Genomic DNA, 212,835 nt, shown 5'->3' with positions numbered 1-212,835 from the left:
GCATTTACAAAAACATGTTTTGACAGAGCTTATTGAAACATACATTTTTGCAAATCAGTTTGAAGCATGGTATGAATTCATGACCAATTCAATCCATGCCGTGTATCCAAGATCTTTTGGATCAAAGCAGCAGTGTCTGTATATGTAAATATGCTGAGATAAGGGGCCTCTCCCATCCCTTCTGTCACTCACTGAAATCACCAACATACTCTGAATTATGAAGAAAATAATTGGAACACATTTTTCAGGGTTTTTTTAACACCAGTTTAGTATATTTCTAGTAAAGGCATCTTGTGATTGCACAACTGTGAGCATCACATTTTGATTGCTAATTTGACAGTAACCTAAAATTAATCATTCTATTATACTATGTGTCATCAGTAGAAATTTGGAAAGGAATAAAGATGTTGATGGATTATTGATGGATTAGACATAACTATTGAGCCTGGGTGCAACAGAACAGTTTTGTATCAGTAATATTTGTTGATATCATTGTATGCATGATCTCCCAGTACTAAAATGCCAAAATCTAAACAACAAAATATTACACAGAATTGTATAATAGATGGAAACAGGAGGTTTGGTATTTGGAATAAAGTTAAAAGGGACATATATATGTATTCTGCCATTCCTATAAAGTCGATTTTTTAAGAGGAACCTTCCAAATTCAACCCAGATGGCACCAATCTTGAAAAGTTCTGGTAGGCAGTCTGCAACCTGAATCTCCCCACAGGTGGGAAACAATTAAGTTTCTTGGTGGACTTGGTAGAGTTGTATTTCAATGCAGACACTGGGACATTTTTCATTTGGAGGAAAATTCAGACAGACTCCAGAGGAAAGCCGGGTCCAGGAACAATACATAATCTCGTAAAAGTACAGATCAATGATGATGAGGACTGCCGGACAATTGTCTAGACAATGATCTCCTAGATGTTAAAAATGATAAAGAGAGATAAATGGCAACAAGTTGCTGCAAAATGACATGGTGAGATGATATGAATATGAAAAAATGCAAATTGCTAAAAATCAAGTCAATGAAAAATGTTATCTCCCTTTTAAAATCCAAACTCCTGGCCGAAGTTTGCAAATTTCCAAATCTGTCCTAAGCTGGCCTCTCTGTTCTATCACAATTATTGTGTCTTCAAATGAACGTTGACAAACATTTACTCATGATTTGCTTAAATTTAAAGTTTGCTTTAAAAAAATATCAGTTGTGCATTAGTATTCAACCTATATTAAGTAGAACTTAGTCTTCAAGTAAACAATGTACAATCTTTACTAGTACCAATACAAATTTATGGTCACATCAGAGTAATTGATAAAGGAAATTGTATGTACAAGATCACTTAATACAGGCATACCACTGATCTCGATTTTCTCAGCATCATCCTGAATCTTTGTTTAAAAATACCAAAATTCTGAATTTCTGAAATGACTTTTACCCCAAATCTTGATTTTTTAAAATAACAAACATTTTTCCAAAATACTTTTTGAGTCGCGAAGGCTGTGCAAAGAGAGTAAAAGTGATGCAGAAATTCCATGAGGAATACACTAGTCATATCGTGAAAGTCTGTAATTTTTCCATTTTCCATCTTTTAAGCTGATGTTTTGTGTTAGCTCATTTTGCACTAAATATAGGGGCCCCAAGTAGCAGAGTTGTTACAGATCGCTGCCATCTCACCTCTGTCTGCATGGGTTCAAGTCTTGAGTTTGGCCAATGTAGGTATGTGAGAAAGCTTGTCAGTAGCTTCTCGTGGGTCGGTGGTTCTTTCCGGGTTTTCCAGGGTTCTTCCTCTAGCACCGGGGCATCATGTCGCAGACATGTAGCATGATGTCCCAAATGTCACATTATCCTGACACCAGGCTGACCAGTCCTAACACTAACCTCTTAATGCTGAGTGCCAAGTGAGGCAGCTGCTAGTACCAATTTTATAAGTCTGGTATGACTCGGCTGGGGTTTGAACCGTGACTACCTGCATATCTGAGGCAGATGCTCTAACCACTTGGCCACTGGATCAATGATAGCAGCTGATTATAAGACAAGACAAAAGAATATCACATGCAGCAAAGTAAGAAAAGTGACAGTGCTTACTTAAAATAGCACGATTAAATCTAACTCCATGAAGAAGGGAACCCTATAGTTGAAGTACCATTGACTGCCAAATGATGCACACTTACGGTGTGGCCTGGAAAATATCTGAATCAGCCTGTTGAATTCTTTGAAATCAGAGACTGTTCTTAGTTCACTAGGCAGGCTATTCCAGTTTCTTGGAGTGTAAAATTTGAAAGAGTTTATGATACCTAGTTGTAATTAATCTTGGTACTGTGCCAAATTTTGGATTCCTAATGAAATACGTTTTTTTTGTGAAGTACCATGTATACTTCAGTTGCCATATATTTTAATCCACTAATGTGAAGAGATGGAAGGTTTTCTTTTCTTAGCAGAGAATCATGAGCTAGTAAAATCGTCAAACACCAGTTTTAGTGCCCTGTACTGTATTTTGTTTTTATTTTGTTTAAGGTATGTTTGCTATAGAAATGCCAAATAAGAGGGCAGTAGTTGAATATGACCCACTAAAGTAGATTGGTAGCTTAATATTAGTGGACAATAAAACTGTCTTGCTACTTTTGACAGGTCTTACATATGATAGCCTGGAATTTCTGAGGGTTTGCTTGCAAATGGTATTTATAAAGGTATTAAACATCAAATGTTTATTGTTGAGCGTTGCGGTACGCCTTTGGAGGTTATTTATATGATTGTATTAATTTCAATTCATATTTTATTAATTTCAATTTCATATTAGCAATCTATAATAAACTAAAGCACCTTTTTTTTAAGCACTGCAAATTGACTTTTATTTGGTACAAGTCTGCAATTCAAACATCATCAAGTATTGCCCAAATAATGTGTGTGTGTATGCATATATGTATTTCATGGCACATTTGCACAACAATGGCTACATGGTGCCTATTTAAACTAACGTTCTAAAAATGTAACTATAAAGAATTTTTTAAAAAAGGACCCAAGGTAAACCCTCCCCAAAAAAGGTTTATGTGAAGTAATACAGAGTGACAGATACATGGTAAAAATGTTAAAATTCAGTAAAAGTAGAACAATTAGGAAATTTAAAATTGCATAATAAAATAATGACCTTTGATTTTGGGTTTTTCATCCCCAGGAAAATTATATTCACTTTGGTCAATTTCTGGGGGTTGATAAATTGTATGAGCTCACAACAAAAGTTACTAATTTTATAGCACAAATATTTTTGCATTGTCTCCAGATTCTCCTCTTCTTTCTTCCTGAATTTAGTAGTCAGCCCGATTTCTCTATTTATTACTTTCCACACATTAACCTTTTAAAGGTCACTAATACAGTACTTGCCATTCAGATTGGGTATCAGTTTATAACCATCTAAGTTCATATAGGTTTAATTCTGTGATCTCGAATTTCTGTTGCACTGTTCACTGTTTTATTACTGTTATATTCTATTCCACAACCAAACAAATAGTACAGCATGAATTAATGACGACCATATTCTGTGCAAGATTCTTTTCTACTATCGTTATTGCTATTATTTTATTATCATTATTATTACAAACATTTCTACCTTGAAAATCTGGTACAGTTAAAGATTCAAATAGAATTTTGCCTCGAATGATTGGAGATGGTTGGTCTGGATAACTTTTAATATTGTGGGATTTTATTTTATTTTATTTTAACGGCACATCAGCAGTGTTAGGCTATTTAGCGCCAAACAAAATGTTATATGTATAATCTTTTAAAAATTATTTAAAAAAATCTCATATTGACCAGCGATATACAAAACAAATATTTGAAATTAAAACGGTAAGATGGTAACGGTGCAAAATAAAGCTTCCCGATCAACGGGGGATGTAAATGTTGTATGTTAATGAAAAATGATGAAAAGGTATTAAAATGGGACAGTATATATATTGCATAAAACTGCACAAGGTGATAGTAAAAAAAGTTAGAGTTTAGAGTAAATATTCACTGCTTTCAGGAACTTTATAATACGAGTGATGTTTGTAGTATCAAAAAGTTTCATGTCATGTACATTGTAATACTGATCACGCATAAGTTGCAGGTCAAAACAGTCTATCATAAAGTGCTTAACAGTGAAAGGTTCATTGCAAGAAACGCACTCTAGTGGGTCTTCACTTTTAGTATGTGGGAGTGGGTGGTATAAGTATGACCAATTTGAATTCTTGCAATGACTACCTCCTCCCTATGCATGGTTCTGTAGGAAGAAGTCCATTCTCCTAGAGTTTGCTTGATTGCATGAAGCTTGTTATTTATTGCATCATTCCATGATGCCTGCCACTTCTGACGTAAGGACTTTCTGACACTAGGTGTAAAATCAGTATATGGTATTTTAAAATTAGATGGTTCTCGAGTAAGGGCCATTTTAGTATATTATATTGTGGGAGACACTCAGCTCTGTATTTTTGACGAGTATGTTTTTCAATAATAGATTCTCCAGTTTTCTGTTGTGTAGTGACTGATGTACTGATATTGAGTCAGAGAAGATGCTGCTGTTTAAAATACGTTTGTTTTCTATATGTTGAAGAGCAAGGTCTATTGCTCTGATTTTGGCTGAATATAGTGGGAAATGTCATTATAGTATTTTGATCAAAAGCATCTCCATTTGTGATCAATGAATCATTTCACCAGATCCTTGTTCAATGCTGATTGCACAAAGATACATGATAGACTGGTTGAAAAAGAGTAGAATTGTTGACTGTTATGTGTATTGCTTATGCTTTTGAATGATGGCTTTATTCTAGATACTTTACTTTTCAAGTCTAGTAAGATTAGCTCATTCAAACACAAGAAAAATGGCAAGTCCCATTTTTGGAACAACCATCCTTAGTACTGTTATCAATGCGAGTATTCATTTTTTTTATATACACATAAGATATGATTTCAAAATGCAATACATCTTCAATGCATGCTTGACTTTCACTCATTATAATATATAATTCATTTTTGTAAAAACATTAGCAATGATAGCACCGATATGCAATACATAGAAAAACCTGGCAAAAGCAAGAATAATGGAGAGAACAGGACTAGTGATAAATACATACATTTTATTCGTTTGAAGTATTGTTACTGCCAGTATAGAACCTGATAGGTACCCCAAAATGCATTTCTTTTGCATTTGAAATGTATTTAAAATGCATCATTTCATTTCAAATGTATTTCTTCTGCATTTGCAATTTAAGCGAAAATCACTTAATATCTCAGTGTTTACCACTTAGGTATTTCTCGAACACTTGCCTGTAAAATCAAATCTCATTACCACTGGCCTTTTATTATCTCATTTGTTATCACCGATTGATGTCTTTAGTATTTACATTTCACTTTGAATCTCAGTGTTTATCATATATTTTATTATTATTTATCAATCATGCATTTCTTTTGAGTTTTTATCATCTGAAGTTGTCTGAATGGACAGAATACCAAAGTTACGAAAGAACATTAACTTTTCTTTTACCTTCTCTGGTAAAACTGACAGGTGATTATTTAAATTTCATGTGTGTGTGTATTAAAATTTTTTTCTTGAAGTAAAGTTAACGAAAGTATAGAATAGGACACAAATTTTGGAATGAAATAGGTTTCTTCAATAATACCCAACAATTTATAATACCTTAGAAATATGACTGCTAAAAAGCAAATCCAGACCTTCCAAGTTAAACTGTAGCCAAAAAAAGCTACAAAATATTTGGTCACATTGGTGCAAGTCAGACAAGAGTTATCTACCCTTGGAGAGACCTTGATATTGACATCCCATCCATACTTAAGTTTCTACTGCAATGGAATGCACACTCTACAGTAGGATGTAACTGCAAGGAGGTAGCAATTAAAAGTATACTATATTCTGGTTTACCTCTATTTTTTTTGGATAGTACATACCATGGCACTTTTGACTACTGGTAGTTTGGTAGTTTACGTCAATGAAAGCTGTATTTGTCACAGATTACATTAATTGTGAATATTATAAATTAAATTATATCTATGAATCTTTATTTGCACATGTGACGTGTGTCATGCATGCCAGCATGGTTGGCCGAATGGGATATTTAGATCAAATCTGTCTTTTGGAAATATTTTCGAGAAACAAAGAAGAAACAAAATGTCATTTTTAAAATGTATTTATTAGCATATATTACTGTGTTAAGTACATGCATTCCTTTGTAGGACAAATAATCAGTTCCAGGAGAGCAGTTCTATTCTGCTTGAAATTTACGTAATTTCTCAAGTCCATTAAATATTTTCTCTTTTGAATCGGTGTGTTATATGTTTACTGTCAGACCCTTTCTGAAATCTTGCCTATGTATTTATATCCCACTTAAAGTCTTCTGGCTTATTATATCAATAATGCAGATAGTAAATTGTAGGCTTCAGTGTCAACACTTCCTATTTTTATCAAATCGCTCTTTAATGTCAGCACACTTATACAGGATGTCAAATATACTGTAAGCTTGTTCACCCTACTTTAGTTAAGTGTTTAGTTCACATGTATACCAATTAACATGCACACAGCAAATTTATCTACTATAAGGTACTGACAATTATATTTTCAAGGAGGGGGGTGACAAGGCTAGGTAGGCATGGGGCTATGAATTCTTTTGAGCTGAGATATTTTTTAAATATCAAAATATACAAAAAAATTCTTCATAAATAATATAATGGACATAATGTGATGTTGTTTGCTATAAATCATCAATATAATTTTTCTAGTATTTTAGAGTTGTCAATAAAAAAAAGTGACCACAGGCCCCTGCTTAAAATAAATTAAATTTCTGGCCCATACTCTAATCTCAGTATAACATGGAACATATTGTGGTATGTTTAGAAATACCATGGTATACTGTGGTACAAAATTGTTCATGGTACCCAGCTCTAGTTGATAGGGTGTAAACATATGATGACAGAGTAAGCATTCTGAAAGAAACATTTTACTACAAAACATTGGTTTCTTTTTCAAATACATTACCTGATCATAATAATTAGATAATAGGCAAGAGGTGGAAGGAGATGCAAGGCTGATCTTCAATATGATCTCGGAGGGAAAAGATAGAGAAAAGTTGTATCTGATCTCCATCCCACGGGTTGTATAACATCAGTTGGGGAATAGTTGTGATTGAAAGCAATGCTGGTGATGATTGTGTTAACCTCATGAGCAAAAACATGTATAAACTTCATTTGATCTTGGGTTAATTTTCTGCATACAGAATGAATAACCCATCTTATCCAGGATCATAGAGCCTAAACTGTTGACATATCAACCTTTCCATCTTTCAAAGGTGAAAATAGATGAGCTCTCTCTTTGCAATGGCATGGTGTGTTAGGTTGCTGTTGTTGTAGGGTTTAATATCACTTTTCAGCACAAGAAAGGCTATACATGGCAGCCAGTATAAATGGTGGAGGAATAACCATCGACCCACGAGAAGCTACTGGCAAGCTTTCTCACATACCCACATTGGCCGAACCGGAGACTCAAAACTACACAGACAGAGGTGAGATAGCAATGATCCTTAATGGTGAGCGTTTTAGACCACTCAGCTACTTGGGACCCTGGTGTGTTAGGTAACACTTCAAAACCCACATTGGTTCATGTACGTGGCCATTAAGATGAAGCATCCAATGTTGAAAGAAGTTTCACCACTAATGACTGGTTGCCCACGAGTCTGTTCTTCACAATGAAGGTAGGGGCCATCCTGAGTGAAATCAAACCATCCAAACAGACCTGTTGTCAGTTAAGTTAATGATCTAGACATGCATTTTGTTGCCTACTGTACCTAGGACACATAGGAAGCAAGTTATGTACAGGAAATAACCAATAATGCTCTAGACAGCAGTTCAAATGGTTCTGTATTCAATGTCAGAACCCATGACAGACTCCATTACATAGGTTCAAAGCCCATCATAATGGCTCAAAGTTTGCCTGAATGTCAGAGAGGTCATTGTTTTGTCCTATATACTCCCTTTCATGATGATGTAGTGCAGTGCAGAAATAGTGTAACAGTACCTGTTTTTCTGCAATAGATGCAAACTTCTCCCCCTCAGTAAGCTATAGGAAAAAGTTAGCTATCTGAGGTAATTATGTCATATGTGAAGTAATTTGTAATCATGCCTCTGTGAGAATACTCTCTATGCCTCAACCAGGAGGCAGAGGCCCTTTGCCTTTTTGTATGATACACCACATTGGAGTTGCTGAATAGAAGGAGCACACCTTTTCCATAAAACGTCTGCCGCTGCCAATGAAATACTTTCTCTTTGGCTCTCATCAAATAAACATGCGACACAGGAAGATGAGATTCCATCACATTGAGGAGATCCCATAGGTGAAGGAATTTTTGGGCTGAAATATGCTTCTTGAGCTGATACGTTATCATCAACTAGTATGACCATTTCTTCTAGTATTTAAATTTGAAAAAGTGTTAAGGGGGGAAGGGCTACTGTTTTCCACAGAACTTAATGATTGATGTTTCATGTCACATCAACATATGTAAGGTGACATCAAGGAGAGTAAAATGGAGTCAAGTGTCTTGCCCAGAGAGAAATCATGGTGGCCAATTGACCTTGCCTGGACAGAATTTGAACATGCAACCTTTCAGCTGCAGACCACTAAGCCATTTTAGCACCTCTTTCAAGTAAGAATAATTTTCTGCAGGTCTTTACAATCCTGGTTTGTGGCATCCATGAAATCCACTAAACGTGGCATCCAACAAAATTATAGTGAATTAAGAGCCTTTAATGTGCATGTGATTTGGATTTTTAACGTAGCTTTAACACTGTTGTGTGCAGTGTGAAACTTTCTAGTGATATCTAGCACTGGGGCATCAGGCTGGAGACATGTAGAATGATGTCCCACCCAGTCACATTATCATGACAACAGGCTGACCAGTCCTAACACTAACCTCTTAACACTGAACGCCAAGCGAGGCATATGTTAGTACCATTTTTATAAGTCTTTGGTATGACTCGGCTGGGGATTGAACCAACGACCTCCTGCATGAGGCAGACGCTCTAACCACTAGGCCACTGGAGTGGTCAAGGGTTTTTAAAGCTATTAGACTGTGCATCTACATCACATGAGAGACTAAGTTTCCCAAAGGTTTTCTAACATAGAAATCATGGGATTACTTTAAGCAGAAATTCACTTTCAATTATGAAGCACTTCTTTCATTACTTGTCGCAATATTGTGAAAAATACATGCATATGCTGATACAGAGACACACAAAGCCATTTATATTTTGCCCTCAACTTTATTTTTTAAATTACAAAGATGATGAAATCGAGATAAAGAAGATATTTGATTTGTTTTTTATCATGCAATGATGGGTAAATCTGGAGTTTAAGTCTGAAGCTGTACCTTTCATGTGCGTTCTGACCCTTTTTATTATTATGATGTTATAAAGAATGATTAATGTTGTTGTTGTTGTGTTTAACGCCATTTTTCAGCACACGATAGGCTATGCATGGCGGCCAGTATTAATGGTGGAGGAAGAACCTGGGAAGAACTACCGACCCATGAGAAGCTACTGGCAAGCTTTCTCACATACCCACACTGGCCGACTCCTAGACTCAAACCCACACAGACAGAAATGATTCATGTATGCAATAACAAATATTAAAGATTGGCTCCCCTAAGCTAACTTAAAATTTGGGCACCAGCCATCTACAGCTGCTGCCTCCTCCCTCACTCACCTCCAGCCTGATGAATGTTGCACTTTATGCATATACCTTGTTAATTAACAAAAAATCTGTAAACTCCAATGGAAAGTTTATTTTTAAAAATTATGTTTAAAAAATGACAAATATCTTTGTATTAAAATGTCTTAACCTGCAGGAGTCTGAAAGGAAAAAGCATTCTTCTTTTTAACTCCCAAGTGTTGAAACAATATCTGATATTCTTATGCAAGAGCAAGACTGGATGTTTGATTCATTTAGGACCTATCAGACATCATTAGAAAACCCCTTGTTATTATGGTATCATTCACGAGTAGTGATTTGAAGATGGTTGCCACGACAGTCACACTGGATACCAGATCAGCATCATTTTCATTGATAATCAACTAGACACCACAAGAAGTCTTTGGGTGAAAACCTCATGTTTATATGACTCACCATTTAAGAAGAGTAGTAAGAAGATTCTCAAGATGGTTGCTACGGTGGCCTTAAGACCATTTTCATTTAGGACAAAAAATTGGACATCATCAGATCTGATGTCTTTTGGTCAAAATCCCATGCTGATATGGCCATACATATAGGAGGAATAATAATAAAATAATTCAAGATGGTCACAATGGCAGCCATACATGAAGTCAGATTGGCACTATTTTGTATTGAGGACCAACTAGACACCACAAGAAGTCTTCTGGTGAAAACCCCAACTTAAAATGACTTTCCATTCAGAAGGGTTAAAATGGTTTCAAGATGACTGCTGTGATGGCCATACTGGTTGTCAGATCATGGTTTCAAGATGTCTGTTTTGATGGCCATACTGGTTGTCAGATCAGCACCATTTTTATATAGGACCAATGAAACATCACAAGAAGTCATTTAGTCAAAACATCATTTTGATACGACCTTCCATACAGGAGGAATAGTGATAACAAGATTTCTAAAATGGTCACAGTGGTGGCCATACTGGATGTCCAAGTGGCACAATTTTCTTTTAAAACCAACAAACCTTGGGATAAATGTGTGCTCATTGCAATTCTCAAAGTTGTTAAAGAGGAAAAGCAGTAACTTATGCTCACTGATGGATGCACAATGGACAAGAGGCCATCCCATAATCTCTTGTTATGTATGAACAGTAGAACTATAAATCCCCTATGATTTAAAAATGTTGAGGGGTAGGTTAAAATGACATGTTTAGCAAAACCAAGGATAAAAAAAAACCATTGAAAGAAGACATCACCAGTAACTGACCCATATCTTTTGTATTATCTTTATTCAAAAGGCAGTGATACTTAACTTTGGTTAGTTGCCCAAATTCATATATAGAGAAAAATGTTTGATGAAAAGGCATTTTTTTCTCCAGTGTGTAAGGAAATTTTGTAGAAACTGAAATGAAAGGGAGATAACCCATATCCATCAATGAACATTATAAATTTTCCTTGTGCAAATAAGACTAAAATTCTCTGCATAAACACATTACACTCAGTGTAAAGCTTGTCACATATTAGATAAATAAACAAGTATCAGGTATATTCTTTGTGTTTTATAAATACCAAACTATGCCAATGTAAAATAAATACTAACTGAAATTTAACTGTAATGTATTATTTTTGACATGAAATCTATAAATCTTATCAGCATTATATACAAACAAAAACAGTAACTGAAAAATTACACCACAATCCATATGCTATAATCCACAAAACTTTCATTTGATAAAAATTTTGTTAATCAAATTCACCAAAAATATGAATTTAATATATCTATACAATGTGTCCAGTTTTAATATCCAAAACATGAAAATGTTAGGTTTCAACTGGGTTACAGATATATTCTTCTTACACACAAGCCAAGGGCAAATGACTTATTGCAGAAGTTTTTACTCCATCTAATTGCCTACTTGCCCTCACAAGTTTGTATGTATCTCAAAAACCAACAAGTCCTTTTGTAGCTTAAAAAAAGTGGTGACCATGTCAGATTTAGACAAATCTCAGGGAATGGACTATTTTGCTTCTGGAGTACTGCACAAGTATCTTAAATTCATGAACATTTAATAAAATTAGTGTGATCTACAGTACATTACTTTTGAAACAACCTACTGGTTTCCAATTCAATAATGTGATCTTTTATGTATTAACACCAGAATGATTAAATTAGTATCGTTGGATATTTTTAAAATATAAGTCCACAAAAGGAAAGAAAATACAAAATACTATAATAAGACTAATTTCATAAGAATTTATTAATAACAAGACTGTTCATTCATAGGTTTGGTCTGACAATTATGTAAAATTTCAAATGCTAATTAAGTCAGTTCAAAGAGCTTTGGACTAATTTGACAGCGTTTCCACTAGGGTTGCACTAATATTGTTATCTTGGTACCAGTAAGGATAGAAATAATTGGTACAATACCAAATTTTACTGGTACAAATGTAATCAACCGATCTCATCAATGCATGGCTTATCACTGCCATAGAGTGGAGAAAATTATGTTGTAAACAATACCTTAGAGTAAGAAAATGAAATCAATGAGTTTCTGACCTTTACAGGAGCTGCTTTTATAACAGACAGTGTCACATAATAGCACCATGACACTATAGTTTATTCCACACCGCATCACAAATTTTATCCTATCTCAGTAAATTATCAGTCAGCATCATAAAATGAAGTTAAAAGTATCTAATTTGTTTCACACAAGGTATTTAAAATGAATTAGGTACTTTTAGCTATATTTAATGACACCGACATGAAAACTTACAGAGTTCCAGAGAGGATAAAATTTGCGTTGGTGTGTGGAACAAAGTACAGTGTAATCTTATTGCATCATCATCAGTCTCAGTCATCAACTTACTCTACACACAATTACCACCTTTGGTTGGAGTCCACTTACAAATTAAATAGCAAAAGTGTTTCCATGCACCACATAAAATGTTTAGTGGCTTCGTGTGAGTGAAAGCTTTCCACTTCAGCATTGCTGAATCACAAGACTCGCAGAGACCGGCAACACCCAAACCAAGCCAGCCCCCAGCAAACATGTAGTTATCAATTTGTTTTTAACAGTAGTACAAGTTAAAAAAAAAATCCAAATCCAAAAAATATTTCAATATTCAGTCATTTTTTCATAACTCAGAGAACATCAGTGACTGTTTGCATGACTGCAAATGATTTAGTGTTGATGCTGATGTATGGAAATGAAAGGTTTAATTGCCAGTTGAAATTGAAACTCCTTGTTTCTTAATTTCTTTGCTGTAGGTTTTGATTTCTCCCTGCCCAAATTTGAAATATGTGCCACAAAAGGCAAAAATGCCTTTGATGATTATTCCTTTGAAATTGGAACGTTACGTTGGTCTTCATCTGCAAGACTTTTACCGGGAACTTGTGTAGATTTATCATTAGTACTTTTTTTTAAAAATATGAACTTATCAATTGCTTTGCCACGACTGCAGATTCTTCAACACAAACAGAATGAAGCAGAAAGTGGCTGATGGATTAATGTCTATCAAACGTAAAGAGGAATGTTTTAATTTGTCTTATTTCATCTTGAATCAAATATGGAACCTTTGCAATTTCCATCAAATAGATAAGCCTTGCAGATAAATGAGGATCCATGATATTGTGGGTGTAACAAATGGATACGTCAGAGTGACCTATTTTCTATGTGGTGTGATTACTCTCCTTTACATGCAACCACATTGTAATTCATGCACTAATATAATGTCATACTGACCTAGCGTTTCATTAAGATGGATGCACATGCCAAATTTTGCAGGTGCAGGTGAAGTTGTAAGGTCTAAGATAGTAGGGGTGTAATGAACAGCTATTTGAAAATATTAAAGCCACTCAAGCATAAAACTTGGGCCAAAACGACACAATTTTAGCGTGATTGAATTATTCCATCCAGATCTATATACATACCAATTTTTATGACTGTAGTGCAATTGGATCCAAGATATTGAGAGTGTAACAAATGAACAGTTGAAAATACCAAAATCACTCAGGCAAACTAGGTCAAAATGACCTAGCTTTTGTATGGCTGAGTAAGGTTTGAAAAGGTCAACCTATACACCAAATTTCATTAGTGTAGGTAAAGAAAACAAAAAAAAAAAGAGTTCAAAATATTGAGTGTGTAATAAATTAACAGCTGAAGATACACTATCACAGTTACCTAGTTCTGATTTTGGTGAGGTACTCACTGAAGTGCATCAAATAGAGGTAAAACCCATCATAACATGATTCATTATAATGTAATTCCGCTTATAACACGATGGCAACATGGCTCCCATTTTTTCATTTAAGGTGGCCTCTCTTTTTAACAGCCAAAATACATGCTCTTGGAAAAGCTGATTATTTGAATCCCAGCACTGCATTTGATGTTGCCTTAACTTCCAAAGTTTTCTAAAACATTATGCTATATATGATCAAAAGTTAGTTAAAACTGATGACATTAAAATTTCAATGCATATTTTCTATGAGGAAGTTTTCAAAAATTTGTCAACGTGATTCCACTTATATCACAGTGTTATTCTTTGGACCCCGAGCATCGCATTCTAATGGGTTTGACCTGTACTAGTTTTGATAAGCAAAGATGAAAAATGGTCCGCGATAGCGAAATAAAAATGAAAAATTTAGATGGTAACAAATAAAACAAATACATGAACAAATTTGCAAAACAGTATATCCACTCTCAGCATCACTGGTAAGGGAGATAACAATAACTTCTGGAATGCAATCAAACGTAAAGTAACATGCTTCTACGACCTTTTTTTGCATATAATTAAAAAAAGGATGACCTTACTGTGCACATAATTCAAGAAAAAGCAGTAACAGGTTGCTATTTTTCTTTGCATCAGCATTTGTGCAAATATTTTAACCTGCGTATGTGTAAGCATCAACTCTGCAATTCAACTGGAAACTTATTCTGCGAGAACTGCATTCTGGCTTCAAGTAAAAATATGTACATGCAAAAACAAAATTCAAAATGCCATAAAAGTACATCACTCTCACCAAATTTGGTTTCCAACATACAATATGCAAAGAGACATAATTAAAACAATGGATGTGTACCGATGTAGTAACGACAATGTTATAAAACCTTATGTTTTTATTTAAAAGAAATGATGTGCCCCAAGGTGGTAATAGCAATGTAATAAAACCTGAATATGTGTTAAAGCATTGGAATCAGATCATTTACAACGTACAAGAATAATTTAGGAACATGAAACACTACCACATATTCTCTGTGTCATAATTCAATAGACGCTAAAAAAATACCCCACCCACCAAGTTTAAACAAATTCTTGACATAACTGCTCTGTAAAAGAATCCAGCACCTGTGACCATAATTTGCCCACCCCCATGATTATATAGAGGAGATTAAATTAAATTAAGGAAACGTAAAAACTCATCCTTTTAAATGAACAAGATACTGGTGGTTGCCAGGACTTGTTATTATGGTGATGCATCACTCTTCAGGATGATTGCTGTTTTAACCCAAAGTTCAGTTTTATCAGTGATATTTACATATATTTTGTGAGAAAACATTTTCTGCAGAAGCAATTATCTTGGCTTATTTTCCAGCCAGACAAAGCATAGTCAGGAATAATGAACTCTGGGGATATAATGATACACAAGTTTTGAAATTCTGGTCTTACATCAATGGTTAGTCCCGGCAATATGGGTTATATCAAAGAAAAAATTGACAGAAATCATATTTATGATACAGCTAGAATCTTAATTTTTTTATACAAATCTCGTAAAACTCTCACATCAAGGACACTTATTGGTAGATATTACAGTTCGTCACGTGGTACCAATGTATATCGGTTGTGAGAGGGAGCCAATTTGACAAAGCTAGACTCTGGTGGTGATGTGGGCTCATCTGGTTTGTTAATTGGGTCATGTGGTATGTGTTTTTCCTCTTCATTATTCTGATCAGCCTGAAATTAAACAAAACAGTACTTAAATAGAGTATAACCTTTTCTGCAGTCTGAGGAGGCAAAACACAACAACCTCTTCTAAAGACTGATGCGGTAATACAGTACAACCTCTGTTACAGTCTGATGAGGTAATTTGGCTGTTGAACATGGGTAAAATGCATAAGGAAAATAACACGAAGGTGAGAACACATGGCCTGGTTAGAAGAAGCAGCCATTAGAGGTGTGTGAAGGAAATGGTAATGGAAAGTAGGTAAATGAGTCTCATTAATTTACAGCCATTTATTAAACCACAGTATTCCCTCAGAATAATGATTCTGTAGCCATAAAATATACTGCCTTACAGTGAGACTGCTTTACAATGCAGTATATTATACATACCATACTTTTACATATTACATACTAAAATGGCATCCAAGACCAGACCCATCTTATAACAGGAACCATGTTATAATGAAGAGTCTCATAGTGAGTAGGAGGCATATATTATGCTGCCTTATAGTGAGACTGCCTTATAATGAGGTATATCATACAAACCATTTTACTATTACATACTAAAATGGGATGCAAGACTACTACCCCCAACTCACTGTACAACAGAAACCATGTTATAATTACGAGTTTTATAGTGAGCTGGAGGCATAGAATATGCTGCCTTATACTGAGACTTCTTACTATGAGGTATATTATATATACCATTTTACTATTACCATTATTACTGATGAGTCTTATAGTAATTTTGGAGCACCGTATTACTTTAACAAGACTATGATTTGTGGAATTCTAGGTCACTGAAGCAATACTGTAAATTCCTGGATGTAATCAGAATCTTTTTTCGGTGCCAAATTCACATTTATAAAAACCTTTTACTTCAGCAAGAAAAGATGTACATAAAATCAGAGCAAAAATATGAACATTAATCTAAAAAACTTAAGACTGAGCTTAATCTAAGTTAACACCAAGTCTAACTGTTGGTATGGATGGTTGTCTAATTGTTGGCATGGATGAGAGTCTAATTGTTGGTATGGATGGGATTCTACTGGTAATTGTTGGCATGGATGGGAGTCTAATTGTTGGTATGGATGGGAGTCTAACTGTTGGTATGGATGGGAGTCTAATTGTTGGTATGGATGGGCACAGAAACATCAAACTTAAGGAATGTTGTTGTTGTTGTAGGGTTTAACGCCATTTTTCAGCACACGATAGGCTATACATGGCGGCCAGTATTATTGGTGGAGGAAGAACCCGGGAAAACCCTGGAAAGAACCACCGACCCACGAGAAGCTACTGGCAAGCTTTCTCACATACCCACTTTAGCCGAATCCGAGACTCGAACCCACGCAGACGGTGGTGAGATGGCAGTGATCCGCAACGGAGAGCGCTTTAGACCACTCGGCCACTCGGGGCCCCACTTAAGAAATGGATGGATGTACAGGTTATCTAATTTACGTATGGATGGGCACAGAAACATCAAACTTAAGGAATGGATGGATGTACAGACTTCTAATTTAGGGATGGATGAGCACACAAACATCACATTTAGGGATGGATGGATGTACAGGCATCTAACTTAGGGTATGGATGGGCACACAAACATCAAACATAAGGAATGGATGGATGTACAGACTTCTAATTTAGGGATGGATGGGCAAACAAAAATCAAATTTACGGCATGGATGGATGTACAGGGACCTAATTTAGGGTATGGATGGATGTACAGACTTCTAATTTAGGGATGAATGGGCATACAAACGTCAAATTTATGCACATCCGACCTTTGGCTGTAAACAGCTGCTGTATACATGGATATGATGATGAAAACAGTAATATGTATTAGAACAGAATTTTGGGTGTACAGTCAAGGTATATGTATGTTTGTGTTCCTATATATATTCATACTTTAAAATTTTTAAAAATATTAAAGTAATGTTTTTTCTTGAAGGATGCTTTAGAATGTAAACAAAATGCACAAACCCAAATGGCACCCATTATATTTAAGGCTTGTGAGATTATGTTTTCAATCAGTCAGTGAATTAACATTGATAGCCAAAAACATGATGCTTATTGCTAATGTTAAAGCTGTAATGTATAGCACATGGTAATCTGGGTCACACATCAGACAAGTTTTGTAATATAAATGTTCTATCATGTCCGAAAAATAATCTAAGATAAAAAAACGTACAATATTAAAACACCACTATTTTCACAAAAAAATTAACAAAATATAAAATAAAAATTTGCTTGCAGACACCTTACACTTTTGCTCACTGATATTTTGTTCCAAGTTGACACCTACAAAAAAAGTGGTTCCTGCATTGCATGTAACATGTTCCAAGTGTTCGATAGTTGAGAATGGAGCTAGAATGTACACCACTGTCAAGATCATCTCTCTCAAATGCAGCCTATTATGCACAATATGTGTATCTGAATATCCAGGTAAAGCAATACTACCTCCAACAATGTCACTGTGACCTAGGTTTCATGCTTTTCCTAGGTAGGTTTGACTTGAGTTGAATAAATAATGCACAACGTGATAAACAGTAACACGTAAAAGCAGATTATTTTTTTTCTTTTTCTTTTACAAAAAAAAATTCCTACTCCAAAGAACATTTCACAAAGACACAACCATTTTTTAATACTGGATCTCCAATGAAAATTCCTGTGTGATGTCACACAGTCTACTCAGGTATGGTAAGCCAGAGTAGCTGACATGCCATAAACATGGATTTCAATGAAGCTGTTTACAACATTTCCACTGAAAAGTATTTCAATTCCACTATGGACATTCACCAAAGATATGGTATAGGATATGGCAGAAAAAAAGATGCATTCCAGTTGTTGGATATTTGTATGAAGGGATGATTACTGGATGAATCTAGACTATAACAGTGTTGGATATTTGTGTGAAGGGATGATTACTGGATGAATCTAGACTATAACAGTGTTGGATATTTGTGTGAAGGGATGATTACTGGATGAATCTAGACTATAACAGTGTTGGATATTTGTGTGAAGGGATGATTACTGGATGAATCTAGACTATAACAGTGTTGCAGATATTTGCAATATTTGATTTGGAAGATGACTGTCAGTGGGTGACCAGCAATTGACAAAATCCTTTTCATAAAATAAGTGAGTTTATTTACTCCCATAGGTTGAAAACAATGCTTGTAATGTAGGTGGGGTGCAATGTGTTCATGTTTTAGTTTGAAGCTGACATTTGGAGAATTCTATAAACTGGTCATTTTTCAACTTATGTAACCAGGAATGGTTTTGATAGTCAACAGTTTTTTCCTTATGTTTTGCTACAGACTGGAGAGATCACTGCCATACTGTTGACAGAGCAAGCCTGGAAGATAAAAATGATCCAGAATGCAGAGCAAAAACAATTCCCATTGTCGCAGCAAATCAGTAATGAGAATATTGTGCAAGAATATCATGGGCCTATTTGGACCAATCAGATTCACAGAATGTGATATGATAATGTACTAGCATATCATAAATATTAAACTGCCAGCACTATGCAAAGTGTCCCTACTATCTGACAATAGTAAATACACTTCAAACAAATAACTGCTAAATAAAGAATCATTTCGGCTTTCTGGAAGCTGATTTCAATCATGCTTACACAAAGAGACACTCATCATTTTCAGATATAATCCACTTTACATTAATTGGTTTAAGGGTAGAAGTTTTCAGGCCAATCAAGACCTTACATGACCATACATCTCTGTTCATTGTTCTTTCATTCAATAAACTAAGCACTCATCTGGGCCAAATATCACTAATGAAAGTGCGATTTGAATTCCTCCTTGCAGAATTTACTGACAGATATATCTGGGATTTGCAACTTATCTTTGCTCGAGACCAGCACAAACACTGGGATTCCAAACCTTTTCCTGTAAATGAGATCATATCCTCTCCCCATGATGCGCCTTAAAAACATCAAGGAGAGCTACCAACTTCTATTCAAACAGACTAAGGAGCATTAAGTCATTCAAATGGTATCAAAATCCAAACATAAAACTCTTTTATGCAGGACCACAATGGTTATGTAAAAGATTTGACTTACGTTTCCTGTTCTTTATTGACTGTGTCAGCAACATTGAGATAATTGAGAGAGTGAAACCAATTCAGACAGAACTCACAAGACATGGAAAAGATGAAAGGTTTGTTTGGAAAAAGCTTGGTTTGCTGTCATTGGCTGTGTTTAAGCACATAATCCCTAACTGCCAAGAGCTTTATGTTTTGAAAGCGTTCTTCAGAAATCAGACAAAACCCAACTGCAATATTAATAAAGCAGCAGTGGAATTAAGCTTCTTTGCCTTTACATGCATGCAAAATGATGTCAGTAGATTCTCTGATTCTGGTATCTGCATTTACGCAAGTGTTTTCAAAAGTTATCAGGAGCGAGACAGTGCTTTATGTAATCAGAAAATAGTTACATGATACATGCAGCCAGTTTATTAGTAAAGCATTTAAGAAAATCTGGGATTCAGAAAATGGAAGCTGCTGCATGGACATTAACAACATATACTGCTCTGAAGTAGGGGTCTGTTTTTTGTTTTTAAATTTCCAGCTCTAAAACCATCTAGCTCTGATTTATAGCAAAATAAAACCACATTACAACAATGATATTATTTAAAGAAAAAGAAATATACCCTGAGATAAAAGGAAATCAGGTATCTCAGCAGTTCCCACTTCCAAAAACCAATGGTTAATACCTTATCATAGATGAATTTGCTGTGTGTGTGTTAAATGTTGTATTAAGTTGTCATCTAACAACTAACTAAAGTGCAATGATTAAGCTTACACTATAGCTGACACCCTGTAAAGTTCATTGTGCTAAGATTTGAGAGCTTGTTGTTACAAATAGGAAGTATATACAGTGAAACAAACAATCTACAAGCTACACTGTTGATACAATTAGGAAGTATTTACAGTGAAACATACAATCTACTAGCTACACTGTTGGTACAAACAGGAAGTATTTACAGTGAAAAATAATATATTAGCTACACTGTTGATACAAATAGGAAGTATTTACAGTGAAACATACAATCTACTAGCTACACTGTTGATACAGTTGTCAGGGAAACTCTGAGTGGGATGCCAACAACCAGACAAGATGAGAGGGCCAGTAAACATAAAACACACTGATTTACAAATGAGAAAATATTTAGTGGTGAAGAGAAATTAGGTAAAATTCCTGCTTTTACAAAAAACTTTGCATTGAATGATGAACTCTTGGAAGACTATGTTCTAAATGTATTCAAGTACATAGTATTCTAACCTACAACGAGAGACCACCTGCAATGAGAATCCACTTTTTGTTTGCAGAAGGGATGGTCTCTCAAGATATGCTCATCTGTATAACTGTAAATTACACTGGTATACAACAAAGATTCAGAAGATTATAACTTTAAAAAAGAGCATAACATGGGACCTTAACATTGCTGATGCTGAAAATGATATTGTCAGCGGAAAAGTCAGACATATGGAACAGCAAATACATCTTGTCTCCTAGTATTGATAAACGATTTTGTTTTCGTAATATGGAGAGTAAAGAGAATGGGGTCTTCCCATATTTGAAGCTGCAAAAAACTATTAATTAAATTTTGTCCTGGAAAAAAAATACTCTAAAATCAGTGTCTGATTAGTGATTCTGGATGTTTATTTTATTAAGACTGATAAACAGTGTGACATCCAAAATTAGTGACAGAAACCAACCTTTAGCTGAAAGATAATCTAATAAACCATCACCACTTAACGAGTTAGTAACTCAGTACCACCACCTCTAAAGTTAGTAAAATGATCCAACCTCTGCCTCACAATCTTCCCCTACAATTCATCTTTAAGGATAGTATAGCGATTTCCAGATGGTTTAAGTTTCTGGAAAGCAGACTCAGGAGGAGATGTTGGATCCTTGGGCTTTTCACTTGGATCATGTGGAAGGTGTTCCTCAGTAGATGAAGATGGCTGCTGTTCTGTCCCAGAATTAGTAATCGATGGTGCCTGGTCTGAAGATGCTGGAGCATCTGGTTTTTGTTCTGTCCCAGTGTTAGTATCTGACAGTGCCTTGTCTGAAGATGCCGGACCATCTGGCTTTTGTTCTGTCCCAGTGTTAGTATCTGAAAATGCCTTGTCCGAGGATGCCTGAGTATCAGGCTGTTGTGCTGGTTCACTTGGAATGGACTGAAATCAAATCCATGATCTAGCTAGTTAGTAGTAATGAAGTGAACACTTCCTAAAACAATTTATGAAAAAAAAGAAGAAAAAACTAAAGCCTGTAGTAATGGGTGCTCTCTGCAAATTACTAGAGTTCAGAGAAACAAATATGCATTCAGGAGTCATAACTCCTTTAAATGATGTTGTGAAATGATGGGAATCCAGCTCTTTTAACATAAGCAAATTAGGAGGACAGGCAATCAGGGGAGATAACTTTAAAATTATGTCATGGAATGCTGGGAATCCAACTCATTTAACATCAGCAAATTAGGAGAACAGGCAATCAGGGGAGATAACTTTAAATTTATGCCATGGAATGCTGGGAATCCAACTCATTTAACATCTGCAAATTTGGAGAACATGCAATCATGAGGTCTTAATTGTTCTAACTGTGGAACACTTGAAATTAAACTCATCTTAAGTCTCATCAACAAAAAGATGCATGCCAACTTTGGATGAAATCCAACTAAGCTCAGCAAAGAGGTGCTGCAAAACCAAAGACACATGTAAGTGTAAGAGTCATTTTTTTTATATCATATTGCCTCAAAATATGTGGACTGGTTCTAAGCCTTTGCTAGTTACAAGCATTATCATATGTGAAGATATTAAGCTTGTTGTCAAGGGCTATAACTCCACACAAACTGGAACTGTTGAGACAAAAAATCAATTATAGGCAGATCTAGGTCTTGAGACAATGTTCATCAAAAAGCTGCATTTGCCAAATAGTAAAAGGGCAATAACTGTCAAAACTGGACCTTAAAGATGAAACCTTTAAATGGCACATGTATCTACATGTAAAAGACAATTTGAAAATGGTATGTGTAATAGTTGCAGAGCAGCACTGGTTGCTAGAATTGTGAACAGACTGACTGACAGATTGATGGACAGAAGAACAAATGGGATAGGTGAAAAAGCTGCCACATCTCAATGCAGAAATGAGGTAACAAACACAGACCAGAAAAAAACAACAACCATTAGACCTAGTTAGAAGAGGCAAGAAATGATCCCAAACATGGCCGTTATGGGAATAATCTATGTTATACCCAGACTGGAACACACTCAATTAAGACCCTCATGCAAAGAGGGATGTACACAGTTACACAATAAATACACATAAGCAGAGTATAAGAAAAAGGCTAATGAAGCAAAATTTGTAGTACGATACACTGACTCAGCATTGTGGTACAATACACTGGCTGAACATTGTCAAACCAAAATTCAATTTGACAATATAAGTATAACTGCAAGATATTAAAAATATAATGCAGATGCTAATTCTGTTTTACAAAGAATCTGGATATATCTCTTATCCCCTTCCCACAATCTCATCTTTCAATGGAATAAATAAAACATACTGCACTTTTGGGTGCAAAATCAACAGCAGACTATTTGATTTTTAATATTTATAAAAGGCATCACTGCATTATGTACATTGTCAGTGGAGATGATAATGCTGGGGTTTAAAAAGTCTCTAAATATCCACTTGCCTATAGCTGACTCACTCCAAATAAATTCTGAATTGAGAAGCTTTTATAGAAATGTAAAACATGATAACATTAATGACCCAATTTCAATCATGTGAAAGATTTGTTTGGAAACTTATTCCATGTTGTTAAGTAATAGCAATGTGCTTGTTTGAGCTTGATCAAAACAAATGGAAAACAAACTTCCTGAAGAAAGAATGGACTCTCAATGATCCAAGTTGATAGTATTCAACAAAACATCCTTTTCATTTTCAAAAAAAGCACTGATTGACCCTGAATCAGCACTAATCTGATCAGGCAATTGCAAACATTTCGAGAGAAACAAATGGATTTTCAGAGACGAGAAAAAGTCCTCTGATTACAGTACTCATTATTTAAAACAGAGACTCAAAAGGCATCCAATTTCAGGAACTCTGGTACAGTAGAGTCAAGTGACAGCTCACTTTTCCATGTCTTGTCACTCTTAATTTTCATACCAAAATGCTTAAAAGATTGTCAATGGGCTATACTTTGTATACGGCCAAACAAATACTATCAGGTATCTGACTTTCCTGAGATTCTGCTCATATAAACTCCATCCTCCATATCCCTGAAAATCTAAATCCCCAACTTAGTAAATCTATTTATTACTGAATTTTTGAGACAAAATCATTGTTCCGAATTTCTCCACACAATAAATCTTTACCTGTGCCATATCCACTCATTGTAATTCTGTCCATGGATTATAATTTTATAGTCAGACTGCCTGATTTAAACAAAAACAAAAAACTTAATTATATGTATCTATTTATATAATAAAATGGGATGAGTGACATTGTAATAAGACATTACAATGAAGGGTACTGAATTAAGGGAGTGTTGTACTCAGTACTATGATCAATGAAGGGTACTGAATTAAGGGAGTGTTGTAATCAGTACTATGATGAATATGTTTAAAACACATTTCAAAGTTTTGTCTCTAAAATTTACATGTTCCTCTCTTTCAACAAGATTACCATTTATTAATACAGGCTGTACATGGATAGATCCCATAAATAATATGGAAACAAATGCATTGCTAGACTGGGACTCCAGATATGCCAACCACTGAGTATGCTTATAGGGAATGATAGTGTCAAATTTATGGAATATAGTTAGCCCCTCCAAAAGAGATGTTGTTATTGTGGGTTTAATGCCATTTATCAGCTCATGATAGGCTATACATGGCAGCCAGTATACATGATTCCCATGCTTTTCAAAATATAAATTTCCAGGTCCTTTCCAGGATGAAATTAATTTTTTCAAGGTTAACATATGATCATTACTGAAGGGAATTAAAGAACATTTTGGATTAAAAAACATGCATTTTCCAAATCTGAAGATGTTTCTCTTTCAAGACTCTCCAAAACATATATGTTAGAAATGACGATCATGTACAAAACCACAAAATGAGTCACACAAAACAAATTTGAGTATATTCCCATAAATTGGCATTTAAGGCCATTTCGATATACAGAATACAAATTCTAACTTTACTTTGCTGACCTGCATTATGTTGCTACATGGAAACAACATAATGAGCATACATTATTTTGTTTCCTTTCAAACCTTTAATTCCAAAGAATTCGAGAGCAATATGTGTTGATGTTATACAAAGTAAACATTTCCTATCAAAGTATGAAAAAAAACCCCAATACATGCAAAGTTTTAGAATCTTATCTTATTACTAAAAAAGTTTAACCCTGAAATTATGTGTGCCAATAAAATCTCAAACAAGATTTTTCAGCCAACTTAAACTTCTTAAGACAATTTGGTTAAAAGTTCCATCATTTAAAGACATTTACAAAAGGGTCGACTTAAATTTTGACAAAAGATCTTCAAAATTATATACTGTTGTATAAACAAGGACTGAATTTTCTGTAAAATCAACTTATCTTCTTGTAGTTCAATAAACCAGTCCCCAAACCTGTACTGACACATGGTCTCTTATCGTTTCTTAATATATAATAAAAGGGATGACAATTTCCCATTTTTACTGTGTTCCATTTAAGATCTGAAACTAATGCTTCAAGCTACATGCCACTGTGTAATAGTTTCGCACCAAAGTTGAGCTCACAGATTTGAAATTTTTCTAATGCAGGTTTCTGCCAAGTATTCCAACCCCATTTTTCACATTTGGACATTTTGGATGGAGTGTGGGTTCAGAGCAATTTCATATCAAATTTGGAATCTGCTGCCAACATAAGATAGCTTACCAGTGGGCCTAGCAAATTTAAACTATGGTTATATCGACTTATACCTGCATGAAATCGATAGGAAAATTATTTATTTCCTCAAAAATGGCAAGTATTATAATCGCTATGTCTTTAATCTCAGCATATATGAAACCTGACCCGGTACTCGCCATTTGTGTTAATAGTCATATTACTTCACAAATCTCAAACAACGACATCAGAAGTCCAATAGGCATGTGATATCATCAACAAACTCCTTTTTAATGTTGTATAAAATTTCAATTATATTAAATGAAAGTCTGATACCTTTTGTAAAAACCAGAAAGAACATATAATTCACAACATATTTATTTCGAGAACAACTACAAGAAACTGGGCCAGTCAGATTCATCAAGCAGAGTAGTCTGGTTACCTGCTTCGTATGCTCCATAAGTAAGAGAGCACATGTCAACGTGGTAAGCATGTGATACAACAAAACTCCGAAGTTGGTCTCAGAATAAATAGAGAATTTTCTGCTCTTTTGTTTTTGTATTTTTATTACAACTAGTATACGGCTTTCATTTAATATTTTTTCTACAATGTTTAAAAAAGATGATTGTGAGATTCTGTGTGCTCATGCGACATGATATCGAAATCGCTAGTACCAGTTAAAATTTCATCAACGCAATAGTTTCATCGTCTTTCAGCAGATTAAAGACATAACGATTTTAATACTCTAGCAATTTCTGCGAAAATAATTTTCACATCGATTTCTCGCAGGTATAACTAGATTTAACAACGTTTAAGTTTGCTAGCCCATCCGCTAAGGGGATATGCTTTAATGCCACCATGTTGGCCGCTTGTGATGCTAGACTGGTTTTCGTACCTTCCATAATTAAAAAAAATAAAATACAGGTATCAAGCTGTCTGTGAAACAAAAAGTCTACTAGATAAATCTAATGCAATGAGCATTTGGATTGTCTCAACAAATATATTTATAGCAAGCATCCAAACGATCCATACGGCAACCTCCTAATACTCTGGTTAGAAATCGATAAATTGAACTCACGATTAGTTCAGTTACAACTCAATTACATAATTGTTTCGTGCGTCACGTTGTGGAGGAAAACTCCTGGGTTCATCCCGCATTTCGTCAATATTTACAAAACTCAAGGACTTTTCACAGTCCGGAATTTTTTAAATCATTTCTCCAGACTTTTTCCTGATTTCCCTGTAGCGTGGGAACCCTGCAGTATAACTGGTGGAGGAAGAACCTGGGAAAACCCCAGTAAGAACCCCCAACCCAAACAAGTACTTAACAAAAGCAAGCTTTCTCACTTACCCACAATAGCCTAGCCCATGACTCAAACTAATGTGGACAGCAGTGAGATGACAGTGATTGGTAATGGCAAATACTTTTAAGAACCTTGAATTCCTTACACATTTTTGGCCAAAAGAACAGCCATAAATATTAGTTTTCACAAAATATTTGCATCTTTCTTTCTCTCATTTCTACAACCAATTTTTAAATAAACTGGTCTAACTGGGTTCTTGTCAGATATACACTATTTTTTGTATATTGCAAAACTACATTATATGTACAAGTCACAAGTCAACCGTACTGATGCTCAGTACTTTTCTCCCTAATTTTATCCATATAGAAAAGGGCTCAAAATTGTATCCCACACAATTCTGATTTTCATAGATTTTGTCAATACACATAATTAAAAATCAATTATTTTGACTGCAATAACAATCTAAAAGACCTAACAATGTTCCCTACCTTAAATATTTTCAGCATGTTTTTATGTTTTTTAATTTCTTGGTGTTTGTTTTTTTGTAATATCATATATTTTTTTTAAAGTTATATGTGTTGTCTAATGTTGTAAAGTGCTTAGAGCTTCTAAAGATTAGGCATTATACAAAGTCCTCATTACTATTATTATTATTATTATTATTATTAATTCAAAATGCAAAATGTTCATTAAGAATTCACAATTCTGTAAAATCTGGGATTGTTGGCATCTCTGTAACTCAATCCACAGTCTAAGATCTGTATGTAAAAATACTGGGCAAGAATGAATTCAAGAACTTTTCATCCTGTTATCGCCATACTATAAACTGCATTATTTTGAAACTTGGGTGCTCTTTTTCTACTATGATCTATACTTCCGCTAATACGCACAAGCTTTCTGCAAACACCTGAAATTCATTACTTGTATGCATCTGGCACAAATGCCTAATCCAGTTCAATTAAGGTACTGTATTTCATTTCAAGCATCCCAACATTATTGCATTTCATGCTGATAAAGGATACAATGATGTTTAAGATAACAGAAGCATACAAAACAGGAGTACTTAACAACACAGCCATGAAGAAAGCCACTAAATGACTTGAAACAAAGAATGCACTTATTTCTGCCAAATAATTGTCATATTAAAGACAGAATGACACTTCTATCGTGTATAAAACTGCCAAGTGTACAAACTTGTAGAATTTTGCTATAAATATTTCAATATCAAATTACATGCCAGTATTAAAGTTCAATTTTAGGTTTTTAAAAGCACTCACTGAGAATCAAGGACATTTCAAGGACTTTTCAAGAACACTAAAACCAACTTCCAAGTCTAATTGGTTTATGTATTAACTGGGCTGACATACAATGAAGAGCTCTTGCAATAAAAGTATATCACTGCATTAAAAATGTCAAAGCAGCACAAACCAGAGTTCATACAGAATTCTGAATGATAAATTCAAAGACTTTTCACAAACTTTCAAAAACCACAAACACAGATTTCCAAGACCTATTGTTGCTAAAATTTTGTATACAAGTTATGTTATATGAGAAAACAATGAATGCAAAATTCTACAATATTGTTTAATGATGAAATTCAAATGGTCATTTGATACTGCGGCGGCAATGTAAGTGAATGGGTCATCAAAAGAAAGAAATCTGGAAAACTCGACTATACATGAATCTAACTACCTTGGACAATTTTATTTGTGATTATGGACAGAAATTAAAATGTTTGGGTTTATTTCAATTTTCAAAGACTTTTAAAGACGTGGTAATCTACTTGATTTTCCCAAACTTTCAAGGCCATGAAAAATGCCAGTTCATTTTTCCCAGACTGTCAAAGACCATAGGAACCCTGCAAACACTGTGAAGAAACTAAAGAGCCATCCCTATAGAAAACTTAGAGATAGGGTTCTGAAAGCACCCAGTTGGGCTTCTACAGAGATCAAACTAGGACTACCTGTCATAACAATATCAGGTAATTACTGTAAGAATTAGAGCATCTGCCTTAGAAATGCAGGACGTTTTATATTCAAGTCCCAGCCGAGTCATATCGAAGACTTATAAAAATGGTATTAGCATTTGCCTCACTTGGTACTCACCATTAAGAGGTTAGCGTTAGGCCTGGTGTCAGAAGAATGTGATTGGATGGGACATGATGCCACATGTCTGCAGCATGGCGCACCAGTGCTAGACATCGATATAAACTGCCACACTGCAGTTATTGTATCAATATGACTAAAATTGTTAAAGCTACACTAAAATTCCAAATCACACACACACACTTATTGAAAGAATGATCTTCTCGCCTTCAAAGTAAGAGAGAAAGTGAAGCATCTCAGTTAATTCTCTATACTTTGATCTTGCTTATAAAGACCTTTCTAGTCACAAAGTGGGCTTAACAGCTTAATCAGGCAGGTCATGGGTTTGATCACCGGCCAAATCATAGCAAAGACTTCTGAAAATGGTACAACAGCTGCCTTGCTAGGCGTTCAGCATTAAGAGGTTAGTGTTAGGACCGGTTGGCCTGGTGTCAGGATAATCTGACTGGATGGGACATCATGGTACATGTCTGTGGCATGATGCCCCAGTGCCAGACATCACTATGAATTTGCCACAATGCAGACATTGTAGCAATATGACTGAAAAATTGTTGAAGCTACGTTAAAAATTCAAATCACACAAACACGTTAAAAAATCCAAATGACACACAGAGCTAATACCTTATTCCAATCAACATCTTCCACTGCTACAAGTCAGCAAATAGGAACACGGACTCAAATTAAAAAATTTCTAACAGGATGTTAACCATTTTTAGTTAATAACTTATTTTCAGGAATCAGCTGAGGATCAATAACTAGTCTGTTGCTTTTGTTTTGGGACCAATGCCATTTTTCAGCACAATATAGGCTAAACATGGCACGCATTACAAATGGCGGAGGAAGAATTCTGAAACCCCCCATTAAGAACCACCACTCATGGGAAGCCATTGGTAAGCTTTCTCACATACCCACACTGGCTAAGCCTGAGACTCACATCCACAAGGACAGAGGTGAGATGGCAGTGATTTGTAAAGGCGAGTGCCTTAGACCGCTTGGCCAAACTGGGCCCCAAATAAATGGTTGATCATAACCAATCAACTCTCAAATTTTGGCTGATTGAAGACATCTGTTTATAGATTTTTCACATTAAGTTGCATATAAAATCATATGGTTTACTTGCAACATTGTCATCTGCGATGTTGTTGGTGCTTAGGCTATTCTAAACAAACAGAACGATGCTGTTCAGCACACATTTTATTTTTCTTGGAAGATTTCATCCAAGAAACACACACTTAATAGAAAGAAGCATTCATCACTTATATCTGATTTCAGAAAAACATATTTTAACATTAAGTCATTTAACTTTCTGACCAATTTATTCATTTAATATTGATTAACATTTCCTTAGTAAGCCTTTCCTCCACCTTCCTGTGGTTTATAATGGATGTAGCTTCTGTGGAATTTAAATGTAAAAGCACAACAGCATGCAGCCCTCCACCAAATCCATGCATATATAGTGCATAAGAGAGAAAAGGTTAGTAAAAAGCAAGATTAATAGATTTAAATCTACAATGAATATATAATCTATCACTGTCATTTCTTTCATTTTGACTTTTTACAAATATTTACTTTCAAGTAAACCGCAATTAAGAAAAAGTTAAGAAAAAATAAGATTTCCCCCAATTCTATACTGACACAGTGTGTATTGAGCACCTGCATATGCAATCTTATTTTAATCAGATTATATTACAAGGCCCTCAAGAGTTTCTCCTTGCATAACTAATTACCTAAATATTGGGTAATTTGAAATCAATATGCCAGTAAATATTCTTATTTAAAATGTCTCTAGATCTTATTTTTGGGGTAAGTAGTTATTTCTTAATAAAGGAAAGTAATTCTTATCAGATAAAACCTACAGATTTTGTCATAAATATAGTGGTTAGTATACTGTAATTCTTTCTGTAAGATGCACACTTTTCATCCAAAACATTTCTCTAAAATGGGATTTGCAATAATTTCCATAAAATTTTATCTGAGAAATGTGTAGGATTTGTCCACTCATTTTCAGTCTCAGAATGGGTGTGCATGCACAAATTGTACCGTCACGTGTACATGTACAGATTTCATGGGTGATTATGGTACTTACAGCAGGCGGTGGGGGTGTTTCTGGATCAGGGCCATGATGAAACTCGCGATGCAGTTTCCCAGAATGAAGATCATCAACAAATTGTTTTAACAAGCCTGGTTTCCTGAAAGAAATCAAAGTACAGAGGTGACTACAATGATCCAAAGGTTTAATGGTCTATATTCTAAGGGCTGTCTTTTATGACTTAGATCTCTATCAATGATGAAATGCAAGTAAAAATGTATTTTTTTTTAAAATGTTAAATTTTAAAAACATTTCATGAGGAGCTAGAAAGATGTTCATTAAACATGACTCCCATGCCAAACATTTTTCTCAAAATTTAGTCATTGAAACATTAAAAATAGGCAACACTGACCTACTTTTAATGCTAGAGTGCTGTACTCACCAAGAGAACTCCACAAAGGTGTATTCATGCTGCCAAAAGAACCCAAGAAATTTATCGAAATGATAAAAACTGAACAAAAGTGGGCTTGATGGAAGTAGGTATGCAATACTAAATGCCCTTTCCTCATCTGAGGTGGGGATTAAAATTTTCATCTAATTCATGCTACTAGAGACACATCTGGTGATTAACAAAGTATCTGATGTTGTTGTTCTAGGGTTTAACGCCATTTTCAGCACAAGATAGGCTATACATGGCGGCCAGTATAACTGGTGGAGGAAGAACCCTGGAAAACCCAGGGAAGAACCACCGACCCATGAGAAGCTACTGGCAGGCTTTCCCACGTACCCACGCTAGCCGAGCCTTAGACTTGAACCAACGCAGACAGTGGTGAGATGGCAGTGATCCGGAACGGTGAGCGCTTTAGACCAATCGCCCACTCGGGGCCCCAAAAGTATCTGATTCTGACAATCAGGTCAAATTGTGTACCTGTAACAAGATACCCAAGCGGGCATGGGATCATTCATCTGGTTTAAACAATTCTAATTTAATACAAAAATCAATGCAATTTTATTGAAAGGCATGTATCATGTAGCTGATACTGCAGTTGAAGGGTTGCTAGGGAGGCCTTGATAAAGTCAACCTTGGTTAATTTAGAAGCTACCAACAACACAACTCTGACAGAACATACCCTGAGAAACATACCAACAAAGTTTGATAATTACTGGTTAAGAAGTTTTGTTGAAGATGTCAAAAGTACATTTTCCAACTGGTTGCAATGAAAGCCACATAGGTGTTTTGGAAATCACCAAAACAACTGGCAGTTTATGTCATAAGAAACAACTGGTAGACTATGTAATAAGAAACAATGATCAATATTGTTTTATTAGTTTTGGAGATGTCGAAAATGAATTTTCCACCTGGTTGCCTTGGAAGACAAAAAGTAGCATGGGAAGCAAAACAAAACTGTTCCAAAATACCATATATTCCCTAATCAATGCCCCCTTTCCTTTCTAAGAACAGAAAATTTAAAAGATGCAGTTTATGACAAGTGCTTTTCAATACCCATCTGCTTCTGATCCATGATTACAACAAAATGCTGCAGCAATCTCACTTGAACACATTGTTACAATGTATATACCAATGTATAAATTACTAAAGCCACAGGCATACATGAAGAGTTAAACATGACATATATATAAATTATTAAGTCCTATTTCAACCAGCTGCTGAGCAGGAAAAATGTGTTGCAGTGTGACAGTTTACAGTGATGCCTAGCACTGGGGCATCATGCTGCAGACATGTAGTATGATGTCCCACCCAGTCACATTATTCTGACACCAGGCTGACCAGTCCCAACACTAACCTCTTAATGCTAAGCACCAAGCAAGGCAGTTGTTAGTACCATTTTTATAAGTCTTTGGTATGACTCGGCCGGGGTTTTAACCCATGACCTCATGCTTCCAAGTGAAAGTTTATGAAACAAGCAAAAGATGAATAAAAAAATGTTCACTATAACACATATGCAAACTAGCATGCACATCCACCCACAACAAATAATACACTACTACGATAATGAACATATTACAAATACCCATATGTGTAACAAGAATATGAGTATGGTTCTCACATTCACAATGTGCACAATGAAAAGAATATTTAAAGAATCATATGAGACAAATGAGCAGACACAAGTATGATTCACAGAACCACATGACAACAATGAAAAACATGTATGGTTCACACAACCAAATGCCACAAAATAAAGTAAGGTTCAAAAAACCATGTGTTACAAAGAAAATTGAGTATGGTTCAAATAACCACGTGTTACAAAGCAAAATAAATATGGTTCACAACCATGTGTCCTTGTATACATTATAAAATGTAATGGTCGTCATCCAGGAGCTGAGAATTCATGTCATGATTCCTTGTCCTTTCCCAGAATTTTAAGTCTATATTCATCAATTCCTATCATGAAACAGATACATTGTCGATTGAAATGGCTTCACTGCCACACTACAGATATTAGCTTCACCATCCTGGTTCTTCTAGTCAATCTATCAGTCTATCCATCCACCCATCCATACACAAAGACAGACAGCCGAATGGCTGTAGTTCGAAGTAAGAGTGTTGACACTCTCTGACAAGATCCAAGAAATAAAAATGCATACGACCAAGGGTGAAGTATCCATGCATACCATGCTATACGAGTATCTCTCCGCGAGAGACCTACGATGAGATGTATGTATTGTCCAGTCATACAGAACAAAAACAAATGAACCACCCTAGGTAATGCTGTATGCATCAATGAAGTTAATAAACCAAACTGTTCTTAAGGCATACCAAATTATTTTCTTGCCTTATTCCGTGACAGCCTCCAACTTCGAAATTGTAATGTTTGATTGAAATTAGCAGTAATTTTTAAGGACATATGAAAATAACATACGAAAATATGTTTCCGACCTAGCTGATATTAAAGTCACATATCCTAAGAAACATTCAAACAAATCTTAGTCAAAACTGGCTAAGTCATACTGGAGATATCAAAGATATACTTCTACATGTTGCTTTTGAAGCCAAACAGTTGCTATGGAAGCCACAAAAAGTGCTTTGTAAAACATGTCTTAGGAACTTTTCTGCAAAGTTTAAGTTTTGGAGCACGAGAAGAATATATCTACCTGGGTGCCATGGCTGCCATGGAAATGACATGATTGTTAGAGGAGCCTTCCAAAACAAACCTTTAATGGGAGATTCCCTCAGAAACATTCTTACATAGTTCACCTGATATCAGCTCAGTAGTTTTGGGAAAGGTGTAAACAAATTTTCAACCTGGTTGCTATGGAAGTCACACATTTACTAGAATGTTCCTAAAAAGTTTAAATAAACATAGTTTTGATGATGTAAAATGTAAATTTTCCACCTGCTTGCCATGGAAGCCACCTGAAACACAAATTTAGTAGAGCAGGTAGAACATGCTCAAAGAATCAAATCAATGAAGTTTGATCAAAACTAGCTTAGTTACATTATCCATATTTGATAGAAAGGACAAGAAAACATCAGTAGATCATGTCTAAAGGAATGCTCATGATAAGTATGAATAAAATTAGCAAAGTAGATTTGGAGATGTCAAACACATTTTCACTACCTGCTGATCTGCAATGGAAGTTTAGTTTTGCAGAAGATGTTAAAATTACATTATCCATATTTGATAGAAAGGACAACAAACAGCAGTAGATCATATCTTAAGGAACGCACATGATAAGTATGAATAAAATTATCTAAGTAGTTTCTGAGATGTCAAACACACATTTTCACCACCTGCTGACCTGCAATGGAAGCTGCCTATAACACAGTTTTGGTAGAACTTGTTCTAAAAAAACACCCACCTACAACGTTTGATCAATAGCTATGGAAATATCAAAAATAAGATTTTAGGTTTCTATGGAAATAGGGAAGCCATCTGAAAACAATTATTTTTCAAAGTACATAAGAAAATCCCAAAAAAGTTTAATTAAATCTGGCTTAGCAGTTTTGAAGATGAAATAAGCACAAATGGCCTTTGGCCATGTGAGCTACAAACTTCTGTAACATAACCACCTTCTGTACAAAAGGAGAGCTTCAGACACATTCTGTTCAACCTGTAACTGCTATTAACTTAGAAGCTAGACATGTACCAACTGCAAACTGAAGACTGTACTCCCCTCTGTTCTACATTTCAAAAAGGTTAAAAGGTTGCAATACTCTAAAATATCATAAAATGTTTGTTAACTGAAATTTGGTTTGTTTGTCTCTTGAGCAACTATGTTAACATGACTTCAATCCCAAGCCAGAATGTGCATCCACCTCAAGGATTATTCTCAGTCACCAGAGAGAATATTTCCGTTTATTATTACTGGATGCACAGTTAATATATTTAAATTACAAATCTAGCAGCAATAGAAGCACTCACCCTAAGTCATTCTTAACATCATGTTTAAAGATATACATGTGCCGAAAACTGTCAATCGCCAGAATAGGGAGATCTGATGAAGACTTGCCCAGGTGATGAAGCGGGTGAGAAAACTTCAAACCATCTGCAGTTAGGAAATTCACACTATCTGAAAACAGAATGGAAGAAAGGAAATATTTATAGGAAAGCTATATAAAATGCACATTTTACTTTTTAGTACTAAAATAAACTAATTGTGATGTGGTAAATGACACTAAGAATAGATACCTTTCTGTACCACAATAGATTATGAATCCTTAGCATTTAACTTTATCACAATGCCTTCATCAGTGGAATGACTTCTTGACTAAAGTCACATGACCAACTAGGTGTTGACCATGTGACAAAACACTTCTGTACAACTGAGAAGATACAATCTGAAATCACAGTTCAACATAGGCTCCCACTCTATGATTTTAATAGCTTATCTTATTTTCCACTCTGGGTATTATTCTTTCTACTGAGTACTCTGATGTTATCCCAAGAAACAGTATGCCACAATTCTTTGCAAGGTTCACCAACTGCTGTCAGGGATTCTCTGTTAATGTACAAGTGTTCTTTGACTCCTGTCTCCAGGTTCCTGGCAGTTTCTCTAATGTAGTCTTTCCTCACAATTACTGAAGTTTAAAGATGACTGAGCACTTCTTTTTCAAAGGAGTCTGGTTTGTCAGATGTACCAAGATTGAGCGGATGGTGCTATATGGTTTATGGATCATATTAAAGGTATGTGCATAAACTGAAGTCAGGAGGATGGCAGGCTTCCTGCCACAAATTTAAAAAGATTCCATACTTTTTCCAGACCAAAAACTAAAAATGTCCAGACCTAAAAATGTGACAAGTTCATCGACCTAATGAAGCTAAAATACTTAAAAATTCCAAGTAAAATGTGAAACTTTTCATGGTTGGGAAAAAAAATTATCATTTCTCCCAACTTTTTCCAGATTTTCCAGTAGCATGGGAACCCTGTATATACACACACACACACATTTACTTTCTGTTTTCTCAATGCAGATGATATGAAGACATAGGCTCATTCTACCACTCAACAATCAGTACACAAGTTTCCTTACTTTTGTCTCCCAACAATTGTTTTACAACTTCAGTGTTGAATGTTTCCACAATGGCATTATCATCAGGGTGATGAAACAGAATCAGGAAAGGCAAACCTTCCTCTGTCAGCTCCTAAAATGTATATAAAAAAGAAACCATAACTAATATTAAAATGTCTTTACTTCCAGAATAATTTGCTATTTTTCTATAAAAGGATATAAGGAACAGGGAAATATGAACTCTGTATTGTCTTTGCATAAACTTACAGGACAAATTGGCATGAACTTAAAGCATGAATAAATCGCGTCATTTTCATATCTAAGCTGTTGAGATTATCATGTTGGAATAATGGGAGAAAAAAAACACATTAAAAACAAGTAAGGACTTTAATGTTAAGCCTATGAATATATGAATAAATGATCTTAACAAAAGCTACCAAAAAAAAAAAAAAGACTTGTATGTCTTGATTTTCAACTACAAAATATGGGTTTAATAAAAACCTAATGTTAGATACAAATATTGCCACATATGAGATATATGAAGCAATCAGGAGTGTGAGTATCAGATTTACCGTCTCTGTACAGCACCTTAATGCACACAAAATAAGCAACACCATGTCCTCCACCCCACTGTCTATGCCTATAGAGCATTCAGTATAATACCCACGCTAGTGTCACAATGTTTCCATCACATGTGTGAGCATACTTAAAGAGTTACCTCCATACACAGTGGACAGGAAGACACAGTGCTCCCTGTTCTTGTCATCCTAAAGGACAACACTGCGAATGGTACAATAACAATGTTGAATAAATTTTTTTTTCAAAACAGAACTTTAGACAATTATTTTTCAGAGCACAATGCAATGAGCCATGCTAAGAAACCTGGATGGCACAGTGGTAATGCGCTAGTTTTGCAGATATATGCTTCCATGTTCAATACCCAAATCAGACATGCAAAGAAATGTTTCCTGGGATCCTTATTTGTGTTTGAGAGACCCACATTTTTTTTATCTGACCACCAGTTTTTTAGTTTTGATACCAAAGTTTGTTTTTTACTTAATCTGACCTCCCAGTTCTGATAACAAGGGGATTTTTTTTACTCTCAATGACCAATAATAGCTTGTGGTAGACAGGTAGAGTTGCTGGATTCATGAATTAAGTGCAGTTGTTTCTTTTGAGCTCTCCATATGTATTCACCTAGAGATGAAGTTACATCAACACCCGAGCCTTTCAAGAGCTCACAACTCGTATGAAAAAAATACATATTTAAAATGACACAAAATTAACTTGGCTATGCTGCTTCTCTGCATCAAAAACAAAACTTACCTCTGCATTTTCAAATGTGATTTCCCTTACAAGAGGGACACATTTATCTGTAGCCCACTGCAGCATCATTTCTGGATTATTAACTGGTCCCTGATAAACAATGTCCTGACGATGAGTCTGTCAAATATGAAATAAAAGAATCATAACTTAAAATATACGTTATTTAAATCATGTATAAATGTTTATCATTATTTTTTTCTTTTTAAAAAATAGGAAAATATATATTACGTTGAAAAATATGATTGTGCAAGTTGAAAGTTTTTTAAAAAAAGATAGTAAGCAAGGTTTTCTTACCAAAACATACCATGCAATCACTTCATGTGATACTGCTCAAGAATTTATCAAGCATATCATTATATTCTACAATAAAATATACTCAAATGCAAAGGAACGTTTTTTCATTATTGATCTTTAGTGTAACATTATTAGTTGATAACACAAATTTTAATTTTTGGGAAGAATAAGGTCGCCATCAAGCTCATTTTAAAATCAGGTTTGAATAGATGAGGAAAAGTAGAAAATTTTAAGACCGTTTCCATGAAATTAAATATGCATACTGAAATGGCATTTGCTGCAACTAGTGCCTCGATCAATAATCATTTAGTAAAGTCAAACAAAATAATTAGATCATAAGTGTACTACATGCACTTACATTCGGTGGTCTAAATACAACATTGTCTCCACCAGTTCTCTCAGGTTCCGACACACTCCTGAAATCACCAAAGTTTCTTGTAAATGTCTGGACATTAACAAGGTTTATTTAGTACTACTGACAGAACACAATCTATGTGAACTATCTTCCAAACTTCATGACATCTTGATTTTATATAGTTTACTATAGTCTAATATATATAAGAATTCAGAATATAAAGACTTTATTTGCCCTGGCAAATTTTTTTACGGTGTGTGAGCGGGTATAGTCATGGTTTTTTTTAATCTTGTTAATTAAATCCGAGATTGTTTCAGATGGTGTAAGCCTGTTGAGATATGTTATTAATAAATGCTAAAAATACAAAAATCAATTTCAAAACAATTTCGTATACTGGTACTGAATCTATTCAATGTCTTAAAATAGTGCAAAACTCAGGTGATTACAAAAACAAAAAAGTAAAAGTTTGAAGTACTTTAACATGGCAATACTAGCAACAGTGAAGCTCTTTTTCCCCAAACATATCAAACTTACTTCCAATTATTTAAAAATTTCCCACTTGGGCAACAAGTTTAAAAACACTTCTTTGCAAAAAAAAAAATTTTAAAAATGGTCTTTACAAGAAATTTGATTTTACTGGAGCAAATTTATTAGCTGAAACAAAATACATTGACTTTCAAACAAATATCAGTAACTGTGTTAAGAAATTCTGATATGGGATTACAGCACTGCAGACTGTTTATGCTAGCCAGTAATTATATATTTTCTTCAACAATATCTGTTTAAATTTTCCCTTCTATTTTAAACCATCCAATGCATTATTTGCTAATTTTTATGAGGTTTTCTTTTGAAATTTACAAATTTTGTCTTCTAAAACACATAGTTATCTGGTAGCATAACTACATAGCAGCCCACCTTCCAGACTCGCAATTAGTGAAAATAGGGATAAAAAGTAGTTAATATGGATATGAATTAGTGAAAAATACTATGACAATAACTCCATCCACTCTGACCATCAATACTACACTATATCAAGATCACAATATAAAACTAAAACACTACATATATGCAGAAATATATCTGCATTTCTGTTTATTATGGTATTCATAAACTTCATTTGTTCTTGTGGTTATTTAACAAGACATGATACTGTGGCAGACTTGAACTTCCTCAACTGCTTGGTCATAAATTTGTTTTCTAAACAGTTCAGACTTCTTGCCTGCTGGCTGATTTTGGTGACTAAAATTGCTGACAAATTTTCTGCAGCTAAGGAGGCCCTAAAGTCTGTTTTATTTTTCCTTACTAGAGAAAATACTCTTTTGCTGTCACTGTTGCTTGAGGAATGCACAGGAGCTGCAGCACTTTTGGTTCTTCCACAGGAAAATTTGGAAGCGGTTTTCGAGTTTGGGAACATTTGTCGGAACAAATGTTTAGCATGGTCTCCAGCTGATAAAGGTAGATTGTGTTCAACAAGAAAACTCACAAATAATGCTTCAGCGTTGGTAGCTTGCAGGTCTTCCACCGATGGCTTAAAATATCCCAGAGCTGAAATCTGCGAATTCTTAATTTTCCCAACTTCTACATGTTTCTTGCAACTGATGTGCTTCCTCACATCGTCTCTGCCACCATGCCCAATACTAAAATTTGTGGCACACTGTGTGCAAAAAGCATGATGTATGTCAATGTTTAATGGCAGAATGCACGGCCAATTTTTGATATATTCCAAATTAAACTTCACATTTTGAGCAATACATTTCTTTTTCCTTGGTGGTGAAGACATTTTCAAGATCTTACAAGCGATGCCGAACGGTAACTCAAATCAGTGTTGGTGACGCATGCACGGAACAAAATTCTGGTTAGGCCCCAGTTTCTCTCAAAAGAATTGGTAAAACTACTCTTATACATATAGATTAAAATAGGCTAAAATGCTTGCTACTGGGCCAACTGTACTTATCGGCTGCAGTTCTACTAATTTCGCGACCAGCAGTACCAGACCGTTTCGACAACTGCCAATATCACAACTAGCGCTTAACGGGAAATCGGTTATTAAAGATTTAAAATAATTGAGACTTGGAGAATTTGTGAATTTGTGGCATGAATCGCTGAAAAAGTCGTAAATTCATGCCAAATTCATGAGGGTTGGCAGCCATGTAACTACATGCAACAGAAAGAACTCTGTGAAATCCAAACCTGATGACTGTAATTATCACTAGTTACTTCCCGATTTCTTTTGTAAAGAAAACAGACGTTTTTTAAAGCAAAATAAAAACTAAAAACAAAACAACTGAAGCCTGCTATGCATAGAATCCAGCCCTATCAAGATTATAAAAATTCATCTTTTCTGTCTATTTCATACTGGCAAAAGAAAGTAAGTCTCATTCATTACGTTAGGAGAATAGGTAATAGGAGAGAATGCTGTGCATGAGGTATTGTTCCAGGGAATTGCAGCTGGATTCCTCATATGAGCAATAATCCCTCCTCGTAATTTGATAAACTAATCAGCTTAGGGTCACATCATCTGAAAGCAGCCACCTTGCTTAAACAGCCAAAACTGTTACATCACTGAGGTTGTGCCTTTGAGGAGGTAGCCATGTATACTATGAGATGGGTTTCAATGAACAATATACATACCCAAAGGTAGCATGAAATATACAGTCCTCTCTGAGTTGACTTGCTACCCTTCTGAAAGTTTTGAAATTATCTGTTTCTTTGTCTTCAAAATAGCCAATCACATGTCTCTTTTTGGTCTGAAAAATATAAAATATCTTCCTATGAGCCAAATACCTTGCTTTAAAAAAAAAAATCAAAATCAAAGCACGTAAACATTACCATGCACCATTTTATGGGGTGCAACAAGGCTCTCTCTTTCTTTCTCTTTCTCTCTCTCTCTCTCTCTCTCTCTCTCTCTCTATATATATATATATATATATATTCTAGGATGCAATATTGCTTTATTCACACTACTAACTGAAACAGCAGTTCCCAACTTCATGTTACAACCCAAGTGGCCGAGTGGTCTAAAGCGCTCACCGTTACGGATCACTGCCATCTCACCTCTGTCTGCGTGGGTTCGAGTCCAAGGCTCGGCTAGCGTGGGTACGTGGGAAAGCCTGCCAGTAGCTTCTTGTGGGTCGGTGGTTCTTCCCTGGGTTTTCCAGGGTTCTTCCTCCACCAGTTATACTGGCCGCCATGTATAGCCTATCTTGTGCTTTAGACCACTTGGCCACTCAAGACCCCCTTCTACAGCTGGCTCTTGCATATTTCATCCTATCAGATAGGTCATTCTCTTTTGAGTGCCATGAGTAAAATGATTTTGAATGGCGGTAAGATCCCTCGATGTAGTCTGACTTTGAAGTTTTAGGGAAACCTACTCTAACAAATCCACTGTTGAAGTTAGGTAGACTGGTAAAACTTTTGCATCAGCAAACAGAGATCTGACCAGATAATGCAAAATAACCAAATTCCATGACTTTTCCAAAACTTTGAATGACATATGAAAATTTCAAAACTTTTCAAGGCACTTGAAATGCTTTTCTGTAATTTACAAACTTTTCCAAGATTTCCATGACTGCAGGAACCCTGCATTACACATTTTAAAACAATACCTTTGTGCATGGAAAACTGTAATGTCTATTCCATTATAAAACAAATGTGAAGCAACTGTACTTATTTTTTAATTACATTTGTGAATGAGTAGACTTATATGAGGGAGTTTAATTGAATTATGTACACAATAATACTTATACCAGTATTCAATTATTCAAGCTGACCTGACAAACAAATAATGCCTGTAAATCTTAATTTGGATCATAATTTTCATGTTTAACAAATAGGGGTGAATTTTTTTTTTTGGGGGGGGTATCTCTAATAAAATTGGGATCCACACCTCACACTGTGTTACAAGCCAAGTCATGAGTTATCAAGGGAGTTATACATGGAGTGAGACAGGAAGACACATTCCCATTTTTCATAGAGTTCACCACCCATACAGCATCTATTCTAGTATGCATAATCACTGTATTCACAATACCATTTAGAGCAGCAGTGCCCAACTTCAAGGTGCATCCCAAATTATGGCTACAAAGACTGAGCCCCAGTACTGTTATGATAGGCCATTAAAACAATATTTTTGCTTTCCTAATGCCAAAAAGTGACCTGGGGGGGTTGGGTGGTCTGGTTGGTGGCCAATCCAATTAATGGTTGCCGCAAAAGAGGTCGGGAACCATAGAAAAGAATCCCCTCAAAAATCAAATGAATGTGCAAAAATATTACTAATATCTGCAAGCCCTACCTTATTTAACTCCAATAAGTCCCTCCATATTTAAATAAACATCCACCACCACCACCCAGTAATTCCATTCTAAAATCTACTCTGCCATCAAACTGCAATTGAACTTGCCAGCACAGAACACAGAGGCAGTCTGTTTCCCATCCACCCATCCCACAATTTTTTCTTGAAGTACGTTTCTTTCATTGTTTGAAAAAATACCTTTGTGCATTGAAAACTGCGAAATCTGTTCCAAGCAATTCTGGCCAAATCAAAACAGTTGGAAACAAACATATTAGTGAAGGATTATCACTGACACTGAGACTTACATCAATTTCATCCAACTTTTCCATGGATTCATGGACTATTATTGGATCTTTCAGCTGTTCTCTTATGAATGTAGCAATGGCATCTGGTGACCTCTGACCTCTGTATTCTTTCTTTACTACATTTCCACTCCGAAAAATCTTTATTGTTGGGTATTTTGTAATATGATATTGTGTGGCTATAGGATCTGAAATAATAAAAAAACACATACATTTGTTAAGTTATGATAGGTAAATTGATGATCAATGAGAATCAATATTCCTTTTACAGACCAGTTAACCCTGACAAAACGGTTTAGTCCAGTCCATAAATTTAGCTATAATTATAGCCATATCCACAATGATTGTTGTTGTTGTTGTTGTAGGGTTTAACGTCATTTTTCAGCACACAATAGGCTATACAAGGCGGCCAGTATTAATGGTTGAGGAATAACCCGGGAAAACCCCGGAAAGAACCACTGACCCACGAGAAGCTACTGGCAAGCTTTCTCACATACCCACACTAGCCAAATCAGAGACTCGAACCCAATCAGACAGAGGTGAGATGGCAGTGATCCGTAACGGAGAGCGCTTTAGACCACTTGGCCACTCGAGGCCCCCATATCCACAATGACAACTTGTCTATCATCATTAGTTCTGAAGAAACGAAGCATGCATGTGGTTATTTCTAGCCTCAATAGTCCTCTAACTAGCTGACATCCCCCCCTTCTATACCAACAGTAGTCTGCATTAATGGGATGATACAAGGTCACAGTTCTTTGTGTCTCTATTAAGACCATCTTACCCATTATTCACATTGATAACAATCAGTGCTATATTTTATTCATCCTAGCATCAAATTAATGTGATTCATGTACAACGGCATCGATTATAATCACACACATTCTCAAACTAAGTTCAACAGAGTATTCTCAAGTCTTGTCTTTTGTGATAAACCTGAAAAACCTAAAGAATAAATAGAAATCTGGCATGCAGAAACTTCGTGCAAAAAGACACTGCCTGTAAAACTGAAATATTCTAAATTGTAGCAGCAAACAGCACCACTTTTATTACAAGTAAATTATTTGGAATGCCTTGGGTGGTATGGGTAGAGCATGATATGGTACTTTCAGTCATATGAAAATAACCAGTAATGCAATCAGGATTTAAATTAGGAGGCTCTACTTTGTATAGTTCAAATGATTTCAAGGTGTACTTATTTTAAATTAATGTACTCAATTAAGATTTGTAAATTCAGATTTCATTAAATCAACTCTTTAAGTTACCTCATTGGTTACTATCATTTCACAATGCCTATACGAAGTTCAGTGATACTGATAGTAGTATACTAGATTTCTTTTCTTGCAAAATGCTCACAAATAGATCTACCTCATAATGTGCCTTGTAGCAACATGATTATGGATATAACATGGTACCACTATGTTGTTGTTATTGTTTTAGGGTTTAACGTCATTTTTCAGCACACGATAGGCTATATATGGCGGCCAGTATTAATGGTGGAGGAAGAACTTGGGGAAAACCCCAGAAAGAATCACCGACCCATGAGAAGCTACTGGCAAGCTTTCTCACATACCCACATTAGCTGAATCCGAGACTCGAACCCATGCAGACAGAGGTGAGATGGCAGTGATCCATAATGGAGAGCGCTTTAGACCACCTGGGCCCCCAGTACCACTATGGAATCCAATGACCAGAATCATATCAATGTATAACAACATGGGTACAGAAAAAGGCTACTATTATATCTATATTTTCTTTTCCAAATCACTGTTATTTAACATATTTGGTTTCTTGGAACATCACAGTGGATCGATATATGATGTCAGTACTATATTTGTACATAATATCAGCATTATCTATCTACACAATGTCAGTAATTAATATCGACATGATGTCAGTGTATATATATATATATATATATATATATATATATATATATATATATATATATATATATATATATATACACGCACACACACACACAATCTATATATCTACACAATGTCTGTACTTTATATCCATTTTGCATTTTGTATTATCTTTTTTAAATTGTCAGCTTAGTTAGTTATGGAAGGCATAAAAAATGCAGTCTCTTCTTTCTTTGAAACTTATCGCTCCGGTGGCCATGTGGTTATAGCATCCACCTCGGATGTGGGCGCTCGTGGGTTCGATCCCCGGCTGAGTCATATCAAATACTTACAAATATGGTACAGAGAACTGCCTCCCTTGGTGCTCAGCATTAAGAGGTTAATGTTAGGACTGGTCGATCTGGTGTCAGGATAATGTGACTGGGTGGGGCATCATGCTGCATGTCTGCAGTATGATGCCCCAGTGCCAGACATCAGTATAAAACTGTCACACTGCAGACATCGTAGCAATATGACTTAAACATTGTTTAAGCAACGTTAAAAATCCAGATCACACACACCCATTCCAAATCATTGTTATTTAACATATTTGGTTTCCTGCAACATCACAGTGGATCAATATATTATGCTTCTCTCAATATCTCAAAGTTCAGTACACAACAAGGTTGTCAGTTTTGGACCTCAACAACCACATTATAATGAAGGACAGCTGTATATATAAAAGAAAGAAAGGGAAGAAAGACAGTGTGCATGTGATTTGGATTTTTAATGCTGAGTGCCAAACGATGCAGCTGTTAGTACCATTTTTAGAAGTCCATGGTATGACTTGGTCGGGGTTCGAACTCGCAACATCCCACATTCAAGGCATACGTTCTAACCACTAGGTCACTGGAGCGGACAGAAAAAATACAGAACTTCAAGACTAAATTTTTGCTAATGACAGGATGAATTATAACTCTGAGCTTCATACTTACTTTCATTATCACAGTCTACTTTCCCAAAGGCAAGTTTCCCCGGTGCCTGCAAAAGAAATGCATATATTATAAGGAATAAGTTCAACATTAAGTGAGCATATATTCTGAAGAAAAAAAACTTTTAGGAAATAGAGACTAATTATAATTTAAGTATGTTTTTTTTATTAACAAATCCTTAATTTACAGCTGTCTTTCAAGAACATCTTCATAAAAATATGATAAAAATGAAAACTGTTCCCAAAATCCAATCTGCAATAAAACAATGTGTAAGAAATCGACCATTTCTCATCAAAACCTTAAATTCAAACATGCACGAGACACTGAGAGTCATTCCATCAAAAGAGTGATGCAGATTTTGAAAAAAGTGAGGATACCATAATACCACACTGAGAAAAGTGAGGATGCCATAGTACCACACAGAGAAAAGCAAGGACGCCATAATACGACACTGAGAAAAGTGAGGATATCATAACTGCAAACTGAGAAAAGCAAGGATACCATAGTCCCACACCAAGGAAAGTGAGGATACCACAATCCCACACTGCCTTTATCCACGTCAGTCAAAAATCATGTGGTGTAAAACCACTGATAGGTGATAACAAAAGTGATTACATCCGATTACTGGCTGCTAAAATGGGGCTTATGCTGTATTCCTGAATCCTCCTAATGACAGATCTAGGAAATGAACCTGTGACCTTGTTTAGTCACTGCAATATTTGTGGGGGTGAGGGTTCTGAATACTTACTGGAAATTCTTCCTTTAGCGTTTTTGCTGTCTCTTCAAACACTGGAGCTAAAATTTGACTAAATCTACACCTGAAAAAGAAAAGAAATGGTTTAAATTGTCTCTTTATATATATATATATATATATATATATATATATATATATATATATATATATACATGCATTATCTTATCACTAGGTACATTACTGTTAGACTCAACAAACAATTTACAGAACCACCATGCTTCATGACTGCACACAAAAATGATAAGCTGAAAAGGGCATGTTCTCAGTATGCAAGTCAAAATGAATGAGACAAGTCATCTGGTGGTGACCCTTCCTCAATTCATATGTTTATGTAAAGACTGCAGTTGCAGAATTTATAAATGCCTAGTTGGGTTTACTGCCTGTGAATATTTACAAAAATGATCACCGTGTAATGAACATGTGATGTTAGTCTAAATCTAATTATAATCTATTACATTAGAGATCTAAGTTTTAATCCGATTCAACATCGGTGATGCAGGAACAACCCATTCCACTTTGGTGATTTATATCCACATCTCTTCTTAAGATTACTGTTTAGTAAGATTTTTCTAATTATATTTTTAAGTATGGATAATGGTCACATCAAAAATGTGTCATCATTAGTAAAAACAATGATGATGATAATAATTGGTTGGAGTGCCCATCACACAACATTACATAAAGGCTGATTTAATTACCATACCGACACAAGTTTTATCAAGCCACATTATTTACCTTTGAAAGATATTTAACTGAACTTTTATTTAAAGCAACAATGTTTCAAGTTTGAAAATTACTGAAATTTCTAAGTCATTTCAGATCCTACAAAAGCATCAAATGCACACATCTGGACAACTGAGGTCTCAGAAATGCTTAAGCACACGTAACTAGACACCAAATTTTTGTAGACTTGCCAGTCCTGCTTGAGCCACCTGCTGAGTGGGAAAATGTGTTGATCAATTAGCTGTGCTGATATTTACAATGACAGAATTCAGTGGCTGAAAGACCCCCTGAATGAGCATGTTGCCTATATAAGAGTACATCAAAAGAACATGACACAGTAGCTCGGCGGCACGTTCAAAGACTGACTGTCTCCTGGGTTTGAAAATGTGCTGATATTTACAGGGATTGAATTCAGAGGGAGAAAGACCCAGAAATGCATGTGTGGTTATTTATGTTGTGTTGTCATTGAGTTTAACGCCAATTTTCAGCACAAGATAGTCTATACATGGCAGCCAGTATTAATGGTGGAGGAAGAACCAGGGAAAACCCCAGAAAGAACCACCGACCCACGAGAAGCTACCGACAAGCTTTCTCACACATCCACATTGGCCGAGCCCAAGACTCGAACCCACGCAGACAGAGGCGAGATGGCAGTGATCCATGATGGAGAGCGTTTTAGACCACTTGAGGCCCCGTGGTTATTAATAAGAGTACGTCAAATAAACAACTTTATCTTTTATTATTGTGTACATTTCCAAGTGTGGCTCAAAAAGTAGTGCATTTGACCAAGAAATCAAGACATCTTAGACAAAATGCCATTTGCAAATATGGATAAGTATTTTGGGGTTAAATGGCAAACTTACAAAGATTGTAATGAGATTCAGAAAGTGCTGGAACTGATAACTCAGATGAGACAGTAGCCAAGTATAAGAAAGTGTGTGATGCCTGGCTTAGTGTTTGGAATAAGACCATTCCTTGGTTTGACACACAAGAGTACATGTCAGTGGTATAAAGAATGTGGAAATTAAACTCAATGGGAACCAATAGTTCTTTTAATCAGCAAAGTTCACATTTTCTGGGAGTGGACTGCAACTTTTCCTGGTGGAACTCCTATTTTTATCAAAATGGAAGTCCTGGACTCCTAGTTTTAAAATCCTAGCGAGACCTTTGTGGACAATACATCTGGTTACATTATTCTGCATCACAGAGTCATGCAGGGGGTCAGACTGGTAAGACAGATGGACCAAGTGACAGTTATAAAATTAAATGAAGGCAAGGTTCTCCACGTAGAGCCCAAAACTGAATTAGGAACAAAAGGCTGAGCATTCAGGTAACAGAATGATTTGTCAGATCATAATTACCCTAGGTATGAACATGATCCATCAATGGATTCAAACAATATAAGCAAATAGAAAAAAACTTCAACCAAAACTTTAATGCAAATTTTCTACGACTGTGGCTTTGACTCCCATGCAAAAGGAGAAACAAGTGTCTCCACTAATAAAGTCTTATCTTTATACAGTATCACTCAAAATATGAACAAAATGCATCAAAGGGTTTAAGAAACAAACAAATAACATTTTAACCAAAACATGAATGCAAATTTTATATCACCGTGACCTTGGCTCAAAGGTCATAGAGGCAAGCAAGCATGTCACAGAAATATTTGCTTTAGTTTCATGGCAATCATTTTGAGATTCTATCAATTGATTTAGGAAGAGATAAACTATAGCTAAAATGAAGTTTCTGTTGACAATGCCACCAGCTTCAGAAAAGTGACTGATATGTCTTATTCTAACATGTGCTGCATGAAAGTCATCTAAAAGACTACTCAAGGAAAGATTTAATTTAATTGGAGACATCGAAACCTACTGTGCAACTGAATTAAGAGCAGGACATATATAAAAGATTTTACTTACCAATCGGCATAAAAGTTAACTAATACTAATTCATGTGTTGCTGAAAGAAAAAGAAACAAATATATAAGATGACACCATGAGATAAAATCAAATAATTCTGAATTATAAGTTAACAGAGTTTAAACATTATCTTTTTTGGTCCTGTTCAGATATGGTGAACCTTAACCCACAAATATATTGATGACTAGAAAAGGCTTATATCAACCAATCCTTATGTTTAGATATACAATAAATTAACGAGGCTAATAATATTACCAGTATAAATGTCTGCAAGTCATATGAATAGATCAAGCATTTAACATCACTTTTATCAAATGACTAAATTTTAAATTCATAAAGCAAGTCACAGTGACCTGCATTCTTCTACAAATTTATTACACAACTTCATGTGATGTTGTTTACCCCACCCCATCTTTATCAAGGTGGTGCACTAAAACAAATGACTGCTCTTAAGGCCATGCTGATGAAAAAAACTGCCACAACATATTTATCAACTTGGGTTCATGCTTTTGCATATGGAGTTTTGCTATGAAGTCATTGATGACTGACACTGTAGCATATTTCTGAGAATGTATAAATGATATAACAAATTAAATTTCTTCACAAAGGAACATCTGAAATGTCTAATAGCAATACATCAAGTTTTCATTAGTTTCAAAGGAAACTTTCCAAAGATAAAGCGAATTATGAAAGAAAATACTACCATAATTATTCTAATAGGAGCCCCCTTCTAATAAACAAAGCCCCTTTTTCCACAAAAAAGAAATTCACACCATATCAAGGCTTAAAACAGTACATGAGTAACCTAACAACTGTTAGAAAAATCAAAAACAACTTAATCTAGGTACATTTTCAATCAAACAGTGATGCAGGGATCATCCTGGGTTTTGCCAATGTCGCAAATTGTGATTTTTTTCCCCCTTATTTGTGACAAAATATACCATCTTGCGATTTTTTTGTGACAACCTTTTTGGCTGTTTAGCACATACAATCATGGATTTGGAGTGGAGACATTCAAAGGGACCATGAAAGGAAGCCACAAACTTGGATACATAATGCACTGGAATCTATCTGTTAAATAAACAAATCCATTGTATTGACAAACCCATCTTTACGCTGCATTGTTACATCAAAATCCGCTTATGTTGACATCTGGCCTGAGCACTGTATGCAGTGATACACTCAGTCATGCTACAGGACCTACAATCGACAAATCTCTGAAGACGCAAACAGAAACAGCTACAATTAATTGAACTATGGCTAATCATTCTGTTGATTTTTAAAAATATACATGTACCAATAAAATAGTTTTGCTGAGACTTCAGAGAAAACTGATCACCTTTGAAGTACAGATTGCTGTGTATAAACACAAAGTAAATGGAAAAAATCTCATTCAGAATTATATTCGTCAACAGTTAAATTGTAACATGGGTAAATGTAAGTTATACGCTGCATGTCATCCAAAGAGTAAGTTAATAAAATTAATAGCATTTGGATTTATAGTCTCATTATACATCCCCGTTTGTTTGTATCCCCTACGGATTTCGATAACAAAAACGTTTAATGTGATAAAAAGTGCACAGAGCTAAGTCAATTCAATCATTGATTTTTAATTTCTAACCTGACTGTGACCAGAATAGCACAAAATACTAGCATCCCCTTCACCATTCATGCTTAACCGACTCGGCCCTGATCCCATCTGTTGGCGTGATAAGGCTGTACCCTACTTCAAAGCTCTGCAGCATCAAGGCCATTTAAGATATACCAATGTGGGTGGTATTAAAAAAAGCAGACAGATATAGCTCTAAAATGATATCAAATAATCTGGAAGTTCTAGTTGCACTACAAAATACAGAGAGAAAAACCTCATTTTTTGGACCCGTTTTTTTTCCACCCAAAATTCGCTCGAGATCGGAATGTGATTTTGGGTCCGGATTTTAGACCTTTTGGCCGCAGATCTAAGCATACCAGTCTTAACTGCACACAGACAGGTGAACCTTTGCAAAAACTAGGATAAGGTGGGCATTTGGAATAAATTGCGGCCTCCATACAAAAATGATGGGTCCATTAAGCAAAAAAAAAAAAAAAGAAAAAAAAAAAGAACTCCAACTTTTACCATTCTGCTCATGCGCAAGCAAAATAACCAATGGAAAATGATGTTTCTAATACAACTAGGCATTATTCTCATGGAAAATCTGTTGAAAACCACTGTATTATGATGTATTCAGAAATAGCCCCCCAAATGTCTTTCCTATGCACATTTCAGGCAAAAACGACAAACACCTCTGGGGCCGAATGAGTTAATGGGTGAATTTTCGTGACATCACTAAATCGGAATATTACTTATTTATTTCATCATTTGTGAATCAGTATTGCACATAAGTTACAGAAAGAGCCATTCTTTGACAATTTCTAAGAAATTTCCATAAACTTGATTAACCGATTCGGCCCTGATCCCGTCTGTAGGTGTGATGAGGCTGTACCCTACTTCAAAGCTCTGCAGCATCAAGGCTATTTAAGATACACCAACATGGGTGATATTAAAAAAAAAGCAGACAGATATAGCTCTAAAATGATATCAAATAATCTTGAAGTTCTAGTTGCACTACAAAATACAGAGAGAAAAACCTCATGTTTTGGATCTGTTTTTTTTTTCACCCAAAATTCGCTCGAGATCGGAATGTGATTTTGGGTCCGGATTTTAGACCTTTTGGCCACAGATCTAAGGTATACCAGTCTTAACTGCATACAGACAGGTGAACCTTTGCAAAAACTAGGATAAGGTGGGCATTTGGAATAAATTGCGGCCTCCATACTAAAATGTTGGGTCCATTAAGAAAAAAAAAAAGAAAAAAAAAAAAGAACTCCAACTTTTACCCTTCTCCTCATGCGCAAGCAAAATAACCAATGCAAAATGATGTTTCTAATACAACTAGGCATTATTCTCATAAGAAGGAAAAACCACTGTATTATGATGTATTCAGAAATAGCCCCCCCCCCCCCAATGTCTTTCCTACGCACATTTCAGGCAAAAATGACAAAAACCTCTGGGGCCAAATGAATTAAAGGACTTTCCATACTAACACGGCACCATATTGTGTACACTATGGGTTAGTTTATTTCCATCCGACAACATAATGACATAGTTCATCCAATTTGGTAACTATCGGATAATTCCTTAAATTGCCAGAGCGTTGAGAGTTTGGAATGATATCACTCTGCACCTTGAACACAGATATTAAACCGCTTGTTAAATCCACGTGACAACTTTTTAAAAGCCAGGACCATCCCTGGTGATACACAGTATTCAATGCCCCCACCACCCACCCCAGAAATTGCACCATCACGGGCATCTATTAGAATAACTACAGTAGTTAATAATGTGTAATGATTAATACTGAGTAAGAGCCAGATCCAAAATGGAAAATTTCACATCACTGTCCATCTCTGGTACAATAATTAACCATATAAATACTAATTTTCAGGCCAAAAGTTGACAAAATTCTAGTGCCAACATAGCCCCGGGAAATTTGCACAATCTGAAGAAAACTTGTGTAAGTGTTAAATTATTAAATTAACTAACATTATGTACACAATATTTCTATGCAAACTAATGAGTGAAAATTACCTAAAACATTGTTGATGTTCTGGGAAGTCAGCTGTATCACTTCAGACCGAGCCACTGTACTCAACAACAGTCCTAACTGGAATAGAAAATAAATATGAAAAACCTTGTAATATAGCTACTGAAAGGACAGACACACAAATACATTTATTTCAGAGAGACAGAGTTGTTGATTGGGTTTAATTCCAATTTTTAGCATAAGACAGGTTATACATATCAGCCATCGTAACTGGTAAAGGAAGACCCCGGAAAAGACCCCATTAAGAACCAACGACCCATGGGAAGCTTTTGGCAATCTTTTCCACATACCAACATTGGTTGAGAACAAGACTTGAACCCACACAGACTGAGGTGAGTTGGTGTGTGTGTGATTTGGATTTTTAACGTAGCTTTAACAATTTTTCAGTCATATCACTATGATATCTGCAGTGTGGCAGTTTAAAGTGATGTCTAGCACTGGGACATCATGCCACAGACATGTAGACAGCCTTTTTAAATAAAAGTAACCAAAGTCGGCTTCTGAGGTCGGCTTGCTCTGTAATAAAAATAGCCTTTGACTTTGATGTTTTGTCAGTCAGTTCAAAGAAGGAGCTTACTGTTCACTGCGTTTATTCACCACCTAGGCTTCTATGTGCTTGTCATTTGTAGTAATAATTAATACAAAGGAGCATTGATGTCTGCAGGTAAATAGTAATGACACTTTCATAACCTGTGCTGGCAAAAAGATTGTCACTTACACTCAAGTTAATGTGTTTTCAAATCATGATTTAATGGCGCTTTCGTAACCTGTGCTGGCAAAAAGGTTCACTTACACTCAAGTGAATGTGATTTAAATAATGATTTTTATATGCGAGATACTGTCATACAACAGACCCGGATATAATTCAATCTTGATTGTTATGTACCTAATGCCATGTCATGCTTGAATTACAGTTGTCTTCAAGATATTGGTAGGTTATTTCCCTCTTGTTTGTGATTTTGTTGGATCCAATTTTCAGTCAGATAACATATTCAAACCTTTGAGCACAACCAAACACAATTTGTTTCTCGATGTTCATGTTAATGAAGAACATGGTGTGTGTTATCGGACGTAAGCGATACATGCTACAGTATGAAATCCTATACTACACATACGGATTTCATAGATATATTTTATTCTTTAATTCTCATGCTGAAAAACAGGAATAAATGATAATACAAGGTTAGTTTCTTTTTTATTATCAACTAAGCATTCTGTTTATCTATTTTATTGCAATGTTCATGGGGGGGGGGGGGGAGCACAAATGCAATACAAATTTTTTTCATTTCTTAAGTCCTAGGACATATGACCTAGATGAAAAAAAGTTTCACCATAAGTCCCGGGCCATGAGAAAAATAATTATTTTATCATGTCCCAATATATATGGCAAATACAGTAAAGATCAACAAATGCCAAATTTTACAGGATAGTGTTAATATGATTTTTTAACATTGCAATTAACAATTTTTCAGTCATATCGCTATGATGTCTGTAGTGTAGCAGTTTATAGTGGACGCTCATACCACTAGGCCACAAGAGCAGTTTTACAGGATAGAATTTTCAGCTTTATACAGCAGTTGAAGATTATGACCATATGTGATAGTCAAGATCATGACATGGTCAACATAGGCTAAATATAGATTTTGTGGATTTGCACAGAAAGAGAAATTAACCTTGAACAAAATAAGGTACCCTATGAAGATTGAAAAATCATGTGACAGTTAAGTGTATCACTTCCTTTAAAAACATTTTGCCTACACTACAAATATTTCATCTGCATAATTAAACTGCAGTTCTGTACAATTAGTAATATAGGATTAAATCATCACAAAAATTTAACATGTCTTCAAGTAAAACAGTCAAAAGTTGTTTGACTCAAAGACAATGGGGATATTTCAAGAGTTTCTGCAAGAACAAGACAAAAGAAGAATATTCTGAATCAGTGGGGAAAATGGAGTAAATGGGAAGAGAATGATTCTAAATACCAAGTGGTGTTTGTCCAAAGATTTAAATTATGTTTTTTAATGGTTCTGCAATGTGCATTCCCACAATACCCTAATCACATTTCACTCTTAAGAATCAAGAACTATTGATGTATTTCACTTGAAATAAGTCTATTCTTAATTCGAGAAGAACCTTGTAATCATTAATGTTGCTTTTAAATAAAGATATTAAATGCTTTTAAGTTGCATGTAACGTACATATACTTCTCACAAATATAGTCCCCTCTGGAAAGGCGACCTGTCTTATCGGTCACTTTTATAGAGCAGGTGTGGCCGTGTAAGAAGGGAATCACTGTATAGAAGATCTATGAAGTTACAAACTATGAGTAGATCAATGTTCTACTTACTGATTTCATACAGATAGAGTCTGATACAATGTCACATAATTTTGCTGCTCTCTGAGCAAAATGAAACTACTTTATGCCACAACCATGTGGTCACAACAAATTTCATGTTTTCAAATGTTTGTTCCAATATGCATGCTGAAATATGACTGACTTAGTTTAAACCATATTTATTTGAAAAACATTGTCAAATGCAATTACAAACATGATTTGGGGGATTCAGTAGAAAGCATAAGCTTATTAGCACTGTCTTCCCAAATGCAACAAGAAAGAAATTATAACATCTTGGATCTCAATGCTGGTACCAAAGATTTTACTGAAAATATGCATACACTTAACAAAGCAAAACAATGAACTAGTCCTACATGTAAGACCATGGCGCTGATATTTATGTTTTGGGTGTCAGGGTCTTACTGCCTTACTAACAGCAGTGTATAATGTGTTTTGATGTCGACTAACATCGTAACAAAAGTAAAATTTTCAGGAATATCTTATACAACTGGCAACTAAAATAACGATGCTTTTCTACAAAGTCATAATGTTTTAGTCAGACTTTATTTACTCTGATGTCTTTTCTCTAATAAATTCAAATTCTCATAAAAGAAATGGACCTGTTTTCAAGTTTCGTTGGCATACATTTCAGTTGACTGGAAAGCAATGAAAGCCGGGAATGCCGAAATCGGGTTAAGTTGGAATAATATTCTTTAACAAAACAAATAAAAATATATTATGCCTATTTTTAAATGTAAAGCAACGTTTCATTTCATTCAACAAACAAATCCGCCACATGAACAAACTTAAACATAATTGACTACTGTCGCATTCGACAAATTCAAATGTATGTCAATGGAACATGAAAATGTGTCCATTTGCTACTGTGATATTTTCATTCTGCCAGGATAAAGATAGCATAGTAAGTATATTAATGCATATTAATTACACATAAATTAGTGGAAATGTCGATATGTGCTGCCAAATGTGTGAGATATTCCTGAAACTTACTACTTGCGGAACATGCTATACAAGGCTGTTATATGTGCTATGTCTTATACTGTAGGACTAAACAATGAACAAGAACTAATTAATTGCAATTGAAATCTGAAAGGCTTAATGGCAAAGATAATATTAATTAAAGTTTGGTATGGAAGTTGAAATCTGATTGACTTATCGGCAAGCAAGATAGCATAATATCTTCTAATTACTGAAATATCATCAATGGGGACATCTGTCAGCAGAAGTTATGCTGACAACAAAATTAATGTACAAATAGTTCATAGTACAGTAAAACCTGTCATGAGCGACCTCTGCTATGAACGACCACCTGTCATTTCCGACCACAATCGTAATGCACGGATCGATTTTACTATATAAATGCTCTGTTATGAACGACCACCTGCTGAACGCGACCAGCGACCGCGATTTCTTGGCAAAATATGCATTTTGACACTGCTATGAACGACCGCATCGCCAAAAAATCAAAACAGATTGACACCACTGACCTTAACTTAATCCTTTGTAAACACTAGAGCTCGGGATAAATGTAGTATGCAAACAAAGTGCACATTAAATAACACTATAGTTGAACAACCATATATCGGGATAAACACCTCTAACCATCATTTAATCCATTGTAACAAAGACTGCATAAATAGCAAATATTGCTCTAATAAAGTATTTAAAAATAATTTGTCTTGCTACAATACCAGTTTTGTGAAATTTACAACTCCAGCGTACGGTGTCATTTGTAAACTGCAGTAAACCAGACTAAAGTACATGTCACTAACCGCCATTGTAGTGCTGAAGTCATGTGAATAGCCAGTAAGAGTAACATCAAAGGGAGTAATGATGGATATACGCAGTCAATTTAGAGGTTTGTATTTTTTCTTTATCTGTATGAAAACTCACAAAACGCCGGTAGTCCTTATGTCCAAGTGACAAATCGTTTGAAAGGGCTTCAGTGTTGGTTTGAGTACGTCGTTTGCTTTCCAGTTAATCCATAATGCCTGGAGGGTGAATGAGCTCATTGTCTTTAATACTAGTAAGTGAGAATCATTTCCGGATTTTTTTTAAATTATTTTTTATTTCTTTTGTTAGTGTTTCACCAAGCCACAATCTGTTTACGTGGGTGCAGATGGTCGGAACATTTGTTTATCGAGCTATAACGCTGTTGATTTAAACTTCGTCTCAGAATAAATGTACAGTATTGTTTCCTGATGAGTTAATTATGTCTTTTGGTTTCATTCATTGATACATAATATATATTTATTCCACAATTCCCCAAAACCTGATCAAAACCGATAGTCTTTATAACGTCAACACTAATAACAACGGCAGAATCTCCGCTGAAAAAAAGAAAAATTTTAACACTGGAAGAAAGGATTAATGTCATTGAAAGAAATGAAAAAGGCGAGACCACTCGCAAAATAGCAGTCAGCTTAAGCGTCGGTAAAATGCAAGTTCAAAATGTAATCAAAGACAAGAAGTCCATTAGAAACGAATGGCAGAAAGGTGCACAAGCACAGAGGAAATATGCCACGGCACGACGGACAGTTTACGGAGATCTGAACGAGCGAGTATGGGAGTGGTTTTGTGTCGCAAGGAGTAAAAACATACCAGTAAGTGGGAAGTTGATTCATGAAAGGGCAATAATTGAGATACATGTTCAGACCAAATAGCTGAGTAAAACATGTCAACAAAGAAGTATAATGGATTTCTTTAAAAAAAACAAGTGAATAAGTGTATAAAATAAGATATATACATCATATCTAACTGTTAATTTTTTGTATATATTAATGTGATGTTGAAATATAAATTTTATTCTCGTTTGATAGATGTATATCTTTAATATATAAAGATATTTTGAGAGGAATGTATGCATTATTTAACAAGATTCATGAATAAAGGATATGGTACATGTACAGTGAGTATGGGTATTATTTATTTTTCAACAATGCTAACTATTGACCCTGAAAACCAGTCCATTTTCAAACACCTCTTATGAGAGACCACCTGTCTTGAGAGACCGCTTTTGGTTGGCAGAAGGGGCGGTCTCTCATAACAGGTTTTACTGTACATAGCATCACAAATTTGTCCTAACAGTAACTTAGTAAATTTTCAGGTCGGCAACATTAAATTAGCTAAAAGTAATTTCATTTCATACGAAGTATTTAAATCTAACTTTAATGACATTATGTGGAACGAACTATAATATGAAGATTACCTACAATTACCCAGATGAAAAAAGCCCCAAAGTTTTTAAATTCAAATTTAAATATATAAACAAAGAAGTCACCATTGAGAAACGTCAGTCAGTGAGACGTTAAATACCTTATGCACTACGTATAGGTTATAATGAATGAAAATTGTCCTATTCTTTTACTATATTAACAGTTATTATCGAGGTGGACATGAACATCCTGGTAGTGGCACGATACAACCGGTATGTTCCCATGAAACAGTGTAAACAATACACTTGTCTTACCAAAGAATAAGTCCAGTACGATGATTTGCTGAACATTTGATTAACAATGTGTTTGTGATTCATTCTGCAATATATTACACCATAAATACGTGTAATATGTACAATTACGGACTCGATTAGCACCTGTAATAGCAGACCATAACACCGATGGCCGATCTGTAACGTGTAATACGTTTTATGGTCGGATGAAAGAAATAAACCAAATAAAAGATTTTTGTGTAATTTTAATATATACAAAAAAGAATCTCTATTTAAGAATTTGCGCATTAGTTTTACAAATAAATAAAAAAAGGTGCAGATTTTTTTTAGATCGACTGGTTTACATCATGTAAAAATTATACGTTGGGAAAGTTCACAAAATGGTTTAGAGCCAGTCGAAATACTTCCGTTTCTGCACACGCATGCTCTGATCGACGACATAATTGGCCTGTGAAATTACTGTTACGTGATTATTTCACTATATATTCAGAGTTTATTCTCAAAGTCTTGGACATGTTTGAAATTGCAGAGTGAGTTCATAAGTATATCTGTTCGTTCTTCATATTATTCTGGTTCAAATAGCCAAGTGATTGATTTCTACTGTAAAAATTACACGAAATGCCTTTTAGGCCAATCGGCTGTCAAAATGATGTCCATGGATCCCATGTAAACAATCATAGCTTACTCACAAATTCTCTTCTGGCAGAAGACTGTTAGTAGCCTCTTGTACCAGCTGTATGTTGTATTATTTCTGAGCTTATTTCATCACTGCATTCTGTTGTTCTTGCATGATAATTTTGTACCAGTTCTTGACTACACAAGTATCAATCTAGCATTCTTTAAAATCGAAGTATTGAGAAGTCATTAGATTTGACGCATGTGATGACTTACATTTCACATTTTCATACACATGCTCTTTTCATAGTGACTCATTACATTTCATTTGATACATTCTTACAAATGTATGCTTATCAAATATGAGTGAAATGTTATTTTGTATGCTTCTTGACATGTTTACAAGTCTTGTCAGAAAGTTTGTGTATTACGTTACATGTTTTGACGCACCTCTACTTCTGTCAGTTGCACATATGATCTGCAATGCAAATATATCGCACAGCATCTTCAACAGCACTTAGAAAACTTTGTTTGAAAAATTCCATAAAGAAGCTTAATTTAAAATTTTGAAACTTTGCTTCTTTTTCTCAAAAGTTTTGTTTTTGGAGATTTTTTTTTCTCCTCATAAGTTAAAAAAAAATCAAATTGGGAAAAATCATGATAGTAATATTAGAAAATATTTTACTTTTAGATTTAGCTTATGAATCATTTTTAAAAGTGAATTGATAACTTGGTTATGCAGACTATCAGTTTCTTGAATCTAAAGTTTTGGACATTAAAAACTGCATTGCATTCTTCATCTCTCAAAGTAAACAATAATGAGAGTCAAAAGACATGAAGTTACAGAAGGGAAGTTTTTCTCTTGATTGATTTCCAATTTTAGCAGTATCTACAAATTTGGAAAATTAAATTGGTTAAAAATAGCTAAATATAAAGATTCACTTTTAAGGATATGGAAAAAAAATTGCTTATTTGCCATCAGATAAACAAGACTAATACTCTGGTATAAAAAATAAGAGAAAGGTTGGGGGTGCTGATTTAACTATAAAATATATGGTAAAAGTATGCTTTTCTTGTAAATATGTTGCACAAATATTAATAACAAAGAGCCACCTCTGAGCATCATTAATAATAATAATAATAATATTAATAATAATGCTTTATTTATAGAGGGTGACTCATTGACCAGGTGATGATGGTCCAACATGTTATTCCATAATGCAGTATGCCATTCTGAACAGCTTTTCAATTTACAACAGTTAATGATAGGATTTTTTTTCAATGCTTTTTTTATGTGTGTTTATATGAATAAGTGTTGACCACTGTAAATGAAAGTTATGATCCTGATATCATTGAGGGATGTGTTTTCATGAAAACTGGGAGTTTATGAAACTGCATCAGAACAAAATGAGACAGGACAGTGGAGTTGTACTTTTTCAAAACTTGATTATAGATACAATGTCATAACATGATGGACCCCAAAACCAAAATTATGCCAATGTGTAACTATATGGATTGAAAGAAAACAAAATGTTTAGTTCTTTATTTCCTTTTCAGAACTCTATTATTATTTTTTTGTTGTTGATCAGATTATTCTTGCAATACCACAGTTCAGTATAAAAAATAAATGCCATTCTCATTATATCATGATTTGGTAACTAATGCATGCTGAGGTTTTGGACCCTAGCCATGAAAAAGATCATATTCTATATTTGAAAACAACACAGAAGTTATGAACACAATGTACATTATTTATTTTGCCTTTTTCATTATTTCTAAGGTCCAAGAGATCTATGTTTATTCCGCCTTAATCCAGATATTAGTTTGTATTTGGTGATACATGTATAGACACATTACATCACTCTGATTATGTACTACTGGTACCCAGAATTACTTCTGAATTATGCTTTATTGAGGAATATTAAATATCAAGACAGTCTGATGTAACCCATTGGTGCAGAAATGTCTACAGATACTGTACTAAATTAAAGATCAAGGATTAAGACCACCCAATCAGTACAAATCTTGTCCTCAGCAAAACACCAAATGCCTATCACACTTAGGTAGTTAACTGCTTGAAAATGTAAAGGCCATTTCAAGTTTTTTGTTTGCCAAGTCATTAAAATTTGGTTGCCTCAGATATTGAGTGCAAACATTAATTAGAAAGCAGTATTAGAAGATGACAAAAGAGTTAATGTTCGTTAAAGCAAACTAATGAACAATTATTTTTAAAAACTATAAGGTACAGGGGGTGGGGGCATGAGTATTAAAAAGAACTATTATAAGAAAAAACTTACAGTTCTGTGTAGTATTTATGGTAGTAACAAATAACTTTTCATAGAAAGTTTGCAAAATTGTGGATCACACCACTAGAGATGTCAAAATTTTAGGAAACTTCTACATAGTACCTGTCAGTTCTGACAATCGGTTAACCAGTTACCTGATCAAAGGGAAATTGTATTAAATGTGAACCTGAACTGCTTTGTTGTAGGGTTGTACACATGAACCCTCAAGAGAGGTATAAGCATAATTATTAGTAAATAATATAAGTGGAAAAAAGCATAATTTGAGCACAAACAGAGCAATCTGTATATTACATGCCATAATTATAGAAAACTGAGTATGAAAAATTTACATTTATATTTGTTACTTGCCTGGATCTACAGTTAATATTCTTGACACAAAGCTGCTAAATCCATGTGTATTAGTTGTGAATATGAGAGTGCAGTGGTCCCTTCTTGTATGGCCACTCCTTCTGCAGAGGGGGACTAAATTTTTGTGAGAAGTATATGTAATGTACATAGTAAAAAAGCTTTATACTTCAAAGTACTAAATATCTTCATTTAATATCTTTGTTTAAAACTAACATTAATTATTAAAAGGTTCTTCTTGTCATAATAGTAGACTTGTTTCAACTGAATATACATTAATAGTTCTTATTCTTGGCATAAGCGTGATCTGCGAGCGGGTATTGTTGTCATGCACGTTGTAAAACCATTCAAAAACCTCATTTAAATCTTGGTACATGCATAATTCTTTTTCCATTTGCTCCATTTTCTCACTGCTGCTGAATAACCTCCTTATCAGTTGCGACATTGTTTATTCGAGTCTTTTCAACATAACATTGTCTTATTCAAGCCTTTTCTACATAAAATTGTTAGGATTCGGCCAATGTGGGTATGTGAGAAAACTTATCAGTAGCTTCTCGTGGTTCTGGGGTTTTCCTGGGTTCTTCCTCGACCATTAATACTGGTTGCCATACATAGCCTATCATGTGCTGAAAAAATGGCGTTAAACCCCACAACAACAACAACATAAAATTGTTTGGCAAGTGCCCCCTCCCTACCTCACCCGATGTCATAGAGTAGAATAACCGACTTTATTCTAAAATAATATGTCTCCATTTACATGATGACATGCTAATGTTTGGTTATGATTTATTCGTATGTTGCTAACTGTATGCAATTTAATTATGCAGACAAAACTTTTGTCAAATGGACAAAATGCCTTCTAAAAGGAAATGATAAATGTGTCAAGTGATTGTTCAATCTTTGTCTGGTACCCTGTTTTGTTCAAGGTCAAGGTTAATTTTTCTCTCTGTGTGCGTGTGTGTGTGTGCACAAAATCTATTTTTATCATATGCTGACCCTGTTATGATCTTGACAATTATGTCCAGTTGTAATCATCAAAGAGATGAATTTAATAGCTGCGTGAAGCCCAAAACTCTTATCAGAACATTGTTGATCTCATTTCCTGTAAATGTTGGCTTTCATAGTCAATGATATAATATTACTTTTACTGTTACATGTACTTTTGTTAACACTTCTTTTAGTAATGGAAACTTGATATTGGGAGACATGTATCGACAATAGAGATAATCTGATTATTTACCTTATGTCACGATAGAAATTATTAGTTCTGGATACATTTGAAAACAAAAGTGGCTGCTCGTGAAGGGAACATTTTACATTTTTGTACTAATATGCTGCCACTGGTCACGTTAGCGGGGTGGCCATTCTTGAGGGGTACTTTTGAATACAAACTCGTCGGTGCCAAGGGATTCTGGCTGTAAGAAGCAGGTGGCCGTTCAAGAGGGTAACTACTGTATAGAAATAAAACCAGGTTATAAATTATTTATGCATAAAACACTGACTATAACTTGTCTGCTCTTACGAATGGTCATGAAGTCCACAAATGATGAATTCTGTATTACGTCACTGTCAAATTATTCTTTCATATTTTGCAAAGTGCTGTTGAATTGTTGTTTTCCAGATGCAGCTTGTTTTTAAGTTTAAGAAAACCATCTCCTCTAATATTTTTCTGTCATGTAAAATTCACTGTGTAAGTGTGTATCAAAATATAATGAATCTTTGACACATGGTATCACATTCAAGAAACTCGTCTGTTTTCTTGGAACTGTTTTATGTACAGTTACTGTAAATACATGTAGAAAATAAGAAAATTACAAGGAGGTCTGAGAATGAATTAATGAGCAGTAGCCAATAATCCCATGAGAGACTTGAACTGTAATTGTTATTATGTGTCTCACTCTTTACTGATGTCTTTGATCTAAACTTGGAAACATGTTTTGGGGGTTTGTTTTTTAATTCGTATCTGGTACCCTGTTGCCTGTTTTATTACTGCGTTATTGTTGAATGGCAGCTGCCCATTGGCATCTTTATAGACCATGTTCTCTGAATGTTTTAGTGTGTTGTTTCACAGACAAATGCATGAACATTTTTACATTGTCTGTTTTCTTAAAATGCATTAGCGATGTATATTAACATTTAAATAAAGTGATTGTTCGGGAGATATTGAGTACCTTCCAGTAATGTTGACTCATGATCTCTAGCAATGTACATCATGCTGGGGATCAAGCCAGCAGTATTCATCAATCCTCGAAGAGCCATGAACAGATATGAGTCAAGAGATTTGTGGCTCAGTGATAAGTACATGTGTAATGCCGTATTATATGATTAGGGAGATTTAATCCAGTCAATCAACTGCCACATTTACCGACAGTGAGTGTAATGGCACAATTGCAAACTGTCATTGATGGATTGTGAAAACAGTTACGTCAGTAATAAAGCATTAGATGCCAATAAATGGCATGATGAGTACTTTCACCATAGTCTTAGCTGAAACGTGCCAGCAGATACTTAAGAAGTCCGTAACTTGCATTGAAATAGGTAAAAATGTGTGTACTTTAAGTTGATTTATTATGTGGAGTAAATAAAAACGCTGACAATGGGACAGTACATTGCTTACTTTTGTGCAGGATAATTTATTTTTATTCCAATATTACATTTTACAGCTAAATGACAGCTCATGTTAATCCCAGTTATAGAAATGTGACTCCACATTTTCGATCTGGGACTTCCAACTTTTTCTCAGTTTGGGTTCCTCGACTAAAATTGAGGTTTTGGCTTCTGTTAATATTTTCAGTTTAGTAATTTTCTTTGTTTTGCTTTTTGTGATTCAGTGTTTTGCTTTACTGGTCATAATCCCAAGGAGTTTGTGGATGGTCTCTTGTCTGTTGTGGTCAAGTGGTCTAACAGATCACAGACATCTTCTTGACTCAGACAACATGGGTATGTGATAAAGCTTGCCAGTTGCTTCCTGTGGGTTGGTGGCTCTTTGCTGGGTTTTCCAATGTTCTTCAACCACCAGATATACTGGCTGCCATTAGTAGCCTATCAGATGATGCAAAATGGTGTTAAGCCAACAAAACAGATTTTAAAAAATTGTCATCTGTCTGCCCATTGGCACAAGGTTGTTATTGCCTCTCCTCCTAAACTACCATGAAACTTTCCACATCCATTCATCCTACGGTCTATTTGATTCTAAATGAAATTGGTGCCTTTTGGATATACCCACCAGATCATCTGTCTAGTTAGTCCTAAATGAAAATGGTGCATAGTGGACATCAGAATGGCCACAACAGTGGCTGTCTGGAACATGTTATTGCTTCCCCTCCTGCATGGGTGGTCATATCAACATGGGTTGTTGTACTGAAAGACTTCTTATGTTATCTAGTCTGTCTGAATTAAACTCGCACCAATTTGACATCCAACATAGCTGCCACAGTCTTGGGAATTTTGTTATTGCTGCTCCTGAATGGAAAATCATGCGGCATTAGATTTTCACCAGAAGATATAGTATGACTTCTAGTTGGTCCTAACTGAAAATGGTGCTGATCCAATGTAACTGCCACAGCAGCCATTTTGAAAAGTTTTGTTGTTGTTCCAGAATAGATGGTCACATCAACATGGATTTTTTCACCAGCAGACTTCTTAGTTGGTCCTAAATGATATGTAGTTGATCCTAAATGAAATGGCTTCCACTTGCACATCCAGTATGGTCACCACAATGGCCATCTTCAAAATCTTGCTATCATTACTTTTTGAATTGAAGGTCATATCAACATGTTTTTTTTATATACATGTACTAAAAATGATTTCCTATCATATCTGGTTGGTCCTAAATGAAGTTGGGGCTGCTCAGACATCTAGCATGGTCACCACATCATGAAAGTCTTGGTTTCGCTACTATTATATGAATGGTCATATCAGCATTGGGTAAATGAAAATGGAACCAGTCTGACTTTCAATATGACCATCAAAATGGCCATCTTGAAAGTCGTTTTAGCTACTTCTTCTAGATGGCTGATTATATTGATATTGTACTTCACCAAAAGACTGGTGACAATCTCGTCTCCAATATTGTCACCATGGCAGCCATTTTGAAAATCTTGTTATTGTTACTTCTCCAAAATGGAAAGTCATATCAACATTAGGTTTCCACCAGAAGAAGTTGTATGATGTTTTTTTGGTTTTAAATTGAAATAGTGCTGATCAGACATACACAAGAGCTAATTTAAACTTTTTGTTAATTGCTAAGAATATTAACACTGAGCAGTCAAAAGGAGATAAATGGTCTTTTCCTGATTTCCTGGAAATTCTTCTTGGTCAGTAGATTCAATGGATTCATGGTTAGTTATTTTTATAATTGACAGTTGTTTTAAAAAATATTTATATATTTTGTGATTTTTCTGTGTTTTTCAGATAACTATAAACAAGATGTCCCTGTTCAAGGCACGGGACTGGTGGTCAACAACTGTGGGGGAGGAGGAAGAATTTGACCAGGGATGCCTCTGTGTTGCCAACATAGATAACAACACTGAAGAGATAGGTAGTAGGAGAAACTGATTTTTTATATAAATGCTTATAGATCTTGATACACAGATGTAAGCCCCTCTTTGAAATGAAGATGATCTTGGGCATCATCTTTGCCACGATTGTCCATTGAAATGATGGTCTTTCTGGGCTTATGTGAGAATTCATAGGATCACTTAAATACCCTGCTTGCTTGTTTTCAGATGTCAAAAACTAAATAATTTTGTTTGTATGAAAAAATTAAATTACTTCATTTTATATTAAAAAAACAAACAGGACGGGTTTTGCCAGATTTCTTTTTTTTTATGTCTACTTGGTCCTCGGAAAATGGTGCTGATTTAACCTCAAATTTGGCTTCCATGGTTGCCATCTTTAAACTCTTATTAATGCTTCTCCTGTTTGATGGATGGTTAGGCCAACATAGGGCTTTAGGGGCCCCAAGTGGTCTAAAGTGCTCTCCGTTACGGATCACTGCCATCTCACCTCTGTCTGCGTGGGTTTGAGTCTCAGATTCATCCAATGTGGGTATGTGAGAAGGCTTGCCAGTAGCTTCTCGTGGGTCGATGGTACTTTCCAGGGTTTTCCCGGGTTCTTCCTTCACCATTAATACTGGCCACCATGTATAGCCTATCGTGTGCTAAAAAATGGTATCAAACCCAACAACAACAACATAGGGCTTTAAACAAAAGACTTCTTTTGTTGTCTGGTTGGTCATACTCTGACATCCAATATAGCAATCATGGCATCCATTGTTGAAATTTTATTGTGACTTCACCTAAAAACAGAAGGTGGTATGAAGACTGAGAACCAACCAGAAGACTTCTAATGAAGTATTAATGGTCCTTAATGGAATAGTGGCTATGTTGACAATCTTGTTTTTGCTACCTCTTTTTGATGGATGGTTGTATCAACATGGCTTTTCATTCAGCGTCTGATAGGGCCTCAATGGAATAGTGGCTATGTTGACAATCTTGTTATTGCTACCTCTTTTTGATGGATGGTCATATCAACATGGCTTTTTATACAGCGTCTGGTTGGGCCTTATTGGAATAGTGGCCATGTTGACAATCTTGTTATTGCTACCTCTTTTTGATGGATGGTCGTATCAACATGGCTTTTTATACAGCATCTGGATGGGCCTTAATGCAATAGTGGCTATGTTGACAATCTTGTTATTGCTACCGTTTTTTGATGGATGGTCATATCAACATGGCTTTTTATACAGCGTCTGGTTGGGCCTCAATGGAATAGTGGCTGTGTTGACAATCTTGTTATTGCTACCTCTTTTTGATGGATGGTCATATCAACATGGCTTTTTATGCAGAAGACTTCTTAAGGCATCTGGTTGAGCCTCAATGAATATAGTGATAATGGTGGTGATTGCAACCATCTTGAAAAATCTGGATATACACTACTCCTAAATGTAAACAAATATCATCATGGAGTTCTCACTTGTGATGCTGAGTTGGTCTTAAATGTAAATAGTGCTGATTTGGTTTCAAGTATAGATGTAATGATGGCCATAATGAAAATCTTGTTATCTTTAACTCTTCGATGTATGGTCATATTAACATGGCATTGTAACCAAAAGACTTTTTGTGTTTTCTGGCTGGTCCTAAATGAAAAAATGGTGCCGATCTTACATCCAGTATGGCAGTCATTGCAGCCATCTTGACATTTTTATTACATGTGTTACTAAACAAAATGTAACATCATCATAAGGTTTCTGCCAGAAGATTTCTTATGAATTTTAGTTGGTCTTAAATTATGATATTGCTGATCATTCCTCAGATATGGTTGCCATAATTGCCAACTTGTAAATCTCATTAATGCTAACTTTTGCGATGCACAGGAATTTAAACATTAGGTTTCTTGTGGTGCCATGTTGGTCCTAAATCAAAGTCATGCCATCTGATATGGCAGCCATTGCAGCTATCTTGAAAATCTTATGGTCACTACTACTCATCCAAAACAGGAAGTCATATCAACATACAGTTTTCACCTGAAGACTTATTATAATGTCTGGTTTGTTCTGAATAAAGATCGTGCCTATCTGACCTCAAAATATGGTTGTAATGCTGGCCATGTTGAAAATCATGTTATCACTACTCTTTCTTCATCATATCTGTTTGGTCCTAAACATACCTGACATCCAGATGTCTTAAAACTCTTTTACAACGCATTATTGAAATGGGCTTGTTACCAAACAAACAACTTCTAATGATGTCAAGTTGATCCTAAATGGAAAATTCTGCCAGTCTGACAGCCACTATGATCACCACAGCAGCTTATTTGAAAATCTTGTTTTCGCTGAAAAAAAAGAAATGTCTTAAACATTCAGTAGTTTAAGAGAAGGACTGAATTTATCCTGGATTCCAGTAAATTTTTTTTGTCTATATCTTCAGTCCCTATGAGGGACTCTTGATTAAATTGTATATATTTCTATCCATGACTAAACAAAACCATGCGTGTAATACAGCCACAACTATGTTTTTTCCCCAAGAAAACCATCTAGTTAGTGATCTCCATCTCTACTTTTAATTTGCTGCCATATAATTAGTGACAATGAAAGTATACTTTACATACCCTTGTTGAATGTATTTGTGTCACTTAATAATAAAAGTTTCTAGCTCTAATGACTATGGCATGCTGTCTGCTTTTATGTTACAAAGAGTAGTTTAATTTTCAAATTAAGAGGCTCTTACTGTATTTGGTTCTATTGGCCTTTTGGTCTACAGATGTCATTTAAGCTGGGTAAAAGGACACCATTCTAATCCAAATCAGAATTTAATTGATCTTGTTAACTCCCTTGATACAATTTGCCTGTAGTGTGGGGGCACTCACCAGCTATTACGTACTTTTAAAAGAGTGACATATGTAAGGTGAAGTTATTTGCATTTAAAACATGCACAGTGGAGAAAATGTTGGCATACATCTATGCTACTTTAATGTAATGTGGCTAACATTTCTTTGGAAATTGTACATGATCCAAGTACACTGCTAACTAAAATGACTGCTCCCTTGTATTTAATAGAAAAAGGCTATTTTGTATTAAATACATGTTCTCATTGATTTTAAATAAATTTTTAAAGGCTATTTTCTGTTAAATACATGTTCTCATTGATTTTTAGATAATTTTTTAAAGGCTATTTTCTGTTTAATACATGTTCTCATTGATTTTTTAGATCAATTGTTTAAGAATATTTCCTGTTCAATACATGTTCTCATTGATTTTTAGATAAAATCATCATTGGAAGTTACCATGGTATCTTACGAATATTTAATCCTCAACCATCCAAGGAAGAATCTGGGTCAAGTGGATACAGACCAAGTGATGTAGTGTTGGAATCTTCACTTCAGAATCCAATTCTTCAATTGGAAGCAGGAAAGTTTGTTTCGTAAGTATGGGAATTCAATGAGGTTAGCAAAGTTAAAACATTGGCTGGAAAAGATTGTTCACTACTTCGTTGTGGATTTTTTCATATGTTCATGTGGATCATTAATGAGCCCCATCTGAATGAGAAATTTATTTAAACATTTTGCAGAATTCCGAGTTTTTGATTTTAACTGATTAATAATCAGCTTGTATTTTCATAGAAGAAATTGATATTTTCTCAGCTTGTGTGGGGGGAGGGTAAATGCATTATATGCAGAAGGAAATATGGGTTTCAAACCAGTTCTTGCTGATGCATTCTTATAGAACTTTTACCAAAGTGAGTGGAAATGCCAGTGCACGTTTACAAAGCATATATATGTATAGTCATATTGGCTGTTGTATATTCACATTATAAATGCAGATGCAGTTGATATGGCCTCTTTGTGTGAGATGGAGGATGGACTAAAAAAATAGTTTTTAGGGATTTATTAATTTAGTAATATTTACTTTTAGTGGAACATGATATTTCTTTCATTATTGGCTCATTAAAGCAAGGATGGCTGATATGTAATAGACAGTCTGCTGCAGCCATTTTTTGAGCTGATCGCTATGATTGTGTCAGTACATTCAGTAAACCTTGCAGATTCCATGGCTAGCGATTATCTCTGAGCCCCACACCTGCACCACAAGAGGCATTTTTCTGGGGTGGGTGGGGTGTAATGCCACTTTTAACACTGCGACTATATTAGACACATCAAGATGGCCAACTTTGGTTGGTCTGGGCAAGTATCAGAGATGCAACCCTTTGATTTAACAGGATTGACACTGGTCTCAATATTTTGAGGAGTGAAGTGACTTCTCTCCCCTGATAGAATAGGGTTAAAGTGGTGTGACATTAGGATAGATATGTGTAGAGCGGTAAAAATTTAGACTGTTTAACACAGTCACTTAAACCTTTTGGTCATATTTTTAAAAATTTGCTAAATATTAATCCTTGAGGATTGAAGACAAAAATGTATAATTTATAACTGATAAAAAAATGGTATAAAACAGAAACATTGAGAAAATGTAAAATTGCCGGTAAACATTAACTATGAGCAATGTTTTAATGAAGGATCATAATTTATTTACACAATTATAGATCTCTGTTTTCAAGTAATTATATTTTCTAATATTGATTGTGCTTCAAATAGGAACATGCTTCTTGTAATAACTTTGCTAAATTTATAAAGTTATTTTCAGAGAATTAATCCTAAAACTTCCACTTTTAGCATTCTTAAATATTTGGAAGCATGTTTGGTGAAATAGAGTTTCAAATTTGCTTGCATTGACATGTTACAGTGCCTAAAACATTGTTCATTTATATTTTTTCACATGTATTCTGTATAATTATATCTCATTTTATATATTCGGTGATGTTACTCAAATTGTTTGGAATTTGTAGTTTTTATTTTCGTTGACAAATACTCCAATATACTTTTCTGCTTAACACTTCCAAATTTATTTACCAAAAGATAAGAAAACCATGGCCTAAAAAAACAACATGTGAATTATAATTTCAATTCATGTGAAAGCTATGTTACTCTACTGACCACTAACTAAAGCTATAATTAGGTGAACATGGTTGATGCTGATAATTTGTGAGAACTAATGTTTATTGGTATTATTTTGAACAAAAATGGTTAAGAAATTTAATAGTTATGGTGTGGAGGAATGAATAGATGATTTATTTTAATTCTACCACATTTGTTACTGATTTAATACAGGTATGTACAGGTTCATTGGAAGATGTAATAGGATTGCATAGGTTTGTTACAATTCCAGATTCGCTGCCTTGGATTCTGCAGAATTGATAGGATTCCTCATAAGCATGTTTAGGTGTTGGTATCATGGAAAATATATATATATATATATATATATATATATATATATATATATATATATATATATATATATATATATATATATATATATATATATATATATATATGTATGTATATATATATATATATATATATATATATATATATATATATATATATAGATTGAAAAATATCCCTGTAATTCACACTCCACTTTCTTCTCATTACAGAGGTTCGGAATTACTACATTTAGCAGTTCTTCATCCCCGACGATTATCTGTATATAGCGTTGCAGGTAAAATGATACTGTCATTAGACAGCCTTATTTGGTTAGTCGCTAATTATGTAAAGACAAGGGAGAGAAATGTGTTTTGAAATACATGTATCTACTATGTGTTTGATGTACAGATGGATTTGATGGTGATAGTCTTGAGAATCTTATTGCTACTCTTCCTAAACAGATGGTCAAATTGACAGGGAGTCTTTATTGAAAGATTTCTTATGATGTCTAATAAAATAAAATGCCGGGACTTCCATTTAAACAGGGATGTGGATCCCTTTTAGATGTAGAATATGTAATTGGTATAGTCTCTGTCTTTATGCTTAATGTTGCTATTTGACAAGTCTGGATTGGACATAATGATGTATGATATTTTTTTTTAACTGAACATAATCGATGTTGTCAGGCAAGTGAAATATTTACATACTAGAGTATCATTCTTTTTGAGGACATCCCTGATTTTTTTTTCTTACTTGAAATGTACTTTGGGCCTCACCTATATTGTTGTTTGCAGCAAGTGTGACGAGTGAGTAAATAATGTTACATGCAGTACAGTGATCTATTAACTTGGTGCTTTTAAAGAATTTGGATTTATCCATTTTAATGCAAAGTCTGCAGTTGTTAGGATTGCAATCCAGTACCATATTTGCAAATAATTTATGCATAAAATCTGAGTGTTTATTTGAAAATCTTGCCCTTATTAAATAGTTGCTAAATTTTTGGCCCATTCTATGTGCACTAATTGGTCGATTGCAGAAATTGTCTGACAAAGGAAGGTTGGCAATGGGCCAGTGGAACTAGGTTGCACACTGAAAAAGTGGTTGTCTTTGGCATATGTGAAAATAGCTGGTATCACACTGCCAGATCCTGCTGAATAGAATTGAGTAGATCAGAAAGATTGGTTTAATTAAAGTGTCATCCGGAATTTGACATGAGTAAGCTCTTTTCTCATAAAATTGTACAAGAATAAATTTCAATTCTTATGTACATAATAATTGACTCTATGGACCTCACTAGATCACATTACAGATGGGAGGGAATGCCTCGACATTCCATGGCCAGAATAAACAGTGAGGAAATCAAGGGGAAATTTTTTCTTTTAAAATCTAACTCAACACAAAATACAAAACTGGAGAGCACCATCTAAGTGAAACAGTGCCATTTAGTCATCTGGTATGGATACTATGTTGGCTATCTTGTTATCACTTCCCATCCCGAAGGTTTAGCCATATTGACAATGGGCTTTCGTTACAAGACTTCTAATGATGCTATTTTGGTATTAAATGTAAATCTGCCATTCAGTATGGCTGCCTTGATGGCCATCTTAAAAATCTTGTATATGCCATTCCTCTTGTAGACGGGGATCTGAATAAAGACTTCTTATGATTTCAGGTTGGTTCTAAATGAAAATCTCTAATATAGTTGCCATGGCAATGATCTCGAAAATAATGTTATCTCTACTCTTTCTGAAACGATGGTCGTATTGACATTGGTTTTCACCGAAAGACTTCTTATGATGTTTAGTTGTCAAAGGTTAGTTCGTCTGCTGCAGTGGCTAGGTGGTTAATGTGATGGACTTGTGACTGAAAGGGTGCTGGTTCAAGTCCTATCATCGGACCAGCATGGGTCAGCTGTTGTGTTGTGTCCTTTGGCAAGGCATTTTGCTTCAATTATCTTGCCACTAAATGACCTACTTGTGTTGCTGTGCTTTAAAGCACCAAACCATACCTACCTGATAATGGTGACTCCTGGACATTCATCCTGGTCATGCCCCTGGACATTCATCCTGGACATGCCCCTGAACATTCATCCAGGACATTGCCCCTGAACATTCATCCTGAAAATGTTATCACCACTCATCCTGATTGGATGATATTATCATCATCAGCTTTCTTCAAGGACGTTTCAATTTACCTGATCATAATGCATTAGGAGCAAAACCACTAACTCATAAATGTATCCCTCGCAAGCTGTTTTGTTTTAAAGCAAAAGAAGTGTTAAAAGTTGTCTACGCAAGCAGGCAGAGGTCATTCAAGAAAACAGATGCAACCATGGCATCAAGTAAGTTTTGAGCTGCTCTTGAACCACGCAAATGATGTGTGAGATACTCTTCCAAGCAAGTGTGTCAGCAGGTTCTTGATGAAAGCGTTTAGGCTATGTTCAGACTACCGAAAACAGATAGACATTAGAAACCAAGATGAACATGGGTCCTATGACAACAGCATTTCAAAATAGTCATTGTGTGTCAAGGATTCGACTACTAGTCCATATGCACACAGAAAGGGTTGATATTGCCAGGCATACAGTGTCTATATCAACTGCCTGGACTACAGGGTGAAAGGTCAATGGCTGCAAGTTGTAGCATGCAGGGTAAATGTAGCTGGCTGTATAGGAAAAGAAATGTTGATACCTCAATCCTGAAGCAGTCTTCCAAAGCATTGAACAAGACCATTGTAGCTGCTAGAATAATGGTTGATCTTTCTTGACTAAGTGATCAGTGGATGTGGAATTGGTGTGAGGTCTTAGGTGGTTCAAAAGGCAGATGAAGATGGAGCTAAAAGTAGCATATACATTCTATCCAGCCTATCAGCTGCCTTCATTTACATCAGGCGGCAAGGAGGAAACAAGTCTGCAGACCTTTGTCACCTGGTTTGGGATTTTCTGAGGTGTTGTCATCACTGACATTTCCACAACATCTGCCACATCACATTCAGGCAGAAAGACTCATCGACTCACTGTCATATGAGATTGAGCTGATCCATTCATAACTATAAATATTTAACTATTCTCCATCTTCGTTCAGATTTCACCCATCAGAGTTGTCCTCTCGTAAACTTTTTGTGATGTTAAACTCAAAGCTCTCAACCTTCATGTCTCCAGTCCCAGATCAGAAACCTGGGCATTTTACACCCATGTAATGGATCAGTTTTGAAGCATAAATTATTCTGCTTCATCTCTGTTGCCTGAGTCTTGTAAAAAGTGAGGGAATCAGAATGCTTTCTAATCCTGGTTGCTCAGCTGAAGTGGGAAAAAATGGTGAATCAGTGATCTAACAGCAGGGTTTCACAAGGAAATCCTGTCTCTTCCTGCTGGGTCAAACAACTATATTCTATCTGTACCCAGAGAACCCACATGCTTGACCCAAGTCAAGAGTTATTATAAAATTTTACTAGTGCTAATACCTATAAAATGTTGCTAATGTTAATACCTATCTATACAGTTCTCATAAAATGTTGTATTAATACCAGTTTTTACAGTTCTTTCAAAATATTACTTTATTAATACCAATTTGTACTGTTTTTTTAAAATGTCAATTGTATCTATATCAATATTTAGAGTTCTTTACCGCGCTGGTGGCCTAGTGGTTAGAGCATCCACCTTGGATGCGGGAAGTCATGGGTTCGATCCCCAGCCGAGTCATACCAAAGACTTATAAAAATGGTGCTGACAGCTGCCTCGCTTGGCGCTCAGCATTAAGAGATTAGTGTTAGGACTGGTCGGCCTGGTGTTGGGATAATTTGACTGGGTGAGACGTCATGCTACATGTCTGCAGCATGATGCCCCAGTGCTAGACATCACTATAAACTGTCACACTGCAGACATCATAGTGGTATGACTGAAATATTGTTAAAGCTATGTTACAAATCCAAACAGCACACACACACACACACATAGAGTTCTTATAAAATGTTACTTGAATTAGTACTTATTTTACTTTATCCGTTTCAGCCCAGTCAGGAGCTGTGGAACATGGTACACAGTACCAGCTGACATTGGCCTACGAACACAATCTTCAGAGGACATCTCACAGTATATGTTGTGGTCCTTTTGGAGGGATTAAAGGTAATAAATTCTACATTTACTATGAATGCCAGCCAAACTATATCATATGTCTGAGATTGATAGTTTGAATAATTGATTATTGGTGCAGAAATTATTGATTATAATCATTTTATAGAATTATTTTGCCCACTGGACATTTTAAATGATAGATAAAGAAGGTATTTGTGTTGTTGTGTTTGTGATGTTTATACATTTGGAGAGTTAAGCAAGGTTCAAGATTTATATATACCAACCATTGCAAGATAAATCATAAAGATTCATTATCTATAAAATCACAAATTAGGTGCTGCCTATGGTTTGAAAATGTTCCAACTGTAATATTGTGTGCTAATTGACCATATATACTCACTTAAAAGTCAAGTCCAACTGCAAGCTGCACAGACCGAAGCTAGTTTGTACTGTATATGCTTGTTATGTGATGGGTCCAACTGCAGACTGCACAGACCCAGATCTTCTTTCACATAATTCACTGGCAGATCCAGGTATATGCAGTAGAACAAGCAACATAGTCCCTGATCTACAGACATTATAAGTGGCTATATCGTTTGCAGTTATATGTGGTATTCTTTACAAATAAACTGAATTATTTAGACAGTCTTCTCTTACTGAATTATTTAGAGAGTCTTTCATTATTGAATTATCTAGACCAGGGGTGGGCAAACTGCGGCCTGCCAAGGGATTTCATGCAGCCCGCCAAGGGTTTTCATGCGGCCTAGGAACAAGTCATCATTTGCACTGACTCTGTTTATGTTACTCTGTTTATCCAATAAATGTGCTTCTTTTGAAGTTTAAGTTTTCAAATATTAACAACATATTAACAACTGAAAATTAATTAGATGTTATTTAGAAAAACCTTCTGTTTTTGCTATTTCAAATATTATTTTACTTAATGAACTATGTGGCCTGCGACACGGTGTAAATTTGTGTGTGTGGCACTTGCACTGGAAAGTTTGCCCACCTCTGTTCTAGACCGTCATCCCTTCTTGAAGAGCATTATGTTCCCATATCCAAGTAAAAATGGCAAACATGTTTAACCCCAAACTAGGGAGCTCTGTGTGGCCAAGTGGTCTAAGGCACATGCCTATGCAGATCACTGATTCTCACCTCTGTCCGTGTGGGTTTGAGTCTTGTCTTCACCAACAGGGGTATGTACGAAAGCTTGCCAGTAGCTTCCTGCGGGTCAGTGTTTTCCCAGGTTCTTCCTTCACGAAATATAGTGACCACCATGTATTGTCCATCATGTGCTTAAAAAAATGGCATTAAACCCACAAACCCTAATTCCTGACATTGATAAGTGACAAATTTCATTTGGACATTTTGTAGAGACTTGGAAGAATGATCTCTGTTGGATGGCAAATATTTATTTATTTGATAATGGTTCAAATTCTTAAGGAGTTTTTAAATTTTGCATGGAAACTTGAAACTTTTTGAAACTATATTTAAAACATGATTCACAAAATGAAAGATGGACAAGCATATGCAGGATCAGTCATATTTACAAATCAGGAGCATTGGGAATTTGCTTTATTCAGGACTGTTAGATTTACCTATAGTATCTACAAGCATCAGAAGTAATGGGTAGTGCTAGGAGAATAGAAGAATTCTAAACGAAGCAGAAATTACGTAATCATTGTGGAATAGATTTTGGTTAATTTGTCTTCATTTGTCCTTTACTGCCTGTCGATATTCATAGTTCAGGATTATTTCATTCTGTATCCCTGCTTTTGCTGTAGGATATTGTGATACTCTCCATCTGACCATCTGCAACTACGTATTCTTATAAACTGCTGGATGGAAATTCACCAGTTTGAGTTACATTGAATCCCACATGATGAAGATCAGCAAAAGAGGTGTGATTTTGGACCCCTTTCCATGGGTCCCTATGAGGGGTTCATATGTCAGATAAGCCTAACTTGCATTTATGAATATTTTATTACCATATTTTATATATGCATCTAAAAGATGGAGAACAGGCATGTAACCAATTTTGAGTTACATCTTCTGGTGGAGGCTATGGGTGCATTATGAGATGCATTGGCAAGACATAGAAGTAACCCTAGGTATTTGAGCTGCACAATTCATCATGAAAAAAACCTGCTTCTCTCTCATTACAGGCAAGGATTTTATCTGTGTACAATCCATGGATGGAACAGTTTCAGTTTTTGAGCAGGAGAGTTTTTCCTTTAGCCGCTTCCTCCCAGGATTCATTCTGCCAGGACCCCTTGTTTATGTGACCAAGATTGATAGTTTTGTAACTGTGTCATCATCTTGGCAGCTTGAATGCTACAAGTAAGTGGTCATTTTGATTAATTGATCTCTTTGCTAGCATTCATAAATGATATTTCTTCGAGTGTTTAGTTTCATTTCAAGACGTTCAGTATATAAAGGGGTTACTGAAACTTTCCTGGTGGAAAGGCACTTGTCTTGCACATTGCAGCTTGAAGGAACAATTATCTTCATGTTGCAGTTAAGCTAGACATATTTTGTAGGGAAAAAATTAACTGTAACATTAGTATTTTCAAGCTAACTTATATGAATAAGTTAAGAATAGCAGCTCATATCTATGGTAGGATAAATGCAGGGAGTTTCAGGGGCTGTTCCAATTAAATCTTCATGAAGTAGGAGAGATGTCACCTTTTTAGGATATCGACCATTTATACAGAAAATAATCTAGTTCAGACAACATCCCCTTTGAAGAAAAGAGTAGACTTGTATTGCCCCACTAACAGGTAGATTTAAATGAAATAGCCTTTTGGCCGCTGTCTGAGATTTTAACTTTTGTATTTTGTTTTACAGATACCAAGTATTAGCTGTTGCTACAGATGCCAAAACTAAAGAAGAATCTCAAAATATAAAGAGCGGAAAACGAATAACTGTAAGTTTGTTTATTCTAGATTTAACCCACTTACAGTGCAGTTAATCTATGGATTGCATTTTCTCCATGGACTATATTCCCTGATCTAATTAATGTTTTTAGAAAAGCTCCACTACCTCATGAATCCATCCCTCCCAGAAAAATGTTTTTCCTATTTTTATCATGTAAACAAGGGGAATAACTCTTATTCACCTTATTACTGCAAGGTAGCTACCCATCAACTCATTGTTTCCACTCCTATTGCAGATTGAGGGTTTTTGAATCCCCCTTAAGGTCACTAAGATGAAATTACTGCACAAATATTTGAGGGTGTACATTGTGTTGACAGTAAAATAGTATAAGTGCACTGAAGTATAGGAAAATAATACATTGGCAAGTTATTTTTTACAAAAATATTTAACTTGTTTGCATCTGGTACTTCAGAAAAGTATTTCTAATGTACAGACACACTCAGTAGTAAGTTATTTAACAACTCCAGATATTATTAGTTTTACCGTTGTCTGTGATATATCCATTCATTAGCACAAGTTTGTTATCACTTCTTCCCCTGAACCACAAGAGGATTGCCATGAAACTTTACAATCAAATTCGTCCCATGTCTAGTTGGTCCTGAATGAAAAAGGTGCTGCGGGGACATCCAGTATTACTACCACATTAGCCATGTTGAAAATCTTATCACTATTCATCCTGAAAGGATGATCATATCAACATGGGGTTTTTACTTAGAGACTTGTCTAAATCATCCTGAAAGGATGGTCATATCAACATGAGGTTTTTACTTTTGTGATTTTAAAAGATTTCATATAATGTCTTGTTGGTATTAAATGAAGACAATGCTTGTCATTGTAATTTATTTATAAAGCACATAATGTCAAGATAACAGTTATTCAGAATTTAATTTGGGTCATGACCTTGTCCTTGTGGCCAATCTGCAATCTTCCTTTTTAAAGGCATCCTTGAATAGGTCTCCAGAATGTAGATTTGATTAAAATGGATCATTTTTTTATACAGAAGTTGGTGGAAAATTAGAAAGATCAGTTTCTTCTTTCATATGCAAGGTACTGACATTTTTGTTGTGAAAAGTAATTACATATACAAATGTATCCTAGCATCTTTTCTTTGCTTTGACAGTGTATTAATAGACCATTGTTTTTATCTTGATCTATGCAAAAATTGTGGCCAAATGAAAATCATAAAAGTTGGACATAATCTGTCTCTTAACTTCTCCCATTTCTAACTTTTAAACATGTGCAATACCTTGTTGAAAATTAAACTTTTTTGACAGTAAGATGAGACAAAAATTACTGAAAGATTTTACTGTAAACAGAAATAACACCTGGAAATCAAGGGTTATGTGCACAATATTGTCTATTTCGTGGGAGTCATGTACTGGAATTACATATTTTCATGGATTTGATCTATTTTGGTACCAAGCTTGCATCAGGTACCTGTCATTTTGACCCATTTTAGCATCAAGCTTGCATTGTGTACCTTTCATTTTGACCCATGTTAGCATCAAGCTTGCATTGGGTACCTTTAATTTTTACTGATTTTAGCATCAAGCTTGCATCAGGTACCTGTCATTTTGACCCATTTTAGCATCAAGCTTGCACTGGGTACCTTTCATTTTGATCTGTTTTAGCATCAAGCTTGCATCGGGTACCTTTCATTTTGACTATTTTAGCGTCAAGCTTGCATCAGGTACCTTTCATTTTGACCCATTTTAGTATCAAGCTTGCATCAGGTACCAGTGATTTTGACCCATTTTTGTGTCAAACTTGCATCAAGTACTTGTAATTTTGACCCATTTTCGTCTCAAGCTTGTATCAGGTGCCTGTGCTTTTTGACCCATTTTATTACCAAGCTTGCATCAGGTACCTGTGATTTTGACCCATTTTTGTATCAAGCTTGCATCAGGTACCTGGACCACTCCAGTGGTCTAGTAGTTAGAGCGTCTGCCTCAGATGCGGGAGGTCATGGGGTCGATCCTCGGTCGAGTCATACCAAAGACTTACAAAAATGGTACTAACAGCTGTCTTGCTTGGCGCATCATGCTGCATGCCTGCGGCATGATACCCCAGTGTTAGACATCACTATAAACTGCCACACTGCAGACATCGTAGCGATATGACTGAACAATTGTTAAAGCCACATTAAAAATCCAAATCACACACACACATCAGATACCCGTGATTTTAACCCATTTTAGTATCAAGCTTACATCAGGTATGTGTGATTTTGACCCATTTTTGTATCAAGATTGTATCAGGTACCTGTGATTTTGACCCATTTTAGTATCAAGCTTGCATCAGGTACCTGTGATTTTGACCCATTTTTGTATCAAGCTTGTATCAGGTACCTGTGGTTCATTTGTAAAAGTGTAAACAGGCTAGTGAAGAAGTGTACTATGTTGAATGTGATGAGGACATGGGCAAATAACTCTTGCAGCTTACGCATCCCACTAGCATGTGTTTGGAAAACATTTTCCTGAGCCCTGCCGTACACACATTTGATCCCTATGCAAGGCCTTTTAGAAGGAGGTACTGTCATATGGCACCTGGCAGAAAATGGCAGTCATGATGAAAAGACAACAGTGAATTTTTTCATGACAAGTGACACAAAGGTTTTTCATTTATTTTAGTGTTAAAATAATAGTAACATTACCTATTTCTTGTTGATTGATTGAAATGGACTTTGTCACTGTTTAATTACTGGCAAAAGCATCGATGATTTTACTTGAAAATAAGACACCATGCATCTCTCTAATAAAAAGTGTACTCTGCAGTTTGAGTTGTAAAAGCTACTCCAGAGTTAGAAAGATTACATGAAATGTGCCATTATGCCCTTTTGAGTAAGCAGTGTATTTTACAGTAATGTTTAGAGTCAGTTAAAGTTAGATAACAAGTTGGCCAGGTCTTCTTAAAATTTATCAAGAAACATAGGTTTAATTAGGCAAAAAAGATATCTTAAAATGTCATTCAGAATTTAAATGCATTGAAAATAAATGGTCAGAAAACATCCATAAAATATTGTAGGTGACTTTGTAGGTTTGTACAAGTGATGCTGATATGCCATCACATATGATCATGTTTGCTAAAAAAAATAAACAAGTGACTTGAATTAATTTGACCAAAATTTACAGAAAGCTTTGTGGCATAAAGACTTTACACAGTGTAACATTCATGTGAATTCAGGTCTGTGGTGTGGGTATTTTGTTTAACATGTGATTGATTTATAACAGAGTGGGTTATCGCCAGCTGGGAGTCCTTTAATAGTGTCGTCAAGGTAATTCACTAAATGACCAGATAGTCTGAGTCTGTAATGTCAAGTTGGATCAGCACCTATTAAATGAATTACACCGTTCATTAACTACACTCAAGATCTCTTCACCATCATGAGAGGTCAATACACTTTGTATGTACTGTACCACACATTGATGCTATGACCAGTGTGGATGCGTTCTGTTCAAAGAAGTAATCAGAACCTCCAATACATGAATCCTGTTAAATTTGGACTTCATTACTCCATTTTCTACCAGATAATTGTGCAATATTCTTTTATATTTATATGCATCATGTGATAGTAGAATTTTAGATAAAATAGGACAGCTTGGTTGCATGTGTGCTTTGAGAACACCAAGAGTGCAGCGTACTTTCAGAGATGTCACTAGATCTCTTCTTTTTTTTTCCAGCCGGACTGGGTATTCAGCATTGGGGAACAGGCCCTAGACATAGCTGTGGTAACCTATCAACAAGCCTCACCATTTATAATGATTTTAGGTAAAAATTATTTTCATTTTCATCACATGTTCTTGCATGTGGGATGTAATTTGATAATTAAAGGAAAGGTAGTAATTCCAATGATTTGAAAAGAGTATCTAAAATATTGCATGTAATTATTGGCTTTACTGGTCATAGACATATAGAGCTTAATGGAATGGCCTGTTTGTCATCCATCCCTCAGCTAACATAACTTTGATATTGCCCGCTCCTCCTAAACTCCATTGCAGATTAACGTGATCTTTTTGGTCCAAAATAAATTTCCAGTATGGCCACCATGGTTGCCATCTTAAAAATCTTGACACTGCTCTTCCTGAATTCAGAATCATATTGACATATTGACAGGTTTCTCGCGATGCCTAGTTGGCCCTGAAAGAAAATAATGCCATTTAGACATCCAATATGGCTACCACAGTGGCAAGCATGACAGTTTTGTTATTACTGCTCCTACTAATCAGAAAGTCATTTTGTCAAAGGGTTTTCACCACAAGACTTCTTGCAATGTCTTGTTAGTTAAAAATGAAAATGGCACTATACGGACATGCAGTATGGCCACCACAGTGGTCATCTTGACAGTCCATTTATTGGTACTGCTTCTGAATAAATGGTAATATCAACATGGCGTTTTTATGTAAAAGACTTTTTATGATGGCTAGTTGGCTCTAAGTGAAAATGGTTTTGCATCTGACATCCAGTATGACCACCATGGCACCCATCATGAAAACATTATCAATACTCCTCATGACTGCAAAACAATTTCATCATGCGAGTTTCACCAGATGACTTCTTGTGATGTGTAGTCAGTGAAAAGGGTGCCATTCTAACAACCGATATGGGGATCATGGCAGCCATCTTGTAAATATTGTTGCCATGACCCCTTATGAATGCAAAGTCAAATAGACATGTGGTTTTCATGAGAACACTGATGATAATGTCTGTTTGGTCCTAAATTAAAATGATAGTAATTTATCTCCAATATGCAGCCAGCCAGGGACTCTTGTTATTTGCTTTTTTAAATTTGCATGTAATGCAGGTTTTGAAAAGTTCACATTTGTTGACTATTTCATATTTCACTTTAATAAAGGGATTTAAAAGATTTCTGTTTGTTATAGGAGAAAGAAATCTCTTCTGTGTCACTGAAACAGGGAGATTGCGGTTCATGAAGAAATTTGAGTATGACGTATCTTGTTTCTGTCCCTATTCCTCTGGTAAGTCTATAAATTAATATCTGTTACTGTTCTAATGCTTTCCTGTAGCTCTTTAACAGGCTTATCTTGGAGTGTTTTAGATCTGTAATACAATAGATAATTGCGCTATTTCATGTGTAATGTAGCATGCTTTTCCTTGTAAAATGGACTGCTCCAGTGGCCTAGTGGTTAGAACATATGCCTTCAATGTGGGAGGTCATATGTTCGAACCCTGGTCATGTCATACCAAAGACTTATAAAAATGGTAATAACAGATGACTCAATAGGCGTTCAGCATTAAGAGGTTAGTGTTAGGACTAGTCGGCATGGTGTCAGGATAATGTGACTGGATGGGACATCATGCTACATGTCTGCGGCATGATGCCCCAGCGCTAGATATCATTTTAAACTGCCACAGTTGAACATTATGTTTTCCATCGATGCGTTTTTAATTACGTTTTCCATCTTTACAATAGCAGTTATTGATATTTTGTTACACCTTACTGAAAACTGGTCAATCTTACGGAAGAAAATCAGCTGCCTTACTGGGATGGACACATCAGGGTTGGCAGGTCTGTGAATGCAAAAATAGATAAAAGCAAGAAAGAGTGCATCTCTGCTGCCCTTGAGACATTCTTTATAATGTAAAGGCCTTGAAGTAAATTCATAATTATTCTTCCTTATTCAGACTCATTGGAATGCATAATTAAATTTTGACAGGAAGCCTTGAGTAATACTGAGACTATCATAAAATAAAATACATATAAATATGTATCAAAAGAAACAGAAGATTTATTTCTATTGATGGTTAATTCCATCATTTTTTTATAAAAAAATTATTTATCTTAAAACTGCTATGTGTAGACGGTACTTTTGTCCTTGATGTTGAGATCAGCTTGGCTCTATATCATTTGCTGAAATATAGGTCCACTGTAGTAGTAGAAAGAATGATGGTCAAATTAGTCTTATAAAGCATCACGTGTACGGTGTTTTCAAATCAGGTCTTTAATACATTGTTTGCATTTTTAACAGTGACAGAGGGGGCAATAAACTACCTGGTGGCGACATACACAGAATCCCTGATGATATTCCAGGACAATTGTTTGAAGTGGGCTGCAAAGCTGGAACATGTTCCAGTACAGATCAGAGTTGGAGCCTTCAAGTAAGTTTTTGTCTTAAAAGTTGATGGGAAAAAGTTACATAATTTGTTTTAATTAAGTGACTCTTTCAAATGAGATTGACTTATTATGTGGGGTATGTTGTTTTTCAAAATAAAATATCTATTAATATTTTATAAAGAACAGGACTTTGTGCTGCTAATAGCAAAGTCTGTTCTAGCATTCATGCAAATTTCTTTAAGATTGTCCTTTTATTATCTCATGGAGTTTATGCCAACACGTTATTGCCAGACTCTCTTTAGTCTGAATTTATTTGCTGCATGATAATTAATGTATATAATGTGTACTTGAGACTAGTAAAAGCTTTGTAGAAGTAAGCTATGTAATTCACGACGATGCTTAACCTTATGCAAGCCCTACGTTACATCCTTAAATCTCCCATATTTCCTTCTTTTCCAAAAATTTCCCCCATAGTTGTCATTTCTCAAAGAAATTCTCACATATAGTTTTAGTTGTATTTGGACCAAGTTGGGATTGGGCTGCAGACCAGGCATATAAATGCCCTCATACTTTATCTTTATGTGCACACAGTTATATATATTTTTGTTTAAATCAATTGCAGAATGTGAAGAAATCAATTCATGCATTTTGTTAATTAGCCCTATAAACACTAGACACCCACATAGACAAACACACACACACACATATGATTGTATGATCAGATAATTTTTTTAATTTTTAACAGATAATGTACATTTTGCTTGTTTTCATGTATTGCATGTATTAAAATCCTTGGTTGAAAATTTGCTTTTTGATTTGTTTGCTTGCCTTTCTTACTGACTAACTAGATGTTTGCATTAAAATGTTACACATGTTTGCTTTTCGTAAGTGGATTTGAAAGTGTCATAGTTACCTTGAGTGACTCAGGGATACTCCATTGTTCATAAAGACACGGTGTCCTGTTCATAAAGAACAGGACACCGTGTTGCAAATAGCAAAGTCTGTTTTAACATTCATGCTAATTTCTACAACATTATTCTTGTATTATCTTATGTTCTGCTTTTTACTGTTTAATTTTATTATCACTGGTTCAGAAGTGGAAGGTTGTGGGTTCGATCCCCAGCCAAGTAATACCAAAGACTTACAAAAATGGTACTAACAGCTACCTGGCTTGGCGCTTAGCATTAAGAGGTTAGTGTTAGGACTGGTTGGCCTGGTGTCAGGATAATGTGACTGGGTGGGACATGATACTACATGCCTGCGGCATGATGCCCCAGTGGTAGACATCACTATGAAGTGCCACATTGCAGACATTGTAGCGATATGACTGAAGAATTGTTAAAGCTGCGTTAAAAATCCAAATAACATCACATCACATTATCATCACTGGTCGATAAGAAACCTTTTATCACTTTTAATAATCCTACATATAACCTTTTGTATAGTGCTAAATAGCCTAACAGGCAGGGTTCCCACTTTAGCAGGAAATCGGGAAACATTCGGGGCAAATGATGTTTTTTTTTCCCTGCCGTGAAAAGTCCTGGAATTTTGCAAATATTGATAAAAGTCAAGAAAAACCCAGGAATTTTCTGCCACCACTTGATGCCCGAAACAATCACATAACTGAGTTGTAACTAAACTGACCATGAGTTACATTTTTCGAGTTCTAACCAGAATATTCAAAGGGTGCAATAAGTATCATTTGGGTGCTTGCAAAAAAACACATATGCTGAGTCAATCCAAACACTCAGTCATTTAAATTCGTCTAGTAGACTTTTATTTTCAAAGTCAGCTTGATATCCATATCTTTCTTTACGTGGAAATTATGAAAACCACTCTAGCATCACAAGAGGCAAATATCGTGTTGGCAAAGCATAGCCACTTACAGGATGGCCTAGCAAACTTTAAATGTTGTTAGATCGAGTGATACATGCATGAAATGGACATGAAAATTACTTATTGTCTCAAAAATTGTGAGTATTAAAATCGGAGTTGATGAAATGTGACCTGTACTCATGATTTGCATTGCTAATCGCATGATGACACAAATCTAGCAACCCACATTTACAAATGTTGTAGAGAAAAAATAAAAAAATATTAAATGAAAGTCGTATACTGGTTGTAATCAAAATGCAAAAATGAAAGAACACAAAGTTCTCCATATTTATATATTCCGAGAACAACTTCTGGAGTTTTGTTGCATCACGGGACTCCCACATTGACATGTGCTATCTGCTTGATAAATAAGACTGGCCAGATTGCTGGTTTTTACAGAAAGTATCTGACTTTCATTTAATGTAATTGAATTTCTCTACAACAACATTAAAATGGAGTTTGCTGTTGATATGACGTGACTAATGGACTTTCAATTTCATTGTTTGAGATTCGTGAAGTAACTTGTAATGCAGATGGCAAGTACCGGGTCAGGTTTCATCAATGGTGTTGTTTGGTCTAGTCTGTCAGCAGAATAAAGACATAATGAGAAAATAAATCATTTTTCTATCGTTTTCATGCAGGTAAAAATCAATATAACATAAGTTTAATTTTTCTTGGCCTGCTGGTAAGCGACTACCATATGTTATTACCACACCGCGATGGCAAATTCCAAATTTTCAATATGCAATTGCAGTGACCCCACACTTCAACCTAAATGGCCCAAATGTGTAAAATGGGGTGGGAATATTCTGGGGAAACCCGGATTAGAAAACAGACTGCTATTTGTTTTAGTGCAAATTTGTAGTCCAAAATGTTGAATCTCAGAGCTGAAATGAGAAAATGTTGTCCCTTGTATTATATATTAAAAAACTATTTGAGCCCCTTTTGAAAATGTTTTTTAAATGATGGTTTTTTAACCAGATCTTCTTTAATAAGTAGATTAGGGTGTTTGATAAATCTTGCTTGGGATTTTATTGGCACAGATATTGGTTTTTTCACATATTGTAATAGGAAATGTTTACTTTCTATAAGATGCATATATATATTGCTGTAGAATTCTTTAGAATTAAAGGTCTGAATGGAAACAAAACTAATGTATGTTCGTTATGTTGTTCCCACTTGGCAACATAATGCAGGTCAGCAAAATAAAGTTAGAATTTTATTTTGTACATTGAAATGACTTTACATGCCAATTTAAAGGAACATAATCAAACTTGTTTCATGTGATACATTTTGTGTTTTTGTACATGATCATCTTTTCTGGCTTAGATGTCATGTTTTATAATCTAAAATGTTCTTTAATTCCATTCAGTAATGGTCATATGTGAACCATGAAAAATTTAATCTCATCCCGGAAAAACCCAGGAAATGACCTGGAGATTTATCTTTAGAAAAGTGTGGGAACAGTGATGATGCGCCATAAAAAATCAATCTTATGTTACAGGGGGCCAACACGTTATTGTTAAACTCACTTTAGTCTGAATTTATTTTCTGCATGATAATTGAAGTTTATAATGGGTACTTGAGACTACTAACAGCTTCATTGAAGTAACCAATGTAATTCACAATGATGCTCTACTTTTTGCATGCCCTATGTTATTTACGTCCTTTAAATCACACGTAGTTCCTTCTTTTTGAAGAATTTCCACCACAATTTTCAGTCTAGAATAAATTCTCAAATAGAATTGGTATTGGGCTTATCAGTGCCCTTATGCATTATCTTGATGTGCACACAGTTATATAGTTTTTGCAAAGAAAATAGCAGAATGTTAACACTATAAACATTAGACACATACATACATTCTCTCTCTCTCTCTCTCTTTATAAATATATATATATATATATATATGGTTGGAAATTTTCTTTTGATTTGTTTGCTCGTCATTCTTTCTGATTAACTAGATGTTTGCATAAAAATATTATTGTTTGCTTTTCTTAAGGGATTTGAAAGGTGTGATAGTTACCTTGAGTGACTCAGGGATACTCCAGTGTTCTTATCTGGGGACAGACCCTGATCTGTTCATCCCACCCCCTTCAGAGTCAAGGGAGCTTAACTATGCAGAAATGGATAGAGAAATGATGATACTACAGAAGAAGATAAAAGAGAAATCTGGCAAATCAGGTACACAGGAATAATTTTGTTAAAGTATTTGGGATGCCGTATATTTTTTTTCCTAACCATTGGTGTAGGGGTATATGGTGATATTTGTTGTTGTTGTTGTGGGGTTTAACGCCATTTTTCAGCACACAATAGACAATACTTGACGGCCACTATTAATGGTGGAGGAAGAACCCAGGAAAACCCCGAAAGAATCACCAACCCACAAGAAGCTACAGGCAAGCTTTCTCACATACCAACATCCGAATCCAAGACTCGAACCCACGCAGACAGAGGTGAGATGGCAGTGATCCGTAATGGACATCACTTTAGACCACTCAACGATATGGTGACAGAGATGCCCATCTGAATGTAGGTGAGGTGGTTCCCCCAACCTAACTTTAGTTTGCTGTGGATTTTTTCCTCACCTATTAAACATTAATAGAGGCAGAAGCCTATCGATTTTGTGCTACTAGGACCAAAGTCAAGGTCACTGCATCATTAGTCACAATTCCTTTGCCTAATTTTCATCAAACGTCATAGATAGACTATTTATACAGACATCGGCAGATCCCTGTTGATTCAAAGACCAAGAGGTGACAGGTCAAGATCACTGGAAAGAATATTGTAATATCTTTAGTTTATGCTCGATAAGTGGAGTTTCAGGTAATCATCACTTTGGCAGAGACACCTCCCTATTGATTCTTGACACTGATGAAAAGGCATATAAAGAAGCTGAAGCTAGTCCTGAAGTCAGCTATTTCCGAATGGAAGGATCCATATACTGACTTAAGATATGATATAAATCAGCAAAATATGAAAACTCCGAAAAAAAGCTTTGTAACATAAAATCTATTGTTAGAGAGTGGCATCCCACATGTAAAACAAATCACAGGGAAGAAGTGGTGTTTCGCCAGTCACATACAGAAAGACATACATACCTTGACTAGAATGCATACCCAGCCAGTGTCCATCCATGGTAAACACATTTTTTTTATTTTATTGACTTCTGGCCTGTTGGACGGAAGATTTTTTGTGTGAATGCAGCTTAGAGACTCTGTGATGACATACAACCAAAGAAAATGTTAGAAAATTTGAAGGAATGCTGTTTCTGCAACACATTTTGACCCTATATTTTAAGGATTATAGATGTTTTTAACTATCTTTTATTTTATGCGCACTTTTCAGAATTGTAACATCTTTATCTTTTATTTTTTTATGTTGTTGTTGTAGGGTTTAATGCCATTTTTCAGCACACGATAGGCTATACATGGCGGCCAGTATTAATGGTGGAGGAAGAACCCGTGAAAACCCCGGAAAGAACCACCAACCCATGAGAAGCTACAGGCAAGCTTTCTCACATACCTACATTGGCTAAATCCGAGACTCGAACCCACGCAGACAGAGGTGAGATGGCAGTGATCCATAACGGAGAGCGCTTTAGACCACTCGGCCACTCAGGGTCCCTTTTATACTGTAGTAATTTGTGTTTATATTTAGTTTGAAAGGTTTAACTTCCTAAAGGTTTTTAAAAATATTTATATTTTAAATATTTATATTTTTACCTTTCATTGGCAGCATATAGCCATAGTGTTGTAATGTACTGGTAAACCCCAGTGCATACATATTCCTAAACTCAGATTTCAGATTTTAAGGTCTTTAGTATCTTCATCTACTATCTAGAGTTCCACATGGGCAGTCTCCTTTCCTCAGTTTGTATCAACTTCATAGGTGCATTATATATAAGGAAGGATCATTCCCAATTGTGCCTGCTATCAATAGATCAAAGATCAAGGTCTATTACATGAAATTGCTAAATGGTATTGATTTTTTTTATTAACAATTTGTAATTGCTTTGGACAGTTGTGGTGATCACACATTCTTTTGATGCATATTTTTTTATCATTCTGTTGTATGCTTACTATTCTCTTTGCAATTGATATTCACATTTCTTCAATCTCGTCATCCTACTTCCCAGGCATGCAGAATGCATTCAGGCCATTTTGGCATTGGCTTTAGGTGTCAGTCAGTGGCTAAAAGTGTCAGTCAGTTGCTGTGAAGTCAGTGCTGATGAGAAAAGAAAAGTAACAATCTTCTACATGAATGTCTTTTATTTATTAGATCCTTGTTGCCCAAAAATGACTTACTTCAGAATTACAGGCCAAAAATTTACTTAAATTCAGATGTTGGTGTATTAACAGTGTTTTCCCTGATTCTCTCCCCTGAAACAAAGCTGTTCATCTCCATTTGGCTGTAGGATTTTGTATGGTGTTTAGTGTGTCCCATATCTTGATGCTTTAGAATCTTTAATTTATGGTGCCTGGAAATTTAAGCATTTTGGTAGTCATTATGTTACTGTTGACTGTGACTCATTTCATATCAGTATTTAAAGAATTCAATGATCTACTTGATATATGTTCAGTATTAAATACTAGTCGTGGTTAAGTTCCATCAGGTCACAAAACCATGAAATAAAGACACAAAGCAAGCAGATGCTGTACTTCCCATTGCATTTAATCAAAAATGACAAAACAGAAGCAATGAAAATCATGTCAGATGATTCTGAATATGAGTGCATAACCAGAAGGGTTTGTGATTTCTTACGCAAGTGGCTTTCTTATTATTTATGATTGAAGTATGACCAAACTCAAGTTTGGATGATATGTCTGCACTCTTAACTTGAATATTGTGGCATTTTCCCCCTTTGTTGCCCAGAACTTACATTTTAAACTTGCAAAAGATGATGCAGGATTCCCAGTTTGAAAATCAAATGGGAAACACAGTGTGAAAAAAAAACACTTTGCAATGTTTAGTGAAAATAACATAATGCATGCAACACTCTGAAGTAGCAGCTGTTTATCTTGTTGGTGTTCTTGTTTGAGCAACTCTGCTGTCAAACACATAGACCAAATACAGATGTCAAACTCATAGACCAAATGTTAGTGCCAAACACATAGACCAAATTCTGTGACTTAAAGATAATGCGGAAAAACCCAAGAGATCCAGATGCCCATGACATATAATGATGAGATTATTTTGGGGTTTTACTTGAATACAGGGGGCCCCGAGTGGTCTAAAGCACTCTCCATTACGGATCACAGCCATCTCACCTCTGTCTGCGTGGGTTCGAGTCTCAGATTCAGCCAATGTGAGTATGTGAGAAAGCTTGCCAGTAGCTTCTCAAGGGTCAGTGGTTCTTTCCAGGGATTTTCCGGATTCTTCCTCTACCATTAATACTGGCCGCCATGTATAGCCTATCGTGTGCTGAAAAATGGTGTTAAACCCTACAACAACAACAACAACTTGAATACATTTAAAAAATAAAAAACAGTTAAAAGCAAAGAAACATAATTCCAAACAGTGCACTTAATGAGCTTTGCTTATGGCATGTGGTCTCATTGTTTCTTATAGCAACATCATGTACATTTATAGCTCTGACTATTTGTAGATTTTATAAAACAGCATTGGCTTTTCATTTGAATTGTCTAAAGATCACTTTTAATATTTGTAACGAGGCTGGATTAAGAAGATTTGACATAGTCACTTTCTACTCATTATAACTTTAAATGAAGCGTTTGTAAAATGTAAATGTAGAACGTATTTCATCCATGCAGAATTCAGCTGTTTCGGTAGTTGGTTGATTTTTAATGGCACTTTCAACACAATACTGGCTATGTCATTCCAAGGAAACAGGTGACCCTGGCTTGCCTGGTAAGGTATTGAACCTAAAGCCCTTTGATTATGTGTCTGATGTTAAACCAGTTGCAGTATTCTCTGCCATCTTCTTTATATGCAGTGAACATTGAACACTGAGGAAACGAAGTAAGTATAAACAGAATGAACACTGTTAACATTGCTGTGAATTAGCTACTTTTCATAGGTTACATTGTTTGTACATTTAGTGTTTGCTCCATACCACAGATTTAGTGATGTGGTGAAGAGTAGTTCTGCTGTGGAAACAGTAGGAGTTCTTTCATGATCTACAAAACTGAGGATCAAGAAATATGTCATTTTTCACAAAACCTTTCAAATTGATACATGGTGATTTCTGGGTTGGAATCTTTGGACCAGGTTGTAGGTACTAATTAAGTACAGGTTGCTGTCTTTCAATTTCAGTCATAATGCCTAGTCAGAGAAGTGAAGAGGACCTCACAATCAGTGTCCATGTCAATCCAAACTTAGATGATGTCTCAGTAAGTACTCGTGGTTTATTATCAGTGTATTTTGCTGAATCAGCAAACATTTCAAGAAAAGATCAGTTAGCATGCACAAAGCATTTATGTAAATTCCTCTCCTGTGGAAAAAAAACACAAAAAAACATAAATGATGTGAATAATATGTTTGCAATATCATGTAATCAAAAGGTATAACAATCAGGATTTTGTGTTCACAAATGCTTGTCCCCATATTCTTTTTAAAGGTTTTATTGACATACGGATAAAAGATACATGTGTGTAAAACATATATTGGTACAATATTAAACTGCAAGACAAAAAATATACAGTTATTTATCATTGTGAGATGAAAGGAAGGAAGCTAAGGAAAGTGAGAGAAAATGGAATAGAAAAGGAAAAATGTTTGCATATTGTAGTTTCTAAGACAGCATACATATGTAGGAATACTCATTCCCAAAAATCACCACTAAGTTATCAAGATTATTCATGCACCTATCATATTTATCATGGTGTGATGACAGTTTTGGGGTACAGTTGGGAGATGGGCTTTGCAATTGTGATATGGATATCAAGTAGTGTGAAGAAAGGTCACCCAGAGTGAGATCATGAGTGCTTAACTTCGTATACAATTGTATTCAATACAGCTACCCCACCCACCTGCCCCCAGCTTATGCATTTGTTGCATACTGAAGAGTGACCATGTAAATTGAAATGAAATAACTCAACATTTTTGGTTTTTCATTGCCTTTAATTTTTGTTGAAAATACATAATTCAGTTACCTTTAATATATTTCATTTTAGCTGTTTGTGAATGCTCTTTTTGTTTTAGACAAATAATTTCATTTTTTTGTAGGTCTTAACTTTAAAAAAAATTAAACTAAAAAAATTATTGTGAAATTTGCATAAGTCAAAATCGTGTAAGTCAGCAGATACCTGTACATTAAAAACAGAAACCATGAAATGCATTTAAATTACTTAATATAAAGCAGTACAACAATGGGAACATAGTTGTTTGACTGCTTTAAGTGAATTTATTATATCCCCTGCAAGTGAAGTTGGGACAGTTCATCCATCCATCATCATTTTGTTTACATAATATGTTCTGTACCCTTTGTGACATCTTCTTGAAATTTGCAGTCCATTGTATTATGACTAGATGTTAAGTTATGTAAAAAATGGATTCTATTTGTTAGCATTTTATTAAAGAGTCATCCTTATTTGTGTCTTTCCTTCTGTCATTCACATTTGTATACAGTTAATATCCTCTTGACTGTGTGAGAAAGGTTCATGAAACTTTCTGTTTTTTTGTTTGATGATAACAGATTGTCTCATATAAGATTAGACTTTTTCAGATTTATAGTTTGAGAGTTATGTCCCCATTTTTTGAAAATGATATGTACACTTATAATCTGGTGGAAGTATTCCATAAGCACTCATTTACCGACAGATCTAGTTTTTGCAGGTAATTTTTTATTCTTTGTTTTTTGTGCTGACATTTGTGCATGAATTTTGTTGTTGTTCTAGGGTTTAACGCCATTTTTTAGCACAATATAGGCTATACATGGCGGCCAATATAACTGGTGGAGGAAGAACCCTGGAAAACCCAGGGAAGAACCACTGACCCAAGAGAAGCTACTTCCCACGTATCCATGCTAGCCGAGCATTGGACTCGAACCCACGAATTTGTGTTTATCACCAGTGTTTTACTTAGTCAGTCTCAAGAAGCCTCAAAGTTGGATTATTTCACTGAAGATTGGCATCAAATTGTAACAAGTTCACAAATTACTGAAGAAACTAATTATAACCTGCTACATCAAAGCAATAAAAAACAAACAAATTTGGTTAACATTGTGAACTCGCAAAAGTTTTACACGTGAAAATTCAGATGTTTACAGTGATCTGGTTTGTGTTAATGGTCACAAATATGCTGGATCAACAAAATCATTGAAGTATTTTTTTCCATTTTTTTAATAGATGGCTTCTGGTGTTGACATTGATGGCGAGCAAGTTCCCTCAATAACAGTGCACGTAAGTTGTGAAACTCCAGTTCCTTGATAATTTATCATATTTTTAGAAGAAAATTTTTAACTGCATTTCTGATTTAGATTAATGTCAAATTTTATTTTCATTTTCTGTCAGATTTATATAATGTTAAATTTTATTAGCATTTTCACATATATATTATGATTGATTGATTTTGTGTGCTTCAGTATCCACTTGTCCAGCCATCATTCAGTTTTTCATGGAACCTGAATTGTTTTGTATCTATTGAGAGAGGTTGATTCTGTTTCATCAGATGTTTAATGTCTCAAGGGATCCAAAGCCAACAAAAAATGCAGATATTTGTAGTGGGCTTCATTTCTAATGCCTTTTTGAAATATCATAATTTTGTATTGAAATGCTTTTGTGCAAGCTTGCAACGGAATAAAATGAGCAAATGAACGATGAGTATTTGTCTTTCTTTTATTTTGTAGCACATCAGCAGAGGTTTCTTGTACAATATTATCCTATTTTTACCAATAGATCCAGCTCAAGTCCAGGTTATTATTGGAGAATGTCAAGCTCTTTGTACACCCAGTGTGGCCATTAGATGCCAACATGAAGACGTTTGATGTACCTGCTGTTGGTAAGTACCACAAATCAGTCTTTTATACTACATGTTCTAGTACCCATAGGTCGAGCACTTTCAGTTTTTATTCTGCTTAATTTTTTGCCCATTGATCTGTTATTTTAAACATTTATACTACTTATTCAAGTACTCTTTGGTACAGCACTTTAAATTTATATGCTATTTATTGTATGCTTGGTATGATGAAGATTATTGAATACTAAAAGTTTCAAGTTTCAGATGGTACTTTATTACAGCTTGTTTGACAGGTGTACTGAGTTTGCTTAAAATACTTTGGATGGTTTAAGATTATTTCTGAAAATAAAAAAGATTATGGACAGACAAATACATATATCAGTAAATGTATCCCCAATGTCAGATACCAAGGAAATAAAAAGTGGCACCAAGATAAGTATCTACACAAAAGTGGTAAAGAAACCTGCTGTAAGTAAATTAATCCCTTAGTCAGCAGTGTAGATAAAATGTTCAAAATAGTACATATATATCCTAAACCAAACGGTGAAAGATATACCATATATACTCTCTAATAAGTCAACTCACATATAAGCCTATCCCCCCCCCAACTGAATAGAGAAAAAAATTAAAAAGTGCATGACATGCTCATAGTAAGTTAACCAACAAGTCTCAGACGAGATCACAAGATGCACACAGTAAGTTTTAAATGCATTCATCAAGGCAAACTTATATTAGGAAAAATTACATTTACCTCTCTCTGTGTTGGCATGCATGATTACATAGAAATGTTTTAGGTTAATATAAAATATTTGGAAAAGTAAATAAACTTATTTAATTTTCTGTTTTCTTATTCTTTCTGCCTAATTCAAATTTGTGAATAACTTGATTGGACACTTTTATGCAAGTGAAGATATTTACATAATGGCACCCCCCCCCATGCATATTGAAGGTTGGAACTTGTGCTGATAGAATTATATCCCTTGCATTTGAATCATAGACGCCACTGCACTAATTTTTATAACTCCAGAATACAGTAATGAAGTTTTGGAAATAATGCTTTGAAAAGTAGTGTAATACCATAAAAACTGAGTTGTTGTTTGCATTGATATAAGCAACCTTAAACCTCATTTACACAGCAATCATAATCATGCTATACTAAGGAGTAAATGGCAATTGCACATCAAAGTAAAATCAGATGAAATTCCTTCTCAATCCAAGCCAGTTTCAGGGTTTTAACAAGTAACAGTCCTGGATTGCTATTAGCAAACAAACAACAAATCTGCCAGTTATAAACAAAGGAGATGCCGAAACAACCAGCTTTCCAGTGTATGGAAAATTATGATTTTGCTCATCCACAAAACTAAAATATGTTGATGATGATCTTAGTTGGTCTATATTCCGAATTTTAGCCGTTACTATTGTCATTCTTTTATGAACATGTAGCTGTTATGCTTGTAGCTGGTTATGTGCCTTGTACAATTAAACATGTTTACCTTTTCATAGAGATTAAGACTGCTTAAATCATTGAGAAAGAGTAACTCTTGAGCACGTGGATCAGCGTAAATGAAACAGCTATGTATGTCTAGAAGACTGTGATTTCATAGAAACAGTGAGTAAAGCAAACTCAGCATTTAGTATTGTTGGGAATAAACAAGGATTTCAGTGACACTAAGCATGACTTGCACTGTTTAAGTCTGTACATGATAGTACAGCCTGGTAAATTCAAACTGGCGTGTAACTCATGAAGTCTTTATTTAGTTTCATGTTGGAGAAATCAGAAAATATTGCACATGCAACATAGTAACAACAAAAATCAAAGTGGCTTATAACAGTTTTTTGATGCAGTTATTGAAAGAGCTTTTCATGCTGTGCAACCAGTGTTGATGTTGCCAATTTTATCAAACATTTTTATTGTCTACAAGCTTTGGGACACCAGAAATCACTTTTTAACATGCATGTTAATCCAGGGACACAGAAAAACATATTTTTGTGTCCATAGATTTACAGAAATTTTGTAGTCAACAAAAAAACTAACAATTTTTCAAGTTAGATCATGGCCCACAGATAAGCCAACCCCCAACCCTCTCTCTTCCAGGCTTTCATTTTTTCCTAAATTATTCAGCTTAAACATGAATATACACAGCAGACATTTTAAAATGCATTTTGTACCTTGTAAGCAATTTTTATAGTACTTAATATTATTGTTTCAGAAACCAGTCAGCCATCAGAATTATTTGTGGCTTTCTTCATGAGAGGCAAATGCATGCCAGCGGACCTTAGCGCAGAAGTATCAGCTAAATATTCAAGTGCCTCAGGTACCTAATTTGAATAGGAATTATATCACTCTCGAGTATCATATTGATCTGATTGTTAAAGCCCACCCTTCAACATCCCATTAAACCCTCTGATTGTTAAAGCCCACCTCCACAATCCCCATTAAAACCCACCCCCTCAACCCCCATTAAACCCCCTGATTGTTAAAGCCCACCCCCTCAACCCCCCCATTAAACCCCCTGATTGTTAAATCCCACCCCCTCAACCCCCATTAAACCCACCAATTGTTAAAGCCCACCCCCTAAACCCCCATTAAACCCCCTGTTTGTTAAAGCCCACCACCTCAACCCCCATTAAACCCCCCGATTGTTAAAGCCCACCCCCTCAACCCCCATTAAAGTAACAGACCTAGCAACTTTGTTTATTTTGTTGGCTCCACATTGGTGACTGGCCTGAGACCAACAGTTTTGAAATACTGTGAATTCTCAATCATTAGTGGAGTACAGCTCTTCCCCATTACAACACGCTTTATTATAATACGATTCTGTTTATAATTCAGTAATTGGACCCCATGACCAAATTGTAACCATTGTACTTGAATCGATTTATCAGATATATTACAGTAAGAGTCAAAAGAAAACTATGTGAAGTTCAGTATTATAACTTTATTTAATTCTTAAAACTCTTGTCCCCTCTCCCACCTGACCTAACACCCAGACATAAAATGTTTTGATTATGCGGTTTTATACATACTGCAGTTCTTGCTATACCTTGGAACCTATTTATAAATCTTCAAATTTCTAATGTTATATCATATACCCCCTTCCAGTGATTAGCCAAGGAATCCATTTGTCAAGCTTCAAATTGCTGATGTTATTTCATCTGGCAATCTTCCAGTGATTAGCCAAGGAACCTATTTGTAAATTCTGGCTGTTATATCATATGTCACCCTTCCTGTGATTAGCAGCAGAACCTGTTTTTTAAAACTTGTGTAGAAACATACAGTAATTCCAAGTGATACATAACATATGGCACAAATCGTAAAGTATGGAATTACATATAACTTCTTAAGAGTTTTCTGTTTATTCATAAATGTGTCCTTGAAATGTTATATTGGATGAAAAAGGTGAGATGATGCAGTAATCTATTTCATCATTCCCCCACAACTGCTGTCTTTAGTGGCATGCATACAAATCTGTAGGTCATGGTCAAATTCAAAATGTGTTAGTGGAATGATCTTCACAATATGCTGCCTATCTGTTATCTTACAATGAAATACCATATATACTCACTTATAAGTTGAGTCAATGGTAAACTGCTCATACCCTGATCTGCCATCACATAATGTGCCAGCATAATGTGTGTCTACGTTGTCTATATAGTTTGTTAGAAATAAGTAAGGGCAACAAACAACATAGACCCTGATCTGCCAGACTAGTGCATTATGTGAAAGTAGATCAGAGTGACTGTTTCTTGCTTTGAACTTGACTCATAAATGAGTACATACAGGATATCAAATATCATTCATAAATTATTGTCATTTTATGTAAATTTCACATTTGTGTCACCAAAAACAGAAACTATTGAGGACAAAGATTAAATCTGACACAGTATATGATGACTTGGTATGTGGTGACTCAGTATATGGTGGCTCGGTATGCATTGACTCAGTATATGATGACCTGGTATGCAGTGACTCAGTATGTGGTGGCTTGGTATGCATTGACTCAGTATTTGATGACCTGGTATGCAGTGACTCACTATATGATGACTCAATGCACAGTGACTCAGTAGATGATGATTTGGTGTGCAGTGATTCAGTATAAGATGGCTTGGTATGCAGTGACTTGGTATATGATGATTCTCTATGCAGCAGCTCAGTATATGCTGAGTTGATAAATTTTGTTGCACCTTTCTGAAACTTGTCTGAATTGTGGAACAAAATTGAGGGCCTTACTGAGAAGGTCTTGTTACATTTGCAGGTTTGGAGTTTTTTCAGAAGGTTTCTTCAAAGTTATACTAGTTTCAGACTACATACCTTGACCAAAAGGTCTATGTTATTGTGACCCATAAACTCCAGCAGCCTTTATGCCCTACTAAAGGTCTATGTTATTGTGACCCTATTAATCTCCAGCAGCCTTTATGTGTCACTAATCTCCAGCAGCCTTTATGTGTCAGTAATCTCCAGTAGCCTTTATGCTCTACTGATTCTTAGTCAACACAGAGCTGTTGTGTTGCAGTACTCTTCCATGGAGACAACACATGGTATTTGTCCATGGAGATGAAACTCAGTACTCTTCCATGGAGATAACACATGGTACTTGTCCATGGAGACAAAATTCAGTACTCTTTGATATTCTTCTATGGGGACAACACATGATACTCTTCCATAGAGACAACACATGATACTCTTCCATGGAGACAAAACACAGTACTCTTTTATGGAGATGACACACTGTACTCTTCCATGGAGACAAAACATGGTACTCATCTGTGGAGATGATACACCGTCCTCTCCCATGGAGACAGCACATGATACTTTTCCATGGAGACAACACATGACACTCTTCCATGGAGACAAAACACAGTATTCATCTATGGAGATGACACACAATCCTCTCCCATGGAGACAGCACATGATATGCTTCCATGGAGACACTACATGGTGCTCTTCCATGGAGATGACACATGGTACTCTTCCATGGAGATGACACATGGTACTCTCCATGGAAATGTCAGAATAAAAAACATCCAAGCAAATGACACAAACTGAATGTCTGTACAGGCTATGAGTAAAGCATGTCATAACCAAAACACCAATACTGTATAGACTGGCTTATAAGTCGAGTTTAACTGCAAACTGTATAGAAACCACATCTGCCATCACATTCTTAGATTGGGCTCTATACAGTGGGATAGGAGTATCAGTGGAACTAACAACATAGACCCTGATCTGACAGCTCATTATGCAATGGTAGGTCAAGATCTATGTTTTTGCAATAGAACTCAACTTGTAAGTGTGCATATACAATTATAACCAGTTTTATTGAGAGTGGTCACACCTGCTGCTTAGCAACATTTACGCCTGGCAGTAGGCATTTGGTTGCTTTCTGCGCATAAATAGAGCACTCTTGATTTAAAGTATTTTACAGACAGGGTCATCATAAGAGCTGGGTGCCATTTTGTGGAGTTTGCAGGATTTTATTCCAGAGGAAAGTTTTGACACTTGCCCAGGGTGCTGTTTTGTCCAATGCAAAATTGTGACCGTCCTATGTGCAGACTTAAGTTCCTGTGAGATCATATCCTCATATATTTGATTTTGTTTTGGAACATGACCATGTTCTTCAGCTTTTAAATATAATTCTAAGTTACTTTTTGCAGACTGAACAGTTTAGATTATTGTCATTTGTGGAGTTTTATATACATTTAATTAATAAATTCTTATGTTTGGCTTACTGGAAATGTATTTCTTCTCACTGTTCATCATTTGGTTTAGTCACAAGTCCTGTCTATACTGCCTTCATGATATAAATTTAAACAATCAGTGCCCCACACCACTGTTTGTAACTTTATTTATTTAAAATCATTATGTCCAGTACATTTAGAACTCAGAATCAAGTGCCCCAGCAAGTAAAACTGTACAACCAGACAGGATTCACCAGTGTGCAGTAAATTTAATGCAGTTTTTAATTACAAAACCTTAACAATTATCTGTGCTAACTCTGCATGTTCATCAACAGTACTCCTGTGTTGGAGAATGTTTAAATGAGAAATGGAGATTTGAGCTATGGGCAACTACTACAAATGGTGACACTCGGAATGCACACGTGAATTTTATTGAGCCTTAAACTGTTCATTTTATGGCCGAGTGGTCTAATGCGCTCTCCGTTACGGATCACTGCCATCTCACCTCTGTCTGCGTAGGTTCGAGTCTCGGATTCAGCCAGTGTGGATATGTGAGAAAGCTTGCCAGTAGCTTCTCGAGGGTCGGTGGTTCTTTCCGGGGTTTTCCCGGGTTCTTCCTCCACCATTAATACTGGCCGCCATGTTTAGCCTATCGTGTGCTGAAAAATGGCGTTAAACCCAACAACAACAACTGTTCATTTTATTTTCACAGGTGCTGTTAGAATTGCAACAGCTAAAGTGAAGCTTCCACTGAAGCTAGTTGTAAAACCAGTTTTACCAGTCAAGTCAGCTAAATACAAGTTAACGCTGGAGTCCAATAAACCACCTGCCAACCTAAATGATGTATTTTCAGGTAAGTTTTTGTAAACACAAATGTTCATCGCAGCTGATGTATCTTACCTTTAGCAACACTTGTGTCATGATTAAGTAGGCATATATATTTGTATTCATATATTTATAAAAAAGGGGATGCATCTTAATGAACTCACTCTCATCACAAAAGTATGTCACTGTGACATGTATTTAATGTGTCAGTAACTTTGATTAAACTGTGTTTCCAGTTTTTTTTAATCATGCTTTGTACATGCTAGAATCATCAAACTGGATGATTGTATGCATATATGTTAGTTCAAAACCCTTACCACCAAAAATTGTCACTGTGACCTACATTTCACATTTTACTGGTTTAGGTTAAATTTTGTGTTTAGCTCATAACCAGACAGATTTTTAGCACCCAGCATACATATTTCATACCAACATTCATGAATTTTGCTGAGAGAATGTATCTTGATAAATATTGCACCCTCATCATATGCACCCTTATAACCAAAGGAGGTCATTGTGACTCATATCTCATGCTTCACTGTCCTGGTTTAAGTATCAAGCACTGTTTATGCCAGAATCATCATGTTTTGAAGTTAATTTTTCAGGTATCGTTCATGCTATGATTGTGAAATCGATGAGATAATTGCATCTCTGTTACTACCATAATTTTACAAAAATAAGCTCATCGTGACCTATATGTCATCATTTACTGTCTTTGCTAAAGCTTTTTCATTTAGCTCATAACAACTTGAGTTTATGGGATGTTGTTATGCATGTTATCTTACCTAGAATAATGAAACTTGGTCAGTGATGCATCTGTATAAGGTTCACATCCTTTTTGCCAAAATAGGTCATTGTGAACTATATTTCATACTCAGTGACCTTAGCTTTTGTGTTAAAAGTTTATATTCCAGTAATGAAACCTGATAATTGGACACATCTCTGTTACTACTACACCCTTAAAGTCAAAGGTCACTGTGACTAAATGTTATGCGATACTAACTCGAGTTAAGCTTAGGATGGTTTTGTGGGTTTAGGATAATTTTTCAGCACGTGATAGGCTATACATGGTGGCAAATATATTTTTGATGGGGGAAGAACCCAAGAAGACCCCACAAAGAACCAAAAAACCACAAATGGCTACTGACAGGCTTTCTCACTTGCATGCTTTATCTGAACGAAGACTTGAACCCATGAGAGTGATCTGTAAAGGCAATTATCTTAGACCACTAGGTCATTCAGGGTCCCAATAATAATAATAATAATAATAATAGTAATAATAATGATCATCATCATCATCAAAACGACAACAACAGTAATAATGATGTCTTTATTTCAAGAGGGTAAATCAGTAAATACACACACAAACACACACACATGCAAACACATAAACACACACACACACAGATACATATATATATATATATATATATATATATATATATATATATCTTCATGCAAATGTTCTCTGTCATGAAAATAACTATTTACAAGTAAGCACATCTACAAGTACTAAAATACATTATGAAAGTAGGAGGATTTAACTGCGTATTTAAATTTTTGTTCCATCTCTACAATAGCTATGTTTTGAAAATGACTTTCAGCAAGATCATTATGTATTCATAGCAGTTAACGATCACTTGTGTACCTTTAGGCTGTTCTACGTAAATGGGGCATGTTGTAGAGTTTACATCAGTACTATACTTTTTCATAAAACAACATTAGCTACTTTCATACACTGAATTTATATATATGTATGCAGGACATTTTTTTATATACATTTATAAATATGCTAATAAAAGAATGCTAAACATTCAGGCGATAAATTTGGAAAGTAACATTGGGACAAATTCCAGACCTCAGACTTATATTTTTCTAGTTCGTTAATATGTAGGTTTGAAGTACTGCATGTACTTTTTTAAAAATATTTCACTGAATCAGCAGATTGAATCTGAGAAGGAGCGAGTTCCTTATTTTTGCCTTAATATTGAAGATTTTTCAATTATTCAATGCAAGATTTTGGCAATTCTAAATCATTGTTAAAATTTGATCTTTAATTATCAGGATAAGATGTTTTGTAGAATAACTTTGTCATTTACTCTGGAACATCTTGTATGATACATTTAAAAAACCAGAACTGCTTTCCTAAAATGTATTCTCTGATTAATTCTTAACCATTTTAATTTCCATGAAACATGTCAGTACTTAAGATGTATTAAGTATTTGTGTTTTTGATACATTGATGCATCCATGCTAGACCTACGTTCATCGTTGTCTAATCAAAAGACATTTTATGAACATTTTAGTCCGAGTAGGAATAAATAAGATTATTAAATGGTACAATCTCCATACTAAAGGACTATACACAGTATATTGTGATATGTCACCCAGATTAAACATTTAGTATACATATGTATGAGTATGCGAAATAGGTGTGTGGACAGTATCCAGCATGCTTTTCCAGTGAGGCCCAACCTGTAGCAGTTAATCAAGGTATTGACTGATGCATGACTTATTAATGATAATAATTTTTATCTTTGATGTCTATAACGGTAGGTAGGCAATTGAGTAGGTATGTTTGTAGGTAGGTAGGTGAGTGGTTGGGTAGGTAGGTTTGTGATTCACAATATGTCCACACAATACTGGCTATATATTACAGTTTAAGAGTTCAGATTTCAAACAGTATACAGTGATTAAAAGTTTATATTTAATGATAAGCTCTCATCAAATGTGTTTGTTAGAATAGATCACTTTAGCTTGAATTTATTTTCTGTGCAGTAATATCTGTAATGCCTTCTGGAAACTAATGATGGTAGAGGTGACCTATATAATTGTTGATTACACTCTGACTATACCTTTCAAGTAGCATCTTTACCTTTAATATGTAGGACTGCATGTTTCCATTTATTTTTGAGAGATTTATCTTCCTTCAGTTTTGGGGCAAGTTTTTGTCTTTACATTTCTAAACCTTTACCTTTAATGGCGCTGGTCCATCCATCTATCCATGCAAACATACATAGATACATAAACATATACATACAGTACAATACATGCATACAATACATACATGTGTGAGTGCATGCATACATACGTACATACATACATACATAATGCTTGCATACATACATGCACACAGAGTTTGTGCGGGCTTTAAAAAAATCAGCAACCTCAATATTTTGTCACCAATTTTCAAAAAATGTTAGCATTTTCATAATACAGTTCTGTCCATTTATCTCAACATCCTCATAACCAAGGTAATATTGTAGACATATTAAGCAGATGTTTAGATAATGGGGGGGGGGCTAAAAATAAATTGAAATTAAGCAGTCAGGTGACACTTTTTAAGAAGTTGCATGTTGTCAGTGACAAGGATTTACATAGAGAAATAAAAGCAATGGAAATGTTAATTCAATGAAGACAATTAGTCTGAAATACACTTGTATGTTGACAACTTACATTTGTGTAGTACACTCCACAGTGTGTTAAATAATGTACATGCATATGGAAATTCCATGAATTCGAGTATAAGATTATATGTTAGAAAATTCATGTATCAGTAAAATCCAGTTAGAAAACACAAATAATGTATATATAAAAAATAGTCCTCTTGTGATCTATATCCCATTGTCAATAAACATGTTTCACGAAACAATTCACTCACATATTCATTATCCTAGTAGCATGTGACTGTATAGTTGTTTATATGCTACATGTACATGTACTTAAATTGGCCTAGATTTTTGTCACCCAGAGACAACTACCATAATGCCGAGGCTACCAAAGGGATGAGGCTATTCATAGGGAAATGAAAACATGAGAAGAAATGAAAACATTTAGATCATAAGCATTAACTGTTTTGTTGCAAACAGGAAACTATCATGGCACAATAAATATGTTCCAGTCACTATTAAAAATGAAACAATGCATTTATTTAAGCTTGTTGATGACTTCCTTTGATCAAAGGTCTTCGGCTTGCTCTGATGGTGCATGTGTTATTGAAGGCTCCGCTAAAGGCCCACTTTAAAGGACCAAACAAAGGCCCATTGTTATTAATGCAGCAACATCAAATAGTTGTTTAATATTGAGACAGAATTATTTTTGTTCATTTGCTTCGTAAATGTACAGAATGATCAGTGCTTTAAAGTAATCAGTTTTCTTTGAAGTTTCAGAAAAACTATTGTTTCTGGTACATTTTTGATAAAGATAAAAATGTTGCCCTGGTTTGGTCGATTGTAGTTGATCATAGGTGTTCGATTGTAGCTAGTCAGGTAGCATGACTATTTTGGTTATTTTACAGCATACAGTAGTACTAAGGCCAGATATCATCATAAGCGGATTATGATATAACGGTGCCATGTTAGGGTGGTTTGTCAATATGAACAAAGAATTTGTTTATGTAACAATGGATTCCAGTGCAATTTTATATCCAAGTTTGTGGCTTCCTCTCATGGTGCCTTTCAATTTCTCCACTCCAAACCCAAGACTTTATACAATTTTAGCAGCCAAAAATGTTGTTGACCCAAAAAATTGCCAAATGGTTTATTTTGCAATTTGTGACTTTGGTGAAGCCCAGCACAATCACTGACAAACACAGATACATACAAACATACGTATAGACACACACACACACACATATATGTGGTCAACCTATTGATACTACTAACATCATTTTAATATAAAGAAACATTAGAATTGTGTTGTATATAAATTTTATCCTTTGTAAAGTATTAAAATACGTTGTTACCTTTGAATGTGCAATACACATTTCAGTAGGGAAACAGCTTGTCCAACCAATTAATCCAAATATTAAGTGAAGAATTAAAATCACTGAGTTACAAACTTAAGATATAACAAAAATAATATCTGTTCCTGCACCTTCATCCAAAATATTGAGTACACTGAATACTTTCTTCATAGTATTGGTCATCTGTAAACATAATATGAAGTAAATCGGCAATAATTACTCCTTATTTGATGTCTAGTACTCTGTCCTCATCTGCCACTATCAGTGTCCCAGCTAAAGATGATCCTTTGATGTACTCTTATAAAGACCACTTTTACTAATGGACATCTGGGGGTCTTTCACTTCAGTCATTGTAAATATCAGCACAGTTAAAATGTTCAATCAATCACTACATTTTTCCAACACATAAGCTGCTTGAAGTAGGATGGCAAGTCTTTGAAGTTGCCACCCAGTTAATGCATCATGTTTAACACTACATGTGTGCCTGTGACGTTAGTAATTTATAAATTGATAAAATCTTTGTAAAAGTGTGATCAACTGTGACTGCTGCTGCATTTTTCTGTAAGCATGGCTCTGAAACAGACAGGAATTGTTAAGCATATGTCTTATACTGCATCTTTTCAGTTTTCTGCTCTTAGAAAAGGGCAGGTGGCATTAATTACAATGGAGGCTTTAATTATGAAATATATGATATGTAAAAATTATATCCTGTAAATCTGTAATAATTATATATTATTTGATATCTGATAATCTGTCCTTGCCTGCTACTCTCTGTGTCCCAGACTGATGTAATCTGTACACATAATATTCTTTAAATCTGCAGTAATTATATATTATTTGATTTCTTGTAATCTGTCCTTGCCTGATGCTCTCTGTCTTAGACTGAAATTACCTGTATAAATTACATCCAGTAAACCTGCAATAATGTCATGTTTGATTTTTTTGTAATCTGTCCTCACATACCACTCTATGTCCCAAACTAACAGAAAAGTGTGGTACAAAACGTCATGTGTACATTATATGATTCCTACAGTTGGGCAGCAACAGTTGTTAGCCAAGAGGGCCGTTTCAGTGACAAGTGATATATAATGTTCTTCACTCAATGATAAATTAAATTTTGAGTTCATTGCTCCATGAAAAATACAGTGCTTTTGGCCATATGGTGTGAAACTCTTTGCATTAAAATATTACGTGCAATTTATTAAGTCTTTTTGGCAAGTGTTTTGTCATCATTATAAGAGCTTTATTGTCTCCACACCAATGAAGTTAGAAGAGGATTTAGTGCTTTGCCCATTTGTTTGTGTATGTTTTTATTAATTCATTTTTGTTTATTGCATCCTCGGTATTTTGGATTCTCTACCACTAATAATTAGGAAATTTTTTATGCGGGTATGTATTAAGAAGGGTAATTTTCAATACCAAAATTAAGCCACTATGATCTAATTTGCATGCATGAGCAAATTAATATTTTCAACTTGTTTGTTCATTTCACACTCAATATCTTGAATCCTGTTTCACTCGTGAAAAATAGCATGTTGACACATCCTGATAAATGTAACTCAACCATACCAAAATTAGGTCATTGTGACCCAGTTTGCATGCTTGGGCTACTTTTGTTTCTCAGCTGTGCATTTGTTTTACCCACAATAGCTGAGACCCCTACTCATGAAAATTAATACGTGGATACATCTTCATGAAAATATCTCAACCATACCACAGGTAGATTTTTAGTTTGAGTGACTTGTAAATTCTCAGCTGTTCATTTGTTACACTGTCAACACCTAGACCCTATTTCACCTACTCTGATGAATATTGGTGAAAGTAACTCAATTGTACCAAATGTAGGTCATTTGTGACCCACTTTTCATACTTGAGTGACTTTGTTATTCATTATGCCCTTAATGTCTTTCACCTACACTTGCAAAATATTACCATAGTATTGCATTTCAATGAAAGTAAATCATCCATTCCAAAATAGGACATTGTGACCTAATTTGCACACTAGAGTGACTTTTGAATTTTCAGCTATGTGTTTATTACACTTTTTCATTCTTGTATAACCTTTTAATTTTGAGTAATCTTTTTTTTTTATACCCTCAGTGTCATAAAACATGTTTCAGCTACAATTAAGAAATGATAATATGAATGCATTAGAGCCCAAACATTGGAATACTGTTTCAGTTGACCCAACTTTAGCTCTTCAGTGACTTGTTACTTTCAGCTTTATGTTGGTTTTTACTCATTATTCGTGACACTTTTGAAAATGTGAATGTGGATGAATCACAGGAAACTTATCTATACCAAAAATAAATCACTGTGACAAACTTTTTGCATTGTAAAGACTTTTGTACAAACAGTTATCCATTCATTACAACCAGAAGATCTTGAACCCTTTTTCAGCTATACATGAAATTTGGTATGCTGATACATTTTAAGGAAAGGAACTCGATAATAAAAAAACATCATTTGGCCTCATGGTTAGAGCGTCCGCCTCGGATGCGGGAGGTCGTGGGTTTGATCCACAGGTGAGTCATACCAAAGACTTATAAAAATGGTACCTGCAACTGCCTCGCTTGGTGCTCAGCATTAAGAGGTTAGTGTTAGGACAGGTCAGCCTGGTGTCAGGATAATGTGACTGGGTGGGACATCATGCTACATTAAAAATCCAAATCACACACACACACACATATCATTTTGATCTGATTTTCATGCTTGAGAGACTTTTGTCTTGGTACCAATTTAACCTACACATGAAATTTTCTATGTTGATTCATCTCACAGACAGTATCAAAGCCATGCGAAAACTTGGTCATGATGACCTGATTTTTGCACTTGAGTATCATATATTCAGCTATCTGTTCATTACAGTCTATGCATCATTCCCATGTATTTACACGAATTGCTCCCTCAATATCTTAGTACTTCACCTTAAAATTTGACAAGTGGATGCATCTTACAGAGGGTAACTCAGTCCTACAAGACTCAGATCAGTGTGACCTTTCTTGACACAAGTAACTTTTATGTTTTCCATTTGTTACACTCTGATCCTGTTTAACCTACACGAGTGAAAAACGATATTGAATGCATCTCAAGAGAGTTTTAACCATGACTGTGACCTAATTTTCAGGTTTGAATGATTTGCATTTTTCGTCCATATAAGAATTCTGTTGTTGGCTTCTCCAAATGTTTACCTGTTGATGAAGGGATAATTGTCCATGAGTAAACACCTTGTTGCATAATTATTATTTTCATTTCCAGATCTGTTGGGTGAAAATGCAGGTGGACAGGGCTTAGCTCTCGGATTCCAATATTATGGGGGACCAGTTGTGACAGTATTAGCTTCAAAAACTTCACGTAAGATAATTTCACTCCTGGGTGGAGAGAGAGAGTGGGAGTCATTCCACCAAATTATTTTAAATTTTAACAATACTTAATGTTATTAAAAGCCAGTTTCCATTTTGCAGTAGAGTTATGCATCATAAACTTTTATATAACATACTTTAATACTTTATAACTACTTTGATTGCTTCTATTTCTTAGAGTAAAATATGACTTTTCACTGTTCATTTGCATACCCATATAAAAGAGAAAGAATTGGAAGAAGAAAATTCTCAATAAGTATTGTCAGGCAGATTTAATGACTGTTGTTATTCTTGAGAAAGGTGGCAGTTTTTTTCAGCACACTCCTACTGTTTAGCACAAGGAAGTAAGGCTGTAAGTAACATTTTAATGAGTTTGCCATTCAAAAATGCTAAGTATTGTTAAAGTAATATGATCCTGATGTAGTGGTTTGTGTGACTGACTGCAACATAAACCAGGTTCGAATACAATATCTTCACTTTGGCATTCTTTCCTGACACAGATTAGTAATAATCATCCAGTTGACCAAAATTGTGATGATATAATCTGACCGACTTTACTCCGACATAACCAGTTTTACCTCCCAATGCAAGGCATGGTGAAATAGCAGTATTTGTCTTGCACAATAAGTTCCTTTTCTTTGGAAGCCTGCAAGTGTCACTATCAGTAATGCTTTGTATCAGTGTTTTCAACAGGACATAGGATTGTGCAGATCCCATTAAAATGTAATGAATCCCACTTGAAATGAGTGAGTAATGTGAAAAAGGTTGCTGTGATTATAATGAAACTTGTACAGCTCTCCCCTGTAGTAATGCACTTCGCTAAAACGTGATTCCAGATATAACTTGGTGATGCAATGGACCCCATCATCAAAATTTAAAAATTTAATTTAAAAAAAAAATACAAAAGTAATTTTCAACATCTGATTTAAAAAATTGACATCTAAACTGCTGGACATTACCAGAACATGTTTTTACAGTCACAGTATAAGTCTGATTAGCTTCTATTGTGTTCAGTCAACGTGAGATGCAGCATTTCAAACAGGCTATAGCAAACAAGAAATAACCAACGTAGCTGATAAGCCATAATTGTCATTGGTCCATATCAACTGTTGTAATTGGCAAAAGTAAACAACTGTAAAATTACTTTAGCACTAAAGCCACTCCAGCAGACCAGTGACTTAATCTCAGCAAACATGGCTCACCAGTTATACAGAAGACTAGCTTAAGGTTAGTCATTGTTTATCGTCACCTAAATAACAGAATGATTAGTGGCAGCATATCTTTTGTACTTAACAACGCTTTCCGTAATCTGTTGCAGTGCAGCCCTGCAGCAGTAACTAATAGCTGCTCGTTTGCATAATATGGCTACAAACAAGGTCCATTAAAACAGTTCAGTCACAATTTCATGTGAAATTGGTTAGATTTACAAGTGAGTTCAATATTATCAGTATTTACAAATGCTGTAAGGCATTTAATCTCTCAGTGGAAATGTTCAGGAAAAGGAAAGCTTGTTCTATGAAAGATAAGATGAATGGTTTAAAAAGACTTAAATCTGGCAAAATGCATAAGTAAAGATGCAGATGAGTTGGGTGTGCCTGAATCTAGTTTGTGTTGTTTTAATAAGGGGATGAGGAAAAAATTAACAATATGAAAGCTAGATTAGCAAACAACACAGACCTGGACAGTGCTCTGTACACATGTTTGTTCAGGAACAGACACAGGTGGTGCCCATTTCAGGTACAATACCGACGTCACAGGCGGAGTAATTTTACAAAAAGTTAAATGGACAAGATTTGGGATTTAAAGCCAGCACCATTTGACTAGATCGCTTTCAATCTCATCACACAATAAGCTGTTACAAAACATGGGGGGGCCCTGAGTGGTCTAAAGTACTCTTCGTTATGGATCACTGCCATCTCACCTCTGTCTACATAGGTTCGAGTCTAGGATTCGGCCAATGTGGGTAGGTGAGAAAGCTTGCCAGTAGCTTCTCGTGGGTCAGTGGTTCTTCCCGGGGTTTTCCCAGGTTCTTCCTCCACCATTAATACTGGCCGCCATGCATAGCCTTTCGTGTGCTGAAGAATGGTGTTAAACCCAACAACAACAACAACAAAACGGGAGAAATTCAGTCATCTGACAGTGCTGCTGCAGAGGCTTATCCTGAACATGTGCATGTAAAAGCTAATGGTTCCAATAAAATGTGAAGATCCCAAAATGCTAAATTTAAAGAATTGCAACAAAAAGAAAATGTAATTATAAGCAGTTCAATTTTTGATGTCATTATATTGTAATAACTGTTAAGGGAATGCTGATTCTTTATACAGAGAGGTATCGACTCCAGTGTGACCAGTGGGAAGGAATGTGGCTGGTGACTCGTGAAATGGTTAGCCGACTAAACAGCCAGTATAATCGTAGCAAATCAAGGGAATTCTCCATCTACTTCACAGGTCAACTTCCTCTGCAGGAGTACTTTGAACTTATAGATGCTCATTTTGAGGTCAGTCAGTCACAAATTTTTGTTTTTAATATATAGCTCATTTTGAGGTCAGTCAGTCACAAGAGATTTTTTATATTTAGCTCATTTTGAGGTCAATCAGTCACGAGAAATTGTTTATATTTAGCTCATTTTGAGGTCAGTCAGTCACAAGAATTTTTTATATTTAGCTCATTTTGAGGTCAGTCAGTTACAAGAAATTTTTTGTATTTTTTACATTACGTTTTACATATAATTCCTTATGAGGTCTGTCTGAATAATTTTCTACACATAACTCCTTATGAGGTCTGTCAGAATAATTTTTTACATATAACTCCTTGTAGGTCTGTCAGAATAATCTTTTACATATTAACTCCTTATGAGGTCTGTCAGAATAATTTTCTTACATGTAACTCCTTATGAGGTCTGTCAGAATAATTTTTTACATATTAACTCCTTATGAGGTCTGTCAGAATAATTTTCTTACATGTAACTCCTTATGAGGTCTGTCAGAATAATTTTTTACATATAACTCCTTATGAGGTCTGTCAGAATAATTTTCTTACATGTAACTCCTTATGAGGTCTGTCAGAATAATTTTCTTACATGTAACTCCTTATGAGGTCTGTCAGAATAATTTTCTTACATGTAACTCATTATGAGGTCTGTCAGAATAATGTTTTACATATAACCCCTTGTGAGGTCTGTTAGAATAATTTTTTACATTTAGCTCAATTTGAGATCAGTCGGTCACAGTTTTTTTAATGCTTAGTTCCAAATGAAGTCAGTCAGCCTCAAGAATTTCATTTTGAGTAATCAAGTCACAAGAATTTTGTTATACATTTAGCTGATTTTGAGGTCATTTAGTAACAATAATTTTTTACATTTAGCTTGGTTCTGGTTTGAACTTTAAGCCATCCACAGGTGATACTGTATAGCTTTGCAGACTGAAACACACCATTATTATTTAAGCGTTATATATGCCCAGTTGTTTTCAAAATAGGTTTAAATGTGTGTGGCCATGAACATATGGTGCATGTATGTAAAGGTCGTTTGGAAGCAGTTCTCTGATAAACAGACCATAGCGTATTGTATAAGGTTAATGTAATACTAGTATTTTTTTTACAATAATTATGCAAATGAGTTACTATGTTTGCAATAATTACATACCTGAATAACATCATATTTATAATTTATTCACAGATTAATGTCTTGGAAAAGATAGAGTTTGCAGAATCAAACCTTTTTGTTTTATTGTGTGTTGAAAAGAACATGGATGATAGCATCCATGTTGAACTAAAAGGATGCTCTAGTTGCAAAGCATGTGGTCTGATGTGTTATTGGTCTTCTCACCTTGCTAGACAATCCTTGCAGTTAGAAATTGCATTCTGAAATAGCCTGACATTTTTGTGCCAGAAACTGTGGAAAATCTTTATACACCCTAATTGCTTTGCAGAATGGATTTACTATCATTACAGATATGATCTCTCATGGCAGTCTTGTATTAGAAAATACTCAAATTTAAGGTTTGTACAGTTTGTTTCCAAACTAAAATATTGGGTTTTCAATAATAATAAAAAATAAAATAAAAAATGTTACTATTGGCTCATCTTGTGCACATTAGAGGCTGCACTTGACTGTAAGTTCGGCTAATGTGGGTATGTGAGAAAGCTTGCCAGTAGCTTCTCAAGGGTCGGTGGTTCTTTCCGGGGATTTCTCGGGTTCTTCCTCCACCATTAATACTGGCTGCCATGTATAGCCTATCTTGTGCAGAAAAATGGCATTAAACCCTACAACAACAACAACAACAACTTGACTGTAAGGATGTGCAAATGATACAGTGCTATAACTGTAAGGATGTGTAAATGATACAGTGCTATAACTGTAAGGATGTGTAAATGATACAGTGCTGTAACTGTTAGGATGTATAAATGATACAGTGCTATAACTGTAAGGATGTGTAAATGATACAGTGCTATAACTGTAAGGTGTAAATGATACAGTGCTATAACTGTAAGGATGTGTAAATGATACAGTGCTATAACTGTAAGAATGTGTAAATGATACAGTGCTATAACTGTAAGAATGTGTAAATGATACAGTGCTATAACTGTAAGGATGTGTAAATGATACAGTGCTATAACTGTAAGGATGTGTAAATGATACAGTGCTATAACTGTAAGGATGTGTAACTGATACAGTGCTATAACTGTAAGGTGTAAATGATACAGTGCTATAACTGTAAGGATGTGTAAATGATACAGAGCTATAACTGTAAGGATGTGTAAATGATAAAGTGCTATAACTGTAAGAATGTGGAAATGATACAGTGCTATAACTGTAAGGATGTGTAAATGATACAGTGCTATAACTGTAAGGATGTGTAAATGATACAGTGCTATAACTGTAAGGATGTGTAAATGATAAAGTGCTATAACTGTAAGAATGTGGAAATGATACAGTGCTATAACTGTAAGGATGTGTAAATGATACAGTGCTATAACTGTAAGGATGTGTAAATGATAAAGTGCTATAACTGTAAGAATGTGGAAATGATACAGTGCTATAACTGTAAGGATGTGTAAATGATACAGTGCTATAACTGCAAGCAGAAATCTCCTGATTTGTGAGAATTTTATTGATACTAAAATATAAATCATAGCAAGACTTTTCCATTTAAAGTCAGATGAACCTTAGAAGGCTTTTGTTTTTAAAAAATCATTTCTGTAAACACATTAATGACAAATCATACAAAATTTGGTTTGACTACACATTAAACCATTTACCAGTATAGGCATCATTTGGTTATGTAGGGCAGGGATGTGTATGAATAGCAATAATTGGGTTCTTATTAGTGAGCAGTATTTTGTCCTGTATCAGTTTATGAACAATCTGTAACATCACAGATTAACCATCAAAATCTCCTAATTACCTAATAAATGGTGTGAGTAGAGAAGCATCTCTTTGAAAACGTGCATAAATAACTAACTATTTTATCAAGAAGTTAGATCTGATCACTATCAAGGGCTACCATTGTGTGATCAGAGACATGTTTTGCAGTCAAGGAAGGGAACATATAGACCAGAGAAGAAAAACCTCTCTGGCCTTCTGGCTTGACTTAAGACTGTGGCCCTCCTTTCCAAAATGATCTATGACATGGCTAAACAAGGCAGACAAAAAATCCACTCTCATAAGTCTCTCTGACCGACCTTTCTTACAGGACTTGCTTTTTTTGCAAGGTTATTTACAGCAAAAATAGAATTAGTGAGATTCACCCCATGTCTCTTAACTCACACTATCTGCAATTTTGCAACAATGGAGTGCTTTCTCTCAGGATGGCTGATGCTTACATAGCTAAAGACAGGTTCCCATTATGGCAACTCAATTCTTTGTCCTGGAAACATCTTTGAATCCATTGTGTTTGCAGGACTCTGTTAGGACATGGACATTGTACCTGTAGCATACTGAGCCCATCAGAAGAGGGGAATTTTGCTTGTTTTTACCTTTCTTGGCTCTTTTTTTTCCTGGATGTTTTGTGTTATTCATACATCCTACAAGGAACCAACCCAAGGCCAGATGAATTTTCTATGCATGTCATCTCATAAGGTTGTTGTTGTTGTTGTTGTTCTAGGGTTTAACGCCATTTTTCAGCACAAGATAAGCTATACATGACGGCCAGTATAACTGGTGGAGGAAGAACCCTGGAAAACCCAGGGAAGAACCACCTACCCACGAGAAGCTACTGGCAGGCGTTCCCATCTACCCATGCTAGCCGAGCCTTTGGACTCGAACCCAAGCAGACAGAGGTGAGATGGCAGTGATCCGGAACGGTGAGCGCTTTAGACCACTCGGCCACTCAGGGCCCCATCTCATAAGGTCACAACCAGCATACAATTCAGATGCATCCTTTCCCTGACTATCATCCTTCAAGCCCTGCAATGGAAGATAGAGACATCATTCTTCTGCATTTTCCTCAGAGGTGTTTCATCCCTGAGGGCTATAGCTCAACAGCTTGTGTTCCCAGATTTCTCAGCAGTTTTGTGATGATGCAGGTATTCTACTTTCACTGAATATGAGAAAGTGAATGTTTTTGTCAAGATCACATCGATTAATTGATCAGAACTAACCCTAGACATAGACAAAACTCTAAGCTGCATCACAGGTTAAGAGACAAGAGCTGGTTTTAGCACCAGCATATGGGACTGTAACTTATATCACCTTTTACTTGTTCTCCCGAAGCTTTATGATCCAGTAATGTAATTGAAGAAGCCAGTCTTTGGAATAAAATATTTCTTTGACAATACCTACCTGATCAATATACTAGCACACCATCCCACTGCATCGCATCTTCATCATTGGAAGAACATCTTCTCCAGTAGTAACTGCTGTTTGACAGGATTTGGCACCTGTACCGCTGTGCAAAGGGAGACCACTCTTGTCTGACTAGTGTCAGATTATTTAAGGGTTCTTATTACAGAATCAAGCCAGAAGATGTGGTTAATATTTTTAGCTTGAGATGGGTATATTTATGAGTGGATGTTTTCAAGGTGTACTATGATTGAAGAAGTATTGTCAAAGAAACAGTTTACTCCAACAATTTTTGTTGCCTCAGAAATTATTCAGTACACAAGTATTGCTATTTAAAGTGATTTGTTTTTTTATTCAGGTCATTACTTTGTTGCGAACGAATCTCTTAAAGACTAAAGAAATTACCTTTTCCATTTTCTAGCTTCGGATGAATGCAGAGAACTGCAAGGAAATGTTGGCACAGAGGGCGTCACAGTTCCGAGCAATACAGCGGAGACTACTGACCCGATTTAAGGACAAAACACCTGCTCCTCTCGCCAATTTGGACACCTTGCTCGAAGGGACATATCGTCAATTATTGCATCTAGCAGACACAATGGAGGAAAATAATGGAGCATTGCTTTTGGCTTCTCATAATCTGAGTGCAGGGACTTCACTGTTTGACTTGCTAATAAAATTGTGGTCAAACATGTCTGATGCAGAGTATGAAGTGCTGCAGAGAGTTATCTCCCCAGTGGTCTCAGACAATGTGGAGCAGGTATATAATTTGACCATGACTGGTTAGGGAAGTCAGAGGTTAGACAGAAGAGTTTCCTGTATACATTTGTATTTGCATATAGCTTTCTCCCCTTATTTTGACATACAGAATGCATTATAAAAAAACATAACTACATGCTAAGTTGGTGCTTGAATTCCCAAGTAGTCAGGTAATTTTACTGTCTTAGGCTATAAATAATAATGATAATAATATTATTATAAATAATAATGATAATAATATTATTATAAATAATATTAATAACAATATTATTATTATTATTATTAGCAACACCATGATTCTGCTCTTAAAACACCACCTGTGTTGACAAGCTGACCTCTTTAGAGATGGAACCATGGTAATAATAATAAAGACAGTGTCATTGACACCCATTGCACAAATAAATGTCTTCTTTAATTGAATGGAGAAAAAACCAACATCTGTTTGCCTCGTACGTGAAAAAAAGTTCTTTTAGACACAGGAAAATGTAAAATTTGTTCATCCTTCAGATGTGAATAGTATTAATCTGCATTTACTTGTAGAAAAAAATTAACTGCTAATAAAGGTAACTGGAATCAAGAAATAAATACATGATCAACTGTGGTGTCATTTACAGAATTGAGTGAGGTTTCTTTTTAGGGAGTTGGAGGGAAGTAGAATATATAATATATTTTCATATCATGGATATAATATCTCAGTCTTCCAAGGTTTGTTCAAAACTTTTAATAAAATCTTGATTATCCTAAATGACTCAAGACATTGTTTTTCCAACTCAGGGATGGGAAGAATCTGTGGACATAGCAGTGACTCATCTCCTAAGGACGACTCTTGCCAAATCAGTCAAGGACCAGACCCTTAATCCCCAGCCCCTCAAAATCCCTGAGGACACCAATAAGGTCAAGAAGCATATTGCTCTGCTCTGTGATAAACTTAGCAAAGGAGCCAGGCTTGTGGATGGATTGCCATCCAATTCTTCAGGTACATCTAGCCGAAATGCAAATTCACTTATTTTCATTGGTATTTATTTTCCTGTAGTTTTTGTTGATATATTTGTGGATAGAAGAATACCCTTTATTGGGTCTTTAAAGTTGTGGATAGGGCAATACCATTTATTGGGTCTTTAAAGCTGTGGATAGGACAATACCCTTTATTCGGTTGTTAAAGTTGTGGATAGGGGAATACCCTTTATTTGGTTGTTATAGTTATGGATATGGGAATACCCTTTATTGGGTTGTTATAGTTATGGATAGGGGAATACCCTTTATTGGATTGTTAAAGTTGTGGATAGGGGAATACACTTTATTGGGTTGTTAAAGTTGTGGATAAGAGAATATCCTTTATTGGGTTGTTAAAATTGTAGATAGGTGAATACGCTTTATTGGGTTGTTCAAGTTGTGGATAGGAGAGAACCCTTTATTGGGTCTTTAAAGTTGTGGATAAGGCAATACCCTTTATTGGGTTGTTAAAGTTGTGGATAGGGGAATACCCTTTATTGGGTTGTTGAAGTTTTGGATAGGAGAGAACCCTTTATTGGGTCTTTAAAGTTGTGGATAGGGCAATACCCTTTATTGGGTTGTTAAAGTTGTGGATAGGGCAATACCCTTTATTGGGTTGTTATAGTTATGGATAGGGCAATACCCTTTATTGGGTTGTTAAAGTTGTGGATAGGGCAATACCCTTTATTGGGTTGTTAAAGTTGTGGATAGGGCAATACCCTTTATTGGGTTGTTAAAGTTGTGGATAGGGGAATACCCTTTATTGGGTTGTTGAAGTTGTGGATAGGAGAGAACCCTTTATTGGGTCTTTGAAGTTGTGGACAGGGCAATACCATTTATTGGGTCTTTAAAGTTGTGGATAGGGCAATACCCTTTATTGGGTTGTTAAAGTTGTGGATAGGGCAATACCCTTTATTGGGTTGTTAAAGTTGTGGATAGGGCAATACCCTTTATTGGGTTGTTAAAGTTGTGGATAGGGCAATACCCTTTATTGGGTTGTTGAAGTTGTGGATAGGAGAGAACCCTTTTTGGGGTCTTCAAAGTTGTGGATAGGGCAATACCATTTACTGGGTCTTTAAAGTTGTGGATAGGTCAATACCCTTTATTGGGTTGTTAAAGTTGAGGCTCAGAATCCACAAAAGTTAGTATTCTACCAAAAGTAGTGAATTCTTATGCATCTCTCAGATGATATCAGAAAATTAAGATTTCATAAAGTTTTCACATTTTAGTTATTTTCTGTGTGTAATAACACCTCAAAACATCACAAGTATAATAACACCTCAAAATATCACACATGTAAGTAGCACCTCAAAATATCACACACGTAAGTAGCACCTCAGAATATCACACGTGTAGTAGCATCTGAAAATATCGCTTGTAATAACGCCAAAAGATATTGTGTAATAACACCTAATATGTAATACCTCAGAATATCACATGTAGTAACACTTCAGAACTTCAAAATATCACATGCAATAAGACCTCAGAATATCACGCATGTAATAACACCTCAATATCATGCATATAATAACACCTCTGAATATCAAACGTGTAATAATCACAGCTTTTCACAACACAATACAAAAGTTAAATTCAGTCATGTATTTTCACATTAAATTTAAATTCCTTATAGATCTTTTTGAAATGCATTTATTTTAACAACTGAAAATACTTCTTTTTCAGTGTGGTCAATAAGGTGGCATTTTACAGTTGTATGCGTTTTGTTTGAAATGGTTTGCACTTAGTTTATAAATTATGGATGAAGAGGGAAGTAGATGCTGCTTCATAGAAGGCACTTTTTTATATAAAAAACATTGAACATTAAACTTGATTACAGTGGCATGTTTCAATCTTTAATTAAAATCTGTTTTAACACCTTTGTTCTGTCTTCATTATTGAAGTGGTTAATATTTTGTTCTTAATTCAGTGCAAATGCCTAGCTCAGAGAAGAAGACAGAGAAAAAGAATAAGATTTCCTCAACACGTAAAACTGTGATAGAAAACGGAGACATGGAACACCATGATAATGATGATACTGAGACATTAATTGGTTCCCAGTTTGCCAAGAGTCGAAAAGATAAAAATGACATTTTTTCATTGAATGGACCAACTAAATTACCTTCGCTTGGAGAACCAGTTCAAAATATACCAGAAGGTAGGTGTCATCAAATAAACTGATAAAGTCAGTTTTAATAATGAAGGTTCAGTTTTCATGGTTTGCTCACAGCACAGTCCAATTGGCCAATTCCATCATCTGTCAATTTAGATGAATATGGGAGAAGAGAAGAAAAAGTTGAAGATAGAAATAAAGATGACACAGTGTTTGGTCCTTTGCTGCATTCGACAAATTTGGAAAGCAATTTATATTAAGATTATTAGATGTACAATAATTTCATTAACAAGTAGATGGTACAGCATTTTACAGTCAGTTATTAACTAATTTTTTTGTGTGCAGATATCCAGAAACTGTATTCTTTGAAAAAAATTAAATTAGGTAATATTAAATGTACACTATTTTATTGACTTTATTTAGTAAATAATTAAGTATGGTGCATTGTGGGTGTTATTGCAATACACTAGTTTTGGTGAAGCAGCTGAATGGCTTAATGGCCTCAATTTTAATTCTTTTGGAAATTTTACAGATGTATATTATGGTCTCAGAAATGTAATTGTAGTATAGAAATAAATAGTCAATGTGTTTGTTACATTTGGTTTAGCTTTCTAAAACCAAGTCAGATCACATTCTTATGCTAAGCCTTTCAGATCATTTTATTTCGTTATGATACATATGCCAAGGTATCATGTTAGCTTTCTAAAACCAAGTCAGATCACATTCTTATGCTAAGCCTTTCAGATCATTTTATTTCGTTAAGATACATATGCCAAGGTATCATGTTAGCTTTCTAAAACCAAGTCAGATCACATTCTTATGCTAAGCCTTTCAGATCATTTTATTTCGTTATGATACATATGCCAAGGTATCATGTTAGCTTTCTAAAACCAAGTCAGATCACATTCTTATGCTAAGCCTTTCAGATCATCTTATTTCGTTATGATACATATGCCAAGGTATCATGTCCCGACTACTAAATTAGGAAGACTGATTGGTTTAGCAATGTCTCTCCATCCATCCACTCACCTATCTCTTTCTTGTAAGCAAGATAGCTGAAAGCTATTGAGCCAAACAAGACAACATTTGATATTTAGATACCTTGGTAAGATATATAGTCACTGATCTTATTTTTCAGTTCTTGTATACCTTAGTTTTTGTCACATAGACCTTTTGAGACAAAAACCTTGCATGCATGTTTAAGCAAACGTTACTTGAGACGGACAAATAAAAATTGTAATGCTTTTTTATCATAAGATATAGATGATCTGATTTAAGTTTAAAAAATTTCATTTTTGTATACACTATTTTGTAAAAAATTTTAGACTTTAACTTTTGTGACCAATAAATACTTGCTTGCATAGGTATGCAAAATTCACATGAGTTTAAAAGAAAATTTGCCGTATTAAAATGTAGATGACTTAAATAGATTTTAAGAAATTGTTCAGATTTTTTGGTATTTTTTTAATACAGATATTAAGGCTTTTTAAAATAAAAATTTGATTGCATGATTAAGCAAGAACTTGCTGAAATTGACTAATAAATTTTAGTAAGCATATTTAAATGCATCTGTGTGTGTCTTTTCTAGATTTCTCTGCTATTATAACAGATTTTCTATATTTTTTCCCTTTTTTTTTACCTAGACTTATTTTTGCCAGGGATTTTTGCTTGTTGCCACTTATTTAGACATCAGATTTACCATACCAGTTACACCACTTTGGTGGCCTAGTGGTTAGAGCACCTGGCTTAGAAGCTGAAGGTTATGGGTTCAAACCACAGCCAAGTCATACCGAAGACTAAAAATGGTACTAACAGCTGCCTTACTAGGCGCTCAGCATTAAGAGGTTAGTGTTAGAACTGGTTGGCCTGGTGTTGGGATAATATGACTGGGTGGGTACCACACTACAGACATCATGATGATATGACTGAAAAATTGTTAAAACTATGTTAAAAATCCTAATCACACATATGTGCTATACCAGTTCTGTAATTTTCTGTGTGTTGCTTAATTTGACCCATTTGTTTTGATCTAATAACAGGAAAATTAATGTCCAGACCCTACAGATCAAGAATTTTTAATTTAAACTTTTCATACAATTTTGTTTTGTTCTCCTTGCTGGAACCCTTCTGTCAACTGCAGATGGGACAGAATGATATTATTGTAAAGGAAGGAAGAGACATGAGTTTTTGTGCTCCTTCTGTCATTTACAAGTGGGACAGAATGATAATGCCATGGGAATGGAAGAGACATGATTTTTTTTTCAAACGCAAGTTCCTTGTAGTTTTAAGTTATCTATAACCCATACATTTCAGTTGAAAAAATAGCAACCTTTTTCCCAATCAAGTAGACAACATGTCTCCACAAAACTGGACTACATTTCTATACCAACAGAGGCTACAGATGTACCAATGTACAAGAGTGAACAGCATATGAAATGGACATCTGTTTCTTCATTTTTTCTAGCATCACCCTGACAAAAACCTTGTCAGTAATGTGATTGTTTTTAATTTAATGTTGAGTTATAAATATTATAACCATTTTGAATCAAATGTTAGTTAATTATAAATATCTTAATCATTTTAAATGTCAAGTTCAATTAATTAAAAACATGATTGTTTTTAATTAAATGTTCAGTTAATTATAAACATTGTAATCATTTTGAATTACTGTCTAATTTATTATAGACGACATAATTATTTTGAATTAAATGTTCAATTATTTATAACATCATAGTCGTTTTTAATTCAATAATCATTTTGAATTTAATGACCAATTATTTATATTATTTATAAATTTTATACTGATGTTTCAGTTAAAAACTACTGATTCTGCATTTAATGTCCAATTAATTATAATTTTTTTACTTATTCTTCAGTTAAAAAATGAAGTGTTTGTGTATGTGACACTTTTAGTATTGTTAAAAGTTACCTTTTAGACATAGATAATTTTGATGCAAAATCACGACCTTTTTCAGAAATGTGTACTAGATCATTTATGAGAGACAACTCTGTTTCTTAAATGACTTGTACAATTTTGAGTTACTTCCCTTATATTGTGATGCACTTTTTGTTTGGTTCATCCAAGATAGTAAAACCATGTAATGAATAGACACCGATCTCACAGCAAAATTTTAGTGAGCCTTGTACTGGAATCTCACCACAATTATGTGTGGTATTGATGTGTGTGCGCTTTGTGGTTGCTACAAACCACAAATTTTAAGACGCCAAAGAACATCAATCCTTCTGTGAAATCAGTTGGACCTACTCTGCAGTCATGTGCTAATGGCAGTGTCATTTTTGACAAAAACCTTGAAGATGATTACCATTGTAAGTTTAAAAAAGGCACAGTATTTTCCTTGTACAAAACTCAAGTCTAATCATGGGAAATCACACTATTTACATTGTATAAAAATAAAGAAAGCTTTGTATGTGGGTAGTTTTTGTTAGGTCTTTTTTCAGTGATGTATTGAGAAAGTGAACTTGATAAAACCACATTTAGAAAATGACAATTTTTGGCAAAGACAATAGTCCCAGCAAATCTACGCCTCCTTAAACCATGGTTGTTAATTAAAATTTGAACAGTATAGAAGAAAACACACACACACAAACACACACATATTAGGTATTCATAACCAGTAAAAAAGATAATAAAAAACTGGTACCTGTTCAAAATATCCATTGTGTGTACAGTGTTCTTCCTCTTATAAGTCCACCTGTTCTGTTAAATAAAATAATCATGAATAATCGTCACTGCAAAACCATTTGTCAATAAAACCGCGGTGCAAGTGCCTGGCTGTAACTATATACTTTATAATGTGCAATTGCATGCATACAGATGTAATAAAATTAAATTAGTCACTGGTGTATGTATATGTACATGTCATATTTTTACCATCTGTACATATGTATATGTACTTTTTTACCATCTGTACATATATACATATATTGGCCAAGTGTACATATGTATATATTTTTTACCATGTTTACTGTATATGTGCATATGTACCATGTGGACATATGTGTATATGTATATTTACCATGTGGACAGATATGTGCATATTTAGTATGTGTACATATATTTGTGCATATTTATCACATGTACATACATATATGTATGTGCATATTTTATGTACAGGTAGAATCAGTGCAGTGAATTTCCAACAAATTTGCTGTTATGGGTTTTATGTTGGGTGGTATTTCCACATATTTAAGTACCAACACAAATGCTCCAGTGGCCTAATGGTTAGAGCATCAGCCTCTGATGCGGGAGGTCTTGGGTTCGATCCCTGGCCGAGTCATACCAAAGACTTACAAAAATGGTACTAACAGCTGCCTCGCTTGGCACTCAGCATTAAGAGGTTAGTGTTAAGGACTGGTCGGCCTTGTGTCAGGATAATGTGACTGGTTGGGATATCATGTTACATGTCTGTGGCATGATGCCTCAGTGCTAGACATCACTATAAAATTTCACACTGCAGACATCGTAGCGATATGACTGAAAAATTGTTAAAGCTATGCTAAAAATCCAAATCACACACACACGCAACTTGTTGTTAAAGCATGCAAAATTATGCCTGCAAAAATCAATGAATGATGATGTCTGGATAATTTATGACTTTGGTACAGTAAGTGAACTTGAAGATTACGCAAAATGTCTATTTTTCAGGTGCAAAGCAGAAGAAGATTGAGTCGTTAGTTCCAGATCTGGATGACATGTATCAAGCTGATGGACCTAATTTACCGAGTTTAGATGAAGATGAGGGAGTTGCAGAAATCGATGAGATATCAGCATTGTGAAACTGTAAGTAAAAATGTAGCCGTTTATTTCTATGCAGAAGTTACTTTTATCTAGCCTTGTATCTGCACTGATTTTCAGCTTTAGGTGGAAGCATCCTTTCAGAACAGCCATTTGACATATTAAACATGGATTTTCTTCTTTTTTTAAAAAGTTATATGACATGGTATCAACTTTTTTTTTCAACCCCTATTAGACCTGTGGCATGGAGAGGGACTATGGTCATGCCCATGACAATTCATTCAGTCCTGTCCATTCCCTCCATGTTCCAGATGGGTTTTTGTTTCAGCTCAGTAACTTAAGAGGGGATGCATAGATTGAAACTAAATTCGGTATAAGACTACATTAAGAATATCTGGGTCTTATTATATTTTTTTACATTTCCAATACAATTTAATGGAGATTTGGGCCACTGTTTAAGCTTGAACTTTGCCTTAATTTAGATCATTAGCAAAGCCTAAACAACCTCCAAAACAATTTCAACCAATATTTGACAAAGAGCATCCAGGCATGAGGACCTTATAAGTTCATACATATGATGCCAGACAGATATCAAGTATGTGTACCACTAAAAAAGAATAGAAGAACCTTTAAATTAATTTTGAAAAAAGATGTGTTTTTTTAGTATGACTTAATCTGGGCATTACCCTGTAGGACAGGAATGTTTTGATGTGAAATCTGTTGGGAAGCTATGTACTGAAGAGCCACATGGGAGGGGCAGGTCTTGTTCATTTTCAGGGAAGTGCAGTTTGTGTAAAAAAATAATTACCCTATATTTAAAATATTTTATTTGTTACTTTCTATCATTTAATATAACTTTTAAGGCATTTTCACGTCTTTTACTTCTATCTTTTATCTTATAGTGCTGTATTTTTGCATTAATTTGGAGAGAGGGTGGGGGAGGGTTGTCTTCTTGGAGAATTGGATACACTTTTAGCACTATATAGCTAGTATTGTTCTGATCTGCCATTAAATTCCATTCATTCATATGTATATGGATGCCATCACTATAAATAGAAACACCTTATGGCTTTTAATAACTGCTCATAATACGGAACTGGACCAAGTCCGACACAAAGCAGTGTGCCACAAAAGCCTTTCAAGTTTGAACGAATAATTCTGCATGTCCATCAAATTTGGCCACCATTTGCTATAAAAACAATCTTTAAATAACTTCTCAAAAAAAGGTCCAACAAATTTGACCAAATTCAATCGAAGGCATTCTGCATGGAGACCTGTTTATGCAAAATGATGATAATGATCTGCTATCATTGCTAAAATGAAAAAAGCTATTAAATGGAGACTCCGAGTGGCTGAGTGGACTAAGTCATTTTCCATTACAAATCACTCACATTTCACTTCTGTCCACATAGGTTCAAGTCTCCGACAAGGCCAGTGTGGGTTTGTAGTTCTTCCCTGTGTTTTTGTTGGTTCTTCCTCCATCAGATATGCTCACCACCATGTGCTGAGAAGTTGCATGAAGCCCAGAACAATAGCAACAATATTAAATGACTTAATCTCAAAAGACTGCTTGATAAAATTTGACTATATTAGACAGAAAGCACCCAGACATGAAGGCCATTCAGTTTTATAGAAATGATACTGAGCCACTGCTAAATATGGTGGTATTTACCCAAAATAGATCAACCTTTAAACAATTTCTTTATTTAAATCAGTCAGTTTATGTTGACCAGATTTGAAGAAAAGCATTTTGACTTGGCCATAATGCCTTCCAAATTGGAATAAATGATGCTAAACCACCATCCAGTATTGCTTCTGGTTACCAAAAATATTCCAAACTTTAAAAGTCCAAATATGGCTTCAGGTTACCAAAAATATTCCAGCCTTTAAAAGTCCAAAATATGGCTTCTATTTACCAAAAATATTTCAACCTTTAAAAGTCCAAATATGGTTTCTGGTTACCAAAAATATTCCAACCTTTAAAAGTCCAAATATGGCTTCTAGTTACCAAAAATATTACAACCTATAAAAGTCTAAATATGGCTTCTAGTTACCAAAAATATTACAACCTATAAAAGTCTAAATATGGCTTCTAGTTACCAAAAATATTACAACCTTTATCAGTCCAAATATGGTTTCTGGTTACCAAAAATATTACAACCTTTAAAAGTCCTAATATGGCTTCTAGGTACCAAAAATATTCCAACCTTTAAAAGTCCAAATATGGCTTCTGGTTACCAAAAATATTCCAACCTTTAAAAGTCTGAAAGGATCATACTAACCCAGATTGCTTGACCAATTTCTCATGCATTTGACTTTAGATATATCTCTGCCAAGCATGCCTTCTCAGGCACAACCGAGAAATGTCTTATTTTTCCACAAACAACAGACTTTAATGGCTGAAGTGAGGTCAGGTACTTTGGTCATAAGTCCCTGAAATTAGCAGACTGATAGAAAGATGGAACTCACATCCCATCAGCTTTGATTGGACTATTCCATGTATCATTTACAGTTGAATTTTGCCAGGTTTATCCTGAAATTCTGAAAAGGAAGGTAGTGTAGCTTTTGAAGTATGCGCTGAGTTATAGTTGGAAACAACAAGACCAACGCCAAAAAATAATAATGACAACATGCATGAGCCATGCAGTTACAATTTTTCTTGCTTTGAATTACTGGTGATACAAATTATATTTTCTTTCTTTGTACTCAGATTTATTCTCTTTACAATATTCAGTTCTTCAAAAGAATTGTTTATTTTGCATATCTCATGTAAGGTGATGTACATAATGGTTTTCAAATAATTTGTGCATATGAAATGCACTTAGAAACCAACATTAATCTGCTCTTAATAGATGGAACTGTGATTTATTATTTTAAAAATTTCAAATAATTTATATTCATCAAAATAAGTAAAATAACTGAATAAAATATATGGATACAGGTACATTTTTTAGCATGTAAGTCATTAACATGCAACATCATTTCAGTTTTAGCTAATAGAGAGACCACATTTCACATTAAAGTGCCTTGACTTGGCTGGTAAATTTAAGCTGACTTTCCTCTCAGGGTTTTTCCGGTAGCACAGTTCATCAGACTTTAAAATGTGTCAGACCCTCTACAAGTAATATTTTTTTGTATTCAACCCACTGTGGCTTTCTATATGTCAGTGCTAATTTGAACAGGTTCTAAATTCCAGTCATGCTTTCTTACAAAGTATTTTGTTCACCTTATCATACTTGATAGCTGTAGTACCAAATAAGTGGCGGCTTGTGAAGGCAGTAGGGTGATTAGCAGGGTTAAAACACTTGACAGATAGAAAATCAGTTGTAGATCAAATGACTCTGCCTAGTCTTATCTGGACTGGTCATCAAATCAATTTTCATTGATAATCTATCATGGTAACAAGCATGTGACATTTCCATTGATAAGGTTTATCAGTATTTCCAGATGTTAAACATACTGTCCATTTATACCCCTCTTCCCCGTTTTAAGTTACTATATATACTTGCTTATAGGACGAGTCCTACTTCAAACTGCAGAGACCCAGATCTGTCATCACATGATGCTTCAGCAAGTCTGGGTCTGTTCACTTTGTTAAGAGTAATCAGTAGGACAGTATAGACCCTGATCTGCAGGCACATTATGCTGCAGCAGATTAGGATCTTTGTTGTTTGTAGTTTGACTCGATTTATAAGTGAGTACATACCGTAATGTGTGCTGTTTAATGTAGATTGCTTACTTGACACTTTCAGGAAATATGTATTTTTGTCCTTAATTTGAAATTGTCATATATCCATTAATTTTAAATGACGTGGGAGAATGAATAGGAAAATGAAGGGTGATACAAATTTTATGAAAATTTAAATGGTCAGCCCACAGGCCAGATGAATTGGCGAATTGCCTGGACAGAGATAATCACACTGACTCATTAACCTGGCATTTTCTGTCCAATTTATGTTTTTCTTTTTTTGAAAATTATCACCAGTTGGGTAGATAAATATAAACAAATAGCCATGATAAATTTGTTTCAAACATGTATATTTGAATTATTTTGTAATAAAAGTACAACATTGGAGTTAGACCCTGACACATGTTGGTTCAGCAATTACTTGTAGGTGAAAATGATGGGCTGTGAATTGAAATTCAGATTAAGTCAGGGCCCCGAGTGGCCTGAAGCGCACATCATTACAGATCACTGCCATCTCATCTCTTTCTGCTTGGATTCAAGACTCAGGCTCTGCCATTGTAGGTACATGAGAAAGCTTGCCAGTAGTTTCTCGTGGGTGGGTGGTTCTTTCCATGGTTTTCACTGGTTCTTCCTCCACCATTTATTCTGGCCGCCATGTATAGCCTATCTTGTGCTGAAAAATGGTGTTAAACCCAAAAACAACGTCAGATAAAGTCAAGTACATTGTACATGAAGATAATTCCTTTGATGAGGCAGAGAAATTTACATGCTCATGTAGCCACCATAGAGTTTTCTTTTGATTTTCTCACACAGACATGTGCACACACACACACATGCACCTAATACTACTTGAGATTGTGATGGTCAGCTAGAGTATTAAAATGCTTTAGACAGTGCATGGTACACTGAAAGTATTGGTGTGGGTATTTGACTAAGTAATAATGTGGGTATTTGACTGTAAATGTTAGTGTGGGTATTTGACATTAAAGGAGACCAGAAACAAAACATTTCCTTTTATGTATGTAATTCTGTACACATTTTAATTGGACTGTGATGTTTATAAATTAAATATCGTAGGCGGGTAGTGATTATATTGCGCGGAAGATACCACGATTCCGTAAATTGCCGAGTTTTTCTGAGCTTTCATGAGACAGATCACATGGTCCCGTGATGCAATACTAGCCAGTCTTCAAAATACAAACATGTACATGGTGAGCGAGACAGACAGGAGGAGACCAGATTTGGGTTCCTCATTCAAAAGTTGAATATGCTTCCGAGTTATGCTCATAACTATATTTGTTGAATTGTGTGTTAACAGTGTGTTTAAGACCTGACAGCAGTAAAGTACAACAGTGAGAAGGTGCTCATATTTCATATTTTGCAATTTAAAAAAAAAAGCAATCTAATTTTTAAATAAATACTTATACATCGTGTGCTGTGCAAAAATGTGATAAGGATTAGGTGATGGTGCCCAATGTAAAAATAAAAAATTTACCATAATGCAATAAATTCATTTAAGAAGGATGAGGTTCAATCATATTATATGTAAATGACATATTCGTTACCTACCCCCAACACACACACACACACACACACACTAACCACCACCACCACCACCAAAGGTATGATATCTTGAAAATATACATCCAACACTGAAATGCTGAGAGATAATACTGAATTCTGGGCGAAGAGACTAGAACGGGGATGATTTTTGGGGTATTTCCACACCTACCACCTGATCTCGTACTATCTCCCGAGTTTTCGCAGAGAACTCCCTATTATTACATTATGTCTGCCAATTTTCATTTCTCAGAAGAAAATAAACCAAACATACATAAATAGATAAAACGTATACAAGCCACATATGCCGTATTCTGTTTTATCACTTGTGAATATTGTAGTGATGAAATAATAAATATCACACAAGTTTTTTTCTTCAGTAAATAGAATGTTAAGATTAAACATTATTCACATAAATTTCAGATTTTTTAAAAACACTACAACAGCATTGTAGTACAGTAATAAAAACATTAAAAAAATAAAATTGTCACCAATTAGCTTAAATCCCATGAATGATCACTGTTGCCTACTTTTGTCTGAAAACAAAATCAATCTCCATTTCCACCAAATAAACTTGGCCAGTTAACGCCTGACATTCCTCTTTATTTGTGGGAAAAACAGATTTTAACTGTTAAAATGAAGTCCTAGGCATCGTAAGTTATAATAAAATAGGGCATCGTTTATTTGTCAATCAATGATGATGTTTACATATACAGATTGTAGAACATGGTTTCTTTGAAGTATGTCCAAAGGGCAGTCCTTTTTGCAAGATAAATAAATTGCTATGGATTACCTGTTAATTAGTCACACTGGCCTTATGCTTGTGTACTAAAGTCTAACCTTTAGCTATTATGCAGTTTAGCCACAGCTGACCAGAATAAGATACAAGGGTCTTGTCCTGGGGGATAATAAGGCTTATCACAGGGAGAAATGGCACGTCCCATGGGCGCTTGCACATTGGGGAAAGGGGTGGGGTCAATAGTAGCCTCCCCCCCCCCAATTTATGTTGTCAGCCAGTTAAATTTAAACTTTGACTTTATAACTGACCTCTTTTCTTTTAGTCGCTGCTATTTAAACATCCCAAGGGATAGTTTTATATCAGTTCCAATCATTACAGATTACTGTTTATACATACATGTACTATGTGTAACAGGCATAGACTGAATTTTTTTTAAATTTTTAATTTTTGTTTTAGATTACTGAAAATTGTGTTTTCTCGAAACATGACCATGTCAGGGGTTTAGAATTTTATTTTTAGCAAAGTTTCCATTTGATTAAAATCAGACCTCAATTTCACCTAGGACAGAGGTGAGTTGATTTCGATTGTGCCGTGTTAAGGTATGTATGTCAACATCTTGAAAATACATTTACTCATCTCATCAGCGCGATCAAAGTTTCCTCAGGCAAACAATTATTTTCTGACAAACCCGACGGACACCTAACTTTGAATACAGGATGGGCCCAAACTAAAATTAGAGGGACCTCGGGTGTTGGGCTATCACATTTTTAGCACTGCTGGTGTAGATAAAAGATCTGTGAATTGATTGTTGCATTTTGTGGTCACTTACTTGGCTTTCTGCCTATTTTCGTAACTCACGTGTTTAACACTTTTCCCAGGATTTAAAATATCCAACAGTATGTCTGGAACAGCGACAACTTTTAATCTAGGCCTAGGATTTGCGTATCCTAGAGCTGTCATTTTTTACAGGATTGTTCTCGTAACATTCCTTTAGAAATGTAATGATCACAGAGTGCTGTATGGTGTTGCTTTGAAATCGACTCACTTGTAATAATGTATCCATACATTCTTTATGCCTTTTTCTTTGGGAAAAAGAAAAAAATGTTGTCCATAGGCTTTTCTTAATGTGCTATTAAACCCGTAAGCAACGCAAAATGGCATTGTCTTTTACTCTGGCAATTATCAGTTGGGATGCTGGAGTCGCTATTATGATGTCACACCCTGAAAGTAACCGAATAGGCACGGACATTTTGCATATGAGGTCGCAGAAATTCAGCTCCTAGAAGATATGCCAATATTTAAATACTGGCATTACGGTCGCAGATGATACTTCAGAATCAGGTTTTCTTCTATAGTGCTTTTATTATTATTCTGTATTTCTGGTCTCCTTTAAGTATTAGTTTGGATATTTGACTGTAAGTAGTAATGTGGGTATTTCATTAAGTATTAGTGTTGGTATTTGTAAGTATTAGTGTGGGTCTTGGTCTAAATATTAGTGTGGGTGTTTGGCTGTATTAATGTGGATATTTGACTGTAAGTATTAGTGTGGGTATTTGACTAAGTATTAGTGTTGGTAATTGACTGAAAGTATTAGTGTTGGTATTTGACTAAGTATTAGTGTGGGTATTTGACTAAATATTAGTGTTGGTATTTGACTAATTATTAATGTTGGTATTTGACTATAAGTATTAGTGTGGGTATTTGACTGTAAATATTAGTATGGATATTTGACTGTAAGTATTAGTGTGGGTATTTGACTAAGTATTAGTGTGGGTATTTGACTGTAAATATTAGTGTGTGTATTTGACTATGTATTAGTGTCAGTATTTGACAGTAAGTATTAGTGTGAGTATTTGACTAAGTATTAATGTGGGTATTTGACTAAGTTGTTGTTGGGTTTAATGCCATTTTCAGCACACAATAAGCTATGCATGGCAGCCAGTACTGATTGACCAAGTATTAGTGTCACCATTTGACTAAGTATTAGTGTGGGTATATGACTAAGTATTAGTGTTGGTACATGTATTTGACTGTAAGTATTAGTATGGTTTTTTTTATTACTAAGTATTAGTGTCAGTATTTGACTAAGTATTTCTGTCTGAATTTGACTGTATTATTGTGGGTTTTTGACTAAGTATTAGTTTTGGTATTTGACTAAGTATTAGTGTGGGTATTCAAATGTAAGTATTAGTGTGGGTATTTGACTAAATATTAGTGTTTGTATTTGGCTATAAGTATTATTGTGGGTATTTGGCTATAAGTATTATTGTGGGTATTTGACTGTAAGTATTATTGTGGGTATTTGACTTTAAGTATTAGCTGGGTATTTGACTAAGTATTAGTGTGGGTATTTGTAAGTATTCATGGTATTTGACTAAGTATTAGTGTTGGTATTTGACTATTAGTGTATGTATTTGACAGTAAGTATTAGTGTGGGTATTTGACTAAGTATTAGTGTGGGTATTTGTAAGTATTCGTGGTATTTGACTAAGTATTAATGTTGGTATTTGACTATTAGTGTATGTATTTGACAGTAAGTATTAGTGTGGGTATTTGACTAAGTATTAGTGTGGGTATTTGTAAGTATTCGTGGTATTTGACTAAGTATTAGTGTTGGTATTTGACTATTAGTGTATGTATTTTACAGTAAGTATTAGTGTGGGTATTTGACTAAGTATTAGTATGGGCATTTGTAAGTATTCATGGTATTTGACTAAGTATTAGTGTTGGTATTTGACTATTAGTGTATGTATTTGACAGTAAGTATTAGTGTTGGTATTTGACTGTAAGTACTGGCATGAGTATTTCATTTTTATCACTTTATTGGCTATATCATGCAAAGGAAATCAGAGCTAAGTACACTTCTGAGGGACACACCACGGCAGCTGACCTGGGCATGTATCAAACCTGCAACCCTTTGGATTACAAGTTCAGTGCTCGATCAACTTTGTTGCTGTGGCTTCCTGACCATGGAAAGTCTTTGTTATTTTATTATTTTTAAATCCCCCTGAATCTGTGACTCAGACCATGATCAAGGGGTCAGAACCCAGAATCTGTTGCACACAGATACATTTCCACTTACTAGTAATGAAATTACAAAGTTTGTTATATAAAAAAAATATTTAAAAGTGTCACAGTTACTTGATTTTAATTTTTATATTCTTATTTATTTGACATTTGACTCCTCCAAGTGACCCATGGAATGGGCCAAAAGATGGTATCCCCTCTCACAAATGGTCACTACATATCCAACTTATGGTGAATCTCCTTCATTTGGCTTAGTAGATGTAGTTGCAAACAGATAGACTGTTGAACAGATGAGAGTTATTGAAATATCCCCTCACAAAAGTGTGGTAGAGGATAATGAATGTTAATTAGGCATACCACCTGTCATTGGTGGTTATTGCTTTCTCTTGCTTTGCAACTGCACCAGATAAAATGGACCACATGATTTTTTTTTTTTTACCTTTTAGAGGGTTCAAGGGAATATGGAAAAGCCGAGATAAATAATGGGTTTGATTCTGATCAGGAAAAGCTTTTGAATTATGCAAATATTAATCAAAGTCAGGGGAAAAAAATCGTGAATTTTCCTAATATGAAACAAATGTTTCTCTTTGTTAATCTGTCATAATATAAATGTAGGTTGATTGATAATATCTTTTATTTGTTACTTATAGGTATTACTGGAATAATGGTGCCCTATGATTATATGTCACAGTTCATTTCACATCAAATTAAAGTTATGTTCCGTATTTAAGGATAGGTATTTTTACCAAGCTGATACATGTCAACAAACTCGAGTCTAGTTTGGAATGTGACCTTATTATAATATAGTTGCATTTCCATCAGTTGATAAATGAAGGGAAGATTTCCATTGGTCAGAACATAATCATGTGATCAGACCCAATTGCATTTATTTCTGTATAAAATATATGTAAAACTACTTTATACTAACTTCTATAAATAGAGTCACATGCAGTGTAACAAACCTAAACACTGAAATGGAAGGCATACACACTACATGCCTTTAAAACAAAATAAAAACTGTGGTTTATATTTTATTTAGAAAATTGAATAAACTGATTGGACAGAATCAAATAAAACATCTTTGCTGTTGTTCCGAATATAAATAATTATTTCTGTGACTAGATTTGAACAAGAAAAGCTGGGAAACTCAAAATCCACCAAGAACATTGGCACTAAAGCACTTTCACTGCAACTTGTTACAAATGAATTTAAAACTATAGGAAAATGGATATAGGGATGGGGGTGGGTGGGTCAAAAACTAACATTTTAACAATTGGAAACAAAACATCCCTCACCTAAAATACTTTCAGTTAAGCAGAGTAAAGTTAATATTTTAATTCTGTAATTAAACTGAGTTACATTGATATTTATATGAATTTCAATAATTATACATGTTTCTAGGATTACATTTTGTATTTTGGTACAAGATCATATATCTAGTTCAGATGTTATGGGAGAATCTAAAAACAGAACAGGTTTTGCATTTTGAAAATGTAAATTTTCTAAACCAAATTGTTTTTATTCTTCCCATTCTGTAAGGGTCTCAAGTAATCCTTAAAAAACTTAATTTCACTGTCGAAAAAGCCTTAAAAAGAGCTGGACATTTTTGTTTTAAAAAGCATTTAGCCATGAGAGAGATTTGTATATATGTCAAGATAATAGTCCAATTTAAATTGCAGATTTAATCAATCACTGGTCATTTTCATTAGTAATTTGAAGTATAAAGGAGTGCCAAGGAATTTGAAGTATAAAGGAGTGCCAAGTAACTTAAAAATTAAGATAATCAAAATTATTTGGAACCTTTCAGTTATTAAAATTCCTCAAGCAAACTTTCAATAATTATTACCAACAGAAGACCAAAGATATAAAACCTGTCAAGTTCAATTTATTTTCTGTGACAGATTGATCTTTAATATGATGGATTGATTTTGGGGACTTCATTCCAATGATAGGTTTATATTGGGGACTTCATTCCAGTTTATGAGTTGGATTAAAAATCTTGAATCAGTATGATTATACATGCCTTTTTTTGTTATATTTATTGAACTTCTTATGATTATTTGTATACAGTATCATTGTCTTCATGCCTTTGTTAGAAAATCATCAGAGTTACGCAGTGCTATTGATTCTAGGAATTACATTAGCATTGAGTCATAGCTGAAGAAATAGGCATTGGTAGCGTTATGTTTTTTGAGTGGAAAATTTGTTCATAGACAGTTAGGGTAATTTTGTTTATTTTTTATCTGTATCAAACTCTGTCAAGGGTTTTCTACAAAATGATTGCTTCTGATAGTGAAGGAAACTTGTTCAGTCTTGAAATTTGTGATTTATAATAGAAATGTAATTCGGAGGCTGATACAGTACAAATAATGCAGTCTTCCCTTAGTTATAATGAAATCCATGGAAGCCAGAGTATACTGCATTCTAGCAGTATCTTAGGATGATACATATAATTTTACTACAACATAATGAAATGGTATCCATGATTGTACTTAACTTATACAGAAACCATGTTATAATGATAAGCCTTATAGAGAGACTGCCTTTTAATGACATACATGATATATATATAACTTGACTATGACATGATGAAATGGAATCCATGATTGTACTTGACTTATCAGAAACCATGTTATAATGATAAGCCTTATAGAGAGACTGCCTTTTAATGACATGCATGATATATATAACTTCGCTATGACATGAAGAAATGGTATCCATGATTGTACTTGACTTATACAGAAACCATGTTATAATGATAAGCCTTATAGAGAGACTGCTTTTTAATGACATACATGATATATATAACTTCACTATGACATGATGAAATGGCCTTGCAATAAGGGGTATACACTAATATGCTAGAAACAGATTTATAAAACGGTATTGCGATATAGTCCATGACTCCAGGAACAGCTTTATAGAACAGTCTCACTCTAAGGGGTATAGTCTAAGAACAGCTTTATAAGACAATCTCACATTACGGGGGTATACTTTGTGAGTCTAAGAAAAGCATTATATGAATGTCTCATCTTAAGAGGGTTACTCTATGACATTAAGAACAGCTTTATAAGACAGTCTCACATTACGGGGGTATACTTTGTGAGTCTAAGAAAAGCATTATATGAATGTCTTACCTTAAGGGGGTTACTCTAAGACATTAAGAACAGCTTTATAAGATGGTTTCACATTACGGGGGTATACTTTGTGAGTCTAAGAAAAGCATTATATGAATGTCTCATCTTAAGAAGGTTACTCTATGACATTAAGAACAGCTTTATAAGACGGTCTCACATTACGGGGGTATACTTTGTGAGTCTAAGAAAAGCATTATATGAATGTCTCACCTTAAGGAGGTTACTCTAAGACATTTAAGAACAGCTTTATAAGATGGTCTCACTATAAAGGGGTTATACCCTATTGCTCTAGGAACAACTTTGTAAGATGGCTTTGCTTATAAGAGGGTATAATCTATGACTGTTGAACAAATTTATAAAGAGGGAGTACTGTAGCTTCTGTATCCGATGATGTATTAAGTGAAACTTGGATGTGATATCATTACATGTTAAAACTCTGTACTGATTTGCCGTGATTTCCTGTCATGCACATAAATCAGAAAGCTTCATCATCTCAGATTTGGGGCCATGAGTGACCGAGTGGTCTAAAGTACACACCATTATGGATCATTGCCATCTCACCTCTGTCTGCGTGGGTTTGAGTCTTGGTTTTGGCCTATGTGGGTATATGAGAAAGCATGCAAGTATCTTCTCATGGGTCAGTGGTTCTTTCCAGGGTTTAGCCAGGTTCTTCCTCAACCATTTATACTGGCCACCATGTATAGCCTGTCTTGAGCTGAAAAAGGGTGTTAAACACAACAACAACAACAACATCTCAGATTCATAATGAGATATGCTTCTTGTATAAAACGGCAAATATTACAGTAATATCTTAGGTCCTGTCCTTAGAATCCAAGTTTATGAACATCATGTAACATCTAAATGTAGTTCACAAAGGAAATAATACATTCCATGGAACAATTGTAATATTTTGCACACAATGATGTAGCAAAACAAAATCTCTAACTACCTTGGATGTCATTGTTTACTCCATTTTAGAAAAAACTCTACACCTTTTTGCTATGAAGAAATGAAAAGAAAGTAATTGTGTTAGAACAAAAGCCTTTATGTTCCTTTTAAAAGATTATTACATATTCATAGAATAGGCTTGGAAAGAACCTAGCACAGAGACTTTATGGAATAAAAGCATGTTTGACATGATGAGAAGTCATGTACATGCTGTTTGTCTAGACAGAGATCAAATAGTCACAAAGCCCAAGAAGCCCAAACATTTGCTAATGGCCACAATAATTGTACAGCTAAGTGATTTATCTGGACAGCCTGGAGTCGAGAGATACAAAAATGTGTAAATTGTCATGAAGGAATCCCAACACACAAGGACGTGTGACATACTGTCCATGTATTGTAATGCGATAACTGGTAATTTTTCTCAATTGTTCAGCTGAAAATAGAATAATGATCTCCCCACGCCCTGTAAGAGCAAGATTGTTTCTTTTATTTTTGGTAAATCGTGACATCACAGAATAAAATAACACAAAGCCTCGTAAACTCTTGGTTGTACTACAGAGAAAACTTGATACCTTTTTTAATGAAGATACATAATGGGACTTGCCTAGGGATATAGAAAATGCTGTAAGGCCCATTGTGTTCAATAAAAGATCATTACCTATGCATAGAATGTTCGCAACTGACTGTGAACATTTTATCTTAGAATGTCAAGTTCTTTACAAGTGCTTGATTCATTTGGCACATCAAATTTTTCTTCACATGGGGAAGTGGAAACATATTTCCTTGAAATATTCTGTGTGGATGATTAAAATACAAATTTTAAATCTGACGTTTAAATTACTTTTCAAAAATCACTCGACAGAATTTGATTAGAAGTGACAGAATACCTTGTAACTTAGATATGAAATCAGCTGATGTTATTCTGCCGTCAGAAACGACCATTGTTAATAAGAATACATGTAGTAACATCTAAAATCTATTCTCAACAACTTCACAGGAGGATTTGACCAAAATTTTAGTGGAGCATCCTGGCAATAAGATCTATATTACTTCAGTTTGTTCTTTTACATGATGCCATTCTGCCGTCCAATATGGCTGCAGTTACTAGAAAAAGATTTTTTAAATCCATTATCAAAAAAAAAAAGGTTTAATAGAAACCATCCTGACAGGAAAATCTTCCTTGTAAATTTCTACAAATGGAGCTGATGTAATAACAGTAAGCATGGCCTCTGTTATGTAAACATAGAAAAACTTTAAAATGAGTTCTGCTTCAAGATTTACAGAGATATATCATTCATAACTTCATGCAATGATTAAAAACATAGATTTTAAGAAACACATGTACATTTGGATGAAAAGGAAGAAATTATAAAATGTTTCTGGTAATGACCAGATTAATTGGACTATTATCATTCTAATGTTGGATCTTGATGTGTGATATATTTAGTTTACATGAAGGTTTCGGATAATCTGTGGAATATGGAATAAATATGTAGCTTTACTCTTGTTAATTCATTTGTACCTCCATTAGTTCCTGTCGGTCCATTTAGTGTTCATCCATGTATCAGGTAGGACTCTGTGGTGTGCATTCATGCATCTTGTACATTCCTGTGGTTTACCTCCATACATCTTGTAATTACCAATAGTTTATACATCCTGCAGGTTCCTGTGGTATATCTACATGCATCCTATAGATTCCTGTGGTGTTTCTCCGTACGTCATGTAGGTTCATGTGGTGGGGCATTTATGTTTCATAGATATTTCTCTTGCTTTTTTTTTGTTTTTTTTTGTTAGCATACATTGCTATAAAGATTAAAATAATAATGCTTCTCACTGTTAAAAACAATCATTAACAATCATTATCTTTTACTTTATTTTTTTTGCAGAAGAGAAAGGAACTGAAAAAAGGAACAGTTTCAAATATTGGCTTGTAATGGGATCCATTGTTTCCATGGTTTCACAGCTTCATGTTATTAGAAGACCAATCACTGAAGCATACCAGTCCTCAGGATCAAAAGTTAAATTGTGTATATTCTGTTTATATTCTTCCATTCAGATGTCCTCTCTGCGTGTGAATGATAAAATACTGTACAAATACAGGGACAGTTATTGTATATAGAACCCAGTGTACAGTGTATGTACTGATTTTGGAAACCAATGTAAAGTGTAAGCACATATTTTAGATCCCAGTGTGAAGTGTATGCACAGATTTTGGATCCCATTGTAAAGTGCATGCACAGATTTTGGATCCCAGTGTAAAGTGTATTCACTGATTTAGATCCCAGTGTAAAGTGTGTACAGATTTTAGATCCCAAGCTACAAAGTATGAGCAGATTTTAGATCCCAATGTAAAGTGTATGCGCAAATTTTAAATCCTAATGTAAATTGTATGCAAATTTTGTAAATGTAATAATGCGTCTTGTCATAATTTAAAGTTATCTTAATATACATAATTTATGATTTGATTCAACCATATATATATATATATATATATATATATATATATATATATGTCAGAAATATTGGATAAATTGAAACAAAATTTTATGTATTTCACAGTAATATTGACATTATCTGAGTTTAGTTATGCATTTAACCAAATCTTTGTACAGGAATCCACTTTCTGTTCCAACACAATCATTTTGTAATGAGACCATAATTAGAACAACTTCAACATATCAATTTTCTTTAAATTTAAGTTAGTGAGGTCTGATTTTTAACATTCTTGTGTAAAATTAACAGGATTATGGATTTTTTAAAATTTATTTAGGTATACTTGTCCTCAGTATTAACCCCTTCTGTATACAGTATACACTGTCTTATAAGTTGGGTACTTCTACAAACAACATAAACTTTGAACTGCCAGCACATCATGTGATAGCAGATCAGGGTCTGTGTTGATTTGTTCTACTTTAAATTCATAGCAAACTGCATATTGCTGAGATCTGTCAGCATGTAATGAGATGGCAGATCTGGATCTGTACAGTTTGAATTTCTTCCAATTTTTACGAGGGTATGTGTGGTACTACATCCCCTTGTATAGTGTGGGTGTGTTGTGGATGTGTTTATGAATCCTAAATTTTGTTTCATGTTTTAATATTTAATTTATTATTTTCAGTTTTAGTGCTTGGATAAATAGAACCGGATACAGTGTGACATAACATTACTAAATTCTTAAATTTTGTTTGTTTGCACTGTTATAACACTATCTTGTTAGAACATACCTCATTATAAGACTGTCTTACATATAATGTGAGTCATTTTTATATATGAAAAGTGCTGTAATGAGAGAGAGCACTGTACTGAGGCACTTGCTCTGGCAGCAACATACAGTATGTTCAGGACTTGAGTTGTCTTTTGATGTGATAAATGTCATGTTTGTATACATAAAAAGTTGACAATTTGAATAAGTGGAAAGTTGATATAGATGTGTATTGTTGTATATTTAAGTTACATAAAGGAATCAGTGAATATCTGGAGAAAAAATTGTTTGACTCTTATATATTTAAACTTGATTGTGTTGTAATCATCAAATCTTGTGAGAATAAGACTTGATGATTACAACACATTCAAGTTTATATATATTTCGGTAATTATATATTCATATATATTTTACTATCTAGGCATGTCATTTTATTAGCACAAATACACATAATCATTAATGGCAATACAGCGTGGAGAAAATAATTGTCTTTTGTATTAAAGATTTTGTTTACTGCAGCACTTAAGTTTTTAAATGTTTGTCACTAATGCATCAAAGGATATATTTTTTCTGAAGTGTGATTAAGTTGTGATTCAAGGATAAATTGTATTAAAATGTGAATAATTAATGCTTAGTGACATAAACTACTGCATTTTTAGAAGAGATGTAAATGACTGTTTTTCCTTGTTTTACATTGTCCTATATGTCAGTGATTATGCATAAGACTGAATGAGTCATTGTAGTAGGCTTCTATGGTAATTAGCTGTATACATGCCATCAATTTGATAAAGAAATAATTAATATTTATTCATAATTCATACACACTGAAGACTAGATTGTGTTTTCTACATAGACTGCTCTCGTGGCCTAGTAGTTAGAGTGTCCACCTCGGATGCAGGAGGTCATGGAATCAAACCACAGCGAAGTCATACCAAAGACTCATATAAATGGTACTAGCAGCTGCTTCACTTGGCACTCAGCATTTAGAGGTTAGTGTTAGGACTGATCAGCCTGGTGTCAGAATAATGTGACTAGGTGGCACATCATGCTACATGTCAGTGGCATAATGTCCCAGTGCTAGATATCACTATAATAAACTGTCATACTGCAGACATCATAGCGATATGACTGAAAAATTGTTAAAGCTACGTTAAAAATCCAAAGCACATAAACTGTTTTCTACCTGATCTGTCCCTTTGAGTTGTCACAAAGGCCCTATTCTCTTTATTGATTGAATGTGTTGGTCAACACATCGGCACATGATAGACTGTTTAGTGCTGAAGCAGTTTGGAGTAAGGTGCCTTGCCTATTGGATCACCATGGCAACTGACCTTAGCTTCTTTGTGCAGGATTCACAACTCACTGAATATGAGTGTGGCATGTCAAACACTGAGCTGCTTTGGCTACCAGTTCACTTGAGAAAAAAGTTTGTTTTTGATGTTTTATGGTACAGCGTCACAGGTCATTTACTTGCGGCAATTGGAGTTTTGTGCCTTTCACAAAGATTCCACAGTAGCCAACCTGGCTGATCTAGTGGTAAGATGTCAGCCGACACCATTTCAGTGTGACATGCTAATGACACTACAGCTTATGCTTCCATTTGTTGCTTTTTACAACATGCCTGAGAGTAATCCACATCTCATAACCCTCAAGAGGTTGAGAAAAAGGTATAGTGGCACAAATGCCTTGTGTATTTTATGTCGGCATCATCCATATGTTACAAGTGGATTAGAGCTTGTACTCCATGTCATTCTAATAAGTCTATACAGGATTGTAGGGTCTTTGAAGGTCTTTGAAAGTTTGCGGAAAACGAGGTAGCATTTTCAAGGCCTTGAAAGTTTGGGAAAATCGAGCAGATTACCCTGAGGTCTATAAAAGTCTATGAAAATTGAAATAAACCCCAAAATTTTGATTTCTTTACATAATCACAGATAAAATTGTCCATGGTTGTTAGATTTGGATGTAGCTGAGTTTTCCTGGTTTCTTACTTTTGATGACCCATTCAGTTTCATTGCCACCACAATAACAAATGAACGTATGTTTGGCCATCCAAAGTTGGCCTTGGTGGCATCTTCAATAAAACATGCACTCTTCATCAAAGCAAGCCAGCTACACCCTTCATCAAAGGACGTCAGCACCATACCTATTTTCAGCACATTTTTTGTTTTCTAATTTCATGGTGTTTGTTTTTTGTTATCTTATCATTATATATGTTTTTAGGTGTTCTCTAATGTTGTAAAGCACTTAGAGCTTCTAAAGAATAGGCGCTCTACAAAGTCCTCATTATTATTATTATTATTATCACAAATAAAATTGCCTAAGGTTCGAATGTAGTTGGTTTTCCTGGCTTCTTTCTTTTGATGAATCGTTCAATTTGATTGGACTAGTCCATCATCTTTGGCCAATCAGAATGTTCATTACATTAATTCATGATCTTTTTTTAACAAGGCTGTTCAGCCAGTTGAATTTTGGTTACATTGAACAAGCACTCACTCTATGTAGAAAGTGCATGAAAGTAACACAGGCTCGAGGATTACAAATTTGTTCAGTCGATTTATGTCTTCAGTTTTGTTTCACCTCGTGTTTAAAAATGCCAGGTCTTTGCTCTTTCAACTATATCTGGCTTGAACAAGAGAAATACAAGGAATGGCTGAAAAAGGATAAAACATATATGAAAGGTGTTTTGTGCAATGTGTAAAAAGACGATCAACTTGGCTTTGATGGGAGAAACAACCCTTACAAGTCATGCCAAAAGTGAAGTTGAAGAACTTAAAACCAGAAAGCTGCATCTTGAAGCTGACATTGTCAGTCTTCATGCGTCCTCTGTTCAGAAGGCAGAAGAAGTAGAGTTAAAAAGACTTGTGCTTGTAACATAGTCAAATGCTTTTAGGAGAAGAGCAGAGGAAAAGATGACAGCTGTGGCTTCTCTTGCCAAAATAATTGAAGAGAAAAAACAGCAACTATATTAATGCATTTAAAGCAGTACTGATGTCTGTTAAGAGAACAATTTATTTTGTATTGAATCTGATGCATGCATTAGATATTTCTGAAATAACAATGAATGTTAACCTATCTTCCAAATCATTAGAAAGCAATTTTAGGAAATTAATTATAGTTGAATTTCATCGTTAAACAATATCATTGTATTTTGCATTTGTTATTGTCTCATATAACCTGTATACAAAATGTTAGCGAAAATAGGTCTTGGAAATCTTTGTTTGTGGTCTTTGAAAGTTTGGGAAAAGTCTTTGAATTTATCATTCAGAGTTCAGTATGAATCCTGCTAAACACAGATCTGAGTGTGTTATTGTTTAGCTTTATACATGTTTAAAAGAAAAAGAAAACAATGATCTGTATATTAGACTAATTTTGTTTCATTGGCAAACAATCTTTAAGGCATTCTTGATTTACTCAGGATTTATGTATCTTCCTGCAATAAAAGCATCAATGATACAAGCTATCTATTGTTCAAACATTGGATGCAGTTGCCTTTAAACCTGAAATAAATATGACAGAAGCCTGTGTAAAGAGCACTGACTGAGAAACCAGTTTTAAGAGCATTGAATAAAAAAACCTACTTAAAGAGCACAGACTGAATAATGTGCTTAAAGAGCAGACTGAGAACCAGCTCAAAGAGCACTAACATGCTCAAAGAGCACTGAGAAACCAGCTTAAAGAGCACTGAATGACATGCTCAAAGAGCACTGAGAAATGTGCTTAAAGAGAACTGACTGACATGCTCAAAGAGCACTGAGAAATGTGCTTAAAGAGCACTGACTGAAACCAGCTTAAAGAGCACTAACATGCTCAAAGAGCACTGATTGAGAAACCAGTTTAAAGAGCACTGACTGAGAAACTAGCTTAAAGAGCTTTGACTGACATGCTCAAAGAGCACTGACTGAAAAATAAAATGTGCTTAAAGAGCAGACTGAGAAACCAGCTTAAAGATTACTGACTAACATGCTCAAGAGCACTGACTGTTATAGAACATTGATTTAATAACCAGCTTAAAGAACACTGTCTGAACAGCATGCTTAAAGAACACTGACGTGTAACAGGTTGGGAAGACATTTTTCCAGAGCAATCATAGAATTAAGCAGACATTTAAAAAAATGAGTGTTAATTCAAGTACTTGCTCAGAATAAAAATTGATAAAGCAATTATCTAAGGATGATAATGAAAAGGTGAATATTGCCAGAAATTAGTACTTAAATGAATGGGTTCCTTTTATTGAATGATTTCACTAATATTTGTTTTCCTTATTGGAGAATAAGAACTGTCCCCTTCAGAAAGTTTGTTTTAAGTAGGCACTCTTTCATCTGGAAAGTAGAATTCATAATTTAGAGAAATATCTGTTATTTGATACCAGTCAAGTCAAATCTTATATATCAACTGCCTGCTTGTAGTGACACATACCTGTTTATTACCACCACATTGTTTGGTCCCCACCTATTTTCTTGTATATTTTGCATGTGCTTAATGACCACCTGGCCAACTGGACATTTTTTTGTCCTTTGATTTGTGACATGCTGCCATAATGTGAACCAGCCTAGGTTAGCTATTGTGGCATTGGCAAGGTACTTGACTCCAATTAATCAAATAATATATAACCTAATTGTGTTGATGTGTTTAAAAACACTGAACCAAACTTGTCATCCTGTGTATATGTGGGAATGTGAGAAAGCTTGCCAATAGCTTCTTGTGGGTCAGTGGTTCTTTCCAGGGTTTTCCTGGGTTCTTCTTCCACCTTTAATACTGGCCGCGATGTATAGCCTATCGTATGTTGAAATATGGCGTTAAACCCTACAACAACAACAACAACTGTGTATAGCAGTTGGAATCATCAAGGTCTTTTTGTTGGTTTTGGTTGGAGGATGGGGGATTGTCTGTATCTGTGGGGAAGACGTAACTTTAAGCAACCTATGTACTGAACTTCAGGTCAGTCTAATTATGGGTCTGTTGATGCCTCAGTCATTTAGTACATGTGCTGCCATGGGGAATCCTTGGGCAGAGCAATTTACTCCAATTACCTTGGCACTAAATAGCCTAATTGGGTTGCTGTGACATAAAATATAAAACCAAATCATCCCAGGGATATAGTCGACAACCATATTTATTGAAAGCGTCTATAAAGATCACTTCAACTGATCTTTTGAGTGGTTGCTATATGCAGGTTTGGCCGAATTTGGGAAGCAACTCACTGATTTAATGTATGTTATCGAGATCAAAGCAGAATTTTTGTAAGAGCTATATGCCAGTAAAGGAAGTGTATTGCATCTCATTTGTTTGCTTCACAATTTCATCATCCTCCACATGAGATGTTTTAAAATATTCATCCTCACCACAGTGTATAGTTTTTTCAACCAATTTATGAAAAACAATCATGCTTAAAGATGAGGTGAAGCAGTAGTAATCATTTCTAATGTTAACATTAATGTAGTTTGTGCAATATAAATGTTTAAATTGGCTATTTTTGGTTCAAATTATAAATTTGGACACCTTTATCATTCCATGTTCCATTTTGAATGCATGCATTACACTGAAAGTGGTTGTTTTATTTGCACATGTATGAACATTGACGATATAATTGCTATTTAAAGTAGGCATCTGAGAAATTTTAAGCCATTTGTATAAACTTGGGCACAGTCTTCCATGATGAAGGGCAGTGGCGCTGCAAAGGTTTGAGACACCAGGGTGTAATGTTTTTTATTTCTACCCATTCAAATGTACCTGGGCATATTTTCTTAGCGCCAGTCATATTTTTCCACAGAAAACAGTTTCAATATTAGTTGCCAACCTTCATTCACCCACCCACTCCAGATACGTTTTGTCAAGGTTGCTAACCTTCATCCACCCACCCACTCCAGATATGTTTTGTCAAGGTTGCTAACCTTCATCCACCCACCCACCCTAAATATGTTTTGTCAAGAATTGCCCCAGTTAAGCTTAGGTGAGGTGAAATACTATGAAAATTTGAGCCAAAAAACAATCCAACAGCAGCTGCCATTGCCTGGTGCCTGATGGCAATTCCCCACCTCCCACCCCTAACACAGCCATTGATGAAGGGTCACAGGATCTTGCACAGTATAAGAGAGATTGAAAGATTAGTAGGCCATACTCTTACAACATATTTTTTGCTGATATCCAAAGAAATATTATTGAAAATTCATCTACTACTGTACAGAAATGCCAGTTAGACTAGATAATGACAAAAAAAAACTTTTGAAATGGCTTGTATGTAGTGTCTGATTTGTTGTGCTTTTAAATAATATTTTTGCATATAATGAAAGATCTACGTGTAATTAGAAATTTTTTCACAGTCTATGTATACTCTGAACAAAAGTGTAGAGTTATTAAGCTAAATGAAATGGTACTATGGATATTTAATTGGTTTGACTGGAACATGATGATTGGCCACACTTTTTTGTGCAGTATATTTGAACCGTTCAAATTAATATAACCAGTGTAAAATCTAAGCTTTCACTTGAAAAATAATGACTTGAAAAGAGGTATCTGTTTCAATAGATAAATACGTTTTCCATTTTGCATTTGAAAATATTTTCTTGAATATCCTAGCATAAAGAATTAAATACAAAATTGCAATGCTAATAACAGGTATTCTTCTTTGGAAATAGATACCTTTTTCTAGTCATTTTATCAATTTTAACGTGGTTAGTTACAAGAATTCAGCTTCGTTACACCATTTTCACTTTGTTGACCTATTACTACAAAATGAGAGCATCTTGCTCAACCATAGGCAACACACTTTGTCATGATGTTGCAGTGTTTTGTCTTATAGAGTGTTACCATTGGTGACATGTGCAGGTCCCCAAGAGAGGTGTCCATTGTATGAGATACATACCTGTCATTTTCTCCATGCATATTGTTGGGAGACAAAACAAGTTCATGTTAGATTGGAAATATTAACTTATGAGGTTTTGTCAGATGCTTTTGTTCTTTTTTTATTTAAAAAGGATCTGAAAATTTACTATGCTTTGGTTAATTGAGTTCTACTCTCTGTCAAGATATACTGTTCTTTGACAGTTGATTAATTGAACTCTACTGTCTGTGAAGATTTATGATACTTTGATGGCTGATAACTGAATTCTACAGTCTGTGATTTACAATACTTCAATGATTCATTAATTCTATTCTGTATTTGGTCTAGGTATTGCAAGGTGGGTTTTTTTTCTAGAGTTTGTTATATGTAAAATGGTGAAATTTTGAATATGTCTGTATTTGTAAGTAATCTTTTCACATTTGTAAAATCCAAAACGAGGTTGGTTGTTTTTTTAAACTGTTTAATTTCAGCTAATGCATGTAATTATACTAGCCTTTGTAGACACTACATATAGATTAATTTTCCCAGCTTTGTCATTAAATCTCCTTGTTTGCATTTTATGTTGGACCCAATTTTAATTAATTATATCTTTTCTGTTTTTCTTCTGTTAGAGTAAGCAGTGAATATATTTGAGAAACTTGTGTTTCTGATTTTACTTTTCACATTAGGTGTAAAAAAAATGCATGGTTGTGGTGAATTGACTGGGTAAATCCCACATTGTTTAGCTTTATTGTAATTGTCTTTGTACTTTATAGTTATTATCATGTGTCTGACCGTAAATATAATGTTTATATGTCCAGGTCTGTGGTAGATAGGTCCCATATTGTTTTGAATTTATTTGAAATTGGACCTTGCTTTTCAGTATTGAAATGTGAGTGTAGCATGTCTACCCTTTTTGCATTCTCTCACCATTATCCGTCCTTCATATGGTTACTTGCCTTACTGAAAAAAATATTTTTGCACTGTTTTATGGTGAAAATGCTGTTTTTATTTTTTCAAGGAAGTTAATAATTTCAACTCCCACAACAGATTTTTTTTAAATGTTTGTTTTGCTTAAAAAAATATATTTTGCTGAATTTCTTTTGAAGTTGAGGAATTCTTTTCTTAAGAATTGAAAGAGGAAGAAAAGGAATGTATCTAAAGAAAAAAGAACATCATGCTATGTACCATGTACAAGTACATGTACCATGAAATAAAATCAATTTGACCTCACCCCAAAACTTAACAATGCTATGATGTTAAACTCTTGTGTAGAGTCGGTTTTTATCAATTTTAATAAATGGTAATCCTGAGATCAGTCATTTTGAGAAATGATATGTCTGAGGTCAGTAATTTTGATAAATGAAAGTCTGAGATCAGTATTTTCTTTAAATGATAAGTCTGAAATCAGCAGTTTTGATAAATGATAAATCTCAGATCAGTAATTTTGTTAATAATGAGATCAGTAATTTTGGATAAATGAATGTCTGAGATGACTAGTTTAGATAAATGAGTCTGAGATTAGTACTTTTTATAAATGATAGGTCTGAGATTAGTAATTTTTATAAATGATAAGTCTGAGATCAGTAATTTCGATAAATGATAAATCACAGATCGGTAATATTGATAAATGAAAGTCTGAGATGACTATTTTAGATAAATGAGTCTGAGATTAGTACTTTTTATAAATGATAGGTCTGAGATCAGTAATTTGTATAAATGATAAGTATGAGATCAGTAATTCTGGATATAACGAATGTCTGAGATGACTAGATAAATGAAAGTCTGAGATTAGTAATTTTGATAAATGATAAGTCTGAGATCAGTAATTTTGATAAATGATAAGTCTGAAATCAGTAATTTTGATAAATGATAAGTCTGAGATCAGTAATTTTGATAAATGAAAGTCTGAGATCAGTAATTTTGATAAATGATAAGTCTGAGATCAGTAATTTTGATAAATGATAAGTCTGAGATCAGTAATTTTGATAAATGATAAATCACAGATCGGTAATTTTGATAAATCAAAGTCTGAGATCAGTAATTTTGATAAATGAAAGTAGGAGATAATTAATTTTGATAAATGATAAGTCTGAGGCCAGTAATTTTGATAATCGGTAAGTTTGATGGCAGAAAGTGTCACAAAAGAGGCCTGATTTTATGATTCAGTAAGTGCTCTCAGTTCATATAAAGAACTTAATGGCTTCTAATTCAGATGTTTGGTCAGGTTGGGTCCGCCTTCCATATTTCAGAAACATGGTTTACAATCCAAAACACAATTTTAATGAACGTTTTTAGATTAATTTTCAAGTTTTCTTGGAAATTTTATATCACACAACAGTAAAACCTCTCCATGAAATTCTGTATACACCCGGTGATATTCCTTGCCACAATTTGTTGGACTGGTACCTTTATTTTAACAATACAGTCTGAAAGTGAAGGAATAATCTTTAAAATTTTTCAGTTGTGTCAGTCTGACCCACAGTTACATACCAAATTGTAATTTCACACAGTGTAATTTGTAGGAAATCAGAAGGATATCAAAACCCAACCAAATTGGACTTCCAACTTAAGCCATTGGGAGGTAGGGTATGATTTTGACACCAAATATTCCCATGCATTACCATGGCTGTTCATTACCAGATGAATGTGTTGTGATATTGTTGAATTGTACATTCCATTCTGTTGTTTTATACTTGTTTTTTCTGGTGTAAACAGAGAGAATCAGCACAAACCACAAACTGAAATAAACTCATTTTTGTGTATTGGATTTTATGTACTTATTTATGTTTTCCACGTCGAAGTAAATTTGTTAAAAATTATAGAATAATTTTTACTTTTATAAAATCTGTAAAATATACAGTGGCAAAGTTTCTAAAACGTGAATACACAGGTTTTTATCATCGTTCTGTTAGACAAGTGTCACGCAATGTACGCACTTGACAATCAGAATAGGATTTTTAATACAGAATCATTTGCACAAGCAAATAAACAAGTACACACACTATACTTTCCAGTGCATGCTTGATACTTGTGAGATTATGTCACATACCAATGCATGTAAACGATTAACGAATAATTAATTTAAATTGCTTATCATGCAGAAAAAATTGGCATATTTTGGCAATTTTGCAAGAGCTTAGTTCATAAACCACGTCTGTTTCTTCATTATGAAGTATTAGGAAAGCGTTTTACATGTGGTTGTCACCAATTCATTTTTGCGGGTTTGTTTGTACTCAGATCCGCTTCGCCTCGAAAACCTTTTCATGCCGTCACTAGTGCAGCCCAAGTAATTATAAGAGCTCCAAAACAAACTGATAATTTACACAGGTACAACAAATATCTTTTCTTTCTCACGAGAGAAAAAATCAAGACACTAATGAGGTTGACTTTACTAACCCATTCTGTAATTTACACATGATGAAATGATCTTGTAGAACGTGTTTGTTGACATAGGCTTGTATGTATGTACATATGTCAGAGGCACAGAAAAATATGAAGAAACTTGTTCCCGTTTAGGCCACCATTTTGACTCATATTTTGACCAAAACATGACATCACTCATTATTTACAGTAGCGTTACATTGATATATTTTCAAACCCTTAATTTCCATGACATTGATCACAAGTGAATATATCTGAGCTGTCTCAATACACATAAATCATAATCCAAAATATTCCAGAAAATAGCAACAAAAGAATTTGATACATGCTTTTTCAGTAAGAGTACTATCGATTCCCCATATTTAATTAATGAAATATTGTATAGACCGCTCCAGTGGTCTAAGTGTTTACAGCGTCCGCATCGGATGCCGGATGTCGCGGATTCGAACGCCGGCCAAGTCAATCCAAAGACTATTAAAAATGGTACATGCATCTACCTCGCATGGCGCTCAACATTAAGAGTTTAGTGTTAGGACTGTTCGGCATGGTGTTAGGATAATGTGACGGGGTGGGGCATCATGCTGCATGTCTGCGACATGATACCCCAGAGTTAGGCGTCACTATAAACTGCCACACTGCAGACATCGTAACGATATGACTAAAATTGTTAAAGCTACGTTAAAAATCCATTATCACACACAACCACATTTTTATATGCCTGTCATGTGGCACAGCATATTATAAGAGATGTGTTTCGATGTACATCCATCTGTCTGTGCACTAATTTCTGCACAATGACTCCAGTCACCGCCATTTACCATTACCAAATTTCGTAAATAACTTTTATACGAAGTAAAGCGGAACCCTATGGATTTTTTGTAGTTTGAGTGGTTTTGGTTAAGATCACAGACTCGGATAACAATACGGGTTTCTTCAAAATATGGCTTTTATTTGGAGTATGGAAGAAGCCTATGCTTTTGGAGATCATAAAGCCAAGGTCACTGACAGAAAATAAAATGTTTTTTTTTTCTTCTTCATATAATTACATTAGACTGCATCACATACCTAAAGTTGGTGATATGTAGAAGTCGACGTCAAATGATTTCTGGTCAAAAAGCCAGTGTCACTGACTAAAACAAATTTGAAAAACTGAGGTACGGCATATAACTAATCGATTTCAAGGTCATTGTGACCCGAAGAAAAATGGGATTAGCATAGTTACTTTCGTTAAAGAATAAGTTTCTTTGACCAAACATTGTGAATGGCTTGTACTTAAGACAACAAGGAACGCTATCAGTCGTTCCAAGTCCGATAATAAATACTTCGTTCTGGACAATAAATTTGGTTATAAACCACATACTTCGTCCAGCGGTCAAGGTCAGAACTAAGATACCCTACTAGTGATTACGTATATGTCTATTAAACGCGGAGCTGGCGTTTTAATGTGCCGTTCGCGGTACTAATGCTGGGGACTCCATTCCACCAATAACCTGAATCGTTATCCAGCATTGTAGTTTTGCACAAGGAACGCTCGATATAAATAGGAATATTTTATTTCAAACGAGAGCATAAGAACCATATTGTTGGAAATCTTTCAGGCGTATTGTTCGCCTTTTCTAAAGATAAATTTGATATTTTAAACAAAATCAAATCTTTTTAACACAGCGTGAAATTTGTCTATTGATCAATTGATGGAAGGTGTCAACGGCGGGATGGGTGGGTGGCAAAAATATGATAATTTGATTTCACGCGAAGAATTCAGCCAGTGTGCACTTTTTAACCCCAATTTTTTTTTCTCTCACATGAATAACGTTAAAGCGCTTGTTAGATTCGAAGAATAAAGTACTAGTCCGAAATGGACCATACGGGTGTAAATACCCAGCACATTGCAATTGTTTCTATTATTTACGATTCTAGGATGAATTCCAACGTCTGCCTATTGTACAGTTGTCAAGTCAATCATCAAAAGATGCGTAACTGTTTCAACATATTATTTTCTAAGCAGCACACATCAATATTGTCCCGTATGGGTGACTTATGAAAGGACAATACTGAAGAGCTATTCACTATAGAGTCAAGTGGCCTTTTTTCTTCAAAATTTAGTCAAGTGGAGCAAATAGCGACTCCTCCCATACCCCTCCCCTGATTGTATTTGTTAGTATAATGATACAAGACAGAACTATTTCTCTCTTGAAGACATTTACAGCAGGTAAAATAACATGTTGACGTATTTGACTGCGTGCTAAGGCTAGATGCTGAAAGGGACTAAATATTTCAACCTACATGGGTGGTCCTCGTGAAAACTACTTGCGCCACCCAAGCGCTGAATTATTCGTTGTTAAATATTATGTTGGAGTTTGAGTTGTGAGTTAACAGTGGGCGCGATCATATCTATAACATAAACGCATCAAACATTTTGGCCACTTGTGTAATTTTGTGCTGATTAATTTAAAATACCAAATAAGAAAGATGTCTTGGTCAAAATATAAAACCATTGACCAAAAAGGACAAATGTTTTCATTTGCTGAAGTGTGTATGCGAGTGTTAGAAATAAAGAGATGGTCTATAAACAATTTACGACACAGTGTCCGATTTTTCCACCATTTCAAAACCAGTTGCCTACTTAACGTAAAAATCAATAGATTATGAGAACGATATTTTTAAATGCACGAGTTATTATCTGAAATAGGGAATATGCACGTTTGCAGCCGGCATAGGGTATTTCAATGGAAATATGCGCATTTGCGCCGGCATAGAGTATTTTCAATGAACAGCATACAGTATAGAAATGAGCGATATGGAAAAAGAAGAAAACGACAAGTTAATACCAAATACGTGTAATTCATCGGATTTAACGATAACGTGGAAGGGAGGATCATGATGCCATAACATAATTTGTCTTAGACGATTATGTAACTCTTTGAGTTTCTTCAATATAAGTGTTTAAAAATTTAAAAGATTTCAAAGATTTGAATATTTAGGATATTTGATAGCTCAACCGATCCAAAGCATTATATTCCGAATCTTAAGATTCATTGGTCCGAAGGGTCTTTCGTACGAAGGTTCGTTTTTTCGACGGTGCATCAGTCGGAAGAAGGGGTTCAATATCCCATAGGGATCAGTGGTCCGAAAGTGCGTTAGTCGGAAGGTTAAATGTTTTGAAGGTTCAGTGGTCAGAGGGCACGTTACAAGTCCGAAGGTTCGTTGTTCCGAAAGAAGAGTTCAGTACTTCGAAAGTGCTTAAGATTCGAATGGAATGAAAGAAAGGTTATTGGTCCAAATGTTCGAAGCAATGATCCCGTTTTTGAATACCTTCGACCCAAAGACCTTTCAGATCGCTTGTTGTCAAGAAAATGTCGGACAACCTTCTGTGAACAAAGGTACAATATCTTGGAGGTAAGAGAAAGAAGAACAATACAGAATTTCGTGAAAGGTACAAAATTATGAAATTTTCTTCTTTCCCAAATTGGAAGCCAGTTTGTAAATCATGTTACTAGAATCACAACGGGTAAACCCAGCTGCAGTTCTCGCTTCAGGTTGGAGTATTTCGAGTTTTAATATGTCGGAGATAAAACAATCATCCCATATTATATCAGAATACACCAAGAAAGGGCGTACCAACTATATTCGCTTATACGCCATGTCAACTGCAAACAAAAACCATCTGACCAGCCGTAGCATAATGCGCCTGCAGATCATGGTATGCGTTGTTTGTTCTACTGATTACTCCCGAGAGCCTACATAGACCCGCATCTGCCGGCACATTATGATACGGCAGATCTGGATCTGTGCAGTTTGCAGTTGGACTCGTTTATAAGCGAGGATAAACGGTTCATAAGAGAAATACATTCTTCCTAATGATGTTATCCCGAGATTGTATTTGATAGATCTCAAAATATTTAGCCGTTTGGATGCATGTTAACAGATATTATCAGTATGTTTAGAGAAGGTACCAGAGTTACAGAAAGTCCAAACAGTCTCTTCTTTTACGTGTAACCTCATTTTGAAACCGAAGGTCGAGCAAAACTGGATCTAATTGTGTAGAAATGTGTAACATAGGCGTTTACATTGTTATAACCTACTACCTATGGTGGTCTATATTTTGACAGTGGACTATATTCTGCGTAACTTGTACCAGATGAGTAAACCAGTGAAGTATCATCGGCAAAAAGTCATGTGAGTCACACTTATAAAATTATCCTCAATGTCATTTATATAGACAAAGAATAATAATGGACCTAAAATGGATTCTTGAGGGGCTCCCGAAAACACAAGAGTATGAAATGATGCAGAAGTATTAACAAATACTTGTTGAAGATGGCCAGAGGATAATTTCTAAGTCAATTAATCAGTGAGACATTGTTCCCTATCTTTTCAATTTATAAAGTAAATCTTTATGGCTTATGACAGACGTGATGAACAGCCATCCAAGCATCACACTATTACAAAGACATCGCAATACTTCACATACATCACAGTACTACACAGACATAACAGTACTACACCTAATCACAGTATTACACAGATATCACAGATATCACAGAACTACGCAGGCATCACAATATTACGCAGACATCACAGTACTACACAGACATTACAGTACTACACACACGTCACAGTAGTACACATACATCACAGTACTTCATATACATCACGTTACTACAGATATCACAGTACTACACACACCACAGTACTACAAAGACATCATAGTACTATACACATATAAATACTACACAGACATCACATTACTACACATATATCACAGTACTACACGCACATCACAATACTACACGCACATCACAGTACTACACACACATCACAGTACTACACACATCAAAGTACTACACACAAATCATTGTACTACACACACACACATCACAGTACTACAAAGACATCACAGCACTACACATACACAGTACTACAAACACATCACGGTACTACACGTACATCGCTGTACTACGCACACATCACAGGATTACAAGTACATCAGTATTAAACACGCATTACAGTACTACACACACCACAGTACTACAAAGACATCACAGTACTACACACAAATCAGTGCTACACACAAATCACAGTACTAGAAAGACATCACAGTATTACACAGACATTACAGTACTACACACACATCACAATAATACACACACGCGCGCACACACATTACTGTACTACACATCCTCTCGTTTGTGTAAGGCATTGCAAAATAATATGCTATATACTGTTAAATCAAATGTGGTTTTTTTGAATAAAGAAACCAGACTGATGTTTACAAAAATGAGATTATTTGGCTTGTAATGGTTGTAAATAAATTTAAATATTACTCCATTTTCTTTTACCGACACAGCTTAAGGAAACTTTTAACATTCGAATACTGACCTTATCAGGACCACAAACCCGTCGTTTGGGTATATTTTTAGTAATATCTAATATATCTTGCTTTATAATCTTTTATTTCTTATTCTTTCTTCTGATACTTTTTCCTTTGGCATTTAACAAATTTCACTCAGTTTAACGTTCGTATAACCCACTTTTCTTCAAAACCAGCAAATATCTTTACTATTGTTATTGTTCCATCGTCTGTTGTGTACTCGAGTTGTATAATTATTTATTATATATATATATATATATATATATATATATATATATATATATATATATATATATATATATATATATATATATATATATATATATATATATATATATATACTGTAGTGTGTGTGTGTGTGTGTGTAGTATTGTGATGTCTGTGTAATACTGTGATGTCTTTATTACCAGTAATGCATCAAGGTAATAAGCTTATGTCACTTTCTTTGGTTATCGTTTCTAACGTTACCAGTTGACAGTTTTGTAATTGAACACTGACGAATACCCAACAATTTACTGCCTTAAACATGTCAATGTTTGACATCTTTAGACATTATCCCTCTAATCCTAGTCTGGTGCCTTTCCCACCAATCGCAGACTGGTATGTATGTATGTATGTATGTATACACACACAGACGCACACAGATACGAAACAGATACGAAAGTACTATCTCTGGATCCTACAGGAGGATACGTTATAACATTAAGAGAATTTGTAAAGACGAATAAATAATATTATTTTAATAACGAAAATACGAATAAATTTTAGTATTATACAAATTAGAGAATTTATATGTATAGCATTTTAATAATGAGTTATCACGTGCAGTGGTTCTCATTTGTGTGGGGATAGATGCGGTCATTTTCCCCCGCTCTTAACAAGTATGCATCTTTGATTAAAACAAACAAGATTAATATAAATAGATAATAAGATATATAAGTAGTGTCCTTGAACTCTCTGAAAGACCTTTGAGATTGTTAGACATTGTTGACCCTTAAATGGCAACAATGGCAAGGTTATTCGTGTGTTGAAATTACAATAAAAGCCAGATCCTTTAGGGAAGTTCTGTATACATCTTAAACAGTTCACAAAGAAATTGAGTTATTGAGAAAAAATGGTATTTTATTATTTGGACTAATCAGTAAAACAAGTAGCATATAACATAGAACGTGACCTACCGGCAGATCTAATTCTATGTTGTTTGCAGTTGGACTGAGCCGACTTCTAAGCGAGAATAAACGGTAAGCTCTGCAAATTTTAGTTAATCTCTCATGTTTTAAAATTACAATGTCGCTCAATTAAACTTTCATTTGTAAACTTAACTGCAAGAATTTCTCGTGCTCTCCAAATGCGGCTTCAAATGTCGTGTCCTTCTGTGTTACAAGCATATTATTACAGGTCCCGATTTGGATAATTTTGGCGGGCACCCAGGATTTACGCACAGGGCCCCCATGTGAGCATGTCATTTGGAAATAATCTTTTAAACAAGTTTTATATGATATTGAACTTTCTTCCATCGATTTAAAATTACATTCTCTCAATCGACGCATTTTTTATAACTTACTAACGCGCGGGGCCCCTGTAAGCGCGGGGCTTGAAATTGGCACAAGACCGGCCCTGCCAGTATGTGTCTCGAATGACGTGACTTTTAAAAAATTGTGGAGTGATTAACAGAGCTGAAAGCACACCAGACAAAAGAAAAGCAGGTGTAAGATCAAATTAACAAATTTATATACTATCTCAGTAGGTCATCAAATCAATTATCGCTAGTAATGCATCAATGTACTATGCCTATGTCACTTTCTTTGATTATCGTTTCTAACGTTACCAGTTGACAGTTTTGTAATTGAACACTGACGAATACCCAACAATTTACTACCTTAAACATGTCAATGTTTGGCATCTTTAGACATTATCCCGCTTATCCTAGACTGGTGCCTCGTCTTTCCCACCAATCCCAGACTGGTATCCGCCATCACTTTGTATGAGATATATCGTACTCTTCCTGAAAAATGTAAACGACAAAAAGAGACGTTGGAACATGTAAGCTATTTAATAATGGACTCCTTATTGCGACAGTTAAATTTTGTTCTTCATTTCTATTTATAAGTTTACTGATACAATTGTTGTTTTCTTTTCATTATGATTTTGTTTTAAAAAAACATCTGCAATATCAAATATTGCAATTAATGACATATATATTTACAAGTATGGAACGATTCACACATCCCAACCCTCACCCACCCCACCCCCGCCATTTCCACCAATATTATGATCACTGCATAATTATGGTTTCAATAAAAAAAATTCCAACTGTGACCCTATATTCGAAGGATTTCGTCCTTTTAACGTTTATCTTTTTCTTTTTTTTTTTTGAATGCCTTTTTATTATTTTAGGGAATTTTCATCTTTTCACCTTTAGTCTTTTAATCTATATTATATAGCTATTATTGTGTTGATGTTCCGTTAAATGCTATACACATAAATACATAATACAACAATGTAGTTTTAAATGGTTACTTACAATGCAGTACAGTGGTGAGAAAAATTGACACACATACAGACAGACAGGCTACAATTCATTTTTAGGTGGTTACTACGATATACGCAAAAAGTACAGTAGTGAGACAATGATTACGGAAACAGACAGACAGACTACAACGCATTTTTACATGTTACGTGTTATGGGTGCAAAAAGGACAGAGACGAAGAAAATGACTGACGCTCCAACTATCATAATTTGGTCACAAAGTTCACACTTAGACGTGACTTTACATATGGTTTGATACTTCACAGATCGATTAGGCTAATTGATTTTACAGTTGGTTTGATATTTCACTGATTGATAACACTTACAGATTTTAAAGATGGATTGATGCTGTACTCATCGATAAGGTTGATATATTTTGCAAATGGTTTGATACTTCACTTATTCGTAAGGTTGAAAGATTATGTTACATATGGTTTGATATTTCAGTGATTGATGAGGATAATATATTTTAAAGATGGATTGATTCTTTACTGATAGATAAGACTGATAGATTTTACATCTGGTTTGATACTTCGCATATATATTAGGCTGATAGATTTTACGAAACGGATGGATACTTCACATATCGATTAGGTTGATAGATTCTACAGACGGATGGATACTTCACAGATCGATCAGGCTTATGAATTTTACAGACTGTTTGATTCTTCAATGATCGATAAAGCTGATAGATTTTAAAGATGACTGATACTTGACTGCTTGTTAAGGCTGATAGATTTTATGGATGGTTCTTTACTTCACAGATCGATAAGGCTGACAGACTTTAAAAATGATTGATCTTTCTAACATGGGTGAAAAAGGCAAAGTGAACAGCAAAGACATTATGACACGACCAATAAATACAAAAGTGTACATTATACCTGTTATGGGTTTTAACGGCTCGTTTAACACATTACTGGCTCAGTGCATTTTCAGGGACACAGCGAGGCATCCGACATGATCTGGCCTTGGACTATTGGATCACGAGTCCGACGCTCTGCCAACTGATCTACCGCTGTTTCCAGAACTAAAGGAAGAACGACGAGGTATACAAGAGCAACGAGATTAACACCATGAAGAAAAAGACAAGAATCAACAACAAAAGAACATGTTATGATAATTAAGTCATTAAACATTATTAAAATACTACTACTACTACTACTACTACTACTAATTATAATAATAATAATAATAATAATAATAATAATAATAATAATAATTATTATTATTATTATTATTATTATTATTATTATTAAAAAGAAGAAGAAGAAGAAGTAGCACTAATATTATTGTTCTTGATGTCTACGTTGCATTTAAGCTAGGTGCTAATTTACAATTCAGTAGCAGACTTTTCACATAACAAGAGATGTAGATCTAGAAATTGGGGGCCCCGAGTGGCCGAGTGGTCTAAAGCGCTCTCCGTTACGGATCACTGCCATCTCACCTCTGTCTGCGTGGGTTCGAGTCTCGGATTCGGCTAATGTGGGTATGTGACAAAGCTTCCCAGTAGCTTCTCGTGGGTCGGTGGTTCTTTCCGGGGTTTTCCCGGGTTCTTCCTCCACCATTAATACTGGCCACCATGTATAGCCTATCGTGTGCTGAAAAATGGCGTTAAACCCACAACAACAACAACAACAGCAACAACAAGATCTAGAAATTATTACAACAAGGATGGTCAATTCCAAAGTATTTTTCCATTTTCTCTATTGTGGCTAACAACAAGCTGGCGCTTTGGAAGAATATTGCTGACAACAACAAAAAATAAAGATTTAAGCGATTAGCCAAGAAATAACGTGACAATATAGTCTCATGTACGTTTGATATAAGTAGCAGTCGTGTACATGTAGTTTGTCTAGACACTATATGGATCAGGTACAAAGCCGTAATGGTGCCAAACACATTATAATGGCTATAATTATAGTAGTACTATATAATTTATTAGAGATACGTCTAGATTCGTGTACAAAATGAATGAAAGGAAACCCTGCACACAAGGACACTGGCGGAGAGAAAATGTCCCTACAGATGGCGTTATTGTAAAGTGGTAACTTCTCCAGAGTGAATAATAATTATATCTACAGCCTCGCCAAAGGAGAAGATGGGATCCTAATTAACGTGGTCATGTGAATCTTCAATCGGAACTTTCCCTGGATGGCAGGATTACATAACGCACAATGCGCACAAAAGATATTATTGCTTACATTTATTAAAAGCAGTTAAACGGAATAAAATATTGCCAACACGTTCTTATTTAACATCATGATATTAAAAAATGCGAAAATTTGGGCATTTAAAGAAAAAAAAACTATTTGTTTACCTGAACTCATCGCTGCCCTTCACGATTCCATACTTTTTGTCATTCAAAGAGGTAGTAACGCAACATCATCTAGGCCCTTTATATTATGCAAGAGCTTGCGATAAATGTATTAATAAATTGGTGCTTAGCAACATAGTAACACGAATTAGTTGGTGCCAAGGCAACGAGTGCAAAGTACCTCTCAAGGGAGACAACCCTGCAGCCAATATGATTGGTCTGGATAGGATTCAAACATGAACACACTAATTGTGATTGTGGCACAAAAGCACCGCGGAATTATATGGTTAAGAAGAACGTCAGAGCAAGAAATGTCTGCCTCTTGGGGGTCTCTAGAACTTAATAAAATTTCAGACATACAGTGGACAAAGGGAGAAGACAAATAAATTACGGTTGATGAGCCAAAAGAGAGAGAGAGAGAGAGAGAGAGAGAGAGAGAGAGAGATTGGAATGATCAGCTGGCACAACTAGTAATGTGAAGTCTACTTGCTATACATGCAAGATAAACCTTGTCTTCCCTTCTGAATTCTTTGATCGCTCAGTCTCATTCACTCCAATTTTGTGTATCCGTATTTATCACTCTTGATCAATCGTTTGATGTCGCAAGTGATTTCAAAAGATAAGCAGCAGGATAAAGTCAAGTATTTGTGGATGAATACAAAACATTTCCAAACAGAATAGGAAATGGGGGCTAGTCTCGACCTGACAAAGATTTCCACATATTTCTAAGTGAGGTGGACTCGTAATCCAACAAGACAGGGAGCACACAGCGATTAACAAGCCTTAACACATTAACCCCTGGAGGTTTTGTCGTTTTCGTCTGAAATTCGAGTAGGAAACACATTTTGGAAGCTATTTCTGAATACATCATAAAACACCAACTTTCAGGTGATCTTCCAATAACATACTGCCTAGTTGTGTCAGAAACATCGTTTTTCATTGGCTATTTGGCTCGCGCATAAGCAGAGTGGTTAAAGTTGGAGTTCCGTTTTTTTTTTTCTTTCTTAACGGACCCATTATTTTCGTATCGAGACCACTCTTTATTTCAAATGCCCATCTTATCCAACTTTTTGCCAAGGATCATCAGTCTGTTTGCAGTTCATAGCGGTCTGCCTTAGAGCTGAGACCCAAAAGTCTAAAATCCGGACACAAAATCGGATTTCGACCACGGGCGAATTTTGGGCAGAAAATAATCGGGTCCAATAAATGAGGTTTTTCCCTCTTTATTTTATAGTGCAACTAGAAATTCCAGATATGATTGTAGAGCTACATCTGTCTAACTTTCTATAATACCACCCGCTTTAGTGTATCATACATGACCTTGACGCTACAGAGCTCGGCAGTAGATTGCTATCTCCTGCCACGTAAACTCGTCACCAGGGGTCAATACAAGATAAAAGCTGGTATTTGAATTTCGTCAAACGCACCTTAATACAAGCAATAATCTGGTATCTGAGTCTCGTCAAACACACCTTAATACAAGACAAAAGCTGGTATTTGAGTCTCGTCAAACACCTTCATACAAGCAATAATCTGGTATTTGAATCTCGTCAAGCACACCTAAATACAAGCAATAATCTGGTATTTGAGTTTCGTCAGTAGTGAATGGGGTCACCCTACGTAGAATGGGAATTAGCATTAAAAACCACCCTGGGTCACTCTACGTACAATGGAAATTTAACATGGCGAAAAATCGTGGGTCACTCTACGTACAAGGGGAATTTAACATGGGGGAATAGAGTTTGGGCTTGTCTAGGGACAAGGGGAATTGAATATGGGATTTTTTTTTTTTTTAAATTTTTTTTTTTAAATTTAAATTTAAATTTAAATTTAAAAAAGGGGTAGGCAATTGAAAAGTCATTCTCTTTTCGAGAAATATGCGTGGCCCTGAAAAGGGCCTTTGGGTTTATGTTAATGTATCCATTAACATAAAGGGCACCGCATTGGTCTTCTTCTTGTCCTTAGGCTGCGTCTCACTGTTGGCCCGTAAATCAGCACTCTTTTGAGGCATCCTTGTCTTTCTACGTAGATCCTACGTATCCACAGACTGGTGTTTGTCTTGTGGACAACGGTCCACTTGGACCGGACATACATGAGCATGTCCGTCCTGAACATCATGGAAGACACAAGGGTGGATGATTCGACTGTGGTCCACATCTTGAAGCGACGAGAACAGGTGAATCAATGCAGTGAACTGCACTCATTTATAGGAAGAGGAAGGATTGAAACGGATTGAGTTCATTCACCAATCCGAACACGCGTTACAAAATTCAGTCAGCCCGCATCCAATCAGAAGAGAGTAGTCTGTGACGTCAGTTGGTCTATATAGATTCGCTAGCGCTTGTGTGCAGTCAATCTATGCGACAGTGATTCAACATGACGGAAATTCAGAAAACGATCCATTGGGGTGCACCAACAGGGGAGACTGCCCAAGGGAACCCGGACTTACTTTCAGAAGAGGTGAATTGGGATTTTGTGGATTTTCTTACCTCGCAAGAATTTGTTCCGGAACCTTCGTTACCTTCTTCATTACCGCAAGTGGAGAATTTTAGACAGAGACAGAAAGAAGAATTGGAGAAATTTATACAACGACAAAAGGAAGCGGAACAAGCTTTTCTCCTACAGCAACAGCAGCAAGAAGAAGAGGTAAGAAAAAAATAACAGCAAGAAGAAGTAGCAGCAAAGAAACAAGAGGGTGAAAATCAAACGGTCACGGTACTGTTGGACATTTTAGCGGAGTTAAGGAGTCTGAAACAAATGTATCAGACTTCTTTATTACGACCGAAGAGAATACGACCTTCCCGAGCTAAACACGTCAACCCTGTGACTAAACCTACCGTACCACCCTTAGTGATTTCAACCCAATCATCATCATCAACGTTACGCAGTCCAGAAGTAGGCCTTGGCCGTGGCAAAGGCTTAAGGCAGTTAAAGTTGATTGCTTAAACTCACCCCTGCACCAAAATAAAAAGGCCCTTTTCAGGGTCACCCACATTTCTCGAAAAGAGATAGCCTTTCAATTTGCCAATAACTCAGAAAAAAAACCAACCCATTTTACCCCCTATAGTACGTTTCTTTGTATGTGTGCGTGAGTGTAGCTTCTTATTTTAAAATCAAAACTCAAAGACACTTACCTTATATCATTAATTTATTCTTTTATCCATTGTTACAATCCAATTCACAATTCACAACACAACACTTTAATAAAAAGTTCATTGACTTCTTCTGTCTCTTTGTTTAGTCTCTCTGTTTTTTAAATTTTTTCACCGTCACACTCTTTTCCTCTTCTTCCTCCTCACTTTCATCCCTTCTTTTCTTCTCCTGTTTCTTTTTCTTCACCTGTCTGCTTTCTTCCTCTGAAAAATCCCTCTCTTCTTCCGAAGAATCCCTCTCTTCTTCTGAAGAATCCTTCTTTTCTTCTGACTCCTCTTGTTTCTTTTTTGGGCAATCTGGAGACCAATGTCCTTTTTCTTTACAATAATAACAGGTATCTTGACTTTTGTCTTTTTTAGCCCCTGTTTTTTTTCTTTTTTGACGGTCTGGACACTCTGAAGACCAATGCCCTTTCTTCTGACAGATATAGCAAGTATCTTGACTTTTATCTCGAAAGGAAGGAGAGTAGTCCGTAGGCTGGTCTGAAGAGAATTTTCTAATGACCCCTCGCAAAGCTCTGACGAAACGTTCGATTTGGTTAGTCTCTTCCATCGTTGTGCTCGGCTTGAGAGTGAAATGAATAGTGAAAGGACAAGACACACACCCTTTTATATACACTGGTCTGCCATGACTATAAATTAGTCTATGGTGTTTGAACTTGAGTCATTTGACGTTTTGCACTCAAGATGAAACGATCATATTCATTCGAGAAGAAAGAAGAAGAAGAAAGTAAGAGGCAGAAACGTGATCTATCGCCTCGTACCAGGGCTGAAATCTTGGCACAAATTCATGCCAGTGATTTTGAAGAGGACATGAGTGAACCAGAATTTGAAACCTCTAAATCAAGTTCGCCACCCTTAGTCAACCCTGAAAAATACTATTCCATTCGAGAGACGGAAAAGCGCTCCTCTAGAAAATTTAGAACCACGGCTAACAAATACACGGTGAAGTTTAAAGATTTCAAGGCTGAAGTACCGTTAGAGAAAGCAGAAGTGTTCATCACTGGGGTGTGGGATTCTTTGCTCACCGCACTCAAGCGACAATGTCAACCCAAAGAAGACGATCGCTTGAGACTTTCCATACAACATGACGGTTTGAAATCCCCTGTTTGGATCGAGTTTAGCACCCCTGCAGAATTGACCGCTTCCAAAGTCATGGACAAGATTCAACACGTGCAACAATCTAATGACCAGTTTGACATCACCGATGGAAAAGCCACACTGGACATGACCCACGTCTCTCCTCCTCAAGGGACTGGACGCAAAAAGATCTTATTGGTGGACGACCTTCGCAACACCAAAACAAGTCTCGTCCAAATTAACAACCCTCAAGACCAGATGTGTTTAGCCCGTGCCATCGTGGTGGGACGAACCTATGCCAACAAGAACGATACGGTAGAATGGAAAAGAACCTGGAACACTATTCAACGTTCCTATCGAGCCAAACAACGAAACGAAGCAGAACTCCTGTTGCAACAAGCTGGCCTGTCCAAAGACACACCCTGTGGCATTCCTGAAATGCAAAAATTGCAAGATGCCCTAGCTCCACGCTACACCTTGAAAGTGCACCCTCAAGAAGTGCGTGGGCCTCTATTGTTTCGAGGCCAAGACTTTAAGGACGGAAAATACATTCACCTTTATCATCACGATGAACATTTCGATACCATTACCAGTATCACTGCATTCCTGGGATATGTTTATTATTGTGAGAAATGTGATTATGGTTATAATAATCGAGAGCAACACAAGCATTGTGGAATGAAATGCCCAGGATGTTTGGCCTCTCCACCCTGTCTGAGCGAAGAACCAGTGCCTTGTTCAACTTATTTGCGCACGTTTGTCAGTCCTACCTGTTACCAACAACATTTGAAAACACAAGGTTCACAGCAGAAATGTGCTTGTCGACTGCTGAGAATGTGCCCTACCTGTGGACAAGGCCTACGTGCCCATAGTACCAAGGCACACGTATGTTCAGGAAAGAAAAAATGTCACATTTGTCACCACATCGTGGACTTGGAACACCAATGCTACGTGCAAAAATACCACCCCCCACCAGAGAAAGAGGACGGTCACAAGAAGAAAGGCAATTTCATTTTTTTTCGATATCGAATGCATGCAAGAGACCGGCATTCACATTCCTAATTTCTGCGTGGCTCATCGAGCGTGCGAGAAGTGCATTCAAGAACCTATCTTTAGTCATTGCCCTCACTGCAGCAAGATTCCTGGAGGGCGTGAAAAAATCTTTCGGGGACCGAACACGTTAGCTGATTTTGCCCAATGGGTCTTAGACCCCATCGACAAGACGTGGAGCCAAGAGGACATCGAACGTTACGAAGATTGTCATCGTCATGCCACGGTGATGGCTCACAATTTCTCCGGATACGATGGACAGTTTCTTTTGAGGTACTATACGGAACAAGGCACCGAGCGTCCTAAAGTGACTTTGAACGGAGCCAAAATCATTTTCATGCAAGTGGGACAAGTACAGTTTAAAGATTCGATGAGTTACTTGGCCATGCCTTTGAGCCGAATGCCTTAAACGTTTGGAATGACAGAAATGGCTAAAGGGTACTTTCCACACTTTTTCAATACGGAAGCCTATCAACACGCCGTTCTACCCCATTTACCTGAGGCTCACTATTACGACCCCGACAACATGCGTACCGAACAACGAGAAGCTTTCTACGCTTGGTACCAGGCTCACGCCTCGGACCCTTTCGACTTTCAGGAAGAAATGCTAAAGTATTGTCGTTCCGACGTGGACATTTTACGGCGTTGCTGTGGAAAATTTCGAGAACTGTTCATGGAACACGGAGGGGTCGATCCTTTGAAAGAAGCTTGCACCATTGCCAAAGCGTGTTCCTTAGTGTATCGACAACGATTCATGCCTGAAAACACCGTGGCTGTCATCAGCCCTCAAACGACCCACTTTGTCAAACGTCAATACTCGGTCAAAGCCCTACGTTGGTTACATTACTTGTGCGACAAGGAAGACAAGTGGATTCAGCATGCCCGCAACGGAGGGGGCGAAAAGACCATCGGAACGTATTCGGTCGATGGCTGGGACTTAGAAAACCCCAAGATCGTGTACGAGTTTAACGGTTGCTTATTTCACGGATGCCCCGTCTGTTACCCTGACCGTGGCACTAAAAATCAGTTTTTACAACGAACCATGGAAGACTTGTACCAGGACACATGTCAGCGACGCCTAAAGTTAGAACAGCAAGGATACCAAGTGGTGGAAATGTGGGAACACGAGTACGATCACCGTATGAAAACCGATCCCGAGTTTAAACGCCTCGTGGAAAGTTACCAGTTCATGGACCCGCTGAACCCGAGGGATAGTTTGTACGGAGGAAGGACCAATGCCACCTGTTTGTTGTACCAAGCCGACGAAGAGAAAGGAGAAGAAATCAAATACTTGGACGTGTGTTCGCTGTATCCCTACGTGTGCAAATATTGGCGCTTTCCTGTAGGGCACCCGCAGTTGCTGAGGGAACACATCGACCTGAAAAACATTCGACAATACGAAGGCTTGATCAAGTGTAAAGTTTTGCCTCCCACGAACCTATACCATCCCGTCTTACCTCACCATTGTCAAGGCAAACTCATGTTTCCATTGTGCCATACTTGTGCCGAAACGTGCAACCAAGACCAACCTTGTCAGCACACCCAGGAAGAACGCGCCTTGACGGGAACCTGGGTCAGCGTAGAATTGTTCAAAGCTCTGGACATGGGATACCAACTGTTAGAAGTGTACGAAATTTGCCACTTTCCCAAGACACAACAATGCCACAAGGGTGACCCCACGCAGAAAGGCATTTTCCCCGACTACGTGGATGCCTTTTTGAAACTGAAACAAGAAGCCAGCGGCTATCCTTCCTGGTGTCACACTCCCGAAGACCAAATACAATTCAAAGAGAAATACTATGAACAAGAAGGCATCTCTTTAGACCACATCGAGAAAAACGAAGGCAGGCGATCGTTTGCCAAAGTGATGTTAAATTGCTTGTGGGGTAAAATGGCACAACGACCGTGTTTACCCAAGACGCAATATTTGACAGAACCTTCCCGCTACTTCCAGATGATTCACGACAAAACCAAATACATGAAACACGTGGACGTCGTTCGAGAGAATTTGATCTTGGTCAATTACGAAGAAGATCTGGACTTTGTACAAGACGACCCTTTTGGAAATGTCATCATTGCGACTTACGTGACAGCTCATGCTCGCTTAAAATTGTACGAAGCTTTAGAACTGTTAGGAGAACGCGTCCTGTACTTTGACACGGACAGTTGCATTTACATCCATCACCCGAGTCAACAGCACCCTAACATCGAAGGAGACCGTTTAGGAGCCTGGACAGACGAGCATCCCGACGACAAGATTCTAAGTTTCGTCAGTGGCGGTCCCAAAAATTACGGCTACGAATACCGGGACAAACAAGGAGAAGTGCACACGACGTGCAAAGTGAAAGGACTGACTCCTAATTATCGTACCAGTCGAGTGGTCAACTTTGGGGTATTGAAAGAAGCCTTGCAATGGAAACTTTAAAGTGACCACCTATCAACCGAACAAGATTGTACGTTTACCCACTCACCACATCGTCAGTCGGCCCTTGGAAAAAGTCTATCAAATCGTGTACCAGAAGCGAGTGCGACCTCCCAATCATTTCACCTTACCGTATGGACACGTTGGTATAAAACATTGGTTGTAAGAGGATAGTCACCTGCTAGAAGGATGACTTCGCCACAGCAAGAATCGAGTGAGAAACCCGATGAGAACTCAACCCTACCATTTTCCAGTCTTCTTACCTGACTATTGTGATTGTGCCCGTCGATTGGACACGTTTCAGAAATGGCCTACGGATAGGGAAGGATTATCTTCTTCGCATGTTTTAGCTAGAACAGGATTTGTCAACTTGGGACCTGAGTCAGGATTGGGATACGAGGTACAGTGTTTCGCTTGCGGACTGAAGTTACGAATGGATCTATGTATCTATAAAGATTCAGCTATTCTGGAACATACTCGATGGTCTCCGCACTGCCCTTACCTTTCTATGGCCTTTCCACCCATCACACTACGGCACAATGTTGACGGTACCTTAGAGACGGTACCTTCCAAAACAGGACATAGAAAACGTAAAAAAGGAAAGATGTACAAGCTGGAGACTGCATTGCGACTAGTATAAAAAGGGGGCTATGGTCAAGATCGATAGTTCATTGTGACTACCAAGACTGAGCGAACAAGATGAATACTTTCAGAGAAACACAGAACAAGTTGTTTAGAAAGGCACAATTCAAGTGTGAGGCTTCTGAAGTGGAATGCGATTGTGAGCCTTGCGATGGGTACGATGCTGTACGTTGTGACCTTAGCGATGCAGTAAAGCATCATGGGAACTTTGTTCTCACGGCCCCATCATTTAAAGTGATGCTGTGCGTGTCAAACCTGAGGGATGCGAAAGTGATGCCGCTCGTCCTCTTGGACATTTTACTGGGTTTCGTTTTAAAGGGGAATGTTCACCTTCACGTCTACCCCCCTACGGATGTCATCCAGCCCTGAGCAAACTCCTGTTCATGTCACCCAACCCTCATCGAAACGAACCTGTGAAAGACGAATATTCGTTTCCTGTGCGTTTGTCGGAATACTGCGACTTTGAAAATCGTCTTCAATCGTTCAAAGGAAAATGGCCTAAGTATCTGGGAGGACCGACCCCCGAAGAATTAGCCAGAGCCGGATTTTTCTACTTGGGCGAAGGAGATAAAGTTAAGTGCTTCAGTTGCGGTGTGTCACTTCACCACTGGGAACCGCAAGATTCGGCCTACGTAGAACATGCTCGATGGTCACCGAATTGTCATTACTTACCTTTAGTGGGACCGAGACATTGAAGTAACTTACCATAATCTGTTCATGGATACTTTACACGAGAACATTCGTGCTTTGCCTGTGGAGTTGAGAGAACGCATTTACCGAGAGCTGGTGAAAATACAAGTGAAACGTAAAGAACAATTGCATCCGTTACGTCACCGGTGTTTGAACCACTGGTACCTTCAGGCTATACAAGGACTGATTGAGTTGAAAGTGTTCCATTGGACAGATATTGATCAACGACCCCCTGGTTTTAAAAAGGAATGGTTTGGTATGGACGATTCTATCTACTACATTGTAAATGTACTGCATCGAATTCCAGAGGAAGAGTTAACGAATTACCAACATCTTGTACGCAATGTCGACTTGGTGAAAGAAGAAACTTCTGAACGAATTGTAACGTGTAAATTAGTAACTAAACGATTTAGATTCGACAATGAATTGAAACCATGTTTGTGCAAACAGTACATGTCTTGTGTCAGACCAAAGAGGATTTAGTATGACCTATTCATGGATACTTTACAAGAGAACATTCGTGCTTTGCCTGTGGAGTTGAGAGAACGCATTTACCGAGAACTGATCAAAATACAAGTGAAACGCAAACGCAAAGTTATTCAACCCTTTTTAAATTAAGCTCTGTTCCAAAGTACAAGAAGACTGATTATGAGTGGATATTACATTAGGCACAAAGTTAAACGAGGCTATTGGCCACCACCCAACGATTCCAAAAACAGTGTATATACTTATGGATACTTTACAAGAGAACATTTTCGGCTTGCCTGAGGAGTTGAGAGAAAGGATTTACCGAGAGCTGGTGAAAATACAAGTCAAACGTAAAGAACAATTGCATCCGTTACGTCACCAGATCTTTAACCACTGGTACCTGAATGGTATAAGAAAACTGATTCGTCAGAAATTGTTTCAGTGGTCAGACATTGTTCAAAACTTTGAGGTCCCCAATGATGTACATGTTCATAATTTTGGTTACTTCGACATTCACTTACTGCAACGTATTGAGGAAGACGAGTTAAAGGATTACCAACATTTGTTACGTGGAATCTGCTTAGCGGAAGACGAAACTTCTAAACGAACTCTGACGTTTCGGTTACAGTATGTAACATTTAAATTCCCTACTGGAGAACGAAGATCTTTGGCTAGAAAGTACGTGTATTGCATCCGAAAAAAAGAGAATATAAAAACAGGCTGCCATGCCACGACTTATGTCACATGTCATTGAACAGATTCCGTGGAAGGAACTCAATGACCATATTCAAACCGTGGATCATTACCATCGATTATTACAAGAACTGTATCCATTCAATTTGGGTCGACAAGTGGTGTGTGTCTTAGTGACTTGTTTTCTGGGATTTCGTTTACCAGCCGATTCTTTGTGGACTCTTTACGATCAGTACTTACCACCTCAATGGCCTTAAATGGTCACGAAAACTCCTTTTGCTCAAAGCCTTGCGTTTTCATCTGGATACTTCTCGACCTCTACGGGAAAAAAAGATTCGTCAACTTTTAGCTACCCAAGACGTGTATGACGATGTGTGTGTAGCTTGTGACTTACATCCCCATTGGACAGATGTCCGTGCCTGGAAAGAATGGGATTTTGAGGCTTGTTAGTTGCCAGAAGAACCCGTCACTCAGGACGGGACTGTCGTGGACAGGCCTGAAAGACCCTTTCGGGAGGACACTTGTGTGACCTTACCCCCTACTATAGAACTGGTTAAAACATTACCCAAAACATGTTGTACAGACACTTGTTTTTATTCCACGTTAATGGTTATCATGTGCCTTTTATCCTTGTACTTAAGCCTTTGGCTTTTATGTATTTTTGTCTTTCGTATTCATGTTTGAAAAAAAAACATTCAATAAACGTGTTCTGAAAAAGTATATAAACTCTTGTCTTGTTTGTTTTCGTGTCACAAGTGACATTTCTCACACAATGGCTACCTCTGCTGTCTCTGCTCCCTCTTCCTCTACTGTCAAAGTCATCGACGAACACTTAGATCGTGCCAGTTGGGAGGCTTTGTATCTTCGCCATTCCTTTAACATGCTCATTGCTGGACCTAGCGGTTCAGGCAAAACCGAATTCGTCAAACGTTTGATCGAACATAAACATCATTTGATCGATCGACCACCTCAGCGGATCGTGTGGTGTTACAAAGAGTGGCAATCGGCGTACAGCCTCTTGCGAGAAAGTCAAGGCGATTCCATCGTGTTTGTGGAAGGCATTCCTAAAGAAGACGACGGCATCGTCTCTGACTCTCGTCAAACCCATTTGGTCATTTTCGACGACATGTTAGGAGAAGACGAAGAAGAAATTAAACTGTGGTTCACGCGCAAAGGGCATCACCATAATGCCAGTGTCGTTTACATCACCCAAAATTTGTTTCAACAAAGTAAAGCCCATCGCACCATCAGTCTCAATGCGCATTACGTGGTCTTGTTTAAAAGCCCTCGAGATAAATCGCAAGTGCAAGTCTTAGCCAAACAGTTAGGAACGCCTTGGCTGACTCAGGCGTACGACGATGCCACTCAAACTCCACACGCCTATTTACTCGTCGATTTGAAACCTACCACCCCCGAGGATTTGCGATTTCGTACCCACTTGTTTCACCACTGGTGCCAAGACGGAGGGCCTGTCCTGTACACGTCTCCGTCCTCGACTTAATTTCACTCCCCATAAAAAATCTATAAAAACCTCAGACCTTTTTTCGTCTGTCTCACACAACGTCAACATGACGTCCCTTCAGTCGCATCTTCCCGTCAAATTGATTCGTGCCTTGTATGGCATCGGTCGAGAAAAAAATCCACAAATACGAGCTCGTGTCTTAGAAGCTAGTCTCAAAGAAGTCTTACGATGGTTCACGGTGACGGCACGTCAAATACTCCAAGGAATCATTCAGATTCCTCATCAAACCAAATGCTTTTTCGATCGAAACAAAGTCGCTTTGGTCCAACTGGCCGATCCCCGCATCGACACTCAAACCAAAAAACAAATCATTTTGAAACCTGGATGGAGCGGTACTCTAGGAGGGGTCATCATTCGCTCTCTCTTAAGATGAGATCCTAATGCCCCGAAAGTTATACCCAAGAAAAAAGTCCAACGAAGCCCCAAGAAGAAAAAGACCAGGTCCCCAAGAAGAAGAACTTCTCCAGTGGCGGGACCCTCCTCTGATCAGACACCACCACCCCGGAAAAAGAAAAGAAGCCCCCAGAAAAAGAAACAGAGAAAAAGTCCCCAGAAAAAGAAAAGCCCACAGAAGAAAACTAGTCGCAAGAGAGGCACTTCGGCCAGGACGCAACCTTACACTCGCAACCACGATCTGCCACGGCAGTGACTGCGTCTCCGGCATCCTCACGTTCATCCACTTCTCCGTTGATGACACCAAGAACTGAAGAGTACTTGGGGACGTTGATTACACCAAGAACTTCTCCGGTGATGACCCCAAAAAGAACTTCCCCAGTGGCAGGACCCTCCAATTTAGTGGCAGTGGCTGCTGCTCACAAAGTACCTTCTCCCAAAATCAAAGTCCAAGAAAGATTGGGCATGTTACAAAGTTTACTGGATTTGTCCAAGCAAGAACTGGCTCGATTTAGTCCGTTACGTACCCCTGCACGACGTGTCATGCCTGTCCTCAAACTGATACGACGTAAAGACAATCAGTGGCGACGCGTTCCAGTATAAAAAAGGTGTGTAACCAAGTAGGGTATCAGTGTTTTTTGGTGCTCCTGAAGACTCAAAGATGTCACCCTCCAGAAAACCCCAAGGAAAGAAAAGGAAAGGACTGCCACCACGTTTAGTCAAACATGGGGACATGTTATCTGTCCTGTCCAAAGCTTCTCCACCCCTACGAAAAAAACTCATTCAATCGGCCTCCAAAGAGGTCATCGATACCGTGTGCGAATGTTGTTTGAACGTCTTGAAAGGCACGATCCCTTTGTCCAAACACCAGAAACAATGCTTAAGCAAACATCGTCACGTTCTTCGCCAAATGGTTCAAAAGAAAATTCCCATTCGTCAAAAAAAGAAGATGTTGGTCCAACGTGGAGGTATTTTACCCCTCTTGTTAGGTCCCATACTGAAAGGAGTCTTGGGAACCATGTTGGGAGGACTGGTGGGAGCCAGATAAAAAGGCCTCGGAAGTCCCAAGATCTCAGAATCGACCCCTGACAACCCCATGGAAGGACGAAAACTGGCTTTAGTGCCTTACAAACGATGGATGGAATACCATCGGTGGCAAGAACAACGCACCCCGCATTTACCTCCCAATCCCAATTTGAGCCAGATGTCCCAGTTACAACACGAATTGCAGTCCTTGATGGATCGCCAAGATTTGTCCGAAACAGAAAAATCGCAAAAGTACGGTCAACTTTTGCAACGACTGCAACTCTTTCACCAGAAAGCTTTAGACGAAACAGCTCTACCCACTCTGAAAGATTTTAAGACCTTGATGAAAAGTCCAGCACCATCACCAGTATCAGTACCAATACCAGTACCACTACTACCCGTGACCAAGACAGAAAACGGAGAAGCAGAAGAAGGGTTTCAAACTCCACCAGAAAAAGTACGCAAGTTAACAACACCACCTACCTCCAGAATTGGATGGATTAAAAAGATGATGGCCACCCCTTCTTCATCACAAGAGAAAAAGAAAGTGAAGACAGAAGTGAAGACAGAAGTGAAACAAGAACCGATATCCCCCGCTCAGACATCCTCCTCTTCACACCTATTGCCGGTCGCACACGCAAAGCATTGCAATCCAAGAAAATACCCCAAGAGAAAAAGAGTAGCATCCTCCAAGAGTGGGTGCCTTATTAACACACCAACCAACACAAAAAAATGGAAAAAGTCTTAGCCAGCATTTACTACGATCCCTCCCATCCTGCAGGTTACGCAGGAGTTCAAAAATTGTATCGTGCTGCCAAAACTCGACTGAAAAGTCTCCGTTTACCTCAAGTGCAACGATGGTTACAAGGACAAGCTACCTACACTTTACACAAACCCATTCGACGCAAGTTTGCCAGAAGTCGCACCCGAGTGGAAGGCATCGATCATCAATGGCAAGCCGATTTAGCCGATGTCTCTCATTTGGCCAGCTACAATCGTGGCTAAAAATATTTGTTTTGTGTCATCGACGTCTTTTCCAAATTTGCCTGGGTCGTGCCCTTGACTTCCAAATCGAGCAGCGAGTTAGTGCGAGCCCTGCAACGGGTGTTGAAACAAAGCGGTCGTCACCCTCTTCGATGGCAAACGGACAAAGGCACCGAATTTCTGAACCAAGCTTTCCAAAAAGAATTAAAGAAACGTGACATTCATTTTTTTACCACCGAGAATCCCGAAACCAAAGCCAGCATCGTGGAACGTTTTCAACGCACTTTGAAAGAACGCATGTGGAAATATTTTACGCATCACCACACTCTGAAGTACATCGACATCTTACCGCACCTGGTGCAAGCGTACAACCAATCTTACCATCGAAGCATCGGACGTGCCCCGCAAGACGTGACTCCCGAGAACGAAGTGCTGGTGTTCGAGCGTCTGTTTGGTACGTCCCCGACGAGGGCTGTCCCCAAGAAAAGTGGAGTGTTGGCCGTAGGAGATTGGGTGCGCATTGGTAAAACCAAACGCACTTTCGACAAAGGCTACTTACCTAACTGGACGACCGAATTGTTTCGTGTCACTGGACGAGTGCATGGCCGTCATCCTGCCGTCTATAAATTGGAAGACATGAACGGAGAAGTGCTCAAAGGAACGTTTTATTTGCCCGAGTTACAACGTGTCACCAAAAAAGAAGACGACGTGTACGACATCGAAAGCATTCTCGAACGCAGAACCCGTAAAGTGGGCAAACGACGTGTCAAAGAAGTCAAAGTACGTTGGAAAGGATATCCACCCAGTTTTGATTCTTGGATCGACGCTTCGCAAGTCATCGACTATAAAAAGAACTGACCATCATGCCCTTTCACACATCAGACGCAGCTACGTCGACCACTCCTTCTTCCCCTAGTTCTTCTGTGCAAGATTTCCAAAAACAACCCTTGTGGGTGTGGTGTGGAGAACGTGTGCCTAAAACGCAAATCGTCTTTTTCTGCCAAATCTTCGTGGTGTATTGTGTCATCGGGGCAGCCATTGCCAATTTGAGTTTGCAACAAGGAGACAAACAATTGTGGACCATTTTATTGAGCAGTTGCATCGGTTACCTGCTTCCCAATCCCTCCCTGAAATTCTCCTCGAACGGGAACCACGGGAACCTTGTGTCCAGTGCCAGTGTCAGTCACCACTCCAACCACAACCAGAACCCCATTTTGGACGGAGACACGCCTCTGACGTCCACTAACCCCTCGGACAGCCACAGAACTCTGGAATTATGAGTCACCAAAACCAATTTTACTTAACCTTACCCAGTGACAGTTCCATGGAGGTGTTTCCCCACAACACGTTGTTCTGTTACACGGCCAAATTACCTCAGGCCATCCCATTAGATCACGAAGCCCATTGGGAAGTGGCTTTAGTAGAAATCATTCACCCGACCCAAGTCCTCAATGTCCTTCCCAATCAAAATTTTTTTGATGTGGAAGTTCATGACGAGCAAATGCAACAGTGGATGGATAGCAATGTCAAATATGACAAGAAAACCAGTACACAAAAGTACACAATCTATCACTTGTTTATTCCCCCAGGCTATTATTTTAGTGGTCAACATTTGGTCAGCACCATAGCCACCAGGTTTAATGGCGTGTTTCTGAAAGCTTTGGAGCATATCAACAAAAGTGTCACCATGGAGTACCACAAAGCAGCTCGTCGCTTCTCGATGAAATTTGAACGGAGTAAAATCATGTCCATTTTATTTTGTCCTGAATTGTTTGACATGTTGGGCGGAGACATGAACATGAGAATGGCCATGCTCAAGAAAAACGAATTACCCATCGTTTACGACAACGAGTCGTTTAGCAAGTTATTTCGTGCCCCAGTAGAACTGAATCAAGGACTGAATTTGATGTTCGTGTATTCCGATGTGGTGGAGTACAACGTGGTGGGACACACCTCCGTGCCGTTACTGCGTGTCATTCCTTTCAAAGTGGATTCTGCCGCAAACGCTGACGAGGAAGGTGGAAACACTTACCACGTCCACCGCGAATTTGTCCATCCTCACTATTTGCCTGTCAGCAATTCGTATTTGGACACGGTCAACATTACTATAAAAGGAGATTTGGGACAAAATATTCCATTCACCAAAGGGAAAGTCACGGTGAAACTCCATTTTCGAAAACGGTTTTCTCACGACTCTTAAGTCATGTATCCAGTGTACCGAGGGGTTGCTCGACAGCGAGGACACGGTTTAGGAGATATGTTAAAATCGGCCTTTCGTTCGGTGGCCCCGGTGTTGAAACCGATGGTGACACGCGGATTGCACGCCTTGAAAGATGCGGCACTGACGCAAGGCAAAGAATTTCTCCAAAATGTCATCATCGACAAACAAAACCCTAAAGAAGCCTTCATGAGAGCAGGCAAAAATGTCTTGCTGCAAACGGGCAAAGACATTTTGGGTCGCCGAGAAACACCTATAAATGCCCTGCACGCTACCGAGTCAGGCATTCAGGAAGGACAAGGCAGAAAGAGACGACGCAGAAAAAACCCTTTCACCAGACTTCAAGCTAGAAAGGCGAAGAAAAGAAGAACCGTTCGAGACTTAGACGTTTTCGATTATTGAGAAAGAACAAAAAAAAAATGATGCACCGAGAGTCTTGCGCTTGTTCCAAGTCGGAACTGGATCTGTTTGCCATGCCCCCCACCATGATGACCATGCAAGAATCCCAGTGGGTGGAATTTCACCCCGTCTCCTCTTTGACGGATTCCGCTCCCATCGAGTTTGAAATCAAAGGACAGCCCGAAGATTACATCGATCTGAATAGCAGTTACTTGTACCTGAAAGTCAAAATTCTAGATAAGACTGGAGGTCCTATAGACGATGAAGCAGTAGCTCCCGTCAACAATTTCATGCATTCCTTGTTCAGTGGAGTGGACTTGTACTTAAATAACAAACTGGTTAGTAGCAGCATGGATACTTACCCTTATCGTGCCTACCTGGAAAATCTCTTGACGTACGGAATAGATGCCAAGAACACTCATCTCAATGCCTGTGTGGTATGGGAAGCTGACGAACCTACCAAGTTTGAAATATTGGAAACTGATGAAAAGAAAGACAACAATGATGGATTTGTAGAACGAAGAAAGAGAATCACGGGAGTCGACACAAGTTTAGAACTGATGGATAGTTTGCATTTGGACATGTGGTTGCAAGAAAAGTATTTGCTGAACGGGGTGGGTGTCCGCCTGAGACTGAATCGTAGCAGTACCGCTTTCCATTTATTGGCTGATAGTGACGGTTACAAAACCAAAATCCAAGAAGCCAGACTCTACGTACGCCGTGTGGAAGTGTTACCTAAAGTGGGAAACGACATCAGTCAGACGTTGAGCAGAACGACCGCCAAGTATCCCATACGACGCGTGGAAGTGAAAACCTTCACCATTCCCAAGGGACAGCGATCCATGATCGAAGATCATCTGTTCCAAGGACAGTTACCCAAACGTTTGATCGTTGGTATCGTCGAGAATACAGCCTTCAACGGAGCTGCCGAAAAAAATCTTTTCTACTTTCAACACTTTGGCGTGTCCAAAATCGAAGTCAGTCGCGATGGCAAAACCTTGTGTACCCGACCGTTTGAACCTGACTTTATCAAGAAGAATTACTTGAGATCGTACTTGTCCTTGTACGAAGCCACCGGACAGTTAGGAACCAATACCAGTCACGGTATTACGTACGAGGATTATGCAGGAGGCTACGCTTTGTGGGCTTTTGATTTCACTCCAGACCAAGGCAGCGACGAGGGACATTTCCACCCTATAAAATCCGGTCAGATTCGTGTGGAAATTCAGTTTAAAGACCGAGACCCTGATGAAACGGTGAACGTCATCCTGTATGCAGAATTCGATAATACCATAGAAATCAACAGTTTGAGAGAAGTTATTCTAGATTACTAGAAGCCATGGAAGACTGTTATCCCTCTTTACCTAGTGGAGAAACTTTGGACATGAAATGTGAGGAGACCGTGGAAAAAGAAGAAGTGTTCATGATGAAGTCAAGATGGTCAGAACAAGAAGCCCATTTAGTCTCCTGTTTTGCCAAACACTTGGTCGAAAAAATGACGGAATTGATCAAGAAAAATTGCTATGGATGTCAAAACGATCATCCCAGTCAAATTCAACACGATAAATGCCTGATGTTGAGTCAAGAAGAAAAATTGGACGAGTATCTGGACAAAGTTTGGAGTCTCATCTCGGACGAAGACGTGTTGCACCAGTGGTATAAAGACTTGCGTGAACATTCTTGTCCACCATTAACCACTCAAGAGATCCATCGTATCGAAGCTCTCCTGAATCAGAGTGAGGAGACGAAACGAAGAAACGGTTATTTGTCAGACATTTTCAAGCAAAAAGTCAGGATCGAATTGACGACTTATTATTACCTGCGAAGAAGAAAAAAACCACACAAATGGATACCTGGGAACTTTATTACCGTTTGAACCACAGTTCGTATACGGCTTCTTGGAATCCCGTCGTCTGTGCTAAAGATGAACTCCCTCATCGCAAACCTCAAGACCATCAAGCTTATGTCATTAACACGGACGACAGTCATCTTCCAGGAACCCACTGGGTAGCCGTCTACTTTCCTCAAGAAGGATGTGTGGAATATTTTGATTCGTACGGATTGCCCCCTTTGGAAGACAATATCATTGACTTTATGAGAAGAAATGCTGAAACCACCCGATTCAATAATGTGAAATTACAAGGCACAGATTCCTTGGTGTGTGGACAATATTGCGTGTATTTTCTGCATCATCGCAGCCTGGGCTATTCCTTAGAACATTTAGTGACTCATTTTGATCCTCGTTCTTCTTCAAGAAATGATGTGAAAGTAGATCGATGGTTTTGTGACCATTATGCTTATCTTTTGTCTCAAGCTAGGAAACGTAGCGTCCATCAATGGCCTAATGATTTCCAAAAGTGGAAATCACAACGTTGTCAGCCCTGTTTAAAGTAGAGTGTGAACTGAGAAAAATGTTTGTCATTTGTTTTGAAGAAAAAAATGTTTGATGGTATCATGTTGGATTATTGTTAAAAATGTTAGAAATGTTGTTGTTTAGTGTTAAGTGATTTTTGAATAAAAAATGTTGTGTTTTGAAAAAAAATGCCTTTGTCTTTTGTTTGGCTATAAGAATGTTTGATTGATGCTCTTTAATTTCTTACTATCCCTCTTATGACACTCATTGAACGTTGCGACTCGAAAACCGTGTGGGGGATGTTTTCCTTCACGTCCGCGCTTTGACTTTAAGAACCGGGGTTGTTTCCAGTCTAGCCATCCATTGTCGACTCATCCTCCTACGAAGATGTGCTCCAAACTAGCTAAGCTAAACGAAGCCTACGTGAATTTGCATAGGGTCAGACACAGTCTGATACCGAAGCCAGAAGAAATAGCAAACAAAAAAACAGCCCTTTTCAGGGCTACCCAATACTCTAGAAAAGAAATAACCATCAATTTGCCAATGTGTGTAGGTAGAGTAGTGTGAATATAAACACTAACTCTTTTTTAAAAAATGTGAGGGTATGTGATTGTGTATAGGATTGTGTGTTTGTAAGTGCTCACGTACGTTGGTGTGGATAGTAGATTAAAATAATGTTTTTGGTGTTTGAGGCGTAGATTTGGGGTTAGATTGGATTGATTTGCGTATGTAAATAGTCTATTGAAGTGATTTATAAAAATTTTTAAAATAGTGATGGGTAGCATAAAAAAGTGAGTGAGTGTTTTTTTTAGGTCCGCGCGTTGTTGTTTTTGGTCATGATCTAGGTAAGATCAATTTTATGTTTTTAGGGGGATGTTTTCCTTCACGTCCGCGCTTTCACTATAAATTGAAACTCGTTCGGCAATCTAGCTACCCTTGTTGATTGATCAACACCAAAAATGAACACGAGACTGGCGAAACTGTTGGAACTTCATGTGCATCTGGAATATGCCAGGCGCATACTAAATGAACTGGCCGCGGAAGCCATTGTGGAAGAGGGAAGGATAAGAGAGGAGGAGGAAAGAAGAAACAAAGAAGAGGAGGAGAGAAGATACAAAGAAGAGGCGGAGAGAAGAAACAAAGAAGAGGAGGAGGAAAAGGAGAGAAGAAGAAATTTCAGAATCCCAGAAACCGAAAAATGGGATTCTGAAGCCACATATCCTGCCTCTGCTCTCTCCCCCAAAAAAGTAAAAGGTAACTGGGGAACAAGATGTGTATGTGGCGCCAGGCCTGGAAGGTGCCACCATTAACCAGGTGTCCATGAAGTTAAAAAAAACCCAGCCCTTTTCAGGGCTACACAATACTCTAGAAAAGAAATAACCATCAATTTGCCAATGTGTGTAGGTAGAGTAGTTTGAATATAAACACTAACTCTTTATTAATAGTGCGAGTGTTCGTGTTTGTAACTGCTCAAGTAAAGTTTGTGTGAATAGTAGTTTCTTTATTGTTTCTTAGCGTATGTGGAGAGTATAGTTTGGGTTTTATTATATGAAATGAGAAAAGTGGGGGATGTTTTCCTTCACGTCCGCGCGTTGTTTGGTCATGATCTAGGTAAGATCAATTTTATGTTTTAGGGGGATGTTTTCCTTCACGTACGCGCTTTAAGTATAAGAACCCACAGTATTCGTCGTTCAAACCATTCTACAGAGAAGATGGCTTCGAACCACCTAGATAAATTTCAAACATTGCAAGACGTCCTTGACAATTTGGGAATGATAGAACAAATGCTAGTACGACTCAATGAAGACCACTATTCTTATAGTCCGCATAGAGTAAAAATGGAAATTAACAATTTAAGAAAAGCAAAGGATATGATAAGTGGTGTGATGAAGGAAATGAAGGAGGAGAAGGAGGATGAAGAGGAAAGGATAAGAATACGAAAATAGAATGAAAAAATTGAAAAAGAAGAAGAAAATGAGAAGAAGAAGAAGAAAGAAGAGGAGGAGGAAGAGAAGAAAGAAGAGGAGGAGAAAAAGAAGAAGAGAAAGAGTGTAGGTGAGAAAATAAGAAGTTGGTGGAGAAAAAGAAGAAATTAGAAGCAGAAGAAGAAAAACCAAAGGCCCTTTTCAGGGCCACGCATATTTCTCGAAAAGAGAATGACTTTTCAATTGCCTACCCCTTTTTTAAATTTAAATTTAAATTTAAATTTAAAAATTTTTTTAAAAAAAAATAATTAAATTCCATATTCAATTCCCCTTGTCCCTAGACAAGCCCAAACTCTATTCCCCCATGTTAAATTCCCCTTGTACGTAGAGTGACCCACGATTTATTGCCATGTTAAATTCCCCTTGTACGTAGAGTGACCCATGATTTTTCGCCATGTTAAATTTCCATTGTACGTAGAGTGACCCAGGGTGGTTTTTAATGCTAATTCCCATTGTACGTAGGGTGACCCCATTCACTACTTTCGCCAAACACTTCTTAATACAAGCAATAAGCTGGTATCTGAGTCTCGTCAAACACACATTAATGCAAGCCAAAATATGAAATTTGATTGTCGTCAAATAAGCTAAATCGAGCAGCGTTTACGCTCTGTAAAGAAATAAATACAAAGGCAGATTTGAATTAAAACACGTTGGGCCTGTATATACAATGAGGCTAAAAGCGATGACGTCATATTCATACTTAATACGGCCGATACTAAATCTGAATTGCTTTGATTCTTAATTTCCATCAGAGGTGTAGAAAAAGCATCATATGGAAATGAGGTTTAAAGCTACTAATTTTTAAAACTGTATTCTGCCTGACTGAGCTAAGGTCGTTTTCAGCCATTCGGCCACCTTCGACTGTATTGCCTTTGTCTCAGCTTTTAGGACTCCTGATACTAATTCAACTCCTTTCGTAAACCTACGGAAACATCATGCTATTAAGAATTCAATAACATTAAAGTTCTGAATGCACATGATCAAAACGATGTTTGTCAGTATAGACATAGTCTTGATGTAAGCTTCCCTGTAGAGTCACCTATATGAACCGAGGCTTTTTCTGGATCTACATGTGTTTGAAAAATGTATTTTAAATTCCGCACCAAAGAGTAAGGTGCTAATATCGGTAATGAGTTATCGAAACTCAAATCTGTAAAATTACTAAAATTACATCAATAAAACATTGTTTCTTTTTGTTTTGAGTTACAACTTGAATAAACTTTCAAAATATTCTTCATAATAAAATGTTAGTTCGTTAACAACCAATCTTGGCTAGCCAAACCTCTATAGGCCTATATACTATATTTTACACTCACACATTTCTTGACTGGTACTCATTATTCCATATCATTAATACTGTGGATCTTATACTTACACAGCAGGGATACCATTTTGTCGGATTTAGCCTGGTTTATGGTTTTCGGTAAGTCGCTCGAAAATTAGATTGGTTTACATAATCTAGAATTTCTTTGGTTGTAGTACTAATTATTATGTCCCACGTGTCGAAGCCTAAACCAGATGAAGGCATTGCCACGTGTCAATCACAACCTAATACGTGCAGCAACCCGTGGACCGCCAACCAGTAGTATCGTTGGCACAGATGTATCGAATCATATGCATCAAAATCGTGTTGGATATCCAAGTCAAACATAGGTCACCTAGCCGTGAACCATTATATATAATATGCACATTATATTAGCCATAATTTCAATGTTTCGACCATTCTTTATAACATGCTTAGTATGCCTATAAAAAATTATTATTCCACATGAGCTAAGTGTCAACATAAAATACTTTGATTTTATATTACGTATTATGCTAATGAGTAGGAAGTAGTGATATGATGTATTATGCTAATGATTAGGAGTGGTCACATTATGTTATATTAATGAGTAGGCGTGGTTATATTATTGTGTTTTGCAAATGGTAGGCCTGGTCATAGTGGGTTATACTAACGAATAGGGCGTAGTTATATCATGTGCAACGCTAATAAGTAGGGCGTGGTTAAATGTGCTCTGGTGATCTGTCAGATTATAAGTACTTCTGTAAAACTTCTTTGTGATATGAATATGCATTACAGTATAATATAAATCCGTATCAGTTATCCATGTTCTGTTTTACACAACAACTAGAGAACTTTAAAATGAAATGATTAGAACTTGCTGATTTTGATTTTTGAAAGTTTTACATCAAGAAATATCTAATGAAAATAATCATTAGAATTATTCTGTTAAATTTAACAACTACATTTTATATCAGAATTTTTCCATCAAAATGCAAGTGAAGAGTTTATGTATGTATGTGTCACAAGATGAAGCCGGGTTGGGACAGGATTAGTGAAGACACCCAAGCAACTGCGTTAATAAGATGTTTATTTATAAACGCAAATCAAATAATAAAAATCTGACACCATGATAAACAAAAAAGATAAGGAAAATATAAAGTTCCTAACATGGAACTATCAACAACAAGTAACTCAACGAGAAAACTCAAACATGAATTTAACGAATGGAATTTCAAACAAACGTGAATTAAATCCTATCACCGATCAACAAAATAAAAGTATATGATCTACACCCCAATATAAATAAGGTCTTATTAAACACCAAGGGATATAGGGATATGTATAAATTTATGAATCTATCGCTCATATAACGATATTGAAATGGGAATGCGTGTAAATTTGAATGTATCGTTCATATAACGATATTGAAATGGGAATGCATGTAAATTTGAATGTATCGTTCATATAACGATATTGAAATGGGAATGCATGTAAATTTGAATGTATCGTTCATATAACGATATTGAAATGGGAATGCATGTAAATTTGAATGTATCGTTCATATAACGATATTGAAATGGGAATGCATGTAAATTTGAATGTATCGTTCATATAACGATATTGAAATGGAAATACATGTACATTTGCTCAGATAGCAATAGTGCAAATAACATGGAACACATAATTATATATATATATATATATATATAACTATCGTGTCGCCCATTTGACGTCCAACTCCAAGATGTATCTCCGGTTCCACTCGCTCTAGACAATGGTCAGAGAAGCGCCCACGCATGGTCCGCCCCTCTCAGTCTGTTGAAGGATCCCTCGAGAGCCCTCACATTCAACACAGACCCGATGGTCGCGAAGTCTTGGTCCCTCGCATCGAGAACACCAGTGGACTCTTCCGAACCAACGTCACAAGACACAGCTTACACGTCACAAGAAACCACACAAAGTTCTATGACTCCACATCAAACCATGTACAAGGCAGCTAAAATTATAACAACTAAACCGTGTAATACATATGACACGGTTAAGTACTTCTGCATTGATATATGTTGCGCATGCGCGCACATGAATTTGTTACCCATTACATTAATCGTTCAATGCATGCAGCGTATAATTAAATTCAATCTGTGTGTTCAGTTACAACAAATAGCTAACTCGAACCAGACTATAGTATTTCTAATATGGCGTTGTATAACCTAGGTATTGACTCTCCATAGAATCTATAATAAATTCTAAAACATCTAAAGTATGAAACAATTCTGTCATATAAAATGAATAGTAATAAAAAATACTTAAATTTCTTTTCCTCTACAGCTGGAGATTTGCTTCGGTAAAGAGGTAAGCTTCCTGACAAGACTCGTCGTAGTGTAATTTGTTTATGGTGAATTTGCTCTATATGTATACTAGCTGTGACAAATCTACGCAGCTAGGTACTTACGTTTTCCTCTGCAGGCAATTTGCACATGCAGCATGGGTTGAGTTTCGCTCAGTATTTTGAAATAACTAGAGCCGAAAAAATATACCACCCTCGGGTGACACTGTACGCGGCAACGAAACCCGAGTACATTTTTGATAACATATACATATTTATATAACTCATACACAATTCCGTGACAGTATGTATGTATGTATGTATGTATGTATGTATGTATGTATGTATGTATGTACGTACGTACGTACGTACGTACGTACGTACGTACGTACGTACGTACGTACGTATGTATGTATGTATGTATGTATGTATGTATGTATGTATGTATGTATGTATGTATGTATGCCAGGAAGGCGGTTCAGCAATGCACTGTGGAGTGCAGAGGGCATGTTGAAGCCTAAAAGACATCCACTGCAGCCAAAGAAGTTGCTAGCCGTAACGAGTTATCATGCGACTGGACCTTCTGCGGTCGAGAGGGTGAGGTTGCTTCAGCGCAACAGTTTCTTCACCAAAATCTCCTTCACGCGCAGGTTTTTCTTGTGTAACGCTCTTCACTCGGTCTATGGACAAGAGGTCGTTTTTATTTGAACCAGGAAAGCAAAGAAGTCCGACAGCATCCTAGGCGACTGAGCAGCCCTGTTTACGTCAGACTACTCACCCTAGGAAGGGAAGGGACTAGAAAAGGTATCCTAAAAGTTGCCTCTCCTATAAACTAACTGGCCGGCAAGTCGCGGTTGACAGTTAACCCTTAATGCGGTTGACACCATATGCATAAACAAACCAAACTTATTCTCTGTACATGGAACGTACGCACACTCATGGACAAAGAAGATACAACCATTCCTCACAGATGAACAGCCCTCACAGCCAGAGAACTGGGCCGATACAAGATTGACATATCCGCTCTTAGTTAGAAAAGTCTAGCCGATGTAGGATCTGTCTGTGAGCCCGCGGTGGCTATACATTCTGGAAAGGGAAAACAGAAGATGAACAAAGATTCCACGGAGTCGGTTTTGCCATTCGCAAGCCTGAACCATCCGCTGGTGAGAGAGCAATCTCAAGCTCACATTGAAAATCTACTGACTGCGCACGGACCTCTGACTGGTGACCCAACCTCAAAGTGGAACCAGCTCAAGGACATTCTGAGTACGTCTGCGAAGGTCATCCTAGGACCCAAAAGAAAAGTCCACCAAGACTGGTTTGACGAAAATAACGAAGTGATAAGCATCCTCTTTCAACAAAAGCGTGAGGCCTACATAGACTGGCAGAACGACGTTGACTCAGTCTCAAAACTTGATCGCTTCAAACACCTACAGAGCAAAGCCCAGAGAGAACTCCGCATTAGGCAAAATAGCTGGTGGGACCGCAAATCAGATGAAGTACAGCATTACGCAGACACAAACAGCTCGAAAGAATTTTTCAGGTCCCTGAAAGATGTCTATCGACCATCGAAAGCCTGCAGCACCCCGCTAATCTCTTCTGACGGGATCAATGTGCTCAAGGACAAAGAGAGTAACACCGAAAGGTGGAAGGAACACTTCTCCAACCTACTCAACGTGCCCTCCACCGCCGACTCTGCAGCGTTAGACGCAATTGTCCCGAAGCCAACTATCTTGGACCTGGACTTTCACCCTGCCACAGAAGAAGTCGAGAGAGCCATCAAAATGATCAGCTCTGGCAAGGCACCAGGCGCAGTCGGAATTCCCGTTGAACACTTCAAAGCAGCTGGCCCTAAGGTACTTGAGGCACTGCACAGCATCCTGTTCAGCATTTAGGAGGAGGAATCTATGCCACAGAAGTTCAAAGATGCAATGATTTTCACCTTTATTCAAAACCAAAGGGAACAAAGTGGACTGCGAAAACTATCGAGGCAGACCACTGCTGTCGATTTCAGGCAAGATCTGGTCGATAATGTTTAGGAAGCCATGCTGCCGGAGGCCAGTGTGGCTTCAGACCAGACCAGAGCACGATCGACATGATCTTCAAAGTAAGACAAATACAGCAAACGTGAATTGAACTTCTATGGCGTCCTCATAGACCTCACAAAGGCCTACGATACGGTCAACAGGGATGCACTAAGGGTCACCTTAGCATGAATCGGTTGCCCTAGGAAGTTCATTAAGATGATCTGACTTTTCCAAGACGGCATGACGGGACTCGTTCTCTACAACGGGAATATCTCCAAGCCATTGAACGTTTCTAGCGGCGTGAAGCAGGGTTGCGTTCTCGTCCCAGTATTATTCAACATATTCTTTGTATGTATCCTGAATCGTACTACACTTGATCTCCAGAAAGATGTGGATATAAAGTACAGACTGGGTGGGTCTCTCTTCGACCTTCGGCGACTGAATGCTTAATCCAAAATAATGGAGAAACCTATTCTTGAAGCACGTTTTGCGGATGATTGTGCTCTCATGGCACACACAGAAGCAGATCTCTAGATCATCGTTACTTGCTTCGCGAAAGCCTCGAGACTCTTCGGACTTACTATCAGTCTGAACAAGACAGAGGTACTTCACCAACCTGTCCCAAGCACCATAGCTCGCCTCCCCCTCGATTGTGTCTATCGAAGACACCCAACTGAAGGCTGTCAATCACTTCAAGTACCTTGGAAGCATCATATCTTCCGATGGATCGCTGGACAAAGAGATAACGGCACGCATCAGCAGCGCCAATTAATCATTAGGACGTCACAGGAATATCAAACTGTCCACCAAGATAAAGGTGTATAAAGTAGTTGTGCTAACAAGCCTCCTATATGGATGTGAGACCTGGACAATATACAAGAAGCACATCAAGAAACTTGAGCGCTTCCACACGAAAGCCCTGCGTTGGATTATGGGCGTCAGATGGCAAGACAGAGTGACGAACCTAGAAGTGCTGGATAGAGAAGGCTTAACCAGTATTGAAGCGATGGGCATGAGAGCCCATCTCCGGTGGACAGGTTATGTCATCCGTATGGAGGAGTCTCGAATGCCACGTCAGATTTTGTATGGAGCTCTATTTAGTGGATAAAGAAAAATTGGTCGCCCGAAGAGAAGATTCAAAGACTCCATCAACGACAGCCTGATATGCTGCTCGATATCTGTGACAAACCTCGAGTCCTGCGCCAAGGATAGACCTGGCTGGCGTTCAGCTGTTAGTATGGGGTGCAAAACCTTTGAGGATGCCCGCAGAACGAAAGTCCCCGACACCAGGGAGCGCAGGAAGGCCTCAACGTGAAGAACCAACCCATGCCTCCAGTGTACACACTGCTCCAGGACATGCGCATCTTGTATCGGACGCATCAGCCACATGAGGACCCATCAGCGAAGAGCAGCGCAGGATTGACTTCATTGAACCCGATGGTCAACCATCACATGTATGCATGTATATATGTATGTATGTATGTATGTATGTATGTATGTATGTATGTATGTATGTATGTATGTATGTATGTATATACCAGATTACGTATGTTAGACAATTACTTGGAAACGAACAACATACAAACATTTCGGCATAAATAATGATGTACGTTCTGGAAATGGTTGCATTGTATTCAGTTTGCTAGACGTTTTGGTGCAAAGGACCCTTTTGGTACCTGCCGAATCATACACCTTTGTTTTGTCAACCTATACTGCTTTCTATTCATAACAATGAACATTTTTGACTTGTTAACTTATTTGCTGAGGAAAAAAAGTCAGATAAAATAATAATCCTGATTTTCTTACACTACAATTGTTTGCTTTCACACCTCTAAGACAGAGTTTGTGATATTTTTACGTGGTGTAAACTTACCACAATTTTACTTTTTGTGACTCTGTGAGATTAATACGCCTTTGTTACTAAAACGTTGCACTGCTCATTTTATTATTTTTAGCGTATACAACACATACGAAGACACCTAGTTGGCATTAAATGCAAGTTTGAAGTACGCTGCATTTTAGTGTTTAAGAATAAATTGACAAATTAAAATATGGAAATATCAATCCAGAGTATGAGTTCTGTTACTGAGATGAAATCTTTCTTTTTCGCTTGGTTAGTAGAGAGTTTCTGTGTCTGTTTTTCATGGCAAGTAATTCATTCATTCGTTCGTTCATTCATTCATTCATTCATTCATTCATTCATTCACTCACTCACTCACTCACTCACTCACTCATTCATTCATTCATTCATTCATTCATTCATTCATTCATTCTATTTCATCAAAGGTTTAGGATTTTTGTTCATTTTGTAAAAATTGGAATCTTTCTTTGATACATTTCGAATGAAATTATGTTCGACCTGGCTATATATAAACAGTTTTCTGTTTTTCATTTGTAAATTCACTGTCGTCTGCCTATTGCTGATGATTTCCCTTGATTGCAATTTTTCATTCCGATTGTAGTGCTTGGATAGCTGCCGTCATCATTTTATGGTGATGACTAACTTTGTGGAGATAGGTCCCAGATGTGTACTTTTAGTCTTTAATTATTTTCATGTGTTGATTCGAAATAGGAAACAATCTAGTAAAATAACAGATATCATAGGCTCGTGGAGAAATTTGAAAGTACTGTGCATGTATTTGTTATTGAAACTTAGAAGAACTTGATTTAAATTTCAACTCGACAAAGACAATGGCCTCAAAAGCAAAATGGACTTCGCATTCCGAATCATGGTCAATACATGGCATTCGGAACTACCTCGGACATCTATGCAAAACAAACGTTTGCTTCTAATGCATGTCGACCTGTAATTTACAGAAAAATTTTACTTTCTTTTTTCCTCGAACATTTTCCCGCAAAACAACCCACAAATCGATTCAGACCATATCGGATATTTCTACAAATGGATTAGCTGTATGATTAACCGATAGGGTACGAATGGAAAAAAAAATTAGTTCGATCGTTGGGAACTTCTCGGCCAATCCTTGTATCGTAAATACCCAAAATGGATGGAATGGCAGCAGTCGACATGCATTCATGGTACGTAGGATTGACCTCGAAGTTGCAAGTGCCATAAATGACCTTGTGGTTTTTTATGTTTCGAACCACGCTCATTTGTCTGTTTTTCAAGCCGGTATCTTTCAAAGATAGTGCATCATGAAACAGAGAATTCATTTTAAAACTGTATATCAATTAAATGATTTTAGTGGTTGAATACTATGAATGTGGTGAAAGGTGGTATAGACTTTAAAAGATTGAAAATAAATTTAGCCTTCTGTTCTAGATCTATTAATGTATTTTCTTTGCAGTTTGAATGATATCATTGAATGCTTAGTGCCGTCTTTTGTTTATTATATTGGTCTGTGTTGGGAAGATATTTCTGAAAATCGAGTAACTCTAAACAGACGTCTTAATCGACAGTATTCACACAACTTATTTTGTAGCGTGGATTAATTTTGTAAATTAATAATTTTGTAAATTAATAATCCCTAATATCTCAATATAAAACAATCTCTGGATATTCACACCTAGAGTTCATTAGTAGTTTTCGATTGGATTATTTCTGTGTATTAGGTGTTTGGGTCATAAATAGATCTACGGCTTAGAAAGGTGTCTTGATAAATCATACGAAAGTGGAGGAAGAAAACCCATGCACGTGTGAGGGTCTTGTAAATGTTTCTACATGGATTTATTAGAGCAAAATTATGTGTGGTAACAGCTCGTTTATGAAACCTCTAGCTGACAATGACTGTCGTCTTAAGGTCTTCGTAAATATTCTAAACACCGACCTCAAGCCAGCCTCAAGCAGGTGCTGTTTGATTTGCACGGTAGGGTTGGGCGGTGGGTAAGTTGGGAGGTCTCAAGCTTGTTACACTATCAAATCCACGAATAGTCTTTGACTTTTCACTAATCCACAACCCATTCGGTCTATCATTGTAACAAAATGCATGGTGTAAGTACTGTAGATGTTTATGATCATAAAATTAATTGGCTCTATTCCTTGTCACTGCAATATATATTTTCTATTCATTTCCGCCATAGTTATGGCGCTTAAATTTTTTTCTTTTTCCAGGTATACTATTCATTTTAGATTCTTCCTGGTTTGGCGCTAAATATCAACTTCAGAGTGAAGGATTTCACGCTTTTTTTCTGTTTTGTTTTAATTTTGAGACATCTAGGACTACACATTTAGTCTATTGTCTAAATTAACGAAGCTCTGGTGCCGAATGTGTCCGTTGACTTAATAAAAATACAGATTAGTGACTCCTTGTATTTCAGACGTAATACCTCTAATCACTTTCGTAGTTGTAGGTCTGAATCGTAGCCTTAAGTGTTGTCTTGGATAAAAACGAACAAACCACCCCTGGAAAATTTAAGTTCGAAATTTCGTGAGTTGTGTCAATGCGCCTGTAAAGTGAGATTAGCAAACTTATGCTATTATCTTCACAATTTTGGAACATTTCAAAATTATGGCCAATTTACTTAAAGAAATTAATTTTTTCCTAAGAATATTTAACTCAACATGTTTATGTTCACGAAGATAGTTTCGTTACTTTGTCTTGCGATTTGCTCATACCCTTTTCTTAGTATTGGAAAGTTTTAAAAAAAACTGTATGTATATATGTCGGACCACTCCGGTGGCCTAAGTGGTTTAGAGCGTCCGCATCGGATGCGGGAGGTCGCGGATTCGACTCCGGATGAATCATACCAAAGACTTTTAAAATTGGTACTAGCAGCTACCTCGCTTGGCGGGCAGCATTAAGAGGTTAGTGTTAGGACTGATCGATCTGGTGTCAAGATAATGCGACTGGGTGGGACATGATGCTACATGTCTGCGGCATGATGCCCCCCCCCCCCCCCCCCCGTGCTAGATATCACTATAAACTGCCACACTGCTGACATCGTAGCGATATAACTAGAAAATTATTAAAGTGATGCATTGAAAATCCATATAATACGCACACACGGTATATCTATCATTTAGGTAAGTGTGAATTTACGCTGGAAAACACATGTTTATTGCTTGAAGGACGGTACGTCTTCGACGTTGGTAAACAAGCAGTCCTAAGACATCAAAAATGACTTGTATCAATGAAGAATTGCAATTTTGCTGATTTTGGAACCGAGACGAAAGGAAAGTTGAACATTTGAGCAGGTCAAAGGAAAATCACCAAACGTCATCTTATATGAAGACTTGCTGTCCCATACAATATAACGTTTACGTAGTTCTAAATTTGTGTTCATAATTCTAAATTCGTGCACATAGGTCAGAATTCGCATGCATAGGCCTAAATTCATGCTTAAAGTCTGTTTGAAAATGTTCACGGCATATGTAACTTTTCAAATCAGTTTATAACGCAAGCCTTAGCATTGGGAGTATAAAAACCTTTTATAACATCTTTTCCATTCTAGAGAATAAAAACTCAGAAATTCAATCAATTATTATGAGTAGATGTGTGTGCAAACGAGTTGTATATTCATTTAGGATGTTTTGTGTCAATGGGCAAGTATTGCTGTAAGGATGCAAATTTCTGTCGATGTATAAAGAACACATTACTTTGGGATGAAGAACAATTAATTAGATTTATGGGGACAAGTGCTCGTTAAATCGCTATACTGCAATGTTTTCTAATGTATGTGTCGGGAGAGGAAGTGATTCTTAATTAAGCCTTTATTTAACCGTCAGACAGACTAGAAAAGGGAAGGTTAACTTCGATTTTATATCGGAACTGTCAGAGGTGAGTTTTTCTAGAATCAGTTGTTTGGAAATCTAGAAGTCAGGTTGACCACAATGTTGGCGCTTGGTTATAAAAGGCGATAAATATATTTAATCCTGATTGGTTACGCTAAATAAGGGGCGTGGTTTCGAAGCGAAATTTCTTGGGTTTTATATGCCCCCATCGCCAACATTAAGTCAGTCTATGTTTTCCTGCAAGAGGGAAAAGAATTTCGGAGACTCCAAAATTGAATTTGGAAGAAATTCTCTCGTAAAACATTTGTCAAAGGGACCCGATGTCTGGAAAGTCAATGGACACAATTCTGGCGGTAGAAGCGAACAACGCTTGAAAGCACAAGGTAATTGCGTCAATCTCATGTAATTCGTTGATACCAGTATAATGATTTGTTTGAATTTAATTGCTTATATTTACATGAATTTATTTGTTTAAATTCGTAGATCAATTTTCTTGATATGATTATAACTGTGTTGAGTTCATCTATCTGAATTCGTACAATGATCTTCTTTATATAAGTTTGACGAATTGTTTGAATTTCTCGTCTTGGTTGTGATAAGAATCTAAGAATTTCATGCATTATTTTAGTTGATATGAGTTATGAAAATCCGTTTGAATTCACCGATCTTAGATGATTTCACGTATGCTAAAGATTCGAATGTGTGTATTCGCTGAAAATAACGTAGTTAAGCCATTAATGAATTTCTTTCTTTCGTTTGTGTAATTGAGACGAGAACGAACTGTTATGTCTCGTGCGATGTTAATGTGAGTCAGGATGAAATAGTCTTTCGGAAGTACACTGGTCTTATGAAACTAGGTTTGTTTATGGACTGCCATGTTTAGTGTGACCAGATAGCCTTTCGTATATGTTTGAATTCCGATAGAACGATATCTGACCATAACGAGAGGGGAGTAATGATCTATTCCCAGTAGGACAACTGTCGGAAGATTTTGGTTGCTTCTCTGTTTATTTTAAAAGGGGAAATAGCTTCACCGACGTATCCACGTACCTACTGATCCAAGTATCTACGTATCTACGCACTTACGTATCCACCTACTCACACGTTGTTTGAGGGCCGAAAAGAGGCGAGATAGTAGGAAGGATGGAGAAGGGAAAAAGCAAAAGGACCCAGAGGAACAACCACAGTGACGTTGGAGTGGACTGGACATCAGCAGGTTATTAAGTTGTACAAGGCAATGACTTCGATTGTTCACTCGATTACATGATGAACCAACTCTATCATATAAAACAGATCGGCTATTTATATAATATATTTGTGTTTGAGATTCGGTGAAAGATGTATTTAAAAAAAGAGGTGCATCTTCCTAATGTCATGTATTATCACAGTTGTTTATGTAATTGATTAAATTGTTTTTTTTATGTACGGGGGCTCGTGTCATTCTGTTTTGTATATCTGCTCAGATCTCTATTTATTCCACCTGTAAGTTTCACACTTTATTTTAATAACACCAACGGCGATCTTCTCCTAGATAACGAGAACCGAATAAAGCGGACACCTTGTAAAAAGGTACAATCCGCCAATCAGCCTCATCATCACCACCACTCAGCGGCACCTCTACAATTGCATATAGATGTAATGTGCTTTTATCCATAATTGTTGATTTCCCGTGATAAAATTCTTCACGATTGTGCCCGCTTTTCAACAATTGACGATATTTTTGTTTGTAACATAATTAAATTATTTTTTTTAATTAGGTCTTTTGTAAATGTTTTTAATATTGTCCGTTTTACAGCGAAAGTGTTATAAATTAAGAGGTCTTGACTCTTTTTGTGGATAATACACTTAAAAACTAATTCCTCCTGTACCTTTCTACCAAGAATGAAATCGCCAAAAAGCACTTCGCTTTCCGAATCTTTGAGTATTCTAAGAAATTTTGCATAATGTTAAGACTCTATGGTCTTAAACCAAAGTAACAGAAAAGGGTGAAAAACAGCAACTTTTGTAAAATTTAACAACTAGTTTATTCCCTAAAATACAAAGTGAATTTTTTAAATACAAAAATAAAATAAAATACAGTATTGTGAATGAAATCCTAAATCACAAGTCCGCAAGTATAAATTATTCCAAATGAGTTCCAGTGGTATTCTGAGTGAAGTCGAATCTTTTCTGCTAATATATCAATAGTCTTGATGTATCACAATGATATAATCCAAAATGTCACTAAATAAAATCACAATAAAAGAGCTGCTAAATCCTAAAGTCTTAGCACTTTCTAATTCCAATGCATATTTATAATAAATAAATTAAATCCTCTCAAGTGAATCGAACACAACTTTTTGTCTCCTCTAACACTGATGTTTATGTTAGACATAAATAAGCAATTCCCAGACAATATTCTCTTATATGAAAAACTAAGACGCAGTTTAAGAACCAGAGCGAGTTTTAAATAATCACTTCGATAGCATTCTAACTTTATCAACAACATCATGCACTTTAGGAGCTAGCCAGTCAGGAATTAGGTCACCTGGTTTTCAAAGTGGGAATCACATCAAATTCGTAATGAAGATTTCTTCTACAGCTTTCAAGATTAAAAGGCCGTAATAACTTGTTTCCTCGAATCAAATGACCTCATTCAAAATTACAATCTCACTATATTGAAGCTATCTGATGTGTTTAGCTTCGTCTAAAAGTGTAAACCCACAGCGTTACTATTCAATGTTACAATCAATAATTATGAAAAACTTAACACATAATATAGATATACATAACAACGCTATTATTTTCGAAACATAAGTCACGTTTTAATAGTGTCAAATGTGAACTCAGAAAATTAGTACTTCGATCTTTTTAACACATATTAGTTTTCAGAGTTAGAATTATGCCGTTTTTTCATAGTTACGACTATGCGGTTGTGTCCTAGTTACAACTATGCGGTTGTGTCATAGTTACGACTATGCGGTTCTGTCATAGGACTATGCCGTTCTTTCATAAGTACGCTTATGCAGTTAGAGTTGAGATAATAACCTGTTCTGCTAGTTGGTACGTGGACCGGCCCAATCGTGTGACGATATTTTTTTCATGTTAAAACGCGTCACATCAGAGTCAGTGATTTTCCGCAGCTTTTTCTTTGTGTTACGCTTGAGGTGGATTGGAGTACAATCTCGCAACTACTCGACCAATACGTCACGGAGTTGGTGCTAGCATTATTTATACGTAGACCAAAGGTTTAAGACACATTAGTACATTCCTTTATTAAATCATTAGTTGTTTGATATCTAAGTCTTAAGCCTTATTTACTGTCTTCAGCAAAGATAACAATATGACACATTTAGTTCGATAACTAATTGGTTTCACAGTACTAGCTATTTTAATTTCAATGACAACATCATTCTTAAATATGCTTGACTTTCTATTGATAGTGGTTTCTATGACCATGTAGACGTCCAATTTTCATTGCGTACAAGGAGATGGATATGAACAAAATAAAAACTTGACTCTGGAATCACTATATGTCTTTTATTTTAGCAAACAGAAAGTAAACCTGAAGGAAGAAAAAGAGAGTGAGTATATTTTAAGCGTGTGGTGGTGGTGACGGGAGAGGGTTAAACGCAATTTTCGTGTGTGTGCACACGATAGGCTATACATGGTGGACAGGAAACATGGTGAAGGGATAACCCGAGAAAACCTCTGGAAAGAACCATGGACTCATTGCAATCTATTGGTAAGCTTTCTCACCTACACAGGCTGAACGAACCGGGTACTCAAACACGCGGATAGCAGATGTCGATAATCTGTAAAGGAAAGCTCCTATGAACACTCGGTCACCTGGGGTCCCACATTTTTAAGAAATATGATTTCATGATATATTGGAGAGTACAACACCGTTTTGTTCGTTAAAACCTCCTGCGGTTGTAATTGTGTGAAGAAATTATAACTTGACGTTCAAAAGAAAAGGATTTGTTCTGTCGCATTGCCAAATGGTTTAGTATTGATATACGTCTTTACAGATTTCGAAAATTATATATCTCACGATCTGTTTGAAGTGAAAAGTCTACAAAGGCAAATCAAGATTTATTGCCAAACCCACATTACTTAGAAATTTTAATAGTCTCATCGTGTATCTATATGGTTATGATAATTGTTCCGATTTAGGAATCCTGCTGAGAATAAACATATCTCAGAGTTATTTGCGTGAAATTGCCTGTCATTTGTGGAGATTTATAGTATATTTCTGCTCAATACAATTTAGACACAACCATGCTCCATCCATATCTCTGTCTCTGTCTCTGTCTCTCTCTCTCTCTCTGTGCAGCAAGTCAGCCTTCTACATTTTAACATCAGGCGATTTCGTTACGCGATATGTCAGTTTATTATATCTTGAAATATGTATTCAGCAGTAATGATATCTTGTATAATGTAACAACAATAATATCTTAATTAACATATACTAACTCGTGCCTATTAAAAAGTTAAAATCGTTCTTGCAATAATTATAGATTTTTTCGTACACGCCCTTTCCATAACAATACTATCTACTGCTAACCAGAAATAACAACCCCTACGAGAAAGACATTACTACGATCATTTCTCTATTAACCTAAACGATTTCTTAGTACTTGTAACCCCCTGCATGGAGACTCTCATGTCAACGTCGATAGTTGATTTCAAGCAAAGGTGGACAAAGTCTATATTGTGGAGACTCGTTATGTATATTGTTCGCAGTTTCTACAACCTTGTCTAGGATAAATAGTCATTATTAAAGTTTATTTATGTCTAGATGAAGCATATCTATACAGTAGACATGACAAATGTCATCATTTCAATATCACAAAGGGAATCAGGCAAGGAATTAACCTTTGTCTTCATTGTGCGGAAGGATCTGTAGTTACTTCATTATTAACTGTTAACATAGTATCTCCTATGTCCTGACATGCTCCTTAAGGTGAAAACATTCCGCTTTGTTCATTAATAGTGTCTACCAATATAACCTGCCATATGATGGCATCCAATTACAGTTACTATAGCTCGTATCCAAATCATAATTACGAACTAGAGAAATTATCACCCAACAAATTACCCAGTGTCAACGTTAGCTAAATAAACCTTCTTGAGATTTTTTAAAGGGCATTATTCGGATATCTGATGTATGTGGGACTTTTTTCTGCAATGTTTGGTTATCTTCAATGAGTGAAAGCTCGTCCTTTGCACCTTTGTATTCTTTCTAATCAACCACGTCTGAAAATGTTTGACAGAATAAAGATAAGTCCAAGTAATTTCTTTTCCTCTCGCGGTTCATTTCATATTCTTTTTGCCTCCTAATATACGTATATCCAACATAATTTCTGTCTCCTTTTCTTGTTCTAGATTTCCCATTGTCTCTGTCCTTAAATTTGTCTCTTTACCATCGTTTCCGTCTCCGTTTGAGTACGTACCTACATACATATACATACACACACGCATGCATGCTTGCATGCCTGCACGCGCGCGCGCACACACACACACGCACACACATACATACATACATACATATATACACGCATGCGAGCGTGCGTGCGTACGTGCGTCAATATTCCAACTACGTAATCGGAAAAGTCGCATGATAAGTTCAAAGCAATGAAATAGTATCACACTCAAAACAAAAGCCTAACCGAGAACTGGATTCGAACCGCCGCTCGTAAGTTCGACACGCTGACGTGTCTCACACTAAACTACAATTAGTACAATACTATTAATGATGTAATTTCTGAAATGGCTTCAGTTTGTATTTGAAAAACAAATACGCACGTTTCCAATGATAGTATTCATAAAGAACAAATTGACAATTTCTGGAAGATTTAATGGAGAAATGTAATAATATGTGAAAATTAATTTAAAACAGGAAGGCAAGATATCCCTGGTGTAAATTTTCGATATATTTTGAGAATGCATTTAATATTAATTATTAATAAATAATCATTAATATTGATAATTTATCCTGGAAATTTAGTCTTAAAATATTCATAATTCAACATAAGTGAGTCAATGATACAATGAATAAAACTTTTATATAAGGGAGCTAAGTCACACACACACACACACACACACACACACACACACACACACATACATACATAAACTGGATACGTATAAGATTTTCTCGGCTATGTCAAAAAAAAACTATCTAGTTGTGAAGCCAGTTAATAAATTCATCTTTTTTACGTGTTGAAGTTTTTGGGAATGTTATAAGATATCTTAGAGGCTTTCAATTGAGCACTCAATTAAAATTAAATTTAAGACACGAAGCAAATAATACCCATATTTTGTTAACTTTGTTCAGCAAAAGCTTCAGATTATTCGATGAGTTTCAAAACTTTAATTTTGAAATTAGCACAAATGTAAGATTCTACTTATCCCTCGATTTTATATGACCAAACCGCAGAATACCTTACTAAAATGACTTTGAAATACAGTCCGATGCCTTGGTCGTTATGCCTTTTCCTTGCACAACAGTATAACGTAATTTGTTTATACTGTTTCCACCAAAATAAGTCAAGATTAAAAATGAATGTGGAGAAGACAACTACAATCTGGATCATTGGATATAAGATAGCGTCACGACGTTTATTTAGACTGTATCAATCACGTTTTAAAATTTTAAGAAATAAATGTATTCACCTGAGATAATGAAGAAGATAGAATCAAATCTTACTATCCTAATAGCAGGAAAAGGAACTAAATTAACGTATGAAGAACACGAACTACCATAATCAAATCATGAGCTAAATTTTTCCATATTCATATATATATTTCAGTCCTTACGTGATCCAAAATAATGTCTGAAGGAACTACAATAATGTCTGAATGAACCACATCAATGTCTGAATGAACCACAACAATGTCACAAAGAACCACAACAATGCCTGAATGAACCACAACAATGTCACAAAGAACCACAACAATGTCTGAATGAACCACAACAATGTCTGAAAGAACCACAACAATGCCTGAACGAACCACAACAATGTCTGAATGAACCACAACAACGTCTAAAAGAATCACAACAGTGTCTTTGCATGAACCACAACGATATCTGAAAGAACCACAACAGTGTCTGAATGAACCACAGCAGTGTCTGAATGAACCACAATAATGACGGAAAGAATAACAACAGTGTCTGAATGAACCAAAGCAATGTATGAAAGAACCACACCAATGTTTGAAAGAACAACAACAATGCCTTAAAGATCTACAACAGTGTCTGAATGAACCATAACCATGTTTGAAAGAACCACAACCATGTCTGAAAGAACCACAACAATGTCTGAAAGATCTGCAGCAGTGCCTCAATGAACCACAACCATGTCTAAATGAAAAACTTAAATTATTATTTACATTTTACTTTGAAATTTCGGATTAGATATTGTTAAAAGACACGTGACTTGTCTAGACCACAAGCATGGAGATCTGAAGATGGCGGCAAATTAAGATTTCATTGTCACATGGATGGTTTCCATGGTTAAGAAAAGTCATGAACCGCAAATAAATGGATGTCTTTTCGTACATGAAGTATAATATATTCATCACTTAGCACCATGTTTGCCAAATTAACGTGAAGCATGTCATGATTGTACAAAGAAGTTGCAACGTGATACATTAGTATGACGCCGATATGTTAGAGTCACGAAAATATTGCATTCCAGATTGGCACGTCAAAGGCATCCTTAATGAAGATATATGTTTGAGGTGATGGTTCCATTTGTTTCTATGATATATTAAAATGTATAATGAAGAAGATTCACTGCTTTTATGATATAATGTAAATATATAATGATGTACGTTCATTGTTTTATGATATATTAAAACATATAGAGATGCACCTTCATTGTTTTATGATATATTAAAATATATAATGATGTAGCTTCACTAATTTATGATATATTTAAATATATAATGAGGAAACCTACAAAATTATATGTAAGTGATAAGGAAAATTCATCAAAGATTTATTTGGAAACAAAAAGGTGACAATTTCAGAACATTTTCTTATACCGTATATTCTTGCTTATAAGACGAATCCAACTGCAATCTGCACACGATTTGCCAGTGCATAGTGCGCCGACAGATCTGGGTCAGTTTGTTTTTAATAATCAGCAGAACAGACAACGCAGACTTATCTACAGGCGCATTATGCAACGGCAGGTCAGCATATGTGTTGTTTGCAATTTGACTCGGTTGATAAGAGAATGAAAGCGGTACGTTATGATGTCGACTTATCATATAGGTTGATGAATATGAACGAATGCAGCAATTGTTATGACAATATAAAGAGAAAGAAGAAAAATAAACATGTCTAAACCAAAATTATAACTTTTTTATATTTTAATTTCGCTACTTATTCACATTAGTGGTATGAAAATGAGGAATGTTCAAATGAAAATATCACCAAAGATGTTTGGCATCTTTTTTTACTAAAACAAATACTATTAAATAAGAGTGCCTATAGTCATTGTAAATTTTAGAAACCATTTCCAGAGTTATGATTTGGATGTAGAAAAGTAAATAATTTGTTAGAGTAAAATTTAATAATAATAATAATAACTTTGACAAAACTATAATATTCTAACCATATTGTCCCAATGTTATTTACTGTCTTGCTTTTATTACAAAATGGTATCTGCTGGTCGACATCTTCCATAATACCTTTAATTGGTGAATCTAAACCTCGGACATTTCGTAGAGTTTATAAAACTGATATATATTTTAAAAAGCAGAGCAGTAAATTAAAACTGTTTTTTGCACAAAATTGTCTGACATATATTCACATGTTTATTCATATGGTTCCTAAGATTTTTATTTATCGAAGTTTCACATTTTGTCAAGGTTTCACATTTTATCAAGGTTTCACATTTTATCAAGGTTTCACATTTTATTGCTTATTATAGGAATTGAATAATTGTACTAGGTTCTTTTATGTTGTAAAAAAATCAAAAAAGTTCTTAATGTATTTGATGTCCTGAAATTACACAGTTAATGATTTGCTGGTAACTTTTGTACACACTTATATACAGGATGTCCAGTAACGCTCATCTTTAGACCTAACCTAATGTATTGATTCTGCCCTCACTTATGTGTATATTTTTCAGTGTAGTTTTTATGTAAAATGTTTATTTATCTTCTCATTCTAAGAATAATAAACAATTAAAAAACAAAGAATCCATTTGTATACAAAATAACAGTGTGAAATTTCCTCTTATAATATATGGACAAAACTACATACGTGCTTTGTTCCGAGCAGGCGAGAAGAAATAAAAAATAATTCAAACGGCGTAGGAATGCCGATGCCGTGAGGCCGAGATCATGTTCCTACCACGTTTCAAACGACTTCTTTCCCCAGACTCGGAACAATACATTTAGGTGGATTTGATTTGATTACATATCCCCTTATTAATTCACACATTCTTTTAAATTTGTTAAAGTATACTTTTCAAAAACTTAATTAGGCATTTGGCGTTTATGAAAGATATTGTACAACCCATCCCCATGTACGTATCTCAAGCTAGACCCAAATATGGAGTTACGTCATCGGTCTGCCTGCGTTAGGACATATGAATGTATTTAATCTGCAATCACAGGCGAGTCTATTTTTTTTCTTTTCTCTCAAATGGAACATATGTTTTGAACAAGTAAGGGCCCCTTTTCTTAAACTCTATTTACTGAATAGACACTATATATCCAGTCGGATTTCAAGGTAAAATTTACAGCCTTACGATAATCAAATACATTAAAATTTATACAGAAAACTCATAAATTCACAGAACATTCAAACTGTTAGTTTTTATGTTTTCGTCTAATGCAAGAAATCATTGACGAGTTCAGTGGCGTAACGGGGGGGGGGGGGGACACCAAAATTACTTTCTACATCATTTTTGAATTTTTGTGCAGGAAGGAGGTCCATGGGGGTAACACCATGAGTTACAGCACATGATTGTCTATAACATTTTTTGAATTTTTAAATTTTTAAGCGGGGAGTCGGGGGGGGGGCATGGGGTTGACCCCATGAGTTGCCGCACTAGGAGACACCAACCCTAGTGACGCCACTGGATGCGTTGAATTTAAAGCGAAACTTTAAGCATAAATTTTGAAATTAAACAAAGGGTTAAATGTTTTCCAAGCGTGGCTCTTTTTTTCAAAGAATCTTGACATAACTCCTTGAGTCTTTCTTACTTTGTCTGGATTTCTAACAATTTCAATAAAAGATATCAGATGCAAAGTACTCTCTCTCTCTCTCTCTCTCTCTCTCTCTCTCTCTTTCTCTCTCTCTCATGGTTGATGTCCCTTTGCACACCATCTTCATCTGAGAACTAATTGTCAAACATTCTGTAAAAAAATAATGTTTACCACCTCAACTAACTCGGCCTAGATACCATGAAGTACATATAAACAGCCCATAGCTACTTACGGTGCTCTCCCATTATCCCCAGGATACCGCTTCGGTGGCCTAGATGTTAGAGCGTCCGCCTCGGATGCGGGAGGTCGTGGGTTCGATCCCCGGCCGAGTCATACCAAAGACTTACAAAAATGGTACTAACAGCTGCCTCGCTTGGCGCTCAGCACTAAGAGGTTAGTGTTAGGACTGGTCGGCCTGGTGTCAGGATAATGTGACTGGGTGGGACATCATGCTACATGTCTGCGGCATGATGCCCCAATGCTAAACATCACTATAAACTGCCACACTGCAGACATCGTAGAGATATGACTGAACAATTGTTAAAGCTACGCTAAAAATCCAAATCACACACACACATTATCCCCGGGACCGCTCCGGTGGCGTAGTGGTTAGAGCGTCCGCATCGAATGCGGGAGGTCGTGGGTTCGATTCCCGGTCGTGTCATACCAAAGACTTACAAAAATGGTACCAACAGCGCTCAGTATTAAGCGGTTAGTTTTAGAACTGGTCGGCCTGGTGTCAGGATAATGTGACTGGGTGAGACATGCTACATGTCTGTGGTATGATGCCGCAGTGCTATACATCACTATAAATTGTCACACTGCAGACATCGTAGCGATATGAATGAAAAATTGTTAAAGCTACGTTAAAAATCCAAATCACACACACACACACACACACACACACATTATCCCCAGCGGTAAAAGCCGACATTTTAACCAAATATGACTGCATTTCTTAAAATTACGACAGTGTGTTGGCATTTGTTAATTATCTTAAATGGATAGTAAAAAATTGTTTCTGATATTTTGCGAGTGAACTGGTTGTAAAAGTAGTTCTAAGCTGGGTGTGCGATACCAAAATTTTAGGTGAGAAATGCGGAATTACGGATAGAACATCTGTATATAACACTAGATCAGCCATGTAAGATTAAATGGGTATGTAGTCAAAGTCCTAATGAAACTTTGGCAATGCAGTCATCTTGAGGGGATTACGTATGCTTTCAGAAACTTTGGCAATGCAGCCATCTTGAGAGGATTACGTATGCTTTCAGAAACGTTGGCAATGCAGTCATCTTGAGAGGAGTACGTATGCTTTCAGCATCGTGTGAGATGAGTACAGAAATTCGTGTTCAGTCTCATATAATTTAAATGTTGGCATTACAATATTCTAAAAATAAGATAAGAAGAAAAAGATCTTGTAATCGGTGATGACATTCAAGTTTCAAACGAACGATACTTTGATTTCCTCTACTGGCAGGATTTACTTAACCATCCATAAAAAAACAACACATGTATGAGTGTAAAATTGCATCTCAGGTGCAGAACGTACGTGCAACAAAAGCGTGTGCAAAAAAGAAATAAATGAATGAATGATAAATAACCTGGAGCACTTTCTTTTTCTTTTTGCTGTGTTCTATAAATATAAATTCTTTACGTGCCATTGTGTTATCCCATCCCTAATTTTAGAGAAGGACCTTTCCTATAAAATGTATGTACTATTACAACATTCCCAATATATTACGTATCTGTGGTGGTTTTACTCTGTTTGACAAGAATAATGGCAAAAACAAAGATAATAAAGCTAAAAACAACGGAACCAGAAGATGATGGATGATAAAAATGACGATAACGATTAAACAATAGGTCACAAAGTGACAATTTTCATCACTCAACATAATAACACGTATTTCAGACGTACCTTACATACCGTACATCCCCTGATTACAAATTCAATGAACGTCCGTCTGATACGGTTAGCATCAGTCATTTATTGTAAAGCTGTGAAGAACTTGCGGTGTATTTACTTCATATAATATCTCAAAATAATACAAATTCACACAACATGCAGGTAGGTTTTAGTTAAACATCTAACTTTCAGAATCAAATCTCTCTATAACTTGAAATTTTATTAAGATTTAATTTTGAAAAATTGTTTTCGAAATTGTCTACACTGTATAAATGTGATCATGTCAGTTTTATTACAAAACAGATACTTACTTTAAAAAAATGAACTCAATGTATCTTGTACGTAATTAAAAAGTGAAGTCTGGCTGCCAGACTCTCTCGAAAGCTTTCGAAACGTTACAGTAAATAATGTTTTATGTTTTCTTCTAACGTCTGACAAATATTCGTAAATTTCCCAAACTGGAAAACGAATAATGGACTGGAACTCGTAACATTTATTGTTTATATAAGAATGATTGTAAACATGTTTATATATGCACTTCTAAACGGTCATACACCACCCCCCAAGAAAAAAAAATTTCATTTTTATTTATCCGATCCTTTGAAGTTAGGTGAGGTTCGCCACTTTCGCAGTGTTGTAATGGTTTTGCAGCCACGGAAGCGTACGAAGACGGTAGGTACGCACACAGTAAGGATCAGAACGAAAACGGCTGGAAATGGTACGAAGATAAAACTGTACTAGTATGCCGACGGTGACTCAGTAACGTACACAAAATATTTAAACGTTTGTTTTAAATTGTTTAGAGCAGACATTCGTCTTAATAGAAGTTGCGATTAGTAGATTACCTTTGTTAAAGTTGAATTCACAACTGAATTGTATCACATTAGATGTTGCTTTGATTCCTAGTAAAACTGAAGAGAAAGTACCATCTGTGCAGTGTACAGTATGGTCAGTTTTGAGGTACATTTTTACATTCAACTCATGATCAAATATTCAAATAAGATCAGACAAAATTATATTTCTGATAGTTGGCTGTTTGTTTCTAAGTTATTTAGGACAGAAAAGTCAGACTATAAAGTCACTGAGGACATGCTAATTTGAAAACTGAGATTTAACTGTCGTCATGATTAAAGAACCCACCTGTAAATAAAAAATACAACTAAGTGCGTGTAAAATTGCAATGCAGGTGCAATAATCTAATGCCACTTAAATGATTCAAATATACATATATGAAAGAATGTTACACCTGGAGAGTTTGTTTTCCTTGTGTTTCATAAATTACACCCTATATGTACCATAATGTTTTCCCATCCCTATTTTCAGAGGACAAATCCCAAATAAGGAAAGTGGCTGAAAACCTTCGAAATAGCTCCATATCACTATACTGCTTTTGTACCGTAAGTAGTAATAGCAAAATACATAGTGTGTGTATGGCCTCTCCGGTGGCCTAGTGATTAGAGCGTCCGCCTCGGATGCGAGAGGTCGTGGGTTCGATCCCCGGCCGAGTCATACCAAAGACTTATAAAATTGGTACTAACAGCTGCCTCGCTTGGCGCTCTGGGTTAAGGTCAGCCTGGTGTAATTATAATGTCTTGGTGGGACATCATGCTATATGTCTGCGGCATGATGCCCCAGTGCTAGGCATCACTTTAAACTGCCACATAGCAGAAATCCAAACCACACACACACACACACACACAGAGTATTTTATAAAAGTCAAAATGATATGTCACTAAGAATGTCAAATTCCACGGAATTTTGCACGTGCAGGTTGCAATATTTAATAATACAACACGCTTCTTAGTCGGTTTTTCGTCTGACTGCATGAGTAATCGATCATTAATGAAAGAATAAGACGTTGCGCGATAGATTAAAATGCATTCCTATGCAATATCCCATTAAGAAACGGAAACAGACTAAATGACTCTTTGAAAGTTTTTGTTGCATGCAGGACTCACTGACGGCTCTCACACTATACCCACTAGCATTATACTATGAACACATAACAAACAAGGTTTTGGGAGGACTAGAATTGTAGACATCAATGATATACGCTGTAATTAAAATTCGAGAAATGATGTATTTAAGACTCGAAAAACGCTGTGTTTTAGACATGACCGACGCTGTGTTTAATAAGCGACCTTTGTTATATTTAAGATTCGACTGGAGCTGTGTTTAAGACATGAACTATGCTGTATTTAAGACTCGACCCGAACCGAATTTAAGACTCAAGACCTGATCAACGCCTTACTTAACACTCAACGTTGTATTAGTTATAAACATTCGGCTGTTTTATTCTATTTTCTCGTTATTAATTGAAAAGTTCAGACGAATATATGTTTTGACTGTAATTGAAACCAAATAAAACACTTCATATAATGAATTAAACTACATAGACTCATCAAAAGCGTTAAATTGCAAGTTGTAAAATCTTCAGTTTCTGAGGTACGTAGATTTTGTACAATACTGAGCTCTTCAGTTTTGGCGGTAAATAAAAATTGTAATCAGAGAAAGCAACTCGTTTTCTCGTCATGAACGGGTACGAATTGGTTGGCCCTAGCTGAACTATAATACGCACTCGTCCCTGTGCAGATTAGCACCTTGAGGATAAATCTGAATGTACTTTTTACACGTAACAAGTGCCGATGTTCAACATCGCTTAATATTTGGCATGCGTCAGTTTACAAAGTACCTAGGCATAATTTGAATATTTGTTTAATGACTAGAACAAGTTGCAAAGGAACGAGTTCGTTTTGTTTTGATGCATGTATGATACTAGAATCAGCAAATATTATAAACAAATAATGCTGCATTGTCACACTTAGCCCCAGATTTCTTAACAATGTCTACATCTGAATCGGCACATTTCAGTAATTAATGCGACAATTTGTTGCAGAGATAGATTCCCTTTCAACGAGGTATTAGACATCTTTCAGTCTGAACTCTCGGACGTAAAGAGGCGTAGAATGTCAACAAGTTTTCACCTGGTCTGGCAATGTTACGATTACACCAGGGCATCAGTATTTTTCAAGACTGAAGTTTTATTTATACGTTGTCATGTTGCATATATTTCTGTAAGCATGTAATTCCTTTTTACAAGATAACATGCTGATGGTAATTTAATTGTATTATAATAAACTGATTGCACAATGATAATCTTCCTGTATGACAGCAATCGGATTACATGATGGTATCTGATTTTATGATGGTAACAGGATCGAATGATGTTAATCGAATTGCATATGGTAATCCGATCGCATGATAGTAATCGGACTGCATGATGATGCTTGGGTTACATGTTGGTATCTGATTGCATGATGGCAATCCAATCGTAGGATGGTAATCCGATCGCATGATGGTAATACGATTGTTCAATCGTTATCAGATTGCATGATGTTAAACGGATTGCATGATGGTAATCCGATCGCATGATGGTAATCGGATTTCATGATGATACTTGGAGTACATATTTTTATCTGATTGCATGATGGTAATCCGATCGCATGATGGTAATACGATTGTCTGATGGTTATCATATTGCATGATGGTAATCGGATTGCCTAATGGTAATCGGATTTCATTAGATATTAAAATTGGTGAAAGGTACTTCTCTTTAATTAATGCATATTGGCCAAATAATGATTGTCCATAATTTTACAATAATAATGGAATAAATATGGAGTATGAGAAATTGTTTATAACTCTCCATTTTAAGGATTTCTTAGATTGTTGTGATTACTTGTTTGATTATGGGAAGTCGGTGCTGGGGAAATAGTCCTCAGACGGAATACGCAGCCAATTACTAGGAGCAAACGTCACGGAGAGAGTCCCTATTAAAATGCAATTGTGTGAGCTGATTGTTTGACTCCATGTGCAGTATTTATTATTGGGAACTGGCATAATGCAGAGTGGAATAAACGAGAGTGACTGTTCCGTCGTCGGGATGCGCCTTTTATTGTTGCTATGATGATAAATATGGTGTTACAGGCGAAACGAGGATTAAAATCATGATTTGACTGGCCTAAGGTGGCATAGCAAAAATAGTTCCCTGGTATTAGGTGGCTGAGTTGTATATTTTCACGGCGTGAAATACTGGCGTTACGTTACGGAATTGTATTAAGGAGAAACCATGCAGTTGTGAGCTTGACAGGCAATTGGGAAGTTGTGAGATTTGTGGTCATATTTTAATATGAGTAAAATTATATTTGTAAGGAGTCCTTGGAATATTTTAGAGGAAGCATGTGACTTCTAGCGCGATTCATTCCAGGGTTGATCTGCGCTGTAAATATTAGGTCACTAGCCCAATGGAAACATACAGTCATATAAACATTGCGGGTAATTTCTTTTATTTTCAAACTCTAAATCTTTTGGTGGCGCTCTACAGTTTCGTATTTTGCATATGATTTTAAAGAAAAATAATTTCCCCGGCTTTCCTCACTGGTTATACTAGCTATTTAAAAAAGACCTTGTATATCTTAAGTATAATTCAAAGAATCTTTAATTCCCTTTATTTTGGTGTATGATTGATGGGTGTAATATGGGTTCTAGAATATACAGCTTGGCCTTACTCCAGATGTGCACCTTTCAAAAAAGTGCTAGCTCTACTTAGTCATTTTCACTTACTGAACGTCAGAGGTAAATTGTATAAAAAAGAGCTGATAACCTTTTTTACTTGTTATATATTTGGTAATTCATTCATTGCACTTTCAGAAACTGGCATGTCTAGTCTGGCGAAATTCATTTTCCCTATTTTAATAGCTGCTATGGATAGTGTACTTTAGACTAATTCAGGCTGACTTTTTAGCGAAAGGGAGCAGTCATTTTAGTTAGCAGTGTGTTTAAGTCATGTACAATTTCCAAACGTACGATATCCAAAGAAATATCATCCACATTACATTAATGTAGCATAGAGGTATGCCAACATTCTCTCCATTGTGCATATTTTAAATGCGAACAACTTCACCTTACATACGTCACTCTCTCAAAAGTACATAATAACTGGTGAGCGCCCCCTTTATCATTTGAGCCTCCGTCAAAACATTTACTATTTTGAAGATAGCCACCAGCTTACGGTTATCTGGCTCATCCTCGATGTTAATATTTCCATTGGCACTCTGTTATTGGTGATTTTTCATCATACGTTGCAGATTGCTTACAATTGTGACCAAAGATAAATATGAAACTAATAAATGTGCTTTATGAAGCACGAGTTAAAAATTTTAGGTAACGTGTCGAGGTTGATTCCAGGTACAATTCACAGCTTTTAGACTCAGTTTAACTGTCGTCAGTCAATGGCAATTTTGAATAAATTCATATAGCAAGGCGGATCATTAAATAGTATATGCCTTATGTATGATTACATTTCCATATTGTCATAACAGGTTAACACGCTTCTCGTTACAATGCTGTTTAGTTGAATCGCAGTTTGAATATACCGCTATAACACCAATTTAAACATGCAAAAATTTGAACAAACATTCAAAATAGAGCAGAACGACCTACAGACTGTTAGTATAACTGATTGCTGATGCATCCAAAACAGCGGCTAAAACTCTCGATTGGTCATGCTCTACAAAGTCTTAAACAAACTTGTGAATATTCCTACCCATTTAGACAAGAAGAAATGAATATAATTGCCAGACACGTGCACCCTCTTTCGTCACCTTCACATTCAGACAACACTAACGGTAACTCGATTTTTAGAGAGTCGGATTCGTAATACGATGGTTGCATGTTCGATGCCCCTCCCCCGCCCAGCCCAGATCGAAAGGATATTGCCAGTATTGTGTTAATAGTGATATTGAAGCGAAAAGCAACAATAATAACAACAAAATAAGGAAAAAATATCATCCCAATGTACAGTGCAGTAATCTTCTACGAAAGATTACTTTCTTGCCTAAACTATGTTCCTTCAAATCAGAAGTTTGTACGGTCTATCATTTTATGGCAAAAAATCAGTGGTTTGTT

General features: G+C 36.0%; 2 protein-coding genes and 1 long non-coding RNA gene across 4 annotated transcripts; 1 reads left to right on the top strand and 2 right to left on the bottom strand.

Annotated features, from left to right (window-relative positions):
* Window positions 1-6,164: 6,164 nt before the first annotated feature.
* Window positions 6,165-58,899, bottom strand: LOC149790140 (endoplasmic reticulum resident protein 44-like). 2 transcript variants are annotated; one of them, XM_089972121.1, is made up of 14 exons: window positions 58,737-58,899; window positions 52,893-52,968; window positions 49,265-49,304; window positions 46,617-46,686; window positions 45,872-45,917; window positions 43,033-43,217; window positions 41,068-41,183; window positions 38,440-38,497; window positions 37,788-37,904; window positions 36,483-36,594; window positions 35,374-35,521; window positions 31,043-31,145; window positions 21,474-21,847; window positions 15,445-15,655 (listed from the first exon to the last, which is right to left on the bottom strand). In XM_089972121.1, exons 1-13 carry the CDS (start codon window positions 58,797-58,799, stop codon window positions 21,494-21,496), a joined length of 1,488 nt encoding a protein of 495 aa, XP_089828247.1. In that variant the 5' UTR covers window positions 58,800-58,899; the 3' UTR covers window positions 15,445-15,655; window positions 21,474-21,493. The 2 variants fall into 2 exon arrangements, with proteins under 2 accessions (XP_089828248.1, XP_089828247.1); XM_089972122.1 differs by lacking the exon at window positions 21,474-21,847 and having other exon boundaries at window positions 6,165-15,655.
* Window positions 58,900-59,143: 244 nt separating this feature from the next.
* Window positions 59,144-141,302, top strand: LOC149790139 (protein PTHB1-like). Its single transcript, XM_089972119.1, has 23 exons — window positions 59,144-59,245; window positions 66,395-66,521; window positions 69,744-69,903; window positions 71,974-72,038; window positions 75,753-75,866; window positions 77,981-78,155; window positions 78,663-78,741; window positions 82,433-82,520; window positions 83,633-83,728; window positions 84,740-84,869; window positions 88,701-88,882; window positions 92,975-93,051; window positions 95,008-95,061; window positions 95,557-95,659; window positions 97,828-97,932; window positions 102,009-102,149; window positions 110,124-110,219; window positions 112,552-112,724; window positions 117,430-117,765; window positions 118,539-118,740; window positions 120,685-120,912; window positions 125,534-125,668; window positions 140,609-141,302. Exons 2-22 carry the CDS (start codon window positions 66,410-66,412, stop codon window positions 125,662-125,664), a joined length of 2,847 nt encoding a protein of 948 aa, XP_089828245.1. The 5' UTR covers window positions 59,144-59,245; window positions 66,395-66,409; the 3' UTR covers window positions 125,665-125,668; window positions 140,609-141,302.
* Window positions 141,303-159,208: 17,906 nt separating this feature from the next.
* Window positions 159,209-161,055, bottom strand: LOC149790138 (uncharacterized). Its single transcript, XR_016424023.1, has 2 exons — window positions 160,911-161,055; window positions 159,209-159,504 (listed from the first exon to the last, which is right to left on the bottom strand). It is a non-coding gene; the product is annotated as an uncharacterized LOC149790138 (long non-coding RNA).
* Between the last annotated feature and the right edge of the window lie 51,780 nt (window positions 161,056-212,835).

Source organism: Sinohyriopsis cumingii, chromosome 10, assembly GCF_028554795.1.
Source record: "Sinohyriopsis cumingii isolate HCF-2022 chromosome 10, ASM2855479v2, whole genome shotgun sequence".
NCBI classification, from domain to species: Eukaryota; Metazoa; Mollusca; class Bivalvia; order Unionida; family Unionidae; genus Sinohyriopsis; species Sinohyriopsis cumingii.
Note: the sequence above shows the minus strand (reverse complement) of the source record. Positions and strands in the feature narration are given on the sequence as shown.

Excerpts from the sequence above, each read along its gene's own strand:
- LOC149790140 (XM_089972121.1), bottom strand. The coding sequence starts at position 58,799 with ATGAATCACAAACACATTGTTAATCAAATGTTCAGCAAATCATCGTAC. Across the intron at positions 46,687-49,264 it reads GTTAACTTTTATGCCGATTG|GTGTAGATTTAGTCAAATTT; the intron begins GTAAGTAAAATC and ends TTTCTTTTTCAG. Across the intron at positions 41,184-43,032 it reads AAAAGTTGGATGAAATTGAT|ACCAAAAAGAGACATGTGAT; the intron begins GTAAGTCTCAGT and ends TATATTTTTCAG.
- LOC149790139 (XM_089972119.1), top strand. The coding sequence starts at position 66,410 with ATGTCCCTGTTCAAGGCACGGGACTGGTGGTCAACAACTGTGGGGGAG. Across the intron at positions 82,521-83,632 it reads ACCATTTATAATGATTTTAG|GAGAAAGAAATCTCTTCTGT; the intron begins GTAAAAATTATT and ends TGTTTGTTATAG. Across the intron at positions 84,870-88,700 it reads ATCAGAGTTGGAGCCTTCAA|GGATTTGAAAGGTGTGATAG; the intron begins GTAAGTTTTTGT and ends GCTTTTCTTAAG.